The following is a 288,358-nucleotide window of genomic DNA, read 5'->3' as shown; positions in this document are numbered from 1 at the left end:
CGGCAGGTACCATGCTTCATGACTGAGACAAATTTATATACAGCAATAAAGTAGCCTTTGTTTTGAGAAATTGAGTTAAAACTTGGGGGGGGGCATGGTGGGCATGGCACACGAGGAGATGTCTTCTCAAATCGCGTCGTGACTGCCGCATGCAGGCGGCGGGCTGCTGAGTTCTTCTAAAGGTGGAGGGAAAACGCTAACCTCAGGCGGAGAACAAACAAACAAACCCTGGAGGAGGTGTGCGCGTGAATACCGTTGAGGGTTCGGCGCCTGGAAGAAGTGAGCGCCGCAGTGTCATTACGACATGACCCGTCCGCACTATACGTGGTATACAGTACAGCGTACGAGCTGTCGAGAATTCCACGTTGCGTATTTCCCCAAACCAAATAACTTGATAGCCGATGATAGCGCGATGCTAACACAGAAAACGCCATAGATGGGTGAACGGAACGAGCGTCAAATAGCGCGAGTTATAAAACCAATTATACAAATGGTGCAACAAACATGGGGGGGTTCATGTTTGAGAATATGTCCAGGTGAAAATGAGGGGATGTCAGAAGATTTCCGATTTTGGGTGTTGATGTTGCCGGTTGCGCCCCACTGTCATCAATTGCGACCACCGTATTCGGAGCGCTGCCGTGGGATCACATTTGAGAATATTTGCGTCGTGATGAAGGCGAGCGGATGTCAGAAAGGCTTGATGATTTTTTGGGGGGATTTGACCATAATGAATAAAGCCATCATATGGCTATATATATATATATATATATATATATATATATATATATATATATATATATATATGCACATACTTGCATACACACACAGTATTGCCATTTTAACAGGAATGACATTTGATCACCACTGGAGGTTTTAATATGAGTTGGAGTCCAGGATTTAACGGTCAACTTTTAAATGTCACCGCATGTGCCAGCAAACTTGGTTTCATTCCACCTTGGCGACGACATTAGGCACGCCCACGCCCATCTAACGACTTTATTAAGTGTCGCCGTGGGGAAATTGTGCTTTTACACCAGCGGCGTACGGTACAAGACGAGAACGGTACCTTGACTTAAGAGTGCCTCGACTTTGCAGTTGCTGGGTAGATTTTTTTTCAATTTTGTTTGCTTTGTGTTGAGAGTAAAAATCGGATTTACACGTCCGCTTTCAGAAACTCTGCCACGAGATGACGGCAACAAACGTCACAACATCCGGCCACCATCAGTTCCATTGAGGTGTTTTTTGCGTGTCTGGAACCGATGGATGGCGTTTGTGGATTCGTTTCAACGGGGAAACTTGATTTCGATGGAGTAATTTGACGAACGAGCGTCATCACAGAACGATGTAAACAGCAGCAAGAATAGAACAAACTTCTGTTAAGTATTTACACGTTGACCATTATCATGTGATTTTTAATGTTTTAACTCAAAAGTTGTCATGTTCCGAATAGTTGAAAAAAAAAAAACAATTCTGAATATTTTTGAGGAAAAAAATATCATTCCTATACGAACAAAGTTGTGTATTTTCAAGCTAAAAAGTCGTAATACAAGAAAAATCATATTTATTTACTTTATTTGAAAAATATTCCCGTCGTAATCTTACAAGAAATAATTGGAATAATTTATATTTCTAATTTCTATTATTATGATGTTTTAGATGGTTTATGTTTTAGATGGTTTAAACATTTGAGAAAGACATATTTTTTTGATAAGTTTGTGTATTTTCAGGATAAAAAGTTATAATATTCCTTAGAAAGAATGAAAGAATATTTATTTTCAAGAAAAGTCAGAATCTTACCAAAACAAAGTTGTCCTACTATAATGACAACAGTTGTATGAGTATGAAAATAAGGTCTTAATGGTCAATATAGACCTTGTAATATTTCATTGAATAAAGTCAACAAAAAATAGTATATTTTCAAGAAAACAAATACTGTCAGTAGCTGTCCTTGCAATAAAAATCCTTAAATTGACTTTGCCCTTGAAATAAGACAACTTTTCTCCCGCGACATTATGATTCTTCAAAGGGAAAGGTAAAAAGGCATTTTTTAATGAAAAAAAAAACCCATTCTTCTCATAAGATTGATTAAAAAAAATATATATATCAAAAATCTCCCATTCTGCATTGCCCCAGCCTCATCTTGATGGATAATAGCAGCAAATCCGGCCTATTATGAGCATCGTAATAAATAATATGCGTACATTTTGCAAAACTACTTGTTTACACACATCTCACGGGCGCTTATCTGGTTTATTTGTGACTAATTTGCAGCGACATGAAACCGGCACGCGTGCATATACTGTAAACACGACTCCTCGCTCTTGATGATCGCAGTTTATCACTCACTTTTTCCAATTATGATTATTTTTTGATTTGAGTACTTTTACTTCAACTTTCCGTAATCACTCTTCTAAAACGTCACCCCCCCCCCCCCCCATATATATATATATATATATATATATATATATATATATATATATATATATATATATGATGACTATAGTCGTATTTTATCCAGAAAAACAAATGTTATGGCAATAAAGTTGTTTGTTTTGGAAAAAAAAGTCACTCTTATGAGAATAAAATATTTTTACGAAAATGAAGTCTTTACACAGCAGTTAAATATTTTCAAGATTTTTTATTTTGATTTTTTTTTATTATAAAGTCATGTTTTCTAGAAAGTCCTACTATTGGAAAGGTAGTCATGTTTTCCAGAAGGGGGAAAAAAAGTAGTATATTTTTGAGAAAAGTCATATCAAAAGAATAATGCTGTACGAGAATAAAGTTCGGTAATTATTAAGAAAAAAGTTATTCTCACGAGAATGAAGTTGTAAATTTTTTGAGAAAAAGGTGCAGTCGTAAAAGTCATCAAGTTGTACATTTTCGAGCGAGAGTTGGAATATTACGAGGCTAGTCATAGTTTATCTTTTTGATAAACATTTTAAGAAACATTTCCTACTCTTACGAGAATAGTCATATTTTCTTGCTCGTGGTAATATTACATTGAGAATGAGAGCAGTTTTATTTTTTAGAATTGATTTAATATTCAGGTGAATAAAATAAGTTGAAAAGCTATATTGTGAGAATAGACATATTTTTCAGATAATTTGAAAAATAAAGAAAAATGTCATAATTTTACAAGAATGGTCTTTATGTTTTCGAGATTAAATGTCCTATATTAAAAGAATAGTCTGTTTTTTGCTAAATATTTCCTACTAAAGTCAATCTTACGGGAACAAACTTGTATATTTTCCAGATGAATTTTTACGACGGAAATATAATATTTTCAAGAAAATAACGTTTTATGTATTCAAGATATATGTCTTCATGTAATGATGATTAAAATACAAACCAGTGTATTTTCGAGATAAAATACAGGCTATTTCCCCCCAGATGATAGCTGATAGGATGTCTTCTTCTTCGGCCGTGGGCCACTTAGTAATGTACAATAGCGCCACCTACAGGTCTGGAGATTTTGTTGATTATTCTTCAAATTGTTGAAATTTACACGGGAACGCTTGAGGATATTGAACATTTGTATTAGCACAGATGATGTGCACTATTTCCAATGAACCGACCCTAAAATACATGTTTTTGGGCCTTGGGGGAGGTCGGCGCTACCCTCCCCACTCTCTTAATTGATGCTTAACTACCGTGAGTGAGTCAGTAAACTGCAGTAATAATAACCAGTTGTTGTTGTTGTTGTTTTTCCGAGGATAAAGGACATATAAGAATATATGCGTGTGGATATTGCTATATTGTCCGCCAGAGCGTCACACGCGCGCGGACGTGTTAAGTGTCGCACGTTAGCGTGTGTGTGTCAAAGGGTCGGAATGCCGCCTGCCGCGCCGCGCCGCACGCTTGAATTGACATCATCCGTCTTTCGCAGGCGACGGCGGTGTTGGCCTCGAGTCCACAGGTGGGCTTTGTGTTCCGCCTCACTGCATCATCATCATCATCATCATCGTCGTCATCATCCTTTATTTGATCAGACAGCCGTGGCGCCAGAGAGGTAAAATCTATGTAAACATCACTCCCCGTCCACGGCTCACATATTGATTACACAACGCTTTGTTCCCCCCGCCCCCGCCACTTTAGCCGCCATTAGCCGACCTTTCGCCGCGCGGTGGCATTTTGCACCGGGAATCCTGATATTTAAGAAGCTGCGGCGGAGTGTGAAATGTGGTCTCTGTATCCTACTGTAAATGACATAAAGCAGAATTTGGGGCGGAGCGTCAATATGATAGGTCGTCTACGTCGCCAAGCTTTGAGATAACGCGTACTCGCTGAAGGCGATGTCGCCTCAAATCGGGCTGAGCGGTCGCAGCCAGAAACCCGTTCGCTCGGAGACTTTGAAGAGTTTCAGGACGCATCAAATGTTGTTGAATTGTATCTAAAATATATATTTCGTTTTCTCGAACGGGATCTGTATAACAAACCAATTGCAGTGTGAGACGAGAAACGCTCATAAAGAGTTTTTGACAGATTGTTTGCTCATTGGCCCATTTGTGCAGCCTTTTGCTGACGTCGGAAGAAAACAACAACAACAACAAAAAAGTGAACCCGATGAACCCCTCTCGCCAAATATTTTTGGGGAGCCGTTATCCAAAACCCAAATTGCGGAACCGGGAAAGCACTAGCCACAGCGGCCGGTGAGCAAAAAAAAAAAAAAAAGTTGGTCAAGCTCCGCTTGGTGCAAATTCGTCTACGTGTTTAGCGTTTTAATACATTGCGAAGCATGCGAGGGCCGTCAGCCTCCGTTTTCTACGGGCTCCGTTTGTACGGATCGAGTGCATCGGGCGAGCGGCGGTGGCGCGAGGTCACTTTCACGCGCTTTAACTCCGCTAATTGATATGAATTGCCGGTCGCCTCGCCGTCCTGCGCGCGCGACCGCCTCCGCGCTTCCGCCGCAACCTTCATCAGAGAGCGAACAGGCGCCCGCCCCGCAGAGCACGTCGGTGACAAGAGGTCCCCGAACGCAACGCGACAAGACAGACGACGCGTCTCCGCTTGTTTGCCGTTCCCGAGCTGCTGTCGGAAAACAAACACGAAGGAGGGGCGGGCCTTTCGCCATTCATGCAATTCATTGCGGCGGGTTCTTTTTTTGTTTTGGTCGTTTTGCTATGTTTGGTATGAATTAGTCGGCTTTTGCAGGTTTCGCAATTGTGGTCCAACCATCGCAAAACAACAACAAATCGGAGCTAGGCTATCACAAAGCGTGCTAACACACACAGACTTACACACGCACACACATATGCTCTCTCATGGTTACACGCGTGCACATGCACACACCTACACGTGTGCACACACACAAACACACACACACACACATAACTATCCATACATACACACGCGCACACACACACACACACTCACACACACACACACACACACTCTCTCTCTTATGGTTAAACACACACTTACACATGCGCGGGCACACACACACACACGCACGCACACACATAACTACACGTGCAGACACCTACACACGCTCATGCACCTTTGTAAGTGGCGCAGCGCTAGCTTAAGCGCGTCCATCTCCCGCGCTAGCGCTCAATTACGTTCCATCTGCTGCCCTTTTTTTCTTCGCGAGTGAAGAAAGCGACGTTTCTTCTGCGTGCGCCAATGAAGAGCTTCCAACGAGGCCCGTTACACGCCAACGCGGCAGCCTGACGTTTTTCCAAAGAGGCAGCATGCAAGAAAGTGCTTTTATTTTAGATTTTTATGAAGGCCACCAAAGCATTTTACGCCCCTGGAGCGGAAGGTGGGCTTTTTGGAAGGATACGCTCTTATTTGAAAGGGGAAGTGGCTCACCTGCGTATTGGCTCGTCGTTGCCGGCCGCAGACGGCGCGGGCCAAAGGAGGCGGCGAGGAGCTGCACGAGCCCCAGCTGGAGCGTACGACGGTGTCATCATATTGTAACGATCGCGCTTTAGTGTTCCGCCGCCGCCAGGCAGCCGAAAATAAAGTCGCGCGACACACTTCTCAAATGTGCTGGCTCAACACTGTGCAATTTGCACTTTGCCGTGCAGGTGAATTGAGGGTTAATTACGCAGTACATACAGATACCGTTACACTTGATTACGCAATTATTTAATGACTGCAACATTCAAAAGGTCTTGTTTGCACGTTGTTCTGGCCCTGATGAAAAACTGTAACATGCTTCGTGCGCCGTCGCGAGGCTTATTTCAGGGGGGGCTGAAAACTTTCCATTTTACAGTCTTAGCCCACCTAAAGCCCCCCCCCCCCCCCCCCAACTCCAACTGCCGTAGAAAAAAGTGTTTTGTGGCATGAAGACCTTCTTGGGTGAGCGTCAATTGCTCGCGTGGGTTCCACGCGGCGTTAAGCCCTCAATAGCGCCGACTGCAAATAGCAACGCGACGCGGGGCCGCTTTGGCACTTGTCTTGCGCCCGCTGTGCCGATCGCAGCTCCTGACAGAAGACGTCCACTTACACGGCGTCGCGGCGGGCCAGATGTTTTCCTCTCTGCCGTGAAAAGATTCCATCGGCGCCGGACACACACATCTTTTTCCCGACATTAATCCCGTGGCAATTTGTCGCACATTGCGGCCTCTAAATCCCTCCGCGTTTTTTTATTTGACCTCCGCACTGAGCAACCTCGATTCTGCCTCGAATGAATTCTCCTCCGTGGACTGTCGGCTTTTTTTTCCGACGGATGAGCGGCGGCGAGACGCAGAGTGATGCCAATATTTTGGAGCGCGACTGTATTCCCTATTCTATATCCATCCATCCATTTTCTGTACCGCTTCATCCTCACGCGGGTCGCGGGCGTGCTGGAGCCAATCCCAGCGGACTCCGGGCGAGAGCGTCATTATTAACAGCAAACGTATTTGATATCGTCAGTGCGATATATTTTTCTTAAAACGCGAGATGTAAAATGAAGCCCTGCATATTTGCGGTTCCGTATTGGCAAATTTGCGTCATGACTTTATAGTGTTCGTGTAATAAAGTGCGTAAAGTGTGTGATGCCCCGTCAGTTTGCGCTCGCGTGTTATTTAGGCTCGTGTGCTCGCGAATACGACCGACGAGCCTCGTGAATACGCTTGTTTGTGTAACATGGGTTCGTAATTGTGTACATGCTAGATGCATGGTGTTGATGTCATTATTATAATTTTTGGGGTCTGTCGTTACGCACCTCGCTAAGTGAATCAATCCAACTGGTGTGTTCTTCTTTTATGACGCTCTCGGTTTGAAATGCTTTGGCGCCACGTTGCGTGGCATCTGTCGGCGTGAGACCCGATGTCCACCTCAGTCAACGGGGGGCGCTGTGACGAACACATGATTGCGGAGACAAAGGGCTCCGTCGCGTGGCACCCGGCGCGCTCGTTAGCGGTCAACATTGAGACGGTAGCTCAGCGCTAATTGGATGTGGAAGACGAGCGTGGATGAATGTCCCATGATGGATGAGGGGATTAGCTACACGGGATTATGCAAAGCCAGGCAAATACACACCATGAAGGTTCATCTTTGTCTTTATTATTATTGCACCCATGTCAGAATGAAAATGTGTACTTAAAACACTGACTGGTAGACTATTAAAAAAATCCCGTCTCATTACAATCTGTGTTGATTGCCTTTCAATTTTCTTGCTGATAAATACAATTTTGGACATTTTAGTGCCAGTTATTAGCACGTGTGTCGTAAAATGATGCCTTAAGTTTGTATTTTGAAATGTAACCAACGGCTGTGTCTGTGTGAGTAGTTATTTTGAAACTTTTTTTTTTTTTTTACTCCTCGAGGTCAATTTTACACAGACAATTAGGGCCCCCCACCGTCCCCCCCAAAAAAGCAATATTATAAAGGAAAAAATATTTGAAGATTGACATGTTGGAATGACGTTGTTTTCGTAATATTGCAAAATGTTACAAAAATCTTTTTCTCAGCAAATATTCAACCAGAATTACAAGTAATAAGCCAAAACCGGTCTTTGAGACTTTTGTTCTTGTTTTAAGAGTAAGACAATTGCTCAACTTCTAAATTTAAGAAATGTCTTGACCTGTGGACACCAAAGTTACAATTCATCTTTTTTATTTTTATTTGTATTTTTTTTTTTATTGACGAGCACATCACAGCAGCAATATTCGCAATTATACAATCACAATGATATACAAACAACCAACAAATTTAGAACAAATACAAGAGCAGTGTTAATTTAAAACAAAATCTCATATCAGCAAGAAAAAACAGACAGACGAAGCCGCGCGTGGAACAAAGGCTGGTCGAACTGACGGACGGAGAGATGAATGCGCCGCTCGCTGCCGCTGCGACGGGAATGATAAATGGGCAGAAGAAGCCGCGGGCTCTCGCAACACAAAAAGCACCTCGACGCTGCACCTTTGCGAAGAAAAGAAATTCATCTGTATTCACAACTGCACACCATTCCGGTGAAGTGCGCAAAAAAAAAAAAAAAAAAAAAAAAAAGGGGCTATTCCACTCATTCTCTTTCAGCCACTTTTGGGATCTTCGCACGAGTCGCAGAAAGTTCTAAATCACTGTAAAACGTCACTTGTGCACTCAAAATGATTTGAATTGGTCTTGCTCGACTAGTTGCTAGGCAGCGTACGTAACGGAGGAAAAAAACGGAACTGCCCCTTTGAATGGCAAAACAAGAACGATAACGCACGTTTATTAATAACTTAATAATCCGTCCGTACAAAACTGCGGCTTGCCCAATGAGGAAAAAAATATGTACGATATTGGCAGTTTGAATGGCAAACTATGATCAACACACAAATGTTATTTTGCAAGTAAATTCTTGCTCTGTATTAAATACAAAATCCATCTTGATGCTCTGTACCAAATACTTGTAGCCCAAATTTTAGCTTAGCAACGCAGCTGAATGGACTCACTCACTTTTTAATTGGTCATATTTCTGACCAGCCATTTGTTGCTAGGCAGAGTTCCTAAGGCTTAAGCATGGAAAAATTGTATATGCAGTTAGAATTGCAAATTCGGATGATAACATGCTTTTTAATAACACATGCACTTTGCAAGTACACCGCTCCTCTGTATTTATTGTAAAATCAATCTGGATGCTCCGTATTAAACACGTTTTGGAGGAAAAAGGTCCAATTTTAGCAGGCGCGGCAAGGTAGCAACTCATCATCGCTAGCATTTCTTTTCTGGGTTACCGTATTACTTTCCGATTAAGACGGGGCTTTGGCGCCGTTTAAGACCGAGCACAAAAGCTGCAAATAGGTGACTTTTTCAGAAAAAATAAGTGCAGCCACAAAGTATTTGTACTCGGTTGGCGCCTTCCAATGGCGGCGGCACGTCGGAGAAGCTGGTTATTGCGACTACGCGGCAATATTCCCATGCTGATTTTGTGCTAATGTGCGCGCTGCAGCGTGTCCAGCGGAAGGCCGCGTGTCAGCGCCGACTGCGGCATTAGCATAAGAAGAGCGGGGGGTCACTCCGCCGCGTATTCCTCAGCCGCTCGGCTGGAATAATAGAACAACACAATAAGGAGGCGACTCGGCGCACAGCCGCGGCGGGCCCGCATTCTCTCTCGCTCTCTTGCGGCGTACGCCGGCGGAATATTTATGGCGCGGGGCTCGCTGCGCTTCAATTAAAGGACGCTCTCCGTGCCGGGCCGGATGTCTCTCTCGCCGGCGGACGCCCTCAAGACTATTCCGAATGTGATCTCTGTTCCTTTTCACCTTATTCCCCCCCCCCCCCCCCCCCCCCCGCCGGCCTTTAGCCCGCCTCGCCGCTCGCTGCGGCGTTGTCGCAGTGCAAAGGCGAGGCATGCGTGTGCATACGAACGGCGCCTGCGCTGATTTCCCTTTCTCACCCCGCAGTTAGCGCTGAGAGCCTGCTGGCTGGCGCTCCGGAGTCTTATGAATAAGGGAATAAGCGTGGAGCCGTTATTGAAGTAGATGGAGACAGACGGCCGCCGCTGTTTACACGTGAGAGAGTTGCGGGAAATAAAGTGAAAGGTGCGTACGACAAAAGGATCGGTGCCGAGATTCAAATCCAATCTACAAAACAGACTTTTGTGTGCACATTCAATGACGCCCAACTCGGATGTTTTGAGACATGCAAAGCAATTATTAGAAAAATAATCCGTTCCTGTACTGCGAGATTACTGTACTACTTTCCTGTTTCGACAGTACTTTGGCGCCACCTTGTGGCATCACAAAGGGATTCAGAGAGCGCAAAAAAAAAACAAAAAAAAAAAACGGTCCGGCCGTGGAATAGCAGATCTTCACCCAGCCTAGCTGCCAAGTCGTGGGTGGAGAAACTCAGCGTGGGGGTGTTTATGATGTCAATTTCAAATTTCAAGAGAAACATTGAAAAGTTTTTAGTCGCACTTTGAGAATAATGAGATCCAATTGAATACAAACTTGCATGCGAAGGCACGTTTCAAAAAACACCCGAAGGCCGACTTCTCCTTAGGCGACCTCAAATATACACACAAACAGACTTGAACAGGCACTTATCATCTGACTTATGCCACTCACACATCTCGCGCTTTGTCTCAGAAAAGTGATAGCACAATATCGGGGGAAAGAGAGAAAAAAGGTTTACCTTCTTACCCTCGCGCTTAACACAGAATACATTTGATGTAGAAGTGCAAAGGCATATCAATATAAATATACACAGTGTATATTTCCAACAGAAGGGCTCGCTCACAGATGCATTTTTAGAAACGGGCAGATAACGCCTTTTCTTTGAGGTGGTACTTGGCATCAAAAGTTTTGAGAAGCACTGTTCTATCAAGTGTAAGCCGGGTCTCGCTGAAAGATGCACAGCGCTGTCAAATCAGCCATGAGAAACCAGCAATTGCCAAATGAATTTTTTGCACACAAAGTCACCCCCCCAAAAAAAAAAAAAAAAAATGGAAGGATTGCGGGTTTGCTCCAATCGACAACTCGTCATAAATTTATATTTTGCAGTGTGCCGTCGGACGCTGTCTAGCGGGGGTGCCATTTAAATTCATACGTGGCAGCGTGGGCCGCAAGTCGTATTCAAATGTGTCGCCAGAGCGGCGGAAATCTCTCGCCGGCCCTCGCTGTGAACAAGATGGCCCGCCGCGCTGGAGGGGAAAATTACTCGAGGGCGGGGGGGCCAAGCAAACGCTACCGGCGAGAAAATTTCCTTTTGGAGGGGGGGGGGGGGGAAAAAAAAAAAAAAAAAAAAAGAAGTCGTCACTTTGTCCTCATACGGCAGAACCTCCGAATGGGATTTTTGAACCAAATTCCACGGAAAATGACTTTCGTGCGGTTAATTTTCCATGCATATATTTTATGTTCTGGACCATCACTATCCTCATAGTTGTCTGTGTGTCAAATTATGAGCTACAGATCTTTTCAAAATGTATTACTCGCCTGTCTAACATTAATCAACGGATAATTAATTCCTTAATCAATGTTTTAGAGAATAAAATTGCAGATTTTTTTGGCTTGTGCTTTTGGATGAAAAAAAACAACTACTATCAAACAGTGGCGTGTTGTATTTGACCTAAGACATGAAAAATAACAGTCATGATGATTTTGTTTCCTTTTCCACTGTTTGGCGAGTCCCCCAAGACCTTCGGAGGAGCAACAGGTGCATGTTTCTGCGGCAACCTGTGCAAATGTGGTGGCAACGCAGACAGTTCTCACAGGCTGTTTTAGACTCAACCCGTTAACACTGTCCACACGCTTCCATAAAAAAAAAAACATAACATCAAAGAACAGACAGTTCTCCGGACTGTTTCAAGCTCCCCCTTGAAGACTTTTACCACTTTCCCATAGACAATGTACAATTTCACCATTGCCGCCATTTCTCGCACACTGGTTAAGTCTAAAATCAATTTTAGGAGCTAAGGATCAAATCTGACCTTGGAAGAGCCTCAGTGTAGAACAACTTTGGAGCAGCTGTACAAAAGGATTATTTTTCTTTTTGTTTCCTTTTGTGTATTTTGGCTAACCTTTATACATTTACGATTGTTTCATTCCCGTTAAATGGCGGCAACCAGGGTGGCGGGCGGCGACCCAGAGGCGGGTTGCGGACCCGTCGTGGGGCCTTCGCGGACAATTAGTCAAACATTACAGGGGTCCTCGGTTTACGGCGGTACCGGCGCACGATGTTCCGAGGTAACGGCTGGCAGGCAAAAACGTTTTGGATATTTGACTTCTAAAGCCGTCAATGGCAGTGAATGTGTGTCAAAATAAGATATACATACTGTGTTTTCTAACAATGCTTTTTTTCCCCCCTTTAACTTCTACGACTTGGTGACAATGGGGAACAAGCGGATCCCAAGGTGATTCAAAAATTAAATGTATTCTATTTCGGAATACAATAGTAACATAAAATGTGGTAAAAGTGAAGCGCGCTGAAAACGTTCTAGATGCACTGTATGTTCAAATGTGACACTGCGAATCACCGTGACAACGCAAGTCAGGAATGGATTATTTCTATTGTCATTGATTGTCTGTGGTCAATCATCTTTTTTTGCGCGCAGATGTGCACTTGTCATGCGCATTTTGAGGACATCCTATTACAATGTTTGACCCCGGCCCACCATTTGACCTTCACCCTTGACACCGCAGCCAAACTTAACCTTTCCCCTTTAGAGCCTGTCTCTCGTCAACCCCTCCATCATAGGAAAGCCCTTCTTTTGTACTTCTGGCATGAATGGGCAAAAAAAAAAAAAAAAAAAAAAAAAAAGCACAAAAAAGAAGCCCAGAGTGAAAATAGTGAACAAAATGATCGCAGAACAGTGACAAGACTGGGACGTGTTTCTTTTTTGTCACCCGTCATAGAAGCACCTTAAACATTTAATACCTAACCCTAAAAAAAACCCCCAGCAAGGTTTGGTTAATTCTCATAAGTGCTTTGACTCCATCCATCATTCGCTCGTGCCCCGATGACTCCCTTCTCGCTGACCTTCTTTCTCTCTCCCTGCGAGGAGGTGTTTTGTGTTTTTCTTTTTTTTTTTTCCCCCTCCCCCTCCTACGTCAATTGATTAAAGACGCATTAATCACGCTGAGGGATTATCCCGTGCCTGCAAAAGGGCTTCTTTCTCTAGTAAACCAATTATACTTTTTATGGGATGAGAAGGTTAAATGGGCCGCCCGGGCAATTCATTCCAGATGCTTGACACTTTAGGTCTGGAGAGGAAGAGGAGGAAGGATGGATGGAGGATAAACGGAGGAGGATAGAGGAGGCGGAAGGGACGGCAGGCGGGCGGAGGTCATGATACGCTTTTAACGAGGAGTTTGAATAGAGAAAACAGAGCCAAAAAGCATAAAAAGATATGATTGCCTCTTAAAGTTAATTGGGGGTGTGAAAGGTAAGCTTGCATGATGCTGCCCCACTTTTTTTTCTTGTCATGGCGCACCGAAGAAGTAAAAGAAAAGGGAGGAGGAGATGGCGCGCCGTGGCTTTGAGATGTCACGATTGACTTTTAGGGCCGAGGGGAGGGGCCACATGAAAGCTGGCACACCACTTAACACCCCCCGAAAAAAAAATAAATGACAATAACACTTTTAGCACAGTAGTTTAGCATACGGTGGCTAGTGTGACAAGCTAACGTGACAGTCTGGCTTCACTCACTAGCTGAACGCTTCATCAGTGATTATGACCAGAAACATCTTTAGAAAGTTGCTTTTAGCATATGGTGGCTAGTGTGAGACGCTAACATAGAAGTTGACCTCCTCATTCAGAAGCCCCTAGCTTCATTAACATGTGATTATGACTCAAAAGAATCATTTCCACAAATATCTTTTCACACTTGAAGGCTCGTGTGAAATTGTAACATTGCAGTCTACATCTTCGCTCCTCAACTCAAAGCTTAATTATCATGCGAATATGACCGAAAACATCTTTAGCAGTGTTCCTTTTACCATGTGGTGGGTAGTGTGAGAAGCTAACATAGCAGTCTATGTCCTCATTCAAAAAGCTCAGCGCTTCATTAGCGTGTGACCAAAAACACGTTTAGCACAATAACTTGAAGTACTCGGCGGTTAGCGTGAGAAGCTAATGTAGCAGTCTGTACTTTTCACTAATGGGTTCAAAGCTCCATTAGCATGTAACTTCTAGAATACGACGGCTAGTGTGAGACGCTAACACAGCAGCGATTGTTTCTGCTCAAAACGTCATTAGCAAGTGATAATGACCAGAAACATCTTTAGCGCAATTTCTTTTAGCACATGGCATCTAGCGTGAGAAGCTAACATAACAGCGTCTCGTATCTTCACGCAGAAGCTCAAAGCTTCGTGAGCATGTGATTGGGAGCCGAAAGCTCTTTAGCACAATGGCTTTTAGCATGTGGCAGCTAGCGTGGGAAGCTAACATAGCAGTGTGTCTTTACTCGCTGCTTCTTTCTTGTCAAACAGACGGCCTCAAATGCAGCCCCCCCCCTCCCCGCTTATAAGCCCCCCAAGGATCCAAAATCTAAGTTTTCATTATCGAGCGCAAGTTTCTTCTGGGCTTCTTTCAAGAAACGAGGCAAACGACATTCTGCTGCTTTTCATGCTCGACAGCCGTTTCTCACGTCGTGAAATATGCACCACGCTAGAAGGCCGCCATTTATTTTGCATGCACTTATATCCTTTTGTCTCCCGTTTGCCGTCTGCGTGCCTGGATGAACTCGAAGACAAAAAAAAAAAGTGTCCGTCGTCCTACATACGTCTATTCGGTCTCACTTTGAGCAGAGCGCGTGAGCGAGTGATCAGCTGCACCTGAGCACAGATTGTAATGGTAAATGGATTTTCCCTTGTATAGCGCATTTCTACGTTCATGGTACTCAAAGTGCCTGCTTTGGTTTTGTATCTGCAGGCGATTCGTCACAAAGACATCACATTGGGTATATTCAAAAGTCTATGCCGATGCTTCATATCAGCCCAGCGAAAGCGTGAATATCAATAAAATTGGAAACCTAACCCTTAACCCCAAACTCCAATCCCAAAACTCGAACCCAAGCCTAAGTCTCCGACACTTAACCCGAACCTAACCCTAACCCAAAGACCCTGAACACTAACCAACCCCCATCTCAAACCCAATCCTTCGTCGAATCGCTCACAAATGTGCTGCATCACCGGGCGAGGTGTTCTTCAGGAAATTCAACGTTGTCGGAGAAACGGAAAAGCCGACAGAAAGCTTTCGTGAAAGTTACGGTAACTTTCATCCTGCGGGGGCTCCTCCCGAGGTGTGTGCGTGTGCGTGTGCGTGTGTGTAAGTGGGCGATCAGAACAACACGTGAACAGCTGTCAACGTCTTGAACGTCGCGTTCTCAGTCGGATAAGACGCTTCCGAGCCGCTCGCGGCTGTTGTCGCGTATTCTAACTGTCGATGTCGACGGCTGTCTGTGACGATTCTCTCCGCGAGGCAAAAAACGAAGAGAGTCCCGCAGCCTCCGAAAGGAGTCGAAGGTACAGATAATAATGAAGTATTTGTACTTTGTTTGCGACTTCCCACCGCTGGACATTGATGCGCAAGAGCGCTGCGTTCTCAGATGACTTTGAACGCAATGTATTCGGCCGATTTGGTCGAATATGCGAGACGGTGTCAACAACGTGTATTATTGATCCAACAAGCGGGCAATATTAACGCACAACGATGCTAATTATAATGCAATCTGCCACGTTGCCTCCAGCTCTACCGAACATGAGGCGCCTTTGCTTATTATTTCACGTTTCTTTGAGCAGTGTACAAGTACAAAGAGCTGTTAGGGGCTTTATTTTTACATATCGTACGTATAATATGAGGCGTGACAAGAAATAAAACACGTTCTCACCCGATCGTCAAACGATTTTGTCGTCCTCCCCGCCGATTATTTCAGATAACAACACGCAGGTGTAATTTGAGTCCGGTGACTTTTGTACAAAGCGTACAAGTGTCCCCAGTCGGCGGCGAGGATTTTGCCCAGACGCACTTTGAATATTGGGAATATTGGCCTCATCTCCAAGTCGCCGACGGAGACCATCGCCACCTTTTTTGGCGGCCGGCGGCCGGCGGATCATCGCTCTTCATCGGAGCTGCAAAATAAGCGATGCAAAAAAAGAAAAAGGCCAGACACGCTTCATTTCAGTCCGCCGCTGACAGTGACGAGACCGCGAGGCCGACCCGCCGCCTCGCGACACAAGCCGGGAATGAACGTGGCATTTGTCCAGCAGATGGCCGAGAAGTCTTAATGTGCTGTTTGGTTTTCATGACGTGAGGGGAGACAAAGCGTGGAATGAGCAATGTTTGGCCCGCTAAAAAGTCCATTTGTTTTTCACGCTCGGCATCTTCAGGCCTGAAACTACATCGGTGCCAGCTCGGAAACAAGAATTTAGGCGCCGCTTAGAGTGCTTTTGCTAAGGGAAACGAGTCAAATCACGAGAAATGAGGCAAAGACTGCGGACATATACACAAATACACTACAGTATAAATCCAGCGCAATCCATTTCAACATTCGAGTTAACCTTCAAATTCAAATTCGATTGTCATGAAGAAATAGTGAATAGTATTATCCAGTGCTTATTCAAGTCATTTTGAATCGCTCACACACACAAACCTTTAAAGTAATACAGAAATATTACCACAACAGTGGGTGTCAGAAGTGGGAATCCAAGTACAATTACAGAAATGGAGTCTTTTCCCTCCTTGGCTCTCAGGGCTTTCATCAGTCGGCAGAAAATTAACGTCACGTTTTATGACAGGTAATTTGGTTGTAATCCCAAGTAGGTGCTGTGAAGCTTTGCATTTTAATTTCCCCCACTTCGGTTCACCGGGAGCTTGATTACGCTCAGTCTCTGGCCGAGGGTTAATTGCGTGATCCGACTCGCGAGTGATTACACTCGCGTGAGCGATAACATAGCGAGCTTTCGTGATAGCCGGCTCGCTTTACGGCCGGATTGCATCATCATGTTAGCGTTTTGATTAACAAGCTAACAAAAGTGTCAAACAGAGCTGATACTGTTTTGTGCTGTACTGTGATTGGACCCTATTCCTTATGGGGGTGTGGCTTTGTGCAAAGCGAATGACGAAAATGCTATCTCGTGTTCGTAGCATAGCATGATGTATTTTGGGAAACTGTTCAGCCGTAGGTTGACCAAAATGCTATGCTAATGTTTTGCTAAATGCAAACGTTTTGCTCACATTTTTTGAACGTTTTCGTAAAACACAAAAACAAAACAAATTCATCACACGAGAGTCCAGATTCCACCATCGCTAATCACAGTAGTTCGGATTACGGCATTCGGATGATGAGAAGGTCGTTAAAAGATTGTCCAGAGTGTGTCCCGCTTCTCTGGCCCAGTGTCAGCTGGGATTGGCTCCAGCTCACCCGCGACTAACGAGGATACGGCATCTAGAAAATGGACGGACGGATGGAATTTTATCGGGTTTCGCAATGATTAGCATGGATTGCCTCGCACGAGCGAGCCGCACTGGAGGCTGTTTTGCATTGGAAATCAGTGCCGCTGGGAGGGTCCCCGCGGACCAGACCGCCGCTGAGCGCCGCCCACACTTTGCTGGCTTTTCATCCCGATGTCGGGTCGGCGAGGTCGTTTCGCAGAAGTACAAATACTTCATTACTGTACTCGAGTAGATTTTTCCTCCATCTTTTCTTTTTGTGTCTTGTGGGTATGATGGCGAGTCTGCGCGTGAGTGTCTGGGCGTGAGCTGTGGCCGACAGCAGCACACAGACAAAAAATAAATAAATATATATATATATATATATATATATATATATATATATATATGCCGTTTAATTTGGTCCATGACCATGCTTGTTACTCACATCTCAAAGTCTTCATCCATTCTAGTCCCCCCCTAAAAAACGACAAAAAGGATTTTAATACATTTTTTAAATACGAATAGTGCATTAATAATAATAATCATATTGCATTTTATAAAAGTGTTTTGTAATGACTTAATTAAATGGAATTTAAAGATATTACATGTTTTTTGACCCATTTTTTTGCTCCACTTCAATGAACATTTTGCTCATCCTTCTGGTATGTGCACTTTGGCCACCTGGGGGCAGTATAATAAATACAGTCACAGTTGCTCAGTAAGACTAGTAATATTAGTCGCTCTTCGCAGAGAATAAAGAATATATGCCTGAGTATTATTATATTGTCTGTTTACATGTTGCTCCGCCATTTGTATCGACACCGAAAGGGATTCGTTAGCTTGTGTATGGCGTTTCCCATCGTGTGTTAGCATTAAGCTAGCGGACGTGCGGCACAGTTATGTTGTCGTTTTCAATCGAAAACGTGTAATTGTCTTTGTTTGACATTGAGTTGCGTTGACCGCCATAGCGCGCTGACCTCCGCTGCCCAAATGTAGCTAGCTTCGTTTTGAGAAAAGCACGCGTGAGTGCAGCTGCTGCTTTTTGTCGTCCCTGCGACGTGGACGTCTCCGGCACTTAAGCGCGACAATTGTTGCTCCGGCGTCTCTTCGTGTTAGCGTTTAAGTGATGCAAAAGCAACACAGCGGCGGGGCAGTGGGCTCAATTACGGCGACCGCTGGTCTTATCAATAATTGCTTCCCCCCCCCCCCCCCACACTTCCCTCGTCCTATTCCATCAATTTGAGCTGAAATGATCACATGCCCACAGGCTCGCTCTCGCTCTCTCTCTCTCTCTGCATTGCGTCCTTCATTGTGAAGGAATGAAACTCCATTTGATAAACAGCAGTGCCTATTGTGCTCTGATGTTATCATGCGGCAAAATGGCAGACCAGTCGGCGGAAAAGGTGTACAAATGAGAGTTTTTTTTTTTTTTTTTAAACCCCCCCCCCCCCCAAAACACCCTTTTGCTGTTTATTATTCCGCAAGCAAATGAGGGAATTGGCTCGCTGCCGGCTGCTAGTTTTTACAATTTCGACCGTTTTTTTTTTTTTTTTTCTGCCCCGCCGCCCCCCCAAAATGTTAAGCTCAGCCTTCAGTGTGGGGATTTATACACTGCAAAGATAAGGAAGCGGACATAATTAGTTCACTGGAGGCAAAGGAAATATTCCATTAGCATCTTACTTTTTTTTACCGGGCCAACAACACTTTTCTGTCGGACTGTGTGCGCATTTGCTGCTGTTTGTAAGCCTTTCATGCAGAGTGCGCTGCGATTCAATCAAAGCTGTTTTCTTTTATATTCATGATGGCAAAGTTGGTCACTGCAGTGGGCATCAGTTGAAGAGCTCCTTAACCTTCTGTGCGCATGAATCTTTCAGTCAGTTGTCCGTCAGTCACGATGGATATACAGAATCGTCTTTTGGGGTCTGGATGTCAAAGCAGCGCATCAGTCACTACAGCAGCAAGCTGTTCAAAAACATAGCTTCTATATGCACGAGTCTATGGTGAAAGTTTGACCTCAGTCATTACCACGGACAGCTATTCGAAAGCAGTTTCCTTCCTACAAACGATCATGAGACGGAAGATTGTTTTACAGAAGGAAAAGCATCTTTTCAAGGCTATTCTATTTTAAATTATTTGTATTTTTTTTTTTTTTAGATCAATATTTTTCGAAAGTCCTGTACGAATAGGCAGATTTAACTTGAATAAAAACAAAGAAATCATGCATGAAAGGTTACTTTTTAGTACACATTGGTAGAAAATCTTGGATTGAGGGGTTGGTTTCCATTTTTTTGTTGAAATAATATGAAGCAAGTAAATAAATGATGCATTAAATCCCCTCGCTCCCTCCCGCTGTGCCGTTCATCTGCAAAGCTCCAAAGTGTAACCTTTCCATCTGACCATCACACCAGTTCGAAATGTCACCGCCGAATCCGTCTGCCGGTCTTGGGCGGACGTTTGACGGTCCCGTCCGTTCCCGGGGATTTGGGATGGAAAGTGGTGCATCCTGCTGCGGTTGGGGGGGGGGGGAGGTAGTGTCTGTGTGTGCGTGTGTGTCCCTACCCCCCTCCCGCCCCTTTAAATATAGAGGGGACGGGGCGGTAGCCAGATGAGACCCCATCTGGACAGAGCGCCGCTTCCTGCCAACTCTCGACCCCCCTGGCGATCTGACTTGCGGGGGAGGCACTCGGTACTCCGCTCTCATCAGCGGCCATCAAAGGGTGCCCACAGATACCCTCCCCCCTCCTTGCCCCCACCTCGCCTCATTATTGACCAAAAGAGGCCAAGCGGGGACCTCCTCTTATGGCGAGTGCACTGCCGCTTTAAATTCTGTCCTCAAGCTTCAGGCCCTTTTTTTTTTTTTTTTTTTTTGCATATTTCACCCGAACATACTGTTCAGTTTCCATGCACACATAGAATGTTTTGGGCCAAAAATATCTTCAATGACTTCAACCTATGTTATATTCAAGTGAATACACAACAAAAACAAGATATTTAATGTTCAAACTCATAATTTGATTAGATTTTTTGTTGTCGCAAATATTCACTCATTTGATGAATTTGATGCCTGGGGCATGTTTACCTGTGTTACATCACCTTCATTTTGAACAACACTTAATAATTAGCGTTTGGGAAGTGTGGAAATTTTGTCTGTGAAATTCTTTCCCATTCTTTGCTCGATGTACAACTTCAGTTGCTCAACAGTCCGGGATCGCCGTTGTCGTATTTGCGCTCCATAATGCCCCTGCATTATCAGTGAGAGACAGGTCTAGACTGCTGGTAGGCCAGTCTAGGCCAGTCTAGTACTCACACTCTGTTACTACCAATCCACGCTGTTGTAAAACGTGTAGAACATGGCTTGGCATTGTCTTGCTGAAATAAGCAGGGACGTCCCTGAAAATGACGTAACTTGGATGGATGTTGCTCCAAAACCTGTATGTACCTTTCAGCATGAATGGTGCCTTCGCAGATATGCAAGTTACCCCCGCCACGGGCACAAACACACCTACATACAAACATGGTGGCTTTGGAACTTTGCACTGTCCAGAGCAGCCGACCAACAACGTTCCTGGCTGTTGTTGATTTGTGACTTTGGCTTTTGCATGGTAGAGTTTTAACTTGATGAACTGTGTTAACTGACAGGGACTTTTTCTGAAGCGTTCCTGAGCCCATGTGCGGGCAAAATCTTTTTCATGACGATGCCTGTTTTTTATGCAGTGGCACCTGAGGGGTCGACGCTCACAGGCATTCAAAAGACTCACGAAAGTTTTGGAAACATCCATTTTTCACAATGTTTTCAAAAACTAGTTTTGAATGAAAATGACACCAAAAAACGACTGATTTATGCTGTTATCGTTTTCCCAGTGTACAGGGTGTACTTTATCGCAGCACTCACTCGGCGAGGAGCTTGAAGGGCTGGGCTGGTGGCTCATTGTTCAAAAACATTTGCGTTGTCTGGCATGTGGTCACGGAGGCTAATTAGCTCACTTGAAATGGTGTTTTTTCAAGGCTAACAGGCCCTTTCCCCCCCTTCCCCCACTTTAAAAAAAATAAAATAAATAAAGCTGAAATGAAGTGAGCGCCCGCCGAGGTGGTCACGATGAAAGGCCTGCACTTTAAACTGTAGCGTCTAGCCACTAATGGCCGCGGAGAGGCCACTTTAGACACAGACGTGTGGGCGTGTGCGCAATATGCGCACCCATTGTCCACTGTTAGATGGCGCAAAAAAAAAAAAAAAAAACAGAGTTAAATTGCCAAAAAAGGTGATGGATGGGCTTCTTCCACACGAAACTCAATCGCGCATGCCGTAATGAAGCACAAATACTTTGTTACTGGACTTAAGTCATTTTGGATTCCTTCTGTAATGTATGTGTGTGTATTAGATATTTGTACGACACTCTAATAATGTCCATTGTGGTGACTGTTGCTCATAAAGACTCTTCCTAGCCCAAGTTGGGGGCAAGTAAAAGGGTCTTGTCTGACCACTGTGATTGATTCGTTCATTGATGAAGAGGTGTGTCCTCAAAAGTGTTATCTATATAGAACGGTATTGTTAGATGGCCCCTTTTTTTTGGTGGAGAGTCATTATTCATGCCAAGAGAAAAATCAATGCGATGAGAAAGAGAGAGAGAGAGGACAAAAAGAAAGGTAGAATCAGTCGAGGAGAGAGAGGAGCGAGAGATTAAGTCTGCTTGTTACAGAAGAAGATACACGCTAATCCCCCCCCTCCATCGCCTTTTGTTTGAGCCGTGATGAGCTAATTGGAATAGCTGAAATAGCGCAGCGGCGGCGAGCGAGGCCGCGCGGGAGCATTAAGCGCACCTCACCGTGTTCACACGCGGGCGCGCGCGTTCTCAGGTAAATCAGAAAACCCGTGCTTGCAGCACTGCGCCAACGAGCAGAATATTCGCCGTCGGCAAAAGACCTTTTCATCGTGTTGGTTAACTTGAGGGGCCAGGCTAATTCTGGGTGGTAGAAAGGCGAGTGACTCGCGCTGACCTGAACGGAAATAGATGTAGCCCAGGATGTAGTCCGCTTCGTGACTGTAGTTCAATTGTTCTGGGATCTTTACTGCTTTTTTGCTTTTACTTGCTACATTTGAAAACCACAAGCTTCTGTTGTTCAAAAATTTTAAAAGTCTAATCTGCAAAAAAAAAAAAAAACCAAAAAAACACTTCCACATGAGATGTATTTGATTTCAGTTGTTAGCTAATTTAGCAAAGCTACGGGAAGACGTTTTGATTGCATCAGCCAAGCCACCGCTAGCTCGCTCTTAAACAGTTTGTAACGATGATGTTTTTCTTAATATGACTGCAATGCAACTTTCGTTTCTGTCGTGTCAAGTTATCAAAATTTCCATTGTATATATTTGGCAATTAAATATTACTTTACGCTTAAATTTCAGTCTGTACGTTTTACTTTGACCTATACTGGATAGAGAAAGTCTACACACCCCGCTATAAATGAGAGAAGGTCAATTAAGAGGAATTATGTTACTTTCCCACCCTTGTGACTTATTCTGTATAACTGAATAAAAAAAAAAAAAAAACAACAACAAATGAATTTTATTTGGCGCTTTCAATGATGTGAAATGATGCCTTGAAATCAGACCGATATCAGCCCAATACCGATACCGGTAGTGGTACTTTTTACTTTTACTTTACCTCTCAAAGATTTTTTCAAAAAAAATTGCTTTTCATGTTACAGGTCACATTTACGGTCGACATTTTTCAAATGATTTTTCTTTCTCATTTATTTTTATATACATGAAAACCCAGTCATTTAAATAGAGGCGTGTCGACTTTTTCTATCCACAATGATGGATAGAAAAAGCCAAACCAAGATGGCGCCTACCAGTGCGGTCGCCTCGGTAACGCGCTCTCTAGTATTGTCTTTGTTTTTGTGTTTTTCGTCCGTCTTTGGAGACCTTACACGACTCACTTACACAAGGGGAGACCTGCTAACCATCAAGGAGGCTACTCCGGACTTTCTGTCACCGACTTTCGCAAATCCGCTCAGTTTTTTCCCCGAGTTACTCACCGGAGCGGCGTCCGCGGTTTTCGGCGCACGGAGGCGGAAGCGGCGCCACAGAGGGAAACGAGCCGGCATTCAGGTGAAACTCCGCGAGAGAGGACACAGATTGGCGTTCCCGTCGATCCACCTCGCGAATGTACGCTCCCGACCCAACAAAACGGACGAGCTTCATCTTCTGTTAAAGACCGGTAAAGACTTCGGACGTTCCGCGGCCATGCGCTTCACGGAGACCCGGCTTTGCGGCGCCGTACCCGATGGCGCCGTCGCGCTTCCCGGCTTCAACATTCATCGAGCGGACCGCGACACGGAATCATCGGGGAAAACGAAGGGCGGCGAAAAATGGTGTACGGACGTCACGGTGCTCAGCACACACTGCGGCCCGCATCTGGAGTCGCTGTTTTGGAACTGTAAACCCTTCTACTCGCCACGTGAGTTTGCATCGTTCATACTGGCTGGAGTCTATATTACGCCTCAAGCTAACGCGAACGCCGCATTGCTAACGCTCGCCGAACAAGTCAACGAAATTGGAAAAAGCAAACACCCGGACTCACCCCTCATTTTTCTCGGGGACTTTAACAAAGCTAAACTCAACCACGAACTCCCTAAATACAAGCAGCGCATCGACTGTCCTACCAGGGAAAATAATACTTTCGACCACTGCTACACGACGGTAAAAAACGCATACCGTGCTATACCTCGTGCCGCCCTGGGCTCGTCCGATCACTGCTTCATTCACTTAATACCGACGTACAAGCGAGAACTTAAATGTGCGAAGCCTACAGTGAAAAGAGTCAAAAAGTGGACCAATGAAGCCAAGATGGAACTTCAAAGCTGTTTAGACCGCACAGACTGGAGTGTCTTTGAAAATTCAGCCGGCAGCCTGGATGAATATACGGACACTGTCACATCCTAGATCGGTTTCTGTGAAGAGGTTTGTGTACCAACAAAATCATTTCGCACATTCAACAACAACAAGCCGTGGTTCACTGATAAACTTAAGCAGCTCCGCCAAGCTAAGGAAGACTCATATCAGAGCGGGGACAGTATAATCGAGCTAGAAACCAGCTGACTAGAGAAATTAACATTGCAAAAGGAAACTATGCAGCAATGTTGGAAAAACAGTTTAGCGCGAACGACTCAAAATCAGTCTGCCGTGCATTCCAATCGCTGACTAATTACAAGCGACGATCCCCCCAAGCGGAGAACAATAGCACACTAGCCGACGACTTGAATACCTTCTACTGCAGATTTGAAAAGGACACTTTCACACCACACACCCAACCGGCCGCACCCGCGACCACAACCGCACCTCTGACTTCTGCGTTAACCATCCATGAACAGGATGTGAGATGCATCTTCAAACAACAGAAGATTAACAAAGCGGCATGTGTCCCCATCCTGCCTCAAAGTCTGCGTGGACCAGCTCGCTCCAGTCTTCACTCAGATCTTCAACAGATCTTTGGAAATGTGCAAAGTTCCATCCTGTTTCAAACGGTTTACCTTCATTCCAGTCCCCAAGAAACCTGCAATCTCTGGTCTGAATGACTACAGGCCTGTCGCTTTGACATCTGTGGTCATGAAGTCCTTGAACGTCTCGTGCTGGACCACCTCAAGAGTGTCACAGGTCCCCTGCTGGACCCCCTGCAGTTTGCCTACCAAGCGAACAGGTCTGCGGATGATGCAGTCGAAATGGGACTGCACTTCATCCTAGAACACCTCGACAGTGCAGGGACCTACGCGAGGATCCTGATCGTGGATAGGATCTTCATTGAACTCCTTTCAACCAAGCTTCTCCAGCTCAGCGTCTCTCCTGCCACCTGCCAGTGGATTTACAGCTTTTTGACGGGCAGGACACAGCAGGTCAGGCTGGGGGCAGGCCACCTCATCCGCACGCAGCATCAGCACCGGGGCGCCCCAAGGTTGTGTCCTCTCACCGCTGCTCTTCTCTCTCTACACGAACGACCGCACCTCAGTTAACCCGACTGTCAAACTCCTGAAGTTTGCAGATGACACCGCTGTCATCGGCCTCTACAAGGACGGTGACGAGTCTGCATATCGACAGGAAGGGGAGCGTCCGGAGCTGCGGTGCGGCCGACGCAACCTGGAGCTGAACACGCTCAAGACTATAGAGATGATCGTGGACTTCAGGAGGCATCCTTCGCCACAGCTGCCCCTCACGTTGTCCAGCTGCCTTGTGTCAACCGTCGAGACCTTCAAGTTTCTGGGAATTACAATCTCTCAGGACCTGAAGTGGGCGAACGACATCGACTCCGTCCTCAAAAAGGCCCAGCAGAGGATGTACTTCCTGCGGCTTCTGAGAAAGCACGGCCCTGCCACCGGAGCCGCTGAGACAGTTCTACACAGCGGTCATCGAATCGGTCCTGTGTTCTTCCATCACAGTCTGGTTCGGTGCTGCTACAAAAAAGGACAAACTCCGACTGCGACGGACAATCAAAACTGCTGAAAGGATTGTCGGTACCCCCCTACCCACCATTGAGGATTTGCACGCCGCCAGAACTAAGACAAGGGCGTGCAAAATCCTCTCGGACCCTCCGCACCCCGGTCACCGGCTCTTCCAGCTCACTGGAGTTGTCTCGCCATGCTGCACTATTTGCATATACCGGCCACTCATGCCAGAGTAGCATCTGCTCCATTTGCACACCGTTTGAGGAGTATCTGTAACATTTGCACAACCGACATCGTCCCAGATGATCGCACGACTCGTCACTTTAAACCGCATACACTCCTTGAAGTCTCGGCGCCCTTTGCACAATGGTCATTGCACTGGACTATTGCAATATTAGTCATTCGAACCGCTCTAAGTGCTAGAGGACTCTGCATCTTTTTGCACAATTGGTTTTTGCCAATGTCTTTATGTCTCCAAAGTGTTCTGTCAATTGACCGTCCGTTGTCGTACTAGAGCGGCTCCAACGACCGGAGACAAACTCCTTGTGTGTTTTGGACATACTTGGCAAATAAAGAGGATTCTGATTCTGATGAGTACTTAATTTTTTTTAATTGTACTTGTACTTCAGTAATTTTTCCACTGATCAACTTGCTGTGACGTTAGCGAGCCGAGGTGACTTCTAGGCGCTCATCGATCACTTTGATCTGCATCGAATTCGTTCCAGATTCGTGACGGCGCCTGTCATTACATTTCACTACTAGCGGGAGCAGCAGCTGTCGAGGACGCGTCTGCGCTAGCCATGAAGCCATTGTGAGGAGATAACGCCTTCAGTTTTTCACGTGTGTGAAGGTGCTGCCTGGGGGTGTGTGTGTGTGAACATTCTATTGATTCCTCAAGGTTGGTGGGGGGGTTGGAGTTGGCCCGCTTAAGCTGACAATCGATACAGATTTTCGAGCCTTCCGTGAGGAAATGAGCGTCAATTACCTGAGACTGCAGCGGTTAATTACACCGCACGGAGAAGCGACGACAGATCAGCGAGCCCGCTTGACGCCGTCGCGCCGCGTCGCACGGATGCGACCTTTGGATGCGACCTTTGGATGCCAGTGTCCAGCCTGGGTTCGGGTTTCAAATGAAGTATTCGATTCAGGGTTAGGCTTTCAAGCATCAGTTCGGGTTCCAAAAAGAATGTTCTTTTATTTGAAGAGTTAAAGATGGGATTAAAACCTGGGTTAGGGTTTCTAATTAAGCATTCCAACGAGGGTTAGGGCTTCAAATAAGGGTTACGGTTACAAGGCTGAGTTAGGGTTCCAAAAATGGTTTGTTTTGTTTAAAGATTGAGTTATTCAAGTTTCAAATGAAAAATTCAAGCCACGTTGTAAGGGTTTAAAAGTAGGGTTCCAAGCCTAGATAATGGCTTCAAATAAGGGTTAGGGTTTAGAATTAGAGTTTCAAGATGGGTTTAGGGTTTCAAATTTGGGTCTAAAGTCTGGGTATAGTTTCAAATGATGGTTTCCAGCCTTGGTCAGTTGGTCAACTGAATGTTTTAAGCAAGTTCAAATTTGGTTTTCAACCCTTGTTTGATGTTTTAAGTTAGGGTTTCAAATTAGAGCTCTAAAGGAGGGTTAGCGTTTTAATAGAGGTTTATGGTTACAAATTCGAGTTCTCTAGCCTGGGTTTGGGTTTCAAGCCTGGGTTGGTGTTTGGATACAGTTGGATGGTTACAAATTCAAGTTCGTTAGCCTGGGTTTGGGTTTCAATAAAGGGCCTCGTATTTCAAGCCTTGGTTGTGACTTGAAATGTGTGTTTCAAATCAGGGTTTCTCATCGCCACGACAGCTTTTCGCCTTTTCAATTTTGCTGGCGCTCACCTGTCCCCGACAAGCTTTCCCATCGACTCACAATTGCCTTCCAGCAAGTGCTGCTCGATGAACTTCAACTGAAACGCTTTCCGCATTCCCCGACTTGTGGCGTGAACTTAAGGGGAGCACGAAAGGCTACTTTTCAATCGTGCGCTTTTTTGGGTGCTGCTTTTTTAAACGCACTGCAGCTATTCGCTGGCTGGCGCTGTCCAACTGACAAAGAGCCTGGGGGCATTTGGGGGGCGGCCGCTGCTGGTGGGGGCTTCTGTGGAAAGGTGACACGATCGATAGGCCTCAGCAGCATCTCTCACGCTGCTAATGTGCTCACGGCCGCCCCGTTCGCCACCTCGGCGCCCGCTTTCAACACATCCAGACAGAAATAGGCGGGGAAAAAGAGGGCAGGAACACACTCGAACGGATTATTTTGTCTCTTGTTTTTCTTTGTCCAAAATGTTGGGTTTCTAGTTGATTTTATTCCTCGCCGGCAAGAGGAGAGATTGGATGGAGCAAAACGGAGGGAAAGCAGCACACAAGGTCTTTGAAATAACACGGCAGCTGCTGTCGGACATTTGAAATGTTGGAAATTTGGGTTTTAAGCCTGGGTTCAGCTTTCAAATATGGTTTTGAGTCTGTGTTTGGGTTTGAAATTAAGGTTTTAAGACAGGGCTGGAGTTTCAAACGAGAGTTAAGGTTGGAAGACAAGGTTACGGTGGGCGGAAAAAGTACGTGATCCCTATGACGTTTCATCATAACCGAATCATAATGAACAAACCGTCTGCTTCAACTAATACCACGCAAACAATTGTTTTCATATTTTTATTGAAATTACATATGAACATTCACGGGACAGGGAGGGGGGAAAGGTAAGCGCTAGGCTACAGATTGTCCAAGAACAAATCAGTCAGGTGTGAGCCAACTTGGAGTCCAATCAATGGCACACGATTGGAGGTGCGGCTTAAAGGTTGTACCGTGGCTTGCTCAAAAGAGCTCTCAGAAGACTTAAAATGAAGAATTGACTTGTAGAAAGCTGGAAAAGGTTACAAAAAGTATCTTTAAGAGTCTTCAATCCAGGGTGAAGCAAATTGTCTAGAAATGGAGAAAGTTCAGCACTTTTGCTGAGGACAGCACAGAATGCTCAATGAGGTAAAAAAAAAAAAGAACCCCCGAGTGTCAGCTGAAGACTCAGAGAAATCACTGGCACATGCCACATCCGTCGACAAATCTGACATACGGCAAACATTAAACAACAATGGGGTTCATGAGAGAACTGCACGTTTGACGTTTGCTGAAGAGCACTTGACTGTTCCACAGCACTACTGGCAAAATATTCTGTGGACAGATAAAACTATAGTTGAATTGTTTGCCACGTGTAGAAGAAAAATGGCACAACACACCAACATCAACACTTTATCCCAACTGTGAAGCATGGCGGAGGGAGCATCATGATATGGGCGTGCTTCGCTACCTAAGGGCCTGGAGAGCTTGCTATCATCGATGGAAAAATAAATTCACAAGTTGGTCAAGATATTTTGCAAAAGAACTTGAGGCCCTCTGTCCAACTGTTGAAGCTCAAAAGAAGACGGGTGTTGCAACAGGACAATGATCCAAAACACAGAAGCAAATCAACAACGGAAGGGCTTCAGAATAAGAAAATACGTGTTCTGGAGTGACCCAATCAAAGTCCTGACCTCAACCCAATTGAGATGCTGTGGCATGACCTCCAGAGCCATTCCCACCAAACATCCCAGGAATCTTGCTGAACTGTGTAACAGTTTTGTAATGAGGAACGGTCCAAAATTCCTCCCGATTGTTGTGCACGTCTGATTCGCAACTACAGGAAACGCTTGCTTGAGGTTATTGCTGACAAAGGGGGACGGGTCCAACCGGTCATCAATCATTTCAACACAGGGTAAGGTTGTCAAAATTAAGGTTCCAATCCTATATTAGGGTTTCAAACAAGGGTTAGGGTTGGAAATTATTGGATCATGACAAAGTTAGGATTTTAAATAAGGATTTCAAGACAGTATTTCGAGTAGCAATCCTCACGTCTGCACATTGCAAAGTCTCCCCGAGACTTTTTTTTTTTTTAACTCCTTGTTCCAAACAATATGAAATAATTGTATGTTTTTCTCTGGAGAAAAAAACATACCGAAAGTATTGCCACAACACGCACACTATTTCGCATGCCGCCCACCTTGCGCAGGCTGATGAGGAAGGTGGAGCATTTTCCAGTTGACACGGGGGGGGGGGCAGGAGTGGCATCTCTCCACATTATCCCGACACTTTGGGGAAATGACACGCCATGAATAATGAAAGGCGGAGCATTGCTCCTGTGTTTTTCGCAGCGCATTTACATTTATTTACAGCGCCCTGCTGCTCACGTATTCATTGCTGGCATTTCCAATATACCCATTGTCGCTTCAGCTACGTCGGGGATTCTTGAACTGTTTACACCAAGTACCAAATATACACAAAAAGGAAAAAAATCTTACCGTAGCTCTCCAAGTACCACTGTAATGACCAACGTTAAAATACATGAGTGTAGTTGGCGAGTTTTTGTTTTTTTTAAAATGAAAAACGAGATCCTAAAAAGTATATTTAATATTATTGCAAGCAACTGCAAGATTACACAGTTTCAATGTTAACACAGTGCTTTAATATAGTAAAATAACATTTGCACTTAACTCGTTCACTGCCGTTGTTTCCTTTCGTCAACTGGAATTCCGCCGTCTATTGCCACTGACGTGAATATGCGTCAATTGCATTTCTCAACAGGAAGGCATGGAAGAGGATCTCGCCCGGTTTGTCTGTGAAATTCAGGTTTGTAGACCACTGTCAAGAAAAAACAGATCCCTGTAGAGGGTGGCATTGGATAGCTTTGAATTTGCCATCAGCACACCTTTTGAGTAGAAGATATAGATCAGGCGGTGAATTTAGGATAGGTCATGTCGATTACAAGAAAGGTTTATGCGCTTCACACTCAGACTGTATGCATATGTATGATATATATATTATATATATATATATATATATATATATATATATATATATATATATATATATTATATATATATATATATTAGGGATGGGCGAGGACTGATAGCAGGTATTGGTATTAGGCCGAGGTACCAACCTTATTTCAAGGTGTGAGGTACTTGTGAAGCTGATGATACCAGTCACTGATATTTAAGGCAAAAAATAATAATCTGACATCAAGTCCTCCCTGCCAGTAGTTGGCGCTACACTGCGACAGTTCGACACGCATGCAAATAATCATGTGCGTTAGAAAGAAAGACAGACGGAGTGCTCCAGAACCAGCCACAAGGAGGAGAACAAACTTCATTTTCTTTCCTGGTGAAAGAAGAGTCTCCTCATTGTTTTGGTAGCTTTGATGCTTATTTTGACAGACACAACACAAAACTCTTCGGGTCTTGAAAGATTAAATACAACGGAACTGTACTAAAGAAATGTATTATGCTGGATTGCGGTACGCATACAAACCATAATGCGGAGCATTTCCACACTCTGGCCCCTTTTCCCGCACCAACACTGCATGCATCGTCTTTACCGAATGGCCTCGAAGCCCCGCCCCCTCCCCATCCCTCCAGACAATTGCGGGGGCCCACTTTTCCCTCGTCTGCATTTGGCTCTGCTTGTTTGGAAATAAATCACATTCATACAACACCTGAGCTGGCGACGGCCGACGGAATCGGGGGGGGGGGGTCCCAGGTGGGACCCGATTCAAATCAGCTCTTGCGGCGAGAACACGCACATCCGCGCACGCACGTGTGCAAAACACACACACCTAACACAAAGGTTACAGTCAATGAAAGCCAACTCATGAATGGGTCACGTAGGCTCTACGTGCAAGCTTGTCGGGCTTGCGGAGCCGTCCATCATCGCAACGAAACGTTTCCAGACGGTTGACTTTATTTGCAGCTCGGTGCCATCGGACACCGTGAAAAGCACACTAAGTACAAACGAACATCAATCCCGAGATCAGTGTTTTTATAAAGACAAAGAAGAGACCGAGACGAATATCTAACGTGTCTGATATGTTTCGCCTGAAGAGTTGACAAACGCTAAATGTTGAGGGCAGAATTTCCGGTGGCCGTTTAAAACGCATTCTCCCTTCTCGGTCGAAATGTCCTCGTCCATTTTCTACTACATAAGAACGCCGCCGACGAATGAGGAATAAAATCAGTGTCTTCCGCGAATAATAATTGGATCATCTTGCAAAGAATTAGACTATGAGGTCCCAGGGAGAAATTAGTTGTTGCTGAGAGATTTTGAGAGTGAGTCAAGATTTGTTTCCGTGATTTGTGTCCTCAACTGGAGAGAGCTCCTTTCTCCCTAGGACCTCTTAGCTTCCTTCTGTGCGACTTGGCCATTCAAGAACCTTTGACCTACATGTCATTCACACTCCATCCCAATTCTGTGTGCTTCTGTTTTACTTCTGTTTCACACTCCCAACTGCTCGCTTTCCCGCTGCGATGCATTAACAGACAGCTCAGACGCATCCCAGGTGGAATTGGGTGGCGGAGGATTTGCATTTGGATTTCCCCCGGTATCTCGCTCGGCAGGCGCGAAGGAAGTCGGATCATCAGAAGTGCAGACGGACGTTTGTTGATGTTCTACCAGACAGCGGATCTTCTGCCTGTCCTCGCTGGCAGTGCATTGTTGTCGTCGAGTGCGGACGCTGATCACATTTGCTTGAAAACGTACTGGGCTTGCAGGGGGCGGGGCAAACGCGCAGTTCAAACCACGAGGTCACACGCTGACAAATGTGAATATCGTACAACCGCCCTTGTAGGCTGGAGAAGAGGTCGTACAGAGCAGACACGCTCGAGCCGCGTACGACTGTTCGCCGTTACTTGGAAAATGAACCTTGGTTCAGGTATGACGTTAGACTTGAGGTTGCAGGGAAGGCAGTATCCGAGGTCCTTGGACCAACACGACGGCTTGCCGACGCGCTCGTTTTAAAAACGCAGCCTTCTTGTGACCGCAATTGTTTACACAATCAAACATTTTGGTTTGACATTTTACGATGAGTTGCGCCGTCTGTATGTAACAAGCTCCAGCTTCAGCCTCTACGGCGAGACTGCGAGGGAAAATAAGGACGAAAAGAGCAGAGGAGCGGTGTGTTTGTGTGTGCGCGTCGGAAGCGGAGTGTGGCCCGGCATGCGAATGAGCCTGACGCCGGGAATGAGGGATGAGGATGTTTCGCGCAATGACTACAAATGCGCAGCCGTTCGTTATCGTTCCACCTTGAGCGCGTGCTCGCCGAATGCCGTGATTTGGCGCCTGTCAAGCACCGCATCAACGCCAGGCCCTACCACACCGATTGACCACGCTGCTAACCGGGGTTTCTCTTCATCATAAATCGATAGAGCGTACTATACATAGGTATAAGGAAAATGCAAAACAATCTTACACGTTGTATGAAGGTACAGCGCTAATATTTCATATTTTTTGCTTTTGTGACCACTCTAACAATAAAAACAAGACTGAGAGCTGTCACAATGTGAGGTGTACAAAGCGATGACATCTTTAAATATTTACAGTTTTGTCTCATTTTCCGAAAAGTCATGAACATTTAGGGGATTGCTGTCAAACATTAAAGTGTTCAATTGGACCCGAACATATATAAAGGGTCAACGATGTCTCACGTAACTGGATTGCTCTAATAACCTGACGAATGGTTTCTTGTCAAACTGCAATGTGCAATTTTCATGTGACGATTAATTTGAACGCAGCCGACGGCAGTGTAACTTCGCCCATTCCCGCCGGGATGGAGAGTCGAGTGCGACGGAATAGGCGACGCTCGGCTCGGAATGGCGGAATTAACTTCCTCGCTGCGAACGTATGAGCTACGTGCTCCACCGCAGATTACGGAGCAACGGATTCGGCGATACACCTCCAATACATAACGTAATCGGAGGTTTCTCCGCGTACGATTCGCTTGCTCGTGTGCGCGTGCCTACATCGTTGACCTCGTGGGCCGCGGCCCGTTAAAAAAAGAGCGTACGCTAGATTTGTTCCCTTTGTCACGTCCTATCATCCGGGAGCAAATCTGGAGTTGGGAGCTATAACTGCTGCTGCTTTTTTGGGTGCAGGGACTTGGGAACATGAAATTTGGTCGACGTGAATATCACGAGGAGACGAACAAAAAGTCTCGCGAGGCCGAGACTGAAAAGACACAGGAAGTCTGTCACTTTGGTTTGAAGTGGCAATTATAGCTCATTTAATTTTCATATTCAGAGATCGTTCAAAGAAGAATTCAATTTTGACCAGTTCCGACCACTAGACAGATGGGCCAAGCTAAATTGCAAAGAAATTGGCACCCAAAAAAAAAAACCTCATGAACCCAAGCGGGCATTTCTACTTACGGGCGAGGCTGAAAAGATTCGATTTTGCGACAAGAAGGCTAATTTGAAATGCAGTCGGGGGTATTGAATATCGTCACTAGATTTATAACCACAAACCCCAAGGAAGGATTCTTTCATAAGCCAAGTGATTTACTAAGATGTCCAGTAAAAAAAAATAGGTGCGCGTATTTCATCGGCTCTATTAAATAGCTTTCTAAAGAGTCACATTTGGTTCCAGTGACCCAGTACAACTCGCCACATACAAAAAACGCTTTGTAGGTTTTGCACCGGCAGGGTAGAAAGTCTGTTTAATGTCCGCTCAGATTGATTGTGAGCTTTGTAAACTCGCAAACGTCTCCTCTGGGTCGTTCCTGATTAAATACGTTTGCCGTGCGTGTGCGAAAGCGAGGCTTCGGGAGTCACGCACGCGGGAGGCCGTCAATAAACCGCCGAGCCCCGCCGACGATCCTTGGCCGGTCAACATGCTGAGATAAAATGTTCAAAACAACAACAACAACAACAACAAAAACGCAGAAATACTCAAATGTGTTAAGACGGACGGGAAGGCGCGTGAGAACATTTCATCTGGAGAGCTGTTCAATTTCCAAGTAAGAACTTACAAAGTTTTGATAGCAATTATTTCTCTGTGATGACACTGATGACTATGCATGACATGACTGAGCCAGAGTCACACGCAGCTAACTAAAAGCCTGGGAAGGAAGCACGGAGTCAGAGCCTGATAGCAGCATGCCGAGCAAAAACCTGAAAAAGAAGCACACGCTGAGAAGTGTCAAAACGTGACAGCGGTGTCTTACACAAAAGCCTGAAAACGAAGCACGCTCAGAGCACGACAGTAACGTGCTTCACCAAAACAAAGTGTGGAAAAAGCATCACAGCGGCGTGCTACATAAAGGCCTGAAAATGAAACAAAAAACGAAAGCCTGAAAAAGAAGTACAGAGTCGAGAGAACGCCACGTCAGTTTGCCACGCGGAAAGCCTGAAAAAGAGGCACAAAGTGTGATTCCGACAAAGCGTTCAAGCGGTCTTCTGCACAACTCAACGCAAACAAAGAAGAGACACGACCGCAGTGTTCTACACAAAAGCCTGGAAAAGAAGCAAACAATGTTGTACCAGAAGGATGCTACAATGTTGTCCAACACGGACACATGGGAAGCAGTCAACCGCTGGCATGAAGTCAGCGTCCTTTCTTTATTGTCACACTTCACACTGCATATCATGAGAAACTTTGCAAAATGATCGCATTTCCTTGAAGTGGATATTTTGGATCCACCGTAAACTATAAACTTCATTTGGCAGTCGAGCATGGAACATAATAGAGTAGAAAGATTCTTTATTTTTTGGTGTGGCCTCGTTCTTCTGTTCCTTCCTTGCGTCGTACGCAAACAATGACTGGAAAGTGACCAGACGTGGGCATCTGTTGTTGCCCGCATGGCAACCCCTCAATGGGCGCGTGGTGCCAACGTCCTCATTATCAACGGCCCTGACCACCGCGCCAAATTCAAAATGGGCCCGCATTCGTTGAAAACATGATTTGAAACCGATGGCTGCTGACATTTGAACTTGTTCGACAGCTCCCAGCCGTCCATTTCACGCCGGCGTCTGCAAGTAAACCATCTTTCTCCGGGCACGCAATGCTAATTATCACGCCGGCGCCATAGATTATCGCCGGGCCAAAATGATGAATGGCTTCAAGTCGGAGCAGGTGGGCTTGCTCTTTTCCAGATAACCTTGTTTTTTTTTTTTTTTTTTTTTTTTTTTTTATTTGCTGGAAGAGAAGGAGAATGCCTCCTCCATCCTAATGGTCTTATCTAGATACACAGGAGGCGTTTGCCCGGCGCGGAGCTCTTGTAATGAGCAGACGGAAAACGGTGAAATAGCCAAACGAGACGCGCGGCCCCGTCGCATTAGCATATAGATAAGCAACGTTCTCGACGTCATATCGATACGCGGCGGGCAAATGCGGAAAGATTCGTTTAAGGCTTTGGAAACGGGGGAAATGTGTGAAAGAGATGAGTTTGAAGTTTGCGTCCGCCGTGACACAAGGAAATCCTGCAAAACCAACTTTCGCAACATCCATGTTCTTATCTACTTTGCTACACTTGGATGGATGGAATTATATGTCGCACGCTGATGTTACGCTTGGTCACGTTTCTCACTCAGTGCTTCTTTTTCAGACTTCTCATGGAGGGGAAGCCTAAAACATGAACAGTGATTTGTTTTTAGTGGGCGTGGCCAACCGAAAGGTGACTCGAGACCTTCAATATCATCAAAGAGATCTTTGATGATATTGATATGAATGATGATATGAAGAGATGACGGCACAGTATAGCCAAATTGACGTCAACATTCTCTGAATTGTAAAAAAAAAAAGTGTGATGAAAACATCAATAAGGGGTCTCCTGAAACAAGCCCTTTAAATTCAACATTTCAGCCGCCCTCCGGGGGTCTCCTTATCTGTCCCACCTTTTATGTTGATCCGCGGATGGCAGCGTGCGGCTCAATTTACGTCTAATTAGGCGCCTGAAGCGCGCTATTAAATACATCGCCGTGTTCCAATTAGGAAACGCGGGGGCCCATGCATCATTTTAATGGATTCGCAGCTCCAGACAGGCGGGCTCACACTCTTCCGTCTCCACGTTACCAAACGGATCTTTTTATTGGGGCGCACCCACTGACTTGTTTATGGGGTTATACGTGTGAGTGTGTGTGTGCGTCTGACTGGGGACACATGCGAACTGCATTGTGGAGCCTCGTTACAACACACACACAAAACACATACGTGTCCCATGGTGCCCGTTTATTTAGTTTATTGAATGATCATAAAATGTTATGTTGTGGCGCAACTGTGATCCATTGCAGCCGTGATGAATAAGCGTTACACACTGAACAAAACAACAACAACGGCGATGAATTTATAAAACGATAAGTGCATTTGTTGAGTGTGAACACCAATATTTTCTTGGGCTAATACGTTTTTTTGTTTATGTTTTGGTCAGTTAGTCTAATTTCGTAAGTCGAGATGAATAGTATGCAGTGCAGATCTTGCAGCTTCATTTTTATGCTCTAATTAGATTCAAGGATATAAATGTTTTTTTTCCCCCCCCAATATAATGCGGGGTTACGTAATTAATGCACAACTACTCATGATAACCGCCGCCGTGGACAATAGAAATAAAACAAGCAATAATCTGACTTTCATATAATTGAGATCGCTCGATTTGCAGCATAATTAAACGTATCATCCGGTCATCTCGGTCCATGTGTTCTAGCAGACTAGAACACATGGACGTCGAATCCAATTCACTTCCAATGAAGTTGGGACGTTGTGTTAAACATAAATAAGAACAGAATGCAATGATTTGCAAATCACGTTCAACCTATATTTCATTGAATACACTACAAAGACAAGATATTTCATGTTCAAACTGATAAACTTGATTGCTTTTAGCAAATAATCATTAACTTTGAATTTTATGCCTGTAACATGTTCGAAAAAGCTGGGACAGGTGGCAAAAAAGACAAAGAAAGTGGAGGAATGCTCATCAAACAGCTGTTTGGAACATCCCACAGGTGAACAGGCCAATTGGGAACAGGCGGGTGCCGTGATTGGCTAGAAAAGGAGCTTCCCTGAATTGCTCAGTCATTCACAAGCAAAGATGGGGCGAGGTTCACCTCTTTGTGAACACGTGCGTGAGAAAATAGTCCAACAGTTTAAGGACAATGTTCCTCAACGTACAATTGCAAGGAATTGAGGGATTTCATCATCTACGGTCCGTAATATCATCAAAAGGTTCAGAGAATCTGGAGAAATCACTGCATGTAAGCGGTAAGGCCGAGAACCGACATTGAATGTCCGTGACCTTCGATCCCTCAGGCGGCGCTGTATCAAAAACCGACATCGATGTGTCAAGGAGATCATCGCATTGGCTCAGGAACACTTCAGAAAACCAATGTCAGTTCGCCACTACAGCCGCAGGTGCAACTTGAAACTCTACTGGGGCTGTGGTAGTGCCAATGGCATGGGTCACTGACACATCTGTGAAGGCACCATTCATGCTGAAAGGTACATACAGGTTTTGGAGAAACATGTGCTGCCATCCAAGCGACGTCTTTTTCACGGACGCCCCTGCTTATTTCAGCAAGACAATGCCAAACCGCATTCTGCACGTGTTACAACGGCGTGGCTTCGTAGTAAAAGAGTGCCTGCAGTCCAGACCTGTCTCCCATTGAAAATGTGGGGCGCATTATGAAGCGTAAAATACGACAACGGAGACCCCGGACTGTTGAACAGCTGAAGCTGTACATCGAGCAAAAATGGGAAAGAATTCCACCTCCAAAGCTTCAACAATTAGTGTCCTCAGTTCCCAAGCCTTTATTGAATGTTGTTAAAAGAAAAGGTTTACAATTTACAATGTCCCAACTTCATTGGAATTGGGGTTGTAGTTTGGTATTTAAAGAGGGCGCTGCAACCTTGGAGTCGTGCAGGAACGTGCAAAACGTGCGGGAGGGCGGTTCTTTGAAAACGGACACACAAACCTTGAGCTTTAAGTCTATAGATTGGAACTAAAACCGAAATTTGGACCACTATTCATCTGAGCCATATGCCATTTTCTATTCATTTAAACATGACAAAAACGGAGTTAGCCCACTCTAGTTCTCAGTGGCCTAGATTAGTGCTAATAGTTGCTTTATGACCAAGAAAAAATCTCACAGTTTTTATGACGGTTCCATAACAAGAAGTGAGTAGAAATCCAATCGAGTGGCCTGACTAGAATAAATTGTACGCGGGCTCCAATCGAGCAGCTTTTGGCACCTCCCTTTGCCCAGCGGTCAGACGACATTGTGCGCTCGTCGGGGCTCGCGGCCGATAAAGCCCCCCCGTCGATCAATAGCCATTTCTTATCCTCGCCCTTCATCTTCACTCCATCAAAGGGCGGCGGTTTCTTTCACAAGTGATTGTGCCGCAGATAACCACCCGTCGGCCGCCACTTCAATCTCCTCCCTCCGCTTCACGTCTGCCGGCGTTTAGCGCTCACCCGCGCTCACCTCCATCAAGAAATGTTGATTACGCCGTACATCTGGCCCGAGTCCGCGCAGCGATGGATCACGTGAGTGGCCTCGCGATTAGCCGTCTGTCTCCCTTACAACGGACACTGTCAGTTGGCTTTAAGGAGAAGAAATAAATGGTGTTTTTGTTGAACCGCTACAGTACATACAGCACCGGTTGGGTCCACTTTGAACCGTTTTGACAAGTAAATGAACAAAATTGCACGCTGTAAAAACGATTGACGCAGATTTTGCATCATGATTTCATGCTTCACATCAATCAAAGGACATTGCACCGCTCCTCCTGGTGTGCGCGCCGCGGACACTAGGGGGCAGTATAAAGCATGCATACCTATAATACATGTAGATTGGGTGAGGAAACGCGACGAGTGTCGCAAATAGCAGTTGTATAAGGGTTTATTACTGCTACGATATCGATGCTAGTTTGGTCAGCGTGTCGATTGGATTTTGTGTTCAGTGTTAGCATTCAGCTCTCGTTTATAAGAGAAAGTTATGTGCTTTGGTTAAATACAGAACCTGCAATCCTTTGAATAAAAGGCACATTTGGCTTGTCGTACGCATGTCGGATATGCTATACGTACTCTGTGTACATGGAAAATGCACAGTATGTCAGGGATAAGTGAAATGTTACGGTTCCCCTAATTACCAGTCACGCCACCAATTGATGATTGACATGTCGACCTTTTGATGAACGACTGAAATGTCCGCAAAGGCTCAAATTCAGGCTGTAGGTCAATTGGACATTTGATTATTGTTTTGTTTTTTTCAGGTCGCTGTTGTCGTAATCTTTTCTAACCAATACGGTATATTGATCTCCGACCCACGTGTGTTTTGCTAATGTACAAACGAGTCCCCCTGACGACCAGTTTAAGAACTGATTGGAGCCTGGCGGATCAATAGCTGCTTGGTTCTGGAGCGCTGTTGTCCACCAGTCCTCGGCATGTAGTCCGTGCCGAGGACTGGTGGTGTGCGTGTCCATACTGGACAGGACAACGCGACACGCAACATTACAATCTGCCTTTACAAAGATAACAATACTCAAGTTTGGATTTATGGAATGGATTGTGGTTTGCATGCGGGTTGCGTCTAACGTTTGGAATTGTTATTATTTATTTTTATCTTTCATGAATTGTCCCCTTTGTGATTAGGAATTGTAATGGAAGGTGATTGTAACATAATCACAACTATACCCAAGCAAATCACAATCAACTAATAAAACACAGTAAAACACACAAATAATTACACGAAATACTAAGTCACGGTGTTCATCACAATCTATATTTAATAATTTTCTGGTAAAATTTAAATAGAATAAAGAGGTGTTATTCATAGAAATATTCATGTGTTATTATATTCAGAGAAAATGAGATTTTATTCAAAGAAATATTCATTTGTTTTTCCGGTCAAATAAAAAAAGAATATTGTTATTCAGAGAAATCTATTTTCAAATTATATTTTTCTTTAATAATAATCTTCTGGTAAAATTAAAATGGAATAAAGAGGTGTTATTCATACAAATATTAGTTGGGTCATACAAAATTTGTGGTTCATAAAAATCTACAATGAATACTATTTTTCTGGTCTAATGAAATTCAACGAGACATTGGATCTATCAAAATCTATATTTTATAATTTTCTGTTGAAATCAAAATTGAATAAAGAGATCAAATATCAAGTTGTTATTCTGAGTAAAATCATAAAAAAGTCATTTTATTCATAGAAATAGTTATTTTTCTGGTAAACTAAAAAAGATAGTTATGTTATTCATAGAAAAAAAATTATCATTTTCTGGCAAAGTGAAATTCAAATAGACTTTCATAAAAATCTGTATTCAATCATTTTCTGGTAATATTAAAATAGAATAACGAGATGTTATTCATACAAGTATCAATTTATCATATTCTGAGTAAAATAATACAAAAGATTGTATTCATAGAAATATAATTTTTTTTCTGGTGAAATAAAAAAAAAGACATGTTATTCATAAAAATCAATTAATAATCGTGTTTCTGTGGTAAAATGAAGCACTCCGTGTTCCCCACTCATCTCTATTCATTGCTATTTTCCAGTGTTGCTTTTGGGACGTCACCGCGACGCTTCCTTTGTATCGGCACTCAGCTGCCACTGCGGCGAGGAGCCCCCCCCCCCCCCCCCCCCCCCGCGCCCCCCCTTCTCTCTTTGGCTTCCGAAATGGGAATTGGGGTGGGGGGATATTACCTGGAAGCGAGGAGAACGTGCAGGGGTCCCTCAGCTCAGAACGAGAGAGGTTCAAGCGTTAGATTACAAATGCCCTCGCCCCAGTCGCAAAAAAAAAAAAAAAAATCCCCCCCCCAAAAAAATCAATGAATTCATAAAAAGTAGCTGCCTGCGGCTTGACGGTAATTTGTTTGGACAAGCTTTATCATTTCGTCGCGGAATTAACTTCCGACACGAGAAGCCATCAGCTTCTCCGATCATTTTGGGGGTAAAAACGCAAACCCAAAGCGACAATTTTTTTCGTCATCGTCGATGGTAGCCACTTACATTTTGCTCCCCGGTTCACATTTTTACAAAATGTTTCTGCAATCCTCCTATTTTGTTCCCTCGTGACGGGAGGAAGTCATGGTGCGACTTCGCTATTTCAAACCAATCGGCCTCATTTCCCGCTGGACTTTTTTTTTTTTTTTTTTTTTTTTTTTCTATTCTCATCTGGACTTTATGCTGAGATAATAATTCTGCGTGCACTATCTTGGCTATATGCACATTAAATGAAAATGTGGCTATTGGTAACCCCCGCCGTTGCCGCGGTGATGGACACTATCGAGGCAAATTGATGATTTTCTTCTGTAAACAAACTGGAACTTTGGTTTGATTTGATTGAAAGTTCGGCAGTGGTAAGTTTTCTTGACACGCAGATAGGAAAAGGGCAAACAAAAGGAATGGCAAGCAGCCTTTTAAACTGCACAGAATGGTGAGAGAAACTCTGAATTTTTTGGTCATTTTGTCGGACTGGTTGATCCCACTTCTGACATCAATTGTTTTGGCTATATTTATATTACTATGACACGAGCCATGAAACACCAAGAGCTGTCTTTGGGTCCTTTTGTGGGGCTACTCAATCTTTGGATCCCACTTCTGACATCAATTGTTTTGGCTATATTTATATTACTATAAATACGCGCCATGAAACACCAAGAGCTGTCTTTGGGTCCTTTTGTGGGGCTACTCAATCTTTGGATCCCACTTCTGACATCAATTGCTTTGGCTCTGTTGTATTACTGTGACACACGCCACCAAACACCAAGAGTTGTCTTTGGGTCGTTTTGTGGGGCTACGCAATCTTTTAGTCCCACTTCTGACACAATTTGTTGTTTCTATACGACGGTGATAAAAGATCAGAAGCACCAAAGATCCCCCTTCTGACACATATTTCTGTGGCATTACATTTTGATTTTCTGTGTTTAACACTGGAGGGGAGTAAAAAAAAAATCTATATATATTTTTTGTGAGTCTGGTCAATCCAGAGATTCCACTTCTGCCACCAATTGTTGTGGCAATATTTTCTACATTATTGTGATAAAAATTGTGATGTCTTTTTGCCATTTTTTGGGGGGGGCAGGGGGAGGCTACTCAATCCTTGGGTCCCACTTCTGACGCCAATTGCTGTGTCGATTTGTTCCAGACTACAGCGATAATACTGGGATATATCAAAAGTTGTCCTTTTGTTGTTTGTGGGGCTGGGCCAACCCCATGATCCCACTTCTGACGCCAAGTGTGGCAATATGTTGTATTACTGTAACGAAAGACCGACTTACCGACTTCCTTTTGTTCCGTCCCTCTCTTGCAGCAGCTGCTCCCGCCGACTTTTCCGTTGACGCCTAACGAGAAGAGATCACCTCTGATTGCGAGTCAGTGAACAAAAGTGAGTCGGACTTTATTTAAGCGGTACTTTAACGCCTGAAGGCGGCACCGCCGGCTTCTCATTTCTCACGGAGATTACGTTTGACGTGTTTGCTGTCTGGTTTGTAACGCACAGGAGTGACTTTTCTACTCGTTCACAATTTTTCCTTCGAACGTCACGTCTGTGTCATCGATGAAATGCATGTACAGTAAAATGGCGAAGACTCATTTCTTCTTTATTCCTAGCGCGTGTGCGTGTATCACTCCGCAGGGCGAGCAACATCGGCATCTGCTTTTGTTTCCTGCCCATCTGTTCTCAACACACAACTCCTCCAAAGTATTCCTGCAAGGTATCGTTAAAGACCCCCCCCCCCCCCAAAAAAAAGCAGACATTTCCTCATCTTTATCAGGCGTCTGTGCAGTGTATGTCGCAATGCAGATAACAGCTCGTGAACGTAAAGGAAACCAAGAAATAAAATCGCACCCTCACGCACGTCGGGGGACGTGCCAAATCGGAGCGCCGGGAGGGGTGTTGTTGCATCTACACATTTCGGACAGCAGGGGGCGACTATGAATATTTTAAGGGTGGGACGATCGAGCCCAAAAAAAACATTTGGTCAGGGTCTGATCTTGCGGAGCGAATCATCAAAATTCGCCGTCCTGCTCCGCTCGCACACGATTAAAAAAAATGGGTAGAAATCAGACAAAATCTCTTTTGCAAGATTGTTCGTAGAACCCCTGGAAACGTATATAGCATTTGTCTTAAAATGGCCGACTGCTTGCAGTGGCTTCTCGAGACTTTTTTTTTTTTGTGTGTGTGCGTCTAAGTATCGTAGACATGTCTACCAAATTTCCTGTTGCTCGGCGGAACGGCTTTCGGGTTTAACACATTGTAGGGGGCGCTGGCGAGCCAGTTTATTTGTATATATTTGTTTTCCCCTCCTGATCGGGTCAACATTTAATCTCCGCCCCTCCCCAGATGAAGAACTCGTGCGTCTTCTCTGCACGACTCGCCGTGCTGAGGAATATGCATCCATCGCGCTTTTTTTTGTTTTACTGATTGATGCCTGACCTTCGGGCGCGTCTCGTTCCCCGCTTTGATGCGATGAGCAAGTCGCACGTGGAGGTTCAACAGCTGACTCTTCAGTTTTCAACGCGGCCCCCCCCTCAAGTGAATTTCAATGAAAGTGTCCTCGCGACATCACCTTGTCACATGCTCTATAGCACACACACAAAATCACACTTCGCATTGAAATAGTTTATTTAACCTTAACCCTGTCTTCAACGCCTAATATAAGACCGCGACCGAAATCCTGGAGCAGGGGTGTCAGTCCTTACGGTTCAGGGCCACGTGAAGCCTAATTTGATGTCAAAGGAGCAGGACCACTAAAATCTTGAAAATCCATACCCGGTATAATAATAAACTATGTTTTGAATGCAAATTATGTTTGAATCATTTTACAAAACAACCCCAGATTCTTTTTTTTTAAAAATATTTTGCTTCAGTTTGTCATCAACAATGTGTGTGTGTGTGTGTGTGTGTGTGTCTTGTGGCCAAGAAAACAAGTTGAAGTGATTTGAGGAGCTTTATTTGGACAGAAGTAGTCATTTGCCGCCATCCTGTGGCTTCTAAAAGCAATTACGATGTTTATTTGTATTTTTTGGTGGAGAGGGGGGGGGGGGGGGGTCCTTTTTTATTTATTTATTTATTTTGTTTTTTATTAAAACGGCTGCGAACTGTTTTCATTGGTTGAAAAGCGGCTGCCTCCTTTTTTCGATGGCGACTTGAATGGCCGCCATTCGTAATTGTAGAAGAACAACTTCGCTATTGAATTTCCACGCGCATGCATTTATGTCTTCCATCAGTTCAAGTATTTCCCAGCGTGCACTGCACTCGGCTTTGGCGTGTATTTCTACGAGGGACGAGCGAGCTTGATGTTTATCTCACTTGATCGCGAATGACGTACCGGTGAGATCACGTGCCTCATGTTAATGACACGTCGCACATGGCATTTGCATATTCTCTTCGACACTCTCGCGTAGGAGCGCCCCTGCAGTCGTCGTGTTTGGGAGGCTCGAGCAGCGTGGCGGCTGTCGCTGCTTTCCCGCTTTAGGACCCCGCAGGCGCCGCGACGCTCGCGCTCCCCCGCAGGGCGGCCGACGCGCGAGTTGGGCTTGTGGCGCTGCTCGGCACTCGGCGCACCGTCCGCCGCCGGTGCCACGAGCGCAAATATCGTCACACGCGCAGCGCCGGATACCTTTCTCCTCTCCCTTCTTTCTTTTGATGTCATTTCGCTCCCTTTTGAGGAAGGATACGTCCCGCATGCGAGCACGTTGCTCCGGAACGGCGCGTGAGGGGAGATACGCTCCAAGATTGCGCATTATTATCCACCGTCCTCATCGTTATCTCGTTCCCTGTTGTGCTTTTTGGGTGAGAGAAAAAACAACAACAAGAACAAAAACAACCCAAAAATGGATGAGCTCGCTTTGTGAAGGAGGAGCGGACGCGGTGCGTTTTGGACACGTGACTCAGGTGAGTGCTTTTAAAAAAAAAAAAAGATTATCATTTTTAACGCACTTTCAAGGCGGATTGCGCGCCTTGATTGGCAGGTCGCTCCGAGCGCTCTCCGTGGTGCTGAAACTTTTCCCACGAGTGGAGCAGGGCGGCGGGGAAAAAAAGATGTTGGCAGATGTTCGGTGGCGCGTATTCATATCCTCGCACCTCTGCCTAATATTTTGACTCTCTAGTCTGTGTCACTATAACGGGCGGGCGTTTTCATGAGGCGCATTTACTTGCATATTAGTGATAGGGGAAGACGAGGTGTATTTAGTGTTAATATTGCTCGAACGAGGAAGGGAGTGGAGCGAGCAGCACACGCAAGCACGCGAGCTCTTCAAACCTCGCGATCGCAAACAAATAAAGAGTTCAGTGGCTTTCGTTTCAGGTCTTCATCTGAGCTGTCACACTCGCCGGCTCTTCGCAAAGCGTAAACTTCACGCAGACGCAAAGCGAAGCATAGACTTCGTCGTCCACTAACGTCTCTGTCGGTTGCTGTAATGTTAGTCGTTTTACGAAGAGGATCAAGAATATACGCCTGTGAGTCTCACATCGCGGCTCGTGCGTCGCGGTCCCGCTGTATTGCGGACGTTCCGCTTTTTTTTATATCGTTTGTAAAATATTTTTTTGCTATCCATTGCTCGTTTCTAAATAGCGGATTTCACTTATTGCGGTGGGTGGTCTGGAACATAACCCTAGCGATGGACGGGGGATTACTGTATTGTATAATATTATTAGTCTACATGTTGTTCCACCGTTGGTGTTCAAATATCCATTGCGTTAAAGGTTATGCTATCGATGCTAACTAACAGTTAGCATGTCAATGGAATTTTTCATTATGTTAGCATTAAGCTAGAGGGCACCAGGGCCCATTCTCAAGGCAACGTAGTTTGCCTTTTTTAAATATGCAACGTGTCATTGTTTTTGTTTGATGTTTAGTTTGACAGTAGACTTGAACTAGCTTGAAGGCTTTTTTTTTTTTTTTTTTTGTGAATGGAAAACAAAAACAAAAACAGCCAAAACTGTTGCTTATTGTGAAGTGAGTTGAAGAATTTGACCCTATGTTTACCACAACCATATCCAGAATGGAAGTCACAAAATTTGATCGAGGCAGCGAAAATGTAAGCACCCCCCCCCCCCCCCCCAAACCCGAGTCCAGAGGACAATTGAGGGAAATCGAAGCAGAATTCCACTTTAGTGAGCCAAGGTGCGGTCACACGTCGCTGCCCTGTCGTCCGGCTAAAGCTCCCTAATCCGGAGAGAGGCTGTGCTGATGTGCCTTCACGGCACATTTGGGACCGCGCGCGGGGGGGGGGGGGGGGGGGGGGTTTATCGGCAACGACTCGCCAAGTTTGTGCGTGCTCGCCGAAAGGCGGAACATTAATAGATTTCCATCTAACAGGATTAGTGAATATTTGGGTAAAAAATAAAATAAAATAGGGCAGCAGGCAGACGCTGAGTAAGACACGAATATTAGTCTATGCCTCAAGAGCTCTACTCGAATTCAGAGTCTGTAAGCCACCTATTACATTTGTTTCTCAGGAAACAGCGACAATGTGCCTGGGTCACTTTGACCCAGGTAATGTGCAATTATTAAATGGTGTCAAAAAGCTAAACGTGTTTTATAATCCTGCAAATTAACAATGCAAAACTTTATTTGTTCTGTTCGTTTTATTGTTAGAGCAACAACGTTCTTGGGTCAATTTTACCCGGGGCGGGTTGAATTATTCAAGTGTAAGAAACCAAAACCTTTTGTGTAATCCTGCTCACTAACAAAAGTTCATTTTCACCCTCCTTTCCTGGTTGTTTCTCAGGGAGGGCAATAATGCCCCTGGGTCAATTTGACCCAGGTAGTGTTTGTTTGATTATCTAAAAGTGATGAAAAGCAAGACATTTTGTGTAATTATGCTCACCCACTTTAATGTTTAAGATCCTCAAACAAACGTAAATATCAGACAGATAACCAAAGTAAACGTAAAATGCAGTTTTGAAATGTTGAAAAAAAAAAAAAACTATTCAGAGCTACCTGGCCTCGTGTGAAAAAGTAAGCAGAATCAGAATCAGTATTAGAATCAGAATCAGAATCAGAATCAGAATCATCTTTATTTGCCAAGTATGTCCAAAAACACACAAGGAATTTGTCGCCGGTAGTCGGAGCCACTCTAGTGGTCCCCTAAACCTAAGAACTGGTTGGACCATCCTCAGCAGCAACAACTGAAATCAAGCACATTGCGTAGCCGCCAATGAGTCTTTCACATCTCTGTAGAGATATTTTGGCCCACTCTTTCTTGCAGAATGGTTTGAATTCAACCAAAATGGAGTGTTTTCCAACATGAACCGCCTTTCACTCGGATTCAAGTTTGGACTTTGACAAGGCCACTCCAAACCCGTCATTTTGTTTTTTTAGGCCATTCAGAATCTGACTTGCTGGTGTGTTTTGGATCGTTATCCTGCTGCAGAACCCAAGGGCGCTTCAGCTTGAGGTCGCAAACTGATGGCTGAACATTCTCCTTTAGGATTTTCTGTTAAAGAGCACAATTTATGATTCCATCAATCACAGCAAGTTGTCCAGGTCCTGAAGGAGCGAAGCAGCCCAAGACCATCACACTACCACCACCATGTTTGACAGTTGGGATGATGTTGTTTTTCTCCAACATTTACTCCAGATGTAACAAGACACACGCCTTCCAAAAAGATCAACTCTCATTTCATCAATCCATATAATATTCTCCCAAAAGTCTTTGGGCTCATTCAGATTATTATTATTATTTATGATATTTTTTTTTTTTGCAAAAGTAAGATGAGCCTTCCTGTTCTTTTCGGTCAGCAGTGGATTTGGCCTTGGAACTCTGCCATGGATGCCATTTTGTAGCAACAATAGCACCTTGTCAAAGCTCGGGATGACAGAGGAAGATGTCCAAAGGCCCGCAGGCTGACGGCGATTGATTCCTCTTTTATTGTTTCTATCACCGTCCTGCCACCATCTTTGATTGAAAGGCCGCCCCCCCGTCCGTCGGCCGCCGTCTCCCTCCGCGGAGCCCCCCCACCGACCGCGAGGTCGGGGAGCACGACGCCGCCGGCTCGTCGCCGTCGTGACACGCTGTCATTACGGTCTGGAAACGCCGTGTCAGTCACCCGCGCCGGCGAGTCAATTAGTCAGGTCTGCGGGGACTCCAGAGAGTGCTTGCTTCCTGGCAGGTAGACACGGCGTGAAAGCGGATTAGCATGTGTAACTGCGAGTTTCTATTCCCCGTGAGGGAATGTTGCGACACGCTCGGACCAGAGACCTTTTCACTGTGACGTCACACGTACTTCGCTTTCCACGAGTAAGCAAAAAAAAAAAAAAAAAAAAAACCTTCGCGTCGATGCTTGTCTCAGCATTCGTATAAGACATTTTCCCCAAACGTGTGAAGGTTGAGACATGCATTTACTGATCTGTTAAAAATCGCGTGAATTGAGAATCACTCAGCATTCCCACAATGAAAGAGTCACCGAGCACAGTTCGGTTATATTTAACTTGAAAGAGCAACACAGTTGCGTGTAGTTTTTAAGAACTGTTTTTTTTTTTTTTTTACACATTTAGCGTATGGGTCAGTACGAAAATATTGGCGACGCGCACCCGTTTATCCAACTGACACGAAATCCGGCACCCGCGTTCATCGTGACAGGACGCACAAAAATGGACGCACAGCTTGGCAGTAATGTTTGATGACTTACCATGAAACTCTCATCCATTCCAACACCTGCAACCTAGCTTGCGTTCCGCTTATTTATTGTGGCGAAGCCTCGATGGTAGATCCCCCCCCCCCCCCGCACCTTCTCCTGGTGGTTTGTCTCGCACGCCTGCTGTCAGCTGCCTCCGGCTCCTTGGATCAGTTGATAAACTCCTCCCGAGACCATCAACAGACTCGGCATGGAGCTGCCTTACTTACTCCATTTAAATGGTCCGGTCTTCACAATAAATCCGGTCCTTTCGACGATACACTCTGCATTGCGTCGGCCCTGTAACGAAAGGAATTCTTTCCCATGAAAAACGACAAAGCGCTTCAGTGCGCTTGTTAAACGACTTAAAATTGTGTGTGGCCATCATTTACGCATTGTTGAGTAAGTCCACCATTCTTATGTTTCACTTCACTGTTAGGATGGAGCCCAGTTAGCCGTGCTGAGTAATTAGCCAGCTGACTCGTTCAGGTTTGGTTTCGAACGTTCACATGACAAAAATGGCACAACAAAAAGGTTTGCTCAAACGTAAAAATTACATTCTGAAGATTATTTATCGAGAACTAAGGCAAACGTCTCCTTCATGATGCTAGCATTTTAGCATTTATGCTCATGTTCGTACAACGATTTGATTTCCAGAACCATGTGCATTTGTTTGACATGTTAATAAGGGTTCCCCCCCCCCCCCCCCCCCCTTTTGGTGAGTGAAGCCTCTCACTTTGACTTCGAGGATATTTGTTCCCTTTTATTGTGTCTCTTCTGGCTGCTTGCATTATTTAGCAGCCTTTAAAGTCATAACACAGCTTGCATCCCGACGGGGGGGACTCGAAGCATTGAGCTGTTTACCTGCTGCAGTTTTTCAACCTTATTTCATTTCTCTTTTTTTTTTTTTTTTTGGACGGGTCTGTCTTCACTCCCCGCCGAGGAGCCATCCTATACCTGTGATGTTTCTTGACGTCGCGAATAGACGTCGCCTTTCGCGCCGTACGTATCGGCTCTGAGAAAACGTGTGTGCCTTGTTCATCGTGGCTTTTGTGCTGGAGTAAGGGTTTCAAATGAAAGGTTTCAGGGTAGGCTTAGGGGGTCGAAGTAGTGATTCAAGTTCGGGTTTCCAGTTAGGGTGTAATGAGGTTCAAAGCAGAGTTTTGACTTAGGGTCACGAGCCTGGGTTAGGGTTTCAAAGTGATGCTTCAAGCGAGGGTTGGGGTTTCAAATGAATGATGCTAACAACGTCGCACGTTTCCCAAAAGTAGAGTTCCCCCCCCCCCCCGTTATTGATGAAGACGGTGTGAGAACGTACAGCGTGCATGCATTGTGATGGTCTTGAGCGCAGAATAGACTTCATATAGTAGAGTTGTGTTTCGTGGCGACGATGCGACAAAAGGTGAACTGCGCATAACACACATTTGCGTGTGCTACCACTCCGAATCAATGCTTGTTAATGTGTGTGTTCCTGTGTGTGTGTGTGCGCGCGCGCGTCGAGCGCACCGATAGCTTTGCTTGATGATGTCGCACCGTGGACACCGTGTGTCCCCATTAATTACCTGCAGGTACAGATTGTTATTCATGCTGGGGGGAGTGGTGGTCCTCCACACAGCCCCCCCGCGGCCCCCCACCGGCACTGTTGTTGGAGGGCGTGCAAAAGGCAGATGTTGCCTTCATGATGCCTGCCAGTGTTTGAGCTAATGACGAGCTCCACTCCAACCGCATTCAACCTGAGCTTTTTTCTTTTTTTTTTTTTTACAGCCGGAGGCTGTCAGCAAGGTTTTTAAATGAATGTTTGAAAAAAAAAAAAAACGTTCCAATGAACAAGTGAAGGACTTCAAGACACAATGACAGGGTTAGTGCTTCGAAGGAGGCTTTCAAATTTGGGTTTCATGCCCCATGTGGGTTTCTTTACAAAAACAAAGATAGCAAACAAAGTACATGGAAATCCTAAATACTCACTTAACAAAGTCTAAAAATCCATCATCAAAGTGACAAAGAAACCAAATACCGACCACTAATTATGGATATGGATATGGCTTTTGTCATACGAGTGTCCGGAAAAGCTCTCTCTGTCAGCTACGTCTGTTTGACCCACTTTTGTATCCTCTTTGTTCATCTTTGGCTAAGACCGCCCCCTTTTTCTCCGATTGGTTGCCTCAGCCTAGAAGACCCGCCTGTGAGAGCGCTCGCCTTTAATATGCTGACAGCGCTGGCTCGGGAGCGGAGAGGTAGGCGGAGCTCTTCGCCGGTGATGTCGATAAGCTCGAGAAATTCCGATGAGTTGATTTCAGGTCTCTCGGCAAAAAAAAAACCGTCTGGAACTCAGGAATGGGTGGACGATTTGGATTCACGTTTCACATGTTTACTGAGGCACCGTAACGACTATATTACATCCCAAATACTAGAAAGCGTTGGTTTGGCAAAATGCGTCCCCTTTAGAAACGAGGTTTCAAATCTGGGCCTCAAGTCCTGGGTTGAGGGTTCAAAGTTGTGAGTCTTTCTATATCGGCTTACGAGCCTCGGTTCATCTGGCGGGTATTGAAAGCGTCCCGCGGTCACACTTGAATTCCCTGCTGTTTCCATCACACACGACACACACGCGCTCGAAAGACATTGTAATGTTTCCTCACCGCTCCATTTGACCCCATGACCTGTGGGAGTGGCCTCGCGCTATTGAGCTTCTTTAGTGTTCTGCCACATACAGTATAGTAGTGTGTGCGTGTGCGTGTGCGTGAGTGTGAGGGTGAGGGTAGTAGCTGTGACTGCAGTATAAGTAAGACGGATGAGCTTTGGAATGACCTCAAGCGGTTTGGGGGATCAGCAGCCAGGGGTGGTTTCAGCAGTCAACACCCCCCCCCCCCCCCCCCCTTGTACCCATTGCAGCCCCAGCTTCCACGGTGGTGGTTTTCTTTTAAATTTGGGTTTAACGTGAGGGGGGCTAGGGTTTCAAATTAGGGTTTCAAGGCAGGGTTAGCGTTTCAAGCCAGAGTTAAGTTTTAATATTAGCATTTCAAATTAGCCTTTCAAGACGGTTAGGGTCACGAATTAGGGTTTCAAGATAGAGTTATGGTTTCAAGCCAGGACTAGGGTCTCAGTTTAAGGTTTCAAATGAAAAACTCCACACATTTTGCAGAGGTCCAGAGCGTGGTCTTTGTGTCAGGGGATGGTTGCGGCCACATCAGGAGTTTTTCTCCCTTCATCCCTTGAGTAGCAACAGCTTCATTTGTATTTTCTGCAATGTGGGTTGGAAGTCCACCTATTTTACAGACCACATTTTGATGCCTTCACTTCAGTTAACTCACTAACTAACCATCTTTGGTTTGGTCTTTGTGTCAGGGGGTGGTGGTGGCCACACCATGAGTTTTCCCCCCCCTTATACACCCATAGCAACTAAAGCTTCAATGATGTGTTTTTTTTTTTTTTTGTAGTGTTGGATGGAAGACCACATAATTTGACTGGCCACTCCATGAGTTTTTCTTCCTTCATAGACGTAGCAGCAAAAGCTTTTTTGTTTGTTTGTTTCTTGTTTTTGTTTACAGCATGGGATGGAACCCTCATATTTTTGAAGACGGCAGACTTGGTCTCTGGTTTGGTCTTTGTCTTAGGGCACACGGTGCTGGCCACGACATGAGTTTTTCTCCCTTCCTAGCCGTAGCAGCAAAAGCTTCAAAGGTATTTTATTGTTATTTTTTTTTTGCAGCGTGGGATGGAACTCCCGCTATTTTTGCACTTCTTATTTTGCCACTGTCATCACCTCACTCACTCCCTGTTATGCCAGCCCAAAAGTAACCGGACACTTCATTAGGTACACTTCAACATGTCAGCACTGTTATGAAACATACAGAAACTTGCGTGATGCTGAGTACTTTATGTTTGAATACTCCAGTGCTATAGTTCTTTTCGTCCATTCATTTCTATCGGTTCTTTTGTTTTCAGGCAAGTGCGGCATCAATAGTTTGCCTTCTTTTTTAGGAAATGAAAAATGCACGTAAACTAGCCAAACGCCTCAAAAAAAAGAAAACAAAGAAAATTGGTTTGAATTTGAAATATTTTCTCATATGATCTTCTTTTCATGAATATTCCGTCCTCATCTGTGGTTCGCGCCACGCTCCACATGACATGCTGCAGGTAGATCAGGGCGAGGCCCGATTTACGGCGGCAAACAAGACGGAGGTGGGCGGCGGTCGGCGGCCGCTGGTAATTGCCAATTTGACTTTGCTGGTAGCGCTTGAGGGGAGGGCGAACTCGTCAGGAAATAAGTTTGGCGTGGGAGGACCGCGGCTTATTTGGGCTTTTCAAAGGAGACACGTCGCAACAGTTTCCTCGCAAAACGAAACAGTTCCCAGGCATTGGAACACAATAACCATTTGAGATCGACCGATACGTTGTTGCCGGTTCTTAGTGGTCAAGGAGGGCGACAACCGATATTCTGAGTTGATATTCGTTTTCAGTAAAAGGGAAAATATTTCCCACAGTTAACTGGAAATTTGAATGAGTTCATAGCTCTCTAAAGTCGATCCGTTTTAAATGGCTCTCTTATCAGCTGTATGATTTAAAAAAAAAAAAAAGAGAGAGGAAAAAAGGGCCGATTCCGCTCTGCGTCAAAATCCCGAATATCATCGTTGATGATCGGCGATTATCGGTCTATCCCTAAATGACAATCAGTCAACACCCTAATCACCCTCCAGATCCGATCAGCTGGTTTCGCGGCTCGGTCCCGTCTCGTGCAAATGAGCGACCGGACGCTCCTCCCCCTCTACTGCGGGGTGTGCCAATGAAAGTACGGATTCGTGATCCACGTGAGATAAAGCCTTTTTTTGTGTGCGTGTCTGCAGACGTGTTAGGGTTTTAAATTAGGGTTTTGCTTTCGAGCCACGGTTAGGCTTTTTAAAATTAGCATTTGAAGCCAAAGTTAGGCTTTTCAATGAGGGTTTCAACTGACGGGGATAATTTTTTCAAGTAGGGTTTTAAGACAGGTAGTTTTTTTTTTTGTTTTTTTTTCCCCAATTAGGTTTCCAATTAGGGTTCCAAGCTTGAGGTCAGCATTTCAATTTAGCCCTTCAGGACGGGGTAGTTCTTAAAGCGTGTTTGTTTTTGTTTCAAATTAGTGTTTAAATCCACGGTTAGGGTTTTAAACTATTTCAAGCCAGGATGATGATTTTAAATTTGGGTTTGAAACCAAGGTTAGGGTTTCAGTCAGGGATAGGGTTTCAAATGAGTTCCAAGACAGACAAACAAGGGGTTTTGCTGTATCGGTGCTATGCTATGCTAGATGCCTTGATGGTGGCAGCCGTCAGAAGCTAACGACGCTAATCTGTGTTTCCAACAACACTGCGGCTCTGGTTTGAACTGATTTGATTCGTGGTTCCAGGCAGCTTGTGAGAACGGGAAAATGGCTGATCTTCGGCTCTCCACACGCGCTCGTTGATGGAATTTCACACTTCCACTCCAGAGACCCGAATGTGTGTACGCAAGCAATTAAAAAGTCACTTTCCCATAATGTGTCCTCTTTAATTGGTGCAAAAAAAAGCAACGCGCTACTCGCTGTCTGTCACGATGCTAATGAACTCCAGCGTTTGTAATCTCTGGATTTTTCTATTTATTTATTTATTTTTTTGCATCCACTCTTAATTAAGCGTATGCACACTGAAAGCTAATGAGACGAATATGCTTATTTGTAATAGAATATGAAGATGCCCTGACAAAGCTGGCAAAAGTAGCGGCGCTGAACGTGCGCCGCGCAATCCCTTGCCGTTGGCGACGGTCCACTTCAGTTTCGTTCGGCCGTGTCGCTCGGTGTGCGGCTGGCCTGAATGCTCCCCGGTTCAAGATTTGTTTGGGCATATATCGTCATAAAACTAACTAGTTTGACAACCTAAGGAGGACAAAGTACAGATATCTCTTTTCAACTATAAGGAGCAAAAGTAAAAATATCTGTGAAAAAAATAAAAAAATACTCGAGAAAAGTGCAGGTACCTGAAAAACCGACTTAAGTATGTGAACTTTGTTACTTCCCACCGCACGTTCGGTTGTAATCGTACGTTGATCCGGCGGGCTTATGCGCCGACGTTTGCCTCGTCAGCGGCTTGTTGAAGCGCGGCCCCCTTTCTCGCAGAACAAACCTTGCGACTTCTCGTTATCTTGTTCCCCCCCCCCCCCCCTCCTACGCCGTCTAGACTCGGCCGGGGTAATCTTCGCTCCACCTCGCATGCTCTTCACGTCTCGTATCGCTCGTTTCATCTTTGTCGGCGAGTTGCCAGAGCGTGAAAGTCTCACTTGTAGTTGTCAGAAGCCGCGGAAATATATATATATATATATATATATATATATATATATATATATATATATATATATTTTTTTTTTTTTTTTAAGCAGCATTCTGGAATAGATTGCAACCCTCCAGGAAAGCGCAACAAAATTGTATTTAGTCTTTTAGAACATTTTTAAAACATAAAATTCGATACCATATTTATTTGACTCACAGTATATTCAATATATTAAATTCAGGGACAGTGTTAATGTTTAAACTGCGGATAATGTTAAAGTGGCTCACAATAATAAATATACTTTCAAATTAGGGTTTTTCAAACTGGGCTTTAGGTTTCGAACAGTGCTTTGGGTTTCATATTAGGGTTTCAAACTCGGGTCAGGGTTCTGAAAACAATGGTTAAGTTTTCATATTAGTGTTTGAAGTCAAGGTTAGGGTTTCAAGCCAGGGTTAGGTTTTCAAGTTAAGAGTTTCCAACTAGGGTTTAAAGTTGCTAATTCGAGTTTCATGGAAGGGATAGGGTTTCAAGCGAGGGTTGGGGTTTCACATTTTTGGTGGAAACCCAAGATTTGGGTTTCAAGGCATGTGGTTAGGGTTAGTCTTAAATTGTTAGTCTATCCAGCAAAGGCTCTTCCTGTTTACATTCTTGCGACCAATAAGAGAAGAGAGCGACGTCGCGTGGTTTGCTGTGCTGCATTAAGGTACGCTTGGAATTTCAAGCGATTAGCGTCCCCATTTGCTGATGTCACCTTTTATCTGGGCCCGGTGTCGGGTCTTTGGAGTCTCGGAGTCTCGAAACGCAGCGATGATGAAGGGATTATCGGCTGGCATTTCATTTGCCCGAGTGGCTCGGTGATTAATACGAGCCGCGCACACGCTGGGCGGCGGAAATTCGGCTATGAGGACCCGGGCGGGGCGTACAGTTATTCACGATGAAATCTCTCGCGCGCACACACACACAACTGAAACACTCTCATACGCACTACTGAAACGCTCCCATGCGCGCTAGTCAAGTGCTCTCCTACACACTACTGAAATGCCCTCATGCGCAACTCACACTTTCGTACGCACTGTTTTCAATGTTGTACACGCCTCAAACGCTCTCACATGCACAACTGAAATGCTCTCACACACACTACTGAAATACACTCGTAATATCAAAAGATTTTCACGTGCTCATATACTACAGTAGGATTTGAGTAGTGCGTCTGAAAGCTTTTCAGTCGTGTGTTTGAAAGTGTTTAAGTCGCGTGTATGAGAGCATTTCATAGTATATGTGAGTGAAACAATCAGCAGTTTCAGTGGTGTCAAGCGTTTCTGTAGCGCATGTGAGTGGGGGAAAGTTTGAGTCAGTAGTGTGTGAGTGTTTCAGCGGTGCCTGTGAGAGCCTTTCAGTAGTGTGTGTGAGTGAAAAAAAAAATCTGGTATTTTTTGCGAGGGTGTGTGTGAGAGGTGATCCTGAAATAACGCCTCGTTTCTCCTCCCTGCAGCTTGTAGAATCTCTCCTGGCTTTTATTTAAGAATGCACAATTGCTGTTTTTTTTCCCCCCCTGCGCACTGAAGAATTCACGGCGGCTGCTTGCCTCCATGCGGAAACCTGACAGCGACTTTAAACTGGAATTTCGTGCCGTGTCGGGGTTTCAGATTAGGGGTTTAAACCAGAGTTAGGGTTTCAAGTCACGGCTAAGGTTCCAAATTAGGGGCTCAAAGACAGTGGTGGGGATTTTCAATTTGCGTTTGAGGTCAAAGTCAAGGTTTCAAGCCAAGGTTAGGCTTCAAGCCAGTGTTAAGAATTCAAATTTGGGTTTCAAGACAGGGTTCTGATTTGAAATTGGGGTTTCAAATTCGTGTTAGGGCTTAACTGTTAAAGTTAGTTAAATGTAAAGTTTTCGCCACAGGGTAAGGGCTTCGTTGCGGTTTCAAATTCGGGTTTGAAGCCAGGGTTCGGCTTTCGGCCGAGCTTCCCTGTGCCCTTCATACTTTTGTTGATCCGCTCGCCGTCGTTTAATACAAATACATTTTGGCATGATGTATGTTGTGTGTTTGATGAGCGCGGCGATGCGCAACAGCGCGATGACGAGACCGCAGGCCAAAAACCAAAGAGTCATCCGTCTGGCCCGTAGGCAGCGGGGCGGGCATTTATTCAAATAAACGGCCAGTTGTCAGAGATGGCGCCCTCGATGGGAGCCACTTAGGCGGCGGCCGGTTCGCGCGCTAATCCGTCACCGCCGAGCGAGGGTGGGGATATCCCCGCTGGAAATAATCCGCTTTTAATTTCTCACGGATCACGCTCGCCGTCGTGCCGCGAGTGATCGAGACCGAGGGCCTTTTGGAAACAATGTCGGATTCTAATGGAAGCGGATGAAATATTGGCTCGGTTTACATTTCAACGGCGCTTTTCCAATATGGCAATTTTCCGTGTATTCCGACGCAGGGGTTCAAATCAGTGTTTCAAACCAGGCGAGGGTTTCGAATTACGGTTTTAAGACAGGAGCAGCGTGTCGAACAAGGATTAGTGTTTCAAGTTAGGAGTGTGGATGCGAATTAGGTTTTCGAGCGTTAGGATTTGAAATTAGTGTTCAAAGTCCAAGTGAGGGTCTCCAACCAGGGCGTCTTCCAAAACGTCGTCGTTAGAAGGGGGAAGTGCGTTCTTGTGGCTAGTTTTCAAATGTCAATTGCCAAAAGCAGCTCATTTTGAACACATTACCAGTAATGGATGACAAATGACATACTTTCTTGTCACGCAATGACAGACACACGAGGAATTTGCTCAGTTAGTCAACTGCAGGGCGTCCTAATGGCTCGTCGTTTTTGTGTCTGCAATAAGGTGCTCGCGCGGCGCACCCCCGCCGCCTGCCGCCCGCGAGCGATGATTTACGCTCGAAGGGGGAAGGACGGTCGAGTCGCACGCGGGGGCCGCCCTGCGCCGATCGCTTTACAGCGGCGAGGCGGGTTAATCCTTTTATTGTAACGAAGCGGCGAGGGGCGGTGGGCGTAATGCACTACGGATGCGCGACGCTTAATCCGGCGTTGGCGTTTTTATGAGGAGGGAGTTACCACGGTGACACGCGGAGCACACAGCGAGGGGACGCGGGAACGATCCATCAAAAGGCGACAGCGCGACGTCGAGCGCTGGGCAAGCGGCCGTCTCTCCCCCTCGATTTGCCAAGCTATTTGCCAAGCGTTCGAATTTGGCCTTGCGCTGACGGCTTCAAATAACGGTTTCAAACCACGGTTGGGTTGGATGTCAGGTTTTAGGTTTGCAAATTAGTGGTTGAAGCCAAAGGTCAAGTTTCCAGTGAAGGCTTCAAGCTTGGGTTAACGTTAGAAATCAGGGTTTCTAGCCAGAGTTTCGAACTGAGGTTCGGCTTTCAAATGAAGGTTTCAAGCCAGAATGAGTTGTTTCAAGTTAGGGTCTCAAATGAAGGTTTCAAACTGGGGTTCGGCTTTCGAATTAGTGTTCGAAGCCGGGCTTAGGGTTTAGTTTGCAGCGAGGGTTGTCATTTTAAACAAATCTTATGGTTTCAGGTTAAGCATTCAAGTCTGGTACTGTTGGGGATAAGCTTACCGACGCAGCTCTCCTTTGAAAATGAGTAAGGGTCGAAAAATAAGAGGCGGCATGGTGAAAAAAGCGGTTAGCACCTCTGCCTCGCAGTCGAGACGAAAGGTAAGGGTGTGTAGTTGGTCAGGCGTTCGCCGCATTATGCCGTGGATATGGCAGAAGCGGGAGGTGGATGTGTGGCGGATTTAAGTGTCAGAGGAGAAGTGGCTATCGCAGGTCACGTTGAGTTCACGCTCAGCTGGTTCACTCATGACTCCCCGCGGTCCCACCTTTGTTTTCGGAGGTAAAGCGGCAACCTTTGCCCGCTGGGAGAACAGAACATTTGTGTTGTGTCTGTCCTCCGTCACCGTGAAAATGTGCAACTTTTGGAGTGCTCGGGAAATCGAAATGCGTCTCTGCAGGATTCTTCTTCAGCCTTTCGTGGGAAGGAGCCCGGCAGCCTCGCTGCTTCTTGTCACCGCCGTCGTAATTGGCTTCGATCAATTCAACGCGACCGTGGAGTCAGATAATGAGACAATAACGGCCTTTCGTTCCTCTGCCGCTGAACCGCCGGGAAACTAGTACCGTAAAACATTCATTTCCTTTCACGATTGATCGGCTATCCGTTTGCTGATCCGTATTTACGATTCCTCGAGCGCAGGCGTCGTATCAATCTTTTATCTGTGATCGTCGGCAGACCAAACGCGACTCGTTGCAGTGCAGTTTGACTTCTATAACCACTTGTTGCAATGCTCCAAGCCTACGCCATAACCTCTAACCTTAATCTTAGCCCAAACATTTAGTCATCACGCTCGTAAATATTCCCCCCGATTCCCAAAACCCTCTCACCCCGAATCCTAACTCTCATCTCGAGGCCGAACACTTGATTTTCCTATCCAAACAGCACCGCGGTGGACTTGTCGCAGGCATCTCCTGCCTGGTAATTGGATATTTATCAGATCCCCCGCAGCAGCAGCCCGCATTGATCATCTGTCGGGATTATCGGCAAAAACCACAGGATGACTCGGTCCGACGGAGTCTTCAGTACCAACAGTTTGCTCGTCGTCGTCCCGTGCAAACGGAGCGATTGTGCGAACGGAACGCGACGAGATTGGCCGGAGAGCCGTTCGGTGGTCTCAAGACAGAGGAGGGGTCCGCTGAGGAGCCTCAGATAAGACGGGAGGTAAAGGCACTGAATGAGAGTGTGTCGGTGTCCTCGCCTCCCAAGAAAAAGCAGCAAAAGGGTCGATCGCTTTGCCATTTTAATTTCAAATAGCATCAACGTTTGGAGGAGAGTATTGGGGTGTCGAGTGCAAACATTTGCGTGCATCAGCTGACGTTTTGCGCTTTGCTGTTTCTTGCACTCATTCCCTCTTCTGCGTACACGGGATAGTGGTTCCCTTTCGAAGGGTTGCGACCATTCCTCTCGCCAGTTCGTCACGATGCCGATGCAGGCGCTTCACGTATTTGCGTTTCATCTTCTCTCCTCAGACCGATGCCGTGGGATGGCGTCAAAGTGAGCGGCAGCATGCGCGGCACGCGCTCGGGGGCCACGCCCGCCCTCGTCGCGTTGGTCCTCCTCAAGCTGGTGTCCTGTCAAGAGGCTCCCTTAGTGGCAGGTAAGATGGCCGCCGTCTCGCTCGCGCACCAGCGTGTCGCCTCCGTCCTCCTTCCAATCGTACGCACGCTTGTCTGACCGGCGAGTGCGGGACACCGTTGGCCAAACGTGAATAAATAAGCGTCGTCCGTTTTGGTTCTCTGGCAGTCTGATGGCGTCACGGGATGATGTTGCGCTTGGAAAGGCTGTGGTTTGAGCTTTTAGCCAAATGCTCTTAATACCCGCAAGAAGCTTTTGGGAAACACGTTCGGATTAGTCGGCACCTTTGCACAGATGCCAACTCTGGATGTTACGGTTTCTCGTCAAGAACCATGGAGTTGTTTGAGGAATCTGAACTTGAAACCCCTAAACCTGGCATTAACACCCTAGTTTGAAACCCTAAACCTGCATCCAAACCCTACTTTAAAACCCTAACCCAAGCTTGAAACCTAACCTTTGTTTCAAACGCTAACCCGAGCACGGCACCCTAACCCTGGCTTGTAACCCAAATTTGAAAAACCCAAAGCCAAGCTTGAAACTCCTCAGCTTGAAACCTTGATCTAAAACCTTCGCCCATGTCCGAAACACTAACCCTGGCGTGAAGCCTTCATTTGAACCCTAACATTGTTGTTAAAAAACGAGTTTCAAACTCTCCTCACCGGCGTGAAAGCTCACTTTGAACCCCTAACCATCCCTTGATAGAGACCCTACTGTAAAACGCTAACCCTTGTCTTGCAACCCTAACCCTGACATGAAACCCTACTTTGAAACCCTAACCCTCGTCTGAAACGCTCACAGTGGCATGAAACCCCGGCATGCAATCTTGAAACCCAAACTTGGGCTTGAAACCCTAATTTAAACCCCTAACCGTTGTCCGAAACCGTAACCCTGGCTTGGAACCCTCTTTTGAAATCATAATCGTGATTTTGAGTTTCTGTGCTCCTTCCGAGGACTTCAATTCAAATATTGCCTATTGAACACCATGAGGCCATTGCTAAGATTTGAAGCACAACTAACAACCGTAATGAAGTTGGTACACATGCGCTGCAACATCACACAAGTTGCTAAACACAAATTCTTGACTTGTCCGTTTTTGTTTTCTTTTTAGTCAAGGTGAGGATAAATCATAATAATAAGTCCCCCAAAAAGCTATGAAAGTAATTCCCTTTAAGGAAAATGGCCTCGCCTCTACTTAGTGTGACAGGAAGATTGCCTTTCATTGCTGTGCGCTCGCAATTCTCTCCCTCGCCTGAGGGTGATTAAATATGTGGTTAATACGGCGTCGACGAGAGCCTTGAATTGCACAGGAGCCGCGCTGACCTTTCTAAATTACAGGAGCGATCGCGCGAGACGGCCGAGGTGACGTTTATAACCCGAGCTGCCAAAACGGAGCCCGCGGGTCGACGGATGTTCCTCTGCCGGGCCGCCTTCCTTACAAATGTTCTGTCAGAACCACGCTTGACACTTTGGACCGTCGCAGGATTGTTGCAGACAAGCTGAAAACACACACACACACGCACGCACACGCACACACGCCAACTGAACCGCCGTTTCATGTTAACGCTGACGGAGCGTCGTACATCGCGATCACTCGGTTCTTCTCGCCGAGTCAGCACTATTGTCTCTGCCGACGGCTGAAGGTCGTCGGCCGCTGATCCAACTTGAAGCGAAAGCCGGTAAAAATGAAGCACAAAGTCGGATTTTTGGCATGACGGCGCCGAGCCGCTGCCATTTTTCAAGGTACGTCCGCACTTATCTGGCATCCAAACCAATCTAACGGCCCGCTTGGCCAAAACCACACGAAAGCTCTTTACAGATGAAAACGTCGAATTGAAATATGACCCTAAATGTTCTCGATGTTGAACCGCACTGCGCAAAACGCTCTAAAACGTCACTGTTGGACTCTGTGGTGGTGGGTCGTCCTTCCTCTGGGGGTGAGATTGCTAAGGTTCCTCGGGGGCAGATGAGAGTTAATCAGGTTTTCGGGATGTTGTCTTGGGTGTCTTGATTGGCAGATCAGGGTGGAAAATGTGTATTTTGCTATAGGAGGATCGTAACAACCGGTCTGTTCCGGGAGTCCAGGAGAGCAAGGTCAGACATTTGATTCTCAGACTCAGGATGAGCAGTGTGTTTTTTTTTGCGGATTAGCAGCTTCACGAGGTTTTCCTGCAGGGTGAATGCGGGGATGTAAAGAGCCTGATATGGACCGATCAGGTCCGATAGAACTGGTCTCGGAGTTTGGGCCGCATCGCCACCACTAAGTGGGATTCGCTTCCAGTGAGTGTTAGACTGCCCCAAAGCTGTCCTCGTTAATTCCGTTGATATTCTTCATGGACAGAATGTCCAGGTACATCAGAGGCGTTGACTGGTTCTGGTTTGGTACCCTCAATATTGGGTCTCTGCTTTTTGCAGGTGATGTGGTTCTGATGGCTTCACCAGGCCGTGACCTTCAAGGTTTGCAACCTGGACTGAGAATCATCACTTTCAAATCTGAGACTTCAGATCCCGACACAGATCAGTGTCAGAGTTTAAGTGTCTCGGGGTCTTGTTAACCGACCTGTGAAGTCGGGTTGTTCTCTGGGACTACGGGATCCTTTGCTACAGGCCAGTTGGTCTTTTTCGCCGCCTGTCCCAGCTTTTTGGGAACGTGTTGCAGCCATCGAATTCCAAGTTCATGATTATTTGCTAAAAACAATCAAGTTTATTAGTTGGAACATGAAATATATTGTCTTTGTATTGTATTCAATGAAATATAAGTCGAACATGATTTGCAAATCATTGTATTCTCTTTTTATTGATGTTTACCACAACGTCCCAACTTCATTGGAATTGGGCTTGTACAAGCGCCGTGGGAGTTTGGTCGGCAATAAATCCGATTCCTTTCCAGTGAGGGTTGGACTGTTTATTCACGGACGGAATTTTTCCGGGTTAGCTCGGACGTTGAGGAGGTCTGGTTCGGTGGCCTGACGAGGTTCTGTCGGTTCACCGGGCTGCGATGTTCAACTGAAGCGAGCGGCGGGCGGCCGAGTGTGAAGTGTCGAGAAACGAGAGTCGGCTCCTCCGAATCTCAGCCCGTGAGCCTCAGTCGGAAAAGGGTAGCGCGCCCTCTCCGGGAGATCCTGCCCTCGGCGGTTAGAGGGAGGGGAGGGGCTCAGAGTAAAGCCCGCAGATGAGATGGCTCAGGCGTCGGGTCAGGAAGCCTCCCGCGTGCCCCTGGCGAGGTGTCCCGGGCCACGTCCCGCCGGGAAGGAGACCCCAGGTGTCGTAACAGCGAGGACTCACTTTTTTTGCATGAGAAAACAAGCAACCTGTCAGCCTTCCTCGCTTGGGCAGAAAATGTGGCTTCGCCCACAAGTAACCTTATTGTTTATTGCTTCCAACAATTCCCCCCGTATCCCGGGAGTGGGTTGGGGGGTCTCTTATCGTCTTCCAGCCTGCCACCATTTAATTACACGGCGGGGCCAGGAGACGGCACTTCCTCATCACACTCCATCCGCCCCCGGGCCGCCGTTTAATGATGCGGAATCCGCTCGGGGAGCGCGTGGCATTTGTTTTATTAGCATCACTCTGCTGCTTTTTATTTATTCACTCCTCCGTGTGTCCGAGGATGCCGCTGCTGTTGTTCTCTTCTTGTTTTTGTCATTTTTCTTTCCTATTTTTGCTTTGAGGCTCGAAATTGGACGACCTGAACTTGAGCGCCTTTGTCTAAAAAGAAGCTTCACGTGCATCCAATGGGATTTCACCTGGAGCCTGATGCGCCCACTGCCGCCGCTGCTGTTTTTTTTTTTTTTTTTTTTTTTTTTTCCGGGACCCGAAACACACATTTCTTTCGTCTAGTTGGTGCGCTATTGATAAAGTAAAACAACAGCCTGACGAAACAGAGCCTCACAACAATTGTCTTGCAAAGCTCACTTGAATCCATCACTCCAAATTAAAACCGCACACACTCTCCTTTTTGCTCTAACTTCTTGCATGAATAAAACGATTAAAAAAAAAAAAAAAAAAAAAGGCCACTAAATTTGACAGCATTGCGCTTAAATGCAACGAATGACATTTAAATTGAAATGCTGCGTCGCGCACGGGCAGCGCAGTTTATTGATTTCCATAGAGACGCGACACGGGCACCTCTGCGGCGCCGAACCCTGATTCTTATTCAGTCGATCCCCCCCAACCCCCCCCCGCCCCTGCGCACACTCAGACACGCACACACACACACACACACACCATCCCCTGAGCATCCCTCTGGAGGGCTTTGTGCTGTGGGACTGCTGCAGCAGTGTCATCCCACAAATGAATTCCTCTTCACATCCCTCCCTCCCTTAAGGAAAGCATTCGTGTTGCAGCTGTTTGAGCACACACGCCTAGTCGACGACTTGTTATGATTGCGCTGCCTCCAGTCGGCGCCGAGGAACTATGTTGAAGTGATACCTGTACATCTTGACTGAGAGCCTTGTGTCAGATAGGAGCCACAGTTGCGGCAAAAAAGGTATTGGCCCACCTTTTCAAATTCTTCTTTTTGTCCCCATGCTTTCCCCGCTTTAATGTTGAATATCATCAAACAAATGTAAATATCAGAGAGACAACCAAAGTAAACATAAAATGCAGGTTTGAAATGTTGATTTTAAGGGAAACAAACTATTTAGATGTACCTGTGTGGAAAAAGTAATGGCCCCCTAAACCTAAGGACTTTTTTGGGCCAAAACACAACAGCAACAACTGATATCAAGCGTTTTGTATCACTGGCAATGAGACTCTCACATCCCTGTGGAGATATTTCGGCCCACTCTTCCTTGCACAAATGTTTGAATTCAGCAAAAATGGAGGATTTTCAAGGTCACGACACTGCATTTCAAGCGGATTCACGTCTGGACTTTGACTAGGCCACTCTAAAACCGTCGTGGATCGTGATCCTACTGCAGAACCCGAGTGCGCTTCAGCTCGAGGTCACATGATGATGACCGAAGATTCCCCTTCGGGATTTTCTGGTGACGAGCGGAATTCATGGCTCGTTCAACCTCAGCGAATCGTCCAGGTCCTGAAGGAGACGAGCAGCCCCAGAGCATCACACCAGCAGCCACCGTGTGTTGGTTTGATGTTTCTTTTTTTTTTTCTTCTAGTCCATAGAATATTCTCTCTCTCAAAAGTCCTACGTATCATTCAGAATTATTATTATTATTATTATTATTATTTTTTTTTTTAGACGAGCCTTTGTTCCTTTTGGTCAGCAGTGGATTTCGTATTGGAACTCTTTCGTCCATTCAATTTTTGCCCTGCGGTTTCTTCCTTATTGTCGCTTCATGAACACTGACCTTAACAGAGGCCTGCAGTTCTTTAGAAGTTGTCCTAGGTTCCTTTGTGGCCTCCTGGATGAGCGTCCCTGTGCTCTTAGGTTAAATATTGTTCGCCGGCCACTCCTGGAAAGGTTTACCACGCCTCCATGTTTTCTGTTTATGGGTTTATCCCACATTGTACATTATTGTTACACATCTTTGACCAATTGAAAGTGTTGAAAATAGCTGAAACAAATCCATTAACTGTCTTGGGTGCATGAATTAACTGAGAAGTGTAAAACTCCGCCTTTTCCTCCATTTTCGGGAGCCGTGTGGAATTATGTCGCCTCGAGATTGAAAGTCTTGTTTTTTGTTTTTTGTTTTGGTCACAATAACGAGGGAAACTAGTTAAGGTAGCTACATTTAAGGAAGCCTTTTTGTGTTCAAAATGGATAGCTGTAATTCTTCGGTGCAGAAGAACTGGTCGGCCACAAAGGAAATGCTGATTTATGGCTGCCTATTGCACGGCTTAGTCGGCGGATTGTTGTATGCATTGCATCACTCATGTCTCGAGGATCTTCGAAAAAGAGTTTAGGAAGAAGATGTAACCGAAGTTGTTTGCTTTTTGTGACGTCTTGAAGGACTTTTGTCTGGTCAGACAATTATAAACATTTTGAGAGAGCGTCAATTACGGGCATTTTATTTTGTATTTGTTTTGCACTTGGTCCTTACTTACTGTGTAGATATAATCCGTATAACACAATTGAAAGCCGACTACCTTCAGAGTTGACCCTCATCTCCCTTCTCTTCCTCATTGATTGACGCACCGAGGACAGAGACAAAGGGATTTTTTGTTTTCTTTTTTTGCCATTCGCTCAGCGTTCACGCCGTCTCTCAAACATCCCTTTCACATGCAAAAATGCCGGGCGGCGCACCGGGCACGGGAGGCGACGCCGACAATTACAGACGGACCCTTCAGACTGATTGACAAATGAAAGAGCTTAAATAGCATCCATTTAAAAGCGGCCACTTGGCAGAATAGACGGATCATCGACAATATCTCAAATGGGAAGCGGGGGGGGGGGGGGGGGGGGGGGGCTTGGGGAAATGGAGCTCACAATTGAGGAGCGTTTAGGAATACACACACGGATTAAATATAGTGGACGTAGGCTTTAAAGTTCAAATTCAATCGGACGTCGAGATAAAGAAGCGAACCTTCTCGGGGACATTTGCATCCGAATGGCATTTGACCTCCATCAAAAAACTTCTTTTCTCTCGCTGATTCTTCGATGTGCGCTCGTGCCCAAAAAAAAAAAAACAACAACAACACAAAAATACACAGATTGTGCCAAAAAAAAACCAAACAAAACAAAAAGCCTGATTCATGAAGTCAAAACCTACAAAAACCATTGTCTACAAACGCGTGTGCGTGTGTGTGTGTGTGCGCGCGCTTCAGAAGGGAGATGATCTTTATTCATAATCCTCTTCCGTAGCCTCAAATCAACGAAGACGCGTGTTGAGTGGGAGATCCCGTTTTTGAATGCGCGCCCTCTAATTGACTTTCGAAATGTGCTAGAACGTGCGCACGCACGCACGCACGCACGCACGCACGCACGCACACACAAAAGCAGAGCATTTCGCATTTGTGCAAGTTGTAGCTGAACGAGTACACGAAGATATTTTCGGCCGAACGTGACTTGAACTTGTTTCATTTCTGCCTGATGAACGTTACGTGCGCAGTGAGGACAAAAAGTCCGGATTTTGTTTGAATTCCTCAAATTTGCATCAAATTGTCTCGCAGCTTTTCCGCCGCTCACTTTTGTTGACTTAGTTGATTGAAAAAAAACATTATTATTATTATTTTTTTTTTTTTGGTCCGTGCCAACTCGAACGTGCTGCGCGTGCATATTGTAAATTAGGATGGATGGTAAGGATCGTTAATAAAATCAGGTAATGCGTCACACGGCGGATGGCAGAGCTCATCAAATGTCCGTATTTTCCTTTCGTATAATTCAATTCACTTCTGCACGCGTGCCCATTTTTAGAACTTTCCCATCCATGTTTTCATGACGCTACGGACAAAAGGTCATCAATATTGGAGTTGGTCCTAATTGCCTGCCCATGTTTGTGAGAACTTTTGTGTTTTGTATCTGCCTTTATGATGGTAAATAATAGCAGGTCATGCATTATTGTATATGAGAAATGTAAAAGAGAAAACATCTTGAATTGGGACAAATGTAGCCTTTATTTCTATCAGTATTTACAGTATTCCTCACTGTACACAGTATGGCAACTATAAGCAAAATGTCATTATTTGAGACAAATTTGGCCCCTTTTTTAGTATTATTCCATTCATTTTTTGAACATCCGCGAAGGCTTTCTGGAGTTTTTGAGAACGTTCCAACTGATAAATATATCCGGCGAACGCACTCTAAATGTGAGTGGGAACAAAGAGCAACCATTTTCTGCGAGCTTTTATCAGTGTTGTTACTTCAATCTTGGAGATTGTCTTCGTTCCGCCTCGTAGGTGTGATGACGCCTCCGACCAGGTGTTGCAGCTTCTGTGGTAAATGGCACTAAAACATCTGGATTTGTGGAGAAAGCAACGTGCCCTTATTTCAGTATCATTACATCCACTTTTGCGTATTCCTGAAGGCTGCTTTCCCAGTTTCCTGCTACTTTCCAACTCAGAGAGGTTTTTTTTTTGTTTTTTTTGTTGTTTTTGTTTTTGACTTGTCTGTGGTGATAAACAAAGCCGTGTAACGCCACTGTTTATGGGAGCGCTAACAAAAACATCTACATTTGTGGCTTACGTCAGTGTTGTTGCATCAATCTTTGAGTTTCTCCTGAATGTTTGTGAGAACTTTCCAACTGTGAGGTGTTTCATAACCCCCCCCCAAAAAAAAATCAATATTTGGAGCTTCCCCCCCCCCCCCCCCCCCCCTCATTATTATTACGTCAATCTTTGGACTTCTTCCTGCCTGCTGTGGTGCGAAAGCTCGCCACGGTGTGTTTGTGAGAACTTTTCCAGAGGTGTTTGCTCGACGTGTTTGCGCTGCGAAATATTCATGCGAGCTGCGCTTCCAAAGTCAGGTCAGGAGTATCGCGGGACGGGAGACGCGTTGAATTATGGAGCAGGTTGCGGTAACGAAAACGTCCTTCTCGCTGTCTCTCCCCGAAGACCCCGCCAGGGGCCGTAGCCGCCTCCCTGCCGCCTTCCTTTTCAATTCGCCGGGAACGATAACGGCGCGGTAACTCAACGGGCGTGTCTTTATTTTTCGGAAATGAAACGCAACCATTTTATGAGTTTGTCTTATCTCCTCTTAATGTTGCCGCTGTCCTAATCTCGTCCACATTGCCGCGCTTCGGATAAGCGACGTGTTGCGCTGGACATCGGGAGATTACCGCAGCTGAAGAATGTTCCCGTTGCGACTTCAACTGAACGGCAAGAGAGAGGAAAAACGGGAAATGAAAACAGGCCGAGTTGACAAAACGTCTTTAATATGGGTCGGATCCTCGGAAGCGGAACCTGCTGCGCCGTAAGAAGGCTTTGGGCTGCTCGGTGCAGTACAACTACGTTAATTACGTTTAACAAGCGGAGGCTAACGTGGCCAAATCAATCAAATGACTTGGCTCGCCGAGTACCACCGTGACAAACATTTCAACGCAGTAGCGTAGTCGTCGTTTGTGCGACAAAACCAATTCCTAAAACGTACGGTTAATATTATTGTAAGCCACTGTAACACGATGCGCAGTTGGAACATTAACGCTAAGATTAAATACAGAAAAAAATAAACAATTGAATGATGCAATTGCATACAGGTTCAATCACAATTGTACCGAAATCAACGTTTGAAAACCAAGTTGTAAAAGGTATTGCACTTAAAAGTTAAATATAACTGAACTGTACTTCATATTTGTACTGTACTGCATTCAAAGTTCAATTTAAGCCCCCCCCTCCCCCCCGCAAATAACATTATGCACATTTTGAACATTGGAGACTGTCATTTTTCATCTACCACTAGAGGGAGCCCATGTACCACCTGCATGCATACCACACTTTGAGAATTACTGATCGGATTAACTCCACATATTTGCTCTTTCTTTGGTTTTGCAGTAGTTTTTTTTTTTTTTTTTTTTTACTTTTCAACCTCGCAAAAATGGAGCTTACTTTGACTCTTTTTTTTTTTTTTTTTTTGGTGATGGCAAACAGACGAAAGGTCGACAACAGAACAGAACAGAAAATGCAATTTACCGCGACATGTGATGTGATTTTTCTTTGGCTTTGTGTTGACAAACTGACCAAAAACCTTGGTCTTACTTTGACCAAAACACTGAATCAGTGTCTTTTTTAAACAACCAGGTCTGCAGTCTATCCCGCCAGACTTAAACCGTACAGAGCATGCATTTAACCGGCGAAAGAGGAGATTAGAAGGGCGTAACCTTAAACCAAAACAATCCGTTCATGCCGGAGTCAGGATTCAAACCCAAAACCTCTGAAGTGTGAGGCAGACATGATACCGACTATTCTACCATTCTGCCATGACAAATACAAATAATTAAAAATATAACTATAGAGACATTTCAATTGATTTGAACAAAACAGATGTCAACGTCATTAGCTTTTAGCCGAAAGCAGAACGTCTAATGACCGCACACACGCAAACAAAGCCAAATCAATGCATTCCGATGACTTTGAAGCGCAAATGACGGCACGGGAAGATGGGAAGATGGGATTATGAAGTGGAAGCGATGTTCACAAAAGACAGGCGGCAAGCAAATTGATGTCGGGGACAATAAAGAGCCGAGTGACATTGCCGTTTACGGCCGCCCCCCGCCGCCGTACAACGACGGCAAAGCGCCGACGAGGGAGTCGGCCCGTCGGTCGCCGACTCCCCGAGGCGTCCGTCACGGTGGCCCAAGGGTGCAGGGAGGACGGCGGCTCTCGCAAAGATGAAGGGCGGCGGCGGCGGCGGCGGCGGCGGCGGCCTGGCCTCGACGGCAACGCGAGGGAATCCTCAAGGGACAAAGATTCCAAAGGATTGAGAGATTTTATTCAATTGAATTAGTTATCTTATACTCTTAATTCAGCATTAATAGTTTTAATAGATCTTATATATAATGTACTCGCTCCTTAACCACAATTTGTATATAAAATACAATTTAAAATTTAAATATAAAATAACTCGCCAACCAGCCACAAAATGGTCTAATTAGAAATGAATACAGCTCTTGGGACTTTCTTTGGAGTAAAATAATACAAAATAAAATCCAATTAAATGATGTGAAATAAAATTAAAAAATGACAAATATGGCAACATTTTTTGGAATGAATGTTCCCCCCACTGCAGCTTGTCCAGCTTGCTGTTTTTTAGCATGTTGTTGTTCATGAGTTTTTCATTCATTTGTGCCGAATTAGCGGTAAAATGGTTCACTTCAAGCTTCATATTCTCCTCCACCTTTTCTAAGCTTTCCTATCGGACTCAGAGGATAATTCAATTCATAAAATGTCCGTTTACTGTCAACCCAAGGCCTTGCTTGTGTTTCCATTTCGGATGATCCCGATGTACTCAAGCCGCTTTGTATGTTTTTTTTTTTTTTAAAAAAAAAAAGGTTTTCTTAAAATCCATCTTCAGTCAATCGAGCCAGTTTGCTTGAGTGCAAAATGTCGGGTTTCCCGAATAAAGACCCCCTGCGAATGGGGCTCTGTCGTTTGTCGATGGTGATTGCTTATTGATCACGCAATCGATACGTTTGCCGTCATCGCCTGAATAGACGTTGCCTCATTGTGACTGTGTTACACGCCAAAGCACAAAAAAGACAGCAAGACAAGACAATGGCTTGTCTACGCGTGAGCCACTGGTGGAGCCAAGTGACGGGTTTTCATTTCGACCTTTTCACCATTCTCATGGTAAACAAAGCCTTGCATATGACATTTGACCAAGGCGGAGCCATTCATAAAACGGGCTCAATGGCTGAACGAATGAATTCCTCTCGAACGTGTCAGCCGAAAAGACGTTACAAATTGCTCGGCATTTCAACAGTCTTTTTGGAGAATGTCGATGCTTTCGAAAGAATGTGATTACCGGTTAGCACATCTTGCCTCACAGTTCTGAGGACCGGGGTTCGATCCCGGAGTTTGCGTGTTCTCCCCGTGCCTGCGTGGGTTTTCTCCGGTGCACGCCGGTTTTCCTCCCACATCCCAAAAACATGCATTTGATTTGACTTTTTAAATATATATTCTCATTGTATTGATTTCTCTCTCTCAAACTAGACAATGTCTTTTCCACCCCCAAACAAATCATTTACAGAAGAATATCACAAGTGTTTTATTCTCAATTTCATGACTTCCATCCATTCATGGACAAACAGCCCAAAGCGGGTCCAGTAACGCCTCAGCGCAAAGCCCGCTGCGTGTTTTGTTTGTCAGCGAGTCAGCGAGTGCGCTGACTTGGACCGAAGTGCTGACTCGGCGTTTCGGGACCCTCGCAGCGAGTCAGCACAGTGATGAGAAAAAAGACGCCCCGAGGGTCCGAAGTGGGCTGAAGTGGCGTCTTTTTGTCGACATTGGAAGCAGGAAGATGGATTTTAAAGATGGCTTATTGATCAACGTGCCCATAAACATAAAGCCACCTGTATCATAAATACATAATTCATACATGTTCCCTGTTTTTTATTGCGCTGGGGACTGTGACGCTCATGAAGAGTGTCTGTCCGTCTGTACAAATATGTACATTTTCCAGAAAAAAAAAGTGATCGTAATAGAATAACGTCCAAATTTATCAAGGGAAAAAGTTAAAAAAAAAAAAATAAATCGTTCAAGAAAAAGGTGGCTTTTTTCATTTTTGATCTTATCGGAATGAAGTTGGTATTTTTTTTTAATTTTTAATTTTTTTTTAGAAAGGAAAAGTTGTATATTTTCAAGAGAACATAAACATATTTTAGGGGGCGGGGGGATTACGTTTTTGAGAAAAAGAAAATGCACATTCCTCCAAAATCTTAAGAAAACAATCATTTCATCCTTTTTAGTTTTTTTTAAGTATGTATTTACAATTCTTTCATGTCTTTAAAAAGAAATTAAGCTAAAAAAAATCATAACATTCAGAGAATTAAGATGATAGTTATTCTTTCATTTTAATTAAAAAGTCAAGCTTAATGGAATGAAGTTGACTTGTATCAAGATGAAGTCAATCATTTTTTTAATATATATAAATCATTTTTAAAATGGATATTCTTACGAAAGAAAAATCGTAATCTTATGAGAATTAAATGATTACTTTTTAAAGTAGAAAAAGGTGGATATTCTTACGAAAGCAAAATAACAATGTAATGAGAATGAAACTGCACTTTTGTTTCCGGAAAACAAAGGTCAATTTTTGGAGAATATTTTCAAGGAAAAAAAATATTGTGGGAAAATTCTTCTTCAAAATATTTGTAACAAATGTAATCATCCGAAATTGCCTGATTTTTTTCCAAGATATGAAGTTGTGTATCCATAGGAAAAATAATCTGTTTTATTATATATATATAAAAAAACCAATGTTCTAGAAAGAAAACCAAATTCTAACCTAAAATTGTCATTTTTCTATTTCAAGACATATTGCTTAGTTGCAATAAATTTGGAGCAAAGTGGTTTTAGCGTCACACGGGGCAGCGCCCCACGCGACAGTAACACTAACAAATATGTCGACGCTCTCTTTCGAACGGATCCAGCTGGCCAATTCCGGCCTTCAAGTCGCCCTTTAATGTCGGATTTAACGCCAGTCTTTTAATTTTATGACAGCAATATACATTGACAGGGGAAAAGACGTTTCCGGCTCAAGACGTTTGCTTTTTAAATAGCTACTGAAAAGCGCATAGCCATAAAAGGCGGGGGCGCGCCGCCGGGCGGGGTCGCGTCAAGGTGACCACGTCACCGCCGTGTCGCCCGTCACCGCTAATTTATACGTTTGATTTTGTTTATTCAATTGCTGGACTGGAGCCGGCGAGCGCGATTCCCAGAAGGAGCCGGTCGGATCGATAGCCGGGCGGCCGACGCGGCGCTAGCGGCCGAAGAGCTGACGAGGCTCCGGCCGCTCCCGTGTGACGCGCCCTCAACAATTTACACAACCTTCCAATGGTGTACACAAAAGTACAATTGCTTCAACAGAAAGGGCTTTTTTTTCTTTTTTTCTTTTTTTTTTTTCCGCATAAACATGATTGTTGACACAACCATACAATTGTGCACAAAAACATTGTCCGCAAATGTACAATTGTTTACACGTGCATACAATTATCTACATGAACAAACGATTGTTTACATACTGTAAATATGCAACTGTTTTCACAAACATACAATTGTCTAATTGTTTACACACATCCAAATGTTTACATCAAATTGCTGGTTTTGCACAAAAGTGATGCATTTGTTGACAAAACATTGTACCCACACAAACATATACGTCGTACACAAATGCACAATGGTTTACACAAAATCAATAACAAACAATTGTTTGCATGAACATACCATTGTTTAAACACATACAATTGTGTCCAAAAATGTTTGCCAGCACGCGCGCACGATCCCACACTAACGCATTTAGCTGTTTTGCCGAAAACATTGCGCGGCTGCCGGCGTAGCTCGCGCTCCCTCGCCTGCTCCGTAAGTCGCCACGGCGATCGTGTCTTCTGATTTTGCATTTTGTGATTTAGTTTCTTTTCTTTTCTTTTTTTTTTCACCAAGCCGGCAGCATCACGCGCGCTCAATGTCCGCCGGGTTCGACCGCTCCGGATTGTTTACGCGGGCCGCCACCTATCGTTAAAGCTGTCGCGCGCAGCAATTTAGCGGCGACGATCCATCGCCCGGAAGAGGCTTGCGGCTTTTAGCGTATTAGCGCACATTAGCGCTTCCGTCCGTTCCGCGACCGGTGACCCTTCGGCGGCTCTTCTCGCTGACGGAGGGAAGACGAGACGTTTATCGTCGGATGTGATTGACCCGCAGACTCGCCGTGATTTATCCGGGCTTTTATTGGGATTGTTTTTTTTTTTTTTTGAATGTGTGTCGGGGTTTTATGCCCACTTGCGCCCCCGGATACTGCTGCACCACATATTATATATTTTTCAAAGAATTCCTTCATATGTGACTGATTTTAGAGCCTGTTTTTCGGCACCTCCCGAGCTCTGACATTATGGAGCCGAGTGCGTAGTTTGCGTTTTGTGGGCAAAATGATCCGGAAATGGATCGGAAATTGGCAGACTTGCTGTGGCTTTCAGGAAACGGCGTCTTGAGACTTTTGTTGGTTTGTTCATGATGTACTTCGATTACCAAATTTCACGTCGCTAAGGGAAACTGGGCTCGGGGGCCGGATTGAAAAGAAAAAAAAAACCGGGTTGTCGCAACTGAGCTAATTGACCTGAAAATGGCTACTTCAAACCAAAATGGCGGACCTCCTGTGTCTTTCCAGGCACGGCAGGCAGCTCGAGACTTTTTTTGTGGGTCTTCTCACGATAGACATGTCTACCAAATTTCGCGTTGCTACGTGAAACTTAACCAAATAATTGAGGAATACGTCTCATGAAATTGATTCTAAATAAGAAAATAAATGTGAATGAATTATGAATTTCATGGACAAATTACACCATTTTGCACAAAATATTTACATTCCTTTATTTCAGACTTAAATTATAGTTACATCTATTCTAAATATTCTGATTAAAATGAATCCATATATTTGTGTTTTACATACATGTATTTATATTATCACAATGTTTGGACTTATAAATTGCGAATAGTAGAAGTAAAAATTATTTTATTTTTTTTGCTAGTTTTTTTGCTAGTAAAAAAAAAAAAAAAAAAGGACGTTCCATACAGTCACTTTTTTTTTTCCCCCCCTCGCCATTTGCAAATTACATGGCCGCTGTGTCCATTGTCAAAATCTCTGCTTTGGAAACTGATTTTGGCTTTGTCCTTCCTGCTCAGCACGTCTGCGGCTTTTCGTTAAACGTGCGGTGGGGTGGGGGCAATTCTCTTTATGCCCAATTAAACCCGCCAAAGGATCGGAGATAGTCCTGGCCGAAACCCCCGTGTCCCCCTCGTGCCCCATTAGAGCGCCGAGAAGTCGGCAGAAGCCGCCCGTAGTCCCTAACTGCGTGGAGAGAAAGAACAAAAAAACCACAAGAGAAACTGCGACCCCGAGCGGAGAGGTCGTTGGGGCAAGACTGCGAATGCGTGCCTGCCGAGAGACGTGAGAAGCTGCTGCTCGCTGATGTCAGACAGACACAAAAAAAAATAGATGGCAACATCCAGGTTGAAAATTTGCACTCGGTGGAGTTCAAGATGTCTGTCAGGGATGCCGACGTCTATATTTATTCACCAAGAAGACGCCCGTTCCTTTGAGAGATGCCAAAGTAAAAAGAAAAAAAGAAAAAGAAAAGTCCTGACAAAAAGCTCCAACGCGCTAAGCCGTAGACACTCATTCCCATTCATTGCAGTATTCCCGCGTGACTAGCGCAAGCCGCCCCCACTTGGGATCGATCGCGAGCAGAATCAGCAGCGCCGGCGGTTTTGCCGCAGAGGCTTTCAGTCCATCTGTCGATCGTCCGCAGCCAGGCGCACGAAATTAAAAAAAAAGAGGCAGATTTCCTCCTCCGACTGGCATCGCCTGTCCGCAGCCAATTACCAACTCCGCAACCTTTTCTCACAGGAAAGTTAGAAAAAAAGTCATTCGTTATTTCACACTACGATGAGCAAGAATTTAAAAGCTGTTCATTTCTGCGTGTCGATTTGTCAACGCTTGCCAGCTATTGTGCAAAAAAAGTCGTTCTATTTGCCGTTCTGTGTCATGTTTTGCCTCTCTGAAAGGAGGCGAAGCTTCAAAACAGGCCTCGTGATCCTCCATCTCATCGCACGACGCTAATTTATTGAAAACCACGCCGCCGCGTCTCCAGCGTCCAATTGCGTCTCCAGCGCGTTTATTCAGTCGCGTCGTCCGCAAGCGGCCGGCGGGATTTTTGCTGTTCTTTCTCGGCCGGTCAAAGTCAGCGACGCGCACTCTCGGCTAACTCGGCGAACGAAGTCCACGGCAAAAATTTGCATGGAGAGTCGTTTGCGAAATAACACCTCAAAAAACAGGAAGCTCTCCAAGTGCCACGAGCGAGCGCAACATTAAAATATCGTAGTTTAGTCTGCTCACAAAAAAGCAAACGTTGCTCTTCATCTTAAAAACGATATTTTCTATTATTATAACTACAGTTTGAACATTTAATTCAGTGATCCGTTTGCCTACCACTAGAGGGAGCCCATGGACCACTACCACACTTTGAGAATCACTCTTCAAGGCTGTCAAAAGGCAAAATATTTGAGCACAAATTAAAGCTGCGGGTAACGATCGAGTTGTTGCATGGACGCATTTATGCCACGAATGCAATTTGCTATCAACCGGAAAATCATTTGAGGACTGGTCGGTTTTCCTAAGGACCCCACAAATGAACGAAATGACACCTAAAATTTCTGCTTCAAGACAAAATTCCAGACTTGCTGCATCTTTTCAGGCTTGAGACTTTTCTGTGCATTTATCATAAACATGGCTACCAGGTTTCATGTTACAAAGTGAATCTGGCTCCAGGGGCAGAATTCTCAAAACATTCTTCATCCTCCCCTCTCTGACCTGGGAACGAGGGGAGGAGGAGAGAAGAGAAACGGCAGTAAAACAGGCCAAAATCCAGATGTCAGGGGTTGAGAGACTCGTTGCACCGAGTGCGACAGTGTGGAAATACGTTTTAAGGCAAAATTAAAACATTTCTACAGAGATAGCGACTCAAATTTCCACAAGTAGGGCATTCCAGAGTCCTGGAGTCAGGATAGAAAATGCTCTAAAATCTGCTGACTTCCTTTTAGCCCTCATGATGGAGGTACTGTAGATGCTAAATATCATGTTGCTCTGTGAAACTGGCTTCGGGGGCTAATTAGACCCCCCAAAATCCTTGAGATGCTACTTATACCATCTTTAAATTCAAACTAGCATGAACGAACCACACATTTGCTGGGTTTATTGAACACATTTCAAATGCTGTTGTGGTCGCAGCGCCTTCAAGACGTAGGCTGTCACCCGAGACCGTTCAAGGACAGGAACACAGTCAAAAAAAAAAAACAACGACAACAAAAAAAACAATGTCACCTAACTGGAAATAAGCATCTGGAATAAATAGAATGTGCTTCCAGGAAAGACTGTCGGGACAGACAAAGACACGAGGGAGAAAATGACGACGATTGAAGTCAGTCCCGTTTGTCGGGTTGGCTCGCTGATTGTCCATCTTGCTCTATCGTGGAGCTTTATCGCAGCCCCCAATGAGAATTCCCGCCGCGGTTACCTCCAAAGCGTCCCGTAACGACGTCGCTTATTGCGAACGAGTCAGGCGGCGGGGGCGCTAATGAACGCGGCGGCCGCGCAATCAGATAAGGCGGCGGCCGCGCTAAGTGGCTCTCTCCTCCTCCAACCTTCAAGCGCTGACTTGAACTAAAAATGATGACAACAAATTGGTTTGTTTGGGGTCGAGATTCAGATATACCCTCGAAGGGCACCGTTTGTTTGTCTTTTGTTTTCTCTCCGATTCACTTACAAAAATGTAAATGAATCCGGCGTAACCAGCCAGTGCGAATAGATCGAGTGGATGTGGGAAAAGACGCTTTCGTAGATGAGTTCCCCCATATTGCCAGCCGGATTGACTGATCTTCCAAGACCCACAGAATGTTGGGTTCCTCCGCACCCCCCTCCCCAAAAAAATCTGCCGATAGGTGAATCGGAGGCTGCACCGCGAATATGAGTGGGTGGTCCACCGCGTACAAATATCAAACGCGCCGTGAGCGACGCTGACTCACTGCGTGGCTCGAGCTGAGCGTCAACGGCATACTCTGTGAATCCCGTGCACGTGCGTGTAAGGCACTTCAACGTGGCAGAGTTTCAAAAGTGTCGGCATTTGTCTCCCTCGTCATCGGCGTGACAAGCCGAGGTCCACCGGCCAATATTTACTGTATCTTCCGCTCAAAAACTGTACCGATCTCAACTCCCAAGCGATGCAACGCTGCCCTCTATAGAGCTCCGTCAGTCATTACAGGGATTTACAATTCTGAATTTCACATATAAGCTGGCGGAGACCCTCTTCCACGCCGACTGGTCGAAAAACGCACTTGGCGAACATATACGTCGGCGGCAGCAAACGGTTGGAATACAGTTTACGAATGTGAACGTCCACGGCGGTGAATCAGTTAATCCGAGCAACAGAAAACTCAATGAATCTGCCAGTCCCTCAATGATCACGTTAACAATATCTGAACGTCCACCCCACGTCTGTTTTCGAATCAACTTACCTTTTGACAATACAGCTCGTGTCGTGTCTGACTTGGCGTAACATCATCTTTTCGACGGACACGTCACGGATTCAAACTACGAGAAATGTACATAATTTGACCTGGAGTGATGATAAAAGAGCCATTAGGGATTCATATCCGAGCTGTTTGTCTCTTTTCTGGGCCGAAATGTCAGGAGACGCAAAGTAATGAGACTGGATTTGTAGCTCGTAATACACTTGGGTTTGTGTACAGATGAGAAGGTCAAACATTGCGCTCTTAGAACCAGACACGTGTCAGAGTGTTTGTGTGTCCATCAGTTGGTTCGTTAACACACGCGAAACCGCAACCCTGCCTTGAAACCCTCATCAATATGCGAAACTATCGCCCAGGCTTGAAATCCTCACGTAAAACCATAATCCTGCTTCAAACGCTAATTTGAAACCCTAACACTTGTTTCAAACCCTAACCCAGACATGACAGCCAAAATTGAAACCCTAACACTTGCTTGAAACCCAATCCCGTTTAAGACCCGAACCCATGCTTGACACCCTAATTTAATACCCTAACCCTGCCATGAAAACCTATGCCTGACTTTAAACCAATGCCCAGCCTCCAAACTCCAATTTGAAACCCTAACCCAAAATGTTAATTGGAACCCGAGTTTAAAATCTGAATGTGGAAAACTAAGCGTGTTTTGAAACCATGGTTAGAAACCCAAACTCCTCTTTGAAATCTTAACCCTTATTTGAAATCCTACTCTAATTGGAACCCCTAACACAGGCTTCAAACGCTAACCCTTGCTCAAAAAGCCTGGTTTGGAACCTTAACCATGCCTTGAAACCTTGATTTAAAACCCTAACCCGAGCTTGAATGCCATCTCTGAAGCTAAACAAAACCTTATTTGAAACCCGAACACTCATTTGAAACCCCATCTCAAGCTCGAAGACCTAATTTTAAACTATAAACCAGGCTCAAAGCCCTCTCTGTCTTTAAACCCTGCTTTGAAAGTCTAACCCTTGCTTGAAACCCTAACCCTTAACCCATCCTTGACAGCCTAATTTGAAACTCTAACCCTGGTTTCAAACTGTGCTATGAAACCCTATTATGTAAACCCGACTCTCCTTTGAAGCCCTAACCAACAAACAACGACCAACAAGCACCATTTAGGCGGACACCTAACCCATAAACGACACATCACTACGGTTTAAAAAGCACCTCAATCGTTCCCACCGAGTTGTCTTCAAAGTTCAGGCCCGTTTTAAAGGCGCGAACACATCAACTATTTCCTTCCTCGGTCAAACAAGGCGTTTCACGGTCGCGGCGACGCCTTCGCAAGGACACGCCGTTCGCGGCTAATGTGCACTTTGTCAGCGGAGACGGCGCTCGGGGCCGATGGAACATCGGCGTGGACTTATGCTTGTCGCTGGCACACGAATCGATGTTTGAAACCGTGCTCATTGCCACAAGTCGCGCACACCAACGCGGCTTTACAACGACTCCATCTATTATCTCTTACGGGTGCAACAATTTATCGACAACTCATCGATGATCACATTAATCCACAACTGTTTTGATATTTGATTAATCGTTTCGAGACAGTAAATGTTCTGTTCCATGAAAACAGACAGATTAACTTTGTGTGTCTCACATTAAAATAAGACATTTGCTTTTTGGAAATCACCGTTAATATTTTTGCAGATTGTCTGAGCGACGTTCGGAACCAAGCCAGTAATTTTCTGCGCCGTCTGTTTGAAATCGTGTCCTGTTTTCGAATAAACGGATGGGAATTCGAAAAGAGATCTTTTTTGAATCCGACTTTTTTGTTCTGTTGGCGCAGTGTTGCATTGAGAAAGCAGGAAAAATAATGGAGTATGTCTCAACGATACACTGTGCGTTTTCTGCATCCTAGTGTTTAGTTCTGAGCGGCTGGAATATTGGCGGCGAGAACATTCCGGCATATTTCGGAGTTGTTGGACCAGAGCGCCTCTGTTGTGTGTTTCTCCGCCGCCTTTCCAATCCAATCCAATCCAATCCAATCGAGCACACCAGAAGTAGGTATCTGCCCGCTCTCGTGCTTCCTCCCTGTCAGGCGGCGGCTGTTTTATGATTGCCAAAGCCTTTTTTTTTTCTTTACGGCGAGAGTGCGCCCATTTCGGGATCGGCGGCCTTCATCGCGCCAAACAAAATTCACGCTTTCGCGTTTGGTCATACATCACTTTTCTTTGCCCTTCCTTTGTCTCCTTTTTTTCTTCTTCTTCTGTGGCGGTGAAGCGTAAACGTACTCGACGCGTCGTGTAGCTTGAGGGAGGGACAATGTTTTTTTTTTTTTTTTACACATCCGATAATTTGTCAAGTGCCGTATTGCGGTTGCACCGGAGTACAACTTTGTGTCTCCTTAGTGTGATTTAATAGCAACGCTCTTTCTTCTCAAGTCTATTTCTGCTTTTTTCTTTCACTTATTCGGTCAAACGAGCCGAGGAGGTGCGGCAATGCTAAGTGCTAACATTAGCGCCGTTGTCCATGTTTGTTGCAAAATGGACGGATTTGAAAACAATTAATGACACCATTTTGCACAGCTTCAGTATCACCGAATACAATGCACAGGGGATGACTGGAATGTATTTAGCGGTCAGCAAGAAAAACACAACGAACAAATATTATAGGATGGACACCGGAGGGCTATGTAGGCTAGCATCTAGGCTGGTCATGTGACGGAAAAACAAAAATAAAGCAGTCCAAAAGCATCATTAAGTTGAATTCAGAATGACAAAATTCTTTGAAATGTATCAATATTTATTTCGTCGATTTGTTTTTTAAATTATTTATTCGTGTAGTTACAGTGTAATTTGAATATTTACAATAGTCATGATTTTATAATGGTCGTGATTCTATCATTCGAATATTTACAACAGTCATGAAAACACACAAAGACAACAACAAAAAAGCAGCACTGAAATAATTCATTTTGATGACTTGTCAATACCATTTTATTATGTATTGTACTTAATTAGCTCGTCATTCATGTGTCCCCCCCCCCCCAAAAAAAATGCCTCGGGGGGGCATCATCTTCCAAGTGGAGATGCGTCTATGAACCAATCACATTCGAACTCACGTTAAGTGGAAGTCGGAACGCACCTGCCGTTCTTTAAAGTGCTCGTTATCGCCGAATGAAGTTCAGTTGTTCTAGAGGGCTTTTTCTGACAAATGCCTTTCGCTGTCGAGCATTGCGCTAACGCTGACGGCCGTTTGGAAGCGTTCGTAATTTTGCCGCCGCCTTTCCAGCAGTCAGGCTAAGCGGCTCGCCGGTCCTCGAACCGTCAGCGCTAACGTTAGCGAATTTGCGAATTGTCGAAGCAGATGGGGCGCTGGGGTCAAAGGTGAAGGACGAGCGGGATAGGGCGGCGAGACGCGCCTCCCGACCTGTCCAATGGCGTCACCTGCCTTTGTGCGCCTTCCTCTTCCCTCCCCCCCGCTCCCCTCCCACCAGCTGGTGATGAAAGCGCCCCAGTAATGGATCTTTTTTCGACATCGCCGTCTGGCTAAACGAGTGAGACAGCGCTCCGCTCTTCTGCACGCCGGCCTTTATTGTTGTCGCTCCTCATATAGGGAAAGCTGTTTTATTTCATTTTTTTTTTTTTTTTCAAAGGTGGAATGAATGTCATTGGGTTTCAGTGCGTTTGCACATGCAGCTCGTTCAGACGCTTTGCAACGTTTGACCACAGAGAGCAAACAAGCGCTGGGGGATTTCGAAATGTAACAGTGGGATTACTACCATCCATCCATCCATCCATTTTCTACCGCTTATCCGGGTCGGGTCGCGGGGGCAGTAGCTTTAGCAGGGACGCCCAGACTTCCCTCTCCCCAGCCACTTCATCCAGCTCTTCCGGGGGGATCCCGAGGCGTTCCCAGGCCAGCCGAAGGACATAGTCTCTCCAGCGTGTCCTGGGTCGTCCCCGTCCCCATCCAGGCCTGGTGGCGGGGCTCGAAGGCGAGCGCCGGGTGGCCGGGCCTGCACCCATGGGGCCCGGCCGGGCACCAGCCCGAAAGGGTAACGTGGGTCCCCCTTCCCGTGGGCTCACCACCTGTGGGAGGGGCCATGGGGGTCGGGTGCAGTGTGAGCTGGGCGGTGGCCGAAGGGGGGGACCTTGGCGATCCGATCCCCGGCTACAGAAGCTGGCTCTAGGGACGTGGGATGTTACCTCTCTGGCAGGGAAGGAGCCCGAGCTGGTGTCTGAGGTCGAGAAGTTCCGACTGGATATAGTCGGACTCGCCTCCACACACAGCTTGGGCTATGGAACCAGTCGTCTCGAGAGGGGTTGGACTCTCTTCCACTCTGGAGTTGCCCACGGTGAGAGGCGCCGAGCAGGTGTGGGTATACTTATTGCCCCCCGGCTCGGCGCCTGCACGTTGGGGTTCACCCCGGTGGACGAGAGGGTAGCCTCCCTCCGCCTTCGGGTGGGGGGACGGGTCCTGACTGTTGTTTGTGGCTATGTACCAAACAGCAGTTCAGAGTACCCACCCTTTTTGGAGTCCTTGGAGGGGCTGCTGGCGAGCGCTCCCGCTGGGGACTCCATTGTTCTGTTGGGGGACTTCAATGCTCACGTGGGCAATGACAGTGAGACCTGGAAGGGCGTGATTGGGAGGAACGGCCCCCCCCCCCCGATCAGAACCCGAGCGGTGTTCTGTTATTGGACTTCTGTGCTCGTCACGGATTGTCCATAACGAACACCATGTTCAAGCATTAGGGTGTCCACACGTGCACTTGGCACCAGGACACCCTAGGTCGCAGTTCGATGATCGACTTTGTGGTCGTGTCATCGGACTTGCGGCCGCATGTCTTGGACACTCGGGTGAAGAAAGGGGCGGAGCTGTCAACTGATCACCACCTGGTGGTGAGTTGGCTCCGATGGTGGGGGAAGATGCCGGTCCGACGTGGCAGGCCCAAACGTATTGTGAGGGTCTGCTGGGAACGTCTGGCAGAATCCCCTGTCAGAAGGAGTTTCAACTCCCACGTCCGACAGAACTTTGCTCATGTTCCGGGGGAGGCGGGGGACATTGAGTCCGAGTGGACCATGTTACACGCCTCCATTGCTGAGGCGGCCGACCGGAGCTGTGGCCTGTCGTGGCGGCAATCCCCGAACCCGTTGGTGGACACCAACGGTGAGGGATGCCGTCAAGCTGAAGAAGGAGTCCTATTGGGCCTTTTTGTCCTGTGGGACTCCTGAGGCAGCTGATGGCTACCGGCTGGCTAAGCGGAATGCAGCTCTGGTGGTCGCTGAAGCAAAAACTCTGGTATGGGAGGAGTTCGGTGAGGCCATGGAGAAAGACTTCCGGACGGCTTTGAGGAAATTCTGGTCCACCATCCGACGTCTCAGGAGAGGAAAGCAGTGCACCACCAACAATGTGTATAGTGGGGACGGGGCGCTGCTGACCTCCACTCGGGACGTTGTGAGTCGGTGGGGAGAATACTTCGAAGACCTCCTCAATTCCACCGACACGCCTTCCCATGAGGAAGCAGAGTGTGGGTTCTCTGAGGCGGGCTCTCCTATCTCTGGGTTTGAGGTCACCGAGGTAGTTAAAAAGCTCCTCGGTGTCAGGGCCCCGGGGGTGGATGAGATTCGCCCGGAGTTCCTCAAGGCTCTGGATGTTGTGGGGCTGTCCTGGTTGACACGCCTCTGCAACATCGCCTGGACATCGGGGACAGTGCCTCTGGATTGGCAGACTGGGGTGGTGGTCCCCCTTTTTAAGAAGGGGGACCGGAGGGTGTGTTCCAACTACAGGGGGATCACACTGCTCAGTCTCCCTGGTAAGGTCTATTCAGGGGTGCTGGAGGCTGGAGAGGAGGGTCCGTCGGGAAGTCGAATCTCAGATTCAGGAGGAGCAGTGTGGTTTTCGTCCTGGCCGTGGAACAGTGGACCATGGACTCCCATGCACCCTCGGCAGGGTCCTCGAGGGTGCATGGGAGTTCGCCCAACCAGTCTACATGTGTTTTGTGGACTTGGAGAAGGCGTTCGACCGTGTCCCTCGGGGAGTCCTGTAGAGGTTGCTTCAGGAGTACGGGGTACCGAACCCCCTGATACGGGCTGTTCGGTCCCTGTACGACCGGAGTCAGAGTTTGGTCCGCATATCCGGCAGTAAGTCGGACTCGTTCCCGGTGAGGGTTGGACTCCGCCAAGGCTGCCCTTTGTCGCCGATTCTGTTCATAACTTTTATGGACAGAATTTCTAGGCGCAGCCGAGGCGTAGAGGGGGTCCGGTTTGGTGGCTTCAGTATTGCATCTCTGCTTTTTGCTGATGATGTGGTTCTGTTGGCTTCATCAAGCCGTGAGCTCCAACTCTAACTGGAGCAGTTCGCGGCCGAGATGAGAATCAGCACCTCCAAATCTGAGACCACGGTCCTCAGTCGGAAAAGGGTGGCATGCCCTCTCCAGGTCGGGGATGAGATCCTGCCCCAAGTGGAGGAGTTCAAGTTTCTTGGGGTCTTGTTCACGAGTGAGGGAAGAATGGAACCGGAGATCGACAGGCGGATCGGTGCGGCGTCTGCAGTGATGCGGACTTTGTATCGGTCCGTCGTGGTAAAGAAGGAGCTAAGCCGAAAGGCGAAGCTCTCCATTTACCGGTCGATCTTCGTTCCTACCCTCACCTACGGTCACGAGCTGCGGGTCGTGACCGAAAGAACGAGATCCCGGATACAAGCGGATTACTACCACAAAAAAAACAAACTAAAATCTTACGTAGTGTCTTTGATGAACTAAAGGGGTAAAAAATGCAATCAAATAATAGAAAGAAAAAAAATCTCATTACCAGTACATTATTTTACATATGAATTGCAGCTCTCAATGAATCTCATTCATTATATGTATTTTGACCATTTTTTCATTTTCTGAAAATAAAACAAAATGATGTACCTATGAATAACCAAATCCGAGAAACTGATCTTTTCTTTTGTGATCTTTCCAGAGCCGCATGTAGATTCATGCAATATAACAATTACAATAATTTAATTATATTATCATAGCAGACAAAGGACAAGTGTGATAATGCGATTATTTCAATTTGTACTTATCATGACTTGTATATGTTTGTTTGTTATCATTTAATATATTTTTTTATGAAATCACACAAAGAAAATTAGTCAATTTTTTTATTTCAATACATTTGAATAATTTCATAAATTCTTCAAAATACATTTTTATGTACAAATGTGTTACATTTATATGCATATGAACATACTTTTAAATGAATACATTTGAATTTCAAATTATTCCAAAAACAGCAGAAAAATAGTTACAAGGTCAGAATATTATTTAATTTGTATTTTCTAAATTATCTCTACATTAAATTACTTTGCTGTAATGAAAATGGTTTGCTTCATTTGATTGATAATGTAATTAATATAAATTATTATATTTAGCATTAAAACACTGAACAGGTAAAATGGTATGTTTTAAAGTTCAAATGATGAAAATTACAGTATAAAAACAATACAAAATATTTTACAATATAAAGCTCCGGAAAAAAGAGACCAGTGCAAAATGATCAGCTTCTCTAATTTTGCTATTCAAATAAACATTCGGTTTTTTTTCTTTCTGTAAACTCCTGTCAACAAAACTCCCCAATTTATAGCATTTATTTGCCCAAAAATGAAAAGTATATACAGAAAATGTCATTGAAATCAGTGCATTAGTCATGAAAATAAAAATGTGAAATCACGACACAATTGTGCAAAACTGTTCCTTTTCTGTCTTGTTTTTGTTTTTCACCACAGCGCCCTCTGTTGGATCCGGCGCGTCACTGGCCGACTGGCCCCGAATGCAAAACATCTCCAGAAGGGCTAATTCTCCATAATCTTCTGATTATTATTCTCTTTTTTTGTTTGTTTTTTGTTTTTTGTCAACATGTTTGCTTCCAGCGCGACGGCGCGGCTGGCAGTTTTTCCCGGCAGCGTATGTTTCCACGGCAGCCGGGAGATGATTGACGTGTATAGAAATGCTCCTGTGATGCGTGAACATTCCGGGCCCCCCGTCGTCCTTCCCAAAACATTCAGTCTGGTGCACGAGCGCGCCCGACCCCTCGCTCGCAGGCCTTGCCCGTCCTCCGCCACCCTCCCCCGTGGCGCCTGTTGGCACGCACACATTTGCTGGCCTCTGAAAATTCAATCAGAAGCTTAATTACATCCTAACATGGGTTCCTACCAGCTGGCTTTATTCCCCCACTCCTGATTAAAGGGATTTGAAAAATGAAATTGAACAGCGCATTTGCATACGCCTCTAAATGGAGGGAATTGTCTGCGTGCATTTTTAGCTCCCGCAGGAATTTGTGGAAATAGTTCATCGCAATATTAACAGAGAAACGTTTAGTGGCAACTTTAATGACGACCGTGAAATGTCGTAAAACGTAAAAGCGAAGCGTTGCACTCTTTTTATACAAGCTATAACTATTGTCATGCAAATTATCCACGTAAACACACAATTGTTACACAATCACACAATTGTTTAGACTGTACAGACATACAACTGCTCACGCATAATACAAGTTTATACAAACATACAATAGTTTTCACAAACACAATTGGTTATTCAAACACACATTTGTTGACACTTACAGTTTACATAAACACAGTTGTTGACACAAACATACAATTGTTTTCACAAACACAATTGTTTATACAAGCGTACGATTACTTGAGAAACAGTTTACCCAGACGCACAATTGTTTTCACAAACACAATTGTTTATACAAGCGTACGATTACTTGAGAAACAGTTTACCCAGACGCACAATTGTTGATGCAAACACAATTGTTGACACAAACAGACAATTGTTGTACACACGCAATAGTTTACACAGCCATCCAGTTATTTACTCGAGACGCACATATTTGTTTCAACAAAAAGGCTTGTGTACACTAACACGCAATTTTTCACACAAATACACAATTGATTACACGAACATACCAATGTCTAAACAGAGCCAATTGTTTACACCAGCACAATTGTTGACATGAATACAATTGTTTACACAAGTGCACGACGGCTTACAAAAAGTGCAATTTCGGCGATCGCTTGCGGCTACTCAGGACCGAGCGTTCACAAGTAACCTTTGGCGATGAGCCGCATGCTGCTTCACCAGGGAACCTCGTGCCTCTCCTCTTTCGTTTCCAGCACGATTATCCGGTTATATATAGCCCCATAATCCTTGAATAAACGGGGATAAACCCCCAATAATTGTTTTTGAGGTTGTCCCCCGCCCCCACAAAAGAAACATAAATGTAAAAAAAATAACGACCCCCACCCCAGTCCGACATTGTGGGACGTCACTGCCATCTGTTGGCCGTGCAGATCGCTGCAGAGTTTGTGAACGACAAGGAGGTCAAATTGGAGGAATCTCAACTTGATCGAAAGCATGAGAACAAGCAGACAATCAATAGTGCAATCCCATTTAATAGAGACCAAAAAAAAAAAAACATTTCCATCTTTCTACCTATTTCAGAGACTGAAACGATGTCTATAAAACATTACAAAGTCAATTTCCCATCATATTTCTCCTTAAAGCGCCAGTTAATGAACGTGCTGGCAAGTGAGGCGACGGTGAACTACATACGACATCGCCCTCTGGTGGACATATCTTATATTACACCGATAACCTCCCCTGAAATGTGACCAATTGTAATTTGGTGTGTGCGTGCGTGCGTGCGTGCGTGCGTGAGTGTGGTCCACACTTGACATGATAACATTATAATAACTGTGATGTGATACAGTGTTGTTATTCTTGTTGTTCAAAATTACTACACCAATTTAAATAATAAAAAACAAAATCAAAGTGACGATGACAACAGTTGGAGAAGTAATATAAACATTTAGATATTTGAAAAAGTTAAAGAAAATGACAAATAATGACACGTTAACATGCGAACGATTACAGTGTACGATACTGTGGAAACCAGTGGAACACGCAAAAAAAAAAAAAAAATTCTAAATATTTACAATAGGTAATTATTAATTAATTTCGGTTTTAAACGGAAAAATATATTTTTTAAAAATGGAAATTATAAATCAATGTAAAATCACCAACAGCCCAGGCAAATGATTTAAAAAAAAGACATTTGTTTAACATTTCAATCAAACCTTCACAGATCATGAAAATGATCACGTTACACAAATGCAAATCCTAAATGCAGTCTTACCAAACCCTATTTGTTTCTTTAAAATGTAAGTAAACTTGTAAACGAGCTCATCTCTGCTTGCTGTCATGTTGTTAGTGTCAGCAGTGCAGTCCTTCGCGAGGACACGCCCCTTAACACACGAATGGTACAGTAAGTACAGTAAATACACATTCTAAAAACAAACAAACAAGTTTTCGTCTTTACATTGTCTTTTATTATAGTTGAACACAATAGAGCGCTATTATTTCTTTTTAAAAAAAGCAACAACAACTCATTCACTGTCATTGACGGCTTTTGCAGTCAAATATTTAATATAATATATATCTATATAATAATATTTGTTAACTTGAAGGTGGCAATATATTTTTAATTTTTTTTTTCCGGGGCGGCTGGAACGTATTATTGGTATTCAATTCATTTCAGGGGGGTAATTTGATTTGATATAACGAGTAAACTGATTTGTGAACTTGGTCACGGAATGATACTCAGAGGATCATAAAGCATCAACACTTTATGTTCCGTTGATTGATTGATTGATTCATTCATTCATTCATCTTCCGTTGCGCTTCTCCTCACGCGGGGCGCGGGCGTGCTGGGGCCTAGCAACCGAAACCTAAACATTGATTATGGTTAGTTTTCTTGAAAATGTGATTATTATTATTGTTTTTTTTTTTGTGTGCCATTTTATTTGTTTAGAAAAAAAATACACATCTTTTATTTCTTGAACATTGCAACTTTATTCCCGTAATATCATAGACATTTTGAAAAAGCAGTCCGTACACAAATATATTCTCCCCCCAAAAAAATCTAGAAAGAAATGCTATAATTGAAACTACAGTACCCAACTTTTATTTCTCAAAAAATACGACTTTACTCTTGTACTACAAATACAATGTTGAGAAACCAAAACAAACCTGTGCAATTTTCTCCCGCATGTGCTGTTCATTCCTGCCGCTGCATTCCACACTTCGGCAATGAAGAAGCGTGCACCAGCGGGGCTCGGGTGGGGGTGGGGGCTGGGGGGTCGATGAGGTCGCACCTCGACCTTCAGTTTCCCACAGTAACCGGCACCCACCCGCCTCCCCCCTCCGACAGCCGCAGGAAACCGGCGATGTAACCGTAAACGCAGACTTGCTGAGCTTGTCCTTACTAAAATAGTCTTTATGCTCTGTGTGTGTGTGTGTGTGTGTGTGTGTGTGCGCGGCTGTATTCTAGCGAGAGGCTGCCATTGTCATACGAGAAGATTGTATCGTTGTGGTTTCGCAGGCTGCGGGTCGACTTGTAAGCTTGACTTCCAAACATTTGATTCCCCGGCGGCGTGCAAAGATGAATTTTGTCCCATCGCTACCGAAGTTCAACCTCTTTTACGAGACAGACGGACAAGGTTAAATCGTGAGAAGTTGGACTTTGCTTCACGGTATGTGGGCGGAGCACGGAACCAAAATGTGATGATTCGCCGCCGTGCCAAAAAAAAAAACCCCAAAAAACCAACACGAATAACTCAAGAAATGTTTGAAAGTTCGGCCCGTGAAGCCAATTTGACTTAACGACTTGAAATTTGGTATGCATGTCTGTCATAAGTAGATGACGCAAACGTCTCAAGAAACCCGTGGCAGAAAAGGAGGTCAGCCATCTTGGTTTGGTGGGAAACCGGCATTTCAGGGCAAATCTGCTCATGCCAGCGGGTCGTCCAAAGACGCATTCGTCTTTGAGAGTTTGCCCCATATTGCCGCTCAGTTTGAACCGCGCATATTCTCGGCACGCCGAGTTTCATCATACGGCACGTTTCACTCACAAGGTAACTCAGCGTGCGTTATATGCTTAAAAGCACTTCAAAAAGAGCGCTAACGTCACTTCTGTTGGCAACCGCTTCACCTTGCTTGCCTCGGACTGTGCGCTCCACTATCCGATCTGAGTCTGCAGATCTCTTGAGCCCAACTGGGTTAATATATTCCATGAGCACCTCCGGTGCTACCTCCAGTTTTTGGGTCGACTGGGTCAAATTCTGGCCGCTTAATAGTTTAGTTTTTTTTTGGGCCGATTTGTGCCGACCGAGCAACTTTTACAACGCAAATCTGCGTCTTGACCACGACACATCGTCAACACGCGTTGACTTTTTTTTGTCTTTTCCCGACGTTTGCCTCCATTTCTCGCCCGCGGACGACGCAGCTACGCCTGATGTTGCGCCCTCTGTTTACGAGGCACTCTGAGGCACTGCGTGCGTTGCCATTTCCGACGCGCTGCCGTGTAATGTGTGATGTTCTTTCAGAGCCATTAGGGGGGATTTACTGCCTGCACATTAACAGCCAGTCGTACTCCTGAGAGTGTATGAGAGTGTGTGAGCGAGCGTGTGTGTGTGTGTGTGTGTGTACCGGTGCACACTCACATGATGAAAATCCATCCGTGCGTGAGCATCGTGGGTGTGCCGGTGTGAAAGGACTCGGAACGATTACTACACCCGTCCCCTCGAGGGTGAGATGCTAGCTGCTCTCGAAGTCAAGGCTGCTCCGCGGTGATTTATTTTTCTGACATCCGCGGACGAGTGACAGGCTGGGCAAAGACAGCGAGAAGAGGACGACGCGCACGCACTGTCGCTCGCGCCGTGGCGCGGTTGGCGGCTTCTGCTCAACTTCCAGCGTTCAGAGGATTCTTCAAAGAGAAGGCAGAAGAAACAGAAGAAGAAGTAGGATTTTTACAGCCACTTTGCACCTCTGAGGGATGGATCCAATCGTCGAGGAGGACCGGGGCTTCGCTCCAGTGCCGAGCGGATCTGAAGACACCGTAGCGGCTTCCGCTCAAGCCCAGTCGTGAGCCGGAGCGGCTCGGAGGCATGGCGCGGCGGAGGTCGCCGCCGCCGCTTCTTCTTCTTCTTCTGCTGCTGTTAGTCGGGGCGCACAGTGGGGCGTGGTCGCCGGCGGACGCCCCGGGCAAATTCAAAGGCAGTTGGAGGTGGAAAGGGGACAGGAGCCGTGAGTAACGCCGCATCCCCAACAAGTTTGGGGCGCTTTTGTCGTCCTTTCCGGCACGTGCGGTGTTCCAGGGAAAACAGGTTTTTGGGCTTACGCGCTGTTTGCTCCTTTGCGGATTTATACATTTTTGTGCAACTGTGGAGTTGGAGGGAGAGAAAAGGCAAAAAAAAAAAAAAAGTTTGTATTTTACAAGAAAAAAAGTTACGGAATTATATAAGAAAATATATATATATATATATATATATATATATATATATATATATATATATATATATATATATTTTTTTTAAATTAAATTTACCAGGGGAAAAAAATAAATATGATAAGACAAAATGTGGTGACTTTATGAGAATAACGTAATATTAGGAGAAATTAATATTTTGAGAATAAAGTAGCAGACTCACGAGAGAGAAAAAAAAAATGTCAACATTAAGATGATGAAATCATGGAATTACGGGGAAAAAAAACGTTTTTATATGAGACAAAAAAGTTGTAATGATATGATAAAAAATGGTCATATTATGAGGATAAAGTCATAGAATTTTGAGGAGAACAAAGTTGCCATATCCCGAGAATAAAGTTATTTATGTTATTTTTTTATTAGTTATTTTCCAAGAATTAGGTGCTAATGATAGGGATTGTAATTATATTATGAGAAAGTTGTAATATTATAATAAAATCATAGCGTTACAATGAAAATAAGAAAATATTTCAATAAAGTCAGAGAATAAATCCAAATATTTCTCTGAAAAAAAAGTAATAACAATATAAGAATAACATCGTACAATTATATTTTACGAGAATGAATTCGTTATATAAAGGGAAAAATGTAACGTCACAAGAAGTCACAGAATTAAGAGTAAAAAGTTGCACTATCCCGAGAATAAGGTGATGGAATTATATCAGAAGAAATATCAACTTTCAGGAAAATATAAAGTCATAAAATTAACAGAACAATTATTGTAATACTGCAGAATTCTGAATTTCTCTCTCTCAATATAACGATAACGAAGTACGTGATTATATGATGAAAAAAGTACAACAGAATAAAGTCAGAGAATTTAATAAGAATGAAGAATTAATTAAAAGTTATACGGGAATAATTTCAGACTTTTTAGTAGAAAATGTGCTTTAAGACAAAGTCAAAGAATTTTAACCAAAAACTCATGGATTTATGAGACTTTCTTTTTTTTTTTTTTTTTTACAAAATTGCAACAATATTAGAAAAATGCTTTAATAGTACAAGTATGAAGTCAAAGAACTATGAAGGGAAAAAAACTGTAATATTGGCATAATATATATACGCAATAATATATATACGCAATATTTCAAGATTCATGTCACGGAATTATATAACAAAAAAGATGAACCTTTATAAGAATAGAGACGTATTATTATGAGAAAAATGTCGCAATATTACGGCAATAACGTCAGAAATCAGAGACAAAGTTGCAATATTGAGATTAAAATCAAGCAATTATGAGAAAAAAAGTGCCTCTACTCATAATTCCTTCTAATTGCATGACTTTTTTCCCCTTTGACCTTTTGTAAGACCTTGACCTCTCTTTAGCAATCAGGGCATTGAGTGTACCTAATCAATTGTCTTCTCCCCCTCTCTTCCGCTGTTGCCGTTGTGGCTTTTCCGCAGCCATCTTTGCACTTCCTAATGGCGTCCCTCAGGGTCTCACTGGCAGTGTCTTATTGATGAGCGGGCCGCTGGGCCGTAAAAAGCCACTCCGAGTCACGCTCTCGGTTGTTACGTCGGCTGACGCACGCTTGCTCGGAGGCGGACAGTCGGACAAGGAACGACCGTCGTCGTCGCCAGCCGCGGCTTTTTGGCTGCTGGGAGCTAATGGGATTGTTTGGCAGCGCTCGACTCTTTGAATGATGAAGTGGCGAGTGCGTGTCCCCTTGTGTCCGTCCTCCGCGCAGAGGTTAAAAGGACGCGGTGGTCTTGATACCCTTCCAAGATGAAATGACGACGGCGGGATGCTAAGTGGTGCCGAGTCCAGCTGAGTGGCTCGAGCAGATGCGATGGCGTCAGAGTGACTTTGCATCGCGGTGCAAATTATTCGCAAATTTGCCTATTTCCTGATTTCCCCCCCCCCCCAACCCATTCTCCATTATCGGCTGAAAACGTCTAACAAATGAATGGGGAAAAACGCCATGGACATGCTAACAGTCAGCATCGACAGTCGCGGTTTTAATACCCTTTTAAGAAACGACTATTTAAACGCATACGGTGGAAAAAAGGACTAATATCGCAGTTACTTACTAAGTGGTGGAACAGCAAAAGAAGAAGTCTCTGCTTCTTCGTTTGTGCACATCACTGTTGCATACAAGAGTGCCTCCCGGTGGCCAAAGCGGGCACACCTGAAGGCACGGCACACTGATTGATGGATGAAACATTAGATTATAAAGCATAAACTGTTTAGTTCTTTACATTCTATATACGTATACACCCGTTATGATTCTGTTTTTATAAAGTGAAATATTAGAGTGCTATTTTTCCTTCTTAAAAAACCAAAACATTATTTGGGGTGGGGAGGCTGCAAGGGATTATTGGCATTTCCGTTCATTTCAGTGGGGAAAGATGATTCGAGAGGTTTTGAGTTAAGAATGAATTCAACTTGTATCTCAAGACACCACTGTATTATGTAGGCATCGCTGTTTGTTTTTTACGGTTCCCCCCTTTTCATTAATCAAGAGACTGCAGATACTGATATGATTTGTATTAATCTATATCGGAATAAGGATGTGTCGGATTACTAAAGTAAAGGATTACTTTAGTATTATATCGATGTTCATAGAATGTAATTATGCAGGAACACAAGGAAGGAGATAAAGGGGTATTCATTTGTTTGATGTGTTCCTGTTCCTGCTCTTCATCCAGGCTTTTGTGGTAAGTAAAATGATTTTCCCTGTCACTGTGTGGTTTCGTCAAAGGGGATGTTGGGGCACCCAAACTCCGATGAAGAGCGTTACTGTTTTAATGTTTTGGGGGTAATTTTGTTTGTGTCGTTATTGTTCCTGCTCTCTGTCCACATTGTACCTGTCACTGTGTGGTCTGGTGAAAGTGGATCTTTGGGCACCCTAACTCCGTGGTGCGCATAAGGTATTCCTGTTCCTGTTCTTGCTCCCGAGCCACATCTGTTACTGTGTGGTCTTGTGAAAGCAGATTTTCTTTGGCCAACAAAAAAGTTTTAATTTGTAAAAAAAAAAAAATAAAAAAAAATAATCCAGGTAAAGCTAGTGAGGCAATTTTGGTGATTCATTTGGCTTTAGTATGTAAACAAGGAAGAAACAGTTTGATTTCAAGAGGTGTCGACGGTTTGTGTTTGTTTGATTGACTTTGCTTGCGCAAAAGGGCCGCCGCCGGGCACGGCATCAAAGCGCCGGGTGTGCCGTTTTGTATGTAACATTCACGAAGTTTCATCACGCCATTGTTGAAGACGACAGCCGCGCGTGGGCAGAAAACGGAACCATTCGGAGACTTTCTGGTATTGGCGGCTCTGACAGATTAGCACCGGAACAGCGTCGGGCTGAGTGACGAGCACAAAACAAGATTTGCTGTTTCTACTCGAGCTAAAGTTTGCAGGCGTTGCAGTGACGACGCAAATTGACTACCTGGAGGTCACGTTTGAAAGGAACAGAGTTGCTCTTTGTTTCTGTTCCTGTTCCATTGCCATTCACTTATGACAGTATTTTTTTTTTTTGTCACTGTCTTGAAGGTAGATTTTTGCTCATCTAAACTCCTACAAAGAGTGTTACTGATACTGTTTTTCGTAGTAATTTCTTTAGTGTATTCCTGTTACTATTCCTGTTCGCTATCCATGTTTTCTCCGTCACTGTGTGGTCTAATGAAAGTGGATTATTACTCATCTAAACTTTCACAAAGAGGGTTACTGATACTGTTTTTCGTACCCTGTTACTGTTCCTGCTCTCCAGCCACGTTTTCCGCGGGGTCTATCGAAAGTGGATTTTTGGGCACCCAAACATCAACAAACAGTAAAACTGTTACTGTTTTATTAGGTAATTTCCTTGGTGTGAGCCTGTGCCTGCTCTCCATCCATTTTACCCTGTCACTTGATCCAGGCTTGTGTGGCCATTCAATTACCTTACAACCAATTTCCCTGTTACTGCCTCGTCATAACAAGATTTTTGGGCAATGAAACTCCAGCCAAGTGTGTTAGTGGTTTTGCCGTATTTTCTTTGATGTTCCTGTTCCTGCTCGATATCCACATTTCCCCTGTCACTATGTGCTCTAATGAAAGTGGAATTTTGGGGCACCTAAACTCCAACTAAGAGTCTTATTGTCACTGTTTGCTGAAGTAATTTCCTCATGGTGTTCCCGTTCCCGTTCCGCTCTCGGTCCATGGTTATGTGGCCATTCGCTTACCCAACTAACCTTGCCTGTATAACATTTCCCCTGTCACTTTTTTGGTCTAGTGAAAACTATGAGTTATTTTTCTATGCAAGGTCCCTTGTGGATTCCTGTTCCTGCGCTTTTCCCAGCTTGAATTTTTGTGGTGGTTGCGTAGCCTGACCTTGGACGTTTGCCCTCCACTACATTTATTGAGGAAGTGGACGTTCTGCCGCGGTGGTCTGTTTGGGGAGTGTCGTCGTTTGAACCTTGACCTCCACCGCCTAGCCTGAAGCATTCCACCTACAGTAACAGGCGCTTTGGATTTGCAAGCAGCACAGTCGCAGGTGCGCCATGTGTGGGCCTAATGCGGCACAGATGGCCATCGCGCACCTGCACGGACCATTAAGCGCATACTGCCTGGACACATTTTTTCGGACGTTGCTGGATTGCGTTTTGAGTCTAAATTGTTGTTCGAACTTTGTGGGGCAAGGCCCATAAACATAACGGCATGCTTGGATCCGTTTGCTGCAGCCCAACAGACATCTTATGCCAACATTATTATGTTGCTCTATATTTAGTTTACGGATACTAAAAATGTAGTCCTTTATTACTTACTAATACATTTAAAATAATGAAAGAGAAGAGTTTGGGTGCTTTTTGTTATATATTTTTTCAAATTATATATTTTTTAATGAAGCTGTTTTCTTGATGACTAAATGGGTCACAATGACCCATGAACAATTTTTGGGTGAACAGGCACCTTCATGCCTTAACCCTCTTATGTTTTTTTATGTTTTCAATTGTGCAAAAAAATTTAAATGTAAAAAAAAAAAAAAGAGTCATAGAACTCCTTCAACTGGCTTGTTAATTTTATTGTTTTATTTATATACTGTACACGTATTTTTTTAATTGTTTCTATGACAAAGAAATGTTGTACATGAATGACATTTTTTAAAATAATAATAATAACAATAAAATATTTTCTTTTTATTGTATTTTTTTTTTTTTTAATATTTACATAATGTTATTTTCTTTTTTATCATGTATATTTGTTTGTATTTATTTAATAACTTCACATGCAGCAGGTTACATTGACCATTGATCAGCCTTTTTTTCCTGCTGCAAAGAAACAAATATAACAGGGCAGATAATTAGCACTTTCATGCCTGTATTAACTCATTCTTTGAATCATTTAACTGGAAAATGTTGTGTTAACTTCAACCCTCAACCCCGCATCATTACCATACTCATACGAGGAGAAAAGACGGCCAAGATGACTCGTGGGAGAGTCGCTTGTGTGTCACAATCCTGCAAATATGCGACAAAATTGAAAGAAATTTTTTTTTTTAAGGGTTTCAAAAAGCTAAATAATTAACTGTGAGGTTGGGGGTCGTATTTACCCATTTAATGTGAAAATATATACCAAACATTATAACGCTAGGGGAAAAAAATGAAGATACCACTACAAAATCATCAATTTCTCTGATTTTGCTGTTTGTAGGTTTATGTTTTATCCTACAAATTATTGACAAAAAAAACTCCCAAATTCCAAATATGCCCCAAAAAAATATAATGAGAGAGAGCGAGAGAGTTTAAATGCTAGAAATGTGAGAATTTATCGGATTAGAATATTTTCGTAACAGTAGCTACCTCAGCTTTGCAAGAAATTGTTCCGAGATACGCAGCGGCGTCCTGCAAATGAACTCTGGAGTCAACATCAAATGTGCATGTGTGTGCGCAACCAAGCGCTTGTGGGAACTGCGCACAGAACAGATAAATAAAACATATTCTATTTATAGTCCTCGCCACTTTGGCGCTTGACTTCTCTTGCGTCTCACATCATCTCCTCCTCTGGAACACGTTAAGCGCAATTTTCTCCGAGTTGCGTCGCTGCACGCCGTTCACGCTCAAATCCGCCTTACTGCCGTCTGGGCTGGCTTTCTTTTGCTTCTGTGGGCCCTGACGTTGTCTCCCGGTGATGGATGAGGCAGATTATGGGATTAACAGCATCTTGACTCGGCAAAGGATGCTAACTGAAGCCACGGGAAGGTGGCCGGACGCCTGTGACGATTCCATCAAAATTCACGAGTCCTCAGATGGAAGTGTGAGAAAAGTCAAAATGGAACAAACGGGCCAAAAAGTGGCACAAACACAGTATGCCCAACAATACCTGCCCAAGTACAGTTCAGTTGTATTTAACTTTGGAGTTCAATACGCTTATTTTTAAACTTGGCTACAATTTGTATTGAACTTTTTAAACGTTTTTGTTTTTTTAATCTCCGCCATCAATTGTGAGCTAAGCATGGATGATGATTTTGAGGATGAAAAATGGGAGGCTTATTTCTCCACTCCTGTGACAGTCGGGAATGTTGAAATGTTATTTAAAACGGCACAAGTACAGTCAATAAAGGTTTTGTGGTGGCGAAAAAAGCCCGGAGCAGATTAATTCACTTGAAATGATTTCCCAATGGGAGAGGGGAAAATGGCTTCGAAGTGGAGCAGCGTCACGGAACGGATCGTGTTCATCACGGCGTACTCGCAGCGTACGAAGTGACATGAAGTCACGGTTTGATCCGATAGATGGCAACAGTGAGGTTCGGTTCAGAGAGGACGCGCGGGTCGGATGGATTCAAGCGTCGCTAAAGAACCGCGGATCGAATCGCGCGGCTTTGGCGGGAAGCGCAGATGGAGTCCAGACGCTCTCCATCGGGGCGCTCGCTGTCATCACAAAGTGCGGCCAAAAAGCAGTAGAAGCTCAAGGAAGCAAACACGCTCCGCTGGCTCGGAGGAACGCTTGATGACCACGATGGATGATGTCAATTTTCAGGGCAGTTTGGCTACGTGGGGGGGAAACAACACAATTTTATTTTATTTTTTTACTTTTATGTTTTTAATTGCTAAACTCTAAACAGAGCTCCAGTGTCGTTGGATGCACAAATGAGCGCCCTTAGTTACGAACTGTCACTTGGCCGATTACATTTATTATGTTTTTGCAACAGGAAGGCGTGGAAGAGCATTTCCTTCACCCAGTCTATGACATTGAGGGTTGTAAACCACTGTAATGACAAACAGATCCCTGTAGATGGCGGCGTAGCATCGATTTTGGATTTGTGACCAGCGCAGCTTTTTGAGTAGGTAAAGATCTCGACTGGTCACGCCGATTATTAGGGAGCGAAACGGCGACGCGTTGCAAGTCGGACAAGTTTATTAACCACCTCACCTCCCTCCAAAGGAGTATGTATGTATATGTATGGTATGAGCGGAGAATGTGTGTGTGTGTCGCGATCGTGAGAAGACTTGACGCAGTTCACGGATTGAAAAAGCCGCTGACATTCAACCTAGAATATAGAATCAGAATCTAGAATTCTATTGCGTTTTTAGTTGTCATCTTAGGGTGGACTACTTTCATTCGTTTGAACTTTATTGCTAACATTTTTCATCGAAGTAAAGTGACGAGGCGGGAGTAGAAGAAAGTGAGAATGTAGGTTAGGAGAAGATAAATGTTGATGCACGTTCATCGCTCTCACCCCTTCTGGCAAGAAAAATAACACTGAGGTTTCTTTCACGCCATTGTTCCAAAGAATGAAAAGCGCATCAGCACGTTTTTACGCTCACATTTGACAGAATGAGTTCAATTGGTTCTTCGTGACAGTTCTTGCTGATGAGACAATCTCGAATACGCCGAGTCCGGATGGCCGCCTTGGCGAGCAGGCGGCGTCCTGTTTTCCCTCCGGGGTTGAGGTGATAATTACAGGGCGACTCCTCACGCCTGCGGTGCGCAGAACGACCGTACGCACTCAGCGGGCGTCGCGGCCCAGATCTTTAGGAGTAGCTTGGGAGAGTTGCAAACGGCAGCAGAGACAACGTTTTGCTTTATGGGACCAAGAAGCTGCCAGCACCTTGATCTAATTACAAATATTTTGTGGCTTTTTTCCCCCCCCCGCCGTTTGTTTTCTTCATATTTCAAGCCAGCGTTTCATCACAACTTAATGCCATCCATGCAGTCCTCTGGTTGAACCCTCAGTGAAATAACGTCCATCCATCCGTCCATTCAGACACGGGGAGAACATGAAAATTCCACACAGGCGGGGCCGGGGATTGAACCCGGGCCCTCAGAACTGCGAGGCTGACGCTCTAACCAGTCGTCCACCGTGCCGCCGTGAAATAACGTATTAAGCGAAAACACGCATATGCGACGGTTCGACAATCCCAAATTCGCCGACTTGCTGGGTGCCAAGGCACTAGGTTGAAGAGAGTTGAGGCGTTTCATTGAGACATAAGTAGTGCTTTAACTCCATCCACAGGCCATTACATACGTTTGCAGCAATTACTCGCAGATCTTCGCTATTCGCTCGGTGAAAAGTGGGGTTTCACTGTACGGGTAAAATACTGCCTGTCCAATACAAAAAACAAACAAACAAAAACCACATCAAATTGTGCAGGTTTGCTCGTCCTGATAAGAATTTTGATTTTGGTAAGGCTGAGCCGTGACTTTTTTGTTTTTTAAATTCAGACCCCAAAGCTGGCTTTACTTACTAACATGAAATTTGGTAGAATTCTCTGTCATGAGTAGACCCACAAAAGAAGTCTTAAGACGCTATCCCTGAAAAGACACAGGAAGTCGGCCATTTTGGTTTTTAATTTCCAAAGGTTCTTCAAAGACAAGCATGTAAGCTGCGTAGCACACATGGAATCAGAAAACGAATTCAGCCCCCGGCGCTAGTTTCACTTAGCAGCATGAAATTTTGCACGCGTGTCTATCATAAGTAGACCCACAAAAAAATCTCAAGAAGCCATGCCCAAAAGACAACACAGGCCGTGTGGGAGATTTTGGTTTGTGAGCGGCCATTTTTGGATGAATTTGACCATTTCCACGACAGATTTTGTCCCAGAATTTGTTTTCTAATTGCTCCCAAATTTGAATCATGTCGGCGAGACAGATGGAAAATGCTTAGTCATTGCATGTACAGTAGGTGGAGCGTGGCAGCCAAGTTTGATGACTCGCCATAAAAAACTCAAATTGAAAAATTCAAATTCCGATCCACAAAAATGCCTCAAGAAGCCATGCCTTTTTTTTTTGCATTTTCAGGTCCCTTCAAGACATTTTGTTTCTACCAAATTTGAACCACGTAACCAAGTGCTAATTTGCAAGATTTTAATTTTTGGTTTTGTCCTTGCATGGCAGCGAAGTCTGATGACTCGCCATTTGAAACAGAACTTTGAAAATGCATCCCTTGAAACCTGTTTAACTTGGCAACATGAAATTTGGTAGGCGTGTCTATCACGAGTAGACCCACAAAAAAAGTCTCAAAAACCCGAGCCCGAAAACACACAGGAAGTCTGCCATATTTCTTTGAAGTCGAAATTTTAGGCTCCTTCTGGCCATTTTTAGGGATCCTTCAAAAAACAATTTGTGTTTCCGCCAAGTCGACATAAAGTGAGATTTGCATTGGGTTTGAACACGCTGCTGAACACGCAGCCTGCCCGTTTGTGGAGTGTCGGGCCCGTTTGGAAATGACAGATGAGCTCTCGAGATGATGCTAATCAGCGCTAATGACGAGCGACAATGGAGCCGAGCACTTTCCAGCTAAAAAGTCAAACCTCGAATGAATGTGATAATTGCTGGGAATGAGACCGTCTCAGTGCCACAGCTTTGAAATCGGTGCGGTTGCCACGGCAACCCCAGGTCACATTAACAATCTTGTCGGACAAGCCGGGAACACCGTCAAGTTTATACTTAAAGAAATTATGTAATATTCTGACATTTAAACTAACGGCCCTCAAATTATGCTGACGCTGTGTTCTGATAATAAGATGGGAGGTGTCTGCTATTGCCATGGCGACGGTGCAGCCCTTATTTTAAGGGTCTGTTATGTTGGTGAACCAGCCAGGACACTTTCGTGTTGTGGTTGGTGTTAGCATATGTGACTTAAAGTAACAATATGTAGTCATTTTATCTTAAAATAATAGCTGCAAATTTATGTTGCTGTCTGTTTTTGCTCATTTAAGGCTACTAGCGTTGGTGCTAACATAAACCAAGTCTACCCTTGGAGCAACAACATGGAGTAAATGAACCTTAAAGTAGGAGGAGCCAGGACATCGCCTATGTTGTGTTAGCGTCGCCAATGTATGTCACGCTATACTTAAAGCAACCGTATGTAATAATTTAACATCGGAATAACGCCTTCAAAATCAACTCACCATGTTGATGCTACCCTCAGTTTTCATAATGAGATATGTTGCCATGGCAACCCTGGACCCCCTTACTTTAGCGGTCTGTTACATTGGTGGACCGACTAGCCAGGACACCTCTCGTGACGTGTCGGTGTGTGTGTGTGTGTTTTTTTTTTTTGTAGTGCCTGTACAAACAATCGCATGGAAAAGTTTAGCGCTTACATATATTGAGTTTTTAAATGTTTTTACTGTTTTTGTCACCCAATGTTCAACAGTAAAAGTCAAGACCTAAGTGCAAATAAGTGCGTATTGTGATATGAAGTCATTACAAACACTTTCAAACCCTCATCTGCAGTCATGGAGACCGAGTGTTGCAGGATAAAAGTCCAAAGAAATAGAAGCCAGACCACATGAAGGCGGCCATATTAGCTCCAGATGTTTGACGCTGACCCCAACCCCCCCCCCAAAATCCCCCCGCCTCCGTCTGCAAATCCTCTCCCAAAGGCATGACTGTGGATTAAGTGCAATAAAGTTTTAACAACTTAATTTAAGCGCATTGTTATCTTTCAAGGACACGACGTCGCCTTTTTTGAAGTCCACTCGAATCTTTTTTTTTTTTTTTTTTTTTTAAGCTATTTGGGTGTTGAATGTTTGACTATATAACGGTCGTTAAATTTAGTTACACTGCAGAAAGTCACCAAAAAAGAAAAAGAAGGCATTTGGATTATTGTATGAATGCAATAAAATTTCAGGAATATCCATCCATTTTCTGAGCTGCTTCTCCTCACTAGGGAGCCAATCCCAGCTGTCATCGGGCAGGAGGCGGGGTACACCCTGAACCGGTTGCCAGCCAATCGCAGGGCACATAGAAACAAACAACCATTCGCACTCACAGTCATGCCTACGGGCAATTTAGAGTCTCCAATTAATGCATGTTTTTGGGATGTGGGAGGAAACCGGAGTGCCCGGAGAAAACCCACGCAGGCACGGGGAGAACATGCAAACTCCACACAGGCGGGGCCCCGCGGGGATTGAACCCTGCACCTCAGAACTGTGAGGCTGACGCTCTAACCAGTCGGCCACCGTGCCGCCTTTCATGAATATCATTTTGCCAATTTTCACTGTTCCTCTACTTCCACATTTCTATTCTATTTCTTATTCCAACCTCAGACTACTCGGCTCATTCAGGACATCTTGGGAACTATTTTTGAAATCTCCTAACTTCTCAAATGTTTCATTACCCCACATTTTCCATCGCAACATTCCCAAATCGATATCAACATTTAACATATTTGCATCCTCCTCCTCTCTTGACGGATTCAAACCATCCCTAATGACCATCCCGATTTATGCAACGATGCTATTAGGCTAACAATATTCATCTCCTCCTTCCGCGTTTCTTGACCAATTCAAAGCATTCCAACTTCTAAATATGCAGTTTATTCCAAATTCCCAGATTTTCACAGTGCAATCCCCCAATTAAGAATGAAGACATTTGCTTTCAAGTCAGCCTTTCATTTCGGCGTCAGCTCTTCGGCATTTCTTCGCACAATTTCAACTCAAAATGCGTTTCTGCAGTTTATTTAGTGTCTGCCCTCGACGGCTCATGTGACACCAAATCAAAGAAATGTAGAGGCTGAGATGTGTTTACTTGGCCTCGACTGTATCCGCTCAGTCAACAAACCTTATTGACTGCATTTTTTGGGGTGATTTATTCAAGCGTCTGAGGTTGGGCACAAAAAGACCCGTGCTTATTATTCGACAGTTTTAATCACCAGCCGCTTTAAAGATTAAACAAGCACTCGATGAATGTGTTCCTCTTCCTAACGTAATTTGCAGTTGAGGTTCCATTTCAGATGTTTGCTATTAAGATCCATCAAACGGTGGTTTTGAAGTGATTTTCATGAAATAGACCCAGCGGTCTCAACAATGTTGCGGTTGTTAGCCACCTTGTAATTAATACTTGAATTATGTTGTCTATCTTTTAATGTTTAAACATTGCTCCCACGCTGTAATGAAGCCTATTCACATGGCTTTAGCAGTGATCGTTTTGAGTCATTGATCGGCTAAGGGGCTCGAGTAGGATTTAGGTGGACGGAAGTCAGCATAGTAGTAACGCGCTCGTCAAAGTATCGCCCGTTAAAAACCCCCCGAGTTGTCAGTGTGAGCGTTCCCTACGAGGAGGACTAGAGCGGTCCTTCTCAAAGGCAATAAAACCAACAAAATAAATCGAGCCCGACCGGTGTGCGCCTCCAATTCGGAGGATACATACCGGGTGATTGAAAAGTACTTGTCATTTATATCTGACTTGCTCCTTTAATCCTGGAACATACACCAAACAGAATTGAGAAGAATATTACAACATATGAATCAATGATAAGTATTTTAAGTTACTTTTCAATCACCCAGACGAGTGCTGCCCTAACTCGCCACGCGCATGAACTGATGAAGCCTCCTCGGATGAGAAGGGAAACATTTCCAAAGACAAGCGGAGCAGCCCAGTTGCGATCCATTCGTCGCCTTTGAGAATGCAGCTGTTCATTCACGTGGCCGCCATTCCCTCATTTTATTTTATTTTTTCCCTCACTTACACAGCTTCCAGTTCAATCCTTATGTTGACAGTGTTACTAATTCGAGTTCATTGTTATTTGACCTCGAATCGTACACTATTTTGGATATTATAAGAATTGGTGTTCACGCACAGTATATATATCTCCTGTAAATAAATGTTCTTATTTCAAATATTGGCCCGTATATTGCATATTCACTTTGGGTTTTTTTTTTAGCCCCCATTATCGGTGTTGGCCCCAAAGGTCCCATATTGGTCGGCCTTTAATAAGACAATTCCCATTATAATTCGATTTTTATTTTATTTTATTCGTACTTGAAGTGGTACTTAGTGGATAAAGTTCGAGCGCTAGTGCTAAAAAAACAACGTACGCTCGCTGCAGGTCGACGAACGTGTCGTGTCGCAACCCAAAGTCCGAGGTTAACAATGAAGTCGTCTATATTACGCGATACTCCCAGTCAACACGCAAATATCCGAAATATAATTGTTTCATGATCCATAATGACGTCGTCTTGCGAACGAGTCCTGGCCGCGGATCAGGTGCAAACATTTTTCATGAGGTGATTCCATAGGAGGATGTTTTGAAAAAAATATGTGAGGTCACGTAGCACTCGTGCTCCTCTTTATCTTTGATGGCCGATTGGATTTCAGTGCGTCTCTAAAGTCCTTTGGATGTGCCTCCTATGAAAGGAAAAAAAAAAAAAAGAAGAAGTGTGGCTTAACCTGTCAGCCAAGGCAGACACCGAGTAGTCACGCTGTAAATCTCCTTCCGGCCTTCATCCTTAAAGAATTTTCTTTAACTTTGCCTGTGGCGACAGAGGTTGCGGTTTCTTTTTTTGTTCCTTTTTTCCCCCCCCCACTCACCGACCTAATCAATTTCATCTCGGCGCGCTTTGACACGTCGTTTGTCTTTCGTTTCGTATGACACCGCAACGCCAGAGGCGGCCTCGGAGATCACGTCCTCGTCGGCACAATAGCGCTCGCATTCCTCTGCGCTGACTTAGCGGCTGCTTTCTTGACCAAAAGAAGAAGAAAAAAAAAACTCATTTGGCTCATCTTTGCAAGGGTACAGAATGAGATTGATGGTTTTCACACGGGTGGCTGGGAATCATACAGATGTGTTATGCGGATATTTTTGAGAGGATAGCCGCAGTATCGTGATACAGCCGTTGGGAGATCATCGCGATATTGAGAAAGAAAGGCGTCTTCTTTTATACATCACATTAGCTGCGGAACTGAAGAAGCAGTAGAACAACGGTCCGTAAACAATTCATCCCAATATCGATAATCGATGTTGGTCATGTGACTTACACAACTTTGAAAAGCAAAGACATTCGTGGGCGTGTCCGCACGTCTCAGACGGGATCCTTTAATTACAACGCTAAAGAATTCCCCTCCGCTAGCGTTAGCGGCACTAACCTTGGAGGTGTTTATCATGTCCTCGTGAGTCATAGATGCAAAAGGCATTGGGGAGATAGAGCTCATCTCTCCGTGGGCTGGAAGACGTTTCTGGTGAAAGACGAGAGGAGAAAAAAAAACAAAAAACAAGCCAGCGATTGATTTCCTCAAGGGGATTTCAACACAAGATGTGAGTTTCTAGTGAGGCATGTTTGTGTCGAGAGAAAGATAGAGAGAGAGAGAGAGCGAGAGAGAAGAGAACGAGAGAGAGAGAGCGCAAGGGTTAGTGTTTCCAATCAGGTTTTTAAGACTGGGTTCGGTTTTCAAATCAGGATTTCCACCCTGAATTAAGGATTCATATAAGGTTTAGGGTTTCAAACAAGAGTTGGGGTTTTATATTAGGGTTTCAAGCCTGTGTTAAGGTTTTAAACAAAAGTTAGGGTTTCAAAGAAGGGTTTTAAGCCTTGGTAGGGGTTTCCAAAAGGGGGAGGGTTTCAAATTACAGTTTCGAGACATAGTTAAGATTTAAAGCAGAGTTTCAAACCTTGGGTAGGGTTTGAAATAAGGCTTTGGGTTTCAAGCAAGGATTGGTGTTTAAAATGTAGGATTCAAACCAAGGTTAGGGTTTTAAACAAGAGTTAGCGTTTCAAATTAGGCTTTCCAGCCATGGTTCGAGTTTCAGACATTTTTGGGGGGTTTCAAAATAGTATTTCAAGTTGAAGTTAAGGTTTCAAAGGAGCGTTTCAAGCCTGCATGAGTGATTCCAACACGTTTTGTGGTTTCAAGTCGGGCTTTCAAAACTGGGTTACGCTTTCAAGCCGGCGTTGGAGCTCCTCGTTCTCATCAGCTCTCCAGGAGCAACATTTTGGACCAGCTGGGAAATCTGCTCCAGTACATTTCTAACTTTATGACCAGATGGTTCCATCGCATCATTAGTTTACGTACTAAAGTGCGCTGTCGGGCGCACGTGCGAGGTTTTAACCTCCGTCAAGCACCGGTTTTTCATTTTCTTTTCACAGTCATGCTAACTCACTTAATCTACAATTTCCAAAATATTGTCATAATATAAACATAATGGCTGCTCTATTATGTACTTTGCTCTTGTTGATGTAAATTGTACTTTTAATAATTGAAGCAAGAACATAACAAGCTAGAAGGAATACATTTTTAATAAATGTTGGCAAGAAGCTTACACATTGTATGAATAAATCATGGCAATATAATATTTATTTTGCATGATATAATTCAATTGGGCTCTGATCCTGATCCAGTTTATTATATAAACAAGAACAGACAATTTTAATGAGGAATAGTTTCTCTTTTATGTTAAGCAGATGCGTGACGGTCGTTGGTAGGAGGGTTTCAAACAAGGCTTGGGGTTTGGTTTGGAAATTGGGTTTTAAGGCTGGATTAAGGTTTCAAATTAATGGTTACAGTTTTAGGTTTTGGGTTTGAGCCGTGGTTCGATTTTTCCAGTTAGGCTTTGCAAGCCAGGGTTGGGTTTCAAATTAGACTTTCAAGCCTGGTTTCAAACAAGAGGGAATTTAGTGTTTCAAACCAGGTTTAGTTTTTAAAATTAGAACTATTAACTTGGGTTAGGATGTCAAATTAGTCTTTCGAGCAAGGGTTAGTCTTTTGAATTAAGGTTTCTAGCCTGGGTTAGGAAATCAAACAACTGTTGGGATTTCAAAGTCCATTTTCAAGCCTGGGACAGGGTTTCAAATTAAGGTTTTAGGGTAGGGTTCCAATCCAGGTTTGGTATTTCAAATTAGGTTGTTTTTTCAATTTCAATTTCAAATATCTTACATAGAATCTTTTATATTTGTTTACTTTTTTGAGCACCTTGAACCAAAGTCATTTGATCTAACACGACTGAGTACAGGTATATTTAAAAAAATGAAAAAAGAAAAGAAAAGAATGTGAAACGATTTTGTCGTGAGCGCACACACACGCACACAAAGTGAGAGAGCCTGGTTTCCCATCAGTGATGAAGTCGTGGCGACGTTTTCCACGGCTCTTGATCTATTTTGGGTTGTGACAAGTGTGAACACAAAGCCTGCTGGTGTCGCGCTCCAACAGTCAGACTGAGCGGCTTTCATCGCGTCTGTCGTGTGTTCATCGCATTCTCAGTCACTGCGTGTGTGTGTTTGTGCGCCTGGTGACAAGTCGAGCACAGCATGAAGCCATTAGTTGCAGCATGCTGTGTTCTTCGAGCGTCTTTCGTGTGTTTTTCGACACTTAAACCTCCCCTAAAAAAAAAAAGATTATATATTATTTTATTTATTATATTTTATGACGGGTTTATTAATATTTTTAAATCCCTTTTTTTGATACTTAGTTGAAGGAAGTCATGCGATAACAAGACAGAGCTTGACTTCCCGTTTGTTAGAGTGATGATGAGCAATTGTTGCCAGTTATAAACAGCCAACTGTTTCACTTGCCAAATGAATAGAAATAAACACAATTATGCAATTAATCTCAGTGTTGTACTCTCTCTAGTGGTGTGTGTGTAAAAATAAATACATATTTTTTTTTTTTTTTAAATCACTGTATCAGTACAATTCAGTTGTATTTAACTTTATTTAATACATTTGCATTTAATCTTTACAAACTATTTGTTTTGAAACATTCATTTAGCAACAACTTTTATTGAACATTTATGTGCAATACATTTTGATTGAATCATTACCTGAGTCCGGTTTATTTTTGCCTATATCTAGAGATAGACCGATTATCGCCCATGCCGATTATCAGCGCCAACATTCGTCATTTTGATACATATCATCATCAGCCTTTTTTTTTTTTTTTTTTAAATCCGCCGGCCAATAAGAGATCGATTTAAAACTGCGTAAACTTAAATTAAAATTTTCAGATATGCTGTTGAAACTGAGAACTCCCTATACATTGTTCAAATTTTGTCTATTGTCTAAGATATATATATATAAACTTGTTGCAAATATGAAAAGCTGTTTAATAAACATATACTAAAAGGCATTTAAACAAATTTAAGTGTTGGATTTTGGATTACACAAAATGTTGACGCCAATATATGCCCTTTTGCTGCAAATGAATAATCGATTCCAAATATCGGTTATTGGGCTCCCTGACAAACATTGTTCTATCGCTACCTAGTTACTCACGATAACCACCACCTTGCACAACAGAAATAAACACAACAACAACTCAAAATGATTCGTGGTCAAAAAGAGTCCATGGGCACATGTGCGTGTGTAATGTATGTGTCATATGATGATACATCACACCCTGGCCCCCAACCACTTACTCATGATAATGGTCACCTTGCACAATAGAAATAAAGAGAAGGAGTGTATGTATCCGCCCTCAGTGGTCACACTCGGCCGAGCTTAAGTGCTCTCCAGTGAAATTTCCCGTCTGGCCGCCTGCTGTCTATCAGAAGTGAACGTGCAGAGCTCACTGAGGAAACAAATATAATACACATCGACACCCGCTGAGCTGCAAAAGGCAGGGAGGGTGGGGGGGTCGGTCGGAAGGGTGTTCCCTGAAATGAACCCACCTACAAAGAGATTCGGCACGGCCGCGTCTGATTCATCCCGCCCCCGAGCCGCCTGTCATGCTGAAGATGACACAAAAGTGGCCATCAAAAGGGTCTGATTAGGAGCTAATGATGCACAATTGTATTTGCATCAAGCCCCAATGTGTACGTGTGTGTGTGGTGCTGTCAATCATGTCGCATGTCAGGCTGCCGCCCTCGACCCCCCCCCCCCCCGGTGTGGGTGGTAGCCACACTGGGCTGCTTTCACACTAAGACCTCAAGCAGCTACAGGACACAACCTCCTGCTGATGTGCTAAATTACTAAACTACATCATCACTCCTAATAATTACATGTTAGATTTACCGGGATGGATAATTTCCATGGATGGAACCAATGTTTGCTCCGGGCCTGCTTCGTGGGTGCGGCGGGCACCGGGCACCGTGCGGAAGTGGCGAGCGGGTTCTCAGTGCTTGTGGTGTTATTGTTGACAGAGACGGGAGTGGCGCAGGACGGGGGGAGAGAGGGTCCCACGGCGGCTCCCACCACGGGACACGGCGACGACAACTCTTTGGGCTACACAGGTACCGGATGCCTTGCTTTGACGCCGTACTCAGCGCTGTCATTGGTTGATTATGTAAGCATTAAAATAGGTTTTTCCTCTCGAGACTACCTTTAGACCAGGAGAGGTGTCGCTTTGAAACTTGTCAGTCTTGAAGAGTCTTGTCAGTCAAACTACACATAAAACAAAGAGAATTACATGTGTGTTTCAAACAACCACAAACAACCTTTGCTTTAGATGAGTCCTTGTTGCTTAATGCGATTAAACAATGCATAGACGGGGGTCACGAAGCTAGCTTCGATATCGCACTTTTAGAACCCTTTAAAGCAAAGCAAATATATTTATATAGCGCATTTCATACACAAGGTAACTTGATGTGCTTTACATGATTAAAAGCATTTCAAAACAAAGGGAAAAAACAGCTTATAAACATTTAAAAGAAAGATAAAAAATAAATAAAAAAATTATCATTTGAAAGTGGAAATGCTCTAAAACATGCACGCTTTAAGGAATAGATCTTTGAACAAAAACCTTAAGCAGCACGTAGATGTAATATAACAATACTCATGGGCATCTATTCTTGATCCTCTGCGAAGAGTGACTAATATTCATTCAGGTTCACTGAGGACTTCCACTCCATGTAGATCTTATCTGTATTATACTGCCCCCAGGTGGCCAAGTCACACACACCAAAAGGAGCAGCCCAATGTCCATTGAGTTGAAGCAAAAAAATGTATCAAGACTTATTCATTATTTACATTCTTTTTAATTAGTGTATGTTTTTAATAAAGTACAATATTATGAAGTGCTAAAAAACACATTCAACATTTGTGTAATTAATTTCAATGGAGAAAATGATCCTTTGACTTGCTGCTGCTAGCAGACACTGAAACAAAACCAGGCAGAAAGAACACTGCGCATGTATGAGGATGCTAACTGCTAACCTACTAAATCGAAAGTATAGCATAAATCAAGGGTCTAATCTGTTCACATGCGGTCTATGGGTGAAAAATGCAAATTATCCTCATTTAAGTGCTGAAAAGAGTGGCCGCAGGTAGCAGACATCCAAACAAAACTAGGCAGCAAATATTGAGCCTGTACGAGGATGCTAACAGGCCAAACCTAAGACGTTAACTTACTTTCAAGGATAGTTTCTCTGATAGCACTTAATGGCGGCTAATCCGGCCATGAGAATGAAGCCAATGCACCCGGCTGGTCGGCGATTCGGAAATGATCCTCACGCGTCCTTATCCCTCGCGTCGAGGAACGCTGACGCGATCTTGACAGCTGTCGCTTTGAAACGGGCGCTCGAGCGGAGGATTAGCGGGGAAGCGAAGTGTCTGAGAGGTCGCTTGGCCTCATGTTTGATTGCGACTCCTCGCCGACCTTAGCTTGATATCGCAGTCAAACTGAATGTGATAGCGTATAACAAGGCCGCTTTGTCTATGTCAGATCATTGACTCGTGAACGTGGGAGCGGATTTGAAGCACAGCGGTATACTGTGACTCCATCTACTCGGCTGTGTGGAAGTACAACGTACCCCCGGATAAAGGGCTTTCAAATAGGTTTCAAACTAGGATTAGGGTCTCAAATTCAAATGAAGGTTTCAAACAAGCATTCCGGTTAGGGTTTCAAGCCAGGGATATGGTTTTAAACAGTGGTTAATGATTCAAAGTATGATTTCAAGCCTGGGTTAGGGTTTCAGACGATGGTTACAATTTTAAAGTAGGGTTTCAAACAAGGGTTAGCGTTTCAGAATGTTTTTTTTTTTTTTGAGGCGCTTGCAGACTGCGATGAGCCTCAACTTTGCAACACTTTGAAAGCTTTCATTGCTCCCTTCATACGCCCTCCTAATTGTTTCCCGATATCGGAGCACATCAGAGCCGCAATGAATGAAAGCGGCCAGCTAACGGTACGCGGCCCGACACGCGTGGCGGCGGCGCACACCGTTTTTCCGTTTGCCGACTTGAATATTTACGACTCCGCCGTCACTGCGAACCGCAAAAGACGACACTGGAACACCAAATAATGTATTATTATTATTTGTTTTAATTGTCAGGTTACGAAGAAAACAAAGGGCACAGATAATCAATCAACGATTGGCTAAAGAAGGGTGACATGTTGTCGTTGGGGTTTGACTTCATTTGATACAAAGTACAGTAGATGAGGTCTGGGATGAACACGGCAGCTGCTGTTCCATTTCTCTTGTTAGGGTTTCAAGTTAAGGTTGAAAGCCAAGGTTGGGGTTTCAGCGGGGTTTCAAATGATCACTTCAAGCCATGGTTAGTGTGTAAAATTAGGGTTCAAAGCCAGGATTACGATTTATAAAAAAGGGTTAGGGTTTTGGAGTAAGGCTTCAAGGAGGGTTGTGAGGGCTGCAAACATGGTTGAAAGTACAGTTTAAAGCCAGGGTTCGGGTTTTTAAAGCAGGGATTAGGGTTTTAAATAAGGGTTAGTATTTCAAGCCAATGTTGTGGTTTGAAGTTAGGGTTTCTAGCCTGGGCTACGGTTTTAAAGTCGTTATGGTTATGGTTGGCTCGTTTCAAACAAGGTTTAGGTTTTAAAATTGGGGCGCCAAGCCCGAGTTAGGGTCTCAAGTTAGGATTTCAAACCTGCGTAAGCACTTTAAATTAGGGTGTCAAGGCAGAGTTAAGGCTTCCGGTTAGGCTTTCAGGCCTGGGTTAGGGTTTAAAGGCAGGGTTTGATTGTCAAAGTACAGATTGAAGACTTGCGTTAGGGTTTCAAATTGGCTGTAGGCCAGGGTTAGGGTTACATGCCAGGGTTACGGTTTCAAGACATGGATATAGTTTAAAAGTAAGGTTTCAAAGTATGAATTATGGTTTTAAACAAGGCTTTGGGCCTTAATTTAGTTTCAAGACAGGGTTAGGGTTTCAAAGTAGGGTTTCAAGCCACGTGTGTCATACACGGTTTGGATTTTCAAAGTAGGGTTTCAGGGCAGTGGGGTGCGTTTCATACAAAGTTGAGAATATCAAAGCAGGGTTTCACGCCAGAAGGAGGATTTCAAATTCTCTTCGGTATTAGGGTCTTCAAAGTCAGTGTTTGATATCCACGAGGAAAGCATGAGCATCGTTGCTTACTTGCGACACGTGTTTCGACACCGAAGCCTCAATTGCTCACCCGGCCGGCCTTGACTCCCCAGTGAGGATAAGCGGTGTAGAAAATGGATGGACGGGTTTCAAGCCAATGTTATGCTTTCAAGCCAGGCTTAACATTTAAAAAAAAGTTTGGTCTTAAAACTAAGGTTTCAAGCATGGAATAAGGTTTCAAGCCCGGTATATGGTTTTAAGCCAGGGTTAGGCTGTCAAGCCGGAGTACATTTTCAGATTCAGGTTTCAAGCCAATGTTAGGGTTTCAAGCCAGGGTTGAGGTTGACAAACCAGAGTTTGGGCTTCAAACTAGGGTTTAAAGTCTGGTATAAGGTTTCAAACATTGGTTAGGGTTTCTAATGAGGCTTTCGGGCCAGGTTTAGGACTTCAAATTTGTTTGGATTTCATAGTGAGGTGCTAAATGAGGGGCGAGGGTTTCAAAGTATGGCTTCAAATCTTATTTTTTCAAGTCATATTACTTGTGAGGCTCAGGTCAATATGATCTGAGCGTGACAGAGATTATCATCCGACTGCGGTGGAAGGCGGCCGGAAATGGAGAAATGGTCGGCGGGCGTCCGGGGGTGTTTCGGGCTCGTAAATCTAAGCAGCACCTGCTCCCCCCGACCGGGGGGAGCGTGGTGTGAGGTCAGCGCCGACCGATAGCCCATCGCTCATATTTATTACGCTCATCGCAGCGGCAGTTTGTTTTGGCAGCTGCATGTGCGTATAGACAGACAGACAGATAGACAGATAGATAGACGGAAAAAAAGATGTGGCGTTTCATTTGTCAGGGGGTCGGCCTGGTGGTCCCGTCAAGACGTCGAGTAGCAGAGAATGAAAGTTCGGTTTGAGAAGTGACTTCCCGTTATCAGACCGCATGCAACTTGGGCTGTTAGTCGAGCTTTACAACAGTTTAAAATAGTTTTGATTGCTCACTGAATTTGAATGAGGACAATGACGACGCCGTTTTTTTTCATTACAAAGTTGGCTGACATCGTTGTGCTGATCGTTAATGTTGGCGGGTTAGCCACATCAATCTTTTCAATTTATTAGAACACATGAAAGTTGTTAGCATGTTATCATTCGTTGCATTCAAAATGGGGTTAGGGTTTTTAAACAGGAGCTGGGGTTTTGAATTATGGTGTGAAAAATGGGTCGTAAGCATCTCAAATTAGGGGTCATGCCAGAGTGAGGGCTTCAAGACAAGGTTGTCAATTTGGGGTTTCAAACCAGTGTTAGCGTTTTCAAAGAAAGTTTTCAAGCCAGAATCAGCATTTCAAATTAGGGTTTCAAGCCTGGGTTACAGTTTTAAACAAGGATTAGGGATTTCAATGATGGTTTCAAGCCAGGGTGACGGGTTCATGTCCGGGTTAGGGTTTCAAAATAGCGGCTGGGTTTCAAATTACACCATCAAGCCAGCGTTAAGAGTTTCAAGTTCGTGTTCAAGTCATCTCGGCAGAATGCGACATGAATCCTTACGTCCCTTTTTTTATTTTATTTATTTATTTTTTTAAGGCTACGGCCAATCTGAGGCTCCTTTAAGAAACTCGAATAAAAAAGAGGGAGAGATCGGTCGTGCGCGGGCAAGCAAAAAAGCAGCAGCTTGTTTATCGCCTCATCCTGCTTGGTGCTGGATGAAGCCCCCCCCCCCCCCCCCCCGCTTGCTCACCTCACCTCCTTCTTAGCCTCAGCCGCAGCCATGCACGGGGGGGCATTTCCTGTACACAAACTCATTATGTTCTCTATGGGACCGTGTTCCCTTTCACACTTTTCAATAGAGGTACACTCAGCGTCCACAACATTAGGAACCTAATACGACCCATTACCACATGAAATGTACACAGATATATTTTGAGGGTACGTCAACACGTTTGTTTTGAATTAGTGCGAACCGCTAATACAAGACATCATAGTACGCACACACACATACTCACACACGACTTTTTACATTCACACCGTTACCCGGCATCAATAGTCACATAACCCACGTTGTTCTCGAGCCGTGTCGCGAACCCTGAAAAAAACCCTGAATTACAGTATACCCCTAAAAATGTTTAACTATAATAATAGTTCAAATTACAACTCATTCCCCAACACGAAAAGTTCTTCATCTGTTCGTAGAGATGTATCAATTCAACATACTTCCTTGACACCATTTACTACTTTCCTATTTGCCAGGGCTTCAACACCATCTTGTTGCGTTACAAAAAGAACACAAAAACCACGTGAGGATAGGTTCCATGGGGTGGGGGGGGGAGCACATTTGTGAATAGCAAACAGCGAATAGGCAGAATTGTATATGTCATGGAATGCATTAAAAATAAAACACTGAATGGCACAAAATCTCTTTTAGGGTTCAAATAATAAAATGTTTTTTATTGAGACAAGAAATTCATTGCAGTTAGTAACATCAACGTTTTCTGTGCTACACGTCATTCGTATTGCTTCGTTTTAAATATACAATGTGCGCATTATTATATGCAAATATCATCGAGCCACCGTCAGGGCACATTTGTAATCTGAAGTCGCGAGCCGTTTTTTCCCTTCCGTTGCTTCTTGGACGCTCCCTCGGCGTGCAATCGGAGATGATTTGTTGGCTCTTTTAGCAACGGCCCTCACCCACAGAAATACAATCTACCTTTTCCCAAGGTCGTCTCTCGTCTCCACCCCACCTCTAATTAATGTCTGCCTCGCCTTCACTCCTTGCGTCGCTTCCATACCGGACTGACACGCAAGAAGGGGGGGCGTCAAGGTCACCCGTATAAATCAGACAACATTCCTACAGGAAGTTGCAAAGGAAGAGACCTTTGTTTGTTGACGGGAAATAAATAATCCCTTTTGGTGCTGTCATTGTTATTTCTTAGGCCAAGTAAATTGCCATTTTCTGGGTGTGTCGCCCCCAAATTGTCTCTTTGGAAAATTCAGCCCCCAACGCCAGCGTCAGTGAGCAACATGACATTTTGCAAGCGCGTCTGTCATAAGCAGACCCATAAAAAAAAGTCTCAAGGAGCGATGCCCGGACAGACACGGGAAGACGGCCAGTTTGGCCAGGGGTCCTTCAAGGAGGAACTTGTCTGATTACTACCAAATTTGAACTGCGTGTACTAGAAATACTGAATCAGCATTTCAGCATAGTCAAGTCACATTTATTTACTGTACATGGCCCTTAATCACAAGCGTCTCAAAGGGCTTCACAGGCCCACAGTTGGCAATGATTGGCGACATCCCCTCATCTAAACCTCCCAACCGGGCAAGGAAAAACTCAAAACCCCATCTGGGGAGAAATTAAGAAACCTCGACAAGTGACTGCAGATGGACGGATCCCTTTAATTCTTTTAACCCTTCAATTGCCCGTGTATGCCACAAGATGGCGAAGGGCTTATTATTGTCTAAATGAAGCTCCTCAACTCATGCAACAGGTGGCCACCAGATGACACCGAATCAATACTGTTACTGCTTCGGCCTGAGCACAAAAATGGAGAACAGGAAAATGGAGATGTGAGGGTTTTTTTAGATAGATCCCCACGACCCGGAAAAAAAAAAAAATAGTAAATAGGCAAAATCGCCAACCAAACGGCGAAAATGCGGGGGTTCAACATGCAGTATGTCAAAAATTACACCCCACAATTGCAGTTTAACTTTCAGCTCACAACGTGTCTCATAATCACCCCAAAATGTCTTCATTAACAACATTGTTTTGTTTACTTCAGCCAGTTTGGAGTGTAAGCGAGAAGGGAATGAAAGCCGTTAAATCGTCTTAGTCGCTGAGGGAATGAGAGTTCCTTTTCCTTCACCCCTCTTCGCCGAGGGGACCCAGGTTTCGTGCCGGGGTCCGACGCTTGTGAATGGCAACCCAGAATGGAAGCGAACAGGATCCCCCGTCCCGTCGCACACATAAAGACATTCTGAGAAAAGATGGAACGTCCCCAAAAAAACTCTTAAAAGGAGTATTACGGCACATGAAAAGGCCTCATTGAGGGATGGGATGAGGAGATTTAAATGGGGGTTGGGGGTGCGGGCTCTACCAATGCACATTGCATTTAGGGATGCCCTCATTAAGATGCCGGCGTACTTTAAGGGAAAACATCGTCAGCCCGGCCCGCAGGGGATTTGTGTATTTGCCAGTGTGGCGGCATGAAGGACACTCAGTGGGAAGTTTCTGGAATATTACAGAATTTGCCTGATATCTGCTGAAATGGAGCCAAAGTGGATCATCACTATGCAGATTTTAGTGCCGCTATTAGCCACGGTGGTGACGCCGAGGGTCCCCAAGGAAGACCACCGCGGGGGTCGTCAGCGCTTCGAGTGCAAACGGCTACCCGGAAACTTTGGACTGTACCGCGCTTCCTCCCGGCGTTCCCATGGGAAAGCGCCGACATGTCCTCACAGTAAGTCAAACTTATGAAAAGTGTCAACTTTTTATTTTTCAAGCCTTGGAAGTCAAGGGTGTCAAAACATGTTCTTAATGTAAATGAATTACTTTGAATCGGGTGTCACATTGGTGACAATTTGACATTTCTCCGCCCTGTTTCGCTCTGATCGAGAGTCGGGCGTTAAAAGAGAAGGTGGGCTATAGGCTATTATAATACGGTTCTTGCAACACGGCTGTCTCTTGCCTTTGGCGCAGTCGTTTTAAGCATCTCTTTCCAGCCGAAGCTCTGAAGTTAAACACAATCCTTCCTTTCGATTACTCCCCATAGAAACTAATGGAAGGAGAAATACTTTGTTCCTGTTAACCACTGTTTGTATTAACAAACAAACACTGCATTTTTTTTTTTTAATTGGCAAAATGCTGAAGTGGTCCACGCCGCACATACTGTAAGCCTCACTCTCCTCACGTTTTAACATTTTTAACCGTATGAGTGACTTTTATTTAGTTATTCCAAAAACATGCACGATAGGTTCACTGGAGTCAAAATCGACCATATGTGTTCGCCCAAAGTCAGCTGGGATTGGCTGCAGTCCACCCGTGACTTTAGTGAGGCAAATAGATGGATGGAAAATGGTCATTTAAAAGCAGCTCAGACATTAGCGATGCTTTTTTTTTTTTTTTGGTTTGTTTTGCTTCAGGAGGCAATTGGATCATCTGTGAGATGAGTTCAGGCAAACGTCGCTAGAGGGCGCTGCGTGGCCACAAATGCAGCTTGTAACTTGAGAGCAGCTCTTTGCACTTTGTGCTTGACAATCTGAGAGAGGCTTTTAGCTATGCTGTTTCATGTCACTCTTCTAACTTTTCAGCCCCTCCACGCCTATATCATCTTTTAATGCATGAATGTGAATTATTCATGACTTGGAGGTGGTGTCTTGTGTTTAAGCTTTTGCTTCATCAAAAAGAGGCAAAGAAATAACAGACTGGAGGCGAGACTGCTAAGTCTGTGTAGCTATGAGGAAAAGTCATATTTAATCAAGGTGTTGATATTAAACACACCTCTTCTCCAATTTGAATAGGGAGACCATGTGGTTAAAAAATATCACTTCATTGGATTTTGAATAGGAAGATTCAATTGTTCACGGTTTCTACTCAAATACAATTTCCCTTGTACTTCATACTCTGTAGTGCAGGGGTGTCAAACTCAAATTCACGGTGGTCCAAAATTAAAAATTGGGACAACGTCGCAGGCCAAACTCAATATTTAATGAAAAAAAAAAAAAAATCACTGTTTCCCTTCTCTACCAGAAATGTAGCATTAAAGTTTATCATATGACAAGAAACTTACATTTTTGCTTCAACACTGAATCTGGAATAAACAAATTTATTATAAATTATTATTATTATTATTATTATAAACACGAGAAATCAAATTTGCGATAAATGATCAGTGGTATTTGTTTGTTGTTTTGTATTTAAATAGATAACATGAATTCTTCTGGCGGCACGGCGAACGACTGGTTAGCACATCTGCCTCACAGTTCTGAGGACCGGGGTTCAAATCCCGGCCCCGTCTGTGTGGACTTGGCATGTTCTTCCCTTGCCTGCGTGGGTTTTCTCCGGGCACTCCGGTTTCCTCCCACATCCCAAAAACATGCAATTGAAAACTCTAAATTGCCCGTAGGTGTGAATGTGAGTGCGAATGGTTGTTTGTTTCTATGTGCCCTGCGATTGGCTGGCGACCGGTTCAGGGTGGACCCCGCCTCCCGCCCGAAGATTGGTGCGATAGGCTCCAGCACGCCCGCGACCCGCGTGAGAATAATAATGGATGAATTATTCTGTCTTTCCATCTTCTATCTCCAACTACCTTTCTTTTTGATGTAAATCTTTTTTCAAACGCCAACAACAAAACAACCCCAAAAAATACGAATGTCCTTCAATAAAAATCCAAACTTCAAACTATTAACAGTCCCTGCCTAGGATTTGATAAATGGCATTTAAAAAAAAACATGAATGCAATTATGTTATATTCTTTGTTACACGACAAAGTTGACTTTAGTGAACAGACAATCTGCCTCCCACCGGTCTTGGAAGGTAACCGTTTGGCCATTTTTGGGAAGGGGAAGTGTAAATTTGCTCGAGGAGACTGCTAGCATAGTTTCTAACGACCGTAGACCGATGGGCCGACATACAAGCAAAGCATTCTGGGATTTGGAATATTAGTGGCACATGTGCTATAAAGTGGCAGGCCAGCTCTAATACACATTTGATATGGTCTTGCGGACCAAATATAATTACATCTTGGGCCAAATTTGGCCCCCAGGCCTGAGTTTGACATATATGCTGTAGTGCATTCTTATTTTCGGCGTCCAGCCTGCTTCCGCCATTTTGATTGCTATCTGTCAATCCATAGATGAATGAATTATCTATCTATCTATCTAGCCAGTTTAACATGCTAGCAGCTCAGCTAGCAAACTAGGTAACTAGCATCAATCTACCTAGCTAGCCTGCTAACACCTTTATCATATACAGCATACATTCCTTATATATATATATATATATATATATATATATATATATATATATATATATATATATATTTGTCTTTGTCTTATGCCTCAATAGCTGACAGCGATTTGAGTGAATAGTCTAAACATTTTTGGGTGGGCCTGTACAATGTAATCCGTTTTATTCAGTTGAAAGTTTTTTTTTTAATGACTAAATTGTCCTACATCCATAAGGGGGAAAAAAAAGTTATTTCCCCTCTCCAAAATACTGTACTACCGAAAGATTACTGGAAAAATTAATACCCCCGGAGACCGAACTTTGTGCGTTGGGGCCATTATGTAATAAGCGTTGCGTTTCAATAACAGCAGCTTATCGTTAGGTCCCAGTGGCACCGCCATTTTGGGAAAACCACACACACAAAAAGAAAATCATGATAAAACGACTTTTGTGTGTGTGTATCCAGACGGGAAGTGGTTAAATTTCCGCACTGGGAAACATCTCCATGAAGCAGGAGGAGGGAGGAGGGAGGAAGGAGGAAGAGGGGCGTGCGTGTGTGTTTGTTCATGGCAATAGTCAGAACCATTCCTGCTTTTCCCCCTGAATAGTGAAGCGTGATCCCGGCTTACCGCTTCTGCTGCTGCTGAATCTTCTCCTCCTCCTCCTCCTCCTCCTCCTGCTGCTGCTCTCTTCTGAAGCCTTGGGATGTAAAAAAACAATCAAACAAACAAAAGTAAAGAAAGTAAAAGTGGGATGGTAAAGTTGCGGTGATTGCGTTGGATTTCCTTCTGCTTGTTCTTCTCGCGGAGCCGGTGGAGGCGCGGACGGGACGGCGGTGCCTCGTCAAGTTGCTCCCAACTCCGGTGACACATGCTCGGACTGGAATAATGTGATTTGCCACCGAGGAAGTTATCGCGTTGTTATCGTTTGAATGAAGTGTTTAAGACGCGCGCGGCAGCCGACACCGGGATGCTTGTACACGCTGGACACTTTTTTGCTTTCATTCAACGCGTTTCTCGGGAAGAGGACATGTGTTGACGTCCTTAAAGTCCCGCGTGGAATTCATTTGGATTACTTCTGCAAAGAGACAGAGAGGCGTTGAATGATGTCTCCAACTTCTACCGGATTTGTATTGCTCTTTGGAATTGTCCACGTGTGCTCAGGTAAGTGGAGGGGGGTTCAATACGTGAAATATTGGTTTAAGTCTCATTGCTTCATATGCACTATATCCCCTGTACAGTCACTGTGACTGCATGCACAACAAAAGTAGTGCAAAAAGTACAACACATTTTTTTCTTTTTTTCTTTTTTGTTTTAACAATAGCAGTCTTAAAAATTAGGAGACCCTCCAGTAGCAGTGAAGTGCTTTAATGCAGATTCTTTCCTTTAAAAAAAAATGATTTTACTTTTCAAATGAAGAATTCTTCAAGAATTACCATATTACACCCACAGCTCAGAAGTCAGAAATGAATAACCATGAGCCCTAATGATGACAAGTGTAGAATATAAATGGATTGGACTGGATTTAAAAAAAAAAAAAAAAAAATATTACTTGCATTTCTGGTCAGAAGATTGTTTAAAAGAAGGTGAATTTAGTTTGAAATTCCTTATTCCTTGGATAACGTTGCAAGTTTAGTGGAATTGAAAGAGTCTGCATTAAAGCCCTTCAGAGCACATTATGATTTATTGATTATGATGATCAACTCCCACCTCCGACAGAACTTTGCTCACGTCTCGGGGGAGGCGGGGGACATTGAGTCCGAGTGGACCGTGTTCCGCGCCTCAATTGCTGAGGCGGCCGACCGGAGCTGTGGCCGTAAGGTAGTCTGTGCCTGTCGTGGCGGCAATCCCTGAACCCGTTGGTGACGGATGCCCCCAAGCTGAAGGAGTCCTAACGGGCCTTTTGGCCTGTGGGACTCCTGAGGCAGCTGATGGGTACCGGCTGGCCAAGCGGAATGCAGCTTTGGTGGTCGCTGAAGTAAAAACGCAGGCACGGGAGGAGTTCGGTGAGGCCATGGAGAATGACTGACTTCCGGACGGCTTCGAGGAAATTCTGGTCCACCATCCGGCGTCTCAGGAGGGGGAAGCAGTGGACCATCAACACTGTATAGTGGGGATGGGGCACCGCTGACCTCGACTCGGGACATTGTGAGTCAGTGGGAAGAATACGTTGAAGACCTCCTCAACTCCACAGACACATCTTCCCATGAGGAAGTAGAGTCTGGGTTCTCTGAGGCGGGCTCTCCTATCTCTGGGGTTGAGGTCACCGAGGTGGTTTAAAAGCTCCTCGGTGGCAAGGCCCCGTGGGTGGATGAGATTTGTCCGGAGTTCCTAAAGGCTCTGGATGTTGTGGAACTGTCCTGGTTGACAACGCCTCTGCAACACTGCGTGGACATCAGGGACAGTGCCTCTGGATTGGCAGTCTGGGGTGGTGGTCCCCCTTTTTAAGAAAGGGGACCAGAGGGTGTGTTCCAACTACAGGTGGCTCACACTCCTCAGCCTCCCTGGTAAGGTTTATTCGGGGGTGCTGGAGAGCAGGGTCCGTCGGGAAGTCGAATCTCAGATTCAGGAGGAGCAGTGTGGTTTTCGTCCTGGCCGTGGAACGGTGGACCAGCTCTACACCCTCGGCAGGGTCCTCGAGGGTGCATGGACGTTCGCCCAACCAGTCTCCATGTGTTTTGTGGACTTGGAGAAGGCGTTCGACCGTGTCCCTCGGGGAGTCCTGCGGTGGGTGCTTCGGGAGTATGGTGTACCGAACCCCCTGATACGGGCTGTTTGGTCCCTGTACGACCGGTGTCAGAGTTTAGGTGAGAAGCTCGGTCATCCGGGAGGATCTCAGAGTAGAGCCGCTGCTCCTCCGCATTGAGAGGAGCCAGATGAGGTGGCTGGGGCATCTGATTCGGACACCTCCCGGACGCCTCCCTGGTGAGGTGTTCGGGCACGTCCCATCGGAAGGAGACGCTGGAGAGACTACGTCTCTCGGCTGGCCTGGGAACGCCTCGGGATCCCCCCGGAAGAGCTGGATGAAGTGGCTGGGGAGAGTCTGGGCGTCCCTGCTAAAGCTACTGCCCCCGTGACCCGACCTCAGATTAGCGGTAGAAAATGGATGGATGGATGGAGGGATGGATTACGATGTTACATTTTAATTATTGATGTGAATTCCAGAACATAAAAAAAAAAAAAAGTAATTCCTGTTCAGAATGGTATCTTGCTGAAAATTGAAAGTGTCCACATTAAAGCACTATATGGTGCTGGATGCTCTCTTTTGTGACAGGCGGTGTAATATATTTGTTAAATTCGAGTGAATATTTGTGTTGCTAGTCATCAATTTTCCCATGTACTGTTTCACACCCAAAAAAGAAAATAATAGGAAATAAAGGACATTATTTCATGATTGTGACACCAAAATAGTTTACTTGCATTAGTGAACAGAAAAAAAAAAGTTTGAGTGAATTCAGAAAAATGAAATCATTCATTGCTGATGAAAATGTCAAATTTCACAAGCTCGCTAAAATCGAAGGAGTCCACATGAAAGCATTGTTTGTTAAGCACTCTATGTTGAAACTCACATTGTTGTTTTTCGTTTTCACGTTACTTCAGCAAAGTTTCAATGCTATTAAAGCATTTTGCTCTTATTATGAGGAAACTAAAGCACATTTGTTGGCCCTGAACGCAAGTCGTGCATGCGGATGCCACCATCCATCACGGGCGCGACCCCTCCTCCCTTCCACATGTGCTTTTTTTTTATTTTATTTTTTTTTAAATTTAAATGTTATTTTTTTTTTATGATGAACTCCGTGTTTTATTCCCTTTTTCGCCGTATCGAATAACACGGTTCTTAATCCAGACGTTATATTTACTCTCTGACCTGTTTATGAAAGGAAAAGTGCAGGCTGTAACACAACTTAATGGTGGTCGGTTGGGGGGGGGGGGAGATTCACTCATCTTTTGTACTCCCTCTTATTATTTTTTTTTTCCTCTTCGGCCGTCACATGAATGTCTTTATGGAGCTTCTGAACCATGATATCCAAGCTTTTCCAGGTCACTTGCCTCCCGAGTTATGGCCCGTCATCTTATTAAAAGACGTTAGTGCAAGTGTGTCCTGAGTAGAGCATTTATTTTTATTTGTTTTTAATGGCGTTTCTTGGCGTCCAAATGCTTTCTCTTTTGTTCCAAGATAGCTTTTTCCCAATAAAAAAAAAGTAATGCGTTGTAGGTCCTCCATACGTCCTTGAATCAGGACAAAGTTTAAGCGGAGATGTGAAGATACAGGAAATAATAAAGGTGCCTAAACAGGAAGTCAGGTCAGTGGTCAGCAGTGACTAATAGGTGGCGTATCCTGTTTGGCAGTGTGAGAAAGTGCTTGAAGATGGGCCGAGTGCTCGCAGAGGCCAAAGTGGATTAGACGCACAAGTTCAATTGGATTAAGAGCTACTTGACAATAAAACGATGTCACATTTGCTGCTAATTGCAGGCTTAGCAACTTGATTCTGGTGTGGAAGACTTATTAGGGTTTCAAGCCTGGTCTTGGGTTTCTACCATGGGTGAGGGTTTCTGTTTGGAGTCGGGGTTAGTGGTTCAAGTTTCAAGCCTGTGTTGGTGTTTCAAGCTTGAGTAAGGATTTTAAATTAGGGTTTCAAGACAGGGTTAAAGGTTGAAGTTAGGGTTTCAGTGTAAGAGTTGAAGACAAGGCGTCAGTTCCATTCAGGGTGCCAAATTAGTGTTTCAAGCCAGTATTAGGGTCTGGAGCCAAAGTAAGCGTTTTCAAATTAGGGTTTGATACCAAAGTTAGGCTTCCAAATTAGCACGAAAACAGGGTCAGGGTTTCACGTTTGGGTTTGAAGCCAAGTTGAGGGTTTGAAATTGTAATTTGAAATTGTAATTTCAAACCAGGGTTAAGTTCCAAATGTGGCTTTCAAACTCGGAATGGGCGTTCATATTAAGCTTTCAAGCATGTGTACGGGTCAAGCCAGGGTTGGGGTTTTAAAGTAAGGTTTCAAGCCACAGTTAGGGTTTTGAAATCAGGATTTAAAGCGGGTTTAGAGTCGGGATTTAGAGTTAAGATTTGCACCCAGTGTTGGGGTTTCAGGTCATTTTTACGGTTTTAAATTGGGGTTCAAGCCAGGGTTACGGTTTCAAGCCTGGTTTAGGGTTTCAAAAGAGCGTTTTTCTTGATTTTCAGGCAGTATGTTGTAGCCTCTCAGTCATATCAGCATGTCATTTGCGCCGAGAGACGCGAGTTGACCTTTGCCACCGCCGCCACACGCACTTGCGTGGACTCGCCCGTTGCCGCCTCACCCGTCCGACGCTCGTAAACAGACGCGTATCAAACACGCGTTACCTTTTCTCCGCTCATCTGGGCTCGGCGGGCATTAAACGCTTGTTATCTCGCCTCGCAATTGCTCGTCAGACCTCAGGTTCACCTCGGAGGCGAAAGGTGACGGCACTTATGAAACGTGTACCGATAAGAATATCAAGCGGCGAGTCGGCGACTAAACTGTGGTGAACGATTTGGGTTGTTATTAAATGGGAATAGTATTGATAGAAGAAGAAAAACAAAATACCGGCAATGCCAGCAGCTCGCCACCTTGACAAATTGGCTCGTAAGTGCTGGTAAATTGCAGAGCGCCTCCGCCATCATGCCAGGACACAGCCGCCCTCCTCGGCCAATTAATGACCACAGAGCACTAGTGAGACTCGTCAATGTCTGTGCTCGACGCTTAGCTTTTAACCCACCAGGCAAAAAAAATAAAACGGACCATGCGACCTCGCTTCAGTCTAAAAAGAGCAAAAAAAACAAAAGACAAACTCAGGTTAGGGTTGCAAACAAGGGTGAGTGTTTCAAATTAGGCTTTCATGCCAGGGTTAGCGTTTCAAATTAGGGTTAAAATAGGTTTTAAGACAGGGTTAGGGTTTTAAGCCTGGGTTGTGATTTCAAATTTGTGTTTGAAGCCACAGTTAGGGTTTCAAATTAGAGTTCCCAGCCTGGGTTAGGATTCCAAACAAGGGTGAGGGTTTTAAATTGGGGTTCTATGACAGTGTTTAGGATTTCATTCAAGGGGGGGAGGGTTTCAAATTAGGGTTCTTAGAAAAGGGTTAGGATTTCAAATTGGTATAGAGAATGGGTTAGGGTTTCAAATTAGTGTTTCAAGTATGGATTATGATTTCCACACATGGGTGAGGCTTTCAAGTTTTGGTTCAGAGCCTGGGTTCGCATTCCGAATAAGGGTTAGGGTTTTCAATTGGGGTTCTAAGACATTGTTGGGGTTTCAAATTGGTTTCAAGATGGGGTTAGAGTTTCAAGCCTGGGTTATGGTTTCAAACGAGGGTTACAGCTTCAAATTAAGAGTTTGGAGCCAAGGTAAGGTTTCAAATCGGGGGACAGCCTGGGTTAGAGTTTCAAATTAGGGTTTAAAGCCTGCGTGTGTATTCCAAACAAATGTTCGCGTTTTCAAATTAGTCCAACACGCTTGTAAACCGATTTTTGTTGTCGCGAAGCCTCGCGAAGGAAGACTCGTGAGAAGCGTGACAAAATCCGTAACTGGTGTGACAAGCTAAGCACTAGGGCGCAGATAAATTAGTCTTAATCAGCTACTAGCGCAACACCCCGCCTAGTGCTCTCTCTTTAATGAAGCAAAAGATGTTCTTAATTGGATTAATTTGCTAATCCATCTCATGTCCGCAGATTGTCATCAGTTGTGGAGGCAGCTTCGTCCTTCCCCCCCCCCCCCCCGCTCGGTTATTTAAAATAATTTTTAAAATTCCCATTAGAAATGAGCAATTTTTAAATATATTTTTAGATTATTATTTTTTTTTTCCCATTTCTGTGAATATGGAAGAAATCCAACATAAAAGCAGAACGGGTAGGATTTTAAATAAGGGGTTAAAGCCAGGGTTAGGGTTTCAAATTAGTGTTTCAAGTCAGGGTTGTGGCCTCAAAAAAAGGTTCGTAAAGTAGGGTTTAAAGATTGGGTAATGGTTTCACGTCAGGGTTAGGGTTCAAATTGGGGTTCAAAACCTAGATTACGGTTGTAAATTATGGTTTGGGTTTCAAAAAGGCTTCAAGCCAGGGTTACAGTTTCGAGTTTTGGTTTTAAGGTGCGGTTTCAAGACAGGGTTAAGATTTCAAGTGAGGGGTTCAAGCCTCCGTTAAGGTTTCAAATTGATTTTAAGACAAGGTCAGTCAGCTCCCAATTCAGTGTTATGGTTCCGAGGTATCTCAAGACTGGTTTAGAGGTTTGAAATTATGGTGTTAAACTTAGTTAGGGTGTCGAATTATGGTTTCAAGCCAGTGTTAATGTTTAAAAATAGCTTTTCAAGCCTGGGTTAGGGTTTCAAATTTGGGTTTCAAGCTTGGGTTAGGTTTTCAAGCACAGATTGGGTTTTATGTTTGGGTTGGAAACTACAGTTAGGGTTCCAAATAAGAGTTAGGATTGAAAGTCAAATTTGAGGTTTCAAACCAGGGTTAGGGTTTTAAATGACGGTTTGAGGCTAGGGTTAAGGTTTCAAATTGGGGTTTCAATCGAGAGTTACGCTTTCAAGTTATGATTTTAAGACTCGGTTAGGGTTTCAAAGCTAGGGTTACGATTTCCAGTTTGGGCTTCGAGCCTGGGTTAGGGTCTTAAACAAGGTTGAGGATCTCAAATGAAGGTTTGAGGTTTGAAATTCCAATTCCTTGAAAACCGCCAGCTGGTGTCAGACTGCGTGCGGACTCGTTGTCAAGTTGACCGTGAGTGTTATCAGCAGCAACATCCAATCAGTCCTGGTTACAGCCGTCTCTCCGGGGAAGGTTCTGGAACATAACTCCCTCAGCGTGGCCAGCGGCTGATGGAAGGCAGCGGGCGTGCCCGCTGCCGGCCGGCATGCGGGTCACTCGCGAGAGTTAATGCATCTCGTTCTTGACACTCGATTGGAGGACAAACCTATCCCGGAGGACGTGATGAACGAGCGTCTCGCTGCGGGACGAGAGGTCTGCTTTCCGTCTCGCGACCGGCACGCTTGGAATTCCGACAGCTTTGCTTCCTGTGATGAAACATTGCGCACATATAAAACGCTTATGCTGGCTACTAACATGGTTACATAATGCTAATCCGCATTGAACGCTCTTTGACGTGCTTACTGGATGTGGGATCATTTGGTCGGAGTTTCAAGCCATCATTTTTCTCATAACGATGTGAGTGCAAAGGAGAATCACGCCAAGACTTGTATGTCTTGTCTGCAAGTGTGAGGGTTTCAAGTTGGGGTATAAATCCCGCGCTTTAAACTAAGGTTTCCATCCAGGTTTAGGGGTTTAAATGACCATTTCAAGACAGGGTCACAACTTCAAGTTAATGTTTTAAACTTGGATCAGTATTTCAAGTTAGTGTTATGGTTTCAAATCCGGCTTTCAAGATAGCATCAGTGTTTTGGGTTAGGGTTTCAATCCAGGATTAAGGCATCACATTAGGGTTTCAATATAGAGTAAGGGTCGTGAATTTTTGTTTTAAGACTGGGTTATGTGTTCAAATGAGGGGTTCTAGCATGGTTTGGGGTTTCAAAGTACAGTTTTAAGATGGCGGCTATGTTTTCAATTCCGTGTTAGGGTTTCAAATTTGGGTTTTAAGACTCAGTTAGAGTTTCAAATTAGGAATCCTAGCCTAGGTTAGGGTTTCAAGACAGGGACAGGGCTCCAAATTGGGCTTTGAAATAAAGTTTTCAAGGCTAGGTTGTTTTCATACAAGGGTTTTTAATCAGGTTTCAAAGCCAGGGTTGGGGTTTCAAATTAGGGTTTCAAGCCTAAATTCCGGTAATAAAGATATGAGTGCAAAAAGCAACCAAAGACACCCCCCCACTTATGCTTTGCTTTGGCCCAATTTTTTTAAGACTTGCCTTTTTTAGTGTCCGGCCAGCCTTTAGCCAATAAAGCAGGTCGACACGCACAAGATCCTGTGGGGGCAGCAACGGGGAGGCGGCATTGTGTTGCCTCAACGGGCCGATTGTAAGGCATGGAGGAGGGGAACGCTTCGCCAGGGACTTAAGGGTGTGTGTAAAGGCAGGGGGGAGGTTGGCTAACAAAGCCTACCCCAGAGGCTTTAATTCGGGGAGGGGAGGACAGAATAGGAAGGGGAGGGATGGAGCAGGGAACGCTCTCGGTCCCGCTCGCGTTGCATATTCCCGCAGCTCCTCCTTTGTGGTGGCGAATGTGCTGATGTTGGTGGTGGAGGACTTTGAGGCATCTCTTTTCCAAAGTGGACATCTGGGGAGAGATGATGTTGATTTTTGGAAGTGCTGAGTAAACAGACGGAGCCGGTACAAAGCAGCAGTGTGGTCCTGCTTCGAGTGGAGATTCTGCATATTCAGGATCTCTCAGAATGGTTTTGTGTGTGGTCATTCGAACCGTGCTTGAGCCCACTTGACGGCTTGAGGTCCGGTATATTTGGCTAGTGTGCGGATGTGTCCTCAAATCAGTATATTGGGCTATGTCACAATTGACACCTAGTTTTTAAGTTATTCATGATCACTGTCACCTCGCACAATAGAAATCAACTGAACAACTAGAAATAAACCACAATCCAAAAAGTCCATGGTTGACTCCGTTACGCATGGGCACGTGCCACATGTATTGGTGTCACAGGATTATGACATCGCTCCTCTCGCCTGATACTGATGATAACCCGCACCTTGCCGAATAGAAATAAATGGGGAAACTGCAACTAAACCACAGTGAAAAAGGGCCATGGGGCTCTCTTACACATTGGCACATGTGCTCAGGTGTCATATGCCGTTGCTCCTCTAGCCATTCCCCCCATGGGAGCACCGAGAGACGGCGTTGAGGTCGTCCCTTCCCCGCTATCCGCCATTTCCTTCCACCCCTCCCTGAGCTCAGACCTCCTCCCGGGGCCTGAGTGACTGTCGTTCTGTTCTCGACTTTTCAAATGTTAAACCCCCCCCCCCCAAGTCTTTGCTGATAACTGACAGCGGGGAGAAATGCCCAAAGAGAAGCTCAGAGGCGCAGGTTCAATTAGCAGTTAAAAGAGAGACTGCTAATTAGTTGATGAATGTCCTCGCTCCCGCCCCCTTCTGCTTTATAGTCGTAGTTAATATTCCCTTTTGCTGACAGTAAAAACCATCAAACGCTTCACAGTTCACTTCTTCAACTTTTCTTCTCTGTCGTCCTGCTCATCCTAATTCTATTATCGACCGCAGCTGCGTCAGCAAATTTGCATCCCGGCTGCCGCCGTCTGTCAAGGCACACGCAAACAAATAGCCGTAAAAGTAGACGCAGCAAAGCATAATTAATCAAAGGTGACCTTGAGATCCATGATGATAAAGTAGCTTCCCGCATTTAGTCGTAACCATGGCGATGCGGTCGCTTCAAACAAACGAGTCCGACTAATCCTGAGCTATTAGCGAGCGGATCAGGTCGTTTCCGTTACTGCCGGGATAAACAAATTAACCCAGAGCGTAGTTGATTAGCATATCTTTACTACGCCAATGGATACTGCTGGCGAATGCGCTTTGTTCTTGGAATACAACCCCGCCAATATCTCTATCCTCTCTTACAACCGTTTCAATTTTGTCCAGGGTTAAAGTTAGTTGGTTTTCTGTTTTGAAACCAAAAAAAAAAAAAAAAAAGAACGCAAACCAAAACACGTCACAATACCTGAGACCAAGATGAAGAATGATGGTACATGTACTTTGGCACCAGCTTCATTTAGTCAGGCCAAAGCCTTGTACAATTGAGAGGAAAAGAAAAGAAAAAAAAAAAAAAAAAAGGGTTTGTCGCCATCTTGTGACAGCTATAGGCAATTGGGAACCCTTCTGAGTGGGCATTAAAATTACTCGCCGCCATTTTATCCGCTATTTGCGGCAGGGCTCGGCCCCTACCCCCCTGTGAATATCAGGGGAACTCTGTTTACGTGTCATTTTTCAATAGGATGCGCGGACTAAATCAAAGAGAGAAAATGTAAGAGGCTTGCTCTCTAGCCACGTTTCATCCATAAACAACTACAGTGTGGCTCAGCTTCTGGCAAGCAGATGTACTCTTGTGCTGTAAATATACCACGCTGTCACCAAGCCTCCCCCGGGTCCAAGTGCTAAGCTAACTGTTTCTACAGGCTCCACATCAGTTGGTCATGCAAATAAACTGCACCAAAGAGGAAAATAAACTCGAGTTCCATTCGAAGACAAGAGGCTTTTCTACTTCATTTAGGCACAAAGTGATCTCTCTTGAGTTGTCTTTTGGTAGTTAATCATGGTAACACACCTACTCCAAACAATACACAAAAAGTCGTAAAAGTCCATTGTGCGCTCAGCGACGCGCGGACACCCCCGATCACACAAAGTGCGTGTCATACTGCCGTACTGTCTGCCATGTTATCTCCTCTCGTCAGTTGTTCATGATAATCGCCACCTCGCACAATAGAAAGAAACCGAACGAATGCAAATAATCCATCGTGTCCGTACGCTTCTCCTTGCGGAAAGCGCCTTGACATGACTTGTGTTGTGTTTAGCACACTATTTCTTGCCTTGAGCTTTTGTTCTGGCGTGTATGAAAATCACACGCGGCTTTGAACACGTATTCACCCCTCCACCCCAGAAAAAGCTTTCAAGCCGCAGCATTCCGACATTGAGGATCTGTTTATCAGTCGCCTCCCACATACTCGCCACTGCGCGGCTTCAGTGAAACCTCTAATTGAATAACAATTGTGAGCTCTGCTGGCTGAAAGACAGCTTCTCTGTGGCTTGGGGTGAAAAAGGATTTACATTTGCATTTGATTGCACGTCTTCATCGGAAGCCTGGTGCGTCAAGCGAGCGACAGCCGGCGTACTCTGAAATGTCACCTTTGTGACTCAGGGGCAAGATGTGTCTGAAGGTGCGGCATCTACTTCACTTTTGGGATTGGCTCAAAAAGAAAAATCCTCATTCAAGCGTAGGGTTTCAAAATTATGGAAAAATAAAGGGGCAATTAAGGTACTGTAATGCTAAGGAGAGCTGTTTATTTCATGGATGTATGCTATGATACCTTTCCATCAAATTACCCTCAATTCCCATAAATTCCCATGGAAGACTTTGCAATTTGGAATATTCCCAAAATTCCCCATCTAAATTTTCCATGCAAATATTCAAACATGCTTTAGCCTTTCATTTACTTTGAGCAAAGCCTTTGTGTCTTGTGTTTGTAGAAGAAAGCCTTTTCATTTATGCTGGCACAGCAAACTGCACCATCTTAATAGTCACTTTAAAAGCCACACGGTAATTGGCCTCTTTGCTGGGAGTGTTGGAAGAATTCCGACAGTATTCTGTATATATACTGTCTTTAAAAATAGCAGAGATCAAAGGCCAAGGTCCCATGATATCACTCAAATAGATGGGATCGATTGGAATTAAAGCTGCAAGGTGCTGTGAAGGGGCCCTCGCAGCCCCTTTTTCATGGCCAATTCTTGAAATGTTGATCAAACGCTGACCCCATGTCAGATGGTGTAGCCAAAAGAGCTTAGCAATTTAGCTTTGCCCATCGGTCTTTCGATACCTGCTTCCGATCGGGCCTCACTTGGACCAATGTGGGAGTTCCTCAAAGTATTAGGCCTGGAATTTGCCCAAAATGGCTGCTTCGAACCAAAATGGCTGAAACCTTGTTTGACTTCGGGCATCTTGTTATAATAGACATGCCAACCCCATTTTTGTTGATCGGTAGAGCTGGAGGCAGGGGCTACTTATTTCAAACTTTCCAGAGGGAAACACAATACTGTCACGCCTCTGATACTATGTCGGAAACTGGCAAATGTCCGGGTTGACGTCAACCCCCATCACACATCATCGGTACCTTGGCAAAGGAGACCCCTTTTTTGCTTTTATTCCAACACCACATCGACTTGACAAAATACCAACTACGCTATTGTTTAAAGAAGATTAAATGATTGACCTAATATTAATAATGCGGAGCACAAGTGATGATGTCATGTGTGGAAAAAACCTCCATTGGCAGCGGGTGTTCTTCGGTTGAAGTCGAAGCAATCAATGACATTCAGAAAGAACATATGTCCTGAGGGCGGTTATTTCCAAAAAGCATTTGTCATCACAGCTGTCTTGTGCAGATCTTGTCCTCCTGCCCCCACCTCACTGCCCCCGCCCACATACCCCCTTCAGCCCCTCACAATCATCTCTCCGACTTTGGAGCAAAACGGGTCTTCAGACGTCTGTCAAGAATCCTGATGTCGAATGCTAAAACAGATGGCAAGCGAGGACCTGGAATGTGAGAGAGTCATTTTCAGTCAGAGCTGGCGAGGCGATTGCTTTGATGCTCTCAACCTGTTGGTATGAGGAGAAGATTTTGTCAGTGATTGTTAAAAGCAACATTTCCATCAAGAGGTCGGGTTTGGTCGGTTTTGGATCACAGACCTCGATTCTCCACTGCATAGTTATTGGGTTAGATCTTTTAGTTGGCTGAGTAAACCGTTTGATGTTATAGCACACAGAGCGAGATTAACCAGTGCAACTAAGGGTTTGTTTGCATTAGACGGACCATGTAAAATCTGGCTTTATGTGTTTGTCCAGAAACAAGAATCTTCAAGAAAAAAAACAAAAAACAAAACGACAACAAAAAACAGCCATAGCAACAAAGTTTCTTCCTTGTTTTCTGTTAAAAATGGCCTGAGATGCAACAGAGTGGAGGAACGTACCACAGTGCCTATGGGATTGCCCGTTAACAGGAATTTCAACTCCTACATCGCTTGTTACTTCACACTATCTTGCTGTATTTTTTTGTCTTGGCATTACGATCCTCAAAAAGATTGTGATGGTTTGCTGTCTGACAATTAACAGACAGCAATGTACAATATCGCATCAGAAGCCGCGCAAAGCTTTTGTGTAAGGAACCGTTCTGGGATGTAGAGTTTGAAGTCGACCTGCGACTTCTACCGAAGTATCGGAGGTGAAACGTCGCACGTTTTCAACAGAGCTTGGAAGTTTACCACCTCAAACTCGCCGGCCACACCCCTTTGCGGCAGCTTCCGATATAGTATCAAAGAAGCCACTTACAAGCAAAATGACCCTAAAATGTCCGCATCAAAACAAACTAGTGTGTGTGACTTGTGTGTTTTCAGACATTTGTGAGACTTTTGTTGTGTGGCTGTACTCATGATAGACTTCCCTACCAAATTTAATGTCGCTAGGTGGAACTGGTCTCAGGAGCTAAATTATCAAAAATCCTGAGAGTTTTTTTTTTTTTTTTTACCAAATGTAGCCTTTGCTCTAAGTCTTCATATACCCTTGTGGAAAGGCACATAAGAATAAATACCATTGCTACTGTCCACGCTTCTGATGCGCTGAAGGTGATGTGAAAGGGGCTTTTGTTACCCGTCTCAATTTTTGACAGTGGAAGTGCAGTTTAAGTGCCAGACAAACATTGCACAAACGTTCCTCTGTGGAAGTCTGAAACCTCTTGGCAACCGTCGCCCCTTTCCTGATGAATTTTGACCCAATATTTTACACCGCAACACATGGCATGCCTTGAAGAAAAAAAAAAAAAAAAATCCTGCTTTCATATTTTCCAGTGGCCAGATTTCGGGGGCTAGTTTGAGCTCCCATTTGTCTGGATGCTGGCCATGCCCCACTCAGCCCGTCTCGCGCTGGTGTCTCCGCGCCTCGGCCGCACGCAGAAGTGGCTCCACCGAGTCTTCACTTACCAATTTAATAATACCTCCCGTCCAAAGCTGTAGTTTATGAACTGTCGTCACATACGCCAGCGAAAGCACATCGACACCGTAGTGTTGGGCGCTATCCGTGCTTACCCTTTTAACTAAAGACCGCCCAGAGGACACGTGCCAATGTTTTTAGCACTCAGACGTAAACGCAACCGTGCCCTTGACGCCGCAATTCCCTTTCAACACCCAGCTGTCTGAGATGTGCTGGAGAATGTGTTTGGCCCGAGCATTTTGAATAGCCTACATGAGCGGTTAAGGTCATTGGCGCACGCGCGCTCTCGTTGGACTGTAACACAACACGGGTCCGACAGTAGGTCCCTATCAGCCTCTGCTATCGAGGCAAGTACCATTAAAACCAATTAAGTTTGGCTTTTTAAGCCCCGGCGCTTATTCTGCGTTTTCTTTCTTGGCACCGATACCGAATGACTCAGTGTGCTTGCTGCTCCTCCAGCAAATCCAATATAAACCTCCACTCAGCAGACACTCTATTAGGTACATATGCCTTACCTCTACCTCCGGTAGAACTTCACCCGTTGTGAAATAAATATAGAAAATATTCAAATAGTTGGTTGATCATTAATTCTGTCAATTTGTGTGTGATTGATTATTGATATTTTCGGGTGGTAATGGCCAAAATCACCCTTGAATGGGAGAAATCCCTCGTCTTTCAGGGCTTTTTGTGGGTCTACTTACAATAGAGGCCTACTAAATTGAAACTGGCTTTTTGTTCCTGGTATTGAATATTTTTCGTATAGGGTTAGGGTTAGTCTTTGCATATGGATCTGTGAATAATAAGCCTTATGCAGCAAAAAGGCTCATTAATTTGTCTTGCTTGTCGATCCAGATCCTTGACTAAATGCACAACATGTCGACACACAGGGCTATTTCCAACTTTTAATCTTTTTTTTTTTTTTTTTTTTTTTTAAAACATGATGAGTCCATTTATTTTCGCACCCGAATTCGGAATTCATTAGCCTTTGAAGGATTCTCAGTCTATCATCTGAAGGATGAGAAAGGCAGCAGTGACACTCCAACGCGTCCCCAGTTGGGGAGTAAAAGTGCTCAATCAATTTGTGCTTGGCTTTGATGCATCGCTCTGACTGATTGTGGCCCACTGGTCAAACTTTGTGGGAAAAAAAAAAAATAGAAAAAGGTTGGAAAAGCAGAAATAAGAAGTAATTGCCCATGTGTGGCGTTCCCTCATGCTTCTTTTCCGTAATCCTTTCCTAATGCAGCCTCTTAGCCTGGCATCTGGGGCCCATATTGATTACGCATCTTTTCCTGTGGTCCCTCATGTGCGGCGGGAATGACATCCGTGAGGCCGTCGTTCTTTCGGGTGCACTTGTGAATTTGCAGGGTCAACATATGCAGTCTGTCACTCACATATTTCACCAAAATGGCTCTTAAGATTGTAGTCATTGTTGGGATATGGATCGAGAGTCCGCACGCCTGGTCCCCGGATCCACTTTGACAGACTGCTCCTTTTAACAAGCATTCCGAGTTTCCCCTGGCCTACGTGAATGGATTGAATAAAGCGTATTGGGATTGAATTTATCCGTCTGGAAGTCGCCCCTCTCGCGTTTTTACAGATTTTAACGATACTTGGCGGATTGGCATCGAGAGGAGCTGCAGCTCTGCAACTCTTTCACAAATGCGTCTCCTGGGATTCCGGTGGGAATTCATGACTGTATGAGTGTTTTTGCCCCCCCACCCTGTCTGTCTGTTGCTGTGATGCTAAGCTAAGCGTTGCAGGAGAGTGACAGGAGCGGTCCTTCCTCTTCTCCTGATGAGTAATTATCAAAAGAAAATGCTGAGCCCCTGGGTGTTGCTTGTTTATGGTGTCATCAGCACATTTGTCAGCTCTTTATTGCACATGACAAATGAGCCCGCGTGATGATCCGAGGGGACGGCACAAGGAACCTAAGGATGGGACGGGCTGGCTGTCCATGAAGTCATTACGCCAAAGGCCAAATGAATGAATTAGATTGTCAGAGCTATCAAATATGAAATAATGTGTTTAATGTGCTTCTGTCCTTTAGTGCCACGCTTGGGTTAACGTTCCAGCAAGAGTCCGTGCAAATGCATTTATTGTATAGCACCAGGGTTAAATTGGATGACGTTACTAGTTTCATGGCGAGTCATCAAACTTTGACGACCCACACAATTATTTCTTTTACAAGTTTGTGCCGTCCATCTGTCTAGTATATGTTTGACGCATTTGGTAGCAATCAGACCAAATCTCAAAGATAATTTTTGAAGGGCGACCAGAAATGGCCAAAATGACCCTAAATTGGCCGCTTTAAGCAGAAATGGTAGACTTCCTGTGCATTTTCGGTCAAGGCTTCTTGAGACTTTTTTGTGGTCAACTCATGATAGACAAATATACCAAATTCCTTGCTGCTAAGTGAAACTGACTCCGGTGGCTGAATTTCCAAACATTTTGAGACAATTTTAGCAGCTTTGTGTTGCTTGCCATTATCCTTGTTCCCAACGCTGTCACTGACGTCATCACGCATCTAATTATCTGAATGTGTCAAGCTGCAATGGCTATGTGAACCTGCACTTTGGTTTTGAATTGTCTGAAAGGCACAGGCGAAGATCTATGTCACACCTCCGAAGCGCCGATTTTGCCAGGAAGGCAGTGTAGTTTGGGTTTTGCCTGAATAGTCCACATTCGTAGTCATGGTGTAACTACATTTGCCAAGGGATGGAACATCCGTGTACGTAACCGGTAGTTTCCAGTAAATGTCTGGAAAATGGCCATTCAATTTCCATGGGAAGTCAAGCTGGAGAACTTTGAAACTATTCCAAATTGAAAAATTTCCATGGGAATGAACTTCAAATTGAATGTTTTTAATAGAACGGTATCATATGCAAGCATAACTATTTTGTTCCAAGATCACCTCTGTGTATAATAATGGCTCTCCTTTCCCCACATCTGAGGGCATTACAAATATTTTCTCACAACCCAAAGCGAACTACTCGACCAACCCATTAATCGGGGCACTCGTAAGTCAAGGTACCACTTTCTCTTGCGTGAAATCTGGTTCTTTCCGTCACAATTATGCTAAAATAGATTTTCAGCAACCATATTTGCGTTCCCTATTAAGAGCCAACCTACAATTTTCTAAATACCCGTTAAATCAACTTTTAAAGCTCTTGGAATTTTGAAACCAACATGACTACTAGAAAGTGGGTTTCAAACCCGAGGAGCTTTTCCTTTTTCTAATCAACCCACTATTGTCTATTTGCCAATGCAGGGTAGGACAGGTAATCGGTAGAGGTTTGCTTTTAGTTTTAAAAAAGAGATCCATCGGAATAATAATGCCTCCGTTTGGGAATGTTACATTCTGGGGTTTTGGGGTTTTCACTCATGGATGAGAGCAGCTGAGTCTATTAGAAGACAAAGAGATGAGGAAGGAAAGCAGCCATAAAGATATCCATCAGTTCACCTCAGCCCACCTCTTGGCCCTTGGCACACATTCACACCGGAGGCTTTAATCCTGCCTCTTAACGCTGTAACCGATAGCCTTGTGCGAAAGCATTAAAAAAGGGGAAAAAACTAAAGTCTGTTGTCCAGTCATTCCGTGGGGGTGTGTGTGTGTGTGTGTTTGTGTGCTCTCAAATGCTTCAAAGGCTCACTTTCCGGTTTGATAGTCAATGGATTTGGTCGTCTTATCTCCGCCCTCCCCGTGGCGGCGTGCTCTCGTGGCTTGGGTCCTCACGCCCTCTGCTCTTATCTATGCCATAAATCCCTCTTAAGTCCCCTAATCACGCATTAATGGTCCCTGTAGATATGCAGCGCTTTACTGTGCTCTGCATTCCCTATCAGGGATCCATATTGCATATCTGCGGGACATCTGACAGGTGGCTCGAGCTCCTGGCAGTGGCGGGCCTTTTATGAGATTACCTTGAGCTCATTTATGGTGGAAAATTAAACCTTTGTACAGGACACGGTTAATTTGTTTCGGTTGTGATTATGTGCACTTTTCACCTCGACGTCACATACAGCACTTTCGACTGGCAATAGAAAGAGCGCTCTTCAATGGCACCAGTCGTAAAAAATAAATAAATAAAAGAAAAAAAACCTTAAATGTCATTTGACCATGTTTGAGAAAACTGGGTAAATGGCATAAATGATGATTTTTTTTTTTTTTTAGCCTTTTAGTGTCGGTCTTAAAGACAATGTTACGTGAGGTAAATTGCTTAGAAGGCAGATGTAACGCTGGTCATATTTTATATTTCCACAGGTAAGTTGATTCAGAAATTGATGATGTGGAAATTCAGACATGGTTAACATGATCATCGAGGGGCTGGCTAATTAATTGACTTTTCTGTTGCTGGGATGAATGGCACAGACATCCGCGTTTGACAATTAAATGGATAGTCTGCTGATGTTACCTAGCAGGCTAAATGTTATGTTTTGCTAAATGACTCAGAAACAACCTGACCAAAGATTTTATTCATACCTTGTGAGAAAAAGCCTTCCACAAAGTCGATGATGGAGGTTTGTTTTCCAGTCTGCCCCTTTAGAAGTGGCTATTTCGCTGTGCAACTATTTATGACATCCCCCCAATTGATCGTCTTCACCCACAGGTTCCACTGGATTCACTTTTATTTTTTCAAGCTAATAAAAAAAAATAAAAAATAAAAAATTCTTTTGGGGTGCATCTGGTGGTGCAACACGAGATAGTTTTTGTTTTTGTCAGTGTTTTCAGTGTGGGTCAGCCACAGTCTCTTGCTTTCTGCCACCCAGAAGTACCCAGGCACCTATTGTGGAATGGTCTATTGGGATATATTTTACCCTAACAGAAAGCACATTGTTCTCTCAGGAGTCATCCAAATGGCTTCACTGTCCTTCCTGGGCCAAAGGAGAAGCTGTGATGAAGAGTTAAAAAAAAATAAAATCATTGGACCAGGAGCTCTTTATGGCAGCCGTTTCTGCCTTTCGTTTTTCTTTGTCCCCTTTCCCCCTCTTTCATGTAAATGAATTCAGCTGAGACTAATTAGCAAAAGGTACTGGGTGTAGGCTGTCGCTGGAGGTCCTTGGTTAGCTTTTAATTGTGTCGGATCTTGAAGGGATGACCCTGGTTCTGTTTGGTTGGTGTGCCATCCGTAGGGTCTTTTTCTTTCATTTGTTTCCTTTATTTGCCAAGTATGTCCAAAAAACAATTTGTCTCCGGTAGTTGGAGCCGCTCTAGTACGACAACAGACAGTCAAATGACAGAGAACACTTTTGAGACATAAAGACATTGAGAGCAATGAAGGGTTGCTAGTTATCTGGTAATGCCGGTACGATTATTATTGTTATTTTTTTGACAATTGTGCAAAAAGATGTAGAGTCCTCTAGCTCTTAGAGCAGTTCAAATGACTAATCTCGCAATAGTCCGGTGCAATGACCATTGTGCAAAGGGCGCCGAGACTTCAAGGAGTGTATGCGGTTTAAAGTGACGAGTAGTGCGATCATCTGGGCTACTCTGGCATGAGTGTCCAGCATTGGTCAACAACAGATATGCAAATAGTGCAGCATGGCGAGACTACTACAGGTGAGTGCTTGAGTCGTATATAATTGGCCCGACAGAAATGTGACAACAAACTCAAGACAAAAGAAATTGGCAGCATGTTGCAATGGAATTGCAAATTTACTGTTTAAGAAGTTGATTGCAAGAAGCCGCAGGAAGTTCATCCTCTGCTGGGCCTTTTTGAGGACAGAGTTGATGTCGATCGCCCACTTCAGGTCCTGAGAGATTGTAATTCCCAGGAACTTGAAGGTCTCGACGGTTGACACAAGGCAGCTGGACAGCGTGAGGGGCAGCTGTGGCGAAGGATGCCTCCTGAGGTCCACAATCATCTCTACAGTCTTGAGCGTGTTCAGCTCCAGGTTGTGTCGGCCGCACCGCAGCGCCGCTTCCTGTCGATATGCAGACTCGTCACCGTCCTCGATGAGGCCGATGACAGTGGTGTCATCTGCAAACTTCAGGAGTTTGACAGCAGGGTGCGTTGAGGTGCAGTCGTTCGAGTAGAGAGAGAAGAGCAGCGGAGAGAGGACACGACCTTGGGGCGCCCCAGTGCTGCTGCTGCGTGTGGATGAGGTGGTCTCTCCCAGCCTCACCTGCTGTGTCCTGCCCGTCTGGAAGCTGTAAATCCACTGGCAGATGGCAGGCGAGACGCTGAGCTGGAGAAGCTAGGAGGAAAGGAGTTCAGGGATGATGGTGTGGAACGCTGAGCTTGAGTAGTTCAATAAATGTGTGCCTCAAAAGTATGGTATGGTTCCCAAAATGTGTGACCCGTTTGGTCCCCTTATTCAACTCATTAGCCACTACCTTGCACAACACAAATGAAAAGAAAAACCAGATATAATCCACAAAGCAAAAAAAACCCTTAAAAAAAAAACCCACAGCACATTCATTTGAGCTCTACCCTCACGTCAATGCACTCAACACGTACAACTTGTCTCTAAAAGTCATAAATTATGGATTGTCCCAAATTAGCATATTATCCATCCATAGTGACTGTCGAGGCTTCTGTATCAGGGGCAATTCCTTCATGACTTCCATTCGACACATTGAGCATACTCTTCTCTAAACTTATCACGCAGAACATTATAAATCACACGGTTGTACATTCTTTATCGTTATCCGGATGTTCAAACTCGACCTGAAGGTCTTAGTAGGATGGGTCTGGGTCTGGACCCTGGCGGTTTCCGTATAGACGAGTCTGCTCACAATGCCGCAGTTGCACGCTCCTTTTTAGTTACAGAGAAAAAACTCTCAACAACTGTGGGTTTTCTTAATTAACTCCCTCAAGCCGCCGTTTTCTTTGACTATATATGTGAGTGAGAGGGTAAAAAAGAAAGTGGGGGAAAAAAATTAGCAGAGGGCTCCGACGAGTTGGAAAGCAGAATCTTTTGCCCGAGGCCTGGATCGATCGGCTTCTCACAGTAGAAGTCCCAGCTTCCCTGCGGTTAGGCTGGCTGTTGCGTTAGCTCATCGCACAAAAGCAAAGAACAAGGGAGGGAGGGAGAATCGAGGGAGATAAGAGAGTAAGGGGGGGTAGAAAAGCTGAAGGTGGGCAATTGGAAGCAGCCGTGGAAAAGAAAGCACAAGAAAGGAATAATGGTAAGATAAGTCAAAGATGCAGATCTTGTATGGAAAAGATCATTTCTGCCTGTAGTTTCTGCCTCTATGCACCTGTACAGAGAGCCAGGGACAGAATCATCCTTCACGTCCCCCTGTGTTGGCCCCCCTCTCACACCCCTGGTGAGAGGTAATGGTGCTGAAGTAACCGAGGTCATTCAGCGGGGACGTCCAGTGAATTCAATCAGGGGCACAAAGCGAGTAGAATAGCATTGTATTACAGATACCCGGCACCCAAGCACGCTGTGGAATCTCCTCGCAAACACATTTCCAAGTGTCAGCCAGAACATTTCGGCAGCAGTGTGCAGGCCCTCTTGAAATTGCATCGTTTTTATTCGTAGACCAAAGAAATTCATTTTCAAATCCATTTTGAGAGCTTGCCCAGGCGCAAAACTGCGGGTGTGTTGATCATCCATCCATTTTGGACCGCTTATTCTTATTCGGCTAGTGCGTGAGCTGGAGCCTATCCCAGCTGACCTTGGGCAAAAGGTGGTCTACACCCTGGAAGGGCTTTGAGATTTTGTCATTTGGCAGCAAAGTTTGACTCACTATAAAACTCAAATGTTTAACAACTCGGGTCATTTTGGCCATTTCTAGGGTTCCTTCAAAAGGCGGACTTGTCCTAGAGAGTTTGTTCAATTGCTACCATATTTGAACCAAGTGTACGAGAAAAATGTGCGGTGATAGATACATTGGGAAATATTTGCGTTTTTGTCTTTGCGTGTGAGCATAGCATGACAGCAACGTTTATCTTGTTGTAAACCACAAAAATCTATTAATTCAGATCATTTTGGCTACTTCCACGGGTCATTCAAAGATGGACTGGTCCTAGAGTTCCTTGTCCGATGGCTTTCAAACCACGTACGTAGACAGACAAGACGATGTAAAATTGTGAAGCATTGGATTTTGTCGTCATTGCACGTGGGCAGAGCGTGAAATTTGATGACTCACCATAAAACAAGAAATCCGACGTTGACCAAGCGTGTTGTTTGTGTCCCTGCAAGATAATTCCTTAGAGGAGGGATGCGGTGTCGTCATCGCCAGTCCAACAACAGCCCTCGCACATTTTGCAGTGGCCCCCACATGTTAATAGTTAATGGCGCCTCCGCAAAACCCCAAACTTCAGGCTTCAAATTAGAGAGGCGCTATCTTAAATCAGGGAAAGGGGAAGCGAGCAGTGGGAAGTTACTGGCGGAGCTCTTCAAAGTCCTCTTTAATAAAACATGTTCCCCCTACCTCGCCTGCATGGTGAGGGGGCGGCGGAGGGAGTGTGCTAGCATCAGTACAGTACGCCACTCGTCTAGGAGGCGGGGGGGGGGGGGGGGGGGGGCTCGTTACTAGATAGTCTGTGATGGCAACAGGCTGCAAATGGAGGTTAATTCATCCAGTTGCACTTCAGACAGCTCCGGAGCATAGCAATCCGTTTTATGAAGCCAAGCCTTTACTCGTTATACGGGATTGATATGTCACTCAAGTCTGTCGCATTGCTTTAATCAGATGCTTTTAATAGCCATTATTCAGATTACCAATTCTTCGTGAGCTCTGCTTGAACAGGGCATGAATAATGGCTTAAAGGAGTGATTATTTTATTGAGTTATTTGGAAAATACTATGTGCCCTTATGTGCTAAAGCCAAGGTTTCCATTAGATTTTATTTATTTTTTTTACAAAGTTTACTGGAATATCAGGAATATGGTTGTTGGCATTGTTCGAGTCACAATATCATAAAGAAATCATGAAATACTGTACATAAATCATGACACATGGCTTGAAGGTTCTCCAAGGGGATGGTGTTGGTATTTCAGATAGCACTCCCTAGCTTTTCATGAATAGTGCAGGGGATGCTGGGTTTATTTGCGATTTCAAGGTTACGAACTGCACACAATGAGCTCGTTTGCGCAGGTGATTGTCGGGCTTCCTCTGCTTCTCTTGCTGGTTCCAATTCAGGGATTGTCTGTTGACATTGTCGTATTTGCAAAATGTGTGGCCGATCCAACCCCATTCGCGATGAAGATATGTAACCTCTTCTTTTTTTTTTTTTTTTTTTACCTCCCTTTCCCACTGTGACTTTTCCTCTGCTCAATGAACAGGTGTGACGTGTGCTTCTCTTTATTTGCTTTTTGGTATCATCAGACACCGTTTGCAGTCATAAGTCACCATCAATACTCCGTATAAATGAACATAACATCAGTTCCAAGATCAGGATGAAATACAGTGGAGCATACAAATATCCATATTTGTTTTTGTTAATGCAAATAAGAATGACCTTGTTCCCCTTGCCAAGGGAGCTTATCTAAGATTCAGATATCTACGATTCTTCGGCTGTGTTCCTCCTTTCTGGAGCTTTCGTCTGTCCTGGACATGGTTTTGAAATTCAGGACTTGTTTCTCTGCTTTGTGCCCTGAAGCTCTTTCTGGAGCTTTGCTCTGTCTTGGACATTGTCTTGAGACTCAGGACTTATGCCTGTTTGTTTTGCCCTGAAGTTCTTCTTTCCTAACTCTCAAAGAGAACTAGCTTCTCCCTGGGATGGCTCAGACCAGTTCCTCTGTGACATAGGCTTGAAAAAAATATACAGTATGTAATTAAAAAAAAACGTGATATGGAGAACATGTCGATTTACCCGGATTTAATTTCTTGGTCCACATGATATTGAGTATCAATCACAAACATTTGTTAAGGAAAGTCTGTAGTGCTGCCGACTGAATGATTGTTAATTTTATCCTGTATTTGATAGTTTGTCCAACGCCCGGTAGCAATATTAATAGCTACCGCCTGCCCTACTGTACACTGACATTTTTTCCACAGCCGCAGCCATGCATTAGGAAGAACTGATAGAAAACACATGGCGGTGTGTTTGCAGTGTTGCATGAAAGGAAACTCCCAGCAGCCAGAAAGAGAAAGCAAGAGCTAGAGCTAGAAAAAAAAAAAAAAAACAACAACTCACATTTGATAGCATTTGATGATGGCTGTAGTAATAATTATACCTACTGTCATGCCTCCGAAGTATTGTGGTAATGCGTTACCTCCAATGTGTTGCACCGGGCGGTGAACACCGTACCTCCTTGTGTTGAAGTGATTAATCTTACTGCGGCGCTGTCCCTAATTATGCTGACGACTTGGAAATGTGTGGCGAGGGCGACCACACTAAAAAGATGCTTCCTCAGCAGCAGTAGTTAATGGGGGGGGATGGGCAGAGGGCACAAAGGATGGGGGGGGCACGGCGGCAGCGTCACGGCACGCCGGGTGAATGAAATGCAAGCCTCCAATTAGACCCGACTCTTTTTAATTGGCGCTCAATGTGTCGCAAAGGCCAGCGCTGGCAGATATGGTGACTTGAAAGGTGGGGCGGGGGTGGGATCGGGGGCTACTTTTGACCGCTATTATGAGTGGAACACCAGCAGGAAGCTAATTAGCATGGAAAGCAGGTTGTCTCGCCACAGCCGACTAGTCGGGGAGTAATTTGACCTGAGATAACGCGGAGGTGTTAAGAAGCTCCTTCGGTGTGGTTTCAGTTCACCGCTCCTATTTGTCACCCAGCGACGCGGCCGCGCATCCTTGTCTTATCTTTTATCACTTCATTTCCTTTTGCCTTCAAGGTGCGCCGCCGCCGCCTTTGCCCTCCGCTGCACCGTTTGATCTACGAGGCACATGACCGGAGCCTTATCAAACGGAATGTTTCTGTAATTAAAAGTTACACATTCATAGGAAAGCCACACATAATCAAATCAATGGATGGGAACTTCTTATTGCGAGAGCCCACACAACATTTTACACATATTCATTTTGGTGGAATTTAAATTGGGTATGTGTTGTGGTTTGAAACCCAGAAATTGGTTAACGGTGCCCCTGGGGATTGTTTTGCTTCATGCTTGCTCCATGAAATGTGATAGCAATGTCTGTCACGAGTAGACCCACAAAAAGAGTTCAAGAAGTCGTGCGAGAAAAGACACAGAAGGTCTGGCGTTTTGTTGTGAAGCGACCGTTGTTGACTTGGTTTTAGCCATTTACAGGGATCCTTCAAAGAGGAAGTCTTCTTAGCGATTTGATCGGATTGGTGCCAAATTGAAACAACGTTAACTCGAAATTTTTGGTCAGCATTGTAGAAATGGGTTTTTGTCATTGGGTGTGGGCGGAGCATGTTGCCGCAGTTTGATGAACATAAAACACGGAAAATCTGAAAATTTACAGGAGCTCCACAAGGTCAGAGCTCGACGTTATGTCCAAAATGCTTATAACTCGAGAGACATTCCCCGACTGTTATCAACGTTTCATTTTCCAAACGTGTCATTGATTAATTATTACATTCACGAATATCATCAGCCCATGTTTTAGTGCATTACTCAACCGACCAAGTTAAGAATATGTAGTCAGAGGTGGCCAAAGATCAACCGCCTCCATTATTGTATAATGCCGCCATTATTGCAAGTTATTCCACTGATGAAGCCATTTTTAGAATGGACTGTGTATGTAAAAACATACAAGGGGTTGTCAGTTTACAACGTAGCTCTTTTCCTACGGTGGCAGCGCAACTCGAATTTGTACTTAAGTCGGAATGTGACGTGAAGTCATAATTCAGGGGAATATAAGTATGCAGACAATATTCAGACAAGCCAATGAAAAACAGCAAGTTTGGCGGAAAGAGAGCTTGCCCTCTTGTGCCGTCGTCTCACGCTCGTCTGCAAACTAGTTTACGTGCCGTTTGTACCTCGAGACCGTCGTAAACCGAGGACCACCTGGACCCTCACGCTAAACTGACGAATAGTAAAAAATGAATTCACGGATTCCCCACGGATAATGGCTGACAGGGACCAAACCCTGTTACGAATAACAAGAAGAAAAAAAAATGTGAGAAATTGACACCCCCAAGAACTGTTGCCTATATTCATAGTTTCAACTGTGAACAAACTATGATCCCAAAACAGTTTAGACATTTCAAACTCATATGACATTACTCGTCAAAAATAATGCATCTGGAGTACGCGTGTACATGCACAAGAGGTCAGAGGTTCTCTGGAGCTTCCACTTCAACAACCCAGGCTAAATTCAGCTCCACCCTGACGTACAACATGTGTCTCTCTCTGTCGAGATGGATCACTGCAACATACATTGCTGGCACCGGATTACAGTGAACGACCGCGTATTCAAGTTTAGGGATTTGTGATTTTGCCTATTCGTGGATTTTTGTTGTTGGTGGAAAATTGAAAATTGCTTTGGCTCTATGTGGTGTTATCTTGGCACTGACGTGAGTTGAGGAGCTTCATTTAAACAAGCGCTGTCTTTTCTCATCTTCTTGTGGCATCTATGAGCAAAAGCGATGCAGCAAACATCTTTTAGGCAGAGCTGCAATTAATTAGCAGAGTTTTCACCATGACATCACGCGTACATTTGGAGTTCACTGTACTGTCCTACTTTCCTGTTTAGACAGGTCTTTGGGGGCAGCTTGGGGTGTCTTGGAAAGACCACAACAATGTGAATAGGTGCATTAATGAAGAGTGAAATGTGAATACGCGGGGAATAACTGTATATACAAAAATTGAGTAACTGTATGATTACAAGGCTAAATGGTAAATGTTGTCACATTTTTCTTGTTTCAGGATCCCGTCTGCGCCAAGAAGACACGCCGCCCCGGATCGTGGAGCATCCGTCCGACCTGATCGTATCCAAAGGCGAGCCGGCCACCCTCAACTGTAAGGCGGAGGGCCGGCCCTCGCCCACCGTGGAGTGGTACAAGGACGGCGAACGGGTGGAGACGGACCGGGACGACCCGCGCTCGCACCGCATGCTGCTGCCCAGCGGCTCGCTCTTCTTCCTGCGCATCGTGCACGGGCGGCGGAGCAAGCCGGACGAAGGCTCCTATGTCTGCGTTGCCCGCAACTACCTTGGAGAGGCAGTGAGCCACAACGCCTCCCTGGAAGTAGCCAGTAAGTGCAGCATGTCTTCTTATCTCCTCCTTCGGGGGTTTCTGCTGGAAGTTCTGAATAGAAGGCTCCGGTTTCCCCCCAGTGTTTTCTGGCATCAATGTGCTCATTGAGTTGGATAATCTCTCAGGAGATGGGCAGGATATGTTTGGCCCAGTGGTCTCCGTAGGCCTGCGGAGCCTTGAGAGTGAGGGGGCCGGTGGGGGAGCTGTGTGAGCCTGATCATTCCAGGGTGAGTGCTCCTCTAAAGGGCCCTTAGTAGGTGGTCAGAAGCCACAATGGCAACAAAGGCCTTTCTGTTTTGGCCCGGCTTCTGCCGTTTGTTAGCGGGAGCGATATGAAGTTTTAAATCTCATCTTGAACCCTAAAGAAGTCATTTAAATGTCCTCACTCATTTTTCCAAATTCTGTCATCTTCCAAAACACGAGTGTGAAACATTGTATACATTCATTCATGCATCTTCCATTGCGCTAATCCTTACTAGGGTCGCGGGCGTGCTGGAGCCTATCCCAGCTATCTTCGGGCGAGAGGCGGTGTACACCATGAACTAGTCGCCAGCCAATCGCAGGGCACATACAAACAAACAACCATCGGCACTCACATTCACGCCGACGGGCAATTTATAGAGTCTTCGATCAACCTACCACGTATGTTTTTGGGATGTGGGAGGAAAGCGGAGTGTCCGGAGAAAAGCCACGCAGGCCTGGGGAGAACATGCAAACTCCACACAGGCGGCACCGGGATTTGCACATGTGCTAAGCAGTCGTCCATTTTATACAGTACATTTATTTTATTTTATTTTATTGCCATTTTAAAGGAGTCAGCATTTAACACAACCATATCAAATATGAATTGTATTTTCACCACTATGTTTACATCAGCCTACCATTGAACAAAATGAATCAATTATACAGAACAAATATATGCACATGTAATCAATTAACCATTGATGAACCACAATGCAGAGTACAATTTTGAAAGAACTCAATTTCAGTAGCAAGGAACCCTAAAACAGCAAAACATGACATTTTGCTGCATGCTTTGAATGGAAAAAATAGTGCCATCTTGTGGACAAATATATAAAAAAAAATACAATTGAAAGTGAATTGTTCCGATGGAAATGTTCATATCAGGTATTGTGTTACGGTAGTTGATGTTTAAAAACTGTGAACCGGGAATAAAGAAATCCATTTTCAGTGGTTGACAAAGGGTTGTTTTTTTGTTTCTTGGAACAGATGTGTTTTATGCAGAGCTTTGCCATTTTAGGCTAGTTTAAGGAACAGAAGTGTCAATTCCATTAATGAATTAATTAATACCATTTGACAAATTCCACAAATCTTACCTAAATTAATTGAACACAGCCCAAGTGGCTTGAAAATGGAATAACACAAAATGTCCCAAAGAAAGTGTTAAATTTGGATTTTGTCAATTAGTTCCGATTTATTGATCAATTTAAGATGCTCATCGTGTTTATAATGAGTGATAATCTGCGCGAACACGCACATTGCCGTGATGCTGCGAAGGCCGCTATTGCGTGTCGCTAATCTCTTGATGCTTCGTGTCGGACATCTCGGATATCAAGCGTTTCTCTGACGTGGCCCCGAGGCCTGACACCAGCTCGCTGGCTGTAATCTAATCAAGATGGGAAAGGAGAGAATCACGCGTGAGGTCGGACCTCACCTCGATGGGAGGTGTTCCTGCATGTTTTTTTCTTTTTTATAGTGCAAGGAACCATATTTGCTAACTTCGACATCAGTGGGAATTGATACCCTATTGAAACCATGTTTCATCGAAGCCAATCATCAAGGAATCAAAATAATGCCAAAGCAAAAAGTCTCAAACGCCCCCCAAATAAATTACAGAAAAAAAATTCTCAAACAAACCAAAAAAAATGACAGGGAAAAAAATCTCAAACTCAAATTTTTAGATTTTTTTAAATTGACCTAGTAGTGTACACCGGAATGTTCCGAGCTCCTCTCCTGAGTCCTGTCTTGACAAAGCAACATGAAATTTGGTAGACATGTACATAATGAGTAGCCACCCAAAAAGTCTCAAAAACCATGCCTGAAAACACACAGGAAGTTTAACATTTCGGTTTAAAGCAGACATTTTAGGCTCATTTCCCCCCAGTTTCAGGGATCTTTCAAAAACAAATTCATCTGAGAGATGTCCGATTTCTACCAAATTTGCTACCACGCATACTAAATAGTGAGAAATTTGAGTTTTCCACGTTGCGTGGGAGTGGAGCATGGCAGCCAACTAAAAAAGTCAGCTCCACAAAATCAGAGCTTGCCCACGACAGGCAGAAATATTGTGGAGATGCAAAAACTTGCCTCCTTACAATTCCTTCAACCTCTTAATTCTATAGTTGCATTCATTTAAACTGGGAAAGCAGAAAACGTCGCTGAAAATCTCAGCTCCTACTTGCAAACTTTTGTTTGATTTCAGGCGGAAAAATACCATTTTAGCACAGCTATGTTTTTCTTTTCATGTTCAATTGTGACGCTTTGACGTCGTCAGCGGGAAATTCCTGCTTTCTCAGCAACCTCCGATGCAAAATCTCTGCTGGCAAAAATTGAAATAAGTTTTGAGAAGCTCCCATGGACATAAATCACTTCAGATGACGCTAAAATGTGCATAAGACACCCTTTCCACGGGTCAAGCTAAGAATATTTTCTCACGTCCGTGGATGATACATGTGCAGTGTTTATGTCAGAGATGGGTTTTGTCATGTAGAGGGGATAAAAAAAAGAAAAGAAAAACAAGCCACTTGGCAAGCCGCGCGAGCGCATGAGCGGCGTTGGCTGGCTCTTAACTGCGGGCTGCTTTATTCTGCGCCGGGTTCAAACAGACCTCGTAATGACAAGCCGCCGCGATGCCGCTGAGCTTCTCACCCCTCGGTGCAGCTCATGCTTAACTGCACATAATTATGTAGTCGCTGCAGCAGAGATGGATCACCCGCTCTACAGCCGGGCCCAGCAACACGGAGGCTCATTTTTAAGGCCTCGTTTATAACTCCTGCCAGTTGATAAATGCACAAAAGTTCGGGGAGTTTAATCTGACCTTGCAAAAGGGGGGGGGGGGGGGGGAAAGGCTACTCTGTTATGGAGGAACGCATGATCATCATAACGGTGTTTATCGACTTTTTCACCATGACATCACATGTACTCGGGTACGTGGGCGCAGGTGGTGAAAACACAAGAATTCGCATCGTAAACAAACCCCTTTTCTTTCATTTGTCCAAGGCAGAGCGATTGAGACAGTGAAATGGATAGCGCGTCTTCTCGCAGGCTAGCCATTGTTTTGCTAAATTAGTCAAAAGACAACACAAGCCAACATGTTGGGCTGCAACGATCAATCGAAGGATTTCAATAATCCACGTCCACCACGAAGAACATAAATTTTAGGGGGATGTTATTGCACTTTCTCTCACTCACTCGCCGCCTCTTGTTAACACAATCCGAGTTTCAACAAGTCCTGTTTGTCCTGGCTGGGACGTATGGGTGGGTGGGAGCTAACCCAGTTTGTTTTGTTAATCATTAAACACATTTAGACAGTCGACTTCGCAATCTCTCGCAAGCCCGGTTTGATGCATTAAGCCCGAATCATGTTTGCGTTGCGCGTTCAAACGTCCCTGAGATTTTAGCCTCAGGTTCTGGTTGCTGACACTTGCATTGGGGAGTATGTGAAATAGATCTGCCCACTGTCTGGTGTTCTTAGACTCATCACCTCTTGGCACTTCTGGCTTGACATTCAATATACTTAATAACCAGTTTTAAGTCTTGTCTAGTTCCTACACTGCGAAAACTCAAATCTAACCGAGATTCAATATCTCGAATCAAGGCAAAATATGCTTGTTCTTTTTCTTTGTCACCCAAGACACTATTTGGTCTGACCAGGCGGGTTTTGTGTAAGACCATTTCACTTGCTTCTAGCATTTTCTTTCTCCTTAAAAACCTTAATATGCTAATATAACTTGTTATTGATATTTTGTTACTGGTTATGAGAAAGTAGTTTACAAAATAGTTTACTTTTATAGCTGTAGGTACTTTAAATAGACTATCAGTGTTTTTTTTCAGGCTAGCTATGTGGACCCTTTTCAGTGTGTCCAATTGGCTGATCATTTTGCATAAATGAATTAATATAGTCCTCATTTGAGTACTTTGTTTCTTGTTGATGAAGCTTGGTTATTACAGTGTCAGACTGTAATGGCCTTCGGTTGGATCGCCTGTGTCATTCAGACAGAAATTGCCAAAGGAAGACATTGCCATGTGTACTCGTGTGTCTGATGCAGCAGTGGAGCCCAAACCCGGCAAATGCTGAACAAATGCCTCGACAAAAGCTGCCTTTGATGGCAAGCGTGAAAGGGGCTCATGACGATGCTGAATAAGTTTCTTTTCTGCCTTGTCACAAAACCAAGTAGCTAACAAAGTTTCCCCTTTGGTACATCGGCTGCTGGGCGCACCACCAATCGTCAATTTGTCACAACGGTCAGAACAATTCATATCGTATTCTACCCACTTAGTGCCCGACTATATTCCACATCACTTGGAATGATTCTTGTTTGAATTAGCGTCTCTTCTCTGCAAGCCTTCACTCTGTCCCATAGCCCGAGGCTTTATGAGCCACATCAGTCCCCCAACTGCACTGCGCTCCCTCTGCAAAACTTCCCTTCGCTTGCCAGCCACATCTGAAAACTGGCAGTTTGGTTTCTTCCAGCTTTGTGGCTAAACTGTCGCCGCGGTTACTCATGCAGATTTTGTGGGGCGACTCCGAATTATTACCTATTCCAAATAATGTTGGACATTTGCTCAATTGTCCTTCCTGTTAGGATAACAGTCGATGAAATGTGAGTTGTTAATGCAATGGGAGAATCTCTCAGTAAATGTGCTGGACTCGTGTTTCAATGCCTGTGATGTCCTGAGCACAATGATGCTGCATGTTTTTGGAATGCGGGCGGAAGATGGAGTACCTGGAGAAAACCCACGCAAGCCAGGGTAAAAATGCAAACTTGACACAGAAAGGGCAGAGCTGGCATTCAAACTCCAAACTGCAAGGCAGATGTGCAAACCCCTCGGTTGCAGAAAAGTAATATCATGGTTATTTATTTGATACATCAGAATGCACTCCGAGGCCCCGAGAGGCTCTATGAATAGATGTTTCCTCCCGTCTCCTGCATGTCCAGATAGTAAGGTGAGGTAATGGACCGCTTCACTCGAGCAGGCGATGACCTCTGTCTAGTGGCACAGCCGTTCAGGATTGGCTGCCGGCCCGGCGTCCGATCCCTCAATCCCCTGAACAGTGGTGCAGTTGACTTTTAGCACCACAAACTCAATCACGCTTTGTCATATTCATCTCACCGCCTGTCGTCACGTGCAGCCAGCTGCTCCTCGCGGGGTGTTTATGTCGGCATCTGATGTGTTGAAGGGGACACGTTCTGTCCTGACTGATTCGGGGGCCATATGTATGTATCATCTGCACAGTTGAGGGCAGTTGTTTGGCATGCACGAGTCTAAAGGCAGCATGTCCACCTCCCACTGTTCTGAGCTCTTCCCCCCCCCCCCCCCCCCCCCCCCTCCCCCCCCAACCACTGTCTCTTTCATGCAATACCATGCACTTCATCTGTTGGCTCACAAAAGATTGATCGTCCTTAAGAAATTGCTTCCTGGCGAATCCTCAAAAATGATTGTCAAACTTCAATGCCATGCGCTGGTCACATTAGATAGTATAAGTTAAAAAGAAAACCTTGGCAATTTATCGTCTCCCATCTGTCTAGCATACCTGCTAATGCCAGCTTCAAATCGAAATGGTCATGGTTTCATGCATGGGTCACTGAGAACTTTCGTGTATGTTAATGGTGCACATCCACCTGATTTGGTTTCTTTAGGAGAAACTGGTGTTGGTTGCTACTTTTTTTTTCTTTTTCCTAACTCTTCAAAGGGGGCTGCTTAATGAGTTTTGGGGTGTTTGTTACAAGTTACATAAATGTGACTTTGGGGTTATATTGAGCCCCCCCCCCCCAAAAAAAAGACAAATACATTTGTTTGGCTGAATTCCTGTAAAAGATTTGATTTAAGTACGACCTTTGGAAATGGGGCGAACATGGTACTTTTACGAAGTCATCCAACTTCCTGTTCAGTTAAGGACAAGAGTCCTCGAGACTTCTCATAGGTCCTGTCATGAACGACACCTCCGCTAAATGTTGCGTTGATAGCTGAAACTCGTGGGGGCGGGTGATTTATTTATTTTTTTCCCGCTCTCAACACTTCAGGAGGGCGTTAGCGAGTTGATTTTGAAGACTCGTTTTCAGGACCCCGTAATTGCGTTGAGGCTTGGACAATTACTGGCTTTACCAATGTAGGAGATTTTCCGTACAATCTACTTACTTCTATTTTTAATGTTTTCTTTCTTAAAGGAGTCATCGCTCTTCAATCATGTTTGTCTCTTCCTTGTGGTTGTTGTAGCATCATCCCATTTAAACATAGAGAACCAAATGAAGTGAGTCAGAGACACGGTAAATGAAATAAGTATCAGACGCCAGCGAAGGAGAGGAAGCGGCTGGCTGGCTGGTAGGTTGGCGAGCTTTCGCGCTGGCAAGCTGCCCGACGAGTCACAGGCTCTGCAGCGGTTATTTGTCTCGGGTTGGTTCACAGCAAATTGGTGCAAACGGCGCAGTCGGGGTCTGCTTCATTTGAGGCGTGCCCCCCAACCCCCCACCACCACCGCCGCCACCCCACAACACGCGCACACGCACGCACTCACTGCATTCTCTGGAATGTAAAAACCACTGCTGTGTGTATGCCTGTGTGTGTGTGTGTGGGGGGGGCTGTCTAAGGTCTACAAAACAAGTCACTTGAGTACTTACTGACATTAACTGTTGATCTTTTACTAAAACCTAGCTGCAGTCTATTTGCTGTTAGCCCTGAAATGTCTAGTGAATGGAAAACTACTAATTACATCTCCCGCAGAATGTATATACAGGAAATGCATTTCAATGTGGTCCAGGGCCGTTGTCTCTTGCATATTTAGCAAGCACTTCAGGCTGTTTGCTCGAATCAATGCGCTTCGTGTATGCAATTAAAGATGCAGCATCTATTTTTACAGCACTTTTCGATATCAAAAAGTCACTGGGCGAAAATTACCTCAATGTGCTTTTTAATCGCGCTGTGCTAATTAGCCTGGATACATACCTTGTGTAATTTTGATCATATTAACTACTCATATGTTGACATGTAGTTGATCCAAAAGAGTCAAACAGCCCCGAGGCGAATGAACTCAAGATAAATTGTTTCAGCCGTGTAAAAATGTGTCAGACGTCACGCCGATTTATGGATGTCAAAGGGCGATTTCCATGACATGACCTTGCCCACGCGTTGCTGTGTACTGCTGGCTGGACGGGAGACCAGAGTGCTCCACATACCTGTGGACCTCATGAAACGGCAGCAGAAAGTGAACGTGCGAGAGTTTGGGTTATATAAGAATGACATTTTTCATATGCCTCCCTGTGTTTTGGGAATGTTTGAACTACTCTCCAAAAGATAAGTGTGCAGTGGCTTTGGGGTGTTAAACTTTACATTGTGTCTTCCCGCTATTCACCTCTGTTAACACTTTGAGCACCTGACACCCTGGCCATCTTAGTGGGGTTTTTCACACATTCTCTCTGTCCTGTGTAAGTGGTACTGATGCGGGATTTGGGGTTGAAGTCGGCATGCGTATTTGCCATCTTACACAATCAGAGTGTGAAGTTTAACACCTGAGACTCACTACACACGCCCTTTTGCGATGAAAGCAATTTCTGTTGTCACGCTGACGTCATCGCGCGTCTGAGCAGCAACGGCTGCAATTCGGACACTGCTTCAGTGAGTTTTGTCTGACAATGGCAGTGGCAGGCAAATTCACCCTGGCTCTAAAATCTAAAAGGTCCCTGATGAGCAAATTTGAACGCAAAGGCTAATTTGACTTCACCACCCCATCCCCCTTGGTATCTTACACAGAGGCTCGCAAGAAGCCTGGAAAAAGCCACCTTCTATCGCCAGTGTGAAAGGAGCTAGTGTGTCCATCTATGCATCGTTAGCCTTCCTCAAAATAGCCTTCCAAGAGTGTCATCAATCTCAACCCCGGTGCTCCACCCATCTCAGACAGCCTATATGGCCAAGAAAGATGGTGAAGATACAAACAGCGCAAACCCCGCACCTCGTCCCCCCGCTTCCTCAACCGCCTTCAAGCCCACTCCCTGCTCGTATTGTCCCGAGGAAACGACAAATGAATGGGGCACCTTCTCGTGGTACCAACATCTGCTTTTGCTGGTACCCCTCGAGCCTGGCAGTTTAGTGTGATTGATGTTGTTGGCATGCACAATAGGAGACGAGTGAATCAGTTTCTGTCCCTTATGCAGCCATGTGGGAAGCAGCTTTTGCCGACTCTCAGACTTCAGACAGTCTGAAGTCTGCTGTGACACCCGCCCATGGAAGGTTTTTCATCACACAGTGCTCTTAAGAAGTCAAACTACAGCTCAGGTTTCAGCAGAAGTGTCTGAACACTCAGGTATCAAGAGTTTTTATTCTCCGTTACCACAGCGACTGCTTATTCTTCTCCCGCTAATCCTTGCCTCTGGCATTGCGGTTATGATGGAAGGTTGCTCCCAGGATAACGAAGTATGATATTAACTTTATGAAGTGGCAGTGTAGAGCAGATAAGATAAGGTACGAGAGCTCTCGAGAGCAGCCGGTTCTTGTACAAGCACTCGGGAGGGCTGTTGATACGGCGGCATCCTCACTTCACCTCTTAAAATACCCCCCATGTGTGCATGATTCACTCAACTGCGTCCATGTTGTATTCTCATGATTGTAGGCCGTGTCCGATGAATGTGTGTCCTTCGCGCTAATCTTCGCTCCTGACCTGCTTATTACTCTTGTAAGGTTTTATCTCTGAGCCTCTTCCGCGGCCCGGGACGTTTCTTTCCACTGCACTCTGATGCCTGGTCATATGAGCGAGTGGACATGCTCGGCTTATTAAACCTGGGTTAAGCCCCGCCAAGCTCCCAACCTTCTATCATGCTCCTTGATCCGAGACGACAGAGTTTGGGGCGGATTACAGGGTTTGTAGACTTTGGAACTTTGGGGATTTTCAGGCAAGACTTCGACAAACTCGCCTGAGGTGAGTTTATACCTCCTCTTTGCGGGGACACACTACCAATTCGCCGCATCCCGAGAGTTTAGCAGCAACCCTCAAACTTTCACCAGACGTCCAGCTGTGAAGTCGACATCGCTTACAAAACAAATGATCACACATCATAGCTTCTTTTAACACGGCACCTTCAGGCCAGGAATTCTGTGCTGTCTTGTGCACCTTACCTACACTCTTGGCTTTCTGCTAGATTTTGGAGTGTTTCTGTGGGAATTTTCACTATTGTGAGGTTAGCTGTTCAAGGTGTTGGAAAAGCGCCTGGCTCACAATCTTTATTTTTTGATGGCGTTGAGGTCAAAGCTCTCAAGTGCTTCCCAAACTCATCCAAAGTAATGTAATGTAGAGTATGAATACGATTTAAGCTGAAGCGAGGTTGTACAGAGTACAGTAGTCTAGGGGAGCTTCAATGGGCTCATAAGCCAGGAAACAGACAGTATATCTCACTCGCGCTATCTGTCTTTATCTGAGTTATCCTCCCTTTTCAAGCATTCAGTCTTCTCTCTTTGTGTGGGTTTGTGTCCAGGCTTGTAGCTGTTGGTGTTAGTGTGACCAGTTGGAGAGTAGCGCACCTAAACACTGATTTCCCCAACAAATGAATATCATGGATGTATTGAAACGTCCGTTTCCTGGTTCTATTATTGTTTGTGCACCTCAGGCTCAGCACGCACCCTGTACATTAGTGTCCTCAGTGGAGAGTATGTCAACATACACACTAACCCTAACCTCTCATTACAGCCATCAGTAGAATGGTTGATTTGCCCGACGGCTGAGTAGAGCAGATCCACGCTCACCCCCTCCTTTGTAAGTGTTTGACCTTTCCGAGCAGGGTGTGGCGACGACACAATGTATGTGTAACCGTATAGCGCCGAGGGGTCAGCTAAAGAGACAGACAGGGGGACGTCATGTGTAAAGGGAGATGAGCAGAGAGAGGGTCCTTTCAGAATAGAGACGCTGATAAGTGTCGCTGTGTTAGAAAGCGCTGACATCTGAGTCGGTGAGGCCCGGTATTGTATGGCCATGTAACTGCTGTGAGGCCTGGGGGGTGGCGGGGGTCGTGCAAGTACGAGGGGATGGGGGGGGAAACGACATTCTCAATTCCACAAATCTGTCACTCTCTTGATCCACCTTGTACTAGTGTCAGGTTCTCATCTGTCAGCGCTGCCTCGGGCTCCATTTAGCCGATTGGCTCTCGCCTGAGGGATGGTGCAGAAAGCCCTTCGATGAACAGGAGTTCTGTCCTGAAAATAGCCAATATATCGCGTGATACAGGATACACTCAGTGAAGGAACTTGTCTTCCAATGACGTCCTCCTCCCGAATTATGTATTTACGCACACCAGGGCCGTTACGTTTGTTTTGTGTTCTTTTCTTTTTATCACAGTTGGTTAGTGGAATCGAATTGGTGTTTCAAGAGTTAAAGTTTTTTAATCAGTAGGGTTCGAGGCCAAGTTTGAAAGTAGGTTAAGGGTTTCGAACCAAGTTTTGAAGCCGGGGTTAGGTTTCAAAGTATGGTCTGAGGCTACCATGTAGATTTTTTTTTTTTTTTTTTTTTTTTTTCATGCCACAAAGTTCCACTTAATTTTGTAGATGATAATCCAGTTTAAAGTGTGGTTCCATGATTTTTTTTTGGTAACTTTTGTGAACACATTTTCTTTCATTTCTAATTGAATATCTTGTCAAAATGTAGGCACAGCGCAGTGGTGGAGTAGTTGTACACATCGCTGGCTTTCGTGCAGTTAGAGTTGGGGGGTTAGTGTTAGGGTAGGGCTATAGTTAGGGGTTGGCGTAGAGTTTAGGATGGGGTTAGTTTTAGGGCTAGGATAGGGTTATAGTGTTAGGGCTAGGCTTTGGATTAATGTTAAGGTTGGAGATATGCAGTGACAGTCCTAAGTGTGAGGAAATCGGAGCATCCAGAAGGGTATGTGACATAAAAATGGAGTCATCTACCGCTTGCTCTTTGGGGAAGATGAATGACAAAATTCAGACAAAGTAAGTTTTGGTGCACATCCAAATTAGGATCTTTCGACATTGGCGTAGGTCTCAACTCGACATCCTCGGTGGGCCTCACATCAATTATCATGCACGACAGGTAGATGATCTCTGGAACGTCCGGTCTGATTCTCCCCTGCCAATGGGATCATCCGAGAGTGCCGACTCTGCAAGCGAAGCCCTAAATTCATTTGGCCTTCAGCTTGGAGCCATAATAGCTTATTGATTGCTTGACAGAGATGCAAGAAGCAGCGTGCAAGCGCGAGCGGAGGGAATAAGTTAATCATCACTCAGCATGTTGCCACGGCTTAATCACATCACCAGAGGTTCGTCACCGCCATGCAAAATGACTTCTCCTGGCTGATTTAGAACTGCTTTCCCCCTTTCTGCGGGATGAAGGCGCCTCGCCCGCAGGCCCAGAGATGCTGGGTTAAATTTAGCCACGCAGCGCTGACCTCCATCTGCCACAGTGGCGCTCGGGTTGTCTGTAAAACATCAGCTCGGCCCCTCCATTATTTACTCCGTGATTCCCTGACAGCAGTTTGGACCGACACTCAATTCTGCCATTGCGTTTTCTTTGTCACACATAGGTGCAAGGAGCTGTGTGCCATGATAACGCTGATATCATGTGCACATTCTATTGCAAAGGACACATTCAAGACTCACCCACAATAAGAAATCAGTGATATATAGATATAAATTAACTTTTTAAAGACATGGTAAATGAACACATGAAAAAATGTAAGCATAACAAAAGATTTGCAAGGACGCTGGGTTGCAGTAGGTAAACGGTTATATACCGAGGAAGCTCTGTATACGAACAGTAACCTGGAAAATATGCATTCTGATTTAATTTTAGCTAGAGGGAGAGAGCGAGAGCACCTTCGCATATTTTTACAACTTGGAGCAGAGTTAGCGCACCACAGTCGCCATTAGCGCAACGCTCTAATCAGCACTTTGTTGGAGCCTCCTCTGTGAGAGAGTTAGCGTTGGCTGACTGTGGTTTGATTAAGTCCAACGGTATTCAAATACCTAGCAATGAGAAAGTATGCAGTGGAGCGACATCTGGAAAGTCTTTCCCGCCGTCTAAACCTCGTCAGTTCTCATCACTACGCCACCATTTGAGTTTAAAACGTAGATTACACTCTCTGGCAATTCTCGACGTGATTTAAATTGCACACCGTGCGGGTGCTTTTGAGGTCAGACGTAGACCAGAAGGAAAGAGTAGAAGGATGAAACCTGTGCCGAGATTCTCTTGGTTGCGAAGATAAGGGGGACAGGTGGTGGTTTATTCTCTGTTGACTGCTGGAAATTTTCACGTATTTAGCTGTGTCGTACGCATGCCCTATCTGAGATGACGTTCATGTCCAAGACTTGCTCAAGACAAGTTTTCCATCAGGTTCAGTTCTCGAAACCAGAAGCTGACTTGAGTTTCCAGTGCAGCGTATTTGAGTGGGATGCCAATTATTTGTTGTTAGATCAATGGACTGCAATGTCTCCCGACTCCACATTACCACTAATAGTGATTCCCTGACAAAATACCATGATACAGATCCATTAATTGGGTGCACTTTACAACAAAGGTTTTCAACCAGTGGTTTCAATGTCCAGCTGGCCACCATCACATATCGCTTTGTTGTAAGGGAAAAAGTCAGCAACCGAGGTGGAAGTCGAATGAAATTCTGCTGATGCTTATAGTTTGGACAAAGCGACTTCACAGAAAGAACGAGGGAAATATCACAAAGAGAGTACAAAATAAATGAAATGTGCCGGCCCAAATTCTCAGGTTAGACTTAGGGTGATAGTAGTTGCAACGACATATATTTGATATTGGAACTTCCATCGTGGCACACCTGAAAAATAAGTACAAGAGCCAGAGAATTATTTGAGGCACAACGCAACCAAGAATAGACCAGCTGTGGTCAGAAATGGCGGGTCCTGTTCTCATACTGAACAGCAGTGATTCCCAGGTTGTCTCTGGTTACCTACATCAAAATGTGCTGAAAGTCCCTTTGACAATGGCCAAGAGATCTTGGTAGATCGCCTCTGCCAACACAGCGCAATCGGGATTTGCCTCAGTGTCAAAGTTAGAATTCATCGCTGAGAAATGGAGGAAAATACGGAAAGACGTTCGGAAATCCTGGACTTTTCCCTGCAGTTCCACACAAACTTCAATGAAAATATGAGAGAAAAATCACAAAGATCAGGCCTTAAGCAGACAGAACCAAAGCTGGCTTTGGCCCATTTTTCTGTCCCAGTAGAACATACGCCTTCCTTTGTCCGTCCAGTGCTTACAAATATTATGTCAATATTTGCAGGTTGATTCCTGTTCCGACAGTAGAAAGAAAGACTTAGGAGCAGCATTTTGCTGTTGGAAGAGCGTGTTTGTTTAGCCTATTTTCCCGGATGATTTGCCTTTGTCCCGCATGCGAATGACGGATCGCATCCAGGACGAAAGGGCCTATCAAAGCCCTGCGTCGCTGCACACAACTCTAAGTAAAAAAAAAAAAAAAAAAAAAAAAACACGGCCATGTTTGTTTGCCTTGTAGGCTTCACTTCGCCACCAGTGAAGCAGTCACAGTGGGAGAACAAATGGGCCAAAACAGTGCAGACGTGGCCTGCCAGTAGAAAGTGCAAAATGTGTACGCTGGAACAGTCAACAGGTCTTTTTTGGCTTTGGCCTCCTTCCACATGTTCTGTTTGTTCGGGCAGTGCGGCGGCCATGGCGGCGTGTCGTCCGAGTGGCACGCTGCTTTTGTAAGCATAGAAGAGTTGCCACTAAATGAACCAGAGACTGCTGTTTGCTTTGAGCAAGCAGACACTGTCCAGCATGGCGAGCAGGCCGTTGGAGCCACGAAAGGCGCCTTTTATACCTTTTGTCTGCAGAGTTGCTCTTGAACTCTGAATTTGCCCCTCAAGTCATCCAATTTGGCATTCAAACTGTTATGTGTTGTCACCAGAGCAAAATTAGGACTTGGATAGCATACCTGCATAAAGTATCTCTATACTGGTACCACGGCAAAAAATGTGAAGCATCAATATAAGCACTGAAATCATAGATGACAAAACATGGAACTTCAAATTCTTTGTATTTTCATGTATTTTAAATATTGTTAGGCAATGGAGGACGTTACATGAAATTATTATATACATTCCATCTTGTTGAAATAAAGGAACATTTAACAGAGCTATTAAACAATGTTAAAAAAAAGAAAACGATTGTCTTGCAGCTGGCCTTGTTTAAGCTATTCAAAATGCTTCACAGAACGATTTATATGGATGCGTAGAAAACAGCACACCTTTCTCTTTTTTCCTCAGACTTATTGCTTACACAGTTCGTCGTTGGCTCAGTAGAAAAGTGGAAAATGTATTCAATAGAGGCATTGAGTCATTTGTGTGAAGTCTCCTCACGATGACTGTAATAGTCAGTAGATTAATAGTCCCGCCAGACTTCAAGTTAAGATAATTCGTTTTTTTCAGGTCCAGTTTGAATGTGGTATAGCGTGTATGCTGTTGAGACACTGAATTCACATTTCAAGGCAACAAATGGGTTGTTAAGAAAAAGCTCTTTTTTTTTTTTCCAGGAAAGAAGTGAATACTGTCCCCTAACAGATTGTGTTCGATTTCAGAGGCTTCGCTCTATTGATTGATGTCAGCAGAATTGAAAAAGCAAAGGATTCCTTGAAGCTGCACCTGAACCATTCATGTTCCGCCAAACCCCCTTGAGGTCACCTTGATTGGGCCTGCGCCTTTTGTTGCACGCAAACATCAACGGTCGCCTTTTAGGATGAAAGCGCCGTCTGTATCCACTTGCCAATCTTTCTCTATTACGTCGCGCCACGGCGGCCGTGAATCAAGAAGACGGGGCGTGGAGTGGCGATCTAATCATCTGTTAAAGTAGTTCCGTAATGGTCCTTTCAAGTCTGTGATTACGCTTAACCTTCAGCTCGTTGGGCGCACATATTTCATCGTTAAACGTGTTGACGCCATCGAGATTACCGGAATGGTCATCGTGACACGTTTGTTTCTTTGGTAAACACCAAAAATGTTCATGGGTCAATGTGACCCGCTGCCTCAGTCAGTAACCCTGTAAAGAAAATGATAATAAAGAATTGAACAAATTCATTCAAATAAAAAAATATATATTTTGGGGGAACTGTGGCACAGCAATAAATATGTGCATGGGTCAGTGACCCACTGCATGTTAAAAAAAAAAAAAAAATAATAATAATAGTAATAATATACTGTAGTTATTTAATTAGAAGGCATTGAAATAATTTTTTGGGTGAATACAGTATTGTAAGGTCACTGCAATAAAATCAATACGTTTTACAAAACATTTTATCACCCAAAAAATTTCCATGGGTCTGTGTGACCCGCTGCATGATTAACCATTTAAAAAGAAAAAATATATATATTAAAAAATATATTTAAAGAAAACATGTTTATAAGAATATTGGAACAGTTTTATCTATAAAAGAAATCCAATTGTTGTTAATTTAATAAAGTATGGTAGTGTAATTGAAAAGTGACGATGCAATGTATAATAATAATAATTGCAAGAAAGTGCAAGTGTATAAATTTGACATTGTATCAGTCGATTTAATATACACTACCATGATTTGATGTGCCATTTAAAGGCTCAAGCTTTATAGCATAATGTGGTTAAAAATAAATAAAACAAAAGAAATGAACAAGGTGATCCTGATTTGCTTTTTCAGTGTTCAAATATTTTTCAACTGGGTCGATTTGCCCTGCAACGTAAGAGGAGCGTTGAAGATGGAAACTCTCAATTGCAAAACGGGGCAGCGGAGATTCACTTTTTCCCCACATAAAACACTGCTACACTTTTAAACTCCATGGTGACATCAAAAACTAGGATTTCCTTTCATCCCGCACGATATTCCTCCAATTTCCCGCCCCCTCGTGACAACTTTTATTGCCGTCCTCGTCATACCATAAATACATACAATTTCCACATCAGCTTGTATTCATCTTTACCATAAAGTTGTCGAGCGGCCCAAAAACATGCACTTTTTGGCATGTCGTGCCGGGCCAAATAACAGCATGCGCTTGTGTTTTGTGATGTGAAGCTGCGTGTTGAGCTTATCTGTAGCGGGGCCCGCTATGCATCTGAAACATGTGGCTTGCGGGAGGGTTTTAAACACAAAACAGCAGGATTTGTGGTTGGATGCACACACATAATTCGCTTGTGCGTGTGTATCGAGAGAACTGGAGGTATCCTGGTGAAAACATTAGGGGCCCCGAACATGACCCACCCCAAAGTTAACTCGGTGACATCCGTGGAAAGTTGACACACTTGACAAATCGACACTAAATTGGACGTTTGACCCACAAACAAGTTTCAAAGACCCATTCCCCAAATGGAACCGGAAGTTGCCTTTTTGGTTCGAGGCAGCCGTTTTTGGCAAATTCCACATTCAAGGAAAAAAATAGTCCCTAACACAAATTTCACCAATCGACACAAAATTTGGTAGACATATCTATCATATCAGGACCCATGAAAAGATTTCTTGGACACATCACTGAAAATGAACAGGAAGTCGGCCATTTTGATTCAGCTAATTTGTGTGCTTTGGTTATGATTTTGTTTTTTTGTGCTTTTTTTTTTTTCACGTTGGCTTTTCCCCTGACCTGCGATTGGCAAAATTTGCATTTATATAAAACTCCACTGGTGAACGAACATGTATTGAGGATCGTGGTGGTAAAAACTTTTTTTTTTTTTTTTTTTTTTTTTTTTTTTTAAAAAACACACTCCTCTCTTAGGCTGTAGCTTAAAGTTCTCAGAAGGTTTTCTTTTCTCAGCATTGTCTGGAAAGTGTCACAGCGAGAGACATCAAGGTGGAATTCCGAACATCATCCGCCAGCTTAAACGTTTAAAGCGCGTTCAAATAAACAAATGCCGCGTGTGTGGGTTCTTTTGTTCGCCTTCCCAGCGTGAACGGAGTTGTTTTTTCTGATGAATCCCTGCGAGGTGAGATAAGACTCCAACGGGCCGTTAATCCTCCCAGAGCATGAGCGTCTACTCGGCGTAGACGAAAGAGATGGATGGACGTGAAAGAGTCGATGCTGGGGGAAAAAAAGAAACAGGAATATCTGGCTTTTCCTCGTGAGTAAACCGATGAAGTAATGGGAAGAGGTTTCTCCCTGATAGATTGAGGTTTGGGTGGAAAGAGCCAGGAAAGTCATTATCTTTGATTGACTTCTTTTATTTTTGCGACTTTTAGTCTCCATTTTCTTAATCACACTTTAATTTTTTTTTTTTTCCCCCGACAAGTGAAATATTTCAATATATTGAAAATATGCTGAATGAAATGAAATGTATTATTTTAGATATTTTTAGGTAATTTATGTTGTAAAAGTAATAGTGCGACACTTGTCTTGTTTAATATAGAGCAGGGATTTATTTCTGAAAATAAATTAAACATGAATCAAACCTCGTTTTTAACTTTCCGTGTTTTTTTTTCATTTCAAGCTCAGTAATATTTTCAGATAAATATTATCATTGCAATGTATTTCAATGATATAAAATTTCATATTTTTCGTTGAGTTTATGTTTTTATTTTATTCATGACTTTAGTTTGATTAGTGATATAAAAGCAAGAATGACACACTTGTGCTGTTTTTAAATAAATATAACGTATACAGTGACCCCCTCGCCCTCTACACGCACACACGCACACACACACCCGCATATGTGGTTCGGCATTCGCTTATTCATATATATATATATATATATATATATATATTTTTTTTTTAAAATCCTCCATTATTCACTGAACATGTCAAAGTAATACAGTATTGATTGCCTTCGTGGCAAGGAAACAGTTTGAAGTAAGTTGAGTGTCATTGCACAAAAGTAGTTCTTTGGCGCCATCTTCTGGCTTCTATAGGCAATTACTTTTATTATATTTTGTTTATATTTAATACAGAGTCGTGGTCATTGTTGCTTCATAAGCATGTCACTCTGATCGTCAATTACATGAAATGTTGTAGAAGGCCGGTGCCCCACCAGATAAGAGCACTGATGCTTTTGCAAAATCCATGTTTATAAATCCCATTTGCGCTCTACTGCTACCTTTATGATGATATTGGTTTCATATTTAATATCATCATTCTGTTGTGCAATTTCTTTCTGATTTAATATGGACACCTGATTCATTTGCAAATAATCATTGTCACTATGGGGCGGTTATTATCACGCCCCACGAATTCTGCCTAGCAACAAGCGGCATCCCCGCAATTTGAAAAGGTTTTACATGCAATCCCAAAGTGATTTGCTGCTTGTGTGGTTGAGTACATCTGGAAGACCCGTGCAGCGGTTCTGGTATGTGTGTGATAAATAAACACCACCGGTCAGATTTAATTTCCAGTTAGCTGACATTCATTGTCAGCTGTGTGAATTTCAAGACTGCATTTATTTTTGCACAGGATCACCTAGAGACTGAACGCAAAGTGAGACGGGTGAGAAGGAAATACATTTGAGCTGTTGGTGTGTGTACATCTGTGTGTGTGCGCGTGTGTGCACTATTGTATGCATGGAGACCTTCCAGATGCAAGCGATTTTATATCGTCAGCATGCCTCAATTCATCGGGGAGCCCCTGCTGCCGACAGCTTTGACCTGTAATTGGCTAATGGAGTTAAATGTATCCGGGGCTGCACATGGACAATGGCACAGTACGCTCCTTTGTTCACAAACACTCAAGGTGGTTGTCGTGTCATTTATGCTAAGCTAAACGTGGCTATTTGGCAATAGCGTAGAACACAGGTGTCAAACTGGTGGCCTGGGGTCCAGATACGGCCCGCCACGTCATTTTATGTGGCCCGTGAGTGTATGCATCGACTTTGATTCTTGCTAAAATACCAAAATTGTATGTCTGTATAGGCACACATTCATTACTGCTCTATATGAAATGTTTTTCCTCACAAGCTTAATTATAATTTATTTAAAATGTACTTAAATACGTTTGTTAATATTTTCAACCAATCATTAAAAATTTACAGTCGATTTTATTACGTATTATATTTTAATTTGAATATATAATAATACATTTGATCGTGTTCCGCTTGTGCTGGTTTGCTAGCTTTCCTAAATGCATTTTATGAATAAGACAAGAGCAGCAATGCTTTTGCGAAATTAACGCTTACAAACAAACATGTCCCACTTGTGCCATTTCCCAACTAAATCACTCCTGAGTAAGAAAATCAAAGAAAATCTCTATTGGATACAAAATATCGGAGCAAAGGCAGAACATACGATACATCACTTATACATTGATCTCGCGAAAGCATTACCTCTCTGTATTAATATAAAATACATACAAAAGGAACTGTTGGGGCACCGGCCATGCATTGGATTTATAGTAGTTTGCATGTCTACCTCATGAAATGTCCGAAACATAAAAGGCACACCACACACAACGTCGCCTAGTTCGTTTTCCGCAAAAAGTTTCATCCACTTAATGTACTCGAGAGGCGCAAATGGACGCTCTCGAGCGGCTTTTTGATGCGGCGTACTAAAAAGCAGGGACGGCATCGCTGAAGGGCTCTTATGTCGGGGATGCAGCCCTCCGAGTTCCTATCGGTTATCAAAAACAGTTCTTTTGACTCATCAGCAGAACTAGAATGTTCTGTACATCAGGGATCTCCAATCTTTTTCTTCCAAGGATGGTATACGGCAAAAATTGAAGCAAGTCCAAAGACTTGATTTATTTAACACGCAAAAACCAATCCATTAGTTTATATTGCAGCCATTTGTTAAAATCATTTAAGTTCATTTTTTTCCTCATTAATGTACACACAGTATGCCATATTGACCGTATAAAAACTTAATTGTTAAAATCTTTGCTGATTTATTAAAAAAGAAAAACTGAAATATCACACAGCCATAAGTATTCAGACCCTTTGCTGTGACACTCATATATTGAACTCGGGTGCTGTCCATTTCTTCTGATCATCCTTGAAATGGTTCCACACCTTCATTGGAGTCCAGCTGTGTTTGATTACACTGATAGGGGTGTGGCTTTCCTAATCAAGTCCAGTCTACGTAAGGCCTTACTGCTCGCAGTGCATGTCAGCGCAAATGAGAATCATGCGGTAAAAAGGAACTGCCTGAAGAGCTCAGAGACGGAATGGTGGCAAGGCACAGATCTGGCCAAGGTTACCAAAAAAATTCGGCTGCACTTAAGGTTCTTAAGAGCACAGTGGCCTCCATAATGCTGCAATGGAAGACGTTTGGGACGACCAGGACCCTTCCCAGAGCTGGCCGTCCGGCCAAACTCAGCAACCGGGGGAGAAGAGCCTTGGTGAGGGAGGTCAAGAAGAACCCAAAGATCACTGTGGCTGAGCTCCACAGATGCGGTCGGGAGATGGGAGAAAGTTCTAGAAAGTCAACCATCACTGCAGCCCTCCACCAGTCGAGGCTTTATGGCAGAGTGGACCGACGGAAGCCTCTTCTCAGTGCAAGACACATGAAAGCCTGCATGCAGTTTGCTAAAAAAAAAAAAAAAAACACCTGAAGGACTCCAAGATGGTGAGAAATAAGATTCTCTGGTCTGATGAGACCAAGATAGAAATTGTTGGCCTTAATTCGAAGTGGCATGTGTGGAGAAAACCAGGCACTGCTCATCACCTGTCCAATACAGTCCCAACAGTGAAGCATGGGGTGTTTTTCAGCTGCAGGGACAGGGAGACCGGTTGCAATCGAAGGAAAAATATGAATGCGGCCAAGTACAGGGATATCCTGGATGAAAACCTTCTTCAGAGTGCTCAGAACCTCAGAGTAGGCCGAAGGTTCACCTTCAATAAAGACACTGACCCTAAGCACACGGCTAAAAAAACCGAAGGAGTGGCTTCAAAACAACTCCGTGACTGCTTTTGAATGGCCCAGACAGAGCCCTGACTTAAACCTAACTGAACATCTCTGGAAAGACCTGAAAATGGCTGCCCACCAACGTTCACCATTCCACCTGACAGAACTGGAGAGGATCTGCAAGGAGGAATGGCAGAAGATCCCCAAATCCAGGTGCGAAAAACTTGTTGCATCATTCCCAAACAGACTCATGGATGTATTAGCGCAAAAGGGTGCTTCTGCTAAATACTGAACAAAGGGGCAGAATACTTATGTATTAATAAAAATAAAAAAAAAAAACCTGAAAAATATTTCAGTTTTTCTTTTTTAATAATCTGCAAACATTTCAACAATTCCGTTTTTGTTCTGTCGATATGGAGTGCTGTGTGTACATTAATGTGGGGAAAAAATAACTTCAATGATTTTAGCAAATGGCTACAATATAACAAAGAGTGAAAAATTTAAGGGGTTCTGAATACTTTCCGTACCCACTGGTTGCCCCAGTTGCTTAAAAACTGACGGTGGGCTGCAAATGGCCCCCTGGCCGTAGTTTAGACACCCTCGCTGTATATGCTAACGCTCTGTTGGTCTGTGTAGTCTCGTCCAAACCCGCCCCCCCAATGGCAAGTCAGTGTGGTGCCTGTCATCACTCTGCATACCGACACCGAGCTAATTGGTCAAACAGCGGCGAGTGTAAACAGTGGAGTGTGGGCGACTGGTATCTGTCAGTGACAAAGTTCAGGGGGATTGTTTAGGGGGTCGTCTAGCTGTGTTTCGCTTCACTTTGACCTCCTTCCCCTGCACCTTTAATCCTGTCTGTCTCTCTTTATAAACTTCGGAGATTTGGACGAGAAAGGTAGTCCCGCAACCCCCTGAACCCTCACCCCCGCCCGCTCTGGTCTCGCTGGGTTAGCGGGGGAAGGAAAGAGCAAAATGTGCCAACTTTTACGCTGCGTGCTACCTGCTTGTTGTTCATCATTGTTATGACAAATGGCTACAATAAACACACGTGCTAACATTAGCTCCCCCAACACCGTTACACTCCACAACTGTTACCAAACTGTTTTTAACAAAAGTTCGTAAAGGGGTGGCCACATGCACCAAGGAAGAAAAATTAAGATTTCGCTGTAGGGTGATGAAAGGATTGTCCATGGATCAGGGAAGAAGTCATTTGAGTGGAAAAAGATATTTTAGTGCAGTTAGTTAGTTAGTGGAATCACAGCAAACATATGTCACTGACTTTAATGAAACTTTGTAGATGGGTGGTGTGAGACAAATACTTTTTCTTTGGTCTCGTGACATTTTGGTGAAGGGTTACTTTGGTCGGTTAGTTAGCTAGCTAGGTAGTTCGGGCCTTCCGCCTACCAACAGTCACAGCTGAGAAGTAAATACAGGCCCTCGCTTTCCCTAGTTGCCAATGATGCGTTCACGGCACCGTGGTCGTCACAGTTCCCGAAAACCGACCGCCACGAACCGAGTCCGGCTGACCCAATGCCGCACCGTGCGATGGAAAAACAGCCAAGATCACTCAGTGTTTTAGGTGAGGGAGTATTAGTAATTGAGCCTGACAGGACCCCCGCTGTCTGCTTTCCATGCCCCCCCGTGCTTGATTGAAATGGCAAAACCGCGGTGATTCCACTCATTTTTATTTATTTATGCGCTCGTTTCGCCACTAGATCGGGTGCCTGAGGAGGGATCCGCAGTGGAGAGGCCCCCCACTCGTGGCGAGTGGAATGTGCAGCCCGCAGCCTGGTCTAATGGTGCGCATGAGAGGGGCGTCGGGGGTTGTGTATCCTGTGAGCCGTCAATGCACCTCTTTGCTGCCTTTCTGCATTCTGAGTCTCACAATGTGTTCGGCATCTGGCGGCGGTGTAGCGTTTCCAGCGTTGAGAGGCGGCATTGATACACTTCAAAGGTCCGCTTACAAGCGCGCGCAAACTCAAAAACGAGCCCTCGTAAACCGAGCCGACAGCGGCCTGGTGTCCGCTTCCTGCAGCGCGCGGGATGCGGGATGTTTGCGGGTTAAAGTCGGCGCACGTTCGTCGGCGATCGCGAAGCTCCACCGAGCGACTCGCGGGTGGGTTATGTTAGAACTAAGCCAGTCTGTAATTGAATATTAGTTAAATCCTCGTAATACTGCTGAGATTTGACCTATGACCGCGTGTAGTTGAAGTACAGTGCCCCCCTCAGGCATCAACCGGCCTCTTACTTTTGCATTTGTCATTTTCATGTCTAATTATACTTCCACTTTTATGAACAACTTGGGGGTGGGTGCACTTTGGGGGGGCTTTTAAGAGACTTAGGTGCACTTTGTGAGGGGCTCAGGTGAGGTTTTTGGGATGTTGGCTCCCATTGGCTCGAGGTAGCAAGTACTGTGTTCGTGGGGGCTCGGGTGCACTTGATGGGGTTGTTTTATGGGGGCCTGACCGCACTTTGTGGGGATTTGACTCCCAGTGTAACTCATGCGAGTGACGTGCTGTCTTTAAGAGGCCTTGGCTATGCTTTGTGGGGGGCTCGGAAGCTTCGGGCTGGGGCTTGAGTTCCACACGTACAGTAACTCGAGGGGAGCGATGTGCTTTCCTAATGGCGACTCGGGTACGATTGGTGGAGGCTTTTAGGGCTCTGGCTGCACTGAGGGCTTGGGTCCTTAGTAACTTGGGGGAACAAGGTGGCCCCTTTACGGGGGCTTGGGTGTGCTTTGTGCTGGATCAGGTGCACTTCGTGGCGGCTCACAGCTTGGCTCCCACACAATTCAGGGGAAGGATTTTTGGAGGTTCATGTCCGATTTGCGGGGTCTTGTCTCCCATTGGGTCCCATATAACTTGAGGGGGGTGGATGATTGACTCGCTTTTTGGTGCCCCCGGTGCACATCGAGGGGGCTCTTTAGGGGCTCGGATGCACTTTGTAGTGTTTTTGAGAGGCTCAGATTCCAAACACAAATGCTTATTTACGGGACTTTAATTAGGCATTGTATTCATTATGGTGGAAGAATTAGGAGTATTGAGATCGGCTGACAGGATCTGTGACTGATGAATGCAGCGTTTTACTAAGTGGCACCAGGAGACGCCTTGATAAAGCATCTCTCATGAAAATCCCTGTTTCCCACTCGTCGACACTGGCCACGTTTTGCTTCGCCCTCTCGGGAGCGAAACAAATTGCGTTCATTAACTCCAGCTCCCAATTATTATTCTTATTTATTTATTTGTTGGTGTATGTGAGTGCACCTAAGTGAAAGGCTTGTTAATTAGGTAGCAGCTTCCGTATTGTTTATTTTTGTGTGTCTGTTTTAATCATCGTGCAGTCTATTCTATTCCAGCTTCCTCGCATGTCCTTTGGACTTAGCTCAGCGACACACGAGGGCGGGTAAAGAAGCTCCAGTGACAGAATGCTGCTGTTGTTTTTAATTGTCTTTCATCTGGTAGCTCCCTTCGGGTGCCGCCTCCTCCTCCTCCCGCTGCCGCCGCCGCCGCCGCCGCCGCCACCGCCTCAGTCACCCTTCAAGTCCAAACCGCTCGGCAGTAAAATTAGATTTTATGATTTTGGGTCCTTGCCGCTTCCTGGGATAAGTTCTGAATGCCTCGCTGGATGAAACCGCCGCAATGTGCAGGATGCCAGTTTTGGAATGACAAGATGAAGCATGCCCGCTTTACATCAAGGAGTGCTTATTTTTTCCCCCACGGATTTGTTTATTCTTTTTCAAAAAGTTGTTTTTAGAATAACCAGTTTCCATTAATATTTCAATAAAAAAAACGTTTCATTACAGTGACTGAAATGAGAAATTCGTTGAAAATGATCCTTAACTTGCCAATGACTAATGCACGAATCATTGAGACGCTGATCAAAAATTGTCTTTAGCTTTTTTGTTTATGCGTCAAAGCATCCTTTGTGGAGCCTGAAAATGCAACAATTTGAACAGAACTCTCAAAATAAACATTTTTGAAAAGGTTTTGTGCTGAAAACGGTGGCCCTTTCAAAACTCCTTCAAAGAAAACAAATTTACACTAGCACCAATGTCGTGTCAATTTCCGAGTTTTAAAAGCTATATTAGAACTGTTCTTTTTCTGGGGATGGATCATACTACAAGCCAGTAGCTAATATTTTCTCTTCGCCAGAATACATCTGATTTGACATTGGCAACGTTGGAGGATTGCAGATTTACACAGGTTTCCTAAAGTCTTTTGTAGCAGTTTGTAAATCACTCAATTCCAAGATCAGCTTTCTCTGATAATCAGAGGCATATCGACCAATATTAAGAAGAATAGGAAAGTCCAAAGAACTGAAATTCTAAGAAGGCGAATTTTGGATTTACTCAAGTCCAGAGGTGTTTCGGAACAACTGCAGATTGCAGATGCATATCGACCAATACGCCGAACGATTGGAAAGTTCAAGGAACTGGGTGAATGTCGACGAAGGAGAATTGTCCATTTAACACAAATTGGAAAGGTCTTTCTGAGGCGTTCCCAAACAAATTGCAGCTTCCAAGATTATCTGCCCGCTCAGCTGATTAAACGCGTGTTGACCAATACTTAGCACAATGGAAAAGTGAACTCATAAGGAGCAATGCAGCTTCCTTTGCTTTAAAATTGTCCCGTTTAGGGCTACATTAGGACAGTTCAACGTTGAGAAAAGCCTGCTTCCAATTCTACTCGCTCAAACTCTTTTTGTGTGTTGTTTTAAATGAGAACCAAATAAATAAAGTACTGACCCATTTGAGTCGTTCGCAGGAAGGCGGGGCTTGCGGGGAAGGGCAAGCCAGCGCACATGATGGATGAATGCGCGCGGTGAGTCACCATCACGCTGGCAGCGGGGGTGCCGGATAATGCCAGCCACTTCGGGGACCACGCGGGTAGGTGGCGCGTGACTATTTAGTTTTTCGCAGCGTATGGATGTTGCAGATAATTAAGAATAAAGAGTGAACGTTCGTGTTGATTAATACGGTGCTTCTCGACCTTTATTGAGCCAAGGTACATATTTTCCATTAGAAAAATGTCCCATTTTTACACAGTGATGACTTTTTAAACACAAAAATAATATTTTAACACACACACACAAAAAAACATTTTTAATCAGATAATTTTGTGATACGGTTGGAACGGCGATGTAGACAAGTGTACTCAAGTGTGAAATCTGGCCATGCTTAGTTGACCAAAAAGCCATTATTCTCTTGCGTGAGTGGCAACAGGTGGATACACAGGTTAATTGGACCATCTGCCGTCTGGTGGAAAAGCATGGAATTGTTATGGCTGTCACTATACGCCACTGGCATAGATAGATGAACAAAGATGCATCATTTGTCGTAAGTTACAAATATTTTTTGGGGACCAATTAATTGAAACTGAATCATTTTCCGCCGAACATTTGATGATCTCTGGCACAGTGCTTGGGAATCACTTGGTTAAGAAATGCACCCGATGCGTCCATTTTTGTTAGCTGAAGTCGACCTTTAAACCCCGCCGTCACCGGCAGACAAAGGGCGTTGCCGGTGTGAATGGCGCTGGCGGGAATAACTGGCAACCCTGGGGGCACAGGCCACATGGATTAGCTCAGTATTGTCGGGAAAATTCTAATTAATCCCCGTTTTGTGTGCCTCAACGGGAACAATTGTCCTTTTTTTTGGGGGGGGGAGGGGCTGTTCGCATTACCTGCTCCTGAAAATAAGACACTTGTAGAAGAACTAGCTCACATGATGATGAGCTGAATTTTGATTCGGAACCCAACGGGAAAATTCCCCGCCCCCCCCCACATCTTCTGGCTTTGGTAATGCAAAACCGCTGTCAGAGTCTTAGTCGCCCCCTTTTAAAGGCCCAAAAAAGCTCCCCGTGCACTACCTACTCACGGACCGATATGCTGCACTTCGTGGGGACTTGGCTCTCATTGGCTCCCATGCAAAGGTGGCAAACATACGCACACTCTGTACTTAAGTAGAACGACATGGATTTGAAAAGACTTAAAAGTAGAAGTACTGCTTCAACTCAGCTGTCGATTACATGCGATACCCGTTTAATAACATAGTGGGGGTTTGACTTGGGGTAGCGATGTACTCTGTTTGTGGTGTGGTGCGCTTTGTGGGGTCCTGAATCCCGTACTGTACTTGAGGGAGCAATGTTGCTGGTAGAGGTGCACTTTGTGGGGGCTTGACTGGATGTTTTCTCTTTATGGAGGCTCAGGGGTGCTCTGTGCGGGGCTTTTTAGGGGCTCGGGTGCGCTGTATTAGGACTAAAATAAAATCCAAAAAAATCAAAGCATTTCCAACAGGTTTCATATTAGAAGCCTCCCAATCCAGTCCCATGTCTGTCTTTATACATGCAGGTTATTAAGGGAATGCTACGATATCTTTGCTTTGTTTCCGTCGGCATTTCGGCATCTCCCGGCATTCGCAGCAAATTCCTGGTTGGAATCATATTAATCCGATGCGGTGCGGTGTCCCTGTCTGCTTCATTGCGATGAATTCCCCCATTTGGGCTGCTGCATAGCTGCTTTTGTCCGCGTCTGCATTTTTATGTTCTCACCATTCAATTCCGTTTGCCACCCCTTCCTCCTCCCGCTTCCTATTCCAGAGGCTTTTCGTGTGCTTAATATTCAGCAGAAGGAGGACAGGAGGGTCCCCACTTTTGGAGCTGGTGTCGCTTGACGCCGCCATTCATTAATTATCTGCACAGCGGTCCTTATCACTCTTTGTTTTCCCATTTTGTGTGTGTGTGTGTTGTCATTGGTTTCCAGCTCAGAGCACCTTGTCCCGCATTGTTCCTATCGCAGCTCTTTCATTCGCAGCATCCCCAGTGATGTCGCGGCGTGTGTCTGGATTTAATATTGACTTGTTTTCCAGTTGTTTGTTTCTCGTTTGGCGACGGTGGAAAGTTTAAATATGGCCATGTGTTTGCCAGCAGGAAGCGTTTTGCCAGTGCACACCACGCATGCAGCCGACGAGCGTGTGTTTGTTGTCGCCAAGGGACAAGATTGATGTCGTGTTTAAGTTGGCCAGAAAACATTTTGGGTATTTATCGCCGTACTTGCACGCACCTTTGACTCCTAAATGTCACACGTGCTTTAACTTGTGCTCGGCCTGCCGTGTCGGCCGTGCGCTAAACGATCCGTAGCGGCGTATATGGGTCGCCCCGCCTCTCATTGGTCACAGATGCGTGCGTCTGACTTGAGTCAACCAGGTTAGCTCACTTATACGCTGACTCATAAAAGAGCAGTGCTTTGAAAGGACATTTTGGTACCTGGAACTTCCTCCCAATGTCCAACATGTCCTAAAATTGTGTCGCACTTGGTTCACTTAACCCCTTTCAAAACCCCAGAGCTAAATTATGGACCCAGCTCTTTAGCTTCTCCCATACATACAATTTATCCCAGATTTACATTTCGTTTCGCACTGTGGATCTGAAGGTTATGGGGTCCTTGTTTCTGTGTTTAAAAATGCACCCAAACTTCTCAAAATAACGTCTTTATGACCTCGACGCGACCCACCAGGCATGCGCCGCCAAGGCCTCAAGGGCAGGCGAAAACTCGAAATGTTTTCTCTGAGCTATTAATAAAAACATAAAAATAAATAACTAAATCTGCCATATCGGTGACGGCGCAGGAATGCCAGGTGGTCCGTTATGGCAGACGGACAGACAATAAGTTATGACAAAATATGTGGTGGGGTAAACAGATATTTGTGCCCCCCATCGAGGTACCATGATGAATGGCGCTGTGTCGCGTTTTTACGGCCCGCCGCATTCCTGCGTCTGGGCTGTTTATTGTTACCACACCTCACTCACTCCTCGGTGTCGTCGTGTAGCACTTCGGCCGCGCCGCACAACAAACGAGGAGACAGAACTGGACAAACAAAAGGAATGTCGTGGACTTCCAGTTCGCTGCGATGACAAAACTGCTGCTCACGGTGTTCTTTTCAGGAAACAACGATTTGAGCTGCCACATATATTGTTTTACTGAACCACAAGCAACATGGCGCAATTGTCAAGGAAAAAGCAGATTACCCTGGCTGCTGTAGGTATATTCGATTTAGGCTTCACACGATAAGGATTTGTGGGGCCGATCGCCGATCAGCGAGTTTAAAAAAACGATAACCGATCACCGATCCGATCACAAGATGGTGGAATGTGTCTATTTCAATGATCTGTTCATTTACTCTATATACCTGTGTACATAATTGCTCAAGTAAATACATTTACAATCAATAATGTATCTTTGTTCCTCTATTTATGCCAGTGGGCACAGTGACGGATAGAACAAATAAATGGTCTTCTGTTCGATGGCAAGAAGTAAATACAGTAATTAATGTATCAACTTTATTGTGGCATTTTTATCTGTGGGTGTGCCGTGAGATTTTTCAATTGTAAAATATGTTCCTTGGCTCCATAGAGGTTGGAAATCACTGCTCTAGTCCGATTGTGTATTCTAATCAGTCAGGTCAAACCAGCATTACATGACAGAAATAATGGGTGCTAACCGACTGTAATTAAATTACTTTATTTTTAATGAAATGACTTCACCCACACCGAAACTTTAGAGCATGAGTCGACAGAACGGCGGCTGTTTACGTCCAACCGTTTGTGCTACCACTCGCTTGCTAGGCTACATAACGTTTTTGAGCCGTATCGTATTAAAAGTACGTGAACATACCTCAAGCAAGCCTTAAACGGACGTCCTCTCCTGTCCTGAGCACCGGTGACCACCGACACACGTTTTGTATCGGCCGATACCAATAAGGCCGATTAAAATCGGTGTAAAGTCTCATTCTAATACTACAAAGCGAGGAAATGGGTCAGAATAAAGGACAGATTTTGGATTTTTGAGACTCTCTTGGCGTCATCGCCCTGACATTTACTGCACTTGTGAATTTTGGCGACAGAAACTCTCCCTACATCACCTTTTAGCCAACAATGGTACCCCGAAACGTTATTTTTGTTGTGAAAGATCATTTCTGTCACGTTCGTAACTCGACAGTTATCACATGGAGATGACAAACCCAGCCAAGTAGCAGTTCTTTTTTTCTGAACAGGTTTTTCAACCAGACCTACCTTGGCCTGGCCAAAGCGCTCACATACCAGTTGCATAGCTTCCTGGCACAAAGCTCAAGTCATCCGACGAGCGGGAAAACAAAGCTCGCAGCTGTAGCGAGGAATCAATGGCAGCAATTGTGGACATGACAGAAGGGGATTTAGCGTTTAAAACCATTAGCTACCGTCTCTTGTTGTGTTCCCAAAAGCGGTCATGTTGCACAGCAGTCAGTTGTTTCCCCCCCCCCCCCCCCCCGACTGTCACGGGCTTGTTGAGGAAGGATTTACTACCCACGCCAGCAGCAGGAGGAGGACGGCGACTTCTCGCTCTCTCGACGGTCATTAGACAAGCAGCTAGCTCGAACTTTGTCCCTATGTGGCTTTTGCGGTGACGTCGGCTGATCGCTCTGAGACAGGTGTGGACGTCAGCACATCCATCATGGCGACCGTGTAGCCTTGCATGTGTGTGTATGCGTCACACAGGATTCTTTTGTCTCATTAATGGAATGCCGATGGTTCCTTTTGTGAAGGATTTAGGTCGGCAGCGCTTGAAGGACGGCAAGTATAATTTTTAATTCTGTTTTCATCATTGTGAAGCACTTTGGGTTTGCAGTCCTATATAAGTAAAATTTGATTTGATAATTTTGTCATATTGTTAAATGGGCAGACTTATAGAGAACTTTTTTTAATTGCTCGTCTACAAATCGTCGAGTCTCCAGAGTGCCTGTACACCCATCAAGTGCGATATTACACAGCCAAGTGAATCTTTGGCGAGGTGCCTATTTCTCAACCTCTTTGAAAAAGCCATTCATAAATTTGACAGATTCTGCCAAATTATTTGTAGCGGGGGAGACTAGCTCCTGCTCAGAGTCACCAGAGGTCTTCAAAAACACCAGAAAAATTGCCTTGAAAAACTCTGCTAGTTGCTGATCGTTTAAGATTCGGCACTTGAGCCTACCCCCGAGACATGAGACGGAATCGCCCCTTCAAAACAGTCTGTTGTTAAGTCTCCTGCTCTGATTGCAGCTGGGAGGGAGTCTCATAGTCAGCAACAACAGAAGTCTCCAATAACACCAGAAAAAAATAGCTCGTCGTCGAAATAGGTTGCCGAGACTCTGGGCTTCAGAACGCCTCGTAGTAGATGCGGGGGCGGGGTGAGCAGTGGCTCTATTGCATGAGACATGACCGGCTGAATTCGAAGACGCTCTACAAACAGGGTAAACAATATACTATTATTTTCAATTTTTTGGAAGCATGTCACATACATGTGTCTTAGTGTGTCCTCTTTTTTAGATGTTTCTGAAGTCTTTGGAAATTCTGCGTTAGCCAGGGCTCGGGACCAGTCCAGTGCACAGAAGACTCACTGACAAATTCTTTTACTGCTCAGTGCTTTGAGAATTTTTTTCTTTCAAGCCGTTCTAACCGTCTTTGTCCACACACACACAAACGTCCAACTGCCTCCTTCCCCTCGGTGAATTCCTGTCAGCTTTTTCTCCTTCTTGTGATTTTTATTTTTTTATTTTTTTATTTTTTTTGTGTGTTTTTCGTGACCCTGTCAAGTATTTCTGGGTTGCTTTGGCGCAGACTTCGTTTATCTCCCGTCTGCTGCCCAATATGTCAATGCTGGTCCCACAGTCCGAACGCCAGGCTTTCAATGGTCCCCTTCCCATTAGTTCAGTTTCCCTTGTCCGGTCTGTCCACTCCCCCCGTACTGTTTCTTGCTTGTTTTCAGCTGATCTCCACTGGATGACTGCCGCCCTTGTTAAAGTGTTGTTGTGGTTTGCCGTTTCTCAAGGGGCTCCTTCAGCTTTTCTCTCCTCCCTGAGTGTCCCAATGGCCTCCTGCCACCGACGCCCCCCACTGCCCCCACCTCCCCTGACAACTCCCACCCCCCTCTCGCTGTTCCACAATGCTGCTGTCATCTCGCAGGCCAAACGTGTCAGGCCTGGAAAAAAGAGGGCGAAGGCGATCTATTCAAAAGAAAGACACAGATGTGGGCTTGACCCGAGGAGATGAAGCAAAAGCGCCTTCATCAGAATAATCGCAGCTGAAGTTGAGAGTGATTGTGTCACAGGTTCGTGAGGCTTTTGGCCGGAGGAGCCGGTGGAGCCGGGCCAGACCGACACGGCACAACGACCTCTCTGTTGAGGCGTCCTCGGGCGACACAGGAGGCCAGACGCATTAACAAATACGAGCCTCCCAATAAAACACCACCGCTGGCCACGCCCCGCCTGCGCCGCCGGCGATCGGATTGCTTGTGTTCGGAGGCAGTGAAAAGCTACGCCGTTCATTCGTGTCGGTCCATGCCGAGGTCTGCTTCTGTTTATTATCCTTCGGTCAACAATTGATACCTGAGATTTTTACCATTTGCATGAGCACATGCACAATTCAGCACTGACGAGCCCAAAAGTGACACGAATTGTGTGCTTTTAGGTGTACACTTACACAACACCAGCTTTTTAGAGCCTCAAAAAGCAAATATGTTTTTTATTTCCTTTTTAAAAAAATGTTTTTTATTTTGTTCATGCATCATGTAACCAGCCATGTTATGTGTTCATTGTGCGGCGCATCATAGTACATCATAACCAAAACAACTGATTATTAATAAAAACCTATATGCACATCCAAAATAAGAATAAAAAACTACAAAAAGAACAACATTAAAATTTATTTTACATAGGTAAAAATAAATCTTCATTTAATTTGTTTTAAATGTACATACCAAAAATATGTTTTTTACATTAAAATATTAATAATAATAATAATCAACATTGTTTTCATTTGAATAATAATTATCATTGCCAATACATCTAAATTAAAACATAATTTGGACTATAACTAACCATAATAATAATAATATACGATAATAATTATTATAATAATCACAATCATAATAACAATAATAATCGTAATACTGATGAAAAAAAGTCTGAGTGAAAATTCTGATTTGTGTTAATAATGATGATAATCATCATAAAAAAATCCAAATTATGTTGTTGATGATGATGATGATAATAATAATCCATCCATCCATCCATCCATCCATCTTCTTTACCGCATATCCTCACTAGGGTCGCGGGCTTCAATAATAATAAGAAAAATAATAATTAGATTTTAATTATATAGCATCTTATTAGGGACTGAAAAACACTAAACCTAGTATTTATCTTTTCCGCAAAATAAAAAAATAAAACAATCTGTCAGTGAACATTTTACGGAACCATTACTACATCGATTGGCGCCACGTCACTTCCATTCGTCTCTACGCAATTCCAATGTATACAATACATTATTTGCTAGAGTGTATTTAGCGGTTCCAGCTGCTAACCGTTTCAAGCGGAAGCCAAGAGTGTTGGCCCTGGAGACGCTAAACAGTTTAGCTGATGTAATCTCCCAAGGGTCCCGATGACTAACCAGGTAGCGACGACCGAGCCGAGCCTGTCGACGGCTCCTTAAAGTGTCCGAGCTGGAAGGTCGCAGGAGACGAAGCTCTTGATTGACAATCAGCGATGAGTATCTAAACAGAGCCGCGATTGACAGCCTCGATCAGCTAGTGTGGCGCGACGGAACGTACGCCAGGCTTCGGTGTCACGGGAAGACTGGCATCCAATCCTCGGCATTGGACACAGGGAAAAACAAAGACTGTGGTTCCCAATGACAAATGTTATGGTTTCTTCCGTAGCCTTTCATGTAGACGATCATGCTGGAGTTTGCTCCCTCGCTTTGCTCTGGCGCTCTCACGGCGGCGTTTGGGCAGGATAATGATGGTTCCCGCAAACATAAAGTAATGAAAAAGGGGAAAGAATGCACATTTTGGAGTTGCGTGAGCACATTATGCAGCACAGAAATAAAAACAGAGCGCAAATCAAGGTTCTTGCCAAGACACAATTGATGTAGTCCCTTCGGCTTTGTAGCTGCGGTCAAGAGGCAATACTGCTCTTGAAAGCTTGGAATTAAAATGTCCAGGTTTACAAATGATTCTTGGAATGGTTAAGAATTTATTGTGCATTTTCACCTCCACCAAGGAAGTATTTTTTTTATCATTGTCTGGTGGCGGAAAAACACAAAAACAACCAACCAGCCAACTGATTTCTGCTTAAAAACCCTGGTCCATATCCAAAATTGAACATGCACACATGCAGTGTACTATTATAGAATTCATGTGAACACTCCTGTTGTTCACTATAGAAATGAACAGAACGACTACAAATAATACGTAAAGAACAAAGAAAGCATCCAAAGGCACACTCTGAAATGCGCAATAATGCACGTCATGATTAAGGTGAATGCTCCTCTCGACAGTTATTAACTATAACCCTCACCTTGGACAATAGAATGCAAACGTAATGACTAGAAATAATCCAAAAAGTGTCCTCACTCCATTGTTGCCTTCCATTATCCCCCTTTAATTAAAGTGTCCCCCCAGGGCAGAAGAAGAATTGCATGGTAATTACATAGCTAATTGAATCCAAGGTCAGTGATGTCTTCATTTATCCACTCATTTATTTCCAAGTAGGGTTAAACCATCTCCACTGCTGTTTGGCTTGCAGTGTTCAGTGCGAAGAGGCGATGAGCACCCCGACGAGGAAGGATGCGACGCGTGAAGGTGTTGTCGTCGAAACATGAGGGGCCCCGGCCGTGCTCCTTGTGGCTCGCAGCCTGAAGGCCTCCGCCGTGCTCTTGGTGATCGGTGTAAACAGCAGTGCTGATTAGCTGCTGACTTGTTCTCGCGTTGTCCTCGTGATTGTTCTGTTCTTCTCATATTAGAAGGTTGCTGACACAAGGCCATTCCAACCGCGCTCGGGTTCACTAGACACTTAAAGCTCAGTACGTTTAACACATACGCAAGATCATATTATGTTATACTCTTATGTAAAATTATACCACTTACTTTTGCAAAAAATGACAAATATTACTGCTGATGAACCATGGGGAATGCCGAGTACGTCATCCGAGCATGTGACTAAAACGGACCAATTCGCGAGAGATGATCTCCGCGGCATTCTACGCGTAGCGACAGTTTTTGCCGTGTGCGCGTCAAGTGCCGCATAGGTGCCGTGCGGCCCAAAGCGTCGGTCACGTGACGCAATGCGAACGCTGTCGGCCGCGCGAGTGCGGGAGTATAAAGAGGCCTTAAGGAGAAGCACAATGTCAATTGATGTGAAGCAAACAAAATGTGGCAAAAACGTATTTTCGTTCTATTCAAATGTGTCATTGCTGTATGTTTTTATCAAGTACAATATTCAAAATTGCTATTTTTCTGATCAAAAACACAATGCAAAAATTTGCATTGTGTTTTGGGGGGAGGCTGGAACAGATTAATGCTCAATAGTGTAGAATAAAAATGTACAAAACGACTATAAATCCATATCCGTAGAGTAAAATAATTTGAATAAGACCACCCATTTTTTTTTTTTTTTTAAAACCTCGTTCATGTACTTGGCACATGAAAGTGATGTGGTGGTGATGTACTGACGGTGTCCTCGTTGCAGTCGGGTCTCCGGCTGGTGGAGGATGACTTAATCCCCCTCATTAACTCTACTGGGCACAGATGGCAGCTTGGCACCAGGACAAGGGATGCGTGCCCACCCGCCCCTCTGCCCGTCAGACCCTGAGGTTTCCCCGACTCGGTGTGTCCTGAATGCACCCGTGTGTCGTGTGTGCATGTGTTTTCTGCCCCCGTTTTCATCAACTGCGGTAATGAAACGTGATGAGTGATTCGTGGTGTGCAAGATGGCAGACATCTTTACAGTACACTGCATCCTCTCCTCTTTCCTACTTGTAGTCATATTAGAATGCGATGCTTTTTGGGTGCTGGAAATGACCTAAATGAACCCAACATTAGACATCCTGTCTCTTTGCAGGCATCGGTTCGTGACTTTTTTTTTTTGTGGGTCTACTCAAAATAGACAATCCTACCAAATGCCGTGTCGCCAAGTAAAACATGGCTTCGGGGGCTGAATTTATTTTAAAAAAATAATAATAATAAAATTCTTGGCCGAATTTTGGGCGCAGAGTTACTGAGAGTTTTGTGTTTCATGGCGAATCAGCATTACTTTGGCGCCAGGCTCTGTCCAAACACAATTTAGTGTCGCCACTCTGTCTGGTATACGGGGTTCAATTTTGGTGGCAATCGAACAAAATCTCTAAGACGGTTTCCTCTTTGAAGGTCACCTGGAAATGGCCAAAAACGACTCCAAAATGGCCCCTTCAAACCATAATGGCAGACTTCCTGTGTCCTTTTAGGCTTTTTGAAGTTTACTCCAGGATGAACACAAATCACAAATTAGCTTTTTTTGAGTATGGTATAAAGCCCCCAAATGGACAATTTATTTGGCATAAGAATAATAACTGTGTGTGCTGTAGGCCCTCAAAAACACACACTGCGTGCCAGCAACAAAAGAAAACTCTGCTCGTAAATGTTCTGCCAACGTGCTTGAGGGGTGGAAATCTGTGCAAACTGACGTTAGACGGCGTGGACAAAAACCAGAGACCCTTTCCTTCCTCGCAAGCCCCCCTTGGTAAGGGCTTCATGGGGCAGCAGAGCCCTTTTTAATGCAGCCTGTGTTTACAAAACATCCCAAAAAGTAATTTAATTTGCTTCTTTCAAACGCTGAGCCGCTAATAAATATGAACATTTTCCCTTCCCAGTAATCATTAACCACATACACGCATGCACGGCCAGGAATAAAGTACCTGGTAAGAAGGGTGGCAAAATGGTGGAATATTTTCTGTAACACAGAAAGTCAAGCTGGAGGAATTGACAAAATGTTCCACCTTGAAAACTTTCCATAGGAATTAATTGGAGTTTATGGGAATTCACTGCACAGAAAAGCAAAACTGCATGAAATGTTTTAAGTCAGGTTAACGCTCAAAATACATTCCCTATGAAGAGCTAACCTTCCTTTGTGTCAATTCCTGATGTTTTCCCATGTATTCCCATCAATTCCAATGAATTCCCGTGGATGTAAATTCACCCAAATTTGCAACCCTACTAACTGGTCAGGGGGTGGAACAGACTGGACGTGGGCCAGTTCTGGAACGCTGAAATCCTGGAGTGTGTGTGTGTGTGTGTGTGTGTGTGTGACTCTTGGGTCATGTGCGTTGTGTGTGTGTGTGTATAGATCATTCTGGGCTTCCTGTTGACAGCTGCAGGCTGCAGGCAGATTTACTGCATGGCAGATGCTGCCGAGCGACACAACTTGGTCTTAAGTTTATGTTGTACCATTTGGCCGCGTCTATTTATGGTCCCGGCGGACTATACAATGAGACCGGGTAGACTAAGCAAAGCTGTGTGTTAATTTGGTCGGACACACTCATTAGCGGACGTGAACAGGATGGCACGGTCCACAAAAGAGTCAATGTGGCATCCTTGCATCTGGTGGTCCTTCCTGTCTATGCCGCAGCGTGATGTCACGTGTCGGAGGAGAGCGTCTGGAGAGTCTCAGTTGAGGGAACACTGTCACGTGTCTGAATTTGAACAGAAATATTCCCAAAAATAAAGAAGAAGGGGTACCAGATGATTGTCCCTTGAGATACGGTAGAGCAGACATGCCCAAAGTCCGGCCCCCGGGCCAAATCCGGCCCGTGTTCATATTTCCACTGGCCCGAAGCCTCTGTCATAAAACCAATAATATGTGGCCCGGCAGTACAAAATACACGCGCAATTTTATATTTCACCACAGGATGGCAGTAAACTTGTGGCTGAACTCTCGCGGGGCCGTTTTGCGCATGATCTGTTTTTTGCCCATTTCTAAAATGGCAACCGGAAGTAAGAAAAGGAAAGTTGATAGCGAGGGCCGACGTTTCCAGGACAAATGGAAGTCTGAATATTTTTTCACTGAGTTTAGAAGCAACTGCGTCTGCCTAATTTGCCAAGAGACTGTGGCTGTGTTCAAGGAGTTCAATATAAAGAGGCACGACCAGACGGAACATGCGAATTACGACAATGAAGTGAAAATTGAAGCAACTGGAAGCTGGTTTAACGGCACAGCAACACTTTTTCACAAGAGCCAGTGAGTCGAATGAAAATACAACAAAGGCGAGCTATGAGGTGGCAACGCTGATTGCCGAGCACTGCAAACCTTTTACTGAGGGTGAATTTATTCAAGACTGTGTGATGAAAATGGTGGAGAACATTTGCCCTGAGAAAAAGCCAACAGTTCGCCAATGTTTTCCTGGCTCGTAGGACTGTGTCACGAAGGAGCGAAGAAGTTTCTTCTGATATTAAGAGACAGTTGGACGCAAAAGGAGTGGAGTTTGAATTTTTTTCGTGAGCCTGTGACGAAAGCACGGATGCATCCGACAGCGCTCAGTTACTGATTTTTTTTTTTTTTAGAGGAGTGGACAGTGAAATGAACGTGCGTGAAGAGCTACTTGACCTCCAGAGCCTTCAGGACCAAACAAGAGGGAAAGATTTATTTGCTTCTGTTTGTTCCGCCGTACATGACATCAAATTAAAGTGGAATAAAATCACGGGGATTATTACGGATAGGCGCACCTGCCACGGTTGGCGAGCACAGTGGATTATCAACCCGGGTGTGTCACAAAGTAAGCGAAGAAGGAGGTAAAGCTACAAAACTCCATTGTATTATTCACCAAAAAGTTCTATGTGTTCTATGTTTCCGTGGATCTCAGTGACGTTCCAGCCCACCTGCAGCTGGAGCTCATTGAGCTGCAGTGTGACACAGAGTGTCGCAGCCGGTACCAACAACTCCCTCTTGTCAACTTTTACCAGCAGCTGGATAAAGACCGGTTCCAAGAGATTCGTACATTTGCTAAGAAAATGTTGAGCTTGTTTGGCTTGACATACTTGTGTGAGAAGACATTCTCAGTCATGAACATGAATAAGAACCGCGCGAGGACAAGACGAAGTGACATCTTGCGCATGAAAACCACCGCTTTTGAGCCAGGTCCTGCCCCATTTACTGCAGTCAAGGTCTCAGTATCACCCTTCACATTAATGCAAACATGTTGTTTGTTGATTCTGATGAATAAAGTTTGAGTTTGAGTCAAATTTCATAGAAATACTTTATTTTGCATTTCATAAATTTTTATTTTAACCTTCATTTATCCAGGTCAGGCAGTTATAAGATCTACCTAGCAGCAGACGGCATAGTAAAACAGTAAAATAAAAATACAAAAAAGCATTCCCCTCGTCGCTAGCATGTAAAATTAATGCTGGCCCGCATGACAATTTTTTTACGGCAATGTGGCCCCTGAGCCAAAAAGTTTGGGCACCCCTGCGGTAGAGGGAAAGGACCTGGTTTTCTTCATGTCGGTATCAAAGCGGCTTTATGTTGGAGCACTCAAAGAGTTTAGGATGGATTTAAGAAGTCCACTACCTGGTCAACCTCCCATTGCTTCAGATTTTTAACAATTGTATAATTGTACCTGAGAACTTGGTGCCAAGCTACGAACACAACTGTACCAACACCAGCCGTTCCCTCTGCTGCTGTCTCGATTTCACTCGTGCACGTTAGCGTTTCAAAATAGCATGTATTCCAAAACTGGCAAAACACATTTTGCCAGGAAATCATCAGTGATCTGTGGTTTAACGGTGTGACAGATCCGTGATCTGTCGGCCAGCTCTCCTGTCCGACTCTTTTGCTTTTCCTCACTTCCCGTCAATGGAGTTACTGAAAGTGCTGCTGCTATGTTCTTTACGCCGTGGTTTGTCTTCATGGGAGGCTCAAGCAGACGCATTTTCTACAAGCCCCGTGGGGTTCATCGTGTTGACGAACAATATCCTCCCCCAAGCCCTCCTTGTCCCGTTTGTTCAGTGGCTCCCCACGACATGACCTCTTTTTCCCGCAGCATCATTCTGTCATCATACGACTTCTAGTGGTCCCCCACCCCACTATGACAGTTGTCCTTTCATCAAACATGGCCGTTTTAGATGGACGAGGCCTGAATAGCACTGACATGTTAACAGGAGTCAGAGTGAATGATTTGAGCTCTTTCTGTAACTTCGACGTGATTATTTTTACGGAAAATCGCGGTGGTGTTATTCTTTTACTGCCGCCGGCCTCTCCTGCCTCGAGGGGGCTTCGGTGTTGACCTTGTGGGAGAGGTGCGGATTCTCGTCCTCAGCGCTGCGCTCACAGGGATTGACTTTACCGATCAAAAGGGCATTGAGGAAGCGTGCCCAGAGGTTAAGTGTCGTGATACTGACTTGATGCTGACAATGTTTTCTTTTGAAATATATCGTTTTAGTGAGAAACTGGTCACTTTTATGGCAAGTCGTCAAAGACGAAAACTCCAATCTTCCACAGTGGTTCACATTTGGATAAAATCTTGTGCAAAGTTCCTGTTTGAAGGACCCCTGGAAAAGATTAAAATAATCAGAATTATTAGTTTTGTGTTTTCAAACTTTGCTTTAGGGCTTTTAGGACTATTTTTTAATGCATTTACTCATGGTAGGCATGACTACCAAATACAATGCTATACAGAAATATTCTACCAAATTTAAATTTCAACACCCCTGCAAAATTTGGTGAGTTTTCGAGTACGGGGAAGCCCTCAAAATGTTTATATTGCCGAGGCTATAGCTAATAACATTGCTTGTTTAGGCCTGAATAACAGAAACATGGTGCATGCTGAGGGTTCAAAAATCTTCATTTCTGAGAGAGGTTGCTACATCAGTCAGAATTTTAATTTCGGCCTCACCCAGAGCCTAAACTCAACCAAGGTTCGAGGGTTTTCAGGTTTTGAATCAACCTGAAAGGGGGAAAAAAAAAAGAAGCCATATAAATAATACAGTACAGCCACGCCGGAACATGCAACCCCTTCTCTATTTGCTTTCTGTTTTTGCGCCTGAAGATATGTTTACCTTTATAACCTCACAGTAACAGCTGAACCGGGTGCAGCAAAAGCAGGAAAAGTTATTGCGGCGGTTGATGGGATTCTTTGTCCTGCCATCATTATCTTCTATGATTGCCCAGTACTTTTTTTTACTTTGAATGCGAAATGAAAAAAAAAAAGTGGCGACACTTGGACCTAAGGACACACTTATCGATTTCTCTCTTCCCTTCTCTTTCCTCCATCCATCCAATCCTGTTCTCCCTCTCCTGATGAGCTTGTTTTCCCCCCGCAGAGGCAGTCAGAGTTCTCGCTTGCTATCCGCGGGCATGCTACGCAGATGATTTCTCCTGAGGGGCGAGGGCAACAAGGCGTATTCAGTTACAGCCAGCGCAAGAGAGAGAAAAATGCGCTGTTACCAGATAGGAGTGAAATTGAATCTGTTTGACTCTCCTGCCAGTGAGGAGCATTCTTTTTTTTTTTTCTTCCCCCCCCTGCAGCAAAGGAATGAGGATTGAGCGAATGCGCCAATGGTGTTACGCAGAGTGCACCTGACAGATTGATAGCGCTGTCGGTATTCTAAACCGCGCCGATAAGCAACGCGTTTATTTCCACGGGGAGCGCGTGTCGATGAGTCGTCAAAACGTAAGAAACCACTCAGCGGTGTCAAATACACATTTATTACTTTACTTTTTTTTCCCGCAAGTCACGTACTTTGTATGTTTTAGAACTTTAGGAGTTAGCTGATAAACCGATCATGTAGCAGCCTGTTCGTCAAGTTATGTTTTTAGTTCCTTTTTTCCCCAAATCCACGTAAAGATGACATCTTTTTCAGAAGGATCGTCGTTCAGACGGTTCTGTAAAAACAACCGTAGTGTTCATGCTAGGCCAGTAGTTGGCGATGTGACATTGTCAAGCGACTTGGCTAACGTTAACCCTAAGCCCTCAAACCTCAAATGGAAGTCTGAAACCTAGCCCTAAGACAAACCTTAGCCCACCCAAAGTTAATTTCGGAGTGTGCAAATTACTTGGCGGTTTGGTCTCATGTTAAGATTAGGGTTTGGGTTAAGGATTATGGTAATGGTTAGGGTTACCTTACACTTTACAGTCAAGTGTAGGATTTAGATTGGAGGGGTTAGTTCAAGGCTTACATTTGAGGCTAGGCTTACGGTTTAGTGTCAGGTTACAGTTAGGGTTAGGGCCAAGTCTAGGGGTATATTTAGGGTTAGGGTTAAGGGCTTGGGTTCAAGTTACAGTTAGGTTAGGGTTATGGGTTAAGTTTGCACTAGGGTTACAGTTAGCCACACACCGTGTTAGTTTTAGCCCAAATGTCTGCTGTCACGTACATGCGCAGCCAAAACCACTCAGCTTTTATCTGTGTACAGTTTAAAAACGGACAAATGTAAATGACCCAATGGAACGCCGTGTGCTCAACCCCCCCGACAGGTCCTCTTGTATGTTTACGCTGACATCCGCTACGCTCTTCAAAGGCCCGTGGGCGTTGACACACTGCCCTCCTTTGTAGCTCATGCCTATCTGAGCAAATTGAAACGGAGAAGGGAAAAAGAAGGGCCGGGTTTGGGGTGACGGGGTGGACGGGGAGGGGGTTACACAACGAGCTATAAACAAACGCCGTCAAGTCAAGGCTCCGAGAACAGCTGGGGTTGTCTTGTGAGGCTCGCCTGTTTGTTCCAGCAGTGTGACAGATGTACTCTGCTGCCTTTGAATGTCTGCATGCGAGGCTTTCGTGTGGCCGTGCGCTTAACACGCCACAGGAAGATGAAGTCACTACCAGGACTTCACTGAAATGCACGCTATTAATAAGCAAGTCTTTTATCGCAAAGCACTTTTGGAAAGGGTCACAAGGCCCCCCAAGCGGGTGGACACAACATTAGGCGCACCTGCACAATCAAATGACATGTCCATCCTATGATAGATGGCTCATGTTAAGGAATTGCAGACAGTAGAGGCAAAGCAGTGGTTTGTGGGAATGTTTGTTTGGAATAGAACACAAAATATTTAGGATGTCATGATGAGTACCTTGAGCTTTTTTGTTGTTGCTTATGGTTGTGGGCAGTCGTGCGTGTGTGAGTGTGTGCCTTTGTATGCTTGTATGTGTGCAGTTCCTAAAAGGCAGCTTGTGGAGCTAATTAAAAGGTCTTGTGTAGGACACCGCCATCCATCTTGGTGATGGGTCCAAGCTGTCACGGTCCTGTGGGTTGAACGGGCCGCCATTACTGCATTCAAGCACCCTTTATTATGCACAAACACACACATGCACGCTTTTGTATTTTAGGTTCAATCTGCAGAAAAACTTTAAATAGTTATTTAAATGTCCCAAGAAGCCATTCCCGAAAAGACACTTGAAGTCTTCCGTTTTGGTTTGAAGCAACCATTTTAGGGGCATTTCAGAATCAGAATCAAGCCAAGTATGTCCAAAAAACACACAAGAAATTTGTCTCCGGAGGTTGGAGCCACTCGAGTACGACAACAGACAGTCAATTGACACAGAACACTTTTGAGACATAAAGACATCGAGACAAACAGTCACTGAGCAATAAAAGGTTGCTAGTACCTTGGCCAAATGACAGTTAATTTGCTCGTGCATACTGCCTTCGGGGATCGCTTGAGCTCTTGCCATGCGGAAGTACATGTACATGTTTTAAATTGATATCTCGTAATGTTTCTTTAATGACAGGAAAAAAAATTATCCTCCTCCTGTCATGCTTCCCTCGCTAAAGGTGACGAGCCGTTCTTGTGAAGACGTTTAGCTATGCAGAATCCTCTGTCTGGATTCTCCACGCGCAGCTTTTTTTTTGGAGTGTGGATCAGAGGGCACTTTTATTAGCTGCGATGGAGCTGCCAAAGAATCTATAGTCGGTGCCTCTTTAGTATGCAGCTCATCCTTTTCTCCTGCAAACCCAACACTCAATACTCAGTGGTTGAACCCGGGTGACCGGCTCCTTTTGCCCTCTCGTTACCGCCCCGGGCTGGGGGGGCACGGAGAGGTGAGCCCACTGGGTCGGGGGGAAAACGGATGTCCGAAGTGACGCTTGGCTGAAATGGAGGCAGGACATTGGTATGGATGAGCAAATGCCGTGGTTTCTTCTATTGATTACACATGATGGAATCGATTGAGCTGTATATCATTATACTCTTGTTTTATTCATTGTGCCGAGAAGGTCCCCTCCCCTGCCCTCCGTTCGTCCTCGTTGTGCACTATTACCACTCGTGTTGTACAGCCTGTGTAGATCGAATTTCAACAATTACCCTCGCCTGAAAGTGTTTGGAACACTGAGCATCATTTAATCCCTTCTTTTAGCACCTTGCGAGGAGAGAGGGTACACCTTGTACAGTACCCTGTGAAGCTTTTTTATAAAAGCAAGGTATACGTGCGGGTGTGTATTTTTTTTGTAGGGGGAAGAGGTCGAGCCCTGAGGGGGTCTGTTGCTTTCAGACACAGAGAGATCGAGAGGTCAACTGAGGAGGGATGGTGGTTGGGATGGGGCAGCGGGTGTGGGATGAAACCTTCACCTCTGGATGAACTTTCAACTCGTCACATCGGAGGGAAGCCAGGCGGGAGATGGAGACTTGAGCTTGAACATACGTCTGCAGGGCCTGCGACAAATGACTTGGATTTCCTCTAGCCTTGGCGACCATGTCTGTCACTTAAATCTTCACTGATTTCCTTGGATTTCCCCCGGTGGGCCTCGTACTGGTCGATCGTGTAATTTTGACCTTTTCCCAGAGATGTGTGGTTAAACTCTTGATTTATGTGGAGGATCAGGTGTGTGAATCAGCAATTCCCCTTCCTAGATCTTCACTAGGTTCATTAGACTTTCCCATAGTTCTTAGTGTTGGTTGATCGTATAATTTTGACCTTTTCCCTGAGTAATGCGGTTGAACTCTGTGTGATGTGCTCTCCAATCAGAGAATCAAGTGTGTGACTTTACAATTCTCCTTCGTAGCTCGTAGAGTTTATTGGACTTTCCCCATTCTGTTGAGTACTGGTCAATCATGTAATTTTGACCTGTTCCCTGAGAAATGTGGCCAAACTCTGAGTGACGTGGCCTTTCTTAGGAGGATCTAGTTCTTCTTCTTAAATCGTCACCTCCTTGGACTTTCGCCTAGTTCTGACTATTTTTCGATCATGTAATTTTGACCTATTCCCCAGAAATGTGGTTGAACTGGCTGAGTAATATGAACTTTCTTAAGAAGATCCAGTTTGAAAATCTACAGTTTTCCTACTTAGATGGTCACTGAGTTCAATGGACTTTCTCATAGTTCTAAGTAGTAGTCGATTGTATAATTTTGACCAATTCCCAGAAAAAGATGATTAAACTCAGAGTTGTATGGCCTTTCTTTGGAGAATCCAGAATGTAAATTCACAATTATTCTGATTTGATCTTCACTGACTCGCTCAGATTTTTCCTATTGGTCTGTTCCTGAGCCTAGGGCAGCCATGGCCCAATGGTTAAGATCATCGCCTGCCACCGTGGCGGACCGAACTCGGACTCACGGCTGTGGTGTCCTTGAGCAAGACACTGATATCCCGAAATGCCCCCCCCGTGCGCTTCAGCTGCCCCCTTCTCCAGTGTGTTCCACTAACATGTGTATGTGTTCACTGTGATGGGTAAAATGCAGAGAACAAATTTCGTGTGCATTCATGCATGTTAATGACAATAAAGGTGATCTTCTTTCTTCTTCTTCTTCTTCTTGGTCAATCCTAATATTTTGACCTGTTCTGAGAGAAATGTGTTTGAACTTTGGGTTATTTGACCTGTTTAAGATCTAGTATGTAAATGTACATTCTCATCAGATTGTCACTGAGTCCCTTGGTACTTTCCCCATTGTGCTGAGTATTGGTCAATCCTACAATTTTGACCCTATCCAGATTAATTAAAATCCTAAATAAATTCAAATGTTTACCCAGTGGGCAAAGGCTATCCCGGAGGTCACAAGAATTCCTGTCATTGGGGTTTTCTTCCCTATCCTGGGAAGATTTGACTGATTTGAAGGTAAGCCATTAGGCCAGGGGTTGATGGCCAACACTGAGCTCGAGGTTCTACTGATGGATGGAGGCACTGACAAGTGCTGCGGAGCGCCGCTGATGCACTGCAAACTGCAAAACGTCTAGGGGGGAGCAAGTCATTACTGAGGGGTGGCTATCATTCACACTTACCTGGAGATAGTGATGCTCGCCCTGGCTTATCTAGAAGTGTGGGTGTATGTGGGGTTGGGGGTGATAGGAACTTTGAGGTATGGTGATGAAGTGCGGCAAACAGACCTTATTATTAACACTGGGCAAAGCTATGAGGTGCTCCTCGCCCATTCTCTACCTAAACAGCTAAAAACAAACAGAGTGACCCCGCTTTAACCCCGCCAATGGTCATCCATCACCCACTGGCACACACATAAACACACACACACACACTATGGGAGCTCTTATCTGTGGCCTACCTCGTGTGGAGAGCCATGCTGCTCTATTGTATTATTGCGCCGTGATCTCACCATCCAGATTTTTCCAACTAGGTTCCCATTTTGGAGCAGGTGGACTTCCTCAGGAGGGGCGAAGTGTAGTTTTGAATGGTTTCACTTTGCTTGCCAGTGCACAATTTGCAAGTCAATGATCTTGCGCCATGATAATCAAGGCAATTTGTACTGGCCCTAAAATTATTTTTGTAGCGAGACTTCCAAGTCTTTATATTTTTGTACAAGCACAAATCTCTTGACTTGTGTTAACTAGACTTACATTTTTTTTTTTAAATTAAACCCCCAGAGCCAGTGTAACGGAGCAACATTAAATTTAGTAAGGATGTGTATCATGAAATATCCCCACAAAGGTCTCAAGAACCCATGCCCGTAAAGACTCAAGGAAGTGTTCCAGTTTTGTTCCAAATCGGCACCAAATTTAGTAGACAAATGGCAGACGCTAAATTATGAAGAATTCTGAGTGTTTCATCTCTGCCTTTGATGATCCGCCCAAAAACATGTGATTCTAATAACTCAGGTCATTTTGGCACTTTCCAGGGGCCCTCAAAAGATGAACTTTTCCAAGAGATTATATCCAAATATAAACCATGTACACTAGACAGATGGGAGGGGCATGGTGGCAAAGTTTGATCCTTCGCCCTAAAACGCGTAACTTTTATAAATCATTTTGGCTGACGCTCTCATTGGCACAAGTAGGCCCGTACGTACTGTCCATTTGTCCTTTGAATGCCCGACGGTGTCATCGTCACGCCTCCGCGTTAACTTGAAATGAAACTAGTGGTGGTGTTCGGTGGTCCGAATGATTCCCCATCATTGATTCAAGGGGGCTCGTGGTCACCGCTGTGGAGACCCCATACATGCACGCAGCCAATCGCACTGAACCGCGTCGCCACTTTCACACAAGACCGTTTCCAAATGCTTTTCATAAAGTGGCAGTCCTCCAAAGCCTTGTCACGTCTGTCTTCTACAGCCTGGCTTTCCTCCGGGATCGAATTCCCATATAAAGCAAGATAGGGCAAACTTTTCATGCCACCCTGTGAGCTGTCAGCATCCTGTTAGTGTTGTCTGTTTTTGTCTTCCTGTTTGTCACTTCCATTCAAAACTCAGTGTCCTCACTCCAGAGGAATTTGAGGCGTGCTGTGTTGGTCCAGCCTTAATCTGCCGCTCTAATTTATCTGTCAACTTTGCTGGCTAAGTCACCCGCTATCAACGGTGCCCCGTGCCAAGTGCTAGACGGCTGCTTTAATCCTCTCTCGTGACTATCTAAGCCGGCTTTTTTAACCTTTCCGGAGAAGTAAGCGATGCGTTAGTTGGCTGGAATGACTGTGCGAAATGATGTAAGCGATAACCTTGAAGTGACTGAACTCGACGGTGCAAGAAAGTCATTTTGTATTCAAGGTGTTAAAAACTGCTCTCCGGAAGATGAAAGCATTCCCATTATACGTTTCCCCCGGGATGTGGTTGCGCTCAGGGTCGGCCGACATCCGAGCGGGGCATTCCAAAAGACCTGAGGGTGTCGCCGAACGTGAAAGACACCTAACGGGAGGCCTCCCAAAGTCCAAATGTGAGCGCAAGTCCTCCATTCCTTTTGATCTTTACCTTTGAGCACTCATTCTTTGACTATGACCTCCGCCGAGGAGGTCTTCATTGTTGTTTGCTCGTTAGTTAGCAGGATTATGCACGAACTACTACCAGTTTCAATTCAATTTTAAGCAGTAGGACTGTGCCAAGGAAGGATGGCTTCAGTTTTAGGAAAACATTGCATGAAATGGGTTTTTGCGACTTTATTTGTCATTAAATCTTTGGTTGGATAGAAGTCATGGTTTGGTAACCAGAACAAAATGCAAACTTTGATCGTGAATGGATAACAATCTGATAGAAATGGGATGTCTGCCATTGTATTTGGATGGTGAGCGGCCAGATATAGTTGCCAGGTCACAGCGACCCAGATGTTAAGATGATAGATGCTAACTTGACAAAAGTATACCAGACCGATGGGCAATGCTAGTTGCAATGACTCAGGATTGGAAAACAAATTAGCTGATTTGCGTAAAACACGAAACTCAAATACAGTACTCATTTTGGCCATTTCCAGCAGCCCGTAAAAGATGGACTTGCCATAGAGATCCAATTTCCAGCACATTTGAACCACTTCGACACGAAACCATAATAACTCAGATCATTTTGCCCATTTCCAGGGGTCCTTAAATATGAACTTGCCCGATTGCTACTAAATTTGACAAAATTCGAGTAGACAGATGGGCGACATTAAATTACGAGCAATCTGCGTTTTCGCCATTGCGTGTGGGCAGAGCGCGGCGTCGGAATTTGACGACTCGCCGTAAACTACGAGACTGGATCAGTGTAGTGCTGTTCACGGTTTCATTGGAACATTTCCTTTCAAATGAAACTTTCAGGTAACATTTATTTCCCGGGGATAAAAAGCCAGAAAAATAACTGGCAAATTGACGTTTTGCCTGTGATGTCCTTCCTTTTCTCGCTCCCAATTTAGCTGTCTCATCTCTCCACGTTCCCCATACACAACTACTCATTTGGAAGCTCCGCTCTGTCATTACCTGGGACGGAGGTGTGTTTGCAAGCGCTCTATACTTTCTGGTCCTCGTCTCGGCGAGGCCAGCAGATGGGAACGGGTGATATTTCCTCTCATCTGGGAGCAGTTCACCGCCAACAGATGCGTAAGCAAGGGCGTCCTCTCGCTATAGCGGGCAGGCTTATTTCTTAGTCAGATTACTGCAATTTGCCGGGAGACTAATGGCTGGTTTATTTAATTGAGAGCCGGATCAAGTATTTGACCGTGACTTGCTTCTAAAGTGTGCTGTTTTTTTTTTTTTTTGCTCTTATTTTTTTATTTTTTTTTTTACGAAAGAGGGACAAACGTTTTAAAACACGTTTTAAAAACAAGGTTTTCAAATAGTCAGGTCAGCGCAGCAGGGAGCGGGTGCATCTTTAAAATATATATGCACATGCTGCCATTTTAGACACACAAGGTCTTGCTCATTAAAAGCCTTGCTGTGTCTAATCAGGTGTTAATGCCGAGATAATTGCACTTAAGCATTGTTTACCAACATATTACATTCAACCCACGTCTTTGTACTCCCCGGTGAGTGTTTCGCACAAGTCAATGTTGGATGTGCATAAACATGCTGCCATATGTGCCATTGCATTTCATTTCTAATTATGTATTGAAGTCAATCTTGAGAGGCCAAGTCCAAGATCTAATCGACTCAGTACAGTTTTTCAAGCATCAAAAAATTATTTAAAAAAATCAACAAAGGCATTTTATTCTAATTTTTATTTTATTTACAGTATTTTTTTTTTAAATAAATACTTTTTGTACTGTGTTTGTCTTCCTGTAAATGTTTGTATTCCAATATTTTTACATTTAGGGTGGCAAAATTGTCACGTGATTCATCTAATTAATATATATATTTAAAAAAACATTATTTTCTTATTACCATTGTGCCTTATTTTACCCTAATTTAAGACACAAAGCATGGATGAAGTGATTCATCTAGTTTTCTTTTTTTTTTTTTCAAGCACCCATTGGGAAAACAAGTTTATAGGATGAAATGTCAAAATCAAGTACAACATTATGAAAAAATTTGCGAATGCCGAACCGCGAAAATGTGGCGCATCACCATATGTAGCGGATCACAGTGACATTTTCTGTGAACCAAATAAACAAACCCAAGAGGAGGGTTGAAACGCTAGAAATCCACTTCCCTAAAACCTTTTCTGCTTTCCGTTTGGAAGTATTCCTTCATCGAAGCACACCATTCCCTGTCTTTTCATTGTACTTTCTAGTGACGATTATGTGCGCACAGGGACACACTTTAGCTCGATACACTGCGACACATCCTACCTATGTTTGCTTTTTCGTCGGATTCATGCGTAATAAGTCCGGGGGATCTTCGAACCCACGCGTGTATAATCACACCCAAAAACCAGGCCGCATTTTTTTTGCATTGATCCAACAACCATCCGATCGGAGGTCTCCATCGAGCCTCGGGCAGCGAAAGACCAACGTGAGGCTATAAAACGCCTGCTTTTTAATATATCCTGCTATTTTCCGCCCTCGCCGCTCCATGTCTAATATATCTTCTTTTATCTGTCTTGAATGTTTCTAGTGTCCATTGGGTGCGACAGGAATTCTCAGCACTACTTGGTTCGCATAAATCAGCGTTTTTAATGAGGAATGACTGGATTAAATCTTATGGGGGAAAATTTGGGATGCTGCTGCTTTGTCATAACGCGGACTGATTTATGAAGTACATTAATAATGTACTTAATGCTGATTTTTATTGCTGTCTACCTTTGATAATTTACATGTGTGCTGCAGTAATTTACTTGAATGTACTACAATGAAGACTCAATCATGCGCACATTTTTTTCTCCATTATTGAGTAAATCCATGCGTGCCTATAGGGAAATGTGTGCGTGTGTGTGCGTGTAGAAGTCATTTATGTGGTTTGCCACAGGATACAGTTGACATTAAAGATAAATGGTAGCGGGGGCGGCGTGCCAGAGAACAAAAGGGAAGCTTTCTTGGCTGCGGTCAACACTGATGACTACTCAAGCAGCGAGGACGGACTAATAACTGGCTTCTGTGCGCGACGCATGCTGTAGCTGCATTAGGGCCGCTCATCATTGAAATTCCAGACAAAAAGCGCTTCACATTTACTGACTCGTTCTGGCTGCTTGAGCAAAATTGCGTCGTGGCGGGCTATGTCATGCACAGCTGATGACGTGCACTGATGACTTGCACCTCAAAATTCAACAAATAAGAAGTCAACAGAGTTACGGTCCGTATGAAAAGAAAGAAGAAATACAAACAGGAAAAAACATGAATGGGCCCTTGCTCCCCATTTCTCATGGCGAGTCTTTGAAAATGATCATCAAACTGTGACGCCATGCTCCACGTGAGTCTAAAACACTCATTTGGGCGAATTCTCAAGTAGCGGTTTGTCAAAGTACGACACCTGGGAATCTCCCGAAATACATGCTTGAAACTAACTACTTCCTGTTCCGTTTTGGGTATGGGTCCTTGAGAGGTTTTCACGCGTCTTGTTATCAGATACAGTATGTGCACCCGATTGTATGTCAAGTGGCGAAACTCGTGTCCGGAGCGAATTTTTTTCTAACTTTCCAGGAGGTGTGAGATTTTGGGAATCATGTGAGGGACTCTTATTATGAAAATAATATATAATAATCTCTTTCACAAATTTACGTGAGTCTGTCTATCCTGGTGAAAATATTTTTATTTGAATTAATTCACTGTCAGCCTTCCCAGTTAACATGGATATTTGACTTCTAAAGCCGTCAATGGCAGTGAATGTGTTAAGAGTTCCAAACACGGCCCCTCAAAACTCACTCAGTGAAAAAGTGGAAAGGTAAAAAAAACATAGCCCCCAAGTCGTCTCACCGCCGCGCTCGGTTCTTTTTCTCGAACAGCCACGAGGGCCTTCCCGGGTCGGGCCGGGCCGGGATGCCTTCTTGCCCTTTCGTCTGTTTAACGCCAAATTACGATGCATTCATGCACAAAGGAGCCCTAATGACTTTGCATGTATTAAACATCTGTGCTGCTCCCCGGATCAAAGCGTCGTTTTACGACGCTCACAGGAAGCGGTGGTGAGTAAGAAAACAGGTCAGGGGTTAGCGGTGAGCGTGTGAAGTGGACGCAGGGCTAATTACTGGCTAGCAGAGAGAGACCCAGCTGTAAACGTCGGGGAAGCGCAGCCTGTAATATGTTGTTTGCAGCTGTTATCTGCTCGTCGCATACCGACGACAACAATGGAGGCTACGGCTTTGATCGAGGGCGGAGCGATGTCCTCGATGGCGGGGGTCATGTGGGATAGTCTTCTGGGATGCGAATCAGATGATCTCCTGACGCAGCTGCTCTCTATTAGCTAAAAGACCAATTTCTGGTTCCTGCAGTTTACGATGGCAAAATCTCCCATCACATTTCTAGGCGGTGTTTCAGCATTGTTTTCAGTTTTTTTGAGTCATGGCTCCATTCCTGCGGTGTCGCAAATTACACCGTTGGCCGAAAACTTCAAGCTGCCTTGTTTGGACTTGACTGCGCAGCGGTTGTCGCAGCCCCGAAAGCCTTCAATTTGCTAAGACTTAAATGAGACATTGAAGAAGTCAGGAGACATTCTTCAAATGAGTGAGCATTGTTCAAACACACACATGATAGAGGAGAATAAAATCAAGGAGATGGGGGGTGCTTGCAGGTGGGGAGCTTGTCAAGCGATTTTCCCCAGAGATTATCGACGGTACTTACTGGATGGAGACACTTCCAAAGAACTGAACTCTTTTATCTCTTTCATACTTAAGTAGTTTCTGTAAGTATGCATTGACTATTACAAATGATAACCATCACCTTGCGCAATAGAAATAAGCCAACACAATTACAAATATTCAATGGGGTCTACAAAAGAATTCCACTAGCATGTTCAATTGCAATATACGTCCTATAATTAAAGTGATCGCTTCTCTCGCCAGTTATTTACGACAACTGCCACCTTGCACAATAGAAATAAACAGAACAGCTAGTAACCGTACCATAATGCGATGGTTTTTATGATGACCACGACCTCTACCAATAGAAGTAGCATTGCGACTCCATCGGACAGCAGAATAGCCAAAGACATCAAGCCAGCAGACTGATAGCAAAGCAATAATTAAAAGGAAGGTCACCGGTTAAAGTTCCTGCAGGAGTGCATCTTTCTACGACAGCCAAGAAAACATCTCGAGAAAGATAGTAGGCCATTGTCCTAATCAAAATCAGACTGTTCCTTCCTCTTTCCTGAATTTAACGGCAAATACTTGCCAGGTTTTCTTAAGCGGAAGATTATGTTCCCCGTAAATCACCGCGAACAGTGGCAGCCACACAAAGAGCTTTTGTACAACTTGGATACATGGTATTATTTATTAAGTAATAACCCAATTACATGTTGTTCAGTCAAGGATTTGGCTGGCTGCCGCTTGGCATGGGCTATAATCATCTTTTTTCCCGCCTGGAGGTGCCTGTCAACAGCAAGACTATACCTCTCATCTTCGTCTTCACTGTGCAGCCTCGGTGGCTCTTTTAGTCTCTGTCATGATATGTACTTTATGTCACAGTGCAGCCAATGAGCTGTAAATTCAAATTGGAAATGGTTCGGATGGCCTCGTCCTGCTCTCTGCGTCCAATTAGACTCTTGTTCCCACTTGTCTGCCAAAGTCGCTTTACCGGCCCAGTCAGAGATGCAGAAATACGAAATGATTACTTCAGCACGGAGGTTTTGTTTTCACGGGCGGAGGTTTGTTTGTTTGTTTTTGCCGCTTCCTGGCTCTGTTTTTATATGGCAACCTAGATCTTTCTTTATAAGGGGGTTCCCAATAAATGTTGACATAATCCTGCTCGACATTTTGTTGATATTTTTGTATCTTCGTCAGATGACAGGATTATACCGTTTATTTTGTTTGGGATTTTTTTTTGGTGGGGAGACAAATTATTCCTTGGGGAAAAACAATGTGGAATGCCGTGTTTTGTGATTGGGACTGACATAATGCGACCATTTAAACTCTTGGGAAGGGGGGCATGGCTCGTGGTGATTCGAAACGATAAAAAGGGCAAAAATGTCCTCGTCGATAATTTGGCCAGATCTTTGCTACAATTTTCCTCGTTACATGTGCCAACCTTTCACAGAGTGTTGTGAAAATCAGTGATGTAGCTTTTACGCAACGCTTCTTTTGTGCTTGTCTGAGGTTATGATCACTTCTAAAGAATAACTTCTGTGCAAACCTCTGCCAATGTTGATGAGGTGCTAATTTTCATTGTATGTTTCTATGTTAGTATGAGACAGACAGTAAGATTCCAGGATGATGCCTTGTCAGAGGTCTGTATGGTGGAACTGAAATTTCAACACTGCTGCAATCATTTGCTATTATTTCAATGCTCCCGAAGATGCATAGAGGTGAACAGGTAATACACACCTCAACGAGATAATTTAAAAGCAGTTCCCCCCTCCCTGGCTACGTCTCCGTGGGCAATATTTCTGTCTGCCTGCCTGTCTGTCTCTCCGCGGGGGTCTCCGGCTCCTTTAATTGGCCAGCTCCTCTTGCTCCTTTCCTGCCGGATAATTGGACATGCTACCCCGCAACCCTCTGCATTCCACACCCGGTCGAGCCTCTCCACAGAGCCGCCTTTGACCGCCCCGATCAAAGGGAATATACAATCCGGCGCTGTCTGAACACATGATGGCGAATCGGGGTGTTTGCTTTGTCCACAATACTGAATATCGGCGTGAGATAGATCTAATGTTGTAGCTCTTACACTAGAAACCCCTGGAGACAAACACCAACCTTCTGCACTACATGAAGAACAAGGTTATTAATTTTGCCGCTCGTAGAATTATTTATGAGGGTGTTCAGTATCAAAATATTCCACTCTGATCTCGCCTTTAATAATTCAAGCACAGCATTTGTCCTCATTGGTACAGCCAAGGAGTCCTCCGTCATTATTAGAGCCTCGGTAAGGGCTAGCCTCATAGCGTTGAGGTTTTACGGGGGTAACGCAAGAAGCAGGCTCCCCGTTCATGAGAAACTGAACTGGTGACCTTTGGGGGGAAGGCCCGTTGGTTGGAGATTGAGTGACGGTGTCATCCGCGAGTGTAAAACAACTCTATTAGGAATGCCGGGCACGCTTGGACCCTTTTAATGAGGAGGAATGCAAAACAACGGTTGTGAGAGACGAATGGGGAGGTCGCCTCGCAGTCGGACGTACTAATGCTGAGCCGGACCCACCGCAGTGTGACGGCATGCTTAAATAACGCAGCGGTCCTCAGCTATCATGGATTGTGACTACCGCATACCATTCCTTTGTTTTCCATCGTATCGTCTACACATATTTGACAGCACGGCTTCTACGGTTACTACAGCCGCGTTTACAGAGGTCTTAAGGAAAGCCAGAAGGCAAGACAGTCCCTGGGGTCCATCATCTAAGACAGAACAGAGAACCTGGACTCAACAGTTGTGCCAAACCCCCACTGATATGAGCCATGTGTGTACAATTTGACTTTGACTCCGTTGTTATGGCGCTACCCCTGGAAGGTATCCGCGCTTGTAACACGATGAGCAGATACGCGCATAGCTACCAGGCAGCCAGCGATGAAGAAGCGAGGGATGGACAGGCAAGCATCCCCTGGGCTTTGCCACTGGAATACGTGGAGGGTCAACACTACAACACAAATGCGAGGGTGTAAGATTCCTGTCTCAGTTTCTGATTGGTCCCTGAGAATATAGAGCTTGTTATAATGGAGTGGAGATGCGGAGGCCAAAGGGAAGGCCCACGTCTTTCTGCTACTGGCTCACCGCCGGCTATTGTCTTCCCCTGTGAATCTATAGTGCTGGATTTACTGTAAGAGTGAACTCATGCAAATTTATTTGAACTGTGCTTGGGCCTGCTTGACACCTAAAGTCCGCTATAGTTGGTCTAATTTTCCCAGCACATTTGGTAGAGATGGGCTACGACCCGGCACGATCGGTCAACACAGAGTTGTTCGAAAATTACTACGATCGTTCCTTGCTAGTTTTTCATAATAACCGGCGACTGCCCCCTTTCACAATGGAAGACGGGAAATAATCCAGGGAGCGCTGTTCCCGTATCTCCTCCTTTGCTTTTAAGCCCGTCCCTTTCTCAAAATAACACATCTGTCTGAGCTGTCATATTGTCCAGTTTTACGGTCACCGGCGGCCCATAAAACGTCTCCTTCCATTTAGCGGCGACCAAGCGTTGTGCCTTCTCCCCCGAGGAATGTCCTTGTGTGCCAACCCCGCTGACCATGAGTCAAATAGGGGGATAACGAATTAAACTGAGGAATAAAAGAGTCTGGGTTCCCAGGGACAACACAACCGTGTCTTGTTTTTAGATTATTACCCTGATGTCAAAAAAGTAATAGAATAATATGTAATATAAGGGGGGGAAATGAGTAATGTGTGTACCCGTTTTGCAAGGTTGCTTGCATGCGGAAGGCGACTGTAATAATCGGGCCATCGTTTCAGACAGGTAATGGCTTTACGGCATTCATTTTTTTCAGGCCAAACACACACACACACACACACGCACACATATACACACATTCCTGCACGGTCCCATAGAAATCACAGGCCATTGAGAACAATTGAGACAGATAGGCCTCTGGCATTTCCTAGTCACCCCCAAGTTCCAAGGACGCTTGCGGCCTTGTCCATTCATCATAAGTGGGGGGTTGTTGTTTGTCGCTTTTATTATGTATAGCTGTTCAGCTTGTTAACATAAAGGAGATGAACCACATGCTGTTAAAAGGGCTTTTACGCAGGCTAAAAAACAAAAAAAAACAAAAAATCAGGATAAACTTTGAATAAATGATTAAGGGCGTCTTGAATCAACAGTTTTGAAGATGTTTCACCTCTGGTTCGCATTGGCTTCGCAGGCCACAGTCGATTTATGACACCCTTGAATGTGGTGTTCACGTCAACGTGGGGAACCGCGTTGGTGCTCCGAGAAGGTTTGTGTCTGTTTTGCTGGATTTACGTCGCGTGCTTCAAGGGTCAGTGGGGATAGCCGTCATGGCAACGTAAAAAGAAAAAAATTCATTCATGGAATGCGGAACCAGGGCTCTCCCAAATGTGGGTAAAAATCAGATACAGTGGATTAAAAAAAAAAATAAGTCTACACTCTCGTATTTAAAGTGGATTAAATGTTTTGACTGTGCGTAATGTTAGTGGTTTAATTTCTTTTGTTAATCCAGAGCAGTGCATTTAAGTGTAGTTCAGTTTGTATTTAATGTTTAGATTAGAACTGTTTATTTTTTAAACATTTTACGCCGTACTTTTTAAATTGTACAATTTAAAAGTACAATTTAATGGTGGCACTTGGAGAGCGACAGTATTTTTTGGAGGTGGTACCTGGTGTAAAGATGTTTTGAGAACAATTGCCTTCTGTTCTCATTTTAACGCAAAACATGTTGAGTTAGCATGAACGCCTAGCATTAGCGTCGGCCGTCTGTCCTAGTAAAAGCAAGTCTGCTTTGTCGCAGGCAGCACACAAAAGAACATGCATCCCGCTCCCCCTTGACATTTTTTTTTTTTTTTTTTAAACTCCTTCTCTCGTGTCTTTAATGGATCCAATTATTGTTTCAAGGACTGCCAGCACTGTACCTTATGCCGAGCCGGTTGAGATGCTAATTGACTTGTTTTTAATGGACACGCTCCCAATAATGAACTTGGAACAGTGGGGATTTGGGGTGTGGGGGTTCGGGGTTGGACCAATTTCCTGGCAAATAGCAGCTCACATGGTGAGATTATGTTCATGTCAGGTGCAGAGTCATATACGTATATATTCCCCCGTAAATAACAGTGCAAGCCTTTGGGTAATTGTTCCTAATAGGAAGCAGGGGGTTCACGCTTCAGTGCTACAGAACGCTGCATTTGATTAAAGAATATAGCCCTCTGTTTTATATGCATTTCAATCACAATTTGTCCCAGAGGAAATAATTGACATGGACAATTTTCTCTTTATAATCCTTGATTAACTGTGCAGGGAATGCTTCTTTCGGTAACATTTTAACAGTCTTTGACTGTCACGCAAGTGTGAAAAATGCATGTGCAATGGCCAATGGGGTTTGTGTTCAGCGCTCCTGATGTCACTCACCAGGCCACGCCCCCTTAAAGGCGCGCAAAAAGAAGAATGCGACTTTCGGCTTAATTACGCTCCATAAGCGTGGCGACCCCTAAAGGGACAAGCCGAAAGGAAAAGACGAAGAAGAAACGCACACGACGAAGAATTAGTGAAGTGCATTCCTCAGCGGAGGCTAAATGGAATTATTATTATTAACACCTGAGGGTGGCGCCGGTGACACTGCTACCCCTCGGGTTTAGGTTTTCTTCGTGAAAAGCAGACTTTACAACTCAAGTCTATTTTTTGTTTTTGTTAGCCAAATTTGTCATTACGAGCTGGCTTGAGAGTTCTGGTTCTGGTTCTTCTTTCTGTATCTTTCATCCTTCATGCAGTATACTAGACTCGACTAATTGACAACTAATCGATTATCAAATTAACTGAAGATTTTGGATAATGGATTCATCCTTAGAGACTTTAACTTAAAATTGAATTCATGTAAAACATTTTAAAAAATTCAAAAATCCTCGGAATTACAGCCACTCAACAGTAAATATTTATAATTGTATGTATAATAAGAATAAAGCAGACATCTTTTTTTTACTTTGGCAAACAATGATGATCATTTTTGGTTACGGATTGAACGAAACTCAAACGGCGAGGTACGACTGTAGTTATCGGCGCCCTTCGGAAGATGTAATGTCGCACTCGCCCCGCATTGACTCCTCGCTTGAAGTTGAAAATGAATGCGAAGATTACTGTGATGTCGGCGCATGTGCCAAGAGGTCTCGTCTTGTCCCCCGGCCACACGGCACATGAGATAAGCATCGGCATTCCTCAGCGCCGCGCAGATGTAGGTCATGTCGTCGCAATGGAGCCTTTCCCCCCCCCCCCCATGAGCCGTCACTGTCAAATCCGTATGTTTCATATGCAAATGCAGTGAACGTTCATTTCATCACAATGTGTTGCATCCCCAAAAGTGTATAATTTTATCAATATTACACTGCTCAGTTTTGATTGACACGGCTTATGATGATAGCCAATCAGAAGCGGAAATTTGACATTAGTGAGTGCTAATGATGCCTTTGCTTTACAACGTACGCGTGCATAGACTTTAAGGAAACAGTCTCACTGCATGCCGGAAGAGAGACCCTCCAAAGCGGTCCTCGGGGGAGTCGGGTTCTCGGGGTGACTCCTCCGATGAAGAACGGCCGACTAAATGAGTCTTTATGGTGGGAACTACCCCAGCTGGAGATATCCATCAGGCAGGAAAAGGCAGGCAAACGCAGGTCAGTCCGTCCGGACCCGGCAGTCCACTTTATACCACCGCTACCGGGGTGGTCGTCTGTGAACCGGACAGGAAGTCAATTATCGGAAGCTCGTGCTGCTTTTTGACTTCTGTGGGAAAAGTCATTCGCAGCATCAGGACACGGAACGACAAACTCAAACTGAGTGCGGAAATCTTCGGGGCTGAGTTTTGTTGCCGTGCGCTCGCTCCAGACAATGTTGCCACGGCGAGGAAGTCTTTGCCGCAAAGGAAAGAGAAGAGAAACAGAACTCCATGAGTCAAATATCACAAAATAATAGCAACGGAAGAAATTGGGGGCCAACAGAACTGAAACTTGCAAGATGTTTTTTTTTCTTTTTTTTTTTTTCTTATTCGGCTCAAGAGAGAGAAAAAGTCTAATACAGTATATCAGGGCCATAACACGTTCTATTGTGTCGACCATTTAAGTCCCACACGGTTAAAGTTGGAAGCAAATATTGCTTCTGCGGAAGTATTATTGTGAGACCAACTTGGCTTCTCGCCGCATAAATCTGGCTCACATTTGAGACAACGGCAAAACACACACAGACACAGCTCTGTTCTTCCATCCCTTCCAGGAGGGAAATAACATTTTATTTTATTTTTTTTTCCCTTTTTCCCCTTCTGCTTCCTCCGTCACTTTGTCAGGAGAGGGTTCAAACCGAGCATGGCATCCTGGATAGCGCCCATGTGCCTTTTGGCCTTCGGGCTCGGCGGTGACCTGCCAACGACTCAGCGCGACGAGGGAGGAACCGAGCGCAAAACTACGCGCTGGGTCATTCAACCGCTGGTCACTGGGCTGCTGGCTGTCTACTTTGTTTAGCTTCTTCAGGCCCGCTTGTACTCTACGTCCTTTTCTCTCAGAGACGTTCATCGCAAGCAAGATGTTTGGTCAAGCTCTGACCTTGTAGGGCTGACTTATTAGTTTCATTTTTTTTTATTACGGAAAATCCTTAAATTTTAGGCGACGTGCTCTGCGGTTAGCGCTGCCCATTTGTCCACTATATGTGGTTAAAATTCGCTAGCAAGTTTCACAGTTTGCCGTCATTGATCTGTGAAGTATGTGTGACGCGCATTTGGTAACATCCATCCATCCATCCCTCCATCCATCATCCATCCATCCATTTTCCGCACCACTTCTCCGCACTAGGGTTATGCTGGAGCCGGATGGCACACCCGTGTCCATATTTGGCACTGGTTGCTATGCTACCGGACAGGAAGTAGCCTGGTGCCTTTTCCCGCTGGTTGGGATGTAAACTACTCACAATGGAAAGCCCTGGCTTTGCTCAAAATGAGGAGGAGGAAGAGGAGGAGGAGGCGTGATACATAAGTGAAGCATGTGTGGATATACTCTCTTTTTACTTTAAGCTCACATTTTTATTGTTAAAAATGTGGTATATTCAATATAGTAGAGATCACCACTGTGTCTTCTTTACCTCGCTGTGGTATGCCATTCGTCTTGAGTCCCCAAAGCTCGGGACACTGCGATACCTCATTTATCATTATTTTCTCCGTTCAGTTTATTGTAAAACTCAACCAAAACCTCTCAGTGTTGTCACTCTGAAATTATTGTGCCCCCGCCTCTCCGACTGTCAATACAATGCGCAACGGTGTCCAAATTGAAGATTTTCATTCGGGTCGGTTTGCTGTGGCTGCGCAGCGCCGGCAAACACCCACCTTGCGCGGCGTTCCTTGTCACGGCGTGGCAGCACATACACAATAGATGGGTTGGTAGTGCACTCTGCTAAGTGCAGTGGGGGGGGGGGGGGAAAGAAAGCTGTTACAAGTTGAAGGACTCCCTGAAATGGCCAAAATGATCCTGAAGTGGCCGCTTCAAATGAAAATGGCACACTTCCTGTGTCTCTTCGGTAATGACTTCTTGAGACTATTTTGTTAGTCTACTCATGATCGACGTGCCGAGCAAATGTCATGTTAAAAGGGAACCTGACCCCGTGAGATGAATCTACCAAAGGTTCCAGCACGGTAAATCCCCAAAATGTAAATTTTCATGAACATTTCTTTTCACTTTTGCAGAATCTGGTGGGCTTTTAAAAAGAAAAAAAAAAACTATAGAAATATTGTGTTACCGTTTATGCAAGTCTTTGGTTCAAGGCAGTCGTTTTAGGGTCATTTTGGGCATTTTCAGGGGTCCTTCAACCACTATTACATCATAGGTCATCGTGAGCGCTCCCTTGTTCGGGCTTCGGCTTGGAGCGGTCTGTTGGTCCATTTGGGCTTTCATGGTGTTGTTCCACGCATTAGCCCGCAGCTCATTAATGGTCTCGGGCAGGCGAGGACGTACGCCCCACGTGAGGACTCGCAGAAGCGGTGGAGGGCCTCTTCAGCCCGGGCCTTGCTCGCGTCGCCCGCGTGGAGTGGCCACTCTGAAAACTGTTGCTATTGTTGATGGTGGCGACCCGTTTGAAGCAGGTCCTCTGGAGCGACCGCTGCAGTTGCGTTTGCTCAGCGGCGACCCACTCGCTGACACGCTAGTTGTAATAAAGTGCGCTTTTGCACTTGTCTGAGGACGTCACGCTTCATTGTATGCTTCCCAATACGTTTTTCTCCGGGGAACAGAGAAAAAGAGCACGAAAGGGCAGCTACAGAAGCAGCCAGATTGGAAATATTACCGTTCTGAATCTTGTGAATAATTCATGCGTGGATTCTTCATATTGGAGCTGCTGCTTTTTATGATAACACTCCCCGCAGCTAATTTATGCATATGAGGGCACCAACGTGACGGTATGCAAACTTGCTGCCACTTAACTGGAAGAGGAGACGTCACATGCGGCATTGGCACTTTCCTCATTGCTGTGCAATGAATTTTCTTTTCTTTTCTTTTTTCTTTTGCATTGTGATGCGGAATTTAGTTAGCCGGGCACTTTTAACATGCTTTCAAAAACGTGCCGCCGCACTGCAGACGTCCCCGAGGGGGTTTATGCGCCCACGCCTGCGGCCACTTCAAAGAGGCGTCCTTTTTTTGCCGTGACGTCACGCTGACCTCCGGGTGGCAACAGCGCTGTTGGCACCACAAGTGAACAAACCCTTCCGAGTCAAGACCAAGGCAGAGCCATTGAGAAAACAGAGTAAATGGCATAACTGATCATTTACGCCTTCTCCAGCAGTAGTTTCCATTTGCGAGGTGTCAGTTGAAAAGTAGACATTATGTGATGTTAATTGCTTGGACGGGAGACGTAACTAATGCCAGCTGTAATTTACATTTCAACTGATAAATGAATTAAAAAATAGACATGGTGGTAATCCAGACAGTTCTGACTTGATAACCGAGTGACTAATTATTTGACTTTTCTGATGCTCGGATTAATGCTGAAAAACTGAAATTAGATAGCAGGCAAGCTATTGTGTTTTGCTAGATTACTCCCAAATCCAGATAATGAATGGGTAGGTTGCGTCAGGAAGGGCAACCGAAGTACAGACTGCGCCAAACAAATCATGCGAGTGACTCCCTGTGGAACCCTTTGACAGGGCAAAACCGAACGTCACTTTTGCTTACAGACAAACGCAAAAAAATATCGACTGTTATCTACGATAATTGTTTGGTTCCCAGTCTGACCGCTGAAAAGTCTTCTGCGTATGACTACAGTACAGACACTCGATTCAGCCTCCATCCTCACCCACAGGTTCCCGTGGATTCATTGGATTGAAATTTCTAAATCTTTTGCGGTTATATCTTGCGCTACGACCCCAAACGCAAGTTGTCGTCATGGGTTTCCGTTCAAGTCAGCGATAGTCGCTCGCGTTCTACCACCTGGAAGTACCCCGCTGCCTGTGGCTTACGAACATGATCAAAAGGTCTTTCGGAGGCGGCCGCTATTGTCCGCTGCAGGAGCTTCACTCAGATGCTATCAATGGTGGACACAGACAACACGATGGGGAAGCAGACAAAAGAAGGCATGTGGTACTTGAAGAGGAGGCAGGGGTGGTTTGGGGTGGGGGTGGGGGGGGGGGGGGGAGGGGTTGAATGCAATCAGGGCTGAGGGCTTTGCAGGGAGAGGAGAGGAGAATGCTCGCTTGTAGGCTTTTAGCATCGCTTAGTTCTGCTGCCAGCGTAACGCAAGCCAGCTGTGCCACGCCGGTGCCACATTCCGAAGAGGACGCGAATGTCGACTCTAATTGCCCGCGCGGTGTCCGTCTCTCTCCGTTTTGTGCACAGTGGGAAGACGTGGACATGATTGCCTGGATGGCTAATGAGGCTAAGCTAACTTCACACTGGAGGTCTGTGAAAGCTTCGTCTTTGTGCTTGTGGGTTGATTATGTTCATCGAGTCCTGGCTGGCTCACAAATACAGGTGCATCTCGATACATTTGAATGTCGTGGAATAACTGAATTTGGTTCAGTGGTTCAATTAAAAAAAAAAAAAAAAAAAAAAAAAAAGGGAAAGTCATATATTACACTGGGGAGCAACATTTCTGTTGAGTTAGGTCAAATTTTTGCGTGCGTAATCCAAAACTGATCTCAGTTTTCTAACTTTTGGATCCCCGTTTTCTTAAAAAATATCAACAATGTATGTATCTACATAAATAAAACACTAAGATGGAATAGTTACAAGCTTTGAAAACGAAAAAAGACGCATAAAACAAAATAGAACTTCCAACAGTATGCCCGTGGTTACAAGGTTAAGAGAAAAGCTAGCACAAATCCTCTTAATTCCTACTATGCTAGCTTTCTGTATGCAGATATTGATAGTACTGACCTATTGGGAGCTGAACACACCGCTCACCGCACTGTCCCAAATGTGACTGCGCAAACAAGTTAGCTATAACACGTAGCTATAGATGGGTCCAATCGTAATCGACCGGCAAGTCTTACTACAGCTAATCAGTGGAATTTTGCTTATCTGGAGGGGAAACTTGACATGCTGGAAAAAAATCGACTGTAATTTTGGAATCAGCATGCCAATTTTAGAATTTTTATTTATTTATTTTTTTACACCAAGTGAAAGCTTTCATAATTTGTTCCCCCATTTTCGTGATTATAGCTTCAGCTAACGAAAAATGCAAATTTGCCATTTGAGGAAATTTGAATATTACATACAGTAAGAAAGATTCAAAATGTTTTTTTGCTGTAGAAATTAGGTCAGAATTGGCCTTCTGCAAAGTAGTTTCCTGTTTTATCTGTATACTATTGGAGTTTGACTTTTTTAATTGCTCTGCTTTTCTACGATTCAAATTTATCGAGATGATGTCGATACACTTTGGACAGAGGGACAAATTATGTCATGATATGAACCAAGAAATTGCAGAATAACTCATCCAGGTTTCATATTGACAAATTGATCATCAAACTTCACCACCATGCGCCAGTCACACAGTGATGAAAATAAAAATAAAAATTGCAAGTTTGTGTCAAACATCATGCATATGTGGTTCAAATTTGGTAGCAATTATAAAAAATCTCTAGTGCAAGTACGTCTTGAAGGACCTTTGGAAATGGCCAAAATGAGCCTAAAATGGCCACTCCAAACCAAAATGGCTGACATCTTGTTTTTCAGGCATGGTTTCTTGAGACTGTAATTTAAAATTTTCTCCAGGATAAATCCAGAATCAGATGGATTTATTTATTCTGAACACGCACACAACAAGCAAAATATACAATGACAAAATAGGGCCGTGCAGCAAGGAAAAATATGATGTTTTAAGAGTCTAAAGATGAAAGAAAATCATCTTACGCTACCCTGGGCATCTTTGTTTGTCATACATGATCCAGAATATGTTGCGTTCTTGATTCCGAGCCGATTAATAATCCCTGAAACATCGACGAGTGACTGCAAGATAATCTGAAGCCCTCGCCAGAAATTCTCTGGCAGGATTAAAGAGCGTGTGCTACGCAAAGCCGACACGTATTATGGCGACTTGTGTTCTGGGTCCGACCTGGCCCGCATGACGTGAACGCTGCTCCTTTTCCAAACAGATTGCCCTCATCCCGCCCTCCCCGATTGGCGTCTTTTCCCTTTGTTGAGCACAATGTAGCTTTTTTAGCGGCCGTATCGCGGCGTTGTTGGCATATTTGGGCCTCGCGGAAGCTAAACAACAGATTTATTTGATGATATGCTCAACCCGCGCGTCCCCCATCGTATGAGTCATGCTCGTCTTATCTCTTCGCCAGGAGTTTATCTGCCGTCCTCGCCGTGCTGATTATGTCGACTTCGGGGATGTGTTCCTGATCCTCTCCCGTCTCTTTCTGACAGGGAATGCTTTTGTTTGTTTGTTTGTTCGTTCGGCTGGCGCGGGAACTGTTGCACATTTGCTTTCACGCTCGCCGGTTTTCACGCCTGCATCCACAAACGCGGCGACGCGGCCCGCTCGGCAGGTGCTGCTAATGAGACGTGCGCCGCTGATCAGACAAGCTGCCGTGTGCGCACAAACACACACTGCACTGAGGTGGCCTCATCTTAATCATCTGTTAATGTAATAACTAAAAATACTGGACTCCTCCTCGCAGTCCAGTCGTGTAGGGTTCAGATCAGGAAATCCAGATCGGGCTCCCATTTTGGGATTGTTGCCCCCAACAAAATCACACAGGAAATACAGAGACTTATTGCAGTAGAAATTCCATAGAATGCGAACAGAATCTAACCAAATCCCTCAGTGGAAACCACGCTAAAAGGCGGGTGAGTTTGAAACTTTTCAGCTGGTACGGTTTCCTTGTCCTCGCCAGTCGTGCCGCAGATGGCTTTCCTAAGAGCTAAATTGGTCCCGCGTCCGCAGAGGGCTTTTAGCTGACCGCACGCCCTTAGATGTTGAAAAATGGCGCTCACGTCATCTCTTGTTTTCTGTGACGAGGTGAAGTCGAGGTCGCTGCAGTTCAGTGCACACCTGCAAGTGCGCTAAAATGGGCGAAGGGACGACGGTAAGGCCTGGCGGGCAGGTGGCGGAGTTGAACGTGAATGTGTTCTTCGCAGAAAACGTACGAAAAGCTGCACGGAAGTGATGCAAATCCAGGCTTTATGCCCAAATGAAACTCAGGCTAACTAACAAACGCCAGTGATACAAACATAGCCTCTTGGGTGGAGGCAGTAAAGTGTCAAATCTGATAATTTCTCGACAACTAAACGTCTGCGCCATATTTCCACGGAGCCGCACAGCTGGCAACACTTCCCCGCAAAGTTCATCGTTGCGACGACCGCAGCGGGAAACGTCGTGCCTCCGTTTATTTTCAATCCCGGTCCTGTCCTTTCAAATCACATCTGCTCGAGTCATCGTTGCCTTGTCGTTTGCATGCGACAGCGTCAATAAAAAGATTGCTGGCAACCGGAGCGTTCCTATTTGGAGATAGTAGGAAAGAGAATATTCAATTGGAGAGTCATATCTGTTCTCCAGAAGGCTGAACATTTTACCATGGCCCGTGATGACTTTTTAACATGTTTTAAAGATCAACCACTGGCGTGTTTCAAGGCTCTCTTAATAACAGCAACTTAGCCTCCCCGGTTGGCTGTGTTTTATATTCTTCATTTTAGTTTTACTGGCACACGACTTCATCTTGCAAGGTCGCAAGATGTTTTATTTATTTTTTTTTAGCTTCTTTGCCTGACACGATCCTTAAACCTTACATGGGCACATTTTATCGTCAAATTTATCATCAAATTCCCCCCCCCCAAATTTTCTTTTTTATTTTATTTTTTTATTTTTCCAAAATAATTTTAAGGACGAATGCCTCATAAATGTAATTTTCTTTAAAGACTAATGAAAAATCCTAAATAATGTGAGGTTTTTTTTTTTTATTTCTTTTTTTTTTTTTTTTAAAGAAACAACACACGTATCCCTTGTGATTTTCTTTATTTTGTTGAGTATCAATGCATTTTTGTAGTTTTAATTTTTTTTACAGTTTCTTTCATTTTCAGGAATGATGCATCAATCCTTAAGATTTTGGGTAGTTTCTTTTCATACTTTTTAAGGAATAATGGGAAACAAATCCAAATGTCTCTTTTTTCAATCAAAGAACAATGCATAAATCTTAAATAATTTTGTTGTTTTGTCATACCTTCAAGGAACAATTAATGAAATGTTATTTGGGCTTTTGTTTCTTGTTTTTATAAAGAACAATGTATACATCCTAAATAAGTTTTTTTTTTTGGAACACTTCCTGAACAATCTCTTGGGGAAGGTCGTTCCCATAATTTTTGATAATGAAGGAATCCTCGTGATATTTGGTCTTGTTTTTAAGCAACAATGGGTCAATCCTAAATAATTGAATGTAATCGTTTTTGTTCTCCTATATTTTGGAGGAAGAATGCCTTCATCATAATGGCAAACTCCCAGCATACGCAGTGTGTGGAAAGGTGAAGAAAATGTGGTGCAGTATTTTGATCCAAACTGTGATTGTAACCTTGGTGAATGTCTGCTCTCAACTGAATTCTCAGCGCTACTCCCCACCGTATCGTCCCCGAAACCTTCATGGCAATTCGTCCATCTGGGAATGCTCAGCGTCCATGTGGAAGCCATTGAATTGGGAACGGCGTTCCCCTCTGGAGCTTCAGAACATGCTCCTCCTATTTGTGCTCCATCGCCATGAATTGACCTTTCCAGCGTGTCCCTGCGCCGCCCTTCCCTCCATCTACAGTACCCCGACCTCCCTCCCCCCGGTGCCTGGTAAAGCCATTGGAGAGGCATCAGCATGTTGGGAATACGCAAGTGCCCATGACGAAAGGCTGAGGGATGTGCCGTAACACTGCACGGGATCCCCATGTGGCGTTTTCTCCTCCACGCAGCCGCTATCGTGTTACTCAACCGCCGGTGTCTGACATCCCTCCCCCGCCCCACAAAATAAAAAGATTCTTCAAAACAACGTCCTATTTCCTGCGCCTCTTTTAACAAACAAGAAGAATGCTTAGGTTTCTGCCCTTTGGACTTTTTGCTGCTTTTAATTAGTTTGTTTGACGTGCTACACTGAGAACATCTGCTCGCTGCGTGTCCGCCGGATCTCATTAGGTGTTCGTTCGAGCACGAGTTGTCAGTAGCAACCGATGGTTTGCAGTTTAAAGACAAATGTCTAGAATTAGCATCTTCTCTTTTATTTGTAGGGGTAACGTCAGGCCAAAAACGAGAAGTACCTCCGAGAACGATACCTCTTTTCATTAAGTACTAATTTGATTTGATGAAATAAGCGTGCAGAATTTCATGACGTCCAATATAGCTCTTTGTTTGAACAAACAAAAAGTCAGCCCCTGAAGCCAGTTTCACTTAGCCACATGGAATTTGGTAGGCGTGTCTATCATGAGGAGACCCACAAAAAAGTCTCAAAAGACACGCAGAGTCTGCCATCTTGGTTTGAAGCAACCATTCCAGGGCCGTTTTAGCCATTTCCGAGGGTCCTTCAAAGATTTTGTCTGACTGCTACCACATGTGAACCATCTATGCGAGACAAATAGGTGACGCTGAATTGTGAGCGGTTGAAGGTTTTGTGTTTGTGTGTGAGCGGAGCATCAGGCCAAGTTTAATGACTCGCCATAAGACGTAACACAAGTAGCTCGGCAAAGTCCGAGCTGAAGCTATCATCTTAAAAATGTAGCTCTCAAAACCAGTTGCACTTGGCGACGTGAAATTTGGTAGGCATGTCCCTCATGTGCAGCCTCACAACAAAGAAATGTCTGAAGAAGCCATAACGGAAAAGACGCAGCAAGTCTGCCATTTTGATTGCAAAGCTACCATTTTAGGGTCATTCCGGCTTTCAATAGCAAACTTGGACTTGAGATTTTGTCTGATTCCTCCCAAATTTGAACCGCGTATAGTAGACACATGGGTGACCCTAAACTGCCGAGAATTTGAGTTTTTGTGACCGCATGCGGGCGGAGCGGGGCGACGAAGTTTGCTGATTCCCTGTAATAGATGGACCGAACGCCTGGTGTGTGATGAAGGCTGAAAACTCAGCACCTGAAGCCAGTTTCACTTAGCAACATGAAATTTGGTAGATATTTCTACCATGACTAGACCCACAAAAGTCTCAAAAAGTCATGCCTGAAAAGACAAACTTGTCGTCGAGATTTTGTCCAGCGGTTACCGACTTTGAACCACGTATACCAGACCGAATTGCAAAGGATTTGGATTTTTCTGTCGGTGCGTGTGTGCGGCGCATGGCGGTGAAGTTTGACGACTCGCCTTTAAACTCCCAAAACTCAACTCCACGAGTTCCGTGCTTGACCAAACGTCTTTTGCGCGCGGTGAAGGTTGAAAACTCAGTCCCCGAAGCCAGTTTGACTTGGCAACATGAAATTTGATAGGCACGTCTGTCATGAGCGGCCTCACAAAAGGGTCTCATGAACCCTCGCCTGAAAGTACGCAGGAAATCTTCCAATCCTTGAAAGATGAACTCCTGTAGATTGAGTCTATCTACCAAATTTGATGTGCTGTGCACTGTACACATGGTTGACGCTCACAAAACGTTTGTGTGTAGTGAAATGATTTCTAGGCGTCCCGCTACTGACAGAAATCTAAATGTTGTGGCTGGCGAGTATATAGTTTGATGAAAAACCGAAGGCCGGCTCGCAGTGTAATCTTGTCCTGAGAGCTCCCGCCAGAGAGACGCTTCGGGATATATCACTCCCGCCTTGTTTATTGTCGCAATTTCTCCAAGGTGATTGGCGTCGGTCAGCTGAGAGCCATCTCGGATTCTGCGTTTTGTTGTTGTTGTTGTCGTCCACCAGCCGAAGCTGCAGTTTACCATCCTGCTGTCCTACCTCAAATCATCCTTTGTCCCCTCGTCCTCGTCCGCTCCGAGAAGCCACATGTCAAAACAGACGAGCCGGCGCACACTTTGTGGCTTTTCCCAGGAAAGGAAAACAAGTTGCCTCATATCCTCGGCTCATTCAAAGGTCCCGTTGCCAGGTCGGGTTCCTACACAGCGTCTTTGTCATCGGGAAGGCTTGAGGAGGAGAAGGGAGGGGCGTCTTCCAGGAGGGTCAACGGGGCTCCGGGGAGCAGGAATGTTAATTGGAAAGATTGTTTTAATAAGGGCCTCATCTCTGCAGATGCCGGGCGAGCGGGCCCCACACAGTGAGATATTGTCAGCAAATATCACGCCGGCTCGCCGTGATGACACTCGCCGCTTTACGTCTGCTCCTCCGAGGCCAGAAAGGATTTAGCTTGATGAGCGCTCGACGGCGATAAATGTGCGACGCGCTTATGTGTTGTTTAAAATCCCATTAAAGTGTGAAAACTCTCACACACACACGACGCAGCGAGGAAGAAAGGACGCTGAGATAAAGATAGATTCAGAGCTTAAAGGCATGTTTGTTCTAGACGATAAAAGAAAAGTGTTTATTTGGCACGCCCCGTACTTGTGTCTGTAACCCAACGTGATAGAGGTGAAGAGTTTATGAACCTCGCATTAATGAAAAATGCGAAATGTCTTCAGGGCGCGTAAGTGTTGGTGGCATCTCTCCGACCGAGTAAAACAGCAGAGGAAATGAGACTCGGAATGTTTCACATTTCCCGATAAAAGATTAATAACCGACCGGTAGCCTGAATGAACGAAAAAGAAGACGAAGCGATTCATGTTGGGCCTTGCTAAAAAGAAGTAACACCATTGATGGCAAACGTTCCTCAACAGAAAACAAACTATTAAGGTTGTGCTTTCTTTAAAAGAAAGCAAACTCTTCGATTGACTTAAAAAAACACCCCAAAAAAACCATAACAATTAATTGTTGTACTTTCCCGAAATGAATACAAACAGTTGTTACTTTTCCCCAAAAAGAAAACATGCTATTCATGTTGCACTTTCCTAAAAATGAATCGGATAAATTCCAAGAAAACAAGTTATTACAGTTGCAAGCAGCCATTTTGAGCAGATTCCAAAGCGCTTCATTTGACCTTTAACTCCTAGCATGAATTCCACCCACGTGAGCCCCGATGCCAAGCGGGCATCCTAGACAGCTGGACGATGCGAAATTGCCAAGCTAAAATGGGCGGAGCCCGGCGCCACACTTTGATGACCATCGAGTTGCATGCGAACGTACGAGTGGAATGTAATTCCGTTCCACTGCTCAACAATTGAACTCGACTACCTCTCGGACTGCTTCTCCTTCGATGCCGCAGCTGTCGCTAATATTGTGCAGATGACAAGCGAGCTCGTGTTGCCGTGCGTACGCGTGAAGAATAATGCGAGGGCACAGCGTGTACAGGTGTCCGCGCTCTCTCGTGTTACATGTGCGCTTTTGCACGTGCACGCAGGCAGCTCGCGGGCTGATATCATCTCCCCAGTGCTGAGAGATAACATGACTGAGGTTACTTCTTCTTCTTCTTCTTCTTGTGCTTCCCCCCTGAGGAGCCGACAGCTGAGCTCCACCTGCAGAAGAATGACTTCACTTTGGACCTGAAAGCACCATCAGGCCGAGCGATTGTTTAGTTTTTGCAGAGGAAGGCCATTTTCTGCTTGTAAAAACGTGTTTACGGCCCCCCATCTTTGTCCTCGTTATTCTTTTTTACTGCACGTGCTGGTGTAATGGAAACAAGTAGACTGAGCCATGCTAAGCTACGTCGGAGTCGGCGTGTAAAGAAGGGAAAATATGTTGGACGAAAGTGCTCGACTGGATTTAATTACAAGGAGACTTTGTGTATCCACTTCTCCTGTATATGTTATACTGAGATGTGATCATTTACCACGTGTTTATTTGGTAGCTTAAAAAGAAGTCTTTAAAAACAGTTTTGAACAAATTCTTGTAAAGAAGTAAAAGGAAAAAACAAAACAAAAAATCCCCCTATGATGAAGTAAAAAATGTCTTTGTAACGATAAAAATAAATGACAGAAGAAATACTGAAAAAAGATGAAAAATCAGAATAATCTTTGAAACTTCTTTCACATCAAATAAAATCAAATACCAATAAATCATAAAATAATGGAAATGAAAATATCAGGAAACATGTCCTAAAAACAAAAGAAACTTATATATTCAGAAAAAATATATAAAGCTTCCAACTTCTTACACAAAAATCCAAATCAAATCCCAGAACAAACAAGAACAAATATATCAAAAACTACAAATCTTTAATACTTCCAAAACACAACAAAAAAGAATCAAAAATTCCTTTGAAGACTAAAATGATAGTGAAGTAAAAAAAAAAAAAAAACTAAACCCAAAAAATAAGGTCACATTTTCCTATTTTTGTGTATTATCTTTTACATAGAAACATCAACAGATAAACAAAATAAGTCTTAAAAGAACTCAAATGTCCCAAAAACTAAAATATCAAAAAGGTGCAATTTCCTTAAAAAAGTAAAAATACAATAACAGTCAACTTCCCAAAAACTAAATTCCTAAAAACTTTTAAAAACAAGACAGAAAATTCAAAAACCAAAGTATTGTGGAAAAAAAAAATCAAAAATCAAAACCCAGAAAAACGTCCTACCAAAGAAGATCTTTGTGTGTCCATTTGAGTTAGTCCATGATGGAGTGAGTGTAGTAAAGAGTGAAATGTGCATTTCCACCATATTGTATGTCAATTTCATAGCGTGTCTGGCAGATGGTGCTTCCATCACATTTGAATGGAATTCATATTTTTCCTCGTGTCTGCATTTCCCGGCTGCCTCTGCATTTGAAAGCCACTTTTATTTTCAGTCCCTCTCAGCCGACGCTCCGATCAAACAGCCGCCGTTTATTGATCTATGAGCTGCGAAGTCGCTCGCTCGGTCACTCACTCGATCTCCCTCGCCGGCCGACCAGAAGAGTTACGGCGGTTTTAAACAAACACGGGCCGCTCAATGGCCTCTATGTGCGCGCCCGCTTCGGGCCCGACGTCGCCCGGGCCCGTTACAAAGCCATCTGCCTCGGCGGCGCGTGCCAGCTATAGACTGCTGGATGGTGTGCGAATGGTTGTTTGTATATGTGTGCCCTTGTGATTGGCTGGCGACCGGTTCAGGGTGTACCCCGCCAGTTTTTTTTTTGAAAATCGTGTTTTGAAACTTTTTTTTTTTTTTTTTGGTTTGTTTGTTTCAGCAAACAGTTTGTCAGCAAACTTCCTCAAAGCTACCCGCAACACAAACCATTCCAAACATCAATCATTGTTTTCCTGCTCGTGTCCGTCGTGTGACTGCGGTCAAGAGCAAAAGTGAAAGCAACAGAAAATATTGCCTCAGTCCAAATCAACTTCCTTCAAGAACGCTAAAAGCCAAAACCAAAACATTTTCCTCATATTCATCCACTAAACTTGAGAATTTGTATTTTTTTTTCCCCCCCTCCTTCTTCTTGAGAGTCACTTTTATTTGCTTTTATTTATTTCACTTTTATTTGCTTCCGTCTTTCACGCTGCTTCTTTTACTCTCTCCCGCGGGGGCGAACTTTGGCCAACCGCCTTTCAAGGAAAAGGCCAAGGGCGAGGCCCACGCTGCGCCTTGCGATACATCTTTAATTCCCTAGCGGTTCTGTTTTGTGTGTGTGTGTGTGCGTGCGTGCGCGTGTGCGTGCATCCTTGCAAAAAAAGATTTGTTGTAGTTGCTTTAATTTCCTCAGTACAAAGCTCATATGATCTTTCCACCCTGGCTTCACGTGTGTGTGGCATTAAGGCGCTTCTTCTTTTTTTCATTAATGTTTGGCGGGGGCGGCTCGGGGATCTCATTTTAATTTGACATTTAAACATCTGTTTTCAATTTCAATGTGTGTGCGTGCGTGTGGCTGAGACAGATATTTAAAAGGATGATGAACCCGAGAGTGTCGAGAGGGTGACCTTTCCTACGCCAGCGCTGACTGCGGCTAATTGCGTTAGCTTCAGACGCAACTCTGATTCGCTCGTGCGAGTGATTGGTCGCACGGTACAATAACGTTGTGTCCGTTCCCGCGGAGTTAAAATTCCTAACACGTGACAGGGTCGATTTCCTTCTAGGGAACCAAGATTAGGGTTTCAAGTTTAGGTTTTGAGCCCGGTTTAGGGCTTCAAATGAGTTTGGGTTGAAAGTAGGGTTTGAAGACAAAGTTAGGGTTTCAGTCCAGGATGTGGTTTTTGAAGCGTAGGCCTGGCTCCCTGTTTCAAACAAGGTCGAGGGTTCCTAATGGTTCAGGTTTCCTACAACGGTTTCAAATCAGGGTTTCCGCTCTCAAACAAGGTTATCAAAATACGATATCAAGACAAGGTTCGGGTTTCAAGCCTGGGATAGGGTTTGAAATTAGGCTTGACAAAAAACTCAGTCTGCAGAGGACGGTATGTCTGAGGACAGACGTCATCGTCGGCATATTTGAACAAATCCGCACCTCTCAAAACAACATTTTCACACTCTGCTCTCAGACTCACACTCATTTACACACATTAAGACACACACGCACACACTGAGCCGGGCCTCCCTGTTAATAGTGCAGGAAATATTATCCACTATAAGACAGCTGCAGGCTTACAGCAAGAGACAGAATTCTCAAGGAGACTCATTATCCCCAAAACGCGCACATGAACACACACGCGCATGCCAGCATCCTTTCCGTTGTCGTTTTCACCAACTTTTGTTCCCAGAACATTTTGAGATGGAAAAAAAAAAAAAAAAAAAAAAAAAAGAGGCCGTGTGAGAACACGCCGGATGACTTTTTGGCAACCAGGTCCGGGTCAGGGCCCGGTTGCGGAGCCCTCGTCCGCCAGCCTCCCAGAGGACTCCCCTCATGTTTGGGGGCGAGGTGTTGGTGTGCCGTGGTTCACAGCAGCAGTGTTGCCGTCGACATGGCACCGTTCCAGCTCCCTTGGGTCTATTTCTCGTTTTTCTTTCATTATCCCTCCGTATTCATTTTGTAGAGCTCGATGGGTCTAAGCTGGGGTTCGGGTTCAAAAGGGCTCACAGTGGGGAGCCGAGTTGCTCCTCATATCGCCAGCTAGGTTTTTACCACAGGATTCAATATTGTGGAGCGGGGGACGGGGGACGGGGGGGACACTCAAAAATTATTTGTAACCCAGTGTTATATAAAATGTTGGTGTGTACGCTATTATTTGATTCTGAGGAAGGGACGGTTGGAAGCCCAGGTCAGGGTTTCAAGATGGGGCCCGGCTTTCAAATTAAGGTTCATTTCGTTCCTGCCTCCAAAACAAACACCGATACCATACAATTTTGTTCATGTTTTTTAATAAGAGAAATAGCGTTCTATAATTGTGTCCTTCATAAAAACAGAAGAAAACAGTTTGTGCATCATGATTCCTTCATTGTGGCTCTTTCAGTTGTGTGCTACTTGGCCATTGGGGGGCAGTGTTATACAGCCAGTGAGACAGAAGCAAAGAAGAGTTTCACAACTACAGCAAGTAACTCAGTAAACAGTTATTTTTGTCGTTTCTCGCATGGGATAAATAATATATGCAGGTATGGTCTGTCTTGTGTTGCTGAACTGTTTGTGCTTAAGTAACAGTTGCTGAAAGTGTTTCAACATCGCCGCAAAGATGCTGTCTATGGCATTTCCCATTATGGTTTAGCATTAAACGAATGGCATGATGTGGTTGTTTATACACGTGTAATGTTCTTTGTTTTATATTTAGTTTGACAGTGGACTTCAACAGTAATGGCAATAAACAGCCACGCCCTTGTATCTCGAGGTGGCGCCGAACGGTTTTTGTTTGTTCAAAACAGGAGGTGAATCAGTACTTCTACTTTTGCCAGTCTTTTTTTTTTTTTCCAGATACATATCTGTATTTCTACTTAAATACAGACTGAGAGTATTTTGCCACCTCTGGTAATACGATGTGATAGGGGCGCCACGTTACATGACTTAAAGAGCGTTTCGGCTCGCTCGACTCGAGTCAGGAATGTGTTGGCTGCGTCTTTAGGTGAGAGGTTTCCCGGAGCGAGCCTGACTTTCATCTGGCATTTGGGAGCGAGTTGAGGAGCGTGAGACAACCCAGCCAAAGCTCACTCGAACCTCCCCAAACAGCCACAAATAATCCGTAGTATTTGTCCTGTGTGCGCATATACACTTCATGCTTGTGCTGTGTGTGTGGCCTGCAATTTACTAGCGCTCTTCATATGGAAGTTATGCCGCCAAGCTGCAAAACAAAATGGCTAGAGGCGCACTGTTGTGTTCCGTTTTGGGTAAACCTCTTAAAGCTGACGTTTAGCGCATAGACTGTCTTCCGAAGACACACATGAATCCACCCACTCGGTCGCAATATCGATGGGAAATCCAGAAATCGAAATGCTTCCTTTCTTATCGCTAAACTCTAGCATGTGATTGATAAGGTGGAAAATAAAAACAGGACTTGAGGAGATCTGGAATGGAGGACTCATTGCACGTATGCAGACCTACATTCCTGCCAGAAGGGGGCGCCTATGAATCTCTTAATATACGTGAGACGATTACTCAAGCTCTGTGGACTTGATTTATTAGACATTTGCATTTTATAGTAAGTCGTCAAACTTCACCGCTAGCTTCATCTGAAAACTTAAATGTTACCCAATTTAGAGAGAGTTGCCTATGTGTCTTTCAGACGTGGTTTAAATTTGGTAGCAATCGGACAAAAGCTGTTGGAAAAGGACCTGTACAGGTGGCCAAAATGGCAGACATGCTTTGTATTTTAAGGCATGATGGCTTCTTGACACTCTTCTGTGGGTTAAATCATGGCAGACGCGCCTACCAAGTTTCAAATTGGGGGCAGACTTTCCAACGAACTCCATGTGGAGCTACTGAGCCACTTCATGGTGATTTATGCCTGTAACAGCAATTAAACACATATTTATGAACATTTCGTTTTGACTATGGAAAAGCCCTCAAAAAGTCAATGTAGTCCCAGATATTAACGTCCTCTCTCATATATTTTAGTATCGTACGACACAAGGTTCCAAGTCTTTAGAGTCCTTCCTTGCCTTTTGGATGCAAGACCTGGATAATAACCAGTCTCCTCGAGGAAGACTGGAATCCTTTGGTACTTAGTTCCTGCCTCGTATGCTGGAGTGTTGGGTGTTTCCAGATAGTTACTGTGCTTTCAAGGACAAAGGCCCAGGGCTCTAGAGTTATGATTTTGCCTCATACAAGTGATACCTGGACAGTAAACATACACCTTGGACAAAGACTGTACACCTTTGGTACCAAGTTCCGAAGGAAAATCATGGCGTATGGCTTCTGGAGCAGACCCAAATCGGGGTTAATCACTGACAAAAAGTCCGTTACACCGTCGAAGCTGGCTCATCCTGTTGTCTTGTGTAACATAGCGATCGATGATCGATGCTGGATGAGGAGTTGACGTCAACCAGTGAATTTGCCTGTAAGACAGAGTGAAAGGTTCTTATGGCATGCTCGCCGAAGAGCGATCAAACTGATGTTCAGTGCCAATTTGCTAGGGTACCTGAGGGGTAGTGACAACCCAGAGGGATCCCAAAGAACACCTGGATAATTGTTGGGGAGTCTGGTCAACCTGAATGTTGTCCTCGGGAAGGTCCCTTATCCTTGAGGGCTGATATGCTTCCAAAATGTGTTCAACAGCTGTTTCATTGTTGTTTTATGGCCACTTTTATGGCTGGAGCAGCATCTGACTGCTGCTTTTTGTATTTTTTTTTCCTCTGCAGTTCTGCGTGATGACTTCAGACAGAACCCCGCCGACGTGATCGTGGCAGCTGGAGAGCCAGCGGTCCTGGAGTGCCAACCGCCCCGCGGGCATCCAGAACCCACCATCTCTTGGAAAAAAGACGGCCTAAACATCGACGACCGGGATGAAAGAGTCACGGTGAGTAGTGGACCAGTATATCGATGCCTTTATCCGGAGTGAAAGCTATAGAACGGCCTCGGTGATGCGAGTCAAGTCATTATCGCCACTTGAGTTGTTTGTTGAAACATCGATTAGCTCATTATGCCGAGCCAATCCCAAGCATGCGGTTTAAAAACCTTCATGAGCGGGGCGTAAAAACCTCCTCGCGCCATTAGTCAGCAGCAGTGCATTGATTGGCTGCGGTCCTCCTGATGAAATCAACTCGAAAAGCCGAAAGGTGGACTCAGCAGTGGTTAAGAGTGCAGTTAGCGCGTGGCTACGAGTGGACTATGCATGTTGTCTAAAAGTTCCGCGCCTCGGAAAGTCACGCAAAGCTCCAGAAAAAGAAGTCTCAGCAGCTACTGAGGACAAACGTTATGGGGCTGGATCTTATTTTTATAGCTTGGCTGCCTTCTAATGTCTTGGCGGCTGTGACAAAATGTAATTTTTGCTTTTGTGGTCATTCAAAGTGGTAATAACACGATGCTGGTGTAAAACATTCTGTTTATAGTCAGGAGAGCGTGAGGCGGTCCAAGCAGGAGACAGTTCTCCTTGAGAAAACCTTTTTTAAGCTATGTTGCACTTTCCAGAGTGCTTCCAGTGTAATTTACAAATGACATTAAAGTTGCAAGCAGCAACGAACCGACCCTTGCATCCCTTTTTTTCATTGGTGAATCCTCAAAATGATCATCAAACTGCCACATCATGCGTTGCCAGCGTTAGATAGCGTTTGCAATTTCGCCTTGCCAATATATGTAGGACACCCGCCTCCGATTGGGGCTCATTTGGAGGAATTCCCGAGTGGAATTTGCCCAGAAATTGCTGCTTGCAACCAAAATATGGATGACTTTCAGGCTTTTTCGTGTGTCCTGTTATGATAGACATGTCCACTGAATTTTGTGGCAATCCGTGAAATTGGTGTCAGCGGCTAATTTTTTTTAAACTTAAGGTGGCGCTACTGAGTTTGACTGTTGTTGTGTTTCAGACTCCTAAAATGCATTTGTTTTCACCGGGTTATACACACTTGCAAAAGGTGGTGAGGCCCCCCCAAACGAGTGATTCATTCGTCAGATAAAAGAATAATATGCAGCGATTCAAAATATAAGGATTCTCTCTTTTGTCCTGACTTTATTACTGGCTAGGTCCTAACAGCCATTTATCATTGCAAGCTCATGCTGAGAACATAAAAAAAAAAGAGAGCAAAAAACAAAAACAAATATTTTCTCTGCACAGGTCACATGAGGGTGGGGACTCAGTCTTGCTCTGGAGTCAAACTCATAAAGTGTACTGGTGCTCGCTTTGCGTTTTGTTTTCCTTCAAAGCCGCGCTGGCACGGGCTGTCCGTCTCTGGCCTCCGAGCGGCGTAATTGAAAGGAACAAGCGCATAATCTTGTATGGAGAGAAACAAATCATAGCTGCCCCCTCACCCGGTCGGCAGCGGTCGCTGATAAGCATGAAACCTCAGCGCTGCATCCGCGAGCGACTGTTGTGGCCGGGGAGGGGCGCCGGGGACTTGGACTCTATGCGTGTATTGTGTCCTTAGCGAATGTCCATCAGGATACACTGGATTTATCGTAAAAGGAAAGTAGTAAAATTAAAGTTTGTAGTGTAGCGTTTTTTTCTTGTTGGGGTGCCTGGTAAAAATAGGTCAAACAAGAAAATGTTATCCATCCACCCATCCATCCATTTTCTGAGCCGCTTATCCTCACAAGGGTTGCGTGAGTGCTGGAGCCTATCCCAGCTACCATCGGGCAGGAGGCAAGGTACACCCTGAACCGGTTGCCAGCCAATCACAGGGCACATAGAAACAAACAACCATTCGCACTCACATTCACACTCACACATACGGGGAATTTAGGGTCTTCAATGAACCTACCATACATGTTTTTGGGATGAGGGAGGAAACCGGAGTGCCCGGAGAAACCCCACGCAGGCAGGGGGGGAACATGCAAACTCCTCACACTGTGAGGCAGATGTGCTAAGCACTCGTCCATTTTATACAGTACATTTATTTTTTGGCCACCGAAAATTAGATTTTTTGTTTTTATTTTTATAAATAGTTCACCTATTACGTGTTTAAAACCGCATTTGAGAAACCTATGATATACTGTATTTGGAATGTGTGACAACCTTTGAAGCCTGGTAAGATGCATTATTGTAATTTACAACCACACATTTCTGGCTTTAATTTAATTTATCTTTTGGATTTATACATCTCTATGAGATAGTGCTATCGTCATAAGGATTTCGTATTCATCCTGGAGAAATTTGGTGTCAGAAATGGGATTCAAATACACCTTAAATTTCATTTTCTGTCAGGGTGTATATGTTGCTGTAAAATAGTTGCATGGCTCGTTTTGATACTTTATTGATCCTAGAAAAAAATAATGCTGTCAGAAGTGGGATTCAAACACACACCTTAAATTTAATTTGCCTGCAGGTTGTATATGTTTCTTTAAAATAGTTTCAATGGTCATTAAATAGTTTCTTGGGCATGGTAAAAACTGGTGTCAGAAGTGGGATCCAAACACACTTTAATTACATTTGTATTTATGGTGCATATATTTCTATACAATGTCATGGTTCATCAGAATACTTTCTTGAGGCAGTAATGAAAATGGTGTCAGAAGTGGGATTCAAACACTGAGCTCAAATTGAATTTGCCTTCCAGGTCGTATATGTTTCTTTTAAATACTTTCATGTCCCATCTAAATAATTTATTGAGCCAGGTTAAGAAATTGGCGTCAGAAGTGGGATTCAAATACACCCACTAAGATTGTCCGAGCATCTAAGATTATCATCTCAAGCGTGGCCACAGAGGGGATCTTCCGTGTCGGTAGTTGCGTCGCGCGACACGGCCGCTAGCATGCAGTATAGGTTGTTTACGACAGAGTCAATTTGTCAGCATGGCGTATATCAACGTATTCTGTGGGTATACGGAGCTGTGGGAGCGGGAAGCAGACGGTGGAATATTTCTAATGTCTCCAGCAGCTGAGCTCATCAAAGGGCCCCTCATCCCCGGCTGCAGCGATGTTGTTAACTCAGGCCCTTCCTCCCGTCGCGCGGCGTGCCGGAACATGCCGTCTCCATGGCAACTGCAAAGTCCCTCGCCGTTTGGATTTTTGCAGCGTGCCTCCCGAGCGCGCCCTCAACCACCACCCTTCCCCAGCCCCCGTCTATTTTGGCGAATTGTGCCTACACGCTAATAACACGTCTGTAAAATCTATTCCTGACTTTATGCGGTGCGGTTCGTGAACAGTTTGCGAACATGAGGTCCAAAGGTCCGCGATGCTGCAGCTGGCTCACTTAGGCCCGCGGTGGTCCTTCACGAACAACATGTAAGCAAAGCGCCACTATTAATACCCAAATCATTAGCCGCTCAGAGCAACTGACCGACTGCGCCACGAGTATACAAGCCCATATGTGTGAAGTGTCTGTCGAAAAGATGTTAAGCGCAGTAAATTGCTTGGAAGCGAGACTGAACACTCGCTGTAATCTACTTTTCAGTTAGCAAATTGATTCAGAAATAGACGGATGGCAATTGAGATCTGTAATCTGTTCCTCGGATTTCCTGGGCAACTTCGAAAGAGGGCGGTCAGTGGACTCGACACGGTGGGGATGCAGGTTCGAGTCCAGGTGTGGCTGGATGGCACAGGATCGCCACCGTTACAATAGCCATTAGGTTTGGCTAAATTACGCAACGATAACCCAACCAAACATTTTGTCAATATCTGAGAGAAAGTGTCTTCCACAAACCTGATGACGGAGGTTTGGTTCCCAGTCTGTCCCTTTAGAAGTGGCTACTATGTCTTGCGATCTTCTTTGCGCAACTATTTACGACAGCCGCTCGATGTATCCTCCTCACCCGCAGGTTTTGCTGAATAGTTTTGATTTAAAAAAAAAAAAAAAAAAAAAGAATCCTTTTTGGGTAAACTTTATCTGGCGGCGCCATAAACTGTTTTTGTTTTCCTTTTTCCTGCCAACCGGAAGTACCCTTGTACCCTTGACGCCCATTGTTTGCAAACATTATGAAAAACCTCTGTAGTCTGTTATTGGTAAATCCCCCAAAACGCAGCTGCAGCATTGTGCCTCGTTTTGTGCGATTGTTGTAGCTAATCATCAACCTGCAAAATGAAGCGCTGTGCGAACACAAAAGAGGGTGCACTCTGAATGCAGGCTCTCACATTATCAGCATTGCCAAATGCTGATAATGTCCACAATGTCTGGGATAATGGTCAGCTTGTTGGGGGTCGTGGTGGAGGGACACGGTGCATCCGTCAAGGAATGATGCAGTTTACTTTGAGTCCTCGCTGTTCTGGCACTCCGAATATTCCCTCTGAGGCTGAGGAACTGCCGCAGTCATGGGTAAGCACGCATAAAGTGGACCGGGCTTTAAGTGGATCCTCATGTCAAAGCCCACGTATAAGCGACGGTCACCTCGCCCACCGCACCCCGCGCCCCTTTTGCTAGCTGCTGTACAGTCTATATAGTCCTGACCTCAGACTCTTTGTGCGTGTCACAGTGTTTTAGTTGTTAAGCCTTTGCTCAAACAAACAGTAACATAATGATACTTCAAACCCTCGCAGCACCATGGGGTGCCCCAAATAAATCGAGCTTTGCAGAGCCTCTTCAGATCCCTCGGGCCTCTAGTTTCGCCATGAATATTAAACAAAGTACTGTGAATGCGTCCTCGAAAATGCCAATGTGTGGTTCATTGGTATTGGGGTATAATTCCCAAATCCCGGACTCGCCCTTTTTCCCCCCCCCCGTTAATCTTTGTCAAAAGAGAACTGTCAGAAGTGGGATTCCAGAAAAGACCTTCAAACCCATGGCTGGAAGGATTTTATCTGTGACTGAATGTAAAACCCTTCCAGCACCCCTAATAAAGTATGTGGAAGTGAATATACCGTAGTAATACAGTAAATACATCCACTGGGGCTCTCAAAGCGTGGCTCGTTGGTCAAGGGGTTCAAGGGGCATCATTCTCACTTTGGGGAAAGGAGGTCCTTGGTTCAAATCCTGGATGAGCCCAAACTTCTTTGATCAAGTTTTATAAAAAGAAAAATGTGTCAGATGTGGTATTCTTACACAAAAGCCATCGCAGGTGACGATTTTAAGTCTTGAGCTGCTTAAAATCCTTACAGCACAACGGGGTGCCTCACATATAGTAAACCGAGCTTTCCAGAGCCTCTTCAGATCCATCCATCCATTTTCTCAGCCGCTTATCCTCGCAAGGGTCGCGGGAGCGCTGGAGCCTATCCCAGCTATCTTCGGGCAGGAGGCCGGCCGGGTACACCCTGAAACGGCCGCCAGCCAATCGCAGGGCACATAGAAACAAACAACCAGTCGCACTCACATTCACACCTACGGGCAATTTATAGTTGTCTATTAACATACTGTCCAGGTTTTTGGGATGTGGGAGGAAACCCAATTCCCCGGAGAAAACCCATGCAGGTGGGATTCAGAAACCTGCGAACAAAGACCAGAAAACCCATCACCCAGCAGGATTTTAGCCCTGCGACTGCTTCAAACCTTTCCAGCACCACGGAGTGACTTCCAGACCCTTTTCAGGTCTCTCGGCCGCCTGTTTTGCTATTCTGCGTCAAATATTTTCAAGGACTGCAAATGCATCCTTTGGATTTCTTCAAATTATGGCTTCTTGGTCTCGGGGTGTGATTTCTCTTAAGGTATGTATCTATTTTCATAAATAAGTTGCCAGGTTCATAGAAGTATTTGATTTATCCTTGTAAAAAATAAACACATTTTATTGTATTCCTTCAAACCGTTCCAGCTCCACGGTGTAATGATTTGAAACAATGGAAAGCACAGCAAGTCTCCAAATCGTGGCTCGTCAGTTCCTTCTTTCGATGTTGAAGTCCTGCACAACCCCAATATTGCTTCCTCCAATTTAGTAACTACCAAACAAAAGGTGGCCTTCAATATTCTTAGTATGAGAAGTGTAAGATTTGATTTGCACATTTGATTACTCAAAGGATTTGACTAATTCCCCAAAAAGGCTTTGCATTTGGAACCCAAAAAGATCGTTCTGCCTTCGCTCTACTTACGCCCTGCCAAGTTGCGGTTTTCCAAACATTGTGTGTCGAGTTCTCCGTCGGTGTGCTCTCTAATGAGGGTATCGGTTACCTGCCTGCAGGTGGTGATCCCGGCCTCGTAGGCGCTTTAAAGGTTAAGCCCCACCGGGATACAGAGACCATTGGTCGCCGTGCTATTGTCTGACTGGTGTGGTTGTCAGCCGAGGGGAGTACTGAGGAGAAGGGGGAGCTCGGTTTGCTTGTCCCGTCTGCCCGAGAACAAAGCGGCTCCTCTGGCCTGTAATCAAAGCCCTGGGAAATACCTGGACCTGGACAAACGCACATTCGCCACTCTTCATGTTCTCTTGAGTGTTCACTTACCACCCGCAAAAGAAAGTCTAAGGAACCTGTGAGTTTTTGAAGGATTCCCCACGTTGTTGGACCGAGTAGCAGCCCACTGAGGCAGCTGGAAAAGTGCTCGCGGTCCTGCAGGGCCTCAGGTGCTCCCTCGGGTGGGGCAGGGGGGTGGGGGGGGGGGGCCCCAGTTGTGTTGGTTTGTGAAAGTGTTTTTTGGCTCAGTTTACCTTGAGGGGAAACAGGCTGACTGATAGTGATTTAGACTTTAAGTGGAAGCTGAGAGGCGGCCGGAATGAATGGAGCCTTTCAGGAACGACTTACGTTTTTTACGGGGCCCGGCTGTTTTATCGTGACTGTTGAAACGACCTCTCCGAGACGTCTGAGCCGCAAACACGTAAATAATTCATTTTCTTCTCACTTTTTCTCCTCAGATACGCGGCGGGAAGCTGATGATCACCAACGCGAGGAAGAGCGACGCCGGGAAGTACGTCTGCGTGGGGACGAACATGGTCGGCGAAAGGGAGAGCGAAATAGCCGAACTCACTGTCTTAGGTAATTAGCGTTTTTGTCCCGGACCCACTCTTTCTCTTTACTTCCCCGCCTTCAAACATTCATAGGCACGTAGAAACGCTTTCTGGACGATCCAGATGCACGCCTTCGATTGGCGTGCATCTGGATCGTAAAAGGTTACCGACACATAATAGTGTCGGTAACCTTTAATCAGATAAGAGTGATAAGAGTGCGATGACCTCTAATCTTTCTCTCGAAGCTATGAATCACATGCTGACACCTCCGACTGCACCCCCATTTCCTCCCCCTCACTCACCTCCAACACCTCCTGATTCGGGATTTCTATCACAGACTCCTTGGAGGCCTCGTAGAATGAACCGAGACAGTCGCCGCCAGTAAACAATAAGACCTTTCTGTGCATAGCTCGAGCAATCTTCTGTCATCATTTCATCTAGTTCCTTGTGTCTAGCCTCATTATAACTGTCAGGTGCTGCTTCCAACAGACTGTGGCCTTTTTTTTTTTTTTTTTTTTAATTGATAGTTTTCATTCCGGGCAGCATAAACTTGAACAAAATTTCTAAGCACAAGAGGCTGATATCCCATTAGTTTACCAGCAAATAAAAGAAGCCCACCATGAATTTACTTCCTTACTTAGTATAGTGGTACCTTGACTTGAGAATTTTATTTGTGCCATGACCAAATTCATAACAAAATGTAGTTCTTCAAAAAAATAAAATAAAATAAATTCCACCCCATTGAAATGATTTGAAACACCATTAATACTTTCCAACCCCCAGAAAACACTTTTTTTCGTAAAATGTTTTTAATAAATAAAAATAGCAGTATATTGTAAAATATAAATATAAAAACATAATACAACGTAACACATACACACACAGTAGTCCAGTAGTTCATCTGTACTAGTCTGTTAATGTCGCTTAAAGGGGGGCGTGGCCTATTAAGTGACATCAGGAACTCTGACTCCTATACCAATTGGCCATTTACCAGCTGTTTTCATTTTGTATTTGCTGTTTTTATTTTGTATTTGTGTTTTTGGCTGCCTGTCCCGTTCAATAAACGGCTGAAATTGCAACGGTGAGTGTGGCTCACGCAGTTGCAAGTCAAATGTTTGCTCCCAACACAAAGCAAAACAATCGATCAAGCGACGGCTCATAGCTCGGAAGTCAAGGTGCCACTCTGTTACACTTCTTTGCGATTTGCATCCACACAGAGCGACCCAGCTTCGTGCGTCGGCCCGGCAGCCAGGTTGTGCTGGTGGACCAAAGCGTGGAGTTCCGGTGCGAGGCGCGCGGCGACCCGGTTCCAACGGTGCGCTGGCGGAAGGACGACGGCGACCTGCCCAAAGCGAGGTGTGAGATCGTAGGCAAAATTCACCCTCTCGTCAGCTGTTCCTCCGACCGACATCTGCGTCTGATTGATCCAAGGTACGAGATCCGGGAGGACCACACCCTGAAGATCCGCCGTCTGACCTCGGCGGACGTCGGCTCGTACACGTGCGTGGCGGAGAACATGGTGGGCAAGGCGGAAGCGTCGGCCAGCCTCACCGTCCACGGTAAGACTGTGCTCGCTTGCTCTCGGGCCTTTCTTTGATGGATTAGGACTCTTAAACGTCGGAGTCAAGTGTTCTGTGGGTGGACCGATTGGCAATAACCAGGAAGTTGTTTTTTTCTCCATACTCACTTCTTCCGGGACTTCTACTCTCTGCTGATGTCAGAGGATAGCTCTTCTGACATGGCTTTGTTTCGGTCATTTTTGAATGACGGGTTCAGTATTTTTCTTACAGCTACTGCACCCCCCTTTTTGGGGACTTAAACATGCCCGAAAGTTCACAAATGTTTGCAACTGTATGTAAAAAAAAAACTAAATATAAATTGTGCCAAATTTTATAGCTCATCCTTTGAAAACTCCTGCTCTGAATTTCAGCCAAATGAGCCTCAGTTGGGTGCAGGTATCCTAGACAGATTGGGCGCGCTAATATCTTTGGCTATGCAAATATGTGGGGATTTTGATGAAAATGTTGATGATTCACTATGGAAAAGGGGTTCGTTCAACGCTTTGAATTCAATTTGAAGTAATTATGCCGCTTGGTTTCAGAGCGATCAGAGTCGGCCGCGTCATGGTAGCAGCCTGCGGTTTTATTACCACCCGCTCATTACATCCTGCTATCCTCACTCAATTAGCTGATTGATTTCTAATAACAAGAATGCATAATATAGAGGCGCACGTATGGGAGTGCCACCATGCGATCGATCTCATTTGCCCTTTTTGTGGCATTTTTTTAGGAGAACCCACCCTCGTTTTCGTCTCAAGCCCGTGCGAGGGTATTTGTAAACATCTACGCGTCTCCTGTGGCCTTCTCCACTGGACGTCTTATTAACACTGTTCGAATATAAAGCGGCCGGTCACAGAGCGTGAACATTCAGAAAGAACGCATTCAGGGGATCGGGGGGGGGGGGGGGTTGGCTGGGATCGGCCCAGAAGCCCCCTCGAGATGCGGAGGGAACACAGGGGCCATTTAATGGCAAACTAATGGGAATGTTGGGAGTTGAGAGTGTGGGATGGGGGGTTGGAACGATGGTGAGTCGTCTGCGGAGAGGTTTTCCGCGGTGAGGTCAGCCATATTAATGTCACTTCCAGCAGTCAGTGGCGTTCAGATATAACGAGACAGGGCAATTTGAATCCCGTGCCAAACCCCCCCCCCCCAACGCTGTCTGCAAACACGGCCACTTCATCCTTGCATGGCTACCCTTTGCAATTATTTCTTCATTTTCTGCGCCTGACAGCAATCTTTAGATCGGCGCAGGGAGTAAGATTAGCCGCGGCTGCCAATACGCTGTCAATACATCCGCTCGATGGCTCCATGCCTTTCTCCCTGATGAAAGGTTAGTTCATGAAAGAGAAAAGCATTGATGAGGCCGTTTGATAAATTGTTTTCTTGATTGAACTGCCTTCGTGTTTAATGGGAATCAAATTCTAGTCACCCTGGGACAGTTTCTAGAGGAAAGTTCTCAACCTCAGCCACTCGAAAGTTACAAAAACATGAAATAAAGGCTTAGCGCATACAGTAAGGCCTATTTGTGACTCTTCATTCTATTCTCACAGTCCAATTGATCCGCTACGAAGGCATCAGAGGCGGAAGCTGTGGCCACTGTGTAGTCCAGCTAATTAAAGAGCAGTGGGCCACAGTCCCACGCCTGGAAATGACATGCTTCTAATTACAGGAAAGGACAGAAAAGTCGAGTAATTGCAGTTCTTAACGGACCCAAAATCGGCCGGAGTAAGGTATCGGTAGCGGGACGTCTGTTCCGATGGATTCCCACTGAGTTAGCAAATGAATATGAATCGATGATTAGTTTGACAAACACTTGGACTTATGCTAGTCTTATTTTGAAATTGTGGAATTTTTTAGGGATTTGCAGTTGTCGTAGTTTAACCTGCACAACTTTCGGGGGACTTACGGTCGTCTTCTTTTAACTAATGCAACTATTGGGGATTTTAGGGTAGTCCTATTTTAACCTGCGCAACGTTTTGGGGAGCAGAAGTCATCTGAAAGTGCGTCCGTTGGATTCTAAGTACGAGTGAACCACTCGTTGCACTAAGCCCGCCTGTGTTCTATGTTAAACTTAGTGTCCACAGTGGTGTGATTCTCTTGGCTTATGATATAATATAGCATGAGAAAATGGCATTCGCAGGGCGCACCCTCCGTCCTTCAAATCAAATCCCCTTTGAGCCCAGGAGAGGCATCCAGAAAGGGGGGATTTTCACACCCTCCACGGTCAGACTGTCGGCGAAACAATGTAGTCAGTGTGCGAGCGGTGCCCCGGGGCTGTTTTTCTTTCGATGCGCGGCGCTCTCGTTACTAACTAAATCGGGGAATTGTTGCTTTACACGCGTATCAGTCCGCTACACCTCCCCGGGACTTATAAATATGTCAGGGAAAATATTCCCCTTAATTGATGGCGGAAAGCCACAAAGTCAAGCTGAGACTTTAGCTTGAAGCCATGTGCCGAATTGTTACTTTAGCTATCCAGTCGGCAAGCACGCTAATGGGGAGGTCTTCAATAGGCGGACTCCGGTCCCAAACCTTTTATGAGAGTACTTTGACTTTGGGTTTATTTGAAACCTGCACCACTGTGTTTTTCACAGTAGTCTTTTTTTGTTTTTTTGTTTTTGTTTTTGATCTGCCGTAATTTTTGGAGGTTTAACATTAGTCTTATTTTTATTTTCACATATTTTGGGGAATTTTCAGCAGTTCTATTTTAACCTTCTGTCTGATTTTGTTGTTGTTGTTGAACAGCTGATAATCACTGTGCATTTTTAACCATCATTATTTTAACCGTCATTTAACACAGCATTTTGGGTTTTATGGTATTCTTATTTCTGCAAGCGTAGCTTTTGGAGTATTTACGGTAATCTTACTTTTACTGGTGCAACTTCTGTGGTTTTTGCAGTGGTCTTACTTTACCCCTGACCATCTTTTGGGGTTTTACGGTAGTCTTATTTTATTTGCCGTAACGTTTGGAGTTTTTGCAGTCCAGTAGTTATCATTTTTACCTTTGCAACTTTTAGTTTAGTCTCTTTTTTTTCAACTGCGCAACTTTTGGGGGTTTTACAGTAGTTTTTTAAAACTTGAGCAACTTCCGGTGTTTTTACAAACTTGGATATTTTGTATTTTATTATTTTGTATTTGATTTTTTACAGTACTTTTACTTTTACCATTGTCTTACTTTGAACTGCACAGCCTTTGGGGAATTTACGGTAGCTTTATTGAAACCTCTTCAACTTCTGGGACTTTTACGGTATTCTTATTTGACCTGGATTTATGTAGTTGTCTTTTACAGCAGTCTAATTTTTACCCTTGTAACTTTTGGGCCCTTGTAACTTTTGGGCATTTTAAGGTACTACTAAGTACTAAGGTACTTTTTTTTTTTTTTTTAAACCTGCACAACTTTTGTAGTTTCTATGGTCATCTCCTTTTAAACTGCAAAACCTTTAGGGAGCTTTAGGACCCTTGCAGTTGTGTGTGTGTGTGTACGCTTAACGATAAGGTCAAGGTCAAGCTAAAGCCTTTCAATGGGTTTGATGATGTGCTATTTTACCAAAATAAGTTTTCTTTATTTTAGTTGAGGGGGAGAGGTTTCGAATGGACTGGCGCTCCCTAGGGCGACGTTGCTAACCGTCCGTGCTAAAGAGCCTTGAAGGAGACCTAAAAGCAGGAACTTTCTTGTCAGCAGTGTGCATGCTGTTGATAAAACACTCCAAAGCCCAGCTGGGTGACCACATTTGAAATACTGTTTGTCTGTGTGTGTGTGTGTGTGTGTGTGTGTGTATGTGCGTTCGCGCGCAAGCATATGGTTTTTCTCAGGCTTCACACACACACTGCCATTGTGCCTTGCTCACTGCTGATGTACAACACGCTGATAGTCCCGCGCAGCACAGATGAATGCAACCAATCCCCAATGGGAGTCGCTGTTAATCTTGTTAGTCCTCCGAATGCGGCGCTAATAACGGTTCTCTGTCAACGCCTTTGGGGTTTGCGGCGGTTTTGAGTGCGCCTCCTACTGGGCCGCACGCCATTGAGTCAGTGCTGTGAAAAGGCCGATGTTAGGTACAGAATTAGCGACGACGTACATCGGCGACTGTAATTTAGTTCGTTTGTACTGTATTTGTCTTGGCTAAGGGTCTAGCGGTACATGTTTAAATATTCCGATTTTTCGGTGTGGAACATTCATAAACAGAGCTTAGCAGGTAAGGGACGGAAAGTCTACCCCGCAAACAAACACAGTGTGGCTCAGCTTGTGGCTAGCGGACCTCGTGGCTAGCGGTATGCTTTTTGGCAGAACGTCACACTTACTAACGTTTTAACGGCAGTATGAAAAAAATATGAGTGGCGCGATTGCAAAAAAAGTTCATCGTGATTTAATTGTTACTGTCGGACTTACCCGCGTTGTTCGTTTCCGAAAACAAAAACAAACTATTGACGTTGCACTTTCCTAAAAAGAAAAGATTTCAAGTCGTATATAGTATTAAGTATTCGTTAGTGTTGCCCTTGTTTGTATTGATGCTTTCCTAAAAAGAAGACAAACTATAGATGTTGCTGTTCCCTAAAAGAAAAGGTTTAACGTGTTATATATATAATTAAATATTCCTTACTGTCGCCCTTGAAAGCATTTTTCATTCCCTCAAAAGAAGACAAAATATTGATTTTGTACTTTTCTAAAAAGAAAAGCTTTGAGTTGATTCATATTACACACTAGTTGATTTGAATTGTATTCTATATATTATGTAGAATATTTGAGAACCACTCATTTATTCGAGAATTTACTGCAAGCAGCTTTCTCTTTTCTTTGTTTTGTTTTGAGATTTTCAGATTTTCAGATCATGGACAAAAAAAGTTAATGTGTTCGCCTGTGTGTGTTTGATATAAATCTGCATTTTAAAGGCCACAAATGAGTCGAAGGCGCGGGGGTCATTGTGGGCGTCGGCTAAGATCATTACTCCAACTGACAGTGTTTATGTTTCCGTGGGAGCACATAGATTAGATAAAGTGAGCGATCGACTGCGGGAGATTTATGACCCCCGGATTGACAAGTTAACATTCACCTTGCGTTTTTATGGCCCCCCGCATTCGTGGCCATCCCTCAGCTCCTGGGAGAGAAGTCCCGCAGAGGGTGCGGAGGCGTTTATCGTGTTTGGGGGATGTTCCATCATCTTGTCCTTTTGTTTTGCATAAAACAAAATATTCCTTGTGTCCTTGTGCATGAGATGTTCTTCGCCATGTGTTCAACCCTCCTGTTATGTTTGTTTCTTTGGGGGACCAAAAATGATCCGCAATCCATGTTTAGATATGGAAAAATAATAATCGTTAAAATATATGCCAGTACGGTGTAAAATAAAAATAACAATTCTTTTTTTTTTATTTTAAATTAATTTCTTTACATTTAAATTTTGTGCTGCATGCTTAGTCCTCAAAAATATTAAACTACTTAAAGTACAAAAAAGGTATACATATAAAAAAAAATAACAGCAGTAGAAAATGTTTCCTGCTATTTTCAGATTTTTTTTTTTTTTTTGTAAAAATATTTAATTTATATTTTTAATCTTCACCACAGGTCAATTTGACCCGCTGCATGTTTAGTACTCACAAAAATAATAATTAAACCAAATAATTTTAGAAGTAGATGTAATAAAAAGAACAAAAAGAACAGCAGTAGAAAAAGTTTACTCCTCTTCTCTAAATCCTTTAAATAATTTTAATGAACTTTTTTAGGCTTTACAAAGAGCCAGATTTACTCTGCCGCAGCCTTAGTTGTCATGATAATGACAATTAAGCAAACTTAAATATATGTATACACAAATTTTTTTTTTTTAAGTTTTAAATGGGTTTATTTTACCCCCCCCCCCCCCCCCCCCCCCCCCCCCCCCCCTAGCATTGTCCAGCAGTGAAATGTGCCCTGTGTTTTATTATCAAATGGCAATAACGTGTATGCATTTGTACATTTGCATGGACGTCACCTTATTTTGACATTGTTCATTGAGGTTTTGTCTTGTTGTCTTTTTGTTCTTTCCTTTTTTTAGTCGTGTCTGGTAAGTTGACTTGTCACCCGTCACCTGAGACAGGAACCTGTCGCCACTCCACCCACACCCACCACCCCATCCATCCTCCTCCCATCACCACTCCACACGCCAATCATGTCTCTGTTGTTATGGGCAACGGCGACAAAATGGGTAAAAAAAAAACAAAACAAAAAGCACTGGTCTTTGGGCCTCCAAGGTAAAGCTGTCTCATTTCTTTTTCTATTGTTGTCCCTCCCTTTTTTAATGCATTACCAAACAGCACGTCTAATTCACGCCTTTACTGCAAACGACAGCTTTCCAATTGCTTTTTTCGAATGCGTCGCACAGCCCCGCCGTACAAATGATTAACACGCTAGTCCGCACCTGGTTGCTAACTAGCGTGCGTCCCCTCAAGTCGGCGGTCTTAATGCGTTGACGCCGCGCCCATTCGGTTTGTCATTAAGATGCATGGGTCTCCACGCACGCCCGCACTGTTGGAGGCTCTCGGCGCCGGGCAGATGGTTAAAACGTGTTGCCCCCGCCCCAACCGTTTCCATGTAAATTTCAATGCTCCGTGCCCTCGCCCATGCAAATGAGTTGGCAGCTGGATAACCTTTCTTGTTTGTATTACATGAATATTTGCATCGGTGCAATGTTTAGCATTGCAAAATCCATGTTTTGTAGATTATCAGCACGAAGAATTGCAAACTCCAAAGACTGCAGACAGCCGGGATGTGACGCTATGCCAAGAATCAGTCGCTTGACGCTCGGTATAGGAACAAAAATGCCAAACATACAATGACTTTACTTCTTCTGTTCAAACAGGAAGCGTTTGATAAAAAATGGAACACAAAAAGCTGTTAGCACTAATTTGTCCAATAAATTATATATATATATATATATATATATATATTTAGATAGCTAGAAGTGAGTTACAATTCAACATTGTTCCTTGGCCACAAGATGGCGACAATGCAGTATTTCAAAATAGACATGGCTTTGGCCAGAGCACGAAAACAGCTAATATGCGACTTTTCTCAGCGACTAACATATGATAAGTCCCCTCCGTCGCACCTAAAAAAATAAATAAAAAAAAAATCTGCAAATAGGCAAATTCAGGAATGCCGTACCACAAATGTTTGGGAGTTTACGGTTTGTTCCATGTGGGAACTCATTACGCCTCCGTACTGTAGTGTTTCAGCGGATGTGAATGTGTTAGACAGACAGCAGCTAACTCTCGAATCCCGGCCGCTCTCCAGTGCCGCCGGCGTTTGCGGTGAGACCGAGGAACCAAGTGGTGGGTGTCGGCAGGACCGTCACCTTCCAGTGCGAGGCCACAGGCAACCCTCAACCGGCCATTTTTTGGCAACGAGAAGGAAGTCAGGTCAGTGAAAAGAAATTTGAACAATATTGTGATACAGTGGTACCTTGACTTACAAGTACCGCTAGCTAATATCAACTTTCCCCATTGAAATAAAAGGAAACGCCATTACAGTGGACCCCGCCCGCTATTCCATTAGTGTTAGTGATATCGTTTGTTTCAAGGTTTTTGACGACCAACATATCGATGCAAGCTTGTCTATGGCATTTTACATTGTATTATTATTAAGCTAACGGATTTTCATAAGACAATGTTATGTGGTTTGGTTAAAGACGACACGCGATTCTGTTGTTTTGAATTCCGTTTTACAGTGGACTTCAGCAATCAATTTCTTCGGAGGGTTAGTTAGAAATTGGTAAGCCAAATTTTTGCTCACAGCAAAAAGCAAAACAAACAAAAAATAAATCCGCCGAATCACAGCTCGAGGTTGGAAAAACTCGTAATTTGGGCCACTCTGTAGGTCAAGGTTCCACCATATAAGCAAACATCGAGCTGACACGATCGGATCTGTGCCGACTCGCCCTCAGAACTTGCTGTTCTCCTACCAACCGCCCCAACCGTCCAGCCGCTTCTCCGTATCGCAGACGGGAGATCTGACCATCACCGGCGCCGAGCGCTCCGACGTGGGCTACTACAGCTGCCAGGCCCTCAACATCGCCGGCAGCGTCATCACCAAGGCGCTGCTGGAGGTCACCGACGGTAAGCGCGCCGCCGCAACCAACAATAATGCGCTTGTGTGCGGGCGTCGAGAGGAAAAGGAGCATTTTACTTTAGCCAATGTTCATCGTGACCAAAAATGATCATACATTTGCAATGTTTTTCAGATTAAAAGGAGAATTCAAATGTGTATGTAAAATAGCGCCGCTGTCAGACGGAATCCTCGCATCTTCCAAATCACGACTTCTCAGGAAATCGAACTCTGCTTTTAAGCCGACCGCCGACCAGGCAAAAAGAATTTAATACTTCACAAAAGCAGAGGCCTGTGGTTACATCATATTCCCAAAGCCTTTTTAAAGCTTGCAGAGCCATGAGTGATGTAACAAATCAAACCACGAGTTGACTTGGCGGTCTAATAGGCGGATGTGAATCTGTTCGCAGCTTACCTTCGTGACTGCCAGCTTCCTTCTGCACCCGCGCATGACAGCTATCCATTTCCAACAAAACAAGCTTACTCAAATGTTTAATCTTGAGGTGACCCCATGTTTGACACTTTTCAAACGTTTAAAGCATTCAAAGACTTGGATTTGTTCTCAAGCTCTTGTCAACACTTTAAATTGGTTAATGATGCGCAAAAATAACACAAAATAGGGATGGTCCAATAGTATTGATTTGTGAAAAAATACGAAATTGATCATATTGACTGTGATGATATATCAGTCCTATTATATATAATTAATTTAATTATATTTAATCAATCTGTCAGTTAATAAAGTAAAAAACATTAAAAAAAAACATTTAATAACATCAATAAATACAAAAATAAGTACATTTTAACCGACCAATTTTACAAATATTACAGGACTCTTGATATCAAAGTTGCACTTCAGCTAACCAAAATCTGTTTTCTTCTGTATGCATGAAGACAAAGTTCCACATCGCTTGCACAAGACAATGAAACGCGTAATTACGATCATTACAATTTGAAATAGTGCGTTTGAAGAGTTACGGTAAAGCAGCGGTTACGGTTCCTCGCGGAGAGTATTGAAATCCAAAAATGAGGGATTGTGAGGTTTGGCGCGCGGCGAGAGACTCTCCGGTGCCTCGTCGGCCAGACCGCGGCGGCTCGTTATTTGCCGTCAACTTCTCGGCCTCGGCCTTGCTGCTGCCGTCAAAGTGTGCTGAGGTCTGGATCGGGTGCCCTCGTCGAAGAGGTGGCAAAGGTACTCACAATCTGTGCTTAAGTAGAAATACAGATACTTTATAAAAAAAAAGAAGTACAAAAGTACTCTGGACTTTGTCGACTTCCATACCCCCTGTCCGTCTTTTAGTGCAACCTTTTTCTTCCTCATTCCTCGCCACGCTCCATGGCTCCATGTGTTTCGCCCTGCTCTCTGGATAATAATAATAATGATAAAGGTTATTAAAATGAGAAGGCCAGTGCAGCGCAGGTAATTACAGGTCACGCCGACAGTGGTTTTCGTCATCCCTGGCAAAACACAAACACGCATCATTATGCGCGGAGGTGTGGATTGGCCCCGGCGAGGTCGTTTGTGGCCGCTGAGTCACGAGCGCTGACGGCAGCGGTCATCAATAGTGCGATGAATAATCAGGATAATTAGAGAGCGGGGAGGCGGGAGCGCGTTGGCGCTAGAAGAACGATTATCTGGCGTGCGTGTCAGAGAGCTTTGGTCTTCTTAGCCACATTTTACAATAACGTACACACAGAACCATCATCAGAAGAGTTATTCCCAAATAACCAATTGACTCAACGACCCGGAGCTGTTATATATAGTATGTTAGACATTTTGTGAACTTTATATGAACAATGCAATTTGATGATTAAAAAGGTGCAAATATCTTATGTTTTGTCAATTCAATATAGTGTCTTATTTTAAAAAATATGTAGGTATATGTGTAAGTAAAAAAGAAAAATATATTTAAAGGATTATTTACACTATATAAAAATGATGCATACATAGTGTGTAATTATACACAGTATTACAGTATATATATATATATATGCATATCGACAGAAATATGGTGTTTAATACTACTACTTAATTAAAATGAAAATATTTAAGCTAGAATATGTATTGTGATATACATTAATTAAATGATTATTTAGAAACATATGACTACAATATATTGTAATGGGATAGTGATAACTTACCAGCTACATGAAAGCTAATATTCCATGGCAATTTTATATTTAACACAATTTTATATATATATATATATATATATTTTTTTTTTTTTTTAAAACACAAATAATTGTAAATATTAGACTATATAACAAATTATATTCCAGTGGGTCGGAATGAGAATGAAAAATGTAACAATAATACTACCGTATATTCCCCATTTTGTGCATCACGTACAAATGTACAGTGGCGTTCTTCATTGATTTCAATTAGTTTTTGTGTTAAGCATTCATTGTCTTTCAACTGCTTTTCAGTCAATCGGACGGCTACAAACTCACACAGTTGGGCACATAATTTGGCGGCATTACATCGAGAATAAGACTTCAGCTCGCCTCCCGACGTTAAATGTGCAGCGCACATCTGAGGCGGTTTGATTTTAACTGCACTGTGAATGTTTTATACTGCGTCCACCTGCTGCGGAATGATTAGAAAATTGTTTCCAGTTTTTCAGTTTGTCTTGTTTTCATCATCTCCCACGCTCTCGTGCTGCTTGTCGCCCGTTTGCCACCTTTTGTGCGTTTGCTCGCACAAAGCTCGGGAGGGACTGATTGCCTCCCCCGCTGCACAACATCAACCCCCACCACCGGCTCCTTCCATTTGGCCACATAATTAGCCAGGTTTTTGTTCTTTGGTTCCGCAGTGGTGTCAGACCGCCCGCCCCCGGTCATCCGGCAGGGGCCGACCAATCAGACGGTGGCGGTGGACGGCACGGCGGTCCTCGGCTGCGTGGCGTCGGGCAATCCGACCGTCCTGTGGAGGAAGGACGGCGTTCTGGTGTCCACCCACGACTCGCGGGTCAAGCAGCTGGACACGGGCGCTCTGCAGATACGCTACGCCAAGGTGACGCCGCGGCCGAGCTCCGCGCTTGATGTCAACCCGACAGTGGGCAGCTATTCAAATCGTTTTGTTTTTTTTGCGTCATGGTGTGAAACTTGTGTATCAGTCACTACAGTTGAACTGCTATTCAAAAACACTATTTTCTTTTTTATGTGAATGAATCGCAATGTTAAAATCGCACACCGGTCACTACAGCAAACGACTTTGACGTCAAGAATACACCGTTTTGAATAGCTAACCTTTGTTGTGACTGAAACACATCTTGACCACGACTCGAGTTTTTGAGTAGCTGTCCACTGTCGTGACTGCCGCCCAATTTTGACAGCTCAAACTTGGGGCGTATCACCCTCGTGAGGGCCTGGGATGAATTCCATCCCCGCAGGTTTGCAAATAACACCTCAGCGGGCCGCCACTCAGTCGTCACAGGCTCGACTCTGTAAAGTCTCGCTGTCAGGTGGTGGCTTTTGTGTGAAATTGTGTGTGTGTGTGTCTGTGTGATCTGGGGGTCGTGAATATCCCCTCCCTATCAGAGGGTCAGAGTTTGTGTCAGTTTGCGGTGCGGTGATGACTGCTGGCGTGTCGTGTGGTTGACAAGATTGCAGTGCAAGTGGCCCTGCGGTGAAAGCGAGGCAGAATGATGGTGGGGGGGTAATTAACCCCCCCCCCCCCTCCCCCCCCACCCAACATAAGGGCAGCAACCCGCTAGCACTTTCCATTAACAAAGATGTCACTTCTCCCGTACGACACTTTCGTGAAGATGATTGTGATGCGCGAGGCAATTGATTTTCGACCCACGTGTTGCCGTGCACACACACGTGTACACACTTCTATTGTTTTGCTAAGCCAAACAGCTGTGACAATAAAACGCGTCTTCCCATGAACCAATTAGTCGGCCCCTCTAAATGCAATATTGGTGCATAGCACAACAATTGTATATTTTACGAACAAATAATACTGAATTAAAATAATATCTTAAAATATAATAACTTCACAACAAGCAGCACTTTGGGAAATAGTAAACAATTGTTCAACAAAAAAAAAAAAGAGGCTTCAAGCCGTTTATTGTCACGCCCAATTGAAGTTAACGTTATCAAACGAAACTTAAAACTAAGAATAAAACAAACGCATAGCTTAGCCTTTCAGTCAGCTAGCTCCATGCTAACGCTACATAGCATCTACGTTGCGGTGCTATAACTCTTCAAGCAACGGATTGAACACAAATTATGCAGCATCAGATGTAGACATACAATATAACAGGACATAGTTATAAATTATTTATCCTCTGCAAAGAGCGGCTAATATTAGTGCCGTACCGTTGAGCTGTGAGGAGTTAAGACATATCAATGAATACCGTAGCTGTATATCTCGTATACTGCCCCCAGTTGGCTAAGGTGGGCACACCGGAAAGTGCAACACAATAGCCCTTCAATTGATGCCGTGTGACACACCTGTTTAATTCGTTTTTGTATAAAAGTGTTCATCATATCTGACTTTGATGTAATCCCACTTGAAACATTAAGCATTAAGTGGACACTTGTGGCGGTAGTAACAATTCAGATAAGGAGATGATTGATTTTATTGTTTCGTTTTTATTTAATTTAATTATTTGTGACACGTTTGATGTGACATCTTTCATTGCCGTGGCCAGGAAATGATCGCGGAGCGATCGAACGCTCGTCTAATTTCTCCCAATATTTGTCGCTCCTCTCTTGTCCTCCTCGATGGGATCTCTGGTGGGAGGAGCTAACACGTAAACCTAGATCGAGGACCCTAGGAGATAGCAAATAAAGAAACGAGATTTGGCCTGTCTGTCCAGATGTATCACGTCAACACTTTGAAGCTAATTACTGCGCTGATTTCCTATTAGACGGCTTTGACGGCATCTTGTGGCATATTTTCAGACTACGCCAAAAGACAAGGCTCAAAATAAACCGATAAAGCCGATAAAATCGGTGTAAAGTCTACTAATAAGCTAATGAAAGTAGCTGCAGGGTAAAACGCACCGAGTGGCATGTGTTCACGTCCCGATACGGTTTCTGAAGGGTTGGGGGGCCTCCAATTATTAGTCTGCGCTCCTTTTTCCAATCGCTGCCTGCCACTCAACCTTCCGCCGACGACATGATAGCGAGATGATCAGGCAATGACAGCGGCGCTGCGACGAGACTGACAGCAAGCGTGCTCGCGGGAGGGAAGAGCAGGAAAGTGTGTCAGACGGTAACGAATCATTTGTATTGTCGACGAATGTCTCGTTGCAGCTGAGCGACTCAGGGTACTACACCTGCATCGCCTCCACGCCCGGGGGCGAGGCCTCGTGGAAAGCCCATCTGCAAGTCCAAGGTAACGGATGACGTCGTCGCTCGAGAGATGAAATTCACCAGCAGGGGGAAATGACAATTGACTTTTTTCGTCACGTTTTGTTCGTCCAATCAGAGTTCGGAGTCCCCGTACAGCCGAACAGACCCACCGACCCTAACCTGATCCCGAGCGCCCCTTCCAAACCCGAAGTCACGGACATCACCCGCACCTCGGTCAGGCTCTCCTGGAAGCCCAACCTGAACGCAGGGGCCACACCCACCTCCTACGTCATCGAAGCCTTCAGGTGAACAAGGCTGCCATACAGGAGCTTAATTGCTAATTGTTAGCGCAAATCAAGGAGAAGACAAAGGCATTCCCAACCGTCAGTGGACCAGGAATGCTAATGCTAAATGCTAACAACAAAGCAAAGTGCTTTTCTTAACTGTGTGTTTTCCTATCGTCTTTCAGTCGCTTACCGAGACAAACGAGCCTCGCCTGGATTAGAACAACGGATGCTAACGTTAGCGTTGCCGTGAATGCTTGTTCTAATGTTTTACGTGAAGGTGATTTGAAGTGCTTCAGCAACATTTCTTCACATATTCTGGCCAGTTACTAGGTTTTTTGGTTTTTGGTTTTTTTAATCTGCAAATGACAAAACAAATGTTTTAATGTTTCAGGCTAAGAACAAAAAAAATCTCACAAAATTATACTTTGTATCTCCAAACTGTGATTTTCTTAGTTTTTAGTCTAAAGAAATGTTTAAATGATCGGACTAAAACATATCTCACAAAATTAAGTGTTCAGCAAGCAAATTTTGTGATTTGTGTTATCTTCATGTGTCAAATTAAAATAAAGAGAAAAAAAAGAAAAAAATCTAAACGGAGGTCTGAGTTTTCAAATTTGGTGATTTTTATTCAAATTGTTTTAACGGAAACAACAGCAAAAAAAAAAAAATAAATTTAAATCAACCAAAGAAATCATGTCAGGAATAAAAGAAAAAATATATAAAACAAATTCTTAACAGCAAAAAAAACTAATATATATCTTCATGTTGTGGCTAATAAAATCATAAAATTAAGCATGCATCCCCAACTTTTTATTTTTTTTCAAACAACCAAAATAATTGTTCTTCTCAAGAGAAAAAAAAATCTTACCGAATTAGAGCTTGTATCTAAAAATGTTGTGGTTTTCTGCTTGTCATTTTTAGTGTCTTCATGTCTCAGGTTAAAATAAGATCACATCATAAGATGTGTCTGTAGATTTTTTTTCTCATTGTTTGTAACTGCCTACAACAGCAAAAAACACCCCAAAAAATGTTTTTAATGGGCAGTCATGCGTCGGGGAGCAGCTGGCAGACGCTGGCAGAACACGTGAAAACCGAGTCGTTTGTACTGAAGGCCTTGAAGCCCAGCGCAGTCTACCTCTTCCTGGTGAGGGCTGCCAACGCCTACGGACTCAGCGACCCCAGTCCGATCACTGATGCTGTGAAAACGCAAGGTAAGCTACTCCGCAGTCTCTACTTTGCTGCGGTGGCCCGTCCTCTTCCTGCGCCTCAGTCTTCTGTGGATAAAGTTGTTAGGTGTCGTCTCGTTGCATCGTTGTACCGTTCGAGGAGACATTGCAAGAAATGACCAAAATGAAACACACATGAGAGTATGATACTCCACTGTCTTCTCTTTGCTGAAGTCACCAGTTTCCTTCCTGCCCTCATTCTCCTCTCCTTGGAGGGGGTGCTGGAGAGCGCTCCCGCTGGGGACTCCATTGTTCTGTTGGGGGACTTCAATGCTCACGTGGGCAATGACAGTGAGACCTGGAAGGGCGTGATTGGGAGGAACGGGCCCCCCCGATCAGAACCAGAGCGGTGTTCTGTTATTGGACTTCTGTGCTCGTCACGGATTGTCCATAACGAACACCATGTTCAAGCATAAGGGTGTCAACACGTGCACTTGGCACCAGGACATCCTAGGTCGCAGTTCGATGATCGACTTTGTGGTCGTGTCATCGGAATTGCGGCCGCATGTCTTGGACACTCGGGTGAAGAGAGGGGCGGAGCTGTCAACTGATCACCACCTGGTGGTGAGTTGGCTCCGATGGTGGGGGAAGATGCCGGTCCGACGTGGCAGGCCCAAACGTATTGTGAGGGTCTGCTGGGAACGTCTGGCAGAATCCCCTGTCAGAAGGAGTTTCAACTCCCACCTCCGACAGAACTTTGCTCATGTTCCGGGGGAGGCGGGGGACATTGAGTCCAAATGGACCATGTTCCACGCCTCCATTACTGAGGCGGCCGACCGGAGCTGTGGCCGTAAGGTGGTCGGTGCCTGTCGTGGCGGCAATCCCCGAACTGTTGGTGGACACCAACGGTGAGGGATGCCGTCAAGCTGAAGAAGGAGTCCTATTGGGCCTTTTTGGCCTGTGGGACTCCTGAGGCAGCTGATGGGTACCGGCTGGCCAAGCGGACTGCAGCTCTGGTGGTCACTGAAGCAAAAACTCGGGTATGGAAGGAGTTTGGTGAGGCCATGGCGAAAGACTTCCGGACGGCTTCGAGGAAATTCTGGTCCTCCATCCGACGTCTCAGGAGAGGAAAGCAGTGCACCACCAACACTGTGTACAGTGGGGATGGGGCGCTGCTGACCTCGACTCAGCGACTCGGGACGTTGTGAGTCGGTGGGGAGAATACGTCGAAGACCTCCTCAATTCCACCGACACGCCTTCCCATGAGGAAGCAGAGTGTGGGTTCTCTGAGGCGGCCGCTCCTATCTCTGGGTTTGAGGTCACCGAGGTAGTTAAAAGGCTCCTCCGTGGCAGGGCCCCGGGGGTGGATGAGATTCGCCCGGAGTTCCTCAAGGCTCTGGATGTTGTGGGGCTGTCCTGGTTGACACGCCTCTGCAACATCGCGTGGACATCGGGGACAGTGCCTCTGGATTGGCAGACTGGGGTGGTCGTCCCCCTTTTTAAGAAGGGGGACCGGAGGGTGTGTTCCAACTACAGGGGGATCACACTGCTCAGCCTCCCTGGTAAGGTCTATTCAGGGGTGCTGGAGAGGAGGGTCCGTCGGGAAGTCGAATCTCAGATTCAGGAGGAGCAGTGTGGTTTTCGTCCTGGCCGTGGAACAGTGGACCAGCTCTACACCCTCGGCAGGGTCCTCGAGGGTGCATGGGAGTTTGCCCAACCAGTCTTCTCCAAGTCTTTTGTGGACTTGGAGAAGGCGTTCGACCGTGTCCCTCGGGGAGTCCTGTGGAGGGTGCTTCAGGATTATGGGGTACCGAACCCCCTGATACGGGCTGTTCGGTCCCTGTACGACCGGAGTCAGAGTTTGGTCCGCATATCCGGCAGTAAGTCGGACTCGTTCCCAGTGAGGGTTGGACTCCGCCAAGGCTGCCCTTTGTCGCCGATTCTATTCATAACTTTTATGGACAGAATTTCTAGGCGCAGCCAAGGTGTAGAGGGGGTCCGGTTTGGTGGCCTCAGTATTGCATCTCTGCTTTTTGCTGATGTGGTTCTGTTGGCTTCATCAAGCCGTGAGCTCCAACTCTCACTGGAGCAGTTCGCGGCCGAGACGAGAATCAGCACCTCCAAATCTGAGACCACGGTCCTCAGTCGGAAAAGGGTGGCATGCCCTCTCCAGGTCGGGGATGAGATCCTGCCCCAAGTGGAGGAGTTCAAGTTTCTTGGGGTCTTGTTCACGAGTGAGGGAAGAATGGAACGGGAGATCGACAGGCGGATCGGTGCAGCGTCTGCAGTGATGCGGACTTTGTATCGGTCCGTTGTGGTAAAGAAGGAGCTAAGCCGAAAGGCGAAGCTCTCCATTTACCGGTCGATCTTCGTTCCTACCCTCACCTATGGTCATGAGCTGTGGGTCGTGACCGAAAGAACGAGATCCCGGATACAAGCGGCCGAAATGAGTTTCCTCCGCAGGGTGTTCGGACTCTCCCTTAGAGATAGGGTGAGAAGCTCGGTCATCCGGGAGGATCTCAGAGTAGAGCCGCTGCTCCTCCGCATTGAGAGGAGCCAGATGAGGTGGCTGGGGCATCTGATTCGGATGCCTCCCGGACGCCTCCCCGGTGAGGTGTTCCGGGCACGTCCCACCGGGAGGAGACCCCGCGGACGACCCAGGACACGCTGGAGAGACTACGTCCTTCGGCTGGCCTGGGAACGCCTCGGGATCCCCCCGGAAGAGCTGGATGAAGTGGCTGGGGAGAGGGAAGTCTGGGCGTCCCTGCTAAAGCTACTGCCCCCGCGACCCGACCCGGATAAGCGGTAGAAAATGGATGGATGGATGGAAATGGATTGAAATGACGTGAATGCGTACGTTTGCCCGCAGACGTTCTCCCAACCAGCCAGGGCGTGGACCACCGGCAGATCCAGAGGGAGCTGGGCGAGGTGGTCATCCACCTGCACAACCCTACCATCCTGTCGTCGTCCTCCGTCAGGGTGCAGTGGACGGTGAGTACGTCCGCAGCGGCACTTAGAAAACCGCTTGCCCGGCGGTCAATTTGTTAGCACGCGAGCGCTAATGTCGCGGCAGCTTACGCGGGAAGGTCACCGGTTGGTTTTGACAAAGCGCAGAACAAGTGCCTGTAAGAGTCCCTTTGGCCCGGGACTGTCCGAGCTATGATGTGTGGCCTTAAAAAGCCAATTTTGACGCAACGGGGGATACCGGTTTGCGGCGCAGGGCGTGCCAGTTTGTGCCCCCTCTCTGATTCAAAACAGTGGACGGCCGTTAAAATAATACGAGTGAGAAGGAAGAAGCGGCCAACTCTTTGGCTCGTAATTGGAAATGGTTTACAGATGTTGAAGGTGGGAGTGGGAGAACGAAGTGTAACCCGCCAGTTATGTTGCCGGTCAAACTGACCCGTTTTAAAGTTGGAAAAATCCAGAAAAAAACAAATTCAAAGAAATGGAAGCTGTTTGGGGAAAAAAAAATAGAAAAGGACAAAAAAAAGGTATTCACCTTTTTTTTTTTTTTGGTCCTTTTCCATTTTTTTTCAGAAAATTTTTAAAGCATGAAGATGACATACACTTACTGTTAAATTGAAATATTTTTTCTATTTACTCTAATGTATTATTTCTAATTCATTGATTTACCTTCCTGTTCTAAAGCAATTTATATTGAAGAAAATCTACACTAAGAATTTTTAAAAATTATTTTAAATGAAGAATAAAAACATGCATCCAAACAATTATTCACACATTAAAAAAAAAAAAAAAAAATGACAAAAGTAATTCTGCTTGTCTTATTTATTTTTTTGTTTTCTCTTTGAATTTTTACAAATAATGTAAAAATTGTTTTACAAATTTTACACATTGGCCATGAACATTGTAACAATTTTGGATACAGGAAAAGAAATGACTAAAAAAAAAAAAAAAACGCACGTTAACATTCCCTTACGCGGATACATTTGTCTGTTTCAGAGTCCACAGTCTCCACTTGGCTGCAGCGGCCTGCAGTGTCTGCTATATCAGTGTCACAATTTAGAACACATGGCCACAAATTACAAAAATAGAAATGCGCTAACCCGTGTGCCTTTTCTGTGGAATAAACTCAATACGTTGTCAACAACATTGACATGAGCCCCCTGTGTCGCTGTCGGGTCATTTTGACCCGCCACGTCAAATGAGAGATTTAAGCGGCACAATTCCCATGTTTTTTCAGGGCTTAAGCTTTTTCCAATGTGGGAATTTATTGGCCTTATATTTCATTTTGTTTTGTGCCTGCGGTCTAATCATAACCACCTGAGCTGGCAGCTTATCTTATGGGAATACAAATTGAAAAAACATGTTTAAAGGCAGAGCTCGTTCACCTTCCAGTGGGGCTCACGAGGATATCAGCCTGGTGGCTATGTTGCGTGAATGAAACAAACTCCAGCGTTAGCATGTGCTAGCCTAGCTCTTAACGTCTGATGCTCCCCGGTGCGACGGAGCGCTGCGACCGTCACGCCGCTGGAGATCGTGCAGATCCTTCGCTAACCAGCTCCAGACTTTCAGGAACCTCTTGGCCGTTGATTTCATAGTGGCGTTTGTACAAATGGCTGCACGACGCCGAAGCGGCGCAATTGACACGCGGTCGGAAGAGCGTGTCAGTGACGACTTCCGACAGACTCGTAGGCTCGCCGTTTAGACTGTGGAGCCGACGATGCTCTTTCCAACCGAAAGCCACGTTGCCGGCAAGCCGAGTCCACGCCGTACGAGTGACGTAAACCGGCTCACGCTGCTGCCGGGCCTTAGTTCTGCAAGCTGCAAGATTACGCTCCGTAGTCTCGGCTTTTCTGCCGCGCCAGTTGTAACATTTGAGGATTTATGGCAAGAAATGAACACACACGCTAACCTTAGTTTACATCATTGCCATTCCCTTCGTTTTAGAGTCCACAGTCTCCACTTTGCTGCAGCGGCTCGCAGTCTCTCCTTGGATAAAATTGCTACGTCATTGTAACGTGTAAGGATACACAGAAAGAAATTACAAAAACAAACTCATGCTAACATTAGTTTATCCTCTGCTTTACCTTTGGAGGCTTGCGTATCATTCTTGTGCTGCCCTCAGTCTCCACTCAGATAAAATTGCTATGCCATTTGAGGTTACATGGCAAGAAGTGCTAACAATGAACATACACGCCACTGTTCGCTTACTGTTGCTGTGCCTTAGCTCTGTATGCTGCAGTATTACACTCCATAGTCTCCACTTTGCTGCAGCGGCCCTCAATTGTAACATTTGAGGAGACACAAGATGACAAAAATCAATATGTACACAAATATTAGCGTACCCTGTGCTTTAGCTGTGTACTCTGAAAATTTACACTCCACAGTCTCCAATTTGCTGGAAGGGCCCTGTCTTTTCCAAGATAAAATTGTATAATTTGAGGATATACACCAAGAAATGACAAAATATATATATATATATTTACACGAACATTAGCATACCCTGTGCTTTCGCTGTGCACTCTGCAGCATTTAGACTCCGTAGTCTCCACTATGCTGCGAGGGCTCGTTTTCTTGCCGCCTTCAATCTCTTCTCGGAATAAATTCCAATTCAACCAAACTTTTTACAGAAAAGCTTAATTATCTCCCGCTAACGTTGCTGTATTTTCCTGCTGAGTCTCATTTTCTTGCTGCCCTCAATCTCCTTTTGGATAAAATTCCTATTCAACCTATTTACCGCTGAGCTTAATTGTCCCAGGCTAATGTCACTGTGTTTCCCTTCCGTCCACTAGGTGGAGCAGCAGTCCCAGTACATCCAGGGCTACAAGGTGATGTACAGGCCATCTCCGGAGGGGCAGCCACGCAGCGACTGGGCCACGTTCGAGGTGCGCACGCCGGGCGAGGACAGCGCCGTGGTGCCGCAACTCCGCAAGGGCGTCACGTACGAGTTCAAAGTGCGGCCCTTCTTCAACGAATTCCAGGGCAGCGACAGCGACATGAAAATCGGCCGGACCCTGGAGGAAGGTGTGTGTCTTTGTGTTTGTGTGCTTTAGCGCTCGCATGCGTGCACACGTGTTTTCATGTGTACACTCTTTTATATGCACAGCTTGCATGTGTGTGAGTAGACAACAGCTGTTCACACCAGGCAGAGTGATGGGCGTGCGAGTCCAGGGGGGATTATGTTCAAACGTGACACATCTAAGCATTCCTGCAAGGCCTTACGTGCAATTGACAGACAGTCAAAACGAGCGTTGGACTGACACAAATGGCCGTGTGACAATTTTATACAGACTCTTGGGTGTACCGGGTGCCCTAATGATGCTACTTTAGAGCTAAATATCCTTTTTCCATCCTAAATCCACGTTGGCAGCAGTTATGTACGCCGCAGTCTCTACTTTGCTGCAGCGTGAATTGTATCATTTGAGGATACACGGCTAGAAATGACAAAACTAAAAACACGCAAACCTTAGTTGACACCGTTACCGTTCCTTCGTTTTTGAATCCACAATCTCCACTTTGCTGCAGGGGCCCAAAGTCTCCCATTGTAACATGCGAGGAGGAATAGCAAGAAATGACAAAAATAAACACACTAACCTCCGCTTACCCTGTGCTTTCGCTCCAGCTGTTGCAATATTACACAGTGGCCGGTTTCCGTGTTGCCCTTAGTCTCTTCTCGGATAAAATTGCAACGTGATTGTAACATTTGAGAATACGCAGCAAGAATTTGACAAACATAAACACACACGAACTTTTCTCGTGTACAATATGTAACTGCACATTTTAATCACGCCGCAGATGGAAAAATGTCCTCGCCCGCCAAAGTGTTTACTGCAAAGTGTATTTACGTTATTGATGTGTTTTTGTATTCAATGTAGTGCTGCCTTTGATGAAAATGACTGCTTTCACATCACTGACCGCCCACACTCTTCCTTTTTTAGCATGTGTTTGTCATTATTTTTAGTCTCTCTTTAACTGTGCTCTAATTTCCTCTTAAATTCATCAACTGTCTTGCTCGGTAAAATGGAGATGAAAGGTATTCACGCGTTTAGTTTGTTCGTTGAACTGGTCTGAAATAAGGTGTGTGTGTGTGTGTGTGTGTGTGTGTGTGCCAGCAAAAAAAAATTTGTAGCTATTTTTCTACCAATATTTTTTTAAGTTCAACATAACAGGAGGGTTAAACAGTATCCATGTTGCCATCATTCCTTTGTTGTCTGGAAGTAGGCGAGAGTACCTCCAATTGTCTATGTCGCGCACAGGTGTGTCTCATATATTTCTTCCTTCCTTTGTCTACATCCCCAACCTCCCATCAGTGCCCAGCGCGCCTCCCCGCGAAGTTACGGTGGCAGAGAGCGGCGACAACGGGACCGCCATCGTGGTCTCCTGGCAACCGCCGCCGGAGGAGGAGCGGAATGGGGTGGTCCAGGAGTACAAGGTAACAAACGCCCCATGCGGCATGTGGAGGGGACGCAAACACACAAAGAGGCAGATGTGTGTGTGCAATCGTGTGTCGCTATTAATTAAATAAATGGGAAAAAGCACATCACACTGCTGTGAAATACTGCCATCTAGTGGAAAGTGTAAAACTTCTCCAGGTAAATGTGGCGTGGCTCAAGTTGGATTTTTTTATTCCCCCCCACCCCCCCAGCAGTGCATTCTGCTTTTATTTGTTTTATGCAACTGCCTGTCTACATTGTTCATTGTTAATGAAGGGTTCTTTTAAATGAACTTAATTGTTTCAATTATTATTGGCAATATGTGACATGCACAATGAAAACAATCTAAATATTACAAAATGTCTCTCACTTAAATTTTACCGCAGTACCTTTGTATCCATACAGAAAGTGTCTCTTTTAACTCTCTTTTAACTTTTAATTTGGCTTCTTGTTATGAATTGTACATTACCGCGTGTACAGTGGCCGCACTTTGTAGATGAGTAGCGTTCATTTGTGTCTCGGCAATGCTGCGGGTGTTCAATGCCAGTGCATGCTTGTTTGCAGCATGTTGTTATATGTTAGGAAAAACAACATAAGCCGCTTGTATTTCCCGGCCATTTGCGGTCGTTTTATGGCTTTCAGCTGAGGCTTTTTTTTTTTTTTTTTTTTCTCTCTCTCTCTCTCTCTCTCTCTCGCATGTGAGCCATTCGATGCCCAGGAAGCGTGTGTCGGGAGAGCAGAACGTCTGGATGTGGATGTATGGTTCTCTTTGTGACCTTTGTGCTTTAGCTTAGCTGGGGAGCACAAACCCCGCCCCTTCCCTGGAGTGACAGCTCCTCCAAGTCACTCTAATTGGCTTACGGGCCTGATTACTGATACCCCCACCCCACCCCATTTGTTTTCCATTGGGCGAGACATGTTATGGTTGCTGTGCTTTAATACTGAGTCTTTGTTCGTGGCGGGCTGGAAAACATAACGTTGTGTTTTTGAAATGTTCACCGTAACACGATAGCCGCGTGCGTCCCACTGAGATGAAGCTATCGTAGTGGCCGCCCGCAGCAGCCGCCGTGATGGATTCTGTTCAATTCATTTCCAGAGCTTTTCACCATCTCGTCACACGTACTCGCGGGTGGCAACAGTACAGCGCACCCTCGTATTCGCAGGGGATAGGGTGTGGCGAAAGAGGATCATAAAGCATCAACGCCATGCTTTTAGCGTGTACGCAATCTGAACCCACGTCGCATAAACGACGGCATTCAGTCGTTCAATTATTCAACAGAAACAAATCACCTTCACATGACGCTCGTTAAAAGTGCAGACCGCTAGCGTGGTAGCGGAGTAAAACAAGAAACCACCCAACGTTTCACACCTGGATTAGTAAATTACAGAGTAATGTGAAGAAATGTCACAGCGGTCCAGCCAACGTTTTGCAACTGCCACAGCAAGATATAGAGTAAAAGGAGATAGCTGTGATTGCTGTCCAATCAACTGTTCACGCCTGGATAAGTACATTACAGAGTAAAACCAGGAAATGTCATCGTGCCCTTCCAAAGTTTGACACCTGGAACAATAAGCAACAGAGTAAAATGCTGTTCATCCCGCCTGTGGTAGATTTGGTGCTTGGGGAACGAGAGCAGGTACCACATCAACCGCACCGTGGACGCCGCCACCTTTTCCGTGCTCATTCCCAGTCTGGCTCCGGGGGTCCGCTACGGCGTGGAGGTGGCGGCCAGCACCGGGGCGGGCCCCGGGGTCAAGAGCGACGTCACCTATTTCCAACTCGGTGAGTAGAAACCGTCGCGGACAATATTTTAGTCCGAAAAAACAAAATCCAATCCTGAGCGTCGGTTGTGTTCGGCTCAGACGCGTCGGGGCGGATGACGGCGGCGGCGGACCCCCAGAATCCCCTGTCGCAGCAGATCTCTGACGTGGTGAAGCAGCCCGCCTTCATCGCCGGCATCGGCACCGCCTGCTGGATCATCCTGCTGGTCTTCAGCATCTGGCTGTACCGCCACAGGAAGAAGCGGAACGGACTCTCCAGCAGCTACGCCGGCATACGCAAGGGTCAGTCGAGGGCGCAATGTGTAGTGTGCATGCCAGGCCTGAAGATGGCGATGTGACTAGTCGCAAGCTTTGAAACCTCTTTTCAAACGTTTGCTTTTTTTCCCCTTCTACAATGTGCTTTGTCTTCTAAATGAATGCCCAAAGTCGCTAGATTTTCAGTTTAAGAAAATTCTGGTTTTTCATATGCACTTTTTTTGTGTGTGGCATATAGTAACAACAAAATGTCCACACAATTTGCAGAACAACAGAAATACAACAATATTGACTTTTTCTTTACGTTTTGCACAATATTTAAAACTAGTTTTAATTTACATTTTTTATATTATCATTATTATTGCTGTTATTACTAATCAATTATATTGTACGTTTTCGGAAACTTTACGAAGGACACACTTGCGCTCCATGAACTCCCAACAAAAAACTACAATAATGAAAAGATGAACTTTTTTTGTTTTGTTTTTTTGTACAATTATTCAATTTAAGAAAACAAGTGTTGCAAAAAAGAAAAGGTAATATGTTTACCAAAAAAACACTTTAACAAGTGTTACTTTTCAACATTGTTATTATTATTATCATCATCCATCCATCCATTTTCTGTACCGGTTATCCTCACTCGGGTCAGATTTTTTTCCTCTCTCCTCCACTGGCCATTTAGTAATATTTTTATAAAATGTTCATCTAATTTTACATTTGAAATACTATTAAATAAACATGTTAAATGAATATAAAATCACAAAAATAAAAGGTACTAAAAGAAAACTTAACAGTATAAAAATGCACAGAATGATAATATCCAGAAAATGTAGTTTTAAAAAAATCTGCTTTTTTTTTTTTTTTTTTTTTTCCTTTTTCTTATATCATTCAAGTGTGCGAAATGTCTTTTTCAAACCGACGTGAACAAACTGCGGCGGTCCTGTCGAGCCGACACGTTTGAAGTGAAGTGTGCCAGAGCGCCGAGCGCGGGGCCGCGATGTCTTTCTGGTGTTCCGTCCTCACTGAGCACTCAAAACCGCGTGAGGCCTCGCTCGCTCTTTGGCCAGCGAAGAGTGTTTGGAAAAGCGTTTAATCGCAGCCACGTGAGGGCAACGCGGCGCTCGGGCTGAGACGGGACATGGATGACATTTTGGAGCAATATACGTTGTAATTATAATGTTGTGTTATAGCCTAGCATTGAAGCAATTTTCGCCTTGATTTATGTTGTTCATCAAAGAGCTTTTGTCACGCTCGGACTTAATTGCGTCAGGCAGAAAGCATCTTCCCTTCAGATGTCTCATTTGGACTGGGTTCAAAGGCGGAAGGGCCTGCGGGGCACCCGACGGCGTTGCGTCAACACTTCGAAAGCACTTCCTGTCTTCTCAGTTCAAAAGAGTACGGGAGAAGCTTTAGTTATTCCTATATTTATTTTTACAAATCGGCTCCTTCCATGACATGTTAGTAATTTTCCCCGTTTGGGGGTCCGAGGCATTCAAAGACCATCTCTTGATTTTATCGATAAGTGCCTTCACCGCAACTGAATTTTCGTATAACACATTAACACTGCGCTAACACTTAAATAATGCTTTGATTTATTTAAAACAAAAAAAAACTTCAATAAAAAAATTATATATAAAAAAAAAAAAAATTCTTCTCGACTACATACATGTATCGAATTTAAAACGTAAATGCAACCGCTGTACTTGGGCAGTGATTATGTTGCGTACCACTAGAGGGAGCCCGCGTAGCACACACATAGTTTAGTTTATTATAGAAGTGAATATCCATCCATCCATCCATTCTCTGAGCCGCTTCTCCTCACTCGGGTCGCGGGCGTGCTGGAGCCTATCCCAGCTGTCATCGGGCAGGAGGCGGGGTACACCCTGAACCGGTTGCCAGCCAATCGCAGGGCACATAGAAACAAACAACCATTCGCACTCACAGTCACGCCTACGGGCAATTTAGAGTCTCCAATTAATGCATGTTTTTGGGATGTGGGAGGAAACCGGAGTGCCCGGAGAAAACCCACGCAGGCACGGGGAGAACATGCAAACTCCACACAGGCGGGGCCGGGGATTGAACCCCGGGTCCTCAGAACTGTGAGGCTGACGCTCTAACCGGTCGGCCACCGTGCCACCTAGAAGTGAATAATGAAATGTAATTAGTACTATTTTTCTCTCCCAACAGTGCCTTCTTTCACCTTCACACCAACAGGTAAGCACACACACACACAAAACGCATCAATTAAATGAGTTAACCCTCAGTGGGTTACAATTGTGTATGTAATTACAGCATATCTTATGAAAATGTTATGGAAACCTTGTGAATTATCCTGTTTGATCTTTCCAGTGGCATACCAGAGAGGTGGCGAAGGAGTGAGCAGTGCTGGAAGGTAAGAAATAATATAATGTAAGAAGTTTTTTCGGACATTTAGGACAAAAATAAGATGACATAAAAGAAATGTGGGAGGGGAGTGTTTACAGTTGCATCACGCCAAAAAGAACATTGTAACTAATATTAGGAGAAATGACCTTGAGAGATGTCCACCTTCTGCATATAGTTGAATTTTGTCATTCACATTCAGCTATTATACACTGAGAAATCATGCAAAATTATGGCTCGAATGATGTTTTTGTTTTATCCTTCTTCTCAACTCTCCTGAATGTGTGAAGTGCCAGTCAAAAAGATGTTACGTGAGCTAAATTGCTGCCAAGCCTGACGCAGTTCTTGTCACCGTTTTCAGTACCCTATTGTTATTATTATTATTATTATTGTTTTAAACATTATGTAAAGGAAGGAGGACTTCTATAAAGAGGTTGGGCTGCATGTACGTCTCTAATATGGTCAACAGAGGGCGTGCTGCGACTTTGTAATGCAGCCGAAAGTGGGTGTGGAATTTTGGTGGGTGGGCGTTGAAGTCCACTAAGCACGTGCAGATCCGCGCGCAACCACCAGGCTGCGCCGTTGCATCACTGCAAAACACTGACGCCTTGATGTGGCGGAAGGGTGCATTGTACACAAGAAAGCCCCAGTGCAGGTCGAGGCTTGGGCAAAGGGCGGCCCCGGACACCCACCTGTTGTGGGGCATCCAAACCGGCTCGGGTGGGCATTTTTCCAAACTATATTTAAGTTCGCTATTAAGAGCCAACCGTCAGTTTTTCAAATTCCTGCTTTATTCCCATTTAGTCGTCTAAATTTCCATGGAAACTGTCGCATGGTGACTGAGGACCCCTCCGAAACAGCCTAAAATGCCACGAGTCTTGCCTTATAGGAATGCACTAATTGGTGTCAAGGAAGTATGCCGAAGCGATGCATCTCGACTGTGAGACGAGCTTTGCGTGGCGGGGAGGAGCTACCTTTAGCCTGGGTCGTTAACGGAAGTTAGAGTTTTTGTACACGTGCAAGGAACCGTCAAGCAAAATGTTGATTTAAATATTTTTAATTTGACCTAATCTGTAGTTCTATTATTCCTTATGGAAAATGTGTTTGGTAATCCAAGCAAATCAAGTTTTAAAAAAAGAAAAGCCTCCATATAACTATATATATATATATATATATATATATATATATATATAAAAATGTGAGATATTAGTGAGCAGGTGAGCCAGTGGTGCGTTCAGGGTTGACGGGCAATTTGAGGACTGTACATTTAGCAACATTGCAAGTGAGTTTTATCCGTTTGTCTAATCCGGGCGTGGCTCAGGGAAAGTGTTGTCGGCTTTGGGCAAGTCGAGCGCACACACAATCTGTTTAGCTGGGATTTATATATATATATATATATATATATATATATATGTATGTGTGTGTGTGCGTGTGTGTGTGTGTGTGTGTGTGTGTGTGTGTGTGTGTGTGTGTGTGTCTCCAAAAGGCAAACGGTACTAAAGCCGGATTTGTAGTTTCCCTCTTCTCAGCTGCTGGATGAATAAACTGCTCATAATCTTCTCTTTCAAATGGGATGTTACTGCAATTCATTCACATTAACGCCATTGTGTTGTGTTTTGTTAACCATTTCTGTGCAGGCCGTTGCGTAAAACTACAGGAATTAAAAACATTTTTTTAATTGTCAAGGACAAACCTATGAAAATAATTATAATATATTCATATTTGAAGAATATTGAATATTTTTTTATGTTGCCTGTTATTGTGATTAATTGAATTGGGGAACGAGAGCAGGTACCACATCAACCGCACCGTGGACGCCGCCACCTTTTCCGTGCTCATTCCCAGTCTGGCTCCGGGGGTCCGCTACGGCGTGGAGGTGGCGGAAGTCAGGAATTTTGGTTCCTGACTTCATTCACAAAGTTTGCAGTTTTTATCCACAATTCTAAAACTATTATCATATCAATGTGACACATAAACAGACAAGTTGCCATGTTTATGTCTGTATTACTATTTTCTTGTGAAAATATGTAGTCACGTATGCCTACAATATGACAACATTTCATTCTCACATTTGGAATATTTCCACTTTTCTTTCTGGTATACCCCTCCTTTATCCACTTTATCGTGGTGGAGGGGTTTGTGTGTCCCAATGATCCTAGGAGCTAAGTTGTCTGGGGCTTTATGCCCCTGGCAGGGTCACCCATGGCAAACAAGTCCTAGGTGAGGCACCAGACAAAGAACAGCTCCAAAAACCCCTATGATGACAAACAATTCAGGAAGACGTTTTCCCTTGCCCGGAGGCGGGTCACCGGGGCCGCCCTCTGGAGCCAGGCCTGGAGCTGGGCCTCGAAGGCGAGCGCCTATTGGCCGGGCCTGCACCCATGGGGCCCGGCCGGGCACAGCTCGAAAGGGTAACGTGGGTCCCCCTTCCCGTGGGCTCACCACCTGCGGGAGGGGCCGTAGGGGTTGGGTGTAGTGCGAGCTGGGCGGTGGCCGAAGGCGGGGACCTTGGCGGCTACAGAAGCTGGCTCTAGGGACGTAGAATGTCACCTTTCTGGGAGGGAAGGAGCCCGAGCTGATGTGTGAGGTCGAGAAGTTCCGACTAGATATCGTCGGGCTCGCCTCCACACACGGCTTGGGCTCTGGTACCAGTCCTCTCGAGAGGGGTTGGAATCTTTTCCACTCTGGAGTTGCCCACGGTGAGAGGCGCCGAGCAGGTGTGGGTATACTTATTGCCCCCCGGCTCGGCGCCTGTAGGTTGGGGTTCACCCCGGTGGACGAGAGGGTACCCTCCCTCCGCCTTTGGGTGAAGGGACGGACGGGTCCTGACTGTTGTTTGTGCCTATGCACCAAACAGCAGTTCAGAGTATACACCCTTTTTGGAGTCCTTGGTAGGGTTGCTGGAGAGCGCTCCCGCTGGGGACTCCATCGTTCTGCTGGGGGACTTCAATGCTCACGTGGGCAATGACAGTGAGACCTGGAAGGGTGTGATTGGGAGGACAAGCCTCTGCAACATCGCGTGGACATCGGGGTCAGTGCCTCTGGATTGGCAGACTGGGGTGGTGGTCCTCCTTTTTAAAAAGCGGCACCGGAGGATGCGTTCCCTGGTAAGGTCTATTCAGGGGTGCTGGAGAGGAGGGTCCGTCGGGAAGTCGAATCTCAGATTCAGGAGGAACAGTGTGGTTTTCGTCCTGGCTGTGGAACAGTGGACCAGCTCTACATCCTCGACAGGGTCCTCGAGGGTGCATGGGAGTTCGGCAGACCTTGTCAGAGCTTGGTCCGCATTGCCGGCAGTAGGTCGGACTCGTGAGGTTTGGACTCCGCCAAGGCCTGCCCTTTGTCACCGATTCTGTTCATAACTTTAATGGGCAGAATTTCTAGGCGCAGCCGAGGCATAGAGGGGGTCCGGTTTGGTGGCCTCAGTATTGCATCTCTGCTTTTTGCAGATGATGTGGTTCTGTTGGCTTCATCAAGCCGTGATCTCCAACTCTCACTGGAGTGGTTCGCAGCACAGTGTGAAGCGGCTGGGATGAGAATCGGCACCTCTAAATCTGAGACCGTGGTCCTCCGTCGGAAAAGGGTGCCATGCCCTCTCTGGGTCGGGATGAGATCCTTCCCCAAGTGGAGGAGTTTAAGTATCTGGGGGTCTTGTTCATGAGTGAGGGAAGAATGGAACAGATGGAATGCGGTGTCTGCAGTGATGCGGACTTTGTATCGATCCGTTGTGGTAAAGAAGGAGCCGAAAGGCGAAGTCTCTATTTACCGGTCGATCTCCGTTCCTACCCTCACCTATGGTCACGAGCTGTGGGTCGTAACCGAAATAACAAGATCCTGGATACGAGCGGCCGAAGTGAGTTTCCTCCGCAGGGTGTCCGGGCTCTCCCTTAGAGATAGGACGAGAAGCTCGGTCATCTGGGAGGATCTCAGAGTAGAGCCTCTCCACATCAAGAGGAGCCAAATGAGTTTGCTGGGGCATTTGATTCGGATGCCTCCCGGACGCCTCCCCGGTGAGGTGTTCCGGGCACGTCCCACCGGGACGAGACCCCGGGGACGGCCGACCCAGGACACGCCGGAGAGACTACGTCTCTCGGCTGGCCTGGGAACGCCTTGGGATCCCCCCGGAAGAGCTGGACGAAGTGGCTGGGGAGAGGGAAGTCTGGGCGTCCCTGCTAAAGCTACTGCCCCAGTGACCCGACCTCGGATAAGTGGTAGAAAATGGATGGATGGATTTCTGGTATAAGTAGCGTACGTGGTAATATTGTGTTGTGCAAATCCCTTCACGTCAGCGCCATTGTGTTTTATTTTGTTTTTTTTGCGTGCAGGCCGGGCCTCCTCAACATGGGCGAGTCGGCCACGCAGCCGTGGCTGGCCGACACGTGGCCCAACTCGTGCTCCAACCACAAGAACTGCAGCATTAACTGCTGTGCCGCCGGCGACGCCAACAGCGACAGCAACCTGGCCACATACAGCCGGCCCGGTACGTGAAGCTCAGAAAGAAAGGGGGGGGAAAAAAAAAAAAAAAAAGAACGCAACACCGAAACCACAAACAATAAGAGTGCACAGATAAGACAAAGGTGGGAGCTGCCACGAGGAAGAAAAGTGTGATATCTGGGTTAGCTCCCCCGAGAGTTCTCTCTTGTTCCTCTCTCTCTCTCTCTCTCTCTCTCTCTCTCTCTCTCTCTCTCCACAAGCACGACCTGCACAAATAAATAGTAGGATTAAGAGCAGGCGGCTGTGTTTGATTTCTCCCAGGCTGAAGTTGACATGTTTGCGGGCGGGGGGAGAGAAAAAAAGAAAAAAGAAAAAAAAAGGGAACGTTCCTAAAGAAAGAAGAGACTCAAGATGTTGCGTTGGTACAGACTGTGAAATAAGTCGTGGTATACATAAAATAACAAAAAATAAGTCAATCTTAAAAGCAGCCAACACATTACCTAGCTTCATAGCGAGCTAGCTGTCTGTGTGCTACTTTATTTGTTGGTCTGTCTGTCGGTTTTATCTATCTAGCTATCATTCTGTTGATTGTTCTGTCATTTTATCTATCATTCTATCGATTATTATCTTTATCTTAAAAACATCTAAGGAGTTATCTAGCCTCATAGCTACCTACGGCATCTCTCAGTTCGACTTCATCTAGCTAGCGAGCTAGTTATACTAAAATCTGTTAGGGTTAGGGTGAGACAAATGGAATGATCGCTAGCTACCCATTGATCACTATCGATCTATAACTAGCGATCAGTCTATTTGTTGGGGAATCGTTTTATTTTAATAGCAGGTAACGAGTTACCTAGCGTCATCGCTACCCATGTTTTTGATTTATAGCTAACTAGCTAGGTTTTGTCTAGCTAGCTGTCTATCTATCCATCTATGTATGTATCTATCCTAAAAGCCGCTAACGAGCTGTGTATTTACAGACATAAATAGCTATCTGTCTATCTAGTTATTTGTAAAAATGTATCAATCTAGGTATCTATATCTTGGTATACTCTACATACAAAAACAAAACAAAAGTCCTTGTTTGTCCTAAAAGCAGCTAATGAGCTACCTAGCGTCACGTCATATTTCTATTTCTGTCTGTCAAGCTTCTACTTTTTATTAAAAGCTAGTTAGCTACTGTATTTATGTACAATCTAGCGTAAAAACAGAACAGAGTAGGTTTGGTAGGTTTGGTAAGTGGTTTATTGATTATAAGTAATCCTTGATAAATTGTGCATGTGGCCAGTGAGTGTACACACACTTGACGTGCTGTGACGTGTTTAACAGGCTTTTGCATGACTCGTGTGTGTGTGTGTGTGTGCGCGCGCGTTTGTGTGTATGTGTGTGTGTGTGTGCGTGTGTGTGTGAGACACTAAATTACAAAATAAGATGATCAATTATCCAAACGCGTCTTCCGCGCTCCCGTAAACGGCCACGGCGTTTTGAGAGCGTTAGCCAATGACGAACCGCCTCAGTAACCCTGCCCGTGTCCTCCAGCCGACTGCATCGCCAATTACAACAGCCAGATGGACAATAAGCAGAGCGGTCTCCTGGTGCCCGAGCCGGGGGTGTACGGCGACGTGGACCTGTCCAACAAGATCAACGAGATGAAGACCTTCAACAGTCCCAACCTGAAGGACGGCCGCTTCGCGGGCGCCGGCGGCCAGCCCACGCCGTACGCCACCACGCAGCTCATCCAGTCGTCCATCATGAGCAACAACGACAGGGGGACTGCGGCTGGAGGAGGAGGTGGCGCGGGGGAGCTGAATGACAAGCACTGCTGGAAGCCCTCTGGCGGCATCCTGCAGCCCAAACAGGAAATGCAGTACAGCATCATGGAGCAAAACAAGCTGAACAAGGGTGAGTGCGAGGGGAGGCCCGCCCGCCCGCCCGCCCGCCCGCGAGCAGCCTGGTGGTCCCAAAAGCCTTCATCGTCACCATCCACCTCCTTCTTCTTCAATCTTTCCAATGTGGAAATCCATCGACGACACATCTTGACGCCGTCACGCTTTCCTTCCACCTTTTTGTGTGTGTGACATTTATCTAACTCAGGGGTGTCCAATGTCCGGCCTGCGGCTGTAAAATGAATGCTACGTTGTCTAGCGTCTGTCTTTCGCCTACATAAGCCACGAAAACAAACCCGCTTAAATCCTCTGGTGGCTAGAATATTAATATTACAAGTAGCTCGCAATTGTGCCGGATAACCTCTAATACGAACAAAGACGCTCAAGTTCTTATATAGTGGGTGAGGGTCAAGGGTCGGCGCCCAGCAGTGATCTGCAAACTCTCAAATCTCTGTCACCTTTAACAAAAAAAAAGCTATGATGTAGCTTCCCCCCCACAAAACAATATATAATTGCTATATAATTGCATTTTTTCACCTAGAGTTATTGACTGCTGTTTGCGCGTTTGTTAGAAGATGAAGAATGTCAAAGTGGCGTTCAATTTACAGAGAAAAACCCCTGGACACCCCTGATCTAACCCTTCATCAGCCGCCATGCGATGCGCTCTCATCTCTTCCGCTGCTACACTATCTGGATCATCTCCAAGGCTCATCTTCAGTGTCAGATTTCCAAAAGCAAAAAGACAACGTTATGTCTTTCGTCGCTCGGTTTTCATCGCTTTGTCAAAACTTAGTGACGTTTTGTGGCGTTTTTTTTTCTTCTCTGTACGTATGCATGCTCAAATATCTAAAACTCATGAATTACATTTGTAACACTACTAACATGCCATAACATTTGTTTACTGAGGCTCGAGTTACACTGCAGGTCCAAGTGCCCAATTCTGATTTAATGCCACTATCAGATTTTGTCTATTTCAGTGTACATTTGAAATATGGTGCCTTTTAATGTTTATTTGTGTTGCGCTCACATTGTCAGATACTGGGTACATATCTGATTTTTACCCAGACCTGGAAGAGGCCCGATTCCGATCTGAAGGTCACATTACCCCGCTCGTCTCTTACGCTGCCGTGGCGCATGTCCAAATTGTGCCACGTGAGAGAAAACAATCGTAATTGTGCCAGTTAAACCATGCAGTGTAAATCCAGCCTGTATGCACAGCAACTATTGGGGCATTAGGATTATATACCTATTAGGTTATCTTTGGCACCGATTTTTAATCTTGACCAATTGTTCAAATGTGAGACCCCACACTTGACGATCAAAAATCGGTGCCAGTTGTGATTTTCCTCCCCTATACCCGATGTCTTGTCGTAGTACCAAGACTGACTTGTGAAAGACTGATCGTGATCGTAAATATTGAACAGGTTTAACCATGACGATAGTCGGCCCTGATGTTTTCTAAGCGGATTCTGGTGGGACAAAAGTAAAAAATAAGTAAAACACACTTAACACACCCCACCCACACCACAGGATAAACTTTCAGAGACATCCGATAATTGGGCCTCTGCAGACTTTGATTGCAAAGGGGGGGTGCTCAAATAACACCCAATAATGGGTATGTGTCTACATATGTCTACAGTAGACAACAGTACTCTCTTCAAATCTTGCAGAAAGTCTTCCCAGAGGCTGAACTATGAGGACCAAACTCATATTTTTGCCCATTTTCACTTCCCGCGGGTGTAACAGCCAATTTCTTTTCCTGTTCCTCAAATCCTGCTCCTTAACAAAGAGACTTTGCTGTCACCTATTTATTACCAATCAGATCGCTACAGAGGCGGCGACGCCCCCATGATGCCGGCCACCATCCCGTACAACCACAGCCACGACAGCCACACCGGGGGCTCCTACAACAGCTCGGACCGAGGCAGCAGCAGCACCTCCGGTAGGACGTCGCTTACACGTTTGATGCAAACATGTTGCAGTGAGCACGGACAACCTGAGCTAAAGTTAGCATCATTTCCAGTACCAGCTTGTTTTTTGTCACAGTAACTGGCTGAAAGAAAACACACAATTAGTTTGTTTTGGGCATTAGCGTCCCTCGTCCACAGAAAGTGGAAATGCCTTCTATTTCTTGATTTGTTTTGACAATCGGCAGCAGTTTGAAAGCAAGCTACTAACACCTACAGGACGTAATGAGAAATTTAATAAAAGTAGTAATTTGAATGTCTATTTTTCGACCAAAACGCAAGTAATGTATTCGATTAAAGTGCGATTAATTACCAAGCCTCTGATTGTTTTGTTGTTGTTGTTACAAGTTTTCTCATTTGAGCCTTGAGCATCAAACCGTAGTCTTCTTTTACAGACTTTTTTAAAAAAATTCCCATCTTTGATTTCTTTCTTTGTAGGTCATTGCGTCGTTTGCATTTACTTCACTTTCATTTCCCGTAATGGGCTTTGCTTTAATTGTGGAAGTGCCACTTAATTCCGTCAGGGGGGCCCCTGGTGTCTTCTCGGGGACAAGGACAAATGGAAACACATTGGAGTTACGCCATGCAAGGCTGCCACCCTTAATGCCACGTATCCATTCTGATATCCCATTTCAAGTTGCAGTCGTTAGGCCTCACAGCTCATTGGTTCACACTCTTGGTATTAATTGGGTGCTTATTTTTTTATTTTTTGCAGCATTTTCTTTCCACACCGCGGGGGTAACTGACGCCTGCCTTTATTGCACTTGCTATTACTGAAGCCCTGAAAGGCACGTGGACCCATTAAAAGAAAGTGTGAGCATTATTCATGCATTTATTCTGCGGTCCATTCACGCTCCGTTAGTCGTCTGTCAATCATTCGGGCTTTGAGCGCGAGGCGGTGTCAAAGGCCCTCTTGGAATCGTTGTTTATTATTATTCTTCGCATGAACGAATCGGCTTTTGTGGGGGCCTCAACATGGCAGAAAGCGCACCAATTTTGGCAAACGCGTGGATCCTGGTGAATGGATGTATTTTAGTGGTCCCCAATACGTCCCCCTGCCAAAATCACTTGGTAGCGCCCCCTGGAAAGTTTGAAGGAATTAGCCCCGGTAGCACGTTTGACAGAGCAACGTGAAATTTGGTGGACATGCCTATCCTGACAGGACGCACGGAAAAAAAATCTCAAGGACATATGTTCGAAATTTGAAAGGAAGTCGGCCATTTTGATTTGAAGCAGTTATTTGGGGAGAATTTCATTGACTGTACTGTGATGGATTCTACTAACTAGGGAATTTGCCCATACGAGTCCCATTCGGAAGTAGCTATCCTATTCTGATGGGCGACGCTAAATTGCCAAGCTTTCTTGCCTACGCCATCTCATGTGGGCAGAACATGGCGTTTCGCCATGAAAAAGGGGCTGCGGGGGCCCTGCAAAGTTAGAAGAAAAAAATCTGCCCTCCGTTTACGCGTTTTGCCAAGTAGCACAAGCTTTTTCATAACAGGACACACAAAAAAGTCTGAAGGAGCCTTGTCCGAAATTGAACAGGAGGTCGGCCATTTCGTGGATATTTCGAGGCTTGTACTTTGACAAACTCTTCTAGGGAATTCTCCCAGATGGGCATCAAACCAGCCATCCTAGACAAATGCGTGAGGGGGCACAGCACTTAGGCGGCATTGTAAGGGCATAACTAATCAAAAAAAAGTTAGCGCTTAAACAAAAAAAGAGTTATCACGAACACAACACTAAGATACAGTATGCGAGACCGTCAACAGCGTGGGCGAGACTGGCGAGACACAACAAGGGAAGATCCTGGGTGAGGCTGCGATGATGCGCAGCCAATCAGCTCACGGCATAAATCCGCTCGTGCTCTCATTGGTCGATGTCGCGCCGGGAACCAATCACGCGCCTTGTGTGAGTGCCCGTTGCATGTACAGTACAGTAAAGTACAGGCCAAGCCTCTGAGTCAACTCATCTCTTTGTTTGGCATGGAGGGAAATCTTCTCTCTCGTGCATCAACATGAAACAACGCGTCTTTCCGCAGTATGGCTGCTGATATGGCTGTATTTTTTTCATTTTTATTTTTTGATGATTTATTTTTTTCTGGATGAATATTTTGGAAAAACCCGCAAAACGTGAAGCGCGAAGTGGCGAGGGACCACTGTATTTACACTCACATTCACACACATAGACAATTTAGTCTTCAATGAACCCAACATGCATGTTTTTGAAATCCATCTAACTAGACCATCTAACCACTCCTATTTCCGTGTTGCCCGCGATGCTAAATTGTGAAGCTGTTTTGTCTGCTCGTCAAAGTTTGATGATCATTTTTAGGATTGGCCATGAAAAAGCCTAAAATTATTGCTGCTCGCATCTTGAACTCAAGTTGTTTTTTTTTGCGTGTTTTATCAAGCAGGCAGCCAAGGTCAGAAGAAGGGAACGCGCACCCCCAAACAGCCGAAACAGAGCACAATGAATTGGGCTGACCTCCTGCCTCCCCCGCCCGCCAACCCGCCCCCGTCGCGCAACGCAGAGGACTGGTATGACGGGTATGATCTGCCCGAGGGGGGTTTAATCTGTGTCAAACCTTGATGGAGGGACGCCATGAATATTTACCACATGTTTTCTTGTGTTGAAAAACACGCGCGTCTCCGGCAAATGATGTGGAAATAATGAGCCTTCACTTCCCTCCCCGATGTTGACAGCTGCGACCCAGACATGCAGTGCTCCATGCCGCCCTCTCACATGTACCTGCAGCCCGGCGAGCTGGAGGAGGAGGAGGAGGAGATGGAGATGGAGAGGGGGCCCACCCCTCCCGTCCGCGGCACGGCCTCCTCCCCCGCCGCCGTGTCGTACAGCCACCAGTCCACCGCCACGCTCACGCCCTCGCCGCAGGAGGAGATGACGCCGATGTTGCAGGAGGCGCCCGACAGTCACGAGCGCAGGTAAAGTCATCCCGCGCTACGGTATACCGCACGATGACCGTGTCGCAGATTTTGCTTTTACATCTTTTTTTTTGTCTTCTCAGTTGTCCATCTAGCATACTGTATGTGGTTCCAATTTGGTAGCGATCAGAAGAAATAACTACTATGAGTTTGTTTTGAAAGGATTCACAGAAATGTTAAAAAAAATTCTTGTTCCGAAGTGAATCTGGCTTCATGAGCTGAATTTAAAAAGAATAAATAAATACATTTTAAAAAGGCAGGCGGTTGAGTTACCAATGTATCAATTCACTTTCAATTTTGGGTTTTATGACAAGTTTTTTTGCAGTGCTCCCCACACAGGCGGTGACAAAAACTCAACTCTTTCACCATTTAGCATCATTCAGTTTAAAATTTAGTAGCGATCAGAAAAATCTAAATCTGTTGGCCAAGATTGTATGGAAATGACCAGTATGACTCTAAACTGGCCTTTTCAAACCAAAACGTCAGCCTTCCTCTGTCTTTTCAGGCACGGGCTCTTGAGACTTTTTTGTGGGTCTCCTCATGATAGACATAGCTACCAAAATTCATGTTGCTAAATGAAACTGGCTTCAGGGACTGAATTTTCAAAAATGACCATTGGTGCCGAGCCCATTTTGGGGTTAGCGCTGTAGCTTCAGTTTGAGCGACGCTTGTTCACGTTATCCTCAACTGGGCCCTCACTTGTTCACTTGCAAGGCGCCATGCTGTGAGCCCCCCGCCCCTCTCACCCTCACACACATACGGCTACATCGCCAGCCCCCTGGATGGCATGGAGGAGGACGACGAAGAGGAGATACCTGAGGAAGACGAGGAGGAGGACACAGACGCCGACGTGGCCAAGATGCACTACCACCACACCCACCCCCACGCGCACCCCCACCACCCGCAGATGCACCCGCGCCGGCTGCTGCTGCGGGGCATCGAGCAGACGCCGGCGTCCAGCATGGGCGACCTGGAGAGCTCTGTGACGGGCTCCATGATCAACGGGTGGGGCTCCGCCTCCGAGGAAGATAATGTCTCCTCGGGGAGGTCCAGTGCCGTCAGCTCGTCGGACGGCTCCTTCTTCACGGACGCCGACTTTGCGCAGGCTGTAGCGGCTGCCGCGGAGTACTCGGGCCTCCGGGTGGCCAAACATCCCGGAATGCAAGGCCAGGAAGCTGCAGCGCTCTCGGGTAGGTTTACTGTAGGCGTAATAAGACAAAATACGGGGGCTAGATTATTATGATAACAAAACATTCTACGTCTTTTTAAGGCCACGGGTTCTCAGTAGGGTCGAGGTCGGGGGACGATCGCACAAACACGGCTTCCGTGACATAACGTATGCTCCGCTTTTGCTTTCTCAGCGCGGAAATACCAAATCAACCCGTCGGGCCGCCGTCCCGGCAGCCCGGTGTCCACGGACGGCAGCATGAGTATGGCGGCGGTGCACAGGAGGCCTCCGAAGAAGCAGAAGCAACACCCGCCCGTGGGGAACCAGAGACGTGACGCCTACAGCGAAGGTAGCGTGCCGTTCTTCACCTCCATTGGAAAAACAGTACAGTGGTTACTGGCTTACTCTCAGAACGAATTAAACTCGCTTTGCACGACAACAGTCAATGCTAACATGAGCTCTGGTGTCCGTGGCTAAAATACATTCACAAAGCTGTGCGACAGACAAAGGGGCAGCCACGTAGCGTATAGCAGCGGTAGCCGTTTATCTACATTACTCCACAAGCATGCAAATGGCCTCTATTCTCTCAACGAAGATGGACGACAAACGTGGGAAACGTTGTCACGTCGGGTCTGTGTGCGCGTGTGCGCTTGAATCGTCTTCCCTCGTGGCTGCAGAGCGTCACGGCCGGGCTGAACCTTTCGCCGGGCCGGAGGCCAAGACCGCTCGGGCGCTTCGAGTCCTCGCGGAGCTCGCCCGGCCACTTTTTGGCCGCTCGGGCCCGTTAATGAAATTGATGAAATGATTAGAAACATAAAAAACAGATCATAAAATGTCATAATAAAGTTTTAGTAGCATGTTTTCCCTCTTTTACTGCTCTTGCTTATTGCTCGGCAGAATTCATATAAAGTAGATTAGATAGGCCAATAAAAAAAAATTTAAAAAAAGGCCTTACAAGCCACGCACACACAATAGACTTGTGTGGATTGTCTACACCATCGTTTTTAACAGAACAACTGAATAAAACGTGTTGATTAGAAGATATTGTCGCCGTTGGGCAGAATACTGACATACATACCCATAAAGGATTGATAGCATCCAGATGGTCAATATTTCACGAACAAGTTCTCTATGAATTTATAGCTCAAAGAAATGAAAGTGTCACTCATTTCCAATGATATCAATATTTTTCGCCGTCATCAGTGACTCACTCATTGCCCTGGGAACGCACCGACATCCATACAACAACACGTCTTGGTGACTAGCTTTGGTCAACGTATGAACCGAGAAGATCCGATGCGGTGACGCGGCGCCACCGCATCGGCGCAACGCTGGATGCGGATGTGCTGCTGGCGCTCCTCTTTTCGTGCCAGCTGCCCTTGAGCGTCGGAAGCACTCGACAGCGACATTTAATACCTAGCTGACCGGAAGCCAGCGGAGCGGCGGCTTTACATTCAGCCCCCCCCCACCCATCCAGCCACTTGCACGATCTGGACGGGAAAAAAAAAAAATATCTATAAAGTAATACTTTTTCAAGTATTTTTTAAATACTAGAGCATTGTGATCACTCAACTCTCAATCGTTATTATCATGATTACTTTTTTTGAAGACATCAGTGGGCTAAAGAGAGCATGGCACTCAGCTTTACTTCTTATTATTACTGCTATAGCTTTCACAGTATTTAAATTTTTTTCCAGACATCTCAGTCTTTCTACTTCGTCCCATAAAGAGTAATTCAATGAAATAAAAACACGGGCGGGAGGGGGGAACACTAGACTCTCAGCTTGAATTTTTTTGATAACTTTCACATTGTTGGGTCCGATATATTCTGTTTGCTGTTTTTTCCCCCCTCCAGACTAATATTCTTCCATCGAGTCACATTAAATCGATCTAAAATCATAGAAAAAGAAAAAGCCCCTGACCCTCGGCTTGAATTTTTATTATTAGTATTGTTTTCAAACTTTATTTGTTTGTCTTTCTTAATCTGTCATGTTATAGGATCCCATACATTCCTGAATTTTCCCACCCATTTCAAAGTTTTTATTTGCGCCAGCGTAATTGACTTCAATTGATTTCAATCAATATAGAGGGGAAAAAAAGCCCAACTCTTGAAATTTGTATTTTTTTTAGCTTTCACATTAACGAATCCAATACATTCTTGTATTTAATGTTTTATTATTTTTATTTTTTTTATTTTTTTTTTGCTCCAAACTGAGAATATTCTCCCATAAAGACACATTAAATTGATTACAAACAATAGGTACATAAAAAGAAAAAAAACCACCAGAGTGCCAGCTTGAATTGTTCTGATTAGAAGTGCTTTCACAATATAAGATTTCATATACATTCCAGTCGCTTTCCACACATTTCAATCTTTTTATAAGCTCCAGACTGAGAATAGTCTCCCACTTGCCTCGGCCGCCATCTTTGACCTCCTCACTTTGCACAGTGCATGTGGTGGTGGTGGTGGGGGGGGGGGGGGGGGGGGGGAAGCAAAAAATCCATATATACCCACCACTGCAGCGCCCCTCCTCGCTGAACTCCTTTTGTCTGCCACCTCCACCTCGTTCATCCTCCCCTTGCCAATTCGCTGGGCAATTAGTTTTTCTTCCTGATATTCCCTCATAAATGTGAAGTCTGGATTGCTTCCCGTTTGTTTGTATTGTGCGACGTAGCGGTTATCGTGTTGTTTGTCCCGCAGATCTTCCGCCGCCACCCATCCCCCCCCCGGCGGTGCTGAAGTCCCCCACGCATCCCTCCAAGGTGGGCCCGGAGGGCCGGGCGGTGGTCTCCCCCAAATCGGGAGAGGGTCGAGACAAGAGAGGGGCGGCGGGAGCGGGGGGCTACCGACCCAAAGAAGGCTCGGACCCCAGAACCGGCTCGTCGGAACGCAGGGAGGTCCAGGAGAGACAAAAAGCGCACGGGGGCAAAGGCGGCCACAGGGGGCGCCAACAAGCAGGTACCACACCAAATGGTTTTATCAGAGCCCCCTGGTGGTTTCGGAAACCAAACGTTTTAACCGTCATTTTAGCCCCTGGAAGTTTGAGACAATTCAGCCCCTGAAGTCAGTTTGAAATGTGGTCGTCGTGTCTATCGTGAGTAGACGGACGAAAAAAGTCATGCTTGAATGGACACGGGGAGTCTGCCATTTTGCTGAGCATTTTAGGGTCCTGTAGACTTTGCCCGATTGCAAACGACATGCATAGATAGATGATGCTAAGTTTTGAACAGTTTCAGTTTTTATCATGGGTTGCGGGCAGATCATGGTAGCAAATAATGATGACGAGCCATAAATCACAAAACTCCCAACACGAGGAATGATATTATTTTAAAAAATTCAGCCCCTGAAGCCAATTTCACTTAGCAAAATGAAATTTGGTAGTCGTGCCTATCATGAGTAGAACCAGAAAAAAGTCTCAAGAATCGATGCTTTGAAACGGCCATTTTAGGTGATGTTAAATGGTGAACAATTTCAATTTTTGGTTGACGACTCCCCATAAAACACAAAACTAATCAAATCAAATGAAGGATTTTTTTTTTTTTTGGAAAAGTCAGCCCTTACAGCCAATTTCCATCCATCCATTTTCTTTTACCGCTGCTCCTCACGCGGGTCGCGGGCGCGCTGGAGCCTATCAGAGCTATCTTCGGACGGGAGGCGGGGTTGACCCTGAACCGGTCGCCAGCCAATCGCAGGCCACATAGAAACAAACAAGGAGGCTTTACGCGACCAGGATTTTTGAGGCCGATCACCGAGTTTAAAGAAACGAAATGTTGTATTTTCATTCTTGGGTGTAGCCAGAAATCATCTGTGAAGCTCGGTGCGGGTTCGTCCAACGGTGAGCGTTTGTGTCCGACAGGTACAGAGGACATTCGGCCCTACAGCCGACCGCAGTTTCCGGTGGTCAACAGCCCGCGAGACCCGAGCTCCTCCAGCTCCGTGTCCTCCAGGGGCTCGGGGGGGCGGCGGAGAGGCGACGCCGTCTACAGGAACGCCGCCGACGTGAGCCTCGGCACCGTGGCGGCTTTCCAGACAGGAAATGAAGAACTTGAGGTACGAAATAATTGTACGAGCAACAAAAATGTGTGACGCTAACGTCATTGTCTTGCTCTTCTTGTCCAGATGGCGGAAAGCTGAAGAAGATGAAAAGGATGTTTTTTTTGTTTGTTTTGGGTTTTTTTTTTTTTGGGGGGGGGGGGAACCAAGCAACCTTGTTTTCTCTTCTAAATATCTCAGTATTTCACCGCCATGTCAGCTGCCGCCCATACCGTACGTCATTTCTTTACAATACATGCCGATGTCGTCTTTTTTTTTCCTTCTAATTTATCACAATTGGAGAGATAAGGAAATGGAAAAAAATGGTGTATTCCAGTGCACCGCTAGGGTATTTATGTTTAATTCCAATGCAATATGGAGTGAAGTCTTGGAAAAGAAAAAAAAGGCTCTCGAGCTACTTTTGGTTGAGTCGGCACAAAAGCGTTACTGTAAGATGCGAGCAGAGAGGGCTGGACTTTGTGTGTGTGTAAATATACGTACAATATGTCATACGTCGTCCCATTGTGGTACCTCAATTTGTATTCCCCGGTTTTGTTTTTGTTTGTTTGTTTGGGTTTTTTTAAAATGCCAATCTTAATTTTATTATGCCAGTAAATATAAATATTTGATCATTTCCCTCCAATTGTGTAAATTGCAATATTATTTAGCAACCTCAAGAGTGTGCCACTTTGGGATTTTTCTTTCTTTTTTTTTTTAATTGTTTTTTTTTTTTTTTTTTTCGTAATGCACTGTTATGTTTTGTGTCGTCGTCCATGTTTTTTGCTTTGGTTTTTGTTTTGTTTTACATTGGTTTTAAAAGCACAATCACTAAAACTTTATTTTAAACCATTTTATCTATTAACCTTTTTGTCTTACCGGCAGGAAAACACAGGTTAAGACAAAGGAGTCTAGTTAATCATGATAATGATGTTCATAAGTTTAGCTGTTTTTATTTTTTTGCGAATGCTCGTCTCTCAAGTGACGAGAAATTAAAAAAAATAAAAAAAAAAAGTACAGAAAAGGAAAGGAGAGTTCATGCGAATCACAGCTGCAATGTAAATATTTGTTTGGCATTGACCGTAATATCAGCGATTGCACACGAAACTGACGGGGGAAGAAAAAGAAAAAAGGCTTACGTTTGTCGACTAAATGCACTTAAAAGAATGTTTTGTCAAAAGAGTCACTTGGAGGCAAAAGGTGGGACGGGATCTGGAGAGGAAGAAGTTGCTTCGTTCGTCTTTTGAAAGGGAGCAAAGGGTGCTGTTGTTTATTCATAGGACATCTTCAAACATTTGTTTCGTAATGCAAAAAAAGACAAAAAAATAGAAAAGAAAAAAAAAAAAGAAAACAACTGCAAAAAAAATGGATGAATAATAAAAGACAAAATCAAACTAATGTGTGTGTGCTTATGTGTTTATCGCTGTTGGTTACAGTTTTGGATTTGTTTATTTTGCATGTCAGCGTAGCAGCACGCCGAAATAGAAAACAAACGGACAAAGAACAAGTTGACGCTGATATTAACGTGATGTCTTTGCTTCGACTCCATCTTGGAACGTGTACTTTAACTTGATTTAGATTTTTTGGGGTTCAAACGAAAGACTGCAATCTATTTATCAATATTTATAGTATATGTTGTATTTTTGGCTAATATTTTATATATATATATATATATATATATATATTTTTTTTTTTTTGTAATGTTTTGCCCAACATTTTAACGTTTATCTTTGCCATCTAATATATTTGTCCTCATTATTTAGCACACTTTTGAGTTTTTAGCTTTTCGCTCATATTTCTGTCTAGTATATTTGTTTCCTAATTTTTGTGTACTATTATTTTAAGAAGTTTCTTTTTATTTATTTATTTTTTGGGCCATTGTTTTTCATATTTTTGTCAATTTAAATATTTCAGTATTTTTTTCCTTAATCATACATGGTACTTTTTCATACTTTCATATTTTTTCCAAATATGTATTGCTTAATTTGTCATCTAATATTTTTCTATTTATTATTCCGCTCTCCTACTCGTTGTACTTTTTTTTAAGGCAATATTTTCCAAATGATTGCTTTGGCTTTCGCTAGCGTTTCGGTGTACCTAATGGCTTGACTTGTGGCACCGCCGTGAGCAAATCCCAGACGTACTTAACGCGATAATACGGGTAAGTGTGATCATTTTGCCAGCAATTTAAAAATGTCCAAGCGTTCCATCTGTAAATACAAACAAGACGGGAGTCTATCAGTTTTTCGCTGCGAGGGGTCCACGCCGTCTTTGTGACTGAGGCCCCTTGCGGCTGTTTGCGGTGCAGATTTATCACGGCGCCGCATACGCCGGCCTAATTTGCACTCCTACCCAGTTTTGACCCTTAATTGTGCTTCGTTCACACTTAATGTTGTGTTTGCGTGTCTCAATATGTCTGCCCGCTCTGACAGGCCCCGGTGATCGATTTGAACAAGGAGCTTTTAGTATGCACAAGCGGTACGACTCGATGTGGGTCAAACGCAGCCCTGATAGGAGAAAAGACATCGATAAATTGCATTTTAGCTCATAAAAATCCAGGGATGGAGCATAAAAGTCTATTTCTATATTTAATATCACAGCAGTATGTTGCAAGTGTTGCGACTGTGACTGAAGGTGAACCTCAGCCTTGGGTAACCATAGAAACAGCAGCAGCTTTAAATTCGAAGGCCCTGAGAACTAGTTGTACCTTTACCCAAACCCCACCACCGCTCCCAACATTTATTTGTAAATACTAATAAAAAACAAAAACAATTCTAAGCCTAAACATGACAAGCCGAGAAAGGAACCTTACTGTATTTGCGATGTTACAAGGTGACATAAGACCGGCTGACAAGTCAGACAAGAATCTCTTAAAATGTGAAGAAAATCGTAGCGAAAAAATGTAAACTTGGGAAACGCCTCATGCTTTAATGACGTCTCGATTTGCAATATTCAAACCGAGACGCTCTAAACAAGGTCACAGCCGGCGTGGAAACTGGTTTTCTTTGAGCGATTGTCTGGCGTCTGCTTCATTAACGTTCGAATGAAGCCAACATCTGCGTGTTGTCATCGTTAGGACGACACCGTCACACGTGCGTGTCAAGAATCTTTTTTTTTTTTTTTTTTTTTTTTTTTTTTTAATAAAGAGTCTCCAGAACTCATTAATTTCAGTCCAGAGGTGGGAACAAATTATAAGTGCAGTAGAGTGGATATAAAAAGTCCACACACCCCTGCTCAAATGCCAGATTTTTTACGGTATAAGAAAATGGGCCAAGAAAATTCATTTACAATTATTATTATTTTTTTAACCTGTACAACTTGATTTTGTTTTCTAAATCTTTTCAAGAGCGGAAGGAAAAATAAAGAATTGAAATGATGAGGTTGCAGTAGTGTACACACCCTCTTATAACGGGGATGTGGCTGTGTTCGGAATGACCCGATCACGTTCAAACTCGTTAAATGGCCGTCAGCGCACACGGGGCCCCTTTTAGAGGGTCTCTGATTAGCTCCCAAGTGAAGTTTAGATGTTCTAATAGGCTTTTGCTGACATTTTGGGATGCTTTCAAGCAGAAGCCTGAAGGAGGGAACTTTTCTTTCAAGGTATCTTGAAAATGCAGATTTTCAAATCGCCGAGTTGAGTCTAAAAGTCTGACTGGCGTCAAGTCATGGTAGAACATTTTTGGCTCTTCTCATGAAGGTCCTGCTGGTCCTGGTCCATTCCTGCCAAGCAGACGGAGGACGCCACTGATGCTAAGCCTGGACGAGATCTCCAGAAAAGAGCATCCAAGTGCGGCCCCTCTTCATACCACCGTCTGCTGGGCCAGACTTGCTCCTTATCTCCTTATGTTCCAAAATCTGCCTCAGAGTCTTTTTTTTGGGGGGGGGGGAGGGGGGCATCTCAGTGTTAGTGTTTCCTTGTAAATTCTGACATTCTCATTTATTGACAACTTGTTGTTTTAACAGTAGTATAACTTCATTTTCATGACTTTTTCAAAGTGGGGGTTCATTCCAGGGTTATCGTTCCAAATTAAGGTTTCATGCCAAGGATATCATTCCAAATTAAGGTTTCAAGCAAGCACTGTGGTTATTTTTTGAAATTAGGTGTTCAAGCTCGGGTTTCAAGACAGTTAAGAGTGTCGTCACATCGCCACACCGCCGAGGAGCGCTTCAAATTCTCAACATCTGCGGAGGAAGCGAGGATGAGACAAAAGAAACAAAGAAGGCCGCAAATCGAGAAACAAAGGGACGCAGTGGAAAGGGCGAGACATTCAAAAACAAAAACAATTGCATTCATCTCCTGACATTTCTATATTGTATTAACCTTTCTGCTACGATTGGCCCTGCTTATTAGTCTCCTTTTTGTTTTTGGAAGTAAAATAATAATCGATACAGACGTCCGTCGGCCAATCAGACGTGGTTCCTTTTATCTGCTCTGAGCAGCGAAAGGATGAAGACCTCGCTTGAGGTCGGGGAAGAGCTCGTGATGGTCAAACAAGCGACTGGAAAGAAGAAGAAAAAAAAAAAAGTTCATGTGATGATGTCAAATATTTAATTGTGACGAATACAATAAAACAATGAATTATTATTCGATATAAAATTTAAAATTTTACACAGAATGAAGAATATTTGTAAATTTCATACTGTAAAAATACTTCCTGCGTTTGTGTACTGTATTTAAAAAAAAAAACGGATTATATCATTCTAACTACAAATCTAACGGTGACTTTGAACTTTTACCCAGTATGGTATTGTTTTAAAATCTGTTCAAAAACCTCCCAAATCAAATTCTCGGTCTTCGTTAGCTGTTTGTGAAATTTTGTACTCCGACGCTACATTCCCTCGCATCCTGCGCATCTCCCGGGGGGCTAAGCCCCCCCCACCCCTAAACGATCAAGCGCTTGCCTATTGGACGCCATTCAAAATACAGTATGCAGGTGTCCCTAATCGAGTGTCCGTTGAGATGTTTTCTGTTGCAGCGGCACTAGTATGAGGTCCCAAGTTTTAATTACCTGTGCATAATTGGAATGATTCCCTATCATGATGTATATTGCAATCCATCTTTATAATTGCCATGCACTAAACCATCAGCCCCACCCCCCCCATCCCCGCCCAATTTGTTCCTCTCTAGATCGCTCGCAATTAAGCATCTTTAGAGAAGGAGGAAATTACCGCTTTTGTGGTCTCATTTTTCACGTGCATCAACAATTAATACATCACAACTGTGTGTGTGTGTGTGTGTGCACGACCGTGTATCTTATTATCATATTACACCTTCACTCATTAGCCTCTCGCTGTTACGAGAGGTCGTCTTTTGGGGAGGAACCAAGTAGGAACAATTTAGGACTGCTCTGCTCAAATTTGACACCTTTTGACATTTAACAGCAGTAAAAAGACCAAAAATGTCATTATTTTCACCCTCAAATTTACAATTGCATCCACCAAGAGTCCAAGTCTTGTATTTCTCTGGGACACTGGGGACGGTGTCAGCTCATTTCAAACGAGGGTTTAATCGGGGTTTCAAGTGAGGATTAGGGTTTTAAATTAGGAGTGGAACCCCAGATTATGGTGTCCTACAAGGGTCAAGGTTTTAAATTGTGGTACGGTTTCTCAAGTCAAGTCTCAAATTTCATGTCAGTGTTCGCGGTTCAAAGTAAGGCTTAGGTTTTTAAATTAGGGTTTCAAGACCGGGTTAGGGGAAACAAAAATGGGCTCAGTCTTTGCAGACACATACAGAAGATGGATATGGTTGAAAAATCCATTTCTTTCAGTACTCGTACATTACGTGGACTCATTAAACATTTGGGAAAATATTTTTCGGAGGGCAAATTCCTGCCTCATTTGGACATAACAAATCATTTCCTTTGTTTGTTGTTTGTGTGCGGCATCGTTTCTCCTGACACACTTTAGCGCCTCGTCTCATCTTCGTGCGGTTGGCGCGACGCGTGGTGACCACGTCGCGGGCTTTCTTTCATTTCCTCGTGTCGTCCATCACGCAGCATCGAAACCCTAATAATAACTTGAAACCCTACTCTTGACTTGATTCCGAACCCTAACGCTATCTTGACCCACCTTTGTTGGAAACCCAAACCATGACTTGAAACACTAATATGAAATCCTCAGTGTTGTTTGAAACCCTAACCCTGGCTTCATACCCTAAACCTGAATTTGAAACATACATTTTGAAAACCTAACCCTTGTATGAAATCCAAACTGTGGCAACTTGAAACCCTAACCCTGACGTAAAAAAAAAAAAAAAAAAATCTGATTTTAAAAACCAGAACTTTTTTTTTTTCCTTGATCGGAACGAACAAACTTTTAATGTGCTCTTTGTAATTGTTGATGTAACAGAGCTCTCATGGTAACGTAAGAGTGACGTAAGAGTTTGCAGGGTCTCATTTTCATCTCCCATTTCCGGCCCCTCAGCTCGGCTGAGCTCAGACGCGGCGGCCGCCGGATCACGCCGTGCCGATGTTGCGTCGGTTCCCCGTCAGCTGCGCCGGGACCCGACCTCCGTGTCCTTGCCTCTTCGTCTCGTGTTCGTTGGCGCGTGAGATGTGCGCTAGCGGCGTGAAACTCCTCGAGGAAGTCACCGGAAGCCGTGTCGACCCGCTCGGCCTCGACAGGAAGTGTTTGTGCTCTGACTCGAAATGCATTTTTTTTTTAAATCCGATCATCTCATATTCCTCCTCCTCATCATTTCTTGTCAATACGTTATTTAATGGCGCACACTTGTTACAAGTGTTTAGATTAATTATACATCGCCCAATTGCCTGCATGCTACATGTTGATCTGATTAAAAAAAAAAAACAACAGAGATGAAACATTTCTCATATTCGGCATAAGTGGGCCCTTCCTCATCTCCTTGACGACAGAGCACAACGAGTTTTGACAATATTGTCTTTTGAAGAGAACTATTCAAACAGATGCACCCAAGCAGTGGCGGTGCTAGACCGATTTTAGTGGGGTGGCCAGACTGGGGCCGAGGATTTTTTCCAGAGGGACCAGACAACAGTTATCCACACACACACACGCACACACAGTCCAGTCAAAAATCAACTTGGTTGGTACATGAAAATCCATAAATGGACAGGGGGGCAAGCACTACCCCCCTCCCCAGCCCCCCAGAACCACCGAGTACTACCCCCCTCCCCGGCCCCCAAGAACCACCACTGACTTAAAGGCCAGATGCACTAATACATTTGGAGTAAAACGGTCAACGGTTGAATTCCACTTGACGAATATAAGCGTGCTTGGCAGTGAATGAGTGAATCAGTAGCCCAATCTAGGAGCTTGCTTCATGCCAAGTTTAAAGCTCATATTGCCAGACAAGTTTTACTACTTGAATATTCAGGCAGAAATCACCAGCTGTACAGACGGCGCTTTTAACAGGCAAACAAAAAAGGGACATCTTTGCATCATTTCCTTGCGTCTCCTCGACATTCCTCCATCTCATCGTGTTAATTTGCTGCTTCAGTGACACACATCATTGAGGGGGGCTGGTTTTTAATCCCAGCCCCCCCCCCCCCCCCCCCAATCCCCCTCACCCGTCCCTCCTTGTACAAGTCGTGCGCCCACACGCCATTCAAATTATGAAGCATAATAGCGACAAAGATGCATTTCTAAAGGCTTGGCTTCCTGCCTGACTTGAATGCCGCCGCCGTGTTTACGCCTCCCACACGTGCCCCCCCACCTCTGCCTCGGCCACCCACCCTTTGCCGCCGCCCCTTCCATATCTCATCTTCAGGAGCGGAGTCACGTAGAGAGCTGCTGAGGTGAATCGTTTCATTTCCAGGAGAAATAGTGCCCGTGTCTTATCGTATGATTCATTCAGGGGTTGTGAAGGCCTTCAAGGGAAGAAGGTGAAAGGTTTCCTGACCCCTCCCCTCCGGTCAAAGCGGCGACGTTATTCATTCGCCTTCTGGGAGGAGGCACGCGCGACATTTTTTGCGTCTCTCGGATGCTTTTGTTGTCGTACATCCAAAGCATCGTAGCCACACCTCCTCTGGGAAATACGCTCAGACGAATCTCAAAAGAGCCGAAGTGGGATGTGGTTGTTGCCTGTGTGGACAAGATGATCAAAGGGCTTCGCAGGCCCACACGTGACAAAAATCTGTGACATCGTCTTATCTAAACTCCCCAACTGTGCCAGGAAAAACCTGAAACCCAATTTGAGGAAAAGAGAAGAAACCTGGAGAAGCCATTGCAGATGGAAGACCAGGCTGCAATCGATGTCGAGTAGGCAACATCTATCACATGATATGACGCTGTACAATGTCACTGAAAATAGCGCAAGAGCTCATTTAATGAGACGGGAAAAAGCTGTTCTTCGGCAGGACCTGACCCGGTCGGTTGAGGCAACGCCTCCGGGGAAGTGGTCTGCCTCAGATCTTGCCCCGGTCGGTCGGTCCAGAATCCATAAAATGACAGCCTCAGATTCCGTCATCCCCACCTAGCTCCTCTCCAAGCAGAGGTGGGGGGAGGAGAAAGGAAAAGTGGCAGTCAAACAGGCTCAAATCCCGATGTCATGGGGTAAGGCAACTTGCATACTACATGTGATTTAAATAACTGAAAGAATAGAAAAATAAGTCTGAAGTCGAGATTTAAACATTTCTAGTGAGCTAGCAGCTCTCATTTCCGCGTTCCAGAGTAGCTCACGGAGTCACCAAAAGGTGTGTCGTGAGCGAACTAAGTCCGCAAGATAGGGAGGTGTCCTATTTCACGTGTAAGTGAGAAAACCTTCAAATCGCATCTCAGTTGGAACGGGAGCCAATGCAAGTTGGCCAGCATCGGCGTAACATGATCGAACGTCCTCGTCGAAAGTTTTGTTCTTACCTTACCTAACAGAAAAAAATTCTGAAATTTTGTAAAATCGTGTTTCTCAATCCATTTGGCAAATATGTAAGAATGAAATATTTTAGAAACGATCAGTGACTTTAATTGTCAGACGTTCATATCGCATTTTGCCAACTGAGGCCTCTCTTTGTTTTTTTTTGTTTTGTTTTCTGCAATAAATGTACAACCCCGATTCCAATGAAGTTGGGACGTTGTGTTAAACATAAATAAAAACAGAATACAATGATTTGCAAATCATGTTCGACCTATATTTGATTGAATACACGGGATAGGCTCCAGTACGCCTGCGACCCGAGTGAGGAGAAGCGGCTGGATGGATGGACACTACAAAGACATGATATTTAATGTTCAACCTGATAAACTTGATTGTTTTTAGCAAATAACCATTAACTTGGAATTGTATGGCTGCAACACGTTCCATGTTTACCACTGTGTTACATCACCTTTTCTTTGAACAACATTCAATAAACGTTTGGGAACTAAGAACACTAATTGTTGAAGCTTCGGAGGTGGAATTCTTTCCCGTTCTTGCTCGATGTACAGCTTCAGTTGTTCAACAGTCCGGGGTCTCCGTTGTCAGTCTTTTACGCTTCATAATGCGCCACACATTTTCAATGGGAGACAGGTCTGGACTGCATGCAGGCCAGTCTAGTACCCGCACTCTTTTACTACAAAGCCACGCTGATGTAACACGTGCAGAATGTGGTTTGGCATTGTCTTGCTGTAATAAGCAGGGGCGTCCGTGAAAAAGACGTTGCTTGGATCAGAATCAGAATCAGAATCATCTTTATTTGCCAAGTATGTCCAAAACACACAAGGAATTTGTCTCCGGTAGTTGGAGCCGCTCTAGTACAACAGACAGTCAATTTACAGAACACTTTGGGGACATAAAGACATTGACAAAAAACAATTGTGCAAAAAGATGCAGAGTCCTCTAGCACTTAGAGCAGTTCGAACGACTAATATTGCAATAGTCCGGTGCAATGACCATTGTGCAAAGGGCGCTGAGACTTCAAGGAGTGGATGCGGTTTAAAGTGACGAGTAGTCCGATCATCTGGGACAATGTCGGTTGTGCAAATGTTACAGATACTCCTCAATCGGTGGGCAAATGGAGCAGATGCTACTCTGGCACGAGTGGCCGGTATATGCAAATAGTGCAGCATGGCGAGACAACTACAGTGAGTGCACGAGTAATACATAATTGGCCCCACAGAAATGTGACAACGAACTCAAGTCAAAAAATTGCCAGCTTATTGTAACGGAATTATAGGTTAGGTGTTTAAGAAGTTGATCGCAAGAGGGAAGAAGCTGCTGGAATGTCTACTAGTTCTAGTTTGCATTGATCGGTAGCGCTTACCTGAGGGAAGGAGCCGGAAGA

General features: G+C 44.7%; 1 protein-coding gene across 2 annotated transcripts; it reads left to right on the top strand.

The window, feature by feature from the left end:
• The first annotated feature begins 121,369 nt into the window (after window positions 1-121,369).
• On the top strand, window positions 121,370-278,268 carry robo1 (roundabout, axon guidance receptor, homolog 1 (Drosophila)). 2 transcript variants are annotated; one of them, XM_061681304.1, is made up of 29 exons: window positions 121,370-122,044; window positions 148,295-148,621; window positions 226,405-226,562; window positions 233,404-233,524; window positions 234,714-234,852; window positions 234,928-235,055; window positions 242,320-242,444; window positions 242,969-243,140; window positions 245,943-246,142; window positions 248,395-248,476; window positions 248,570-248,738; window positions 249,765-249,931; window positions 252,756-252,877; window positions 255,640-255,871; window positions 257,158-257,279; window positions 258,892-259,063; window positions 259,144-259,344; window positions 261,505-261,531; window positions 261,667-261,709; window positions 266,022-266,176; window positions 267,670-268,032; window positions 269,839-269,958; window positions 272,400-272,532; window positions 272,689-272,928; window positions 273,643-274,118; window positions 274,290-274,445; window positions 276,798-277,055; window positions 277,954-278,147; window positions 278,217-278,268. In XM_061681304.1, the coding sequence occupies exons 1-29, from the start codon at window positions 121,984-121,986 to the stop codon at window positions 278,229-278,231; spliced, it is 4,878 nt and encodes a 1,625-aa protein (XP_061537288.1). In that variant the 5' UTR covers window positions 121,370-121,983; the 3' UTR covers window positions 278,232-278,268. The 2 variants fall into 2 exon arrangements, with proteins under 2 accessions (XP_061537288.1, XP_061537287.1); XM_061681303.1 differs by having other exon boundaries at window positions 272,397-272,532.
• The last annotated feature ends 10,090 nt before the right edge of the window (window positions 278,269-288,358 follow it).

The sequence above is a fragment of the Phycodurus eques genome, chromosome 7, assembly GCF_024500275.1.
Source record: "Phycodurus eques isolate BA_2022a chromosome 7, UOR_Pequ_1.1, whole genome shotgun sequence".
NCBI lineage: Eukaryota > Metazoa > Chordata > Actinopteri > Syngnathiformes > Syngnathidae > Phycodurus > Phycodurus eques.
The sequence above is the reverse complement of the archived record's forward strand: the minus strand, read 5'-3'. Positions and strand labels throughout refer to the sequence as shown.

Excerpts from the sequence above, each read along its gene's own strand:
- robo1 (XM_061681303.1), top strand. The coding sequence starts at position 121,984 with ATGATGTCTCCAACTTCTACCGGATTTGTATTGCTCTTTGGAATTGTC. Across the intron at positions 257,280-258,891 it reads GGGTGGTCCAGGAGTACAAG|ATTTGGTGCTTGGGGAACGA; the intron begins GTAACAAACGCC and ends CGCCTGTGGTAG. Across the intron at positions 272,533-272,688 it reads GCAGAGGACTGGTATGACGG|CTGCGACCCAGACATGCAGT; the intron begins GTATGATCTGCC and ends CGATGTTGACAG.